This window comes from Mesoplodon mirus, assembly GCF_964341445.2.
Source record: "Mesoplodon mirus genome assembly, contig: HAP1_SCAFFOLD_29, whole genome shotgun sequence".
Classification (NCBI taxonomy): Eukaryota; Metazoa; Chordata; class Mammalia; order Artiodactyla; family Ziphiidae; genus Mesoplodon; species Mesoplodon mirus.
In genome coordinates, this window is record NW_028295817.1 from 7960818 (window position 1) to 8249175 (window position 288358).

Sequence of the window (288358 nt, forward strand, 5' to 3'; positions counted from 1 at the left end):
TCAACAAAAGTTGTAAGAATTTTTGTCTGTCTCACTGTTTTTATAAATATTTTTAAATTTACTTTTATATTGGTTACAGCTGATTTTCAAAGCTCTGTTTTTTGCTGCTGTACATCCACTTGATTCATGTACTGTGTGACAACAATAAATTCTTTCTCAGATGCTTACGAGTCATATGTATTATTTTCCAGTGACTTGAGTGGACTGAGTTCAGTTCTTTGAGGTACCGTGTAGGCCTTGCCAGTTATTCAATTCGGTACTTGGAATGGTATCTTTGCTAATTTCAACCTCCTGGATAATACCTCACCATTCCCCACCTTTCCCATTTAGCAGCCTTATGACTCTTTTCTACGTATTTGACTATGTTTCTGTTTTGTAGTTTATTTCATGTGTAGCCATTTTTGATTCCACCTTTAAGTGACATCTTATGATATGTGTCTTTTTCTTTCTGACATGTGTCACTTAGAATGATCGTATGTAACTCCTCCTGAGTTGTTACAACTGGCCTTATTTCATTGATTTCTGGATGAGTAATATTCCACTCTACATAAGTACCCCATCTCTTTTATCCATTTTATCCTTCCAGGGACATTTAGGTTATATCCAAGTGGAGGCCCTTTGTAACAGAGAGGTGGTAAACGTTGGGGTGCCTGTTTTCTGTCATTTTTTGTTTTTCCCAAGGCATACGCCCATGAGTGCAAGTGCCCTATGCTCTGTAGCTCAGTTTTCAGATGTTTTAGCAAACACAATACACTTCTCCAGAGTGGCCGTTGGCACATTGCATTTCCACTATCAGCCTCACAGGGCTCCCTTTTCTCCTCACCCGGTCCGGCATTTCTGGTGTTTACACGTTATGTGCATGGCCCTTCTGACTGATGTGAAGTGATATATTTTGTAGTATTGATTTCCAGTGCCCACCGGTTTGGTTGGATAAAAAGTGTGTATGGCCTTTACTTGAATATATTCAGAAAAAAATGCATACGCCCTTTTGGGCCAACTGCATCATTGGCGATGTTCAGCCCCTTTTCTTGTGCTTTAATGGGGAGTCCTTTCTACCTCTTCAAATCTGTTTCCTGCCACTCTCCCTTGCTTACAAGTCCTTTTCTGTTACTTACCTCAAGACTTTTTTTGACAATAGATATTTTCAACTCTGCAGTTTCATGAATTTTATTGCCCCCGAGTTCCATTTTTCAACTTGTGTTTTTGGAAACTGGACACAAAACAGCGGGATTTTCTCTAGCCCTATTCTGTTTCCATGGGCAATTCTAGCCTTTGATGAATTTGTCTTCCAGATAGGAAATTAGAGTGGCATTTGCCTGTCTGAACAACTATGACTTGTCTCTAAATTTTTCTCATCCTTCCGCTTCATCCTCTGGACAAATTCCAAACTGTGTGCAACAGGATGTTGACGGTGCTGATATCCCCAAGTAAGGAGATTGTCAGGAAAGATGCTGGAGGGTTGAACCCTTGCACCAGGCGATGAGGAGATGAGGTGCCTTTTCAAAATCTTTCCGATCAAACGGTGTACCATCGTCTTGGTGTGACAGGCATGTTTTAGCTGTAGGAAGGGTCCCATGCATGTAAGGAGAACACCAGGGATTTTTCCAAATCAGTGCCTCCCCGAACCCCAAACTGGGGAATTTTTAAGCTACGGCTACACGTATGTCCATTAAGGGCCTTGGGAAATAGGCAGAGCCCAAATTTTAGATGATTGAAATCTTCAGGTTCAGAAGCGCTCACCATCGGCCTTGCTTAGGTTACATTTTATCTGTCATTGACAGATGATGTCAATAAAAATATCAATTCGTTTTCAGATTATTTCCCCTTATAAGTTATTGCAAAATATTCAGTGTAGTTCCCTGTGCTATACAGTAGTTCTTTGTTGATGATCTATTTTATACATAGCAGTGTGTATGTGTTAATCCCAAACTGTTAATTTATCCCTTCTCCTACCTTTCCCCTTTGGTAATAATAAATTATAAGATTTTATACTTCTCAGGAATGGGGGAGCTGAAAGAGAGGTATCCTTTTCAATGGAAAAGCATTCTAAACAAGATTGAAGCTTCAGCCAAGAGTATTCGATGTACAACCATGGAAATAAATCACTTCATTTCTCTAATGTTGACCTGACAAATAAGACAGACATCTCCACTGAACTTGCTTATAGTAAAGTGATGGAATTATCAACTGTAAGTCTTAGAAAAATCTTATTTTACCCGAGCATTATACACTGCTCTATGTTAACTACAGTTTGGCTCACACATCTGTTCATTGAAGTTACAATGTTCTCAATTTCTGTTACTGATCCTCCAGAGTGTACCCCAACAGGAGTCCCCGAGCCCAGTGTCATTGGAGCCAACAGATCAAGACTGAGTTTGGTTCAGAAGCAAAGGAAACATTATTTTGACAACAGAATGGAGAGGTGAGAGCGTGCACTACCCCACAGGCTGTGGGCTGGGCTGCTGTGTAGGGATCCCGGCAGCGTCAGTGGGAGTTAGGGGATGGAGCTCTCGAGGGCTGGGTTGGCTGCAGCTCAGGCTCTATGCCGTGGAGTCTGCATGGGACTCCGCTAGCTGAGGTGTCGACCCAGCCATTCTGCACTAGGAAATCAGGTCTGAAGTGCCGGGTGTGGGACCTCTGCATGTGGAACCCTAGGAGCACGTGAAATTAGACAAAGCACAAAGGAAAAACAGCTTAGACTTTATTTTATTGCCCAGATTCTCTTTTTATCTCCCAGGAATTTTTAATGAACGTTGCCAGAGACGAACACCTCCCCTGCTTTTTGTTCCGTTCCTCATTCTTGGGGTGTTGAGGGTGCAGACCCCTCTTTTGTAACTGCTTCATGCTGTGGTGGCAGCCCTGATAACTGGGGGGAGGGGCAAAACGTCTCCCCACCAGCCTCCAGGTGAGGTTGATTGTTCCAAAGACTCCTGCCTCACTTCTCGTCCGCCTGAGCACAGGCATTGGAAGTGTTATAGATTCTAATGACCTTTAAGGGTCCAGGAAAGAGATGCACAAAGATGCTGTGGTGGCAGGTTTCACCCCACCCCACATTTGTTCGGTGACCTTAGGCTGACGGTTTTTGCCAGTCTAGATGCTCTGACCAGTAGTCTGTGCTTTCTTTAATTAGGTCCCTGAATTAATGTACAAACAGCACCATGTGTCAGAGCCCTGCCCACGCAACTCCCAGACAGTCCAGGGTCAGTGGTGATCCAGGACCATGACGTCCACTGAGTCAACGGCCTTTAGAAGTAGCCAGCAGTCCAGCTGGTCATATTGGCCACCATCACCATGGTGTCTGTAGGGTTTTCTATGGTGAAAGTGTGATATACGTTTCCCCCGCCAAGCTTATTAGCTCCCCTCTGGGTGCAGTAAGCCCTGCAAGCAGTAGTCTGCTATTTCGGGGCACAGTCTTCTTGTTTTCTGAGAGAAACTCCAGGTCAAGTGATGGTCACACAAGTCATCTTGGGGGCCTGATGCCCCCATTTGTCTCTCTGGAGGTTGGAGTTGGAAGGCCTCCTCACTCGAGGTCAGTGTGTCCACAGAGTGACCACTGCAACTTCAGGGCATGATGGGTGGTTAGCATCAACACGTGGGGTCCTTTTCCCTTAGGAGGGAGCTGGACTTGCGGGCTGCTGATTTCTAGCTTTTTAGATACCCCAGTATCCTGGCCTGATGAGTCGGTGGGCAAAGCCCATGGGGACCATAGTTTATCATACATGAAGGGCATTCTTGTGTTGCTCCATTTCAAGTGGTCCCAGTTTTGGCACTAAGTCTCCAAGGGCGATTAACCTTTGACCGGGTATGTAAAGGTCAAAGCCTTTAGCTAAATTAGTGAGTTCCTGGGCAAGGATCTGAATTGACTGCTCTTTCCATTCTTGAAAGGCTGCTTCTGGATTCTATACAAAAGGATCATCATCTTTTCATGTCAGTGTTTCATGTAGAGGCCCAGCTATTAGACTGTAGTTAGGGATCCAGATGCAGAAAACCTTGGCCTCCCCAGGAACCCCTAAGCTGTCTTCTAGTTTTAGAAGAGGTAAGGCTGCAAATGGCTTCTTCCCTATCCTGGGAGGCGTTTCTCCGAATATCTGTGAGAATGAAGCCCAGGCATGTCACCTGAGCCTGGGATATTTGAGCCTTTTCCTTGGACACCTTCTATCCTTTCTTGGCTAGGTAGTTCAGAGGCGTCTTTAGTAGGCCTGGCGATCAGAATGTCATCTGCATATTGAAGGAGGGTTCCCTTTTACAGAGGTAGAACTTTTAGGTCTTTAGAGGACGTTTCCCCAATGATGGTGTGGGGATTTTTGAACCATTGGTGCAGGACGGCCCAGCATTATTGCTTGTGTTGCATGTTGTGTCCTGCCACTCACAAGCCAAAAATTCTTGTGACTCTGAGATGAATGGAATACAGAAGAAGGCATCATTGAAGTGTAATACAGAATGCCATGGCCTGGTGGATGGTAGAATGAGCAGCAGGGTGTAGGAAATAGGAGCTACTGGATGTATATCCTCGGTGGCTTCACTGACTGTCCTGATATCCTTTACCAGGTCTCCAGCAGCCCATGGGGCTCTCGTGGTCAGGCCAATCCCAGGATATAGAGCTCACCTGGGCTGCATCCCGCACCCCACAGCCCACGGGGCTCTCGTGTTCAAGTCCCTCCCAGGGTACGGAGCTCCCCTGTGCAGCTACCCAGCAGCCCATGGGGCTCTCATAGTCAGGCCCTTCCCAGGATACGGAACTCCCCTGGGCAGGTACCCCAGCAGGGCTGGACACACAGGAACTGTGCACATAGCCCACCTTGCAGAGAACCCCCAGCTCACCTGTCGCTCACAGCTGACACAGAACACCTCCGAGCAGGACATGAACTAACAAACAGCAGCTCTGACAGGTCTGTGACCCTGGCTATCACTCTGTGCAGTCTCTCTCTGCCTGGTCTTCCAGACACTTCCACTGCAGCCAGGGCACCAGGCCTCTGTCTCCACCCACCATCACTCCTCTCCCTGACTCCTGGGTTCCTCTCATTAGGATAGGGTCTTCTTGAAGTTGTTTTCCACTCATGGACCAGATAAAATGATAAGAAAACAAGCCGCAGCTGCAGCCCCTTGTCTATCCTGACTCTCAAGAGCCCACACCTGTTCCTTGGGACTGACCCGTTTAGCAAGGTTCATTTTCTGCAACTGTGAGCCCCTGAGGGGTGAGGATTGGCTGATTTGGGCAGCCTGACACTGCCTGCCAGCCCCCCACCCACAGGTGTGCCTGGGTTGAGGTCAATATAAACACCTCTCCAGTCAGCAAGAGCCCCTGTAGCTCTGCCTGACGGCATATTCTCTGCCCCGTCAGCAGTTTCGGGGCTGGGGTGGAGGGAGGGAGTGAGAGGCCGTGTCTTTGTGGGTGGCCCAGTGTGATTTGGGCTCTGCTGGACTTTCTGCAGGAGTTGCCAGGCTGCCACCTGCTAAAGAAGAGGATATGTCACCCATACCTGCCACTGGAATTTCTCCCCAGTCATAGGTGAGAAAGTAAAAAAGTAGTGGGGGCCGTGGCAGGAGGGGTATCTCAGGCAGGGAAATGGAAAGCTTCCAGAAGAGCATCTGGGGCCAGGACCATCCTGGCTGGCCTGCAGGCACCAAGTCGGCCTGCGTGCTGTCACTGGTGTGGCTCCACAGCCCTTCCTCTAGGCTTGCAAGTGCTTGTACATATTCAGGTGTTTTACCTGGAAAGGGTGGGAAGAGTTCAGCTGCAGCAGGACTGGGGCTCAGCTCACATTTACTCACAGACGCCTCGACACATTCCCCCAGCCTCGCAATGAGGATGCTCCTTGTGGGGGGGAGCACTGCTGACTGCATGGGAGACGATTTCCCACCTCTGACCAACTTAAGAATTTTTTACCACTGGAGCAAGTGCCCTGATACGATTTTCCTCTATATAACTGGTGAGTTCTGTTTGTTTGTTTTTTTGTTTTTTTTCTTTTTTTCTTTTTGGTTCAAGTTAGATTTAATTTATTCCTCTTTTTTTTTAATTTGGAGATATATACATGGAAATAATGCATTAATATAAAGACGTCTATGTGAAGGGAAAAACTATTTTTCTGTTTTATTTTATTAAATGTTATTTATTTAGTTTTTTTTAAATTTATTTCTTTTATACAGCAAGTTCTTATTGGATATCTATTTCATACATATAAGTGTGCACATGTGAATCCCAGTCTCCCAGTTCATCCCACCACCACCCTCACATGGCGTTCCCTCCTTGGTATCCATATGTTTGTTCTTTACATCTGTGTCTCTATCTCTGCCCTGCACACCGGTTCATCTGTACCATTTTTCTAGGTTCCACATATGTGCATTAATATACAATATTTGTTTTTCTCTTTCTGACTTACTTCACTCTGTATGACAGTCTCTAGATCCATCAAGGTCTCTACAAATGACCCAATTTCATTCCTATGTATGGCTGAGTAATATTCCGTTGTATATATGTACCAGGTCTTTATCCATTCGTCTGTCTTGGGCACTTAGGTTGCTTTCATTACCTGTCTATTGTAAATAGTGCTGCAGTGAACATTGTGGTGAATGTGTCTTTTTGATTTATGGTTTTCTCTGGGTATATGCCCAGTAGTGGGATTGCTGGATTATATGGTAATTCTATTTTTAGTTTTTTAAGGAACCTCCATACTGTTCTCCATAGAGACTGTATCGATTTACATTCCCACCAATAGTGGAATAAGGTTCCTTTTCTCCACACCCTCTCCAGCATTTGTTGTTTGTAGATTTTCTGATGATGCCCATTCTAACAGGTGTGACGTGATACCTCATTGTAGTTTCGATTTCCATTTCTCTAATAATTAGTGATGTTCAGCAGATTTTCATGTGCGTACTGGCCATCTCTATGTCTTCTTGGAAGAAATGTCTATTTAGATCTTCCATTTTTGTATTGGGTTGTTTGTTTTATTAATATTGAGCTGCATGAGCTGTTTATATATATTGGAGATTAATCATTTGTCCATTGATTCGTTTGCAAATATTTTCTGCCATTCTGAGGGTTGTCTTTTCGTCTTGTTTGTAGTTTCCTTTGTTTTGCAAAAGCTTTTATGATTCATTAGGTCCGATCTGTTTAGTTTTCTTTTTTATTTCATTACTATAGGAGGTGGATCAAAAGACCTTGCTGTTATTTACGTCAGAGTATCCTTCGTAAGTTTTCTTCTCAGAGTTTTATACTGTCCGGGCTTACATTAAGGTCTTTAATCCATTTCGAATATATTTTTATGTATGGTGTTGGGGAGTGTTCTAATTTCATTCTTTTACATGTAGCTCTCCATATTTCCCAGCACCAATGATTGAAGAGACTGTCTTATCTACATTGTATAGTCTTGCCTCCTTTGTCATAGATTAGTTGACCATAGGTGTGTAGGTTTATCCTTGGGCTTTCTTTTTTTTTTTTTTTTCTTTTACACGTTTATTGGAGTATAATTGCTTTACAATGGAGTGTTCGTTTTTGCTGTATAACAAAGTGAATCAGCTATACATATACAAATATCACCAGATCCCCTCCCTCTTGCATCTCCCTCCCACACTCCATATCCCACCCCTTTATGTGGTCACAAAGCACCGAGCTGATCTCCCTGTTCTATGTGGCTGCTTCCCAGTAACTATCGGTGTTACATTTGGTAATGTATTTATGTCCATGCCACTCTCTCACTTCGTCCGAGCTTACCCATCCCCCTTCCTGTGTCCTCAAGTCCTTTCTCTATGTCTGTGTCCTTAATCCTGTCCTGCCACTAGGTTCTTCAAAATCTTTTTTTTTTCTTCATTAGATTCCATATATCTCTGTTAACATACAGTATTTGTTTTTCCCTTTCTGACTTACTTCACTGTGTAGGACAGATTCTAAGTCCATCCACCTCAGTACAAATAACTCAGTTTTGCTTCTTTTTATGGTTGAGTAATATTTGATTGTATATATGTGCCAGATCTTCTTTATCCATTCATCTGTCAATGGACACTTAGGTTGCTTCCATGTCCTGGCTAATGCAAATAGAGCTGCAATGAACATTTTTGTACATAACTCTTTTTGAATTATGGTTTTCGCAAGGCAAATGCCCAGTACTTGGATTGTTGTGTCATATGGTTCTTCTATTGTTAGTTATTTAAAGGAACCTCCGTACTGTTCTCCCTAGTGCCCATATCAATTTACATTCCCACCCACAGTGCAAGTGTGTTCCATTTTCTCCAATAAAGGCCTCTCCAGCATTTATTGTTTTGTAGATTTTTTTGATGATTGCCACTCTGACTGCTGTGAGGTGATACCTCAGGGTAGTTTTGATTTAGATTTCTCTAATGATTAGTAATGTTAAACATCCTTTCATGTGTTTCTTGGTAATCTGTATATCTTCTTTGGAGAAATGTCTATTTAGGTCTTCTGCCCGTTTTTGGATTGGGTTGTTTGTTTTTGTGATATTGAGCTACATGAGGTGCTTGTAAAGTTTGGAGATTAATCCTTTGTCAATTGCTTCATTTGAAAATATTTTCTCCCATTCTGAGGGTTGTTTTTGCATCTTGTTTATGTTTTCCTGTACTGTGTAAAAGCTTTTAAGTTTCATTAGGTCCCATTTGTTGATTTCTGTTTTTATTTCCATTTCTCTAGGAGGTGGGTCAAAAAGGATCTTGCTGTGATTTATGTCATAGAGTGTTCTGCCTATGGTTTCCTCTAAGTGTTTTATAGTGTCTGGTCTTATATTTAGATCTCTAATCAATTTAGAGTTTATTTTTGTGTATGGTGTTATGGAGTGTTCTAATTTCATTCTTTTATGTGTAGACGTCCAGTCTTCCCAGCACCAATTACTGAAGAGACTGTCTTTTCTCCATTGTATATCCTTAGCTCCTTTGTCATAGATGAGATAGCCATAGGTATGTAGGTTTATCTCTGGGCTTTCTGTCCTGTTCCATTGATCTGTGTTTATGCCAATCTACATACACTTGATTCCATTATGGAGACATATAAATACATAGGTTTCAAGGTTATTACCAGTCAGATATATTCCTCTTCAGTGAATAGGGTGTTTTGTGTCCAGTTCATTGAGAAAGGAGTAGGTCTTGTCTATTACATATTTGGTATATGGAATGGGATCTGTGCTAATTTCAAACTCTGCTTTTACACATCACCCCACGTCACCTTTCCCCTTAAGGAGGCGTAAGTGTGTTTTCTAAATGTGTAACTCTGTTCTCTTTTGAAATTCAGTTCATGTGTAGCCATGTTTACATTTCCTCTATAAGTGATATATTACAATAAGTTTCTTTTTCTTTGTGGCTCATTTCACTTAGCATCATCGTACCTAAAGCCACTCATTATGCTGCTATTGGCCTTATGACATTGATTTTATGTCTGAGTGACATTCCATTGTATATAAGTACCACAACATCTATATCCATTTTTTTTTCCTTTCCTGGGATATATAAAGTGTACCGAAGTCGAGGTTCTTGTAAACAGAGCAGCCCTAAAGTTTGGGCTGGCTGTGTGTTGTGGATTTTTATTTATCCCAAAATACACGCCCATGAGTGGAAGTGTGCTATACTCTGTAGCTCTGTTTTAGAAAACAACATACAGTTCTCCAGAGAGGCTGTTGGCAATTTACATCCTGTCCATCGGCGTAACCAGGCTCCCTTTTCTCCATGACCTGTCCTGCATTTGTGGCTTTTACACTATATGTTGATGGCCCTTTTGACTGGAGGTAAGGGGCACTTCTCTGTAGTGTGGATTTGCAATGCCTGATGGCTTGCTTAGCCAAAAAGGGCATATGCATTTTTTCCCGAATATATTCAAGAAAATACACATAATCCCTTTTCAGCCAAGGGCAACATTGTCGAAATTCTGTCGCTTTTCATGTGCTTTAAAGACGACTCCAATCTACCTCTTGAAATCTGTTTAATTCAATTCTGCCTTGCATTCAAATCCTCTTCACTGCCTTTCCTCAATATATTTCTGGATGATAGTTGTCCTTTATAACTCTGCAAGTTTGTGAATTGCTGTGCCCCTGATTTCCATTTTTCAACTCGCCTCTTTGTGAGCTGGCTGCAATACCGCAGGATGGCTTTAGGCCCTAGTCTGGTTCTGGGGCTTCAGGCTGAGCCTTTGGTTAATTCTTCTTCCTGATGGGAAACTAGAGTGACATGTGCCCATCCAAACACCTACAGCTAATCTCTCATTTATTTCCCCTCTTCCTGTTCATCCTCTGCACAATTTGCAAACTGTGCATAACGGGAGGGTAAAGGCACTGACACTCCAAGTGGGGAGATTTTTAATAATGCAGATGGAATGGTGAAGCCGAGCACGACAAAAGGAAAAATGAGGTACCTTTTAGAAAACTTTCCCAATTACACAGTGTACCATCCACTGGGTTTCCCATGCATGTTTTAACTGGAGGAAGATTCCCTTAAACCTGGAGAGTTGGGACCACTAGAATGGGTAGCACACAGTATTGCTCTAAGTGGTGTTCTTTTGTTCACACAAACTCAGCAATCTTGTCAGCCCCAAGTGTCCAGTCTTATGTCTCATCCAGCTGTGGGTGTAAAGGTGGTCAATCTAGCTTGCATCACAGGCCCTGAACGTAATTTTTAAGACTTTCTCTCTGTTTTTGCATTTTGCTTTTGAAATTTATTTTTATAAGTGGGTTTAACTGAATTTCAGTGCTGTGTTCATGCCGTTATACACACACATGATTCCTTTATGGAGACATGAGAATACATATGTTTTAAAATACTTAGAGTCAGACATATTCCTCTGCAATGAATAGGGGGTGTTGAGTCCAGTTCATTGTGCCGGGAGTAGGTGTTGTCTATTACATACATGGTTTATATAACGGTATCTGTGCTAATTTAAAACTGCGGTTTTATGCATCACCCCGCCTCGGCTTTCCTCTTAAGCAGGCAAAAGATGTTTCCTAAATGTGTGACTCTGTTGTGTTTGTCATTCAGTTCATGTGTAGTCATGTGTACATTCCCACTTTGAGTGATACCTTATGATAAGAATAGTTACTCTGTAATCTTTCCTTACTCCGTTCATGTGTAGCCATATTTACAGGAACTTCATAAGTCATATCTTATGATAAGCTTCTTTTTCTGTGTGACTTATTTCACTTAGAATCATCGTACCTGAATCCACTCATTTTGCTGCTACTGGTCTTATGACATTGATTTCATGGCTGAGGGATATTTCATCGGACGTAAGTACCACAATTTTTTGTACCATTTTTATCTTTCAGGGATATTTAAGGTGCACCCAAATGAGCTTCTTGTAAGCAGTGCAGCCCTAAATAGTGGGGTGGCACTGTCTTATTGATTTTCAGTTTTCCCAAGGTATATTCCCTAGACTTGAAGTGCCCTTGGCTCTGTACCTCTGTTGTTTACTTGTTTTAGGGAACTCAGTGCACTCCTCCAGAGAGGCAGTTGACAATTTACATCCCGCCCATCAGCATAACAAGGCTCCCTGTTCTCCAGGACCTGTCTTGCCTTTCTGGTAATTACCCATTTTGTGGATGTCCCTTTTGACCGGTGGGAAGTGATACTTCTTTGTAGTGCAGATTTGAATTGCCTGCTTGCTTGCCTGGCAAAAAAGCGTATATGTGTTTTCTCCTGAATATATTCAGGAGAAAACTCATACGCCCTTTTTGGCCTAGTGCATCATTGTCGAAGTTGTGCCCCTTTTCCTGTGCTTTAAAGGAGATTCCAACGTACCTCTTGAAATCTGTCTCCTGCTATTCTGCCTCGCTTTCAAGTCCGCCTCCTTGTCTACATTAAACAGATATTTGGACGATAGTTGTCCTGTATTTCTCTGCCAGTTTGTGAATTGCTGTGCCCCTGAGCTCCATTTTCCAACTCGTATTTTGTGAGCTGAATGCAAGTCCAAACTTTGGATCAGGAACTATACTGGTGTCCGTTGGGTGGCTGAGACTTTGGTTAATTCTTCTTCCTCCCGGGAAAGAAGAGTAACATGTGCCCGTCCAAATGCCTAACAGCTACTCTCTCATTGGTTCTCCCTCTTCCGTTTCATCCTCTGCCAAATTGGCAACCTGTGAGAACCACGAGGTTAAAGGGGCTATCTCTCCAAGTTGGGAGATTGATAGTAAAGCAGTTGGAAAGTCAAACAGGAGCACCAGGAAAGGGGCTATTCGTTGAGTTTTAGAGACCTTTCCTATTCACAGTGTGTCCATTCTCTAGGTTTCCCGTACATGTTATACCTATAGTAATATTCCCTTCAACCTGGAGAGTTGGGAAACATGGAATGGGTGCCACTCATTATTGCTTTAAAGGGTCTGCATTTGCTCACCCAATCTCACCAGTCCTCTCAGTCCCAAGTGTCCAGCCTTATGCCACATCCAGCTGTCATTGTAGATAGGGTCATTCCAGGTTTCGTCAGAGACCCTGAAGGAATTGTAAAGAATGTCCCTTTTTTTTGTTTTGTTTTTGAAATTCCTTTTTATAGTGGGTTTGAGCTGATTCTCGCTGCCATGTTTATGCCAGTCTAGACACACTTGATTCCCTTATGGAGACATATCAATACATAGGTTTTATGATTCATTCTAGTAAGATATATTACTCTGCGGTGAATATGGGGTGTTGAGTCCCTTTCACTGAGGAAGGTGTAGGTCTTGTCTCTTCCATATTTGGTTTTTGGAACGGTACCTGTACTAATACCAAACTCTGGTTTTATGCATCACCCCACCTCTCCTTCCCCCTTAAGCAGGCATAAGGGTGTTTTTTAAACGTGAGTCTCTCTTCTCTTTCCTAACTCAGTTCATGTGTAGCCATGTTTACAGGATCTTCATAAGTGATATATTATGATAAGTTTCTTTTTCTGTGTGACTTATTTCACTTAGAATTATCGTACATGAATCCACTCATTTTGCTGCTGCTGGCCTTATGACATTGATTTCATGGCTGAGGGATATTCCATCATATGTAAGTACAACAGTTTATTGAACCATTTATGTCTTTCCTGGGATATTTCCAGTGTACCCATGTTGAGGTTTTGGTAAGCAGTTCATCCCTGAATTTTGGTGTGGATCTGTCTTATTTATTTTCAGTTTTCCCAAGGTATATTCCCTAGACTGGAAGTGCCCTTGGCTCTGTAGCTCTGTTGTTTACTTGTTTTAGGGAACACAATGCACTCCTCCAGAGAGGCAGTTGGCAATTTACATCCCGCCCATCAGCATAACCAAGCTCCCTGTTCTCCAGGGCCTGTCTTGCCTTTCTGTTTTTTACAAATTTTGTGGATGTCCCTTTTGACCGGTAGGAAGTGATACTTCTTTGTAGTGCTGATTTGCATTGCCCACTTTCTTGGTTGTCCAAAAAGGGCATATGCGTTTTCTCCTGTATATATTCACGTGAAAACCCATATGCCCTTTATGGCCATTTCCATAATTTCCGAAGTTGTAATGCTTTTTCTGTGTTTAAAGACGATTCCAGTGTACCTCTTGAAATCTGTTTCATGCCTTTCTGCCTCATTTTCCCTTCCGCCTCGTGGCTTTCTCTCAACAGATTTTTGGAAGAGAGTAGTGCTTTATAACTCTGCATGTTAGTGAATTGCTGTGGCCCTGAGCTCCATTTTTCAACTCGCGTTTTTGTGAGCTGACCACAAATCAACAGTTTTGCTTCTGGACTTATAATGATTCTGGGGGGGCAGGCTGAGACGTTTGTAATTCCTCTTTGTGACGGGAAATTATAGTGACCTGTGGCTGTCCAAATGCCTAAAGCTACTCTCTCATTGGTTCTCTCTCTTCCCTTGTATCCTCTGCACAATTTGCCAACTGTGCGAACCAGGAGTTTATAGGGGCTGACTTTCAAAGTTGGGAGATTGATAGTAAAGCAGTTGGAATGTCAAACTGGAGCACAAGGAGAGTAAAAAAGTAGTAGAGTTTTAGAAACCTTTCACCATCAGATGGTTTCCATTCTCTAGGTTCCCATACACGTTATAAATGTAGTGATATTCCCTTCTACCTGGAGAGTTGGGAACCATGGAATGGGTGGCAGGCATTATTGCTTTAAAGGGTCTGCATTTTTTCACCCAATCTCACCAATGCTCTCAGTCCCAAGTGACCAGCCTTATGCCACATCCAGCTGTCATTGTAGATATAGTCATTCCAAGTTTCATCAGAACCCCTGAAGGTATTGTGTAAGAATTTTACTGTTTTTATGTTTTGTTTTGAAATTCAGTTTTATATTGGGTTTGAGCTGATTCTCACTGCCATGTTTATGTTGTTCTAGACACACTTGTTTCCCTTCCGGAGACATATCAATACATAGGTATTAAAATTCTTACTAGTCAGATATGTTTCTCGGCGGGGAATAGGGATGTTGAGTTCCATTCACTGAGGAAGGAGTAGGGCTTGTCTCTTCTGTTTTTGGACTATGGAACGGTACCTGTGCTAATATCAATCTTATGTTTTGTGCATCTCCCCACCTCTCTTTCCCCTTAAGCAAGCGTTAGAGTGTTTTCTAAATCTGAGTCTCTGTTCTCTTCCCTAATTCAGTTCATATGTAGCCATGTTTACATTCCCTTCATAAGTGATATTTTATGTCAGAATGCACCATGGCCGTTCTCATAATAATGCTCCATGACCCCTGTCATAACAATGCACAATGCCCTGGTTATCACAATGCTCCATGTCCCTTGTCATCACAATTCTCCACGTCCATGTCATCACAGTGCTACATGACACTTCTCGTCAATATGTTACATGCTCTTGTCATCACAATTATCCATCCACTTGACATTGCAATGCTCCATGCACTTGTCATCACAATGCTCCATGCACTTGTCATCACAATGCTCCATCCCCCTGTCATCACAATGCTCCATGACCCCTGTCATCACAATGCTCCCTGACACCTGTCATCACAATGCTTCATGCCCCTTGTCATTACAGTGCTCCATGATGCTCGACATCACAATTACCCAAGGTCTTCTCATCACAAAGCTCCATGGCCAATATCATCACAATGCTCCATGACCACTGTCAACACAACACTCCATGACACCTGACAACACAATGATACGGCACTCTTGTCATCACAGTGTTCCATTCCCTAGTCATCACAATGCTCCATAGCCCCTGTCTTCACAATACTCCATGAATATTTTCAGCCCAATGTTCCATGACACTTGTCATCACAATGATCTATGTCCTTGACATCCCTATGCTCCATGACCCCTGTATTCACAATGCTCCGTGACGCTTGTCATCACAGTGCTCCATGACACATGTCATCACAATGCTCCATGCCTTTGTCAGCAAAATGTTACATGACCTTGTCATTACAATGCTCTATGCGCTTGTCATCACAATACTCTATTTCCATTGTCATCACAATCCTCCATTAACCTTGGGATCACATTGCTTCATGCCCTTGTCATCACAATGCTCCATGCTCCTTGAAATCAAAATGATCCATGACCTCTGTCATCTCAATGCTCCAAACACTTGTGATCACAATGTTCCATAACACTTGTCATCACAACGCTCCATGATGCCTGTCATCACAATACTCCATGCCCTTTTCATCACAAAGCTCCATGACCTTTGTCATCACAATTCTCAATACACTCGTCATCACAATGCTCCATGACACTTGTCATCAGAATGCTCTTTGAATCCTGTCACGAAAAGGCTCCATGCCATTTTAATCACAATGCCCCATGCCGTTTTCATCACAATGCTCCATGCCATTGTCATCAAAATAATCCACAAGCTTCTCCTCAGAATTCTCCAAGACCCTTGTCATCACAATGCTCCATGCACTTGTCAGCACAATGCTCCCTGACCCTTGTCATCAAAATGCTCCAAGCCATTCACATCACAATACTCCATTACCTTTGTCATCAGAATCCTCCATGACACTTGGCATCACAGTGCTCCATGTCATTGTCATCACAATGGGCCATTACATATGTCATCACAATGTTCCCTGACACCTCTCTTCACAATACTGCATGACCTGGTCATCACAATGCTCCATGCCCTTGTCATCAAAATGCGCCATTCCAACTGTCATTGCAATAATCCATGAAACTTATGAGACCAATGTTCCATGCCCTTGTCATCACAATGCTACATGCCCTTGTTATCACAATGCTCCATGACCTCTGTCATCACAATGCTCCGTGAATCCAGTCATCACAATGCTTCATGACCTTTGTCATCACACTGGTCCATGCCCTCGTCATCAAGAGTCTCTGTGACCTTTTTAACCACAATGCTCCATGAAATTTTTATCACAATGCTCTTTGACCCTTGTCATCACTATGCTCCATGCGCTTGACAGCACAATGCTCCATGACACATGTCATCACAATGCAACATGCACATGTCATCACAGTGCTCCCCAATCTTGTCATCACAGTGCTCCTTAAAATTTTTCATCACTATGCTCCATGCACTTCTCATCAAAATGCTCTCTCACCACTGATATCACAATGCTACATCACTATTTGTCACAATACTCCATCACACCTGTCATCACAATGTTCCATGACTCCTGTCATCAGAAAGCTACATGCACTTATCATCACAATGTTCGATGACCCATGACATCACAGTGTTCCGTAACACCTGTCATCAAAATGTTCCATGAAACTTTTCATCACATTGCTCCATGACCCTGTCATCAGAATGCTCCCTGCCCTTCTCATCACAATGCACAACGCCCTTGCCATCAAAATGCTCCATGACCTTTGTCATCACAAAGATCCATGACCCTTGGCATCACAAAGCTCCATGTCATTGTCATCAGATTGCTCCATGACCTTGTCTTCACAAAGCTCCATGACACATGTCTTCAGAATGCTCCATGGCCTTCTCATCACAATGCTCCATGCCCTTGCCATAACAATGCTCCATTACCCCTGTCATAACAATGCTCCATGACCCCTGCCATCACGATGAACCATGGCCTTGTCATCACAAAGCGCCATGACACTTCTCATCACAATGCTCTAAGAACGCTGTCATCACAATGCACCATGCCCATCATCATAATGCTTCATGCTATTGTCATCATAATGAAGTCAAAATGCTCCATGACCTCTGTCATAACAATGCACCAAACCCTTTTGATCACAGTATTCCATAACACTTGTCATCACAATGCCCCATGACGCTCGTCATCACAATTATCAATGGCTTTCTCATCACAATGCTCCATGACCTTTGTCATCTCAATGCTCAATACACTTTTCATCAAAATGCTCCCTGACACTTGTTTTCTGTATGCTTCTTGAACCCTGTAATGACAAGGCTCCATGCATTTTTCATCACAATGATCCATGCTCTTTTAATCACAATGCTCCAAAACCCATGTAATCACAATGCTCCATGCCCTTGCCATCACAAAGTTCAATGACGCATGCCATCAGATTGTTCCTTGGTCTTCTCCTCACAATGCTCAATGCCCTTGTCATCACAATGTTCCAAGACTCCTGTAGTCACAATGCTCCATGCCCCTTTTCATCAGTATGCTCCATGATACTTGTCATCACAAGGCTCCATGGTTTTGCCATCACAATGCTCCAGGACCTTCTCATCACAATGCTTCTCGACCTTGTCATGAAAATTTTCAATGGCCCTTGTCATAATAATGCTCCAAGCCCTAGTCATCACAATGCTCCATTATATTTGTCATCACAATTCTCCATTACATTTGTCATCACAATGCTCCCTGCCACCTGTCTTCACAATACTCCATGAACTTCTCATCACAAAGCTCCATGCCCTTGTCATCACAATGCACCATGCCCACTGTCATCACAATAATCTATGAAACTTGTCAGACGAATGTTCCATGTCACAGTCATCACAATGCTCCATGCCCTTGTCATCACAATGCTCCATAACCTCTGTCATCACAATGCTCCGTGACTCCAGTTATCACAATGATTCATAACATTGGTCATCACAGTGGTCCATGCCCGCGTCATCACAAGGCTCTATGACATTTGTAACCGCAATGCTCCATGAACTTTTCATCAAAATTCTTTGTGACCCTTGTCATCACAATGCTCCATGTCTTTGTCAGAACAATGCTCCATGACCATTGTCATCACAAATTGCCACGCGCATTTCATCACAACGGTCCACAACCTTGTCATTGCAATGCTGCATAAACCTTGTAATCACAATGTTCCAAGCACTTCTCATCAAAATGCTCTCTCACCAGAGATATCAAAATGTTCCATCACTAGGCATCACAATACTCCCTCACCTCTGTAATCACAATGATCCATGACACCGTCATCACAATGCTACATCCCCTTATCATCACAATGTTCCGTGACCCCTGACATCTCAATGTTCTATAACCCCTCTCATCAAAATGCTCCATGACACTTTTCATCCCAAAGCTCCAAGACCCCTGTCATCACAATGTTCTCTAACCACTGCCATCAATGTGTTCCATTACACTTTTTATCAAATTGCTGCATGACCCGGTCATCAAAATGCTCCCTGCCCTTCTCATCACAATGCACCATGCCCTTGTCATCAAAATGCTCCATGACTTGTCATCACAAAGCTCCATGACACTTGGCATCACAATGCTCCATGTCATTGTCATCACAATGCTCCATGAACCCTCTCATCACATGGCTCCATGCCCTTGTCATCACAAAGCTCCATGACACTTGTCATCACAATGCTTGATGCCCTCCTCATCACAGAGCTCCATGCCCTTCTCATTACAATCCTGCATGACCCATGTATCACAGTGTTCCGTGCCCTTGTCATCACAATGATCCATGCCCTCTTCATCACAATGCTCCAAAATCCCTGTAATCACAATGCTCTATGTCCTTGTCATCACAAAACTCCATGACACATGTCATCAGAATGCTCCATGGCCTTCTCATCACAATGTTCCATGCCCTCTTCATCACAATGCACCAAGACCCCTGTAATCACGATGCTCCATGCCCCTTTTCATCAGAATGCTCCATGAGACTTGTCATCACAAGTCTCCATGGTCTTCTCATCACAGTGCTCCAGGACCTTGTCATCACCCTGCTCCATTCCCTTGTCATCACAATGCACCTTGACACCTGTCATCACAATAAACCATGAAAGTTTTCAGCCCAATGCTCCACGACCTACTCATCACAAAGCTCCATGGCCAATATCATCACAATGCTCCATGACCACTGTCATCACAACACTCCATGACACCTGACAACACAATGATCCGGGACACTTGTCATCACAATGCTCCATTCCCTAGTCATCACAATGCTCCATGACCCCTGTCATCACAACACTCCATGAACATTTTCAGCCCAGTGCTCCATGAACCTTGTCATCACAATGATCCATGACCTTGTCATCCCAATGATCCATGACCCCTGTATTCACAATGCTCCGTGACGCTTGTCATCACAGTGCTCCATGACACATGTCATCACAATGCTCCATGCCTTTGTCAGCAAAATGCTACATGACCTTGTCATTAAAATGCTCTATGCGCTTGTCATCACAATACTCCATTTCCATTGTCATCACAATCCTCCATGAACCTTGGGATCTCATTGCTTCATGCCCTTGTCATCACAATGCTCCATGCTCCTTGAAATCAAAATGATCCATGCCCTCTGTCATCACAATGCTCCAAACCCTTGTGATCACAATGTTCCATAACACTTGTCATCACAATAATCCATGATGCCTGTCATCACAATACTCCATGCCCTTTTCATCACAATGCTCCATGACCTTTGTCACCACAATTGTCAATACACTTGTGATCAGAATGCTCCCCAACACTTGTCATCAGAATGCTCCTTAAACCCTGTCACGAAAAGGCTACATGCATTTTTCATCACAATGCCCCATGCCGTTTTCATCACAATGCTCCGTGCCATTGTCATCAAAATACTCCACAAGCTTGTCATCAGAATGCTCCATGACACTTGTCATCAGAATTCTCCATGCACTTGTCAGCACAATGCTCCCTGACCCTAGTCATCACACTGCTCCAAGCCATTGTGATCACAATGCTCCATTACCTTTGTAATCAGAATCCTCCATGACACATGGCATCACAATGTTCCATGCCTTTGTCATCACAATGGGCCATTACATATGTCATCACAATGCTCCCTGACACCTGTCTTCACAATACAGCATGACCTGGTCATCACAATGCTCCATGCCCTTGTCATCACTATGGGCCATTACATATGTCATCACAATGCTCCCTGACACCTCTCTTCACAATACTGCATAACCTGGTCATCACAATGCTCCATGCACTTGTCATCACAATGCGCCATTCCAAGTGTCATCACAATAATCCATGAAACATATTAGACCAATGTTCCATGCCCTTGTCATCACTATGCTCCATGCCCTATTTATCACAATGCTCCATGACCCCTGTCATCACAGTTCTCCGTGATTCCAGTCATCACAATGCTTCATGACCTTTGTCATCACAATGGTCCATGCCCTCGTCATCAACAATCTCTGTGACCATTTTAACCACAATAATCCATGAAATTTTCATCCCAATTCTCTTTGACCCTTGTCATCACAATGCTCCATGCGCTTGTCAGCACAATGCTCCATGACAAATGTCATCACAATGTGCCATGCGCTTGTCATCACAGTTCTCCACAATATTGTCATCACAGTGCTCCTTAAAATTTTTCATCACGATGCTCCATACTCTTCTCATCAAAATGCTCTCTCACCACTGATATCACAATGCTACATCACTATTTGTCACAATACTCCCTCACCCCTGTCATCACAATGTTCCATGACTCCTGTCATCACAATGCTACATGCACTTATCATCAAAATGTTCGATGACCCCTGACATCACAATGTTCCAAAACACCTGTCATCAAAATATTCCATGACAGTTTTCATCAAATTGCTCCATGACCCTGTCATCAGAATGTTCCCTGCCCTTCTCATCACAATGCACAATGCGCTTTCCATCAAAATGCTCCATGACTTTGTCATCAAAAAGATCCATGACCCATGGCATCACAATGCTCCATGTCATTGTCATCACAATGCTAAATGAACGCTCTCATCACATTGCTCCATGCCCTTGTCTTCACAAAGCTCCATGACACATGTCATCAGTATGCTCCATGGCCTTCTCATCACAATGCTCCATGCCCTTGCCATCACAATGCTCCATTACCCCAGTCATAACAATGCTCCATGACCCCTGCCATCACGATGTTCCATGGCCTTGTCATCACAAAGCTCCATGACAATTCTCATCACAATGCTCCTAGAACCCTGTAATCACAATGCTCTATGCCACTATTCATTTCAATGCTCCATGAATCCTTTCATCCCAATGCACCATGCCCATCATCATAATGCTTCAGTCTATTGTCATCACAATGAAAACAATATTCTCCATGACCTCTGTCATCATAATTCTCCAAACCCTTGTGATCAAAATGTTCCATAACACTTATCATCACAACACCCCATGACGCTCATCATCACAATTATCCATGGAATTCTCATCACAGTGCTCCATGATCTTTGTCATCACAATGCTCAATACACTTGTCATCACAATGCTCCCTGACACTTGTCGTCAGTATGCTCCTTTAACCCTCTCATGACAAGGCTCCATGCCTTTTTCATCACAATGATCCATGCCGTCTTCATCACAATGCTCCAAGTTCCCTGTAATCACAATGCTCCATGCCCTTGTCATCACAAAACTCCATGACGCATGTCATCAGAATGCTCCATGGCTTTCTCATCACAATGCTCCATTCCCTCGTCATCACAATGCACCAAGACAGCTGTAATCACAATGCTCCTTGCCCCTTTTCATCAGAGTGCTCCATGAGACTTTTCATCACAAGTCTCCAAGGTCTTCTCATCACAGTGCTCAAGGACCTTGTCATCAACATGGTCCAATCCCTTGTCATCACAGTGCTCCATGACACCTGTCATCACAATGATCCATGAACATTTTCAGCCCAATGCTCCACGCCCTACTCATCACAATGCTCCATGGCCAATATCATCACAATGCTCCATGACCACTGTCATCACAACACTCCATGACACCTGACAACACAATGATCCGGGACACTTGTCATCACAATGCTCCATTCCCTAGTCATCACAATGCTCCATTAACCCTGCCATCACAACAATCCATGAACATTTTCAGCCCAGTGCTCCATGACCCTTGTCATCACAATGATCCATGCCCTTGTCATCCCAGTGCTCCATGACCCCTGTATTCACAATTATCCGTGACGCTTGTCATCACAGTGCTCCATGACACCTGTCATCACAATGCTCCATGCCTTTGTCAGCAAAATGCTACATGACCTTGTTATTACAATGCTCTATGCGCTTGTCATCACAATACTCCATTTCCATTGTCATCACAAACCTCCATGAAACTTGGGATCACATTGCTTCATGCCCTTGTCATCACAATGCTCCAAACCCTTGTGATCACAATGTACCATAACACTTGTCATCACAGTGCTCCATGATGCCTGTCATCACAATACTCCATGCCCTTTTCATCACAATGCTCCATGACCTTTGTCATCACAATTCTCACTACACTTGTCATCACAATGCTCCCTGACACTTGTCATCAGAATGCTCCTTAAACCCTGTCACGAAAAGGCTCCATGCCTTTTTCATCACAATGCCCCATGCCGTTGTCATCACAATGCTCCATGCAATTTTCATCAAAATACTCCACAAGCTTGTCCTCAGAAGGCCCCATGACCCTTGTCATCACAATTCTCCATGCACTTGTCAGCACAATGCTCCCTGACCCTTGTCATCACAATGTTCCAAGCCATTGTCATCACAACACTCCATTACCTTTGTCATCAGAATCCTCCATGACACTTGGCATCACAATGCTCCATGCCATTGTTATCCCAATGGGCCATTACATATGTCATCACAGTGCTCCCTGACACCTTTCTTCACAATATTGCAAGACCAAGTCATCACAATTCTCCATGCCCTTGTCATCACAATGCACCATTCCAACTCTCATTGCAATAATCCATGAAAATTATTAGACCAATGCTCCACGCCCTTGTCATCACAATGCTCCATGCCCTTGTTATCACAAAGGTCCATGACATCTGTCATCACAATGCTCCGTGACTCCAGTCATCACAATGCTTCATGACCTTTGTCATCACAGTTGTCCATGCCCTCGTCATCAACAGTCTCTGTAACCTTTTTAACCACAATGTTCCATGAACTTTTCATGACAATGCTCTTTGACCCTTGTCATCACAATGCTCTATACCTTTCTCAGCACAATGCTCCATGACCCTTGTCATCACAATGCTCCATTCGCTTGTCAGCACAATGCTCCATGACACATGTCATTACAATGCTCCATGACCCCTGTCATCACAATGCTCCGTGACTCCAGTCATCTCAATTCTTCATAACGTTTGTCATCACAATGGTCCATGCCCGCGTCATCACAAAGCTCTGTGACCTTTGTAACCGCAATGCTCCATGAACTTTTCCTCACAATTCTCTGTGACACTTGCCATCACAATCCTCCATGATTTTGTCAGAAAAATGCTCCATGACCATTGTCTTCACAATATGCCATGCGCATTTCATCACAGCGGTCCACAACCTTGTCATTGCAATGCTCCATAAATCTCGTAATCACAATGCTCCATGCCCTTCTCATAAAAATGCTCTCTCAGAAGTGATATCACAGTGTTCCATCACTAGTCATCACAATACTCACTCACCCCTGTAATCACAATGATCCATGACCCTGTCATCACACTGCTACCTCCCCTTATCATCACAATGTTCCATGACACCTACCATCAAAATCCTCCATGATCCGTTTCATCCCAAAGCTGCAAGACCCCTGATATCACAATGTTCTATAACCCCTGGCATCAAAATGTTCTATTACACTTTTCATCAAATTGCTGCATGACCCGGTCATCAAAATTCTCCCTGAACTTCTCATCACAATTCACCATGCCTTTGTCATCAAAATGCTCCATGACTTGTCATCACAATGCTCCATGAGCTTTGTCATCACAATTCTCAATACACTTGTCATCACAATGCTCCCTGACACTTTTCAGAAGAATGCTCCTTGAACCCTGTCACGAAAAGGCTCCATGCCTCTTTCAACACAAAGCCCCATGCCGTTTTCTTCACAATGCTCCATGCCATTGTCATCAAAATACTCCACAAGCTTGTCATCAGAATGCTCCATGACCCTTGTCATCACAATTCTCCATGCACTTGTCAGCACAATGCTCCCTGACCCTTGTCATCAGAATGCTCCATTACCTTTGTCAACAGAATCCTCCATGACACTTGGCATCACAATGCTCCATGCCATTGTCATCACAATGGGCCATTACATATGTCATCACAATGCTCCCTGATACCTGTCTTCACAACACTGCATGACCTGGTCATCACTATGCTCCATGCCCTTGTCATCACAATGTGCCATTACAAATGTCATCACAATAATCCATGAAACTTATTAGACCAATGTTCCATGCCCTTGTCATCACAGTGCTCCATGCCCTTGTTATCACAATCCTCCAAGACCCCTGTCATCACAATGCTCCGTGACTCCAGTTATCACAATACTTCATGACCTTTGTCATCACAATGGTCCATGCCCTCGTCATCAACAGTCTCTGTGACCATTTTAACCACAATGCTCCATGAACTTTTCATCTCAATGCTCCATGAACCCTGTCATCACAATGCACCATGCCCATCATCACAATGCTTCAGGCTATTGTCATCACAATGAAATCAATATTCTCCATGACCTCTGTCATCATAATGCTCCAAACCCTTGTGATCACAATGTTCTATAACAGTTATCATCACAACACCCCATGACGCTCATCATCACAATTATCCATGGTCTTCTCATCACAATGCTCCATGATCTTCGTCATCACAATGCTCAATACACTTGTCATCACAATGCTAACTGTCACTTGTCGTCAGTATGCTCCTTGAACCATGTCATGACAAGTCTCCATGCCTTTCTCATCACAATAATCCGTGCCCTTTTCATCACAATGCTCCAAGATCCCTGTAATCACAATGCTCCCTGCCCATCTCATCAAAAAGCTCCATGACGCATGTCATCAGAATGCTCCATGGCCTTCTCAAAACAATGCTCCAAGGCCCCTGTACTCACAATGCTCCATTCCCCTTTTCATCTCAATGCTCCATGAACCCTGTCATCACAATGCACCATGCCCATCATCACAATGCTTCAGGCTATTGTCATCACAATGAAATCAAAATTCTCCATGACCTCTGTCATCATAATGCTCCAAAACCTTGTGATCACAATGTTCCATAACACTTATCATCACAACACCTCATGACGATCATCATCACAATTATCCATTGTTTTCTCATCACAATGCTCCATGACCTTTGTCATCACAATGCTCAATACACTTGTCATCACAATGCTCCCTGACACTTGTCATCAGTATGCTCCATTGTCATCAGAATGCTCCATTAACCCTGTCATGACACGTCTCCATGCCATTTTCATCCCAATGATCCATGCCCTTTTCATCACAATGCTCCAAGACCCGTGTAATCACAATAATCCATGAAATATTTCAGACCAATGAACAAAGCCCTTCTCATCACAATGCTCCATTACTTCTGTCATAACAATGCTCCGTGACCCTTGTATTCACAATGCTCCGTGACACTTGTCATCACAGTGCTCCATGACACCTGTCATCACAATGCTCCATGCCTTTGTCAGCAAAATGCTACATGACCTTGTCATTACAATGCTCTATGCGCTTGTCATCACTATACTCCATTTCCATTGTCATCACAATACTCCATGAACCTTGGGATCACATTGCTTCATGCTCTTGTCATCAAAATGCTCCCTGCTCCTTGAAATCAAAATGATCCATGACATTTGTCATCAGAATTCTCCAAACACTTGTGATCACAATGTTTCATAACACTTGTCATCACAACGCTCCATGATGCCTGTCATCACAATACTCCATGCCCTTTTCATCAAAATGCTCCATGACCTTTGTCATCACAATTCTCAATACACTTGTCATCACAGTGATCCCTGACACTTGTCATCAGAATGCTCCTTGAACACTGTCACGAAAAGGCTCCATGCCTTTTACAACACAATGCCCCATGCTGTTTTCATCACAATGCTCCATGCCATTGTCATCAAAATACTCCACAATCTTGTCATCAGAATGCTTCATGACCCTTGTCATCACAATTTTCCATGCACTTTTCAGCACAATGCTCCCTGACCCTTGTCATCACAATGCTCCAAGCCATTGTCATCAGAATGCTCCATTACCTTTGTCATCAGAATCCTCCATGACACTTGGCATCACAATGCTCCATGCCATTGTCATCACAATGGGCCATTACATATGTCATCACAATGCTCCCTGACACCTGTCTTCACAATACGGCATGACCTGGTCTTCACAATGCTCCATGCCCTTGTCATCACAATGCGCCATTCCATCTGTCATCACAATAATCCATGAAACGTATTAGACCAATGCTCCATGCCCTTGTCATCACAATGCTCCATGCACTTGTTATCACAAAGTTGCAAGACCCCTGTAATCAGAATGTTCCATGCCCCTTTTCATCAGTATGCTCCATGAGACTTGTCTTCACAAGGCTCCATGGATTTCTAATCACAAATCTCCAGGACCTTGTCATCACAATGCTCCTCGATCTTGTCATGAAAATTCTCAATGGCCCTTGTCATCATAATGCTCCAAGCCCTAGTCATCACAATGCTCCATTATATTTGTCATCACAATCCTCCATTACATTTGGCATCTCAATGCTCCCTGACATTGTCATCACAATGTACCATGACATATGTCATCACAGTGCTCACTGACACCTGTCTTTACAATACTCCATGACTTTCTCATCACAATGATCCATGCCCTTGTCATCCCAATGCTCCATGACCCCTGTATTCACAATGCTCCGTGACCCTTGTCATCACAGTGCTCCATGACACCTGTCTTCACAATACTCCATGACCTTCTCATCACAATGCTCCATGCCCTTGTCATCACAATGCACCATGTCCACTGTCATCACAATAATCTGTGACACTTGTCAGACCAATGCTCCATGCCCCTGTCATCACACTGCTCCATTACACCTGTCATCACAATGCTCCCTTAATCCAGTCATCACAATTCTTCATAAAGTTTGTCAACACAACGGTCCATGTTCACGTCCTCAAAAGGCTCTGTGTCCTTTGTAACCTCAATGCTCCATGAAATATTCATCACAATGCTCCGTGACCCTTGTCATCACAATGCTCCATGCCTTTGTCAGAACAATACTCCATGACCCTTGTCATCACAATGTGCCACGCACTTTTCAACACAATGATCCACAACCTTGTCATCGCTATCCGCCATAAACCTTGTAATCACAATGCTCCATGCACTTCTCATCCAAATGCTCTCTCACCTGAGATATCACAATGTTCCGTCACTAGTTATCACAATCCTCCCTCACCCCGGTAATCACAATGTTCCATGACCCCATTCATCACAATGCTACATCCCCTTATCAGCACAATGTTCCATAACCCCTGACATCACAATCTTCCATAACCCCTGTCATCAAAATGCTCCATGACCCTTTTCATCCCAAAGCTCCATGACCCCTGGCATCAAAATGTTCTATAACCCCTGTCATCAATAAGTTCCATTACACTTTTCATCAAATTGCTGCATGACCCTGTCATCAAAATGCTCCCTGCCCTTCTCATCACAATGCACCACACACTTGTCATCAAAATGTTGTATGACCTTTGTCATCACAAAGCTCCATGACCCTTGGCATCACAGTGCTCCATGTCATTGTCATCACAGTGCTCCATAAAATCTCTCATAACATTGTTCCATGCCCTTGTCATTACAAAGCTCCATGACACTTGTCATCACAATGCTCGATGCCCTTCTCATCACAATGCCCCATGCCCTTGTCATTACAATCCTCCATGACTGATGTATCACAGTGTTCCGTGCCCTTGTCATCACAATGCTCCATGCCCACTCTCATCACAATAATCCTTGAAACATTTCAGACCAATGTTCAATGCCCTTCTCATCAAAATGCTCCATTACCTCTGTCATAACAATGCTCCATGACTACTGCCATCACAACGTTCCATTACAGTTTTCATCAAAATGCTGCATGACCAGGTCATCATAATGCTTCCTGCCCTTCTCATCACAATGCACCATGCCGTTGTCATCAAAATGCTCCATGACTTGTCATCACAATGCTCCATGCATTTGTCAGCAAAATTCTACATGACCTTGTCATTAGAAAGCTCTATGCGCTTGTCATTACAATGCTCCAAGAACTCTGTAATCACAGTGCTCCATGCCCTTTTTCATCTCAATGCTCCATGAACCGTGTCATCACAATGCACCATGCCCATCATCATAATGCTTCAGGCTATTGTCATCACAATGAAATCAAAATTCTCCATGAACTCTGTCATCATAATGCTCCAAACCCTTGTGATCACAATGTTTCATAACACTTATCATCACAACACCTCATGACGATCATCATCACAATTATCCATGGTCTTCTCATCACAATGCTCCATGATCTTTGTCATCACAATGCTCAATACACTTGTCATCACAATACTCCCTGACACTTGTCGTCAGGATGCTCCTTGAACCCTGTCATGACAAGGCTCCATGCCTTTTTCATCACAGTGATCCATTCCCTTTTCATCACAATGCTCCAAGACCCCTGTAATCACAAAGCTCTATGCCCTTGTCATCACAAAGCTCCATGACGCAAGACATCAGAATGCTCCATGGCCTTCTCCTCACAACGCTCGATGTCATTGTCATCACAGTGCTCCATGAACCCTCTCATCACATTGCTTCTTGCCCTTGACATTACAATCCTCCATGACCCATGTATCACAGTGTTCCGTGCCCTTTTCATCACAATGCTCCATGCCCAATCTCATCACAATAATCCATGAAATATTTCAGACCAATGCTCAATTCCCTTCTCATAACAGTGCTCCATTACCTCTGTCATAACAATGCTCCATGACCATTGCCATCACAATGATCCACGGCCTTGTCATCACAAGGCTCCATTACCCATGTCTTCACAATGCTCCAAGACACCTGTAATCAAAATGCTTCATGACCTTGTCATAACAAAGCTCCATGACGCATGTCATCAGTAGGTTCCATGGCCTTCTCTTCACAATGTTCCATGCCCTTGTCATCACAGTGTTCCAAGACCCCTGTAATCACAATGCTCCATGCCCCTTTTCATCTCAATGATCCATGAACCCTGTCATCACAATGCACCATGCCCATCATCATAATGCTTCATGCTATTGTCATCACAATGAAATCAAAATGCTCCATGACCTCTGTCATAACAATGCTCCAAACCCTTGTGATCACAATATTCCATAACACTTGTCATCACAGTGCCCCATGACACTCGTCATCACAATTATCCATGGTCTTCTCGTCACAATGCTCCATGACCTTTGTCATCACAATGCTCAATACACTTGTCATCAAAATGCTCCCTGACACTTGTTGTCTGTATGCTCCTTGAACCCTGTCATGACAAGGCTCCATGCCTTTATCATCACAATGATCCATGCCCTTTTCCTCACAATGCTCCAAGAACCCTTTACACACAATGCTCCATGCCCTTGTCATCACAAAGCTCAATGAAACATGTCTTCAGAATGCTCCTTGGCTTTCTCCACACAATGCTCCATGCCCATGTCATCACAATGTTCCTAGACCCCTGTAATCACAATGGTACACGCCCCTTTTCATCAGTATGCTCCATGAGATTTGTCATCACAAGTCTCTATGGATTTCTCATCACAATGCTCCAGGACGTTGTCATCACAAGGCTTCACGCCCTTGTTCTGAATATTCTCAATGGCACTTGTCATCATAATGCTCCAAGCCCTAGTCATCACAGTGCTCCATTATATTTGTCATCAAAATCCTCCATTACATTTGACATCACAATGCTCCCTGCCATTGTCATTGCAATGGACCATGACATATGTCATCACAATGTTCCCTGACACCTGTCTTCACAATACTCCATGATTCTCATCACAATGTTCCCCGACACCTGTCTTCACAATACTCCATGACTTCTCATCACAATGATCCATGCCCTTTTCATCACAATGCTCCAAGACCCATGTATTCACAATGCTCCATGCCGTTGTCATCACAAATCTCAATGACGCTTGCCATCAGGATTCTCCTTTGTCTTCTACTCACTATGCTCCATGCCCTTGTCATCACAATGTTCCAAGACCCCTGTAATCACAATGTTCCATGCCCCTTTTCTTCAGCATGCTCCATGAGACTTGTCATCACAAGGATCCATGGTTTTGTCATCACAATGCTCCAGGACATTGTCATCACAATGCTTCACGACCTTGTCATGAAAATTTCCATGGCCCTTGTCATCACAATGCACCATGTCCACTCTCATCACAATAATCTATGAAATTTCTCAGACCAATGCTCCATGCCCGTGTCATCACAATCGTCCATGACCCCTGTCATCACAATGCTCCGTGACTCCAGTCATCACAATGCTTCATAACGTTTGTCATCACAATGGTCTATGCCCGTGTCATCACAAGGCTCTGTGACCTTTGTAACCACAATGCTCCATGGAATTTTCATCACAATTCTCTGTGACACTTGTCATCACAGTGCTCCATGTCTTTGTCAGAACAATGCTCCATGACCATTTTCATCACAATGTGCCACGCACATTTCATCACAACGGTCCACAAACTTGTCATTGCAATGCTCCATAAACGTTGTAATCACAATGGTCCATGAACTTCTCATCAAAATGCTCTCTCACCATAGATATCACAATGTTCCATCACTAGTCATTACAATACTCCCTCACCCCTGTAATCACAAGGTTCCATGACACTGTCATCACCATGCTACATCCCCTTATCATCACAAAGTTCCATGACCCCTGCCATCACAATGTTCCATAACCCCTGTCATCAAAATGCTCCCTGACCCTTTCCATCCCAAAGCTCCAAGTCCCCTGACATCACAATGGTCTATAAACCCTGCCATCAAAATGTTCCATTACACTTTTTTATCAAATTGCTGCATGACCCGGTCATCAAAATGCTCCCTGCCCTTCTCATGCAATGCACCATGCCCTTGTCATCAAAATGTTCCATGACTTGTCATCACAAAGCTCCATGAACCTTGGCATCACAATGCTCCATGTCATTGTCATCACAATGCTCCATGAACACTCTCTTCACATTGCTCCATGCCCTTGTCATCACAAAGCTCCATGACACTTGTCATCACAATGCTCGATGCCATTCCCATCACAATGCTTCATGCCCTTGTCCTTACAATCCTGCATGACCCATGTATCACAGTGTTCCTTGCCCTTGTCATCACAATGCTCCATGCCCACTCTCATCACAATAATCCATGAAACATTTCAGACCAAAGTTCCATACCCTTCTCATCACAATGCTCCATTACTCCTGTCATAACAATGCACCATGACCCCTGCCATCACAATCTTCCATGGCCTAGTCATCACAAGGGTCCATGACACTTCTCATCACAATGCTCAAGACCCCTGAAATCACAATGCTCCATGCCCTTGTCATCACAAAGCTCCATGACGCATGTCATCAGAATGTTCCATGGCCTTCTCATCACAATGTTCCATGCCCTTGTCAGCACAATGTTCCAAGACCCTTGTAATCACAATGCTCCATGCCACTTTTCATCTGAATGCCCCATGAACCCTGTCATCACAATGCACAATGCCCATCATCATAATGCTTCAGGCTATTGTCATCACAATGAAATCAATATTCTGCATGTCCTCTGTCATCATAATGCTCCAAACCCTTCTGATCACAATTTTGCATAACACGAATCATCACAACACCCCATGATGCTCATCATCACAATTATCCATGGTCTTCTCATCACAATGCTCCATGATCTTTGTCATCACAATGCTCAATACACTTGTCATCAAAATTCTCCCTGACACTTGTCGTCAGTATGCTCCTTGAACCCTGTCATGACAAGGCTCCATGCCTTTTTCATCACAATGATCCATGCCCTTTTCATCACAATGCTCCAAGATCCCTCTAATCACAATGCTCCATGCCCTTGTCATCACAAAACTCCAGGACACATGCCATCAGAATGCTCCATGGCCTTCTCATCACAATGCTCCATGCCCTAGTCTTCACAATGCTCCAAGACCCCTGTAATCACAATGCTCCATGCCCCTTTTCATCAGAATGCTCCATGAGACTTGTCATCACAAGTCTCCATTGTCTTCTCATCGCAATGCTCCAGGACCTTGTCATCACCATGCTTCATTTACTTGTCATCACAATGCTCCAGGACCCCTATCATCAAAATACTCCATGCACATTTTCAGCCCAATGCTCCACGACCTACTCATCACAGTGCTCCATGGCCAATATCATCACAATGCTCCATGACCACTGTCATCACAACATTCCATGACACCTCACAACACAATGATCCGGGATACTTGTCATCACAATGATCCATGCCCTTATCATCCCAATGCTCCATGACCCCTGTATTCACAATGCTCCGTGACGCTTTTCATCACAGTGCTCCATGACACATGTCATCACAATGCTCCATGCCTTTGTCAGCAAAATGCTACATGACCTTGTCATTACAATGCTTTGTGCGCTTGTCATCACAATACTCCATTTCCATTGTCATCACAATCCTCCATGAACCTTGGGATCACATTGCTTCAATCCTTTGTCATCACAATGCTCCATGCTCCTTGAAATCAAAATGGTCCATGACCTCTGTCATCACAATGCTCCAAATCCTTGTGATCACAGTGTTCCATAACACTTGTCATCACAACGCTCCATGATGCCTATCATCACAATACTCCATGGACTTTACATCACAATGCTCCATGACCTTTGTCATCACATTTCTCAATATACATGTCATCACAATGCTCCCTGACACTTGTCATCAGAATGTTCCTTGAACCGTGTCACGAAAAGTCTCCATGCCTTTTTCATCAAAAAGCCCCATACCGTTTTCATCACAATGCTCCATGCCATTGTCATCAAAATACTCCACAAGCTTGTCATCAGAATGCTCCATGACACTTGTCATCACAATTCTCCATGCACTTGTCAGCTCAATGCTCCCTGACCCTTGTGTTCACAATGCTCCAAGCCATTGTCATCACAATGCTCCATTACCTTTGTCATCAGAATCCTCCATGACACTTGGCAGCACAATGCTCCATGTCATTGTCATCACAATGGGCCATTATATATGTCATCACAATGCTCCCTGACAACTGTCTTCACAATACTGCATGATCTGCTCAACACAATGCTCCATGCCCTTGTCATCACAATGCGCCATTCCAACTGTCATCACAATAATCCATGAAACTTATTAGACCAATGTTCCTTCCATGCCATCCATGCCCTTGTCATCACAATGCTCAATGCCCTTTTTATCACAATGCTCCATGACCCCTGTCATCACAATGCTCCGTGACTCCAGTCATCACAATGCTTCATGACCTTTGTCATCACAATTGTACATGCCTTCGTCATCAACAGTCTCTGTGACATTTTTATCCACAATGCTCCATGAACTTTTCATCACAATGCTCTTTGACACTTGTCATCACAATGCTCTATGCCTTTCTCATCACAGTGCCCCATGACCTTGTCATTACAATCCTCCATGACCCATGTATCACAGTGTTCCATGCCCTTATCATCACAATACTCTATGCCCACTCTCATCACAGTAATCCATGAAACATTTCAGACCAATGCTTCATGCCCTTCTCATCACAATGCTCCTTTACCTCTGTCATAACAATGCTCCATGACAACAGCCATCACAGTGTTCCCCGGCCTTGTCATCCCAAGGCTCCATGACACTTATCATCACAATGCTCCACGACCCCTCTAATCAAAATGCTCCATGTCCTTTTCATCAAAAAGCTACATAACACATGTCATCAGAATGTTCCATGGCCCTGTCACCACAATGCTCCATGCCCTTGTCATTATAATGCTCCAAGACCCTTGTAATCAAAATGCTCCATGAGAATTTTCATCTCAGTGCTCCATGAACCCTGTCATCACAATGGACCATGCCCATCATCATAATGCTTCAGGCTATTGTCATCACAATGAAATCAGTATGCTCCATGACCTCTGTCATCACAATGCTCCAATCCCTTGTGATCACAATGTTCCATAACACTTATCATCACAACACCCTATGACGCTCATCGTCACAATTATCCATTGTCTTCTCATCACAATGCTCCATGACTTTTGTCATCACAATGCTCAGTACACTTGTCATCACAATCCTCCCTTACACTTGTCTTCAGTGTGCTCCATTAACCCTGTCATGACACGTCTCCATGCCTTTTTCATCACAATGATCCATGCCCTTTTAATCAGAATGCTCCAAGACCCCTGTAATCACAATGTTCCACGCTCTTGTCGTCACAAAACTCCATGACGCATGTCATCAGAATGCTCCATGGCCTTCTCCTCACAATACTCCATGCCCTTGTCATCACAATGCTCCAAGACCCCTGTAATCACAATGCTCCATGTCCCTTTTCATCAGAATGCTCCATGAGACTTGTCATCACAAGTCTCCATTGTCTTCTCATCAAAGTGTTCCAGGAACTTGTCATCATAATGCTCCATGATCCCTCTCATCACGATTCTCCATGAATATTTTCAGTCCAATGCTCTATGACCTTCTCATCAAAATGCTCCATGACCCCTGTCATCACAATACTCCATGAACATATTCAGCCCAATGCTCCATGACCCTTGTCATCACAATGATCCATGCCCTTTTCATCCCAATGCTCCATGACCCCTGTATTCACAATGCTCCGTGATGCTTGTCATCACAGTTCTCCATGACACCTGTCATCACAATGCTCCATGCCCTTGTTATCACATTGTTCCATGACCCCTGTCATTACTATGCTCCGTGACTTCATTCATCACAATGCTTCATGATCTTTCTCATCTCTATGGTCCATGCCCTCGTCATCAACAGTCTCTGTGACCATTTTAACCACAATGCTCCATGAACTTTTCATCACAATTCTCTTTGACCCTTGTCATCACAATCCTCTCTGCCTTTCTCAGCACAATGCTCCATGACACTTGTCATCACAATGCTCCATGCGCTTGTCAGCACAATGTTCCATGACACATTTCATCAAAATTCACCATGCGCTTGTCATCACAGTGCTCCACAATCTTGTCATCACAATGCTCCATAAAACTTGTCATCACAGTGCTCCATGCACTTCTCATCAAAATGCTCTCTCACCACTGATATCACAACGTTACATCACTATTCGTCACAATACTCCCTCACGCCTGTCATCACAATGATCCATGATTCCTGTCATCACAATTGTACATGCACATATCATCACAATGTTCGATGACCCCTGACATCAAAATGTTCCATAACCCCTGTCATCAAAATGCTCCCAAATCCTTTTCATCAAAATGCTCCATGACCCCTGGCATCACAATGTTCAATAACCCCTGTCATCTAAATGTTCCATGACACATTTCATCCAATTGCTCCATGACACTGTCATCACAATGCTCCCTGCCCTTCTCATCACAATGCACAACGCCCTTGTCATCAGAATCCTCCATGACCTTTGTCATCACAAAGATCCATGACCCTTGGATTCACAATGCTCCATGTCAATTTCATCACAATGCTCCATGATCGCATTCATCACATTGCTCCATGCCGTTGTCATCACACAGCTCCATGACACATGTCATCAGAATGCTCCATGGCCTTATCATCACAATCCTCCATGCCATTGCCATCACAATGTTCCATTACCCCTGTCATAACAATGCTCCATGACCCCTACCATCACGATGTTCCATGGCCTTGTCATCACAAGGCTCCATGACCCTTCTCATCACAATGCTCCAAGACCCGGTAATCACAATGTTCCATGACCCCTGTCATCACAATGCTACATCCCCTTATCATCACAATGTTCCATGACACATGACATCACAATGTTCCACAACCCCTGTCATCAAAAAGCTCCATGACACTTTTCATCCCAAAGCTCCATGACCCCTGACATCACAATGTTCTATAACCCCTGTCATCAAAATATTCCATTACAATTTTCATCAAATTGCTGCAAGACACTGTCATCAAAATGCTCCCTGGCCTTCTCATCACAATGCACCACGCCCTTGTCATCAAAATGCTACGTGACTTTTGTCATCACAAATCTCCTTGACCCTTGACATCACAATGCTCCATGTCATTGTCATCACAATGCTCCATGAACCTTCTCATCACATTTCTCCATGCCCTTGTCATCACAAAGCTCCATGACACATGTCATCACAATGCTCGATGCCCTTCTCATTACTATGCTCCATGCCCTTGTCATTACAATCCTCTATGACCATTGTATCACAGTGTTCCGTGCTCTTGTCATCACAATGCTCCATGTCCACTCTCATCACAATAATCCATGAAACATTTCACACCAATGCTTCCTGTCCTTCTCATCACAATGCTCCATTACACCTGTCATAACAATGTTCCATGCCCCTGCCATCACAATGTTCCACGGCCTTGTCATTCACAAGGCTCCATGACACCTGTCATCACAATGTTCCAAGACCCCTGTAATCACAATGCTCCATGCCCTTGTCATCACAAAGCTCCATGACGCATGTCATTAGAATGTTCCATGGACTTCTCATCACAATGCTCCAATACACTTTTTATCACAATGCTCCATGCCCCTTTTCATCTCAAAGCTCCATGAATCCTATCATCACAATGCACCATGCCCATTATCATAATGCTTCAGGCTATTTTCCTCACAATGAAATCAAAATGCTCCATGACCTCTGTCATCACAATGCTCCAAACCGTTGGGATCACAATGTTCCATAAAACTTCTCATCACAACACCCCATGATGCTCATAATCACAATTATCCATGGTCTTCTCATCACTATGCTCCATAACCTTTGTCATCACAATGCTCCCTGACACTTGTCGTCAGTATGCTCCTTGAACACTGTCATGACAAGGCTCCATGCCTTTTTCATCACAATGATCCATGCCCTTTTCATCACAATGCTCCAAGACACCTGTATTCACAATGCTCCATGCAATTGTCATCACAGTGCTCCATGACGCATTCATCAGAATGCTTCATGGCCTTCTCTTCACAATGCTCCATGCCCTTGTCATCACAATGCTCCAAGACCCCTGTAAACACAGTGCTCCATGCCGCTTGTCATTATAGCGCTCCATGACGCTCATCATCACAATTATCCATGGCCTTCTCATCACAGTGCTCCACGGTCTTGCCATCACAGTTGTCCATGCCCTGGTCATCACAATGCTCTATGTTCCCTTTCATCACAATTCTCCACGTTCTTGGCATCACTATGTTCCATGACACTTCCCATCACAGTGTTAAATGCTTTGTCATCACAATACTGCACAAGCTTGTCATCAGAATACTCCATGACCCTTGTCATCACAATGATCCATGACCCCTGTCATCACAATGCTCCATGAGACCTATCATCACAATGCTCCATGCCCCTTGTCATTACAGTGCTCCATGATGCTCGTCACTATAATTATCCATGGTCTTCTCATCACAGTGCTCCACGGTCTTGCCATAACAATGCTCCATGCCCTGGTCATCACAATGTTCCATGTCCCTTGTCATCACAATTCTTCATGTCCTTGTCATCACAATGCTCCATGACAGTTCTCATCCCCATGTTACATGCTCTTGTCATCACAATTCTCCATGCACTTGTCATCGCAATGTCCCATGACCCCTGTCATAGCAAGCTCCATGCCTTTGTCATCACAATGCTTCACGACCATTTCATCAAAATTCTCAAAGGCCGTTGTCATCACAATGCTCCATGCCCTTGTCATCACAATGCTCCATGGCCCTTGTCATCACAATGCTCCAAGCCCTTGTCATCACAATGCTCCATTACCTTTGTCATCACAATCCTCCATAACACTTGGCATCACAATGCTCCATGCCATTGTCATCACAATGGAACATGAAATATGCCATCACGAGGCTCCCTGACACCTGTCTTCACAATAATCCATGACCTTGTCATCACAATGCTCCATGCCCTTGTCATCACAATGTGCCATGCCCACTGTCAACACAATTATCCATGAAACTTGTCAGACCAATGCTCCTTGCTCCTGTCATCACAATGCTACATGACCCCAGTCATCACAATGCTCCGTGTGTCCCATCATCAGAAGACTCCATGACCTGTGTCACCACAAAAGTCAATGCCCTCATCATCACAAGGCTCTGTGAAATTTGTCACCACAATGCTCCATGAACTTTTCATCAAAATGCTCAATGTCATTGTCATTACAATGCTCCATGAACGCTCTCATCACATTGCCCCATTAACTTGTCATCACAAAGCTCCATGACACATGTCATCAGAATGATCCATGGCCTTCTCATCACAATGTTCCATGCACTTGCCATCACAAATCTCCATTAACCCTGTCATAACAATGCTCCATGACCCCTGCCATCACGATGTTCCATGGCCTTCTCATCACAAGGCTCCATGACCCTTCTAATCACAATGCTCCATGCCCCTTTTCATCTCAATGATCCATGAACCCAGTCATCACAATGCACCATGCCCATCATCAAAATGCTTCATGCTATTGTCATCACAATGAAATCAAAATTCTCCATGATCTCTGTCATCACAATGCTCCAAATCCTTGTGATCAAAATGTTCCATAACACTTATCATCACAACGTCCCATGACGCTCGTCATCACAATTATACATGGTCTTCTCATCACAATGCTCCATGACCTTTTTCATCACAATGCTCAATACACTTGTCATCACAATGCTCCCTGACACTTGTCCTCAGTATGCTCCTTGAACCATGTCATGACAAGGCTCCATGCCTTTTTCATCACAATGCTCCATGCCCTTGTCATCACAAAGCTCCATGATGCATGCCATCAGAACGTTCCATGGCCATCTCATCCCGATGCTCCAAGCTCTTGTCATCACAATGCCCCAAGACCCCTGTAATCACAATGCTCCATGCCCCTTTTCATCAGAATATTCCATGAGACTTGTCATCACAAGTCTCTGTGGTCTTCTCATCACAGTGCTCCAGTACCTTGTCATCACAAGCCTCCATGGCCCCTGTCATCACAATACTCGATGAACGTTTTCAGCCCAATGCTCCTTGACCTTCTCATCACTATGATCCATGACCCCTGTCATCACAATGCTCCATGACTCCTGTCATCACAATGATCCATGAACCCTGACAACACAATGATCCGGGACTCTTGTCATGAAAATGCTCCATGCCCATGTCATCCCAATGCTTCATGACCCCTGTAATCACAATGCTCCGTGACGCTTGTCATCACAGTGCTCCATGAACCTTGTCCTCACAATGCTCCATGCCTTTGTCAGCAATATGCTACATAATCTTGTCATCACAATGCTCCATGCGCTTGTCATCACAATCCTTCATGACACTTTGGATCATATTGCTTCATGCCCTTGTCATCTCCCTCTTGCCTTTCTGGTTTTTACAGATTTTCGGATGTCCCTTTTGACCCGTGGGAATTGACAGTTCTTTGTAGTGTGGATTTGCATTGCATGCTTGCTTGATTGTCCAAAACGGTCGTATGCGTTTTCTCTTGAATATATTCAGGAGAAAACGCATACGCCCTTTTTGGCCAAGTGCATCATTGTCGAAGTTGTGATGCTTTTCCTGTGCTTTAAAGGCGATTCCAATTTACCTCTTGAAATATGTTTTGTGCAATTCTGCCTCATTTTCAAGTCAGCTTCGTTGCATTCCCTCAACAGATTTTTGGAAGACAGTAGACCTTTATAACTGTAGGTTTGTGAATTGCTGTGCCCGTGAGCTCCAATTTTCAAATCCCATTTTTGGGAGCTGACCGCAAATCCACAATTTTGCTTCAGGACCTATACTTGTTCCAGGGGTGGCTATACTCTTCTCTGCAGGTGGCTGAGGCTTTGGTTAATTCTTCTTCCTGACGGGAATTTACAGTGATATGTGCCCGTCCAAATGCCTACATCTACTCTCTGTTTGGTTCTCCCTCTTCCCTTTCATCCTCTGCACAATTAGCAAACTGTGCGAACCAGGAGGTTATAGGGGCTGGCTCTCCTAAGTTGGGAGATTGATAGTAAAGCAGTTGGAATGCCAAACTGGAGCACAAGGATAGGAAAAATTAGGAGACTTTTAGAAACCTTTCACCATCACAGGGTGTCCATTCTCTAGGTTTCCCATACATGTTATAACTGTAGTGATATTCCCTACTACCTGGAGATTTGGTATCCATGGAATCGTGGCATGCATTACTACTTTAAAGGGTCTGCATTTTCTCTCCCAATCTCACCAGTCCTCTCAGTCCCAAGTGTCCAGCCTTATGTCTCATCCAGCTGTCTTTGCAGATAGGGTCATTCCCGGTTTCATCAGAACCCCTGAAAGAATTGTGTAAGAATTTCGCTGTTTTTTTGTTTGTTTTTGAAATTCATTTTTATAATGGGGTTGAGCTGATTTTCACTGACGTGTTTATGCCTGTCTAGACACACTTGATTCCCTTATGGAGACAAATCAATACATAGGTTTTAAGATTCTCACTATTCAGATATATTCCTCTGTGGGGAATAGGGGGTTTGAGTTCCGTTCACTGAGGAAGGGTGAGGTCTCGTCTATTCTCTATTTGGTTTATGGAATGGTACCTGTGCTAATATCAAACTCTGGTTTTATGCATCACCCAACCTCTCCTTTCCCATTAAGCAGGCATAAGAGTGTTTTCTAAATGTGAGACTCTGTTCTCTTTCTTAATTCAGTACATGTGTTGTGATGTTGACATTCCCTCTGTAAGTGATATCTTAGGAATAGATTCTTTTTCTGTGTGACTAATTTCCCTTAGAATCATCACACCTAAATCCTCTCATTATGCTGCTACTGGCCTTATGACATTGATTTCACGTCTGAGTGATATTCCGTTGTACAAAATTACCACAAGTTATTTATGCATTTGTCTTTTTCCTGGGATATTTTAGGTGTACCGAAGTTGAGGTTCTTGTATGCAGAGCAGCCCTAAACTTTGGGGTGCCTGTGTGTTGTCGATATTTAGTCTTCCCAAGTTATATGTCTATGAGTTGAAGTCCCCTTTGCTCGGGGGCTTTAGTATTTTAGATGTTTTAGGAAACAGCATACACTTCTTCAGAGTGGCTCTTGGATATTTATACCCCACCCATCAGCGTGACTAGGCTCCCTGTTCTCCATGGCCTCTCCTGCATTTCTGGTTTGTACACATTTTTTGGATGGCCTTTCTGAGCAGTGGAAATTGAGACTTCTTTGTTGTGCGGATTTGCATTTCCCGCTTGCTTGGTTGGCCAAAAACCCTGTATGTGTTTTTTTTCCTGAAGATATTCACGAAAAAAAGGCATACACCCTTTTGCCCAACTGCATCATTTGAGAAATTCTGCTGCTTTTCATATGCTTTAAATGTGAGTACAATCTACCTTTTGAAAAATGTTTCCTGCAATTCTGCCTCTCATTCAGATCCCCTTCGTTGCCTTACCTGAATATATTTTTGGACGTTGGTTCTCATTTATATCTTTGCAGGTCTTTGAATTGTCTGCTCCTGAGCTCCATTTTGCAACTCGCTTTTATTGTGAGCTCGCCGCCAAACCATTGGATTGCTTCTGGCCCTATTCTGGTTCTGAGGAGGCAGGCTGAGCATTTGGTTAATTCTTGTTCCTAATGGGAAATTAGAGTGACATGTGCCTGTAAAAACTCCTACAGCTAATCTCTCATTGGTTCCCCCTCTTCTCATTTATCCTCTGCACAAATTGCAAACTGTGTGAAACAGGAGCTTAAAGGTGCTGATTCTCCAAGAGGGGAGATTGTTAATAATGTGGCTGGAATGGCGAACCCCAGCACCAGGAGATCAAAAATGAGGTGCATTTTAGACACCTTTCCTGAGCACATGGTGTACATTCATCTCGGTTTCGCAGGCATGTTTTCGCTGTCAGAAGATTCCCTTGAACCTGCCGATTTGGGACCCATGGAATGGGTACCAGGCAGTATTACTTTAAAAGGTCTGCATTTCCTCACCCAGCCTCTCAAACATCTCTTAGCGTGCATAGCTTCCAGCCTTATATATCATCCTACTGTGGGTCTACATGTGTGCAATCCATGTTACATCGTAGCCCTTCAACAAAAGTTGTAAGAATTTTTGTCTGTCTCACCGTTTTTATAAATATTTTTAAATTTATTTTTATATTTGTTACAGCTGATTTTCAAAGCTCTGATTTTTGCTGCTGTACATCCACTTGATTCATGTACTGTGAGACAACAAGAAATTATTTTTCAGATGCTTACGAGTCATATGTATTATTGTCCAGTGACTTGAGTGGGCTGAGTGCAGTTCTTTGAGGTACCGTGTAGGCCTTGTCAGTTATTCAATTTGGTACTTGGAATGGTATCTTTGCTAATTTCAACCTCCTGGATAATACCTCACCATTCCCCACCTTTCCCATTTAGCAGCCTTATGTCTATTTTCTACATATTTGACTATGTTTCTGTTTTGTAGTTTATTTCATGTGTAGCCATGTTTGATTCCACCTTTAACTGACATCTTATGATATGTGTCTTTTTCTTTCTGACATATGTCACTTAGAATGATCGTATGTAACTCCTCCAGAGTTGTTCCAACTGGCCTTATTTCATTGATATCGGGATGAGTAATATTCCACTCTACATAAGTACTCCATCTCTTTTATCCATTTTATCCTTCCAGGGACATTTAGGTTATATCCAAGTGGAGGCCCTTTTTAACAGAGAGGTGGTAAACGTTGGGGTGCGTGTTTTCTGTCCATTTTTGTTTTTCCCAAGGTATACGCCCATGAGTGCAAGTGCACTATGCTCTGTAGCTCATCTTTTAGATGTCTTAGCAAACACAATACACTTCTCCAGAGTGGCCATTGGCAAATTACATTTCCACTATCAGCCTCACAGGGCTCCCTTTTCTCCTCGCCCTGTCCTGCATTTCTGGTGTTTACACTTTATGTGGATGGCCCTTCTGACTGATGTGAAGTGATACATTTTGTAGTATTTATTTCCAGTGCACACCTGTTTGGTTGGATAAAAAGTGTGTATGGCCTTTACTTGAATATATTCAGAAAAAATGCATACGCCCTTTTGGGCCAACTGCATCATTGGCGATGTTCAGCCCCTTTTCTTGTGCTTTAATGCGGAGTCCTTTCTACCTCTTCAAATCTGTTTCCTGCCACTCTCCCTTGCTTAAAACTCCTTTTCTGTGACTTACCTCAAGACATTTTTCGATGATAGATATTTTCAACTCTGCAGTTTCATGAATTTTAGTGCCCCTGAGTTCCATTTTTCAACTTGTGTTTTTGGAAACTGGACAAAAAACAGCGGGATTTCCTCTAGCCCTATTCTGTTTCCGTGGGCAATTCTAGCCTTTGATGAATTTGTCTTCCAGATTGGAAATTAGAGTGGCATGTGCCTGTCCGAACACCTAAGACTTGTCTCTAAATTTTTCTCATCCTTCCGCTTCATCCTCTGGACAAATTCCAAACTGTGTGCAACAGGATGTTAACGGTGCTGATATCCCCAAGTGAGGAGATTGTTAGGAAAGATGCTGGAGGGGTGAACCCGAGCACCAGGCGATGAGGAGATGAGGTGCCTTTTCCAAACTCTTTCCGATCAAACGGTGTACCATCCTCTAGGTGTGACAGGCATGTTTTAGTTGTAGGAAGGGTCCCGTGCATGGAAGGAGAACACCAGGGATTTTTCCAAATTAGTGCCTCCCCGTACCCCAAACTGGGGAATTTTTAAGCTACAGCTACACGTATGTCCATTAAAGGCCTTGGGAAATAGGCAGAGCCCTAACTTTAGATGATTGAAATCTTCAGGTTCAGAAGCGTTCACCATCGGCCTTGCTTAGGTTACATTTTATCTGTCATTGATAGATGATGTCAATAAAAATATTGATTCTTTTTCAGATTATTTCCCCTTATAGGTTATTGCAAAATATTCAGTGTAGTTCCCTGTGCTATACAGTAGTTCCTTGTTGATGATCTATTTTATACATAGCAGTGTGTATGTGTTAATCCCAAACTGTTAATTTATCCCTTCTCCTACCTTTCCCCTTTGGTAATAATAAATTATAAGATTTTATACTTCTCAGAAATGGGGGAGCTGAAAGAGAGGTATCCTTTTCAATGGAAAAACATTCAAAACAAGATTGAAGCTTCAGCCAAGAGTATTCGATGTACATCCATGGAAATAAATCACTTCATTTCTCTAATGTTGACCTGACAAATAAGACAGACGTCTTCACTGAACTTGCTTATAGTAAAGTGATGGAAATATCAAATGTAAGTATTAGAAACATCTTATTTTACCCTAGCATTATACACTGCTCTATGTTAACTACAGTTTGGCTCACATATCTGTTCATTAAAGTTACAATGTTCTCAATTTCTGTTACTGATCCTCCAGAGTGGACCTCAACAGGAGTCCCCGTGCCCAGTGTCATTTGAGCCAAGAGATCAAGACTGAGTTTGCTTCAGAAGCAAAGGAAACATTATTTTGAAAACAGAATGGAGAGGTGAGAGCGTGCAGTCCCCCACGGGCTGTGGGCTAGCCTGCTGTGTAGGGTTCCCAGCAGTGTCAGTGGGAGGGAGGGGATGGAGCTCTCGAGGGCTGGGTTGGCTGCAGCTCAGGCTCTATGCCGTGGAGTCTGCATGTGACCCCGCTAGCTGAGGTGTCGACCCAGCCATTCTGCACTAGGAAATCGTGTCTGAAGTGCCGGGTGTGGGACCTCTGCATACAGAACACTAGGAGCACGTGAAATTAGACAAAGCACAAAGGAAAAGCAGGTTAAACTTTATTTTATTCCCCAGATTCTCTTTTTATCTCCCAGGAATTTTTACTGAACGTTGCCGGAGATGAACACCTCCTCTGCTTTTTGTTCCGTTCCTCATTCTTGGGGTGTTGAGGGTGCAGACCCCTCTTTTGTAACTGCTTCTTGCTGTGGTGGGAGCCCTGATACCTGAGGGGAGGTGCAAAACGTCTCCCCATCAGCCTCCAGGTGAGGTTGATTGTCCCAAGGCCTCCTGCCTCACTTCTCGTCTGCATGAGCACCAGCATTGGAAGTGTTATAGATTCTAATGACCTTTAAGGGTCCAGGAAAGAGATGCGCAGAGATGCTGAGGTGGCAGGTTTCACCCCACCCCACATTTGTTTGGCGACCTTAGGCTGACGGTTTTTGCCAGCCTAGATGCTCTGACCAGTAGTCTGTGCTTTCTTTAATTAGGTCCCTGAATTAATGTACAAACAGCACCATGTGTCAGAACCCTGCCCGCGCAACTCCCAGAGAGTCCAGGGTCAGTGGTGATCCAGGACCATGACGTCCACTGAGTCAACGGCATTTAGAAGTAGCCAGCAGTCCTGCCGGTCATATTGGCCACCATCACCGCGGTGTCTGTAGGGTTTTCTATGGTGAAAGCGTGATATACGTTTCCCCCGCCAAGCTTATTAGCTCCCCTCTGGGTGCAGTAAGTCCTGCAAGCAGTAGTCTGCTCTTTCGGGGCACAGTCTTGTTGTTTTCTGAGAGAAACTCCAGGTCAAGTGATGGTCACACGAGTCATCTTGGGGGCCCGTTGCCCCCATTTGTCTCTCTGGAGGTTGGAGTTGGAGGGCCTCCTCACTCGAGGTCAGTGTGTCTACAGAGCGACCCCTGCAACTTCAGGGCATGATGGGTGGTTAGGATCACCACGTGGGGTCCTTTTCCCTTAGGAGTGAGCTGGCCTTGTGGGCTGCTGATTTCTTGCTTTTTAGATACCCCAGTATCCTGGCCTGATGAGTCAGTGGGCAAAGCCCTTGGTGACCATAGTTTATCATACCTGAAGGGCATTCTTGTGTTGCTCCATTACAAGTGGTCCCAGTTTTTGCACTAAGGCTCCAAGGGCAATTAACCATTGACCGGGTATGTAAAGGTCAAAGGGTTTAGCTAAATTAGGGAGTTCCTGGGCAAGGGTCTGAATTGACTGCTCTTTCCATTCTTGAAAGGCTGCTTCTGGATTCTATACAAAAGGATCATCATCTTTTCGTGTCAGTGTTTCATGTAGAGGCCCAGCTATTAGACTGTAGTTAGGGATCCAGATGCAGAAAACCTTGGCCTCCCCAGGAACCCCTAAGCTGTCTTCTAGTTTTAGAAGAGGTAAGGCTGCAAATGGCTTCTTCCCTATCCTGGGATGCGTTTCTCTGAATATCTGTGAGAATGAAGCCCAGGCATGTCACCTGAGCCTGGTATATTTGAGCCTTTTTCTTGGACACCTTCTATCCTTTCTTGGCTAGGTAGTTCAGAGGCGTCTTTAGTAGGACTGGCGATCAGAATGTCACCTGCATATTGAAGGAGGGTTCCCTTTTACAGAGGTAGAACTTTTAGGTCTTTAGAGGTCATTTCCCCAAAGATGGTGTGGGGATTTTTGTACGGTTGGGGCAGGACGGCCCAGCATTATTGGTTTTGTTGCATGTTGTGTCCTGCCACTCAAAAGCCAAAAATTCTTGTGACTCTGAGATGAATGGAATACAGAAGAAGGCATCATTGAAGTCTAATACAGAATGTCATGGCCTGGTGGATGGTAGAATGAGCAGCAGGATGTAGGAAATAGGAGCTACTGGATGTATATCCTCGGTGGCTTCACTGACTGTCCTGATATCCTTTACCAGGTCTCCAGCAGCCCAAGGGGCTCTCGTGGTGAGGCCAATCCCAGTATATGGAACTCACCTTGGCTGCACCACACATCCACACAGCCCACGGGGCTCTCGTGTTCAAGTCCCTCCCTGGGTATGGAGCTCCCCTGTGCAGCTACCCAGCAGCCCATGGGGCTCTCATAGTCAGGCCCTTCCCAGGATACAGAGCTCCCCTGGGCAGGTACCCAAGCAAGGCTGGACACACAGGAACTGTGCACATAGCCCACCTTGCAGAGAACCCCCAGCTCACCTGTCGCTCACAGCTGACACAGAACACCTCAGAGCAGGACTTGAACTAACAAACAGCAGCTCTGACAGGTCTGTGACCCTGGCTATCACTCTGTGCAGTCTCTCTCTGCCTGGTCTTCCAGACACTTCCACTGCAGCCAGGGCACCAGGCCTCTGTCCCCACCCACCATCACTCCTATCCCTGACTCCTGGGTTCCTCTCATTAGGATAGGGTCTTCTTGAAGTTGTTTTCCACTCATGGACAAGATAAAATGATAAGAAAACAAGCCGCAGCTGCAGCCCCTTGTCTAGCGTGACTCTCAAGGGCCCACACCTGTTCCTTTGGCCTGGCCCGTTTAGCAAGGTTCATTTTCTGCTACTGTGAGCCCCTGAGGGGTGAGGATTGGCTGATTTGGGCAGCCTGACACTGCCTGCCTGCCCTCCCCAGGTGTGCCTGTGTTAAGGTCAATATAAACACCTCTCCAGTCAGCAAGAGCCCCTGTAGCTCTGCCTGACGGCATATTCTCTGCCCCGTCAGCAGTTTCGGGGCTGGGGTGGTGGTAGGGAGTGAGGGGCCGTGGCTTTGTGGGTGGCCCAGTGTGAGTGGGGCTCTGCTGGATTTTCCGCAGGAGTTGCTAGGCTGCCACCTGCTAAAGAAGAGGATGTGTCATCCATACCTGCCTCTTGAATTTCTCCCCAGGCAGAGGTGAGGAAGTAAAAAAGCAGTGGGGGCCATGGCAGGAGGGGTATCTCAGGCAGGGAAATGGAAAGCTTCCAGAAGAGCATCTGGGGCCAGGACCATCGTGACTGGCCTGCAGGCACCAAGTCGGCCTGTGTGCTGTCGCTGGTGTGGCTCCAAAGCCCTTCCTCTAGGCTTGCAAGTGCTTGTACATATTCAGGTGTTTTACCTGGAAAGGGTGGGAAGAGTTCAGCTGCAGCAGGACTGGGGCTCAGCTCACATTTACTCATAGATGCCTCGAGACAGTCCCCCAGCTTCGCAATGAGGATGCTCCTTGTCGGGGGGAGCACTGCTGACTGCATGGGAGACGATTTCCCACCTCTGACCAACTTAAGAATTTTTTACCACTGGAGCAAGTGCCCTGATATGATTTTCCTCTGTATAACTGGTGGGTTCCGTTTTTTTTTTTTTCTTTTTGGTTCAAGGTAGATTTTATTTATTCCTCTTTTTTTTTTAATTTGCAGATATAAACATGGAAATAATGCATTAATATAAAGACGTCTATGTGAAGGGAAATACTTTTTTTCTGTTTTCTTTTATTGAATGCTATTTATTTTTATTTTTTTAAATTTATTTCTTTTATACAGCAGGTTTTTAATGGATATCTATTTTATACATATAAGTGTGCACATGTGAATCCCAGTCTCCCAATTCATCCCACCACCACCATCACATGGTGTTTCCCCCTTGGTGTCCATATGTTTGTTCTCTACATCTGTGTCTCTATCTCTGCCCTGCAAAACGGTTCATCTGTACCATTTTTCTAGGTTCCACATATATGCATTAATATACAATATTTGTTTTTCTCTTTCTGACTTACTTCACTCCATATGACAGTCTCTAGATCCATTAAGGTCTCTACAAATGACCCAATTTCATTCCTATGTATGGCTGAGTAATATTCCATTGTATATATGTACCACATCTTTATCCATTCGTCTGTCTGTGGGCACTTAGGTTGCTTTCATTACCTGTCTATTGTAAATAGTGCTGCAGTGAACATTGTGGTGAATGTGTCTTTTTGATTTATGGTTTTCTCTGGGTATATGCCCAGTAGTGGGATTGCTGGATTATATGGTAATTCTATTTTTACGTTTTTAAGGAACCTCCATACTGTTCCCCATAGAGACTGTATCAATTTACATTCCCAACAATAGTGGAAGAAGTTTCCTTTCCTCCATACCCTCTCCAGCATTTGTTGTTTGTAGATTCTCTGTTGATGCCCATTCTAACAGGTGTGACATGACACCTCATTGTAGTTTCCATTTCCATTTCTCTAATAATTAGTGATATTGAGCAGATTTTCATGTGCGTACTGTCCACCTCTATGTCTTCTTGGAAGAAATGTCTATTTATATCTTCTTTCATTTTTGTATTGGGTTGTTTGTTTTATTAATATTGAGCTGCATGAGCTGTTTATATATATTGGAGATTAATCATTTGTCCATTGATTCGTCTGCAAATATTTTCTGCCATTCTGAGGGTTGTCTTTTCGTCTTGTTTGTAGTTTCCTTTGCTTTGCAAAAGCTTTTACGTTCCATTAGGCCCCATCTGTTTAGTTTTCTTTTTTATTTCATTACTATAGGAGGTGGATCAAAAAAGATCTTGCTGTGATTTACGTCAGAGTATCCTTCGTAAGTTTTCCTCTCAGAGTTTTATACTATCCGGTCTTACATTAAGGTCTCTAATCCATTTTGAATATATTTTTATGTATGGTGTTGGGGAGTGTTCTAATTTCATTCTTTTACATGTAGCTGTCCATATTTCCCAGCACCAATGATTGAAGAGACTGTCTTATCTCCATTGTATACTCTTGCCTCCTTTGTCATAGATTAGGTGACCATAGATGTGTAGGTTTATCCCTGTGCTTTCTTATTTTTTTCCTTTTACACGTTTATTGGAGTGTAATTGATTTACAATGGAGTGTTCGTTTCTGCTGTATAAAAAAATGAATGAGCTATACATATACAAATATCACCAGATACCCTCCCTCTTGCATCTCCCTCTTACACCCCATATCCCACCCCTTTATGTGGTCACAAAGCACCGATCTGATCTCCCTGTTCTATGTGGCTGCTTCCCAGTACATATCGGTGTTACATTTGGTAATGTATTTATGTCCATGCCACTCTCTCACTTCGTCCCAGCTTACCCATCCCCCTTCCGGTGTCCTCAAGTCCTTTCTCTATGTCTGTGTCCTTAATCCTGTCTTGCCACTAGGTTCTTCAAAATCTTTTTTTTTTCTTCACTAGATTCCATATATCTCTGTTAACATACAGTATTTGTTTTTCCCTTTCTGACTTACTTCACTGTGTAGGACAGATTATAAGTCCATCCACCTCAGAACAAATAACTCAGTTTTGCTTCCTTTTATGGCTGAGTAATACTCCATTGTATATATGTGCCAGATCTTCTTTAAACATTCATCTGTCGATGGACACTTAGGTTGCTTCCATGTCCTGACTATTGTAAATAGAGCTGCAATGAACATTTTTCTACATAACTCTTTTTGAATTATGGTTTTCACAAGGCAAATGCCCAGTAGTTGGATTGTTGTGTCATATGGTACTTCTATTGTTAGTTATATAAAGGAACCTCCGTACTGTTCTCCCTAGTGCCCATATCAATTTACATTCCCACCCACAGTGCAAGTGTGTTCCCTTTTCTCCAATAAAGACCTCTCCAGCATTTATTGTTTTGTAGATTTTTTTGATGATTGCCATTCTGACTGCTGTGTGGTGATACCTCAGGGTAGTTTTGATTTAGATTTCTCTAATGATTAGTAATGTTCAACATCCTTTCATGTGTTTCTTGGTAATCTGTATATCTTCTTTGGAGAAATGTCTATTTAGGTCTTCTGCCCGTTTGTGGATTGGGTTGTTTGTTTTTGTGATATTGAGCTACATGCGGTGCTTGTAAAGTTAGGAGATTAATCCTTTGTCAATTGCTTCATTTGAAAATATTTTCTCCCATTCTGAGGGTTGTTTTTGCATCTTGTTTATGTTTTCCTGTACTGTGTAAAAGCTTTTAAGTTTCATTAGGTCCCATTTGTTGATTTCTGTTTTTATTTCCATTTCTCTAGGAGGTGGGTCCAAAAGGATCTTGCTGTGATTTATGTCATAGAGTGTTCTGCCTATGGTTTCCTCTAAGTGTTTTATAGTGTCTGGTCTTATATTTAGATCTCTAATCTATTTAGAGTTTATTTTTGTGTATGGTGTTATGGAGTGTTCTAATTTCATTCTTTTATGTGTAGGGGTCCAGTTTTACCAGCACCAATTACTGAAGAGACTGTCTTTTCTCCATTGTGTATCCTTAGCTCGTTTGTCATAGATGAGATAGCCATAGGTATGTAGGTTTATCTCTGGGCTTTCTGTCCTGTTCCATTGATCTGTGTTTATGCCAATCTACATACATTTGATTCCATTATGGAGACATATAAATACATAGGTTTCAAGGTTATTACCAGTCAGATATATTCCTCTTCAGTGAATAGGGTGTTTTGTGTCCAGTTCATTGAGAAAGGAGTAGGTCTTGTCTATTACATATTTGGTATATGGAATGGGATCTGTGCTAATTTCAAACTATGCTTTTACACATCACCCCACGTCACCTTTCCCCTTAAGGAGGAATAAGTGTGTTTTCTAAATGTGTAACTCTGTTCACATTTGAAATTCAGTTCATGTGTAACCATGTTTACATTCCCTCTATAAGTGATATATTACAATATTTTTTTTTCTTTGTGGCTCATTTCACTTAGCATCATCATACCTAAAGCCACTCATTATGCTGCTATTGGCCTTATGACATTGATTTTATGTCTGAGTGACATTCCATTGTATATAAGTACCACAACATCTATATCCATTTTTTCCCTTTCCTGGGATATTTAAAGTGTACCGAAGTCGAGGTTCTTGTAAACAGAGCAGCCCTAAACTTTGGGCTGTCTGTGTGTTGTGGATTTTTAGTTTTCCCAAAATACACGCCCATGAGTGGAAGTGTGCTATGCTCTGTAGCTCTGTTTTAGAAAACAACATACAGTTCTCCAGAGAGGCTGTTGGCAATTTACATCCTGACCATCAGCGTAACCAGGCTCCCTTTTATCCATGGCCTGTCCTGCATTTCTGGTTTTTACACTATTTGTGGATGGCCCTTTTGACTGGAGGTAAGGGACACTTCTCTGTAGTGTGGATTTGCAATGCCTGATGGCTTGCTTGGCCAAAAAGGGCATATGCATTTTTTCCCGAATTTATTCAAGAAAATACACATACTCCCTTTTCGGCCAAGGGCAACATTGTCGAAGTTCTGTCACTTTTCATGTGCTTTAAAGACGACTCCAATCTACCTCTTGAAATCTGTTTCCTTCAATTCTGCCTTGCATTCAAATCCTCTTCACTGCCTTACCTCAATATATTTCTGGATTATAGTTGTCCTTTATAACTCAGCAAGTTTGTGAATTGCTGTGCCCCTGATTTCCATTTTTCAACTCGCCTCTTTGTGAGCTGGCTGCAATACCGCAGCATGGCTGTAGGCCCTAGTCTGGTTCCGGGGTGTCAGGCTGAGCCTTTGGTTAATTATTCTTCCTGATGGGAAACTAGAGTGACATGTGCCCATCCAAACACCTACAGCTAATCTCTCATTTGTTTCCCCTCTTCCTGTTCATCCTCTGCACAATTTGCAAACTGTGCATAACAGGAGGGTAAAGGCGCTGACACTCCAAGTGGGGAGATTTTTAGTAATGCAGATGGAATGGCGAAGCCGAGCACGACAAACGGAAAAATGAGGTACCTTTTAGAAAACTTTCCCAATTACACAGTGTAACATCCACTGGGTTTCCCATACATGCTTTAACTGTAGGAAGATTCCCTTAAACTTGGAGAGTTGGGACCACTAGAATGGGTAGTACACAGTATTGCTCAATGTGGTGTTCTTTTGCTCACAAAACCTCAACAATCTTGTCAGCCCCAAGTGTCCAGATTTATGTCTCATCCAGCTGTGAGTGTAAAGGTGGACAATCCATGTTGCATCACAGGCCCTGAACGTAATTCTTAAGGCTTTCCCTCTGTTTCGCTGTTTTTGCATTTTGCTTTTGAAATTTATTTTTATAAGGGTGTTTAGCTGAATTTCAGTGTTGTGTTCATGCCATTATACACACACATGACTCCTTTATGGAGACATGATAATACATAGGTTTTAAAATTATTGGAGTCAGATATATTACTCTGCAATGAATAGGGGGTGTTGAGTCGAGTTCATTATGCGGGGAGTAGGTGATGTCTATTACATACTTGGTTTATGTAACGGTATCTGTGCTAATTTAAAACTGTGGTTTTATGCATTAACCCACCTCACCTTTCCCCTTAAGCAGGGAGAATATTGTTTTCTAAGTGTGTGACTATGTTGTGTTTGTAATTCAGATCATTCCTAGCCAAGTGTACATTCCCACTATAAGTGATATCTTATGATAAGGTTCAGTACTCTGTTATCTTTCCTAACTCAGTTCATATGTAGCCATGTTTACAGGAACTTCATAAGTGATATCTTATGATAAGTTTCTTTTTCTGTGTGACTTATTTCACTTAGAATCATAGTACCTGAATCCACTCATTTTGCTGCTACTGGTCTTACGACATTGATTTCATGGCTGAGGGATATTCCATCGTATGTAAGTAACAAAATTTTTTGAACCATTTTAATCTTTCTTGGGATATTTAAGGTGTACCCAAGTTGATGTTCTTGTAAGCAGTGCAGCCCTAAATTTTGGGGTGGCTCTGTCTTATTGATTTTCAGTTTTCCCAAGGTATATTCCCTAGACTGGAAGTGCCCTTGGCACTGTAGCTCGGTTGTTTACTTGTTTATGGAACACAATGCACTCCTCCAGTGAGGCAGTTGGCAATTTACATGCTGCCCATCAGCATAACAAGGCTCCCTGTTCTCCAGGGCCTGTCTTGCCTTTCTGGTTTTTATCCATTTTGTGGATATGCCATTTGACTGGTGAGAAATGATACTTCTTTGGAGTGCAGATTTGCAATGCCCGCTTGCTTGCTTGGCCAAAAAGGGCGTATGCGTTTTCTCCTGGATATATCCAGGAGAAAACGCATACGCCCTTTTTGGCCAAGTGCATCATTGTCGAAGTAGTGCCCCTCTTCCTGTGCTTTAAAGCCGATTCCAAGGTACCTATTGAAATGTGTTTCCTGCTATTTTGCCTCGCTTTCAACTCCGCCTCGTTGCCTTCCCTCAACAGATTTTTGGAAGATAGTTGTCCTTTATTACTCTGCCAGTTTGTGAAATGCTGTGCCCCTGAGCTCCAATTTTTAACTCGTTTTGTGTTAGCTGAATGCAACTCCAAAATTTTGGTTCAGGAACTCTACTGGTTCCCGGTGGGTGGCGGAGACTTTGGTTAATTCTTCTTCTGCACGGGATATAAGAGTGACACGTGCCCGTCCAAATGCCTAACATCTACTCTCTCATTGGTTCTCCCTCTTCCCTTTCATCCTCTGCCAAATTGGCAACCTGTGAGAACCAGGAGGTAAAAGTTGCTGTCTCTTCAAGTTGGGAGATTGATAGTAAAGCAGTTGGAATGTCAAACCGGAGCACCAGGAGGGGGACTATTCATTGAGTTTTAGAGACCTTTCGTATTCACAGTGTGTCCATTTTCTAGGTATCACGTACATGTTATAGCTGTAGTAATATTCCCTTCAACCTGGAGACATGTGACCCATGGAATGGGTGCCATGCATTATTGCTTGAAAGGGTCTGCATTTGCTCACCCAATCTCACCAATCCTCTAAGTCCCATGTGTCCAGCCTTATGCCACATCCAGCTGTCATGTAAATAGGGTCATTCCAGGTTTCATCAGAGACCCTGAAGGATTTGTAAAGAATTTCCGTTTTTTTTTTTTGAAATTCCTTTTAATAGTGTGTTTTAGATTATTCTCACTGCCATGTTTATGCCAGTCTAGACACTCTTGATTCCCTTAAGGAGCCATACCAATACATAGGTTTTAAGATTCTTCGTAGTCAGATATATTCCTCTGCAGGAAGTATGGGTTGTTGAATCCCTTTCACTGAGGAAGGTGTAGATCTTGTCTATTCTGTATTTCGTTTATGGAACGGTGCCTGTTCTAATATTAAACTCTGATTTTATGCAAAACCCCACCTCTCCCACCCCCTTAAGGAGGCATAAGAGTGTTTTCTAAATGTGAGACTCTGTTCTCTTTCCTAACTCATTTCATGTGTAGCCATGTTTACAGGATCTTCATAAGTGATATCTTATCATACGTTTCTTTTTCTGTGTGACTTATTTCACTTAGAATCATCAAACCTGAATCCACTCATTTTGCTGCTACTGGTCTTATGACATTGATTTCATGGCTGAGGGATACTCCATCGTACCTAAGTACCACAATTTTTTGAACCATTTTTATCTTTCCTGGGATATTTAAGGTGTACCCAAGTTGAGGTTCTTGTAAGCAGTGCAGCCCTAAATTTTGGGGTGGCTCTGTCTTATTGATTTTCAGTTTCCCAAGGTATATTCCCCAGACTGGAAGTGCCCTTGGCTCTGTAGCTCTGTTGTTTACTTGTTTTAGGGAACACAATGCACTCCTCCAGAGACGCAGTTGGCAATTTACATCCCGCCCATCAGCATAACAAGGCTCCCTTTTCTCCAGGGCCTGTCTTGCCTTTCTGGTTTTTATCCATTTTGTGGATACACCTTTTGACTGGTGGGAAGTGATACTTCTTTCTAGTGCAGATTTGCATTGCCCGCTTGCTTGCTTGGCCAAAAAGCGTGTATGCCTTTCCTCCTGAATATATTCAGGAAAAAACGCATACGCCCATTTTGGGCAAGTTCATCATTGTCGAAGTTGTGCCCCTCTTCCTGTGCTTTAAAGGCGATTCCAACGTACCTATTGAAATCTGTTTCCTGCTATTCTGTCTCGCTTTCAAGTCTGCCTCGGTGCCTAACCCTCAACAGATTTTTGGACGATAGTTGTCCTTTATTACTCTGCCAGTTTGTGAAATGCTGTGCCCTTGAGCTCCATTTTTTAACTCTTTTTTTGTGAGCTGAACACAAGTCCAGAATTATGATTCAGGACCTATACTTGTTCCCAGTGGGTGGCTGAGACTTTGGTTAATTCTTCTTCCTCCCGGGAAATAAGAGTGACATGTACCCGTCCAAATGCCTAACAGCTACTCTCTCATTGGTTCTCCCTCTTCCGTTTCATCCTCTGCCAAATTGTCAACCTGTGCGAACCAGGAGGTTAAAGGTGCTGTCTCTCCAAGTTGGGAGATTGATAGTAAAGCAGTTGGAATATCAAACGGTAGCACCAGGAGAGGGACTATTTGTTGAGTTTGAGAGACCTTTCATGTTCACAGTGTGTGCATTCTGTAGGTTTCCCATACATGTTATAGCTGTAGTAATATTCCCTTCACCGTGGAGAGTTGGGACCCATGGAAGCGGGGCCATGCATTATTGCTTTAAAGGGTCTGCATTTGCTCACCTAATCTCACCAATCCTCTCAGTCCCAAGTGTCCAGCCTAATACCAAATCCAGCTGTCATTGAAGATGGGGTCATTCCAGGTTTCGTCAGAGAACCTGAAGAAATCTTAAAGAATTTCCTGGTTTTTTTTTTGTGTGTGAAATTCCTATTTATAGTGGATTTGAGCTGATTCTCACTGCCATGTTTAGGCCAGTCTAGACACAGTTGATTCCCTCATGGAGACATATCAATAAATAGGTTATAAGATTCTTACTAGTCAGATATATTCCTCTGAGGGAAATATGGGGTTTTGAGTCCCTTTCACTGAGGAAGGTGTAGGTCTTGAATATTCCGTATTTGATTTTTTGAACGGTACCTGTGCTTATATAAAACTCTGGGTATTATGCATCACCCCACCTCTCCTTCCCCCTTAAGCAGGCATAAGAGTGTTTTCTAAATGTGAGACTCTGTTTTCTTTCCTAACTCTGTTCATGTTTAGCCATGTTACAGGATCTCTATAAGTGATATCTTATGATAAGTTTCTTTTTCTGTGTGAGTTCTTTCACTTAGAATCATCGTACCTGAATCCACTCATTTTGCTGCTACTTGTCTTATGAGATTGATTTCATGGCTGAGGGATATTTCATCGGACGTAAGTACCACAAATTTTTGTACCATTTTTATCTTTCCTGGGATATATAAGGTGAATCCAAGATGAGGTTCTTGTAAGCAGTGCACTCCTAAATATTGGCGTGGCTGTGTCTTATTGATTTTCAGTTTTCCCAAGGTATATTCCGTAGACTGGAAGTGCCCTGGGCTCTGTAGCTCTGTTGTTTACTTGTTTTAGGGAACACAATGCACTGCTCCAGAGAGACAGTTGGCAATTTACATCCCACTCATCAGCATAACAAGGCTCCCAGTTCGCCAGGGCCTGTCTTGCCTTTCTGGTTTTTACATATTTTGTGGATATCCGTTTTGATTTGTGGGAAGTTATACTGCTTTGTAGTGCAGATTTGCATTGCCCGCTGGCTTGCTTTGCCAAAAAGGGAGTATCTGTTTTCTCCTGAATATATTCAGGAGAAAACTCATACACACTTTTCGGCCAAGTGCATCACTGTCGAAGTTGAGCCCCTCTACCTGTGCTTTCAAGGCGATTCCAGCATACCTCTTGAAATCTGTTTCCTAATATTCTGCCTCGCTTTCACGTCTGCCTCTTAACCTTCCCTCAACAGAGTTTTGGAGGAGAGTTGTCCTTTACTACTCTTCCATTTGGTGAATTGCTGTGCCACTGAGCTCCATTTTTCAACTCGTTTTTGTGAGCTGAATGCAAGTCCAAATTTTGGTTCAGGACTTATACTGGTGTCCGGTGGGTGGCTGACACTTTGTTTAATTATTCTTCCGGCCGAAAAATTAGAGTGACATTTGCCGGTTGAAATGCTTAACAGCTACTCTCTCATTGGTTCTCCCTCTTCCCTTTCATCCTCTGCCAAATTGGCAACCTGTGAGAACCAGCAGGTTAAAGGGGCTGTCTCTCTAAGTTGGGAGATTGATAGTAAAACAGTTGGAAAGTCAAACTGGAGCACAAGGAGAGGGACTATTAGTTGAGATTTAGAAACCTTTCGTATTCACAGTGTGTCCATTCTCTAGGTTTCCCGTACATGTTATAGCTGTTGTAATATTCCTTTCAACCTGGAGAGTTGGGACCCGTGGAATGGGTGCCACTCATTATTGCTTTAAAGGGTCTGCATTTGCTCAACCAATCTCAACAATCCTCTCAGTCCAAAGTGTCCAGCCTTATGCCACATCCAGCTGTCATTGTAGATAGGGTCATTCCAGGTTTCATCAGAGACCCTGAAGGAATTGTAAGGAATTTCCATGTTTTTTTTGTTTTGTTTTCGAAATTCCTTTTTATAGTGGGTTGAGCTGATTCTCACTGCCATGTTTATGCCAGTCTAGACACACTTGATTCCCTTACGGAGACATATCAATACATAGGTTTTAAGATTCTTACTAGTAAGATATATTACTCTGCGGTGAATATGGGGTGTTGAGTCCCTTTCACTGAGGAAGGTGTAGGTCTTGTCTATTCCGTATTTGGTTTTAGGAACTGTACATGTACTAATATCAAACTCTGGTTTTATGCATCACCCCACCTCTCCTTCCCCCTTAAGAATGCATAAGGGTGTTTTTTAAATGTTAGACTCCCTTCTCTTTCCTATCTCAGTTCATGTGTAGCCATGTTTACAGGATCTTCATAATTGATATCTTATGATAATTTTCTTTTTCTGTGTGACTTATTTCACTTAGAATTATCGTACCTGAATCCACTCATTTTGCTGCTACTAGCCTTATGACATTGATTTCATGGCTGAGGGGTATTCCGTCATACGTAAGTACCGCAATTTCTTGAACCATTTTTGTCTTTCCTGGGATATTTAAGGTGTACCCAAGTTGAGGTTTTTGTAAGCAGTGCAGCCATGAATTTTGGTGTGGATCTGTCTTATTAATTTTCAGTTTTCCCAAGGTATATTCCCTACACTGGAAGTGCCCTTGGCTCTGTAGCTCTGTTGTTTACTTGTTTTAGGGAACACAATGCACTCCTCCAGAGAGGCAGTTGGCAATTTACATCCCACCCATCAGCATAACAAAGCTCCCGGTTCCCCAGGGCCTGTCTTGCCTGTCTGGTTTTTACTCATTTTGTGGATGTCCCTTTTGGCTGGTGGGAAGTGATACTTCTTTGTAGTGCACATTTGCATTTCCCGCTTGCTTGCTTGGCTGAAAAGGGCATATGCGTTTTCTCCTGCATATATTCACGTGAAAACCCATATGCCCTTTATGGCCATTTCCATTATTTTCGAAGTTGTGATGCTTTTCCTGTGTTTAAAGGCGATTCCTATGTACCTCTTGAAATCTGTTTCATGCCACTCTACCTCATTTTCACTTCCACCTCGTGGCTTTCCCTCAACAGATTTTTGGAAGAGAGTAGTCCTTTATAACTCTGCAGGTTAGTGAATTGCTGTGGCCCTGAGTTCCATTTTTCAACTCGCGTTTTTGTGAGCTGACCGCAAATCCACAGTTTTGCTTCTGGAGCTATACTGGTTCTGGGGGGGGCAGGCTGAGTCTTTGGTTAATTCCTCTTCGTGACGGGAAATTAGAGTGAAATGTGGCCGTCCAAATGCCTACAGCTACTCTCTCATTGGTTCTGTATCTTCCCTTATATCCTCTGCACAATTTGCCAACTGTGCGAACCAGGAGGTTATAGGGGCTGACTCTCCAAGTTGGGAGATTGATAGTAAAGCAGTTGGAATGTCAAACTGGAGCTCAAGGAGAGAAAAGAAGTAGTAGAGTTTTAGAAACCTTTCACCATCAGATGGTTTCCATTCTCTAGGTTCCCATACATGTTATAACTGTAGTGATATTCCCTTCTACTTGGAGAGTTGGGAACCATGGAATGCGTGGCAGGCATAATTGCTTTAAAGGGTCTGCATTTTTTCACCCAATCTCACCAATCCTCTCAGTCCCAAGTGACCAGCGTTATGCCACATCCAGCTTTCATTGTAGATAGGGTCATTCCAGGTTTCATCAGAACCCCTGAAGGTATTGTGTAAGAATTTTACTATTTTTATGTTTTGTTTTGAAATTCATTTTTATATTGGGTTTGAGCTGATTCTCACTGCCATGTTTATGTCATTCTAGACACACTTAGTTCCCTTACGGAGACATATCAATATATAGGTTTTAAAATTCTTACTAGTCAGATATATTTCTCTGTGGGGAATACGGATGTTGAGTTCCGTTCACTGAGGAAGGAGTAGGGCTTGTCTCTAATGTTTTTGGATTAAGGAACGGTACCAGTGCTAATATCATACTTTTGTTTTGTGCATCTCCTCACCTGTCTTTCCCCTTAAGCAAGCGTTAGAGTGTTTTCTAAATCTGAGACTCTCTTCTCTTCCCTAATTCAGTTCATATGTAGCCATGTTTACATTCCCTTCATAAGTGATATCTTATGTCAGAATGCACCATGGCCTTGTCATAATAATGCTCCATGACCCCTGTCATCACAATGCTCCATGCCCTGGTTATGACAATGCTCCATGTCCCTTGTCATCACAATTCTCCACGTCCTTGTCATCACAATGCTACATGACATTTCTCATCAAAATATTACATGCTCTTGTCATCACAATTCTCCATGCACTTGAAATTGCAATGCTCCATGCACTTGTCATCACAATGCTCCATGCACTTGTCATCACAATGCTCCATGCCCTTGTCATCACATTGCTCCATGACACCTGTCATCACAATGCTCCCTGACACCTGTCATCACAATGCTTCATGGCCCTTGTCATTACAGTGCTCCATGATGCTCGACACCACAATTACTCAAGGTCTTCTCATCACAGTGCTCCACGGTTTTGCCATCACCATGCTCCATGCTTTGTCATCTCAAAGCTCAATGTCCCTTGTCCTCACAATTCTCCACGACCTTGTCATTCCAATGCTCCATGGCACTTCACATCAAAATGTTATATGCTCTTGTCATCACAATACTCCATGCACTTGTCATCGCAATGCTCCATGACCCCTGTCATAGGAAGCTCCATGCGCTGTTCATCACAATGTTTCACGACCTGGACATTAAAATTATCAGTGGCCCTTAATATCACAATGCTCCATGCCCTTGTCGTCAGAATGCTCCCTTACTTTGTCACAGCAATCCTCCATGACACTTGGCATCACAGTGCTCCATGATATTGTCATCAAAGTGGAACATGACATATTTCATCACAATGCTCCCTGACACCTTTCTTCACAATAATCCATGACCTTGTCATCACAGTGCTCCATGCCCTTGTCATCACTATGTGCCATGCCCAAACTTATCACAATAATCCATGAAAATTGTCAGACCAATGCTCCATGCCACTTTTCATCACAATGCTCCATGAACGCTGTCATCCAAATGCACCATGCCCATCATCATAATGCTTCATGCTATTGTCATCACAATGAAATCAAAATGCTCCATGACCTCTTTCCTCACAATGCTGCAAACCCTTGTGATCACAATGTTCCATAACACTTGTCATCAAAATTCCCCATGACGCTGGTCAGCACAATTATCCATGGTCTTCTCATCACAATGCACCATGACTATTGTCATCACAATGCTCCATGCACTTCTCATCAAAATGCTCTCTCACCAATGATATCACAATGCTACATCACTATTTGTCACAATACTCCCTCACCCCTGTCATCACAATGTTCCATGACTCCTGTCATCACAATGCTACATGCACTTATTATCACAATGTTCGATGACCCCTGACATCACAATGTTCCATAAACCCTGTCATCAAAAAGTTCAATGACCCTTTTCATCAAATTGCTCCATGATCCTGTCATCACAATGCTCCCTGCCCTTCTCATCACAATGCACAACACCCTTGTCATCAAAATGCTCCATGATCTTTGTCATCAAAAACATCCATGACTCTTGGCATCACTATGTTCCATATCTTTGTTATCACGATGCTCCATGAACACTCTCATCACATTGCTCCATGTCCTTGTCATCACAAAGCTCCATGACACATGTCATCAGAATTCTCCATGGCCTTCTGATCACAATGCTCCATACCCTTGCCATCACAATGCTCCATTACACCTGTCATAAAAATTCTCCATGTCCCCTGCCAACGGGATGTTCCATGGTCTTTTCATCACAAGGCTCCATGACCCTTCTCATCACAATGCTCCAAGAACACTGTAATCACAATGCTCTATGTCCCTTTTCATCTCAATGATCCATGAACCCTGTCATCACAATGCACCATGCCCATCATCACATTGCTTCATGCTATTGTCATCACAATGAAATCAAAATGCTCCATGACCTCTGTCATCACAATTCTTTAAACCCTTGTGATCACAATGTTCCATAACACTTGTCATCACAACGCTCCATGATGCCGGTCATCACAATATTCCATGCCCTTTTCATCACAATGCTCCATGAAATTTGTCATCACAGTTCTCAATACACTTGTCATCACAATGCTCCCTGACACTTGTCGTCAGAATGCTCCTTGAAACCTGTCACGAAAAGGCTCTATGAAGTTTTCATCACAATGCCCCATGCCGTTTTCATCACAATGCTCCATGCCATTGTCATCACAATGGGACATTACATATGTCATCACAATGCTCCCTGACCCCTATCTTCACAATACTGCATGACCTGTTCATCACAATGCTCCATGCCCTTGTCATCACCATGTGCCATTCCAACTGTCATCACAATAATACATGAAACTTATTAGATCAATGATCCATGCACTTTTCATCACAATGCTCCATGCCTTTGTTATCAAAATGCTCCATGACCCCTGGCATCACAATGCTCCGTGACTCCAGTCATCACAATGCTCCATGACCATTGTCATCACAATGGTACATGCCCTCATCATCAACAGTCTCTGTGACCTTTTTAACCACAATGCTCCATGAACGTTTTATCAAAATGCTCTTTGCCCCTTGTCATCACAATGCTCTATGCCTTTCTCAGCTCAATGATCCATGCCCTTCTCATCACAATGCTCCATGAACCCTGTCATCACAATGCACCATGACTCCATTCATCACAATTCTCGTTAACATTTGTCATCACAATGGTCGATGACCGCGTCATCACAAGGCTCTGTTACCTTTGTAACCACAATGCTCCATGAACTTTTCATCACAATGCTCCGTGACCCTTGTCATCACAATGCTCCATGCCTTTGTCAGAAACATGCTCCATGACCCTCGTCATCAAAATATGCCACGCACTTTTCATTCCAACGGTCCACAAATTTGTCATCACAATGTTCCATAAACCTTGTAATCACAATGCTCCTTGCCCTTTTCATCACAAAGCTCCATTACCCCTGTCATAAAAATGCTCCATGACCCCTGCCATCAAAATGTTCCATGGCCTTGTCATCACAAGGCTCCAGGACCCTTGTCATCACAATGCGCCAAGACCCCTGTAATCACAATGCTCCATGCCCTTGTCATCACAAAGCTCGATGACACATGTCATCAGCGTGTTCCAAGGCCTTCTCATCAAAATGCTCCATGCCCTTGTCATCACAATGCTCCCAGGACACTGTAATCACAATGCTCCATGCACTTGTCATCACAATGCTCCATGCCCTTGTCATCACATTGCTCCATGACACCAGTCATCACAATGCTCCCTGACACCTGTCATCACAATGCTCCATGACCCCTGTCATCAAAATACTCCATGAACATTTTCAGCCCAATGCTCCATGACACTTGTCATCACAATGATCCATGCCCTTGTCATCCCAATGCTCCATGACACCTGCATTCACAATGCTCCGTGACGCTTGTCATCACAGTGTTCCATGACACCTGTCATCACAATGCTCCATGCCTTTGTCAGCAAAATGCTACATCACCTTGTCATTACAATGCTCTATGCGCTTGTCATCACAATACTCCATTACCATTGTCATCACAATCCTATATGAACCTTGGGATCACATTGCTTTATTCCCTTGTCATCACAATGCTCCCTGCTCCTTGAAATCAAAATGATCCATGACCTCTGCCATCGCAATGCTCCAAAAACCTGTGATCACAATGTTCCATAACACTTGTCATCACAACGCTCCATGATGCCTGTCTTCACAATACTCCATGCCCTTTTCCTTACAATGCTCCATGACCTTTGTCATCACAATTCTCAATACACTTGTCATCACAATGCTCCCTGACACTTGTCTTCAGAATGCTCCTTGAAACCTGTCACGAAAAGGCTCCATGACGTTTTTATCACAATGCCCCATGCCATTTTCATCACAATGCTCCATGCCATTGTCATCACAATGGGCCATTACATATGTCATCACAATGTTCCCTGACACCTATCTTCACAATACTGCATGACCTGGTCATCACAATGTTCCATGGCCTTGTCATCACAATGCGACATTCCAACTCTCATCACAATACTCCATGAAACATATTAGACCAATGATCCATGCCCTTTTCATCACAATGCTCCATGCCCTTTTTATCACAATACTCCATAACCCCTGTCATCTCAATGCTCCGTGACTCCAGTCATCACAATGCTCCATGACCTTTGTCATCACAATTGTCCATGCCCTCATCATCAACAGTCTCTCTGACCTTTTTAACCACAATGCTCCATGAACATTTCATCCCAATGCTATTTGACCCATGTCATCACAATTCTCTATGCCTTTCTCAGCACAATTCTCCATGTCCTTCTCATCACAATGCTCCATGACCCCTGTCATCACAATGCTCCGTGACTCCAGTCATCACAATTCTTCATAACATTTGTCATCACAATGGTCGATGCCCGCTTCATCGCAAGGCTCTGTTACCTTTGTAACCACAATGCTCCATGAACTTTTCATCACAATGCTCCGTGACATTTGTCATCACAATGCTCCATGCCTTTGTCAGAAAAATGCTCCATGACCCTTGTCATCACAATGTGCCAAGCGCTTCTCATCCCAACGGTCCAAAAATTGGTCATGACAATGCTCCATAAATCTTGTAATCACAATGCTCGATGCCCTTCTCATCACAATGCTCCATTCCCTTGCCATCACAATGCACCATGTGAACTGTCATCACAATAGTCTATGAAACATGTCAGACAAATGCTCTATGCCCCTTTCATCACAATACTCCATGCCGTTGTCATCACAATGCTCCATGACCCATGTCATCACAATGTTCCGTGACTCCAGTCATCACAATGCTTCATAACGTTTGTCATCACAGTGGTCCATGCCCGCGTCATCACAAGGCTCTGTGACCTATGTAACCACTGTGCTCCTTGAACATTTCATCACAAAGTTCCGTGACTCTTGTCATCACAATGCTCCATGCCTTTGTCAGAACAATGCTCAATGACACTTGTCATCACACTGTGCCACGTGCTTTTCATTAAAAAGGTCCACAACCTTGTCATCGCTATGCTCCATAAATTTTGTAATCACAAGGCTCCATGCACTTTTCATACAAATGCTCTCTCACCAGATATATCACAATGTTCCATCCCTAGTCATCACAATACTCCCTCACCCCTTATCATCACAATGTTCCATGACACCTGATATCACAATATTCTATAACACCTGTCATCAAAATGCTCCATGAGGCTTTTCATCCCAAAGCTCCATGACTCCTGGCATCACAGTGTTCTATAACCCCTGTCATCAAAATGTTCCATGACACTTTTCATCAAATTACTGCATGACCCTGTCATCAAAATGCTCCCTGCCCTTCTCATCACAATGCACCACACCCTTTTCATCAAAATGCTACATGACTTGTCATCACAAAGCACCATGACCCTTGGCATCACAATGCTCCATGTCATTGTCATCACAATGCTCCATGAACCCTCTCATCACATTTTTCCATGCCCTTGTCATCACAAAGCACCATGACACTTGTCATCACAATGCTCGATGTCCTTCTCATCACAATGCTCCATGCCCTTGTCATTACAATCCTCCATGACCCATGTATCACAGTGTTCCGTGCCCTTGTCATCATAATGCTCCATGCCCACTCTCATTACAATAATTCATGAAACATTTCAGACCAGTGCTCAATGCCCTTCTCATCACAATGCTCCATTACCTCTGTCATAACAATGCTCCATGAACCCTGCCATCACAATGATCTACGGCCTTGTCATCACAAGGCTCCATGACCCTTGTCATCACAATGCTCCAAGACCCCTGTAATCACAATGCTCCATGCCCTTGTCATCACAGAGCTCCATGACTCATGTCATCAGAATGTTCGATGGCATTCTCATCACAATGCTCCATGCCCTTGTCATCACAATGCTCCAAGACCCCTGTAATCACAGTGATCCATGACCCTTTTCATCTCAATGCTCCATGAACCCTGTCATCACAATGCACCATGCCCATCATCATAATGCTTCAGGCTATTGTCATCACAATGAAATCAAAATTCTCCATGACCTCTGTCATCATAATGCTCCAAACCATTTTGATCACAATGTTCCATAACACTTAGCATCACAACACACCATGACGCTCATCATCACAATTATCCATGGTCTTCTCATCACAATGCTCCATGACCTTTGTCATCACAATGGTCAATACACTTGTCATCACAATGCTCCCTGACACTTGTCTTCAGTATGCTCCTTAAACCCTGTGATGACAAGGCTCCATGCCTTTTTCATCACAATGATCCATGCCCTTTTCATCACAGTGCTCCAAGACCCCTGTAATCACAATGCTCCATGCCCTTGTCATCACAAAGCTCCATGACGCATGTCATCAGAATGCTGCATGGCCGTCTCATGACAATGCTCCATGCCCTTGTCATCACAATGCTCCAAGACCACTGTAATCACAATGATCCATGCCCCTTTTCATCAGAATGCTCCATGAAACTTGTCATCACAAGCCTCCATGGTCTTCTCATCACAATGCTACATGACCTTGTCATCACCATGCTCCATGACACTTGTCATTACAATACTCCATGAATATTATCAGCACAATGCTCCATGACCTTCTCATCACAATGCTCCATGACCAATATCATCACAATGCACCATGACAACTGTCATCACACTACTCCATGAATATTATCAGCAAAATGCTCCATGACCTTCTCTTCACAATGCTCCATGACCAATATCATCACAATGCACCATGACAACTGTCATCACAACACTCCATGACACCTGACAACACAATGATCCGGGACTCTTGTCATCACTATGCTCCATTCCCTAGTCATCACAATGCTCCATGACCCCTGTCATCACAATGCTCCGTGACACTTATCATCACAATGCTTCATAACGTTTGTCATCACAATGGTCCATGCCCGCGTCATCACAAGTCTCTGTGACCTTTATAACCACAATTCTCAATGAACTTTTCATCACAATGCTCCGTGACCCTTGTCATCACAATGCTCCATGACACATGTCATCAGAAAGCTCCATGGCTTTCTCATCACAATGCTCCTTGCCCTTGCCATCACAATGCTGCATTACACCTGTCATAACAATGCTCCATGATCCCTGCCATCACGATGTTCCATGGCAATGTCATCACAAGGCTCCATGACCCTTCTCATCACAATGCTCCAAGACCCCTGTAATCACAATGCTCCATGCCCCTTTTCATCTCAATGATCCATGAACCCTGTCATCACAATGCACCATGTCCATCATCCTAATGCTTCATGCTATTGTCATCACAATGAAATCAAAATGCTCCATGACGTCTGTCATAACAATGCTCCAAACCCTTGTGATCACAATATTCCATAACACTTGTAATCACAATGCCCCATGACACTCGTCATCACAGTTATCTATGGTCTTCACATCACAATGCTCCATGACCTTTGTCATCACAATGCTCGATACTCTTGTCATCAAAATGCTCCCTGACACTTGTTGTCTCTACTCTCCTTGAACCCTGTCATAACAAGGTCCCATGCCCTTTTCATAACAATGTTCCAAGACCCCTGTAATCACAATGGTCCATGACCCTTTTCATCAGTATGCTCCATGAGATTTGTCATCACAAGGCTCCATGGTGTTCTCATCACAGTGCTCCAGGACCTTGTCATCACAATGCTTCACGACCTTGTCATGAAAATTCCTAATGGCCCTTATCATCATAATGATCCAAGCCCTAGTCATCACAATGATCCATTATATTTGTCATCAAAATCCTCTATTACAGAGGGAAACCTCTCCCAGCAGCCTCAGAAGCAGCGGATTAAAGCTCCACAATCAATGTGATGTACCCTGCATCTGTGGAATACATGAATAGACAACACATCATCCCAAATTGAGGAGCCCGGAGTCAGTGCTGTGCCTCTGAGGTGGGAGAGCCAACTTCAGGACACTGGTCCACAAGAGACCTCCCAACTCCACATAATATCAAACGGCAAAAATCTTCCAGAGATCTCCATCTCAACACCAGCACCCAGCTTCACTCAACGACCAGCAAGCTACAGTGCTGGACACCCTAAGCCAAACAACTAGCAAGACAGGAACACAACGCCATCCATTAGCAGAGAGGAGGCCTAAACTCATAAAAAGTCTGCAGACACCCCAAAACACACCACCAGACGTGGACCTGCCCACCAGAAAGACAAGATCCAGCCTCATCCACCAGAACACAGGCACTAGTCCCCTCCACCAGGAAGCCTACACAACACACTAAACCAACCTTAGCCACTGGGGACAGACACCAAAAACAACGGGAACTACAAACCTGCAGCCTGCAAAAAGGAGACCCCAAACACAGTAACATAAGCAAAATGAGAAGACAGAAAAACACACAGCAGGAGAAGGAGCAAGATAAAAACCCACCAGATCTAACAAATGAAGAGGTAATAGGCAGTCTACCTGAAAAAGAATTCAGAATAATGATGGTAAAGATGATCCAAGATTCTATTTCCCAGATCCAAAATCTTGGAAATAGAATAGACAAAATGCAAGAAACAGGTAACAAGGACCTAGAAGAACTAAAGATGAATCAAGCATCGATTAAAAACACAATACATGAAATAAAAAATACTCTAGATGGGATCAATAGCAGAATAACTGAGGCAGAAGAACGGATAAGTGAGGTGGAAGATAAAATAGTGGAAATAACTGCTGCACAGCAAAATAAAGAAAAAAGAATGAAAAGAACAGAGGACAGTCTCAGATACCTCTGGGACAACATTAAACACACCAACATTCGAATTATAGGGGTTCCAGAAGAAGAAGAGAAAAAGAAAGGGACTGAGAAAATATTTGAAGAGATTATAGTTGAAAACTTCCCTAATATGGGAAAGGAAATAGTTAATCAAGTCCAGGAGGCACAGAGAGTCCCATACAGAATAAATCCAAGGAGAAATACACCAAGACACATATTAATCAAACTGTCAAAAATTAAACACAAAGAAATCATATTAAAAGCAGCAAGGCAAAAACAACAAATAACACACAAGGGAATCCCCATCAGGATAACAGCTGATCTCTCAGCAGAAACTCTACAAGCCAGAAGGGAGTGGCAGGACATACTTAAAGTGATGAAGGAGAAAAACCTGCAACCAAGATTACTCTACCCAGCAAGGATCTCATTCAGATTTGATGGAGAAATTAAAACGTTTACAGACAAGCAAAAGCTGAGAGAGTTCAGCACCACCAAACCAGCTTTACAACAAATGCTAAAGGAGCTTCTCTAGGCAAGAAACACAACAGAAGGAAAAGACCTACAATAACAAACCCAAAAGAATTAAGAAAATGGGAACAGGAACATACATATCAATAATTACCTTAAATGTAAATGGACTAAATGCTCCCACCAAAAGACACAGATTGGCTGAATGGATACAAAAACAAGACCCATATATATGCTGTCTACAAGAGACCCACTTCAGACCGAGAGACACATACAGACTGAAAGTAAGGGGATGGAAAAAGATATTCCATGCAAATGGAAACCAAAAGAAAGCTGGAGTAGCAATTCTCATATCAGACAAAATAGACTTTAAAGTAAAGACTACTAGAAGAGACAAAGAAGGACACTACATAATGATCAAGGGATCAATCCAAGAAGAAGATATAACAATTGTAAATATTTATGCACCAAACTTAGGAGCACCTCAATACATAAGGCAAATACTAACAGCCATAAAAGGAGAAATCGACAGTAACACACTCATAGTAGGGGACTTTAACACCCCACTTCCACCAATGGACAGATCATCCAAAATGAAAATAAATAAGGAAACACAAGCTTTAAATGATACATTAAACAAGATGGACTTAATTGATATTTATAGGACATTCCATCCAAAAACAACAGAATACACATTTTTCTCAAGTGCTCATGGAACATTCTCCAGGATAGATCATATCTTGGGTCACAAATCAAGCCTTGGTAAATTTAAGAAAATTGAAATTGTATCAAGTATCTTTTCCGACCACAATGCTATGAGACTAGATATCAATTACAGGAAAAGATCTGTAAAAAATACAAACACATGGAGGCTAAACAATACACTACTTAATAACGAAGTGATCACTGAAGAAATCAAAGAGGAAAATAAAAAATACCTAGAAACAAATGACAATGGAGACACGACGACCCAAAACCTATGGGATGCAGCAAAAGCAGTTCTAAGAGGGAAGTTTATAGCAATACAATCCCACCTTAAGAAGCAGGAAACATCTCGAATAAACAACCTAACCATGCACCTAAAGCAATTAGAGAAAGAAGAACAAAAACATCCCAAAGTTAGCAGAAGGAAAGAAATCATAAAAATCAGATCAGAAATAAATAAAAAGAAATGAAGGAAACGATAGCAAAGATCAATAAAACTAAAAGTTGGTTCTTTGAGAAGATAAACAAAATTGATAAACCATTAGCCAGACTCATCAAGAAAAAAAGGGAGAAGACTCAACTCAATAGAATTAGAAATGAAAAAGGAGAAGTAACAACTGACACTGCAGAAATACAAAAGATCATGAGAGATTACTATAAGCAACTCTATGCCAATAAAATGGACAACCTGGAATAAATGGACAAATTCTTAGAGATGCACAACCTGCCAAGACTGAATCAGGAAGAAATATAAAATATGAACAGACCAATCACAAGCACTGAAATTGAGACTGTGATAAAAAATCTTCCAACAAACAAAAGCCCAGGACCAGATGGCTTCACAGGCGAATTCTATCAAGCATTTAGAGAAGAGCTAACACCTATCCTTCTGAAACTCTTCCAAAATATAGCAGAGGGAGGAACACTCCCAAACTCATTCTACGAGGCCACCATCACCTTGATACCAAAACCAGACAAGGATGTCACAAAGAAAGAAAACTACAGGCCAATATCACTGATGAACATAGATGCAAAATTCCTCAACAAAATACTAGCAAACAGAATCCAACAGCACATTAAAAGGATCATACACCATGATCAAGTGGGGTTTATTCCAGGAATGCAAGGATTCTTCAATATACGCAAATCAATCAACGTGATACACCATATTAACAAACTGAAGGAGAAAAACCATATGATCATCTCAATAGATGCAGAGAAAGCTTTCGACAAAATTCAACACCCATTTATGATAAAAACCCTGCAGAAAGTAGGCATAGAGGGAACTTTCCTCAACATAATAAAGGCCATATATGACAAACCCACAGCCAGCATCGTCCTCAATGGTGAAAAACTGAAACCATTTCCACTAAGATCAGGAAAAAGACAAGGCTGCCCACTCTCACCACTCTTATTCAACCTAGTTTTGGAAGTTTTAGCGACAGCAATCAGAGAAGAAAAGGAAATAAAAGGAATCCAAAATGGAAAAGAAGAAGTAAAGCTGTCACTGTTTGCAGATGACATGATACTATACATAGAGAATCCTAAAGATGCTACCAGAAAACTACTAGAGTTAATCAATGAATTTGGTAAAGTTGCAGGATACAAAATTAATGCACAGAAATCTCTGGCATTCCTATATACTAATGATGAAAAATCTGAAAGTGAAATCAAGGAAACACTCCCATTTACCATTGCAACAAAAAGAATAAAATATCTAGGAATAAACCTACCTAAGGAGACAAAAGACCTGTATGCAGAAAATTATAAGACACTGATGAAAGAAATTAAAGATGATACAAATAGATGGAGAGATGTACCATGTTCTTGGATTGGAAGAATCAACATTGTGAAAATGACTCTACTACCCAAAGCAATCTACAGATTCAATGCAATCCCTATCAAACTACCACTGGCATTTTTCACAGAACTAGAACAAAAAATTTCACAATTTGTATGGAAACACAAAAGACCCCGAATAGCCAAAGCAATCTTGAGAACGAAAAATGGAGCTGGAGGAATCAGGCTCCCTGACTTCAGACTATACTACAAAGCTACAGTAATCAAGACAGTATGGTACTGGCACAAAAACAGAAAGATAGATCAATGGAACAGGATAGAAAGCCCAGAGTTAAACCCACGGACATATGGTCACCTTATCTTTGATAAAGGAGGCAGGAATGTACAGTGGAGAAAGGACAGTCTCTTCAATAAGTGGTGCTGGGAAAACTGGATAGGGACATGTAAAAGTATGAGATTAGATCACTCCCTAACACCATACACAAAAATAAGCTCAAAATGGATTAAAGACCTAAATGTAAGGCCAGACACTCTCAAACTCTTAGAGGAAAACATAGGCAGAACACTCTATGACATAAATCACAGCAAGATCCTTTTTGACCCACCTCCTAGAGAAATGGAAATAAAGACAAAAATAAACACATGGGACCTAATGACACTTAAAAGCTTTTGCACAGCAAAGGAAACCATAAACAAGACCAAAAGACAAGCCTCAGAATGGGAGAAAATATTTGCAAATGAAGCAACTGACAAAGGATTAATCTCCAAAATTTATAAGCAGCTCATGCAGCTCAATAACAAAAAAAACAAACAACCCAATCCAAAAACGGGCAGAAGACCTAAATAGACATTTCTCCACAGAAGATATACAGACTGCCAACAAACACATGAAAGGATGCTCAACATCTTTACTCATTAGAGAAATGCAAATCAAAACTACAATGAGATATCATCTCACACCAGTCAGAATGGCCATCATCAAAAAATCTAGAAACAATAAATGCTGGAGAGGGTGTGGAAAAAAGGGAACACTCTTGCACTGCTGGTGGGAATGTGAATTGGTACAGCCACTATGGAGAACGGTATGGAGGTTCCTTAAAAAACTACAAATAGAACTACCATATGACCCAGCAATCCCACTACTGGGCATATACCCTGAGAAAACCATAATTCAAAAAGAGACATGTACCAAAATGTTCATAGCAGCCCTATTTACAATAGCCCGGAGATGGAAACAACCTAAGTGTCCATCATCGGATGAATGGATAAAGAAGATGTGGCACATATATACAATGGAATATTACTCAGCCATAAAAAGAAATGGAATTGAGCTATTTGTAATGAGGTGGATAGACCTAGAGTCTGTCATACAGAGTGAAGTAAGTCAGAAAGAGAAAGACAAATACTGTATGCTAACACATATATATGGAATTTAAGAAAAAAAAAGTCATGAAGAACATAGGGGTAAGACAGGAATAAAGACACAGACCTACTAGAGAATGGACTTGAGGATATGGGGAGGGGGAAGGGTAAGCTGTGACAAAGTGAAAGAGTGGCATGGACATATATACACTACCAAACGTAAGGTAGATAGCTAGTGGGAAGCAGCCGCATAGCACAGGGAGATCAGCTCGGTGCCTTGTGACCACCTGGAGGGGTGGGATAGGGAGGGTGGGAGGGAGACGCAAAAGGGAGGGGATATGGGAACATATGTATATGTATAACTGATTAAATTTGTTATAAAGCAAAAATTAAAAAAATAAAAAAAACTAATACACATATATATTTTTAAAACCCATAAGTTAGAAAGCATTAGAAAAAAAAAGAAAAAAAGAAAAAAAAAATCCTCTATTACATTTGGCATCACAATGCTCCATGCCATTGTCATCGCAATGGACCATGACATAGGTTATCACAATGCTCCCTGAAACCTGTCTTCACAATACTCCATGACCTTCTCATCACAATGCTACATGCCCTTGTCATCACAATGCTCCGTGACTCCAGTCATCACAATGCTTCATGACATTTGTCATCACAATGCTCCATGCCATTGTCATTACAGTCCTGCATGATTCATGCATCATAGTGTTCCGTACCCTTGTCATCACAATGTTCTATGCCCACTCACATCACAATAATCCATGAAACATTTTAGACCAAAGTTCCATGCCCTTCTCATCACAATGCTCCATTACCTATGTCATAACTATGCACCATGACCCCTGCCATCACAATGTTCCACGGCCTAGTCATCACAAGGTTCCATGACACTTCTTATCACAATGCTGAAGACCCTTGTAATCACAATGCTCCATGTCCTTGTCATCACAAAGCTCCATGACACATGTCATCAGAATGTTCCATGGCCTTCTCATCACAATGCTCCATGCCCTTGCCATCACAATGCTTCAAGAGCCCTGTAAACAAAATGCTCCATGCCAGTTTTCATCTCAATGCTCCATGAACCCTGTCATCACAATGCACCATGCCCATCATCATAATGCTTCAGGCTATTGTCATCACAATGAAATCAATAATCTCCATGACCTCTGTCATCATAATACTCCAAACCCTTTTGATCACAATGTTCCATAACACTTATCATCACAACACCCCATGACGCTCATCATAACAATTAACCATGGTATTCTTATCACAATGCTCCATGAGATTTGTCATCACAATGCTCAATACACTTGTCATCACAATGCTCCCTGACACTAGTCGTCAGTATGCTCCTTGAACCCTGTCATGACAAGGCTTCATACCATTTTCATAACAATGATCCATGCCATTTTCATCACAATGCTCCAAGATCCCTGTAATCACAATGCTCCATGCCCTTGTCATAACAAAACTCCATGACACATGTCATCAGAATGCTCCATGGCCTTCTCATCACAATGCTTCATGCCCTAGTCATCACAGTGCTCCAAGACCCCTGTAATCACAATGCCCCATGCCCCTTTGCATAAGAATGCTCCATGAGACTTGTCATCACAAGTCTACATGGTCTTCTCATCACAATGCTCCAGGACATTGTCATCACCATGCACCATTCCCTTGTCATCACAATGCTCCATGACCAGTATCATCACAATTATCCGTGAACATATTCAGCCCAATGCTCCAAGACCTACACATCACAGTGCTCCATGGCCAATATCATCACAATGCTCCATGACCACTGTCATCAAAACACTCCACAACTCCTGACAACACAATGATCCGGGACTCTTGTCATCACAATTCTCCATTCCCTAGTCATCACAATGCTCCATGACCCCTGTCATCACAACACTCCATGAACATTTCAGCCCAGTGCTACATGACCCTTGTCATCACAATGATCCATGCCCTTGTCATCCCAATGCTCCATGACCCCTGTATTCACAATGTTCCGTGACGCTTGTCATCACAGTGCTCCATGACACATGTCATCACAATGCTCCATGCCTTTGTCAGCAAAATGCTACATGACCTTGTCATTACAATGCTCTATGCACTGTCATCACAATACACATTTTCCATTGTCATCACCATCCTCCATGAAACTTGGGATCACATTGCCTCATGCCCTTGTCATCACAATGCTCCATGCTCCTTGAAATCAAAATGATCCATTACCTGTGTCATCACAATGCTCCAAACCCTTGTGATCACAATGTTCCATAACACTTGTCATCAAAACGCTCCATGATGCCTGTCATCACAATACTCCATGCCCTTTTCATCACAATGCTCCATGACCTTTGTCATCACAATGCTCAATACACTTGTCATCACAGTGCTCCCTGACATTTGTCATCAGAATGCTCCTTGAACCCTGTCACGAAAAGGCTCAATGCCTTTTTCATCACAATGCCCCATGCCGTTTTCATCACAATGCTCCATGCCCTAGTCATCACAGTGCTCCAAGACCCCTGTAATCACAATGCCCCATGCCCCTTTGCATAAGAATGCTCCATGAGATTTGTCATCACAAGTCTACATGGTCTTCTCCTCACAATGCTCCAGGACATTGTCATCACCATGCACCATTCCCTTGTCATCACAATGCTCCATGACCCGTATCATCACAATTATCCGTGAACATATTCAGCCCAATGCTCCACGACCTACACATCACAGTGCTCCATGGCCAATATCATCACAATGCTCCATGACCTCTGTCATCACAACACTCCATGACTCCTGACAACACAATGATCCGCGACTCTTGTCATCACAATTCTCCATTCCCTAGTCATCACAATGCTCCATGATCCCTGTCATCACAACACTCCATGAACATTTCAGCCCAGTGCTCCATGACCATTGTTATCACAATGATCCATGCCCTTGTCATCCCAATGCTCCATGACCCCTGTATTCACAATGCTCCGTGACGCTTGTCATCACAGTGCTCCATGACACATGTCATCACAATGCTCCATGCCTTTTTCAGCAAAATGCTACATGACCTTGTCATTACAATGCTCTATGCACTTGTCATCACAATACACCATTTCCATTGTCATCACCATCCTCCATGAACCTTGGGAGCACATTGCCTCATGCCCTTGTCATCACAATGCTCCATGCTCCTTGAAATCAAAATGATCCATGACCTGTGTCATCACAATGCTCCAAACCCTTTTGATCACAATGTTCCATAACACTTGTCATCACAACGCTCCATGATGCCTGTCATCACAATATTCCATGCCCTTTTCATCACAATGCTCCATGACCTTTGTCATCACAATGCTCAATACACTTGTCATCACAATGCTCCCTGACATTTGTCATCAGAATGCTCCTTGATCCCTGTCACGAAAAGCCTCAATGCCTTTTTCATCACAATGCCCCATGCCGTTTTCATCACAATGCTCCATGCCACTGTCATCAAAATACTCCACACACTTGTCATCAGAATGCTCCATGACCCTTGTCATCACAATTCTCCATGGACTTGTCAGCACAATGCTCCAAGCCATTGTCATCACAATGCTCCATTACCTTTGTCATCAGAATCATCCATGACACTAGGCTTCACAATGCTCCATGCCATTGTCATCACAATGGGCCATTGCATATGTCATCACAATGCTCCCTGACACCTGTCTTCACAATACTGCATGACCTGGTCATCACAATGCTCCATGTCCTTGTCATCACAATGCGCCATTCCAACTGTCATCGCAATAATCCATGAAACTTATTAGACCAATGTTCCATGCCCTTGTCATCACAATGCTCCATTCCCTTATTATCACAATGCTCCATGACCCCTGTCATCACAATGCTCCGAGACTCCAGTCATCACAATGCTTCATGACCTTTGTCATCACAATGGTCCATGCCTTCATCATTAACAGTCTCTGTGACCATTTTATCCACAATTCTCCATGAAATTTTCATCACAATGCTCTTTGACCCTTGTCATCACAATGCTCTATGCCTTTCTCACCACAATGCTCCATGACCCTTGTCATCACAATACTCCATGCGCATGTCAGCACAATGCTCCATGACACATGTCATCACAATGCTCCATGACCCCTGTCATCACAATGCTCCGTGACTCCAGTCATCAAAATGCTTCATAACCTTTGTCATCACAGTGGTCCATGCCCGCGTCATCACAAGGCTCTTAGACCTTTGTAACCACAATGTTCCATGAACTTTTCTTCACAATTCTCTGTGACCCTTGTCATCACAATGCTCCATGTCTTTGTCAGAACAATGCTTCATGACAATTATCATCACAATGTGCCACACGCATTTCATCACAACCGTCCACAACTTTGGCATTGCAATGGTCCATAAACCTTGTAATCACAATGCTCCATGCTCTTCTCATCAAAATACTCTCCCAACAGAGATATCACCGTGTTCCATCACTAGTCATCACAGTACTCCCTCACCCCTGTAATCACAATGTTCCATGACCCTGTCATCACACTGCTATATCCCCTTATCATCACAATGTTCTATAACCCCGTCATCAAAATGTTCCATTACACTTTTCATCAAATTGCTGCATGACCCGGTCATCAAAATGCTCCCTGAACTTCTCATCACAATGCACCATGCCCTTGTCTTCAAAATGCTCAATGACTTCTCATCACTGAACTCCATGTCCCTTGGCATCACAATGCTCCATGTCATTGTCATCACAATGCTCCATGAACGCTCTCATAACATTGCTCAATGTCCTTGTCATCAGAAAGCTCCATGACACTTTTTATCACAATGCTCGATGCCATTCTCATCATAATGCTCCATAGCATTGTCATTACAATCCTGCATGACCCATGTATCATAGTGTTCCGTACCCTCGTCATCACAATGCTCCATGTCCACTCTCATCACAATAATCCATGAAACATTACAGACCAAATTTCCATGCCCTTCTCATCACAATGCTTCATTACCTCTGTCATAACAATGCACCATGACCACTGCCATCACAATGTTCCACGGCCTAGTCATCACAAGGCTCCATGACACTTGTCATCACAATGCTGAAGACCCATGTAATCACAATGCTCCATGCCCTTGTCATCACAAAGCTCCATGATACATGTCATCAGAATGCGCCATGGTCTTCTCATCACAATGCTCCATGCCCTTGTCATCACAATGCTCCAAGACCCCTGTAAACACAATGCTCCATGCCACTTTTCATCTCAATGCTCCATGAAACCTGTCATCACAATGCACCATGCCCATCATCATAATGCTTCAGGCTATTGTCATCACAATGAAATCAATATTCTCCATGATCTCTGTCATCATAATGCTCCAAACCCATGTGATCACAATGTTCCATAACACTTATCATCACAACACTCCATGACGCTCATCATCACAATTATCCATGGCCTTCTCATCGCAATGCTCCATGATCTTTGTCATCACAATGCTCAATAAACTTGTCATCACAATGATCCCTGACACTTGTCATCAGTATGCTCCTTGAACCCTGTCATGACAAGTCTCCATGCCTTTTTCATCTCAATGATCAGTGCCCTTTTCATCACAAAGCTCCAAGATCCCTGTAATCACAATGCTCCATGTCCTTGTCATCAAAAAACTCCATGACACATATCATTAGAATGCGCCATGGCCTTCTCATCACAATGCTCCATGCTCTAGTCATCACAATGCTCCAAGGCCCCTGTAATTACAATGCTCCATGCCCCTTTTCATCAGAATGCTCCATTAGACTTGTCATCACAAGTCTCCATGATCTTCTCATCACAGTGCTCCATGACCCCTGTCATCACAACACTCCATGAACATTTTCCGCCCCATGCTCCATGACGCTTTTCATCACAATGATCCATGCGCTTGTCAGCTCAATGCTCAATGACACATGTCATCACAATGCACTATGCGCTTGTCATCACTGTGCTCCCCAATCTTGTCATTACAATGCTTCATAAAATTCGTCATCACAATGCTCCATGCACTTCTCATCAAAATGCTCTCTCACCACTGATATCACAATGCTACATCACTATTTGTCACAAACTCCCTCACCCCTGTCATCACAATGTTTCCTGACTCCTGTCATCACAATGCTACATGCACTTATCATCACAATGTTCGATGACCCCTGACATCACAATGTTCCATAACACCTGTCATCAAAATGTTCCATGACACTTTTCATCAAATTGCTCCATGACCCTGTCATCAGAATGCTCTCTACCCTTCTCATCACAATGCACAACGCCCTTGCCATAAAAATTCTCCATGACCTTTGTCATCACAATGATCCATGACCCTTGGCATCACAATGCTCCATGTCATTGTCATCACAGTGCTCCATGAACGCTCTCATCACATTGCTCCATGCCCTTGTCCTCACAAAGCTCCATGACACATGTCATCCGAATGCTCCATGGCCTTCTCATCGCAATGCTCCATGCCCTTGCCATCACAATGCTCCATTACCCCAGTCATAACAATGCTCCATGACCCTTGCCATCACGTTGTTCCATGCCCTTGTTATCACAAAGCTCCATGACCCTTCTCATCACAATGCTCCATGAACCCTGTAATCACAATGCTCTATGCCCTTTTTCATCTCAATGACACATGAACCCTCTCATCACAATGCACCATGCCAATCATCATAATGCTTCATGCTACTGTCATCACAATGAAATCAAAATGCTCCATGACCTCTGTCATAACAATGCTCCAAAGCCTTGTGATCACAATATTCCCTATCACTTGTCATCACAAAGCCCCATGACGCTCATCGTCACAATTATCAATTGTCTTCTCATCACAATGCTCCATGACCTTTGTCATCACAATGCTCAATAAACTTGTCATCAAAATGTTCCCTGACACTTTTGTCTGTATGCTCCTTGAACCCTGTCATGAAAAGGCTCAATGCTTTTTTCATCACACTGATCCATGCCATTTTCATCACAATGCTCCAAGACCCATGTAATCTCAATGCTCCATGCCCTTGTCATCACAATGTTCCAAGACCCCTGTAATCACAATGATCCATGCCCCTTTTCATCAGTATGCTCCATGAGACTTGTCATCACAAGGCTCCATGGTTTTGTCATCACAATGCTCCAGGACATTGTCATCACAGTGCTTCATGACCGTTGTCATCACAATGGTCCATGCCCTCGTAATCAAAAGTATCTTTGACCTTTTTAACCACAGTGCTCCATGAACTTTTCATCACAATGCTCTTTGACACTTGTCATCACAATGCTCTATGCATTTCTAAGCACAATGCTATATGTCCCTTGTCATCACAATGCTCCATGCACTTGTCAGCACAATGTTCCATGACACGTCATCACAATGCTCCATGACCCCTGTCATCACAATGCTCCGTGACTCCAGTCATCACTATGCTTCATAACGTTTGTCATCACAGTGGTCCATGCCCGCGTCATCACAAGGCTCTGTGACCTTTGTAACCACAATGCTCCATGAAATTTTCATCACAATTCTCTGTGACCCTTTTCATCACAATGCTCCATGTCTTTGTCAGAACAGTGCTCCATGACCATTGTCATCACAATGTGCCACGCGCATTTCATCACAACGGTCCACAACATTGTCATTGCAAAGCTCCATAAACATTGTAATCACAACGCTCCATGCACTTCTCATCAAAATGCTCTCTCACCAGAGATATCACAGTGTTCCATCATTAGTCATCACAATACTCCCTCACCCCTGTAATCACAATGTTCCATGATCCTGTCATCACACTGCTACATCCCCTTATCATCACAATGTTCCATGACCCCTGACATCACAATTTTCCATAAACCCTGTCATCAAAATGCTCCATGACCCTTTACATCCCAAAGCTCCAAGACCCCTGACATCACAATATTCTATAACCACTGCCATCAAAATATTCCATTACACTTTTCATCAAATTGCTGCATGACCGTGTCATCAAAATGCTCCCTGCCCTTCTCATCACAATGCACCATACCCTTGTCATCAAAATGCTCCATGACTTGTCATCACAAAGCTCCATGACACATGTCATCAGAATGTTCCATGGCCTTCTCATCACAATGCTCCATGCCCTAGTCATCACAATGCTCCAAGACCCCTGTAAGCACAATGATCCATGCCACTTTGCATCTCAATGCTCCATGAACCCTGTCATCACAATGCACCTTGCCCATCATCATAATGCTTCTGGCTATTGTCATCACAATGAAATCAATATTCCCCATGACCTCTGTCATCATAATGCTCCAAACCCTTGTGATCACAATGTTCCATAACACGTATCATCACAAAACCCCATGACGCTCCTCATCACAGTTATCCATGGTCTTCTCTTCACAATGCTCCATGATCTTTGTCATCACAATGCTCAATACACTTGTCCTCACAATGCTCCCTGACACTTGTCGTCAGTATGCTCCTTGAACCCTGTCATGACAACGCTCCATGCCTTTTTCATCACAATAATCCATGTCATTTTCATCACAATGCTCCAAGATCCCTTTAATCACAATGCTCCATGCCCTTGTCATCAAAAAGCTCCATGACACATGTCATCAGAGTTCTTCATGGCTTTCTCATCACAATGCACAACGCCCTTGCCATCAAAATGCTCCATGACTTTTGTCATCACAATGATCCATGACCCTTTGCATCACAATGCCCCATATCATTGTCATCACAGTGCTCCATGAACGCTCTCATAACATTGCTCCATGCCCTTGTCTTCACAAAGCTCCATGACACATGTCATCAGAATGCTCCATGTCCTTCTTATCACAATGCTCCATGCCCTTGCCATCACAATGCTCCATTACCACTGTCATAACAATGCTCAATGACCCCTGCCCTCACGATGTTCCATGGCCTTGTCATCACAAGGCTCCATGACTATGCTCATCACAACAATCCAAGAACTCTGTAATCACAATGTTCCATGCCCCTTTTCATCTCAATATTCCATGAACGCTGTCATCAAAATGCACCATGCCCATCATCAAAATGCTTCATGCTATTGTCATCACAATGAAATCAAAATGCTCCATGACCTCTGTCATCACAGTGCTCCATGACCCCTGTCATCACAATACTCCATGAACATTTTCAGCCCAATGTTCCATGACCCTTGTCATCACAATGATCCATGCCCTTGTCATCCCAATGCTCCATGACCCCTGTATTCACAATGCTCCGTGACTCCAGTCACCACAATGCTTCATAACATTTGTCATCACAATTGTCCATGCCCGTGTCATCACAAGGCTCTGTGACCTTTGTAACCACAATGTTTCATGAACTTTTCATCACAATGCTCCGTGATCCTTGTCATCACAATGTTCCATTCCTTTGTCAGAAAAATGCTCCATGGCCCTTGTCATCCCAAAGTGCCATGCGCTTTTCATCACAACGGTCCCCATATTTGTCATAGCAATGTTCCATAAACCTCGTAATCACAATGATCCATGCCCTTGTCATCGCAATGCTCAATGACACCTGTATTCACAATGCTCCTTGACGCTTGTCATCACAGTGCTCCATGACACCTGTCATCAAAATGCTCCATGCCCTTGTCATCCCAATGCTCCATGACCCCTGTATTCACAATGATCCTTGACGCTTGTCATCACAGTGCTCGATGACACCTGTCATCACAAGGTTCCATGCCTTTGTGCAAAATGCTACATGAACTTTTCATTACCATGATCTATGCGCATGTCATAACAATACTCCATTACCATTGTCATCACAATCCTCCATGAACCTTGGGATCACATCGCTTCATGCCCTTGTCTTCACAATGCTCCATGCTCCTTGAAATCAAAATAATCCATGACCTCTGTCATCACAATGCTCCAAACACTTGTGATCACAATGTTCCATAACACTTGTCATCACAACGCTCCATGATGCCTGTCATCACAATACTCCATGCACTTTTCATCACAATGCTCCATGACCTTTGTCATCACAATTCTCAATACACTTGTCATCACAATGCTCCCTGACACTTGTCGTCAGAATGCTCCTTGAACCCTGTCACGAAAAGGTTCCATGCCTTTTTCAACACAAGGCCCCATGCCGTTTTCATCACAATGCTCCACGCCACTGTCATCAAAATACTCCAGAAGCTTGTCATGAGAATGTTCCAAGACCCTTATCATCACAATTCTCCATGCACTTGTCAGCACAATGCTACCTGACCCTTGTCACCTCAATGCTCCAAGCCACTGTCATCACAATGCACAATTACCTTTGTAATCAGTATCTTCCATGACACCTGGCATCACAATGCTCCATGCCATTGTCATCACAATGGGCCATTATATATGTCATCACAATGCTCCCTGACACCTCTCTTCACAATACTGCATGACCTGGTCATCACAATGCTCCATGCCCTTGTCACCACAATGCACCATTCCAACAGTCATCGCAATAATCCATGAAAATTATTAGACCAATGCTCCATGCCCTTGTCATCACAATGCTCCATGACCCATGTCATCACAATGCTCCATGAACTTTTCATCACAAAGCTCTTTGATCCTTTTCAACACAATGCTCTATGCCTTTCTCAGCACAATGCTCCATGACCCTTGTCATCATAATGCCCCATGCGCTTGTCAGCATGATGCTCCATGACACATGTCCTCACAATGCACCATTTGCTTGTCATCACAGTGCTCCACAATCTTATCATCACAATGTTCCATAAACCTTGTCATCACAATGCTCCATGCGCTTCTCATCAAAATGCTCTCTCACCACAGATATACCAATGTTACATCACTATTCGTCTCAATAATCCCTCACCCTTGTTATCACAATGTTCCATGACTCCTGTCATCACAAAGCCACATGCATTTATCATCACAATGTTCGATGACCCCTGACATCACAATGCTCCATAACCCCTGTCATCAAAATGCTCCATGACCATTTTCATCATAATGCTCCATGACACCTGACATCACAATGTTCCATAACACCTGTCATCAAAATGTTCCATGAAACTTTTCATCAAATTGCTCCATGACCCTGTCATCACAATGCTCCCTGCCTTCTCATCACAATGCACAACGCCCTTGTCATCAAAATGCTCCATGGCCTTTGTCATCACAAAGATCCATTACCCTTGGCATCACAATGCTCCATGTCATTGCCATCACAATGCTCCATGAACACTCTCATCACATTGCTCAATGCCCTTGTCATCACAAAGCTCCATGACACATGTCATCAGAATGCTCCATGGCCTTCTCATCAAAATGCTCCATGCCCTTGCCGTCACATTGCTCCATTACCCCTGTGATAACAGTGCTCCATGACACCTGCCATCACGATGTTCCGTGGCCTTGTCATCACAAGGCTCCATGACCCTTCTCATCACAATGCTCCAAGACCCCTCTCAGCACAATGCACCATGCCCATCATCATAATGGTTCATGCTATTGTCATCACAATGAAATCAAAATGCTCCAAGACCTCAGTCATAACAATGCTCCAAACCCTTGTGATCACAATGTTCCATAACACTTCTCCTCACAGTTCCCCATGATACTCGTCATCACAATTATCCATGGTCTTCTCATAACAATGCTCCATGACCTTTTTCATCACAATGCTCAATACACTTGTCATCAAAATGCTCCCTGACACTTGTTGTCTGTATGCTCATTGAACTCTGTCATGACAAGGCTCCATGCCTTTTTCATCACAATGATCCATGCCCTTTTCATCACAATGCACCAAGACTCTTTAAACACAATGCTCCATACACTTGTCATCACAAAGCTCAATGAAACATGTCTGCAGAATGCTCCTTGGCCTTCTACTCACAATGCTCCATGCCCATGTCATCACAATGTTCCAAGACCCCTGTAATCACAATGGTCCATGCCCCTTTTCATCAGTATGCTCCATGAGATTTGTCATCACAAGTCTCTGTGGATTTCTCATCACAATGCTCCAGTACCTTGTCATCACAATGCTTCACGACCTTGTTTTGAAAATTCTCAATGGCCCTTGTCATCATAATGCTCCAAGCCCTAGTCATCACAATGCTCCATTATATTTGTCATCAAAATCCTCCATTACATTTGGCATCACAATGCTCCCTGCCATTGTCATTGCAATGGACCATGACATATGTCATCACAATGCTCCCTGACACCTGTCTTCACAATAATCCATGACCCTCTCATCACAATAATCCATGCCCTTGTCATTACAATGCACCATGTCCACTATCATCACAATAATCTATGAAACTTGTCAGACCAATGCTCCATGCCCCTGTCACCACAATGTCCATGCCCTTGTCATCACAATGCTCCATGACCCCTGTCATCACAATGCTCCGGGACTCCAATCATCACAATGCTTCATAACATTTTTCATCACAATGGTCCATGCCCGCGTCAGCAAAAGGCTCTGTGACTTTATAACCACAATGCTCCATGAACTTTTCATCACAATGTTCCGTGACCCTTGTCATCAAAATGCTCCATGCCTTTGTCAGAAAAATGCTCCATGAACCTTGTCATCACAATGTGCTACGCGCTTTTCATCACAACGGTCCACAAATTTGTCATGGTATTGCTCCATAAACCTTGTAATCACAATGCTCCATGCCCTTCTCATCACAATGCTCCATTACCCCTGTCATAAAAATGCTCCATGACACCTTCCATCACGATGTTCCATGGCTTTGTCATCACAAGCCTCCATGACACTTGTCATCACAATGCTCCAAGACCCCTGTAATCACAATGCTCTATTCCCTTGTCATCACAAAGCTCCATGACACATGTCATCAGAATGTTCCATGGCCTTCTCATAAAAATGCTCCATGCCCTTGTCATCACAGTGCTCCAAGACCCCTGTAATCACAATGCTCCATGCCCCTTTTCATCTCCATGCTCCATTAACCCTGTCATCACAATGCATCTTGCCCATCATCATAATGCTTCCGGATATTGTCAGTACAATGAAATCAAAATTTTCATGACCTCTGTCATCACAATGCTCCATGACGCCTGTCATCACAATACTCCATGAACATATTCAGGCCAATGCTCCATGACACTTGTAATCAAAATACTCCATGCCCTCCTCATCACAATGTTCCATTACACCTGTCATAACAATGCTCCATGACCCCTTCCATCACGATGTTCCATGGCCTTGTCATCACAAGCCTCTATGACACTTGTCATCACAATGCTCCAAGACCCCTGTAATCACAATGCTCTATTCCCTTGTCATCACAAAGCTCCATGACACATGTCATCAGAATGTTCCATCGCCTTCTCATCAAAATGCTCCATGCCGTTGTCATCACAGTGCTCCAAGACCCCTGTAATCACAATGCCCCATGCCCCTTTTCATCTCCATGCTCCATGAACCCTGTCATCACAATGCATCATGCTCATCATCATAATGCTTCCGGATATTGTCAGTACAATGAAATCAAAATTCTTCATGACCTCTGTCATCACAATGCTCCATGACGCCTGTCATCACAATACTCCATGAACATATTCAGCCCAATGCTCCATGACCCTTGTCATCACAATGATCCATGCCCTTGTCATCCCAATGCTCCATGACCCCTGTATTCACAATGCTCCAGGATGCTTGTCATCACAGTGCTCCATGACACCTGTCATCACAATGCTCCATGCCTTTGTCAGCAAAATGCTACATGACCTTGTCATTACAATGCTCTATGCGCTTGTCATCACAATACTCCATTTCCATTGTCATCACAATCCTCCATGAACCTTGGGATCACATTGCTTCATGCCCTTGTCATCACAATGCTCCATGCTCCTTGAAATCAAAATGATCCATGACCTCTGTCATCACAATGCTCCAAACCCTTGTGATCCCAATGTTCCATAACACTTATCATCACAACGCTCCATGATGCCTGTCATCACAAAATTCCATGCCCTTTTCATCACAATGCTCCATGAACTTTGTCATCACAATGCTCAGTACACATGTCATCACAATGCTCCCTGACACTTGTCATCAGAATGCTCCTTGATCCCTGTCACGAAAAGGCTCCATGCCTTTTTCATCACAATGCCCCATTCCATTTTCATCACAATGATCCGTGACAATTGTCATTACAATGCTCCATGCCTTTGTCTGAAAAATATTCCATGACCCTTGTCATCCAAATGTGCCATTCACTTTCCATCACATCGGTCCAGAAACTTGTCATTGCAATGCTCCATATACCTTGTAATCACAATGCTCCATACACTGCTCATCAAAATGCTCTCTCACCAGAGATATCACAGTGTTCCATCACTAGTCATCACAATACTCCCTTACCCCGGTAATCACAATGTCCCATGACCCCTGTCATCACAATGCTACATTCCTTTATCATCACAATATTCCATGACCCCTGACATTACAATATTCTATAACCCCTGTCATCAAAATGTTCCAATACACTTTTCATTATATTGCTGCCTGACCCTGTCATCAAAATACTCCCTGCCCTTCTCATCACAATGCACCATGCACTTATCATCAAAATGCTCCATGACATTTGTCATCACAAAGCGCCATGACCTTTGGCATCACAATGCTCCATGTCATTGTCATCACAATGCTCCGTGAACCCTCTCATCACATTGCTCCATGCCCTTGTCATCACAAAGCTCCATGACACTTGTCATCACAATGCTCGATGCCCTTCTCATCACAATGCCCCATGCCCTTCTCATTACAATTCTCCATGACCCATGTATCACAGTGTTCCATGCCCTTATCATCACAATGCCCTATGCCCACTCTCATCACAATAATCCATGAAATATTTCAGACCAATGCTCCATGCCCTTCTCATCACAATGCTCCTTTACCTCTGTCATAACTATGCTCCATGACACCTGCCATCACAATGTTCCACGGCCTTGTCATCACAAGGCTCCATGACACTTGTCATCACAATGCTCCACGACCCCTCTAATCAAAATGCTCCATGCCCTTTTCATCAAAAAGGTACATGACACATGTCATCAGAATGTTCCATGGCCCTGTCACCACAATGCTCCATGCCCTTGTCATCAGAATGCTCCAAGACCCTTGTAATCAAAATGCTCCATTCGTCTTTTCATCTCAATGATCCATGAACCCTATCATCACAATGGACCATGCCCATCATCAAAATGCTTCAGGCTATTGTCATCACAATGAAATCAATATGCTCTATGACCTCTGTCTTCACAATGCCCCAATCCCTTGTGATCACAATGTTCCATAACACTTATCATCACAACACCCTATGACGCTCATCATCACAATTATCCATAGTCTTCTCATCACAATGCTCCATGACCTTTGTCATCAGAATGCTCAATACACTTGTCATCACAATGCTCCCTGACACTTGTCATCAGTATGCTCCATTAACCCTGTCATGACACGTCTCCATGCCTTTTTCATCACAATGATCCATGCCTTTTTAATCACAATGCTCCAAGACCCATGTAATCACAATGCTCCATGACCTTGTCATCACAAAACTCAATGACGCATGTCATCAGAATGCTCCATGGCCTTCTCCTCACAATGCTCCATGCCCTTGTCATCACAATATTCCAAGACCCCTGTAATCAAAATGCTCCATGTCCCTTTTCATCAGAATGCTCCATGAGACTTGTCATCACAACTCTCCATTGTCTTCTCATAAAAGTGCTCCAGGAACTTGTCATCAAAATGCTCCATGATCCCTGTCATCACAATACTCCATGAACATTTTCAGCCCAATGCTCTATGACCTTCTCATCAAAATGCTCCATGACCCCTGTCATCACAATACTCCATGAACATTTTCAGCCCAATGCTCCATGACCATTGTCATCACAATGATCCATGCCCTTGTCCTCCCAATGCTCCATGACCCCTGTATTCACAATGCTCCGTGACGCTTGTCATCACAGTGCTCCATGACACCTGTCATCACAATGCTCCATTCCTGTGTCAGCAAAAGGCTACATGACCTTGTCATTGCAATGCTCTATTCGCTTGTCATCACAATACTCCATTACCATTGTCATCACAGTCCTCCATGAACCTTGGGATCACATTGCTTCATGCCCTTGTCCTCACAATGCTCCATGCTCCTTGAAATCAAAATGATCCTTGACCTCTGTCATCACAATGCTCCAAACCCTTGTGTTCACAATGTTCCATAACACTTGTCATCACAACGCTCCATGATGCCTGTCATCACAATACTCCATGCCCTTTTCATCACAATGCTCCATGACCTTTGTCATCACAGTTCACAATATACTTGTCATCACAATGCCCCATGCCTTTTTCATTACAATGCTCCATGCCATTTTCATCAAAATACTCCACAAGCTTGTCATCAGAATACTCCATGACCCTTTTCATCACAATTCTCCATGCACCTGTCAACATTATGCTCCCTGACACTTGTCATCAAAATGCTCCAAGTCATCACAATGCTCCATTACCTTTGTCATCAGAATCCTCCATGACACTAGGCATCAAAATGCTCCATGCCATTGTCATCACTATGGGCCATTACATATGTCATCACAATGTTCCCTGACACCTGTCTTCAAAATACTGCATGACCTGGTCATCACAATGTTCCATGCCCTTTTCATCACAATGCGCCATTCCAACAGTCATCACAATAATCCATGAAACTTATTAGACCAATGCTCCATTCCCTTGTCATCACAATGCTCCATGCCCTTGTTATCACAATGCTCCATGACCCCTGTCATCACAATGCTCCATGCCTCCATTCATCACAATGCTTCATGACCTTTGTCATCACAATGGTCCATGCCCTCGTCATCAACAGTCTCTGTGACATATTTAACCACAATGCTCCATGAACTTTTCATCACAATGCTCTTTGCCCCTTGTTATCACAATGCTCTATGCCTTTCTCAGCACAATGCTCCATGACCCTTGTCATCACAATGCTCCATGCGCTTGTCAGCACAATGCTCCATGACCCATGTCATCACAATGAACCCTGCACTTCTCATCACAGTGCTCCACAATCTTGTCTCCACAATGCTCCATAAAACATGTCATCACAATTCTCCATGCACTTCTCATCAAAATGCTCTCTCACCACTGATATCACAATGTTACATCACTATTCATCACAATACTCCCTCACCCCTGTCATCACAATGTTCCATGACTTCTGTCTTTGCAATGCTACATGCACATATCATCACAAAGTTTGATGACCCCTGACATCACAATGTTCCATAACCCCTGTCATCAAAATGCTCCATAACACTTTTCCTCAAAATGCTCAATGACCCCTGACATCACAATGTTCCATAACCCCTGTCATCATAATTCTCCATGATCCTTTTCATCAAAATGCTCCATGACCCCTGACATCACAATGTTCCATAACCCCTGTCATCAAAATATTCCGTGGCCCTTTTCATCAAATTGTTCTATGACCCTGTCATCACAATTCTCCCTGCCATTCTCATCACAATGTACCACGCCCTTGTCATCAAAATGCTCCATGACCTTTGTCATCACAAAGCTCCATGACCCTTTGCATCTCAATGCTCCATGAACCCTGTCAGCAAAATGCACCATGCCCATCATCATAATGCTTCAGGCTATTGTCATCACAGTGAAATCAAAATATTCGATGATCTATCTCATCACAATGCTCCAAATCCTTGTGATCACTATGTTTCATAACACTTATCATCAAAACGCCCCATGACGCTCATCATCACAATTATCCATGGTCTTCTCATCACAGTGCTCCATGACCTTTGTCATCACAATGCTCTATACACTTGTCATCACAATGCTCCCTGACACTTGTCATCAGTATGCTCCTGGAACCTTGTCATGACAAGGCTCCATACCATTTTCATAACAATGATCCATGCCAATTTCATCACAATGCTCCAAGACACCAGTAATCACAATGCTCCATGCCCTTGTCCTCACAATGCTCCAAGACCCCTGTAATCACAATACTCCATGTCCCTTTTCATCAGAATGCTCCATTAGACTTGTTATTACAAGGCTCCATGGTCTTCTCATCACAATGCTCCAGGAACTTTTCATCACAGTGCTCCATTCCCTTGTCATCACAATGCTCCATGACCCCTGTCCTCACAATACTTCCTGAACATTTTCAGTCCAATTCTCCAGGAACTTCTCATCACAATGCTTCATGATCCGTATCATCACAATGCTCCATGACCACTGATATCACAACGCTCCATGACCCCTGACAACACAGTGATCCGGGACTCTTGTCATCACAATGCTCCATTCCCTAGTCATCAAAATGTTCCATGAACATTTTCAGCCCAATGCTCCATGACACTTGTCATCACAATGATCCATGTCCTTGCCATCCCAATGCTCCATGACCCCTGTAATCACAATGATCCGTGATGCTTCTCATCACAGTGCTCCATGACAATTATCATCACAATGCTCCATGCCTGTGTCAGCAAAAGGCTACATGACCTTGTCATCAAAATGCTCCATTTGCTTGTCATCACAATACTCCCTTACCATTGTCATCACAATCCTCCATGAACCTTGGGTTCACATTGCTTCATGCCCTTGTCATCACAATGCTCCATGCTCCTTGACAAGAAAATGATCCATGACTTCTATCATCACAATGCTCCAAACACTTTTGATCACAATGTTCCATAACACTTGTCATCACAACGCTCCGTGATGCCTGTCATCACAATACTCTATGCCCTTTTCGTCAAAATGCTCCATGACCTTTTTCATCACAATTCTCAATACACTTGTCATCACAATGTTCCCTGACATTTGTCATCAGAATGCTCCTTGAAACCTATCATGAAATGGCTTCATGCCTTTTTCATCACAATGCTCCATGCCCTTTTCATCACAATGCTCCATGCCATTTTCGTCACAATACTCCACAAGCGTGTCATCAGAATGCTCCATGACACTTGTCATCACAATGCTCCATGGCCACTGTCATCACAATGCTCCATACCCCTTGTCATTACTGTGCTCCATGACGCTCGTCATCACAATTATCCATGGTCTTCTCATCACAATGCTCCACGCCCTTGTCATCAAAATGCTCCATGACCCTTATCATCACAATGCTCCATGGCCACTGTCATCAAAATGCTCCATTCCCGTTGTCATTACAGTGCTCCATGACGCTCATCATCACAATTATCCATGGTCTTCTCATCACAATGTTCCATGGTCTTGCCATCACAATGCTCCTTGCCCTGGTCATCACAATGCTCCATGTCCCCTGTCATCACAATTCTCCTCGTTCTTGGCATCACTATGCTCCATGACACTTCTCATCACCGTGTTAAATGATTTGTCTTCACATTTCTCTATGCACTTGTCATCGCAATGCTCCATGACCCCTGTCATAGAAAGCTCCATGTGCTTCTCATCACAATGCTTCATGAACTTGTCATCAACATTCTCAATGGCCCTTGTCATCACAATGCTCCATGCCCTTGTCATCACAATGCTCCATGTCCCTTGTCATCACAATGCTCCAAGTCCTTGTCATCAAAATGCTCCATTACATTTGTCATCACCATCCTCCATGACACTTGGCATCACAATGTTCCATTCCATTGTCATCGCAATGGACCATGACATATGTCATCACAATGCTCCCTGAGACCTGTCTTCAAAATACTCCATGACCTTCTCATCACAATGCTCCATGCCTTGGTCATCACATTGCACCATGCCCAATGTCATCACAATAATCCATGAAACATGTCAGGCCAATGCTCCATGCCCCTGTCATCACAATGCTCATTGCATTTTCATCACAATGCCCCATGTTCCCTGTCATCAGAATGCTCCGTGACTCCAGTCATCACAATGCTTCATGACCTTTGTCATCACAATGGTCCATGCCCTCGTCATCACAAGGCTCTGTGACCTTTGTCACTAAAATGCTCCATGACATTTTTATCACAATGCTCGTTGACCCTTGTCATCACAATGCTCCATGCCTTTCTCAGCACAGTGCTCCATGACAAATGCCATCACAATGCGCCATGTGCTTGTCATCACAATGCTCCACAATCTTGTCATCACAATGCTCCATAAAACTTGTCATCACAATGCTCCATGCACTTCTTATCAAAATGCTCTCTCACGAATGATATCAAAATGTTTCCTCACTAGTCATCACAATACACCCACTCCCCTGTCATCACAATGGTCCACAACACCGTCATGAAAATGTTCCATGACTCCTGACATCACAATGTTCCATAAACCCTGTCATCAAAATGTTCCATGACACTTTTCATCAAATTGCTCCATGACCCTGTCATCACAATGCTCCCTGCCCTTCACAAGATAATTCACCACACCCTTGTCATCAAAATGCTCCATGACCTTTGTCATCACAAAATTCCATGACACTTGGCATCACAATGCTCCAAAAACCTCTCATCACATTGTGCCAAACCCTTGTCATCACAGGATCCATGATGCTTTTCATCACAATGCTCGATGTCATTCTTCTCACAATGCTCCATGCGCTTGTCATTACAATCCTCCATGAACCATGTATCACAGTGTTCCGTGCCCTTGTTATCACAGTGCTCCTTGCCCACTCTCATCACAATAATCCATGAAATATTTCAGACCAATGTTCCATGCCCTTTTCATCACAATGATCCAAGACTCCTGTAATCATATTGCTCCATGCCCCTTTTCATCTCAATGCTCCATGAACGCTGTCATCACAATGCACCAATGCACATCATCATAATGCTTCATGCTATTGTCATCACAATGAAATCAAAATGCTCTATGACCTCTGTCATCACAATGCTCCAAATCCTTGTGATCACAATATTCCCTAACACTTATCATCACAGCTCCCCATAACGCTCGTCAGCACAATTATCCATGGTCTTCTAATCACAATGCTCCATGACATTTGTCATCACAATGCTCAATACACTTGTCATCACAATGGTCCCTGACACTTGTCATCAGTATGCTCCTTGAACCCTGTCATGACAAGGCTCCATGCCTTTTTCATCACAATGTTACATGCCCTTTTCCTCACAGTGCTCCAAGACCCCTGTAATAACAATGTTCCATGCCCTTGTCATCACAAAGCTCCATGATGCATGTCATCAGAACGCTCCATGACATTCTCATCCCAATGTTCAATGCCCTTGTCATCACAGTGCTCCAAGACCCCTGTAATCACAATGCTCCATGCTCTTGTCATCACAGAGCTCCATAATGCATGTCATCAGAACGCTCCATGACATTCTCATCCCAATGTTCAATGCCCTTGTCATACCAATGCTCCATGAACACTGTAATCACAATGCCCCATGACGCTTGTCATCACAGTGCTCCATGCCCTTGTTATCACAGTGCTCCATGACCCCTGTCATCACAACGCTCCGTGACTCCAGTCATCACAATGCTTCACGACCTTTGTCATCACAATGGTTTATGCCCTCACCATCAACAGTCTCTTTGACCTTTTTAACCACAATGATCCATGAACTTTTCATCACAATGCTCTTTGACCGTTGTCATCACAATGCTCTATGCCTTTCTCAGCACAATGCTCCATGACCCTTGTCATCACAATGCTCCATGCGCTTGTGAGCACAATGCTCCATGACACATGTCATCACAATGCTTCATGACCCTTGTCATCACAATGCTCCGTGACTCCAGTCATCTCAATGCTTCATAACGTTTGTCATCACAATGGTCCATGGCCGCATCATCACAAGGCTCTGTGACATTTGTAACCACAATGCTCCATGAACTTTTCATCACAATGTGCCGTGACCCTTGTCATCACAATGCTCCATGCCTTTGTCAGAACAATGCTCCATGACATTGTCATCACAATGTGCCATGCGCTTTTCAACACAATGATCCACAAACTTGTCATCGCTATGCTCCATAAAACTTGTAATCACAATGCTCCATGAACTTCTAATCCAAATGCTCTCTCAAATGAGATATCACAATGTTCCATCTCTAGTCATCACAATCCTCCCTCACCCCTGTTATCACAATGTTCCATGACCCCTGACATCACAATGTTCCATAACCCCTGTCATCAAAATGCTCCATGACCTTTTTCATCCCAAAGATCCATGACCCCTTTCATCACAATGTTCTATAACCCATGTCATCAAAATGTTCCATTACAATTTTCATCAAATTGCTGCATGACCCTGTCATCAAAATGCTCCCTGCCCTTCTCATCACAATGCACCACACACTTGTCATCAAAATGCTCCATGACCTTTGTCATCACAAAGCTCCATGACCCTTGGCATCACAATGCTCCATGTCATTGTCATCACAATGATCCATGAACCCTCTCATCACATGGCTCCATGCCCTTGTGATCACAAAGCACCATGACACTTGTCATCACAATGGTCGATGCCCTTCCCATCACAATGCTCCATGCCCTTGTCATTACAATCCTCCATGACCCGTGTATCACAGTGTTCCGTGCCCTTGTCATCACAATGCTCCATGCCCACTCTCATCACAATAAGCCATGAAACATTTCAGACCAATGCTCAATGCCCTTCTCATCACAATGCTCCATTACCTCTGTCATAACATTGCTCCATGACCCCTGCCATCACAATGTTCCACGGCCTTGTCATCACAAGGCTCCATGACCCTTGTCATCACAATGCTCCAAGACCCCAGTAATCACAATGCTCCATGCCCTTATCATCACAAAGCTCCATGACGCATGTCATCAGAATGTTCCATGGCCTTCTCCTCACAATGCTCCATGCCCTTGTCATCACAATGCTCCAAGACCCCTGTAATCACAATGCTCCATGACCCTTTTCATCAAAATCCTCCATGAGACTTGTCATCACAAGTCTCCATGTTCATCTCATCACAATGCTCCAGGACCTTGTCATCACCATGCTCCATTCTGTTGTCATCACAATGCTCCATGACCCCTGTCATCACAATACTCCATGAACATTTTCAGCCCACTGCTCCATGACCTTCTCATCACAATGCTCCATGAACAATATCATCATAATGCTCCATGACCACTGTCATCACAACACTCCATGACACCTGACAACCCAATGATCCGGGACTTTGTCATCATAATGCTCCAAGACTCCTGTAATCACAATGCCCCATGACACCTGTCATCACAATACTCCAGGAACATTTTCAGCCCAATTCGCCATGACCCTTGTCATCACAATTATCCATGCCCTTGTCATCCTAATGCTCCATGACCCCAGTATTCTCAATGGTCCTTGATGCTTGTCATTACAGTGCTCCATGACACATGTCAACAAAATGCTCTATGCTTTTCTCAGCACAGTGTTCCATTCCCTTTTCATCACAATGCTCCATGAACCCTGTCATCACAATGCTCTGTGACTCCAGTCATCACAATTCTTCATAACATTTGTCATCACAATGGTCAATACCCGCGTCATCACAAGGCTCTGTTACCTTTGTAACCACAATGCTCCATGAACTTTTCATCACAATGCTCCGTGACACTTGTCATCACAATGCTCCATGCCTTTGTCAGAAAAATGCTCCATGACCCTTGTCATCACAATGTGCCACGTGCTATTCATCCCAACGGTCCATAAAGTTGTCATCACAGTGCTCCATAAACCTTGTAATCACAATGCACCATGCCCTTCTCATCACAATGCTCCTTTACCCCTGTCATAACAATGCTCCATGACCCCTGCCATCACAATGTTCCATGGCCTTGTCATCACAAGGCGCCATGACACTTGTCATCACAATGCTCCAAGACCCCTTTAATTACAATGCTCCATGCCCTTGTCATCTCAAAGCTCAATAACACATGTCATCAGAAAGTTCCATGTAATTCTCATCAAAATGCTCCATGCCCTTGTCATCAAAATGCTCCAAGACCCCTGTAATCACAATGCTCCATGCCCCTTTTCATCTCAATGCTCCATGAACCCTGTCATCACAATGCATCATGCCAATCATCATAATGCTTCCAGCAAATGTCAGCACAATGAAAACCAAACTCTCCATGATCTCTGTCATAACAATGCTCCATGACCCCTGTCATCAAAATACTCCATGAACATTTTCAGCCCAATGCTCCATGACCATTGTCATCACAATGATCCATGCCCTTGTCATCCCAATGCTCTATGACCCCTGTATTCTCAATGCTCCGTGACGCTTGTCATCACAGTCCTCAATGACACCTGTCATAACAATGCTCCATGCTTTGTCAGCAAAATGCTACATGACCTTGTCATTACAATGCTCTATGTGCTTGTCATCACAATACTCCATTACCATTGTCATCACCATCCTCCATGAACCTTGGGATCACATTGCTTCATGCCCTTGTCATCACAATGTTCCATGTTCCTTGAAATCAAAATGATCCATGACCTCTGTCATCACAATGCTCCAAACCCTTGTGATCACAATGTTCCATAATACTTGTCATCACAACGCTCCATGTTGCCTGTCTCCAAATATTCCATGCCCTTTTCATCACAATGCTCCATGACCTTTGTCATCACAATTCTCAATACACTTGTCATCACAATGCTCCCTGACACTTGTCGTCAGAATGCTCTTTGAACCCTGTCACGAAAAGGCTCCATGCCATTTTCATCACAAAGCCCCATGCCATTTTCATCACAATGCTCCATGCCATTGTCATCAAAATACTCCACAAGCTTGTCATCAGAATGCTCCATGACCCTTGTCGTCAAAATGCTCCAAGCCATTGTCATCACAATGCTCCATTACCTTTGTCATCAGAATCCTCCATGACACTTGGCATCACAATGCTCCATGCCATTGTCATCACAATGGGCCAATACATATGTCATCACAATGCTCCGTGAAACCTCTTTTCACAATACTGCATGACCTGGTCATCACAATGCTCCATGCCCTTCTCATCACAGTTCTCCATTACCTCTGTCATAACAGTGCTCCATGACCACTGCCATCACAATGTTCCACGGCCTTGTCATCACAAGGCTCCATGACTCTTATCACCACAATGCTCCAAGACCCCTGTAATCACAAACTTTCATGCCCTTGTCATCACAAAGCTCCATGATGCATGTCATCAGAATGTTCCATGGCCTTCTCAACACAATGCTCTATGCCCTTGTCATCACAATGCTCCAAGACCCCTGTAATCACAATGCGTCATGCCCCTTTTCATCAGAATGCTCCATGAGACTTGTCATCACAAGTCTCCATGGTCATCTCATCACAATGCTCCAGGACCTTGTCATCACCATGCTCCATTCCCTTGACATCACAATGCACCATGACACTTGCCATCACAATACTCCATGATCATTTTTAGCCCAATGCTCCATGACCCTTGTCATCAAAATGCTCCATGCCCTTGTTATCACAATGCTCCATGACCCCTGTCATCACAATGCTCCGTGACTCCAGTCATCACAATGCTTCATGAACTTTGTTATCACAGTTTTCCATGTCCTCGTCATCAAGAGTCTCTGTGACCTTTTTAACCACAATGCTCCATGAAATTTACATCACAATGCTCTTAGACCCTTGTCATCAAAATGCTCTATGCCTTTCTCAGCACAATGCACCATGACACATGTCATCACAATGCACCTTGCGCTTGTCATCACAATGCTCCACCAACTTGTCATCACAATGCTCCATAAAACTTGTCATCACAATGCTCCAAGCACTTCTCATCAAAATGCTCTCTCACCACTGATATCACAATGCTACATCACTATTTGTCACAATACTCCCTCACATCTGTCATCACAGTGTTTCATGGCACCTGTCATCACAATGCTACATGCACTTATCCTCACAATGTTCGATGTCCCCTGACATCAAAATGTTCCATAACTCCTGTCATCAAACTGCTCCATGATCCTTTTCATCAAAATGCTCCGTGACCCATGACATCACAAGGTTTCATAACACCTGTCATCAAAATGTTCCATGACACTTTTCATCAAATTGTTCCATGACCCTGTCATCAAAATGCTCCCTGCCATTCTCATCAAAATGCACCTCACACTTGTCATCAAAATGCTCCATGACTTGTCATCACAATGTTCCGTGCCCTTGCCATCACAATGCTCCATTACCGCAGTCATAACAGTGCTCAATGACCACTGCTATCACGATGTTCCATGGTCTTGTCATCACAAAGCTCCATTTCCCTTCTCATCACAATGCTCCAAGAACCCTCTAATCACAATGTTTTATGCCCCTTTTCATCTCAATGATCCATGAACACTGTCATCACAATGCACCAGCCCATCATCATAAGGCTTCATGCTATTGTCATCACAATGAAATCAAAATGCTCCATGACCTCTGTCATAACAATGCTCCAGACCCTTGTGATCACAATATTCCATATCACTTGTCATCACAATGCCCCATGACGCTCGTCATCACAGTTATCCATGGTCTTCTCATCAAAATGCTCCATGACCTTTGTCATCACAATGCTCAGTATACTTGTCATCAAAATATTCCCTGACACTTGTTCTCTGCATGCTCCTTGAATCCTGTCATGACAAGGCTCCATGCATTTTTCATCACAATGATCCATGCCTTTTTCATCACAATGCTCCAAGAACCCTGTACTCACAGTGCTCCATGCCCTTATCATCACAAAGCTCAATGACCCATGTCATCAGAATGCTCCTTGGCCTTCTCCTCACAATGCTCCATGCCCTTGTCATCACAATGTGCCAATACCCCTCTAATCACAAAGCTCCATGTCCATTTTCATCAGTATGCTCCAGGAGACTTGTCATCACAAGGCTCCATGGTTTTCTCATCACAATGCTCCAGGACCTTGTCATCACAATGCTTCACGACCTTGTCATGAAAATTCTCAATGGCCATTGTCATCATAATGCTCCAAGCCCTAGTCATCACAATGCTCCATTATATTTGTCATCACAATCCTCTATTACATTTGGCATCACAATACTCCCAGCCATTGTCATCGCAATGGACCATGACATATGTCATCACAATGTTCCCTGACACCTGTCTTCACAATACTACATGACCTTCTCTTCACAGTGATCCATGCCCTTGTCATCACAATGCACCATGTCCACTGTCATCACAATAATCTATGAATCTTGTCAGACCAATGCTCCATGCCCCTGTCATCACAGTGCTCCATGCACTTGTCATCACAATGCTCCATGACTTGTCATCACAAAGCTCAATGACCCGTGAACCATGTATCACAGTGTTCCATGCCCTAGTCATCACAATGCTCCAAGAACCCTGGAATCACAATGATCCATGTCCCTTTTACTCAGAATGCTCCATGCGACTTGTCATCATAAGTATCCATTGCCTTCTCATCACAATGCTCCAGGAACTTGTCATCACCATGCTCCATTCCCTTGTCATCACAATGCTCCATGACCCCTGTCATAACAATAATCCATGTATATTTTCAGCCCAATGCTCCACGACTTATTCATCACAATGCTCCATGGCAAATATCATCTCAATGCTCCATGACCACTGTCATCACAACACTCCATGACACCTGACAACACAATGATCCGGGACTCTTGTCATCACAGTGCTCCATTCCCTAGTCATCACAATGCTCCATGACCCCTGTCATCACAACACTCCATGAAAATTTTAAGCCTAGTGCTCCATGACACTTGTCATCACAATTATCCATGCCCTTGTCATCCCAATGCTCCATGACCCCTGTATTCACAATGATCCTTGACGCTTGTCATCACAGTGCTCCATGAAACGTCATCACAATGCTCCATGCCTTTGTCAGCAAAATGCTACATGAACTTTTCATTACAATGCTCTATGCGCTTGTCATCACAATACTCCATTTCCATTGTCATCAGAATCCTCGATGAAACTTGGGATCACATTGCTTCATGCCCTTGTCATCACAATGCTCCATGCTCCTTGAAATCAAAATGATCCATGACCTCTGTCATCACAATGCTCCAAACTCGTGTGATCACAATAATCCATAACACTTGTCATCACAACGCTCCATGATGCCTGGCATCACATTACTCCTTGCCCTTTTCATCACAATGCTCCATGACCTTTCTCATCAGAATTCTCAATACACTTGTCATCACAATGCTCCCTGACACTTGTTATCAGTATGCTCCTTGAAACCTGTCACGAAAAGACTCCATGCCTTTTTCATCACAATGCCCCATGCTGTTTTCATCATAATGCTCCTTGCAACTGTCATCAAAATACTCCACAATCTTGCCATCAGAATGCTCCATGACCCTTGTCATCACAATTCTCCATGCACTTGTCAGCACAATGCTCCCTGACCCTTGTCATCACAATGCTCCAAGCCATTGTCATCACCGTGCTCCATTACTTTTGCCATCAGAATCATCCATGACACTTGGCATCCCAATGCTCCATGCCATTGTCATCACAATTGGCAATTACATATGTCATCACAATGCTCCCTGACACCTGTCTTCACAATACTGCATGAACAGGCCATCACAATTCTCCATGCCCTTGTCATCACAATGCGCCATTCCAACTGTCATCGCAATAATCCATGAAACTTATTAGACCAATGCTCCATGCCCTGGTCATCACAATGCTCCATGCCCTTGTTATCAGAATGCTCCATGACCCCTGCCATCACAATGCTCTGTGACTCCAGTCATCACAATGCTTCATGACCTTTGTCACCACAATGGTCCATGCCCTCGTCATCATCAGTCTCTGTGAGATTTTTAACCAAAATGCTCCATGAACTTTTCATCACAATGCACTTTGACCTTGGTCATCACAATGCTCTATGCATTTCTCAGCACAATGCTCCATGACCCTTGTCATCACAATGCTCCATGCGCTTGTCAGCACAATGCTCCATGACACATGTCATCACAATGCTCCATGACTCCTGTCATCACAATGCTCCGTGACTCCAGTCATCACAATGCTTCATAAAGTTTGTCATCACAATGGTCCATGCCCGTGTCATCACAAGGCTCTGTGACCTTTGTAACCACAATGTTCCATGTACTTTTCATCACAATCCTCTGTGACTCTGGTCATCACAATGCTCCATGTCTTTGTCAGAACAATGCTCCATGACCATTGTCATCACAATGTGCCATGCGATTTTCATCACAACGGTCCACAACCTTGTCATTGAAATGCTCTATAAACCTTGTAATCACAATGGTCCATGCACTTCTCATTAAGATGCTCACTCACCAGAGATATCACAATGTTCTATCGTTAGTCATCAAAATACTCCCTCACCCCTGTAATCACAATGTTCCATTACCCTGTCATCACAATGCTACATCCCCTTATCATCACAATGTTCCATAAACCCTGTCATCAAAATGCTCCATGACCCTTTTCATCCCAAAGCTCGAAGAACCCTGACATCACAATGTTCTATAACCACTGCCATCAAAATGTTCCATTACACTTTTTATCAAATTGCTGCATGACCCGGTCATCAAAATGCTCCCTGCCCTTCTCATCACAATGCACCATGCCCTTGTCATCAAAATGCTCCATGACTTGTCATCACAAAGCTCCATGAACCTTGGCATCACAATGCTCCATGTCATTGTCATCACCATGCTCCATGAACCCTCTCATCATATTGCTCCATTCCCGTGTCATGACAAAGCTCCATGACACTTGTCATCACAATGTTCGATGCCCTTCTCATCACAATGCTCCATGCCCTTGTCATTACAATCATGCATGACCCATGTATCACAGTGTTCCGTGCCCTTGTCATCACAATGCTCCATGCCCACTCTCATCACAATCATCCATGAAACATTTCAGACCAATGTTCCATGTCCTTCTCATCAAAATGCTCCATTACACCTGTCATAACAATGCACCATGACCATGGCCATTACAATGTTCCACGGCCAAGTCATCACATGGTTCCATGACACTGGTCATCACAATGCTCAAGACCCCTGAAATCACAATGCTCCATTCCCTTGTCATCACAAAGCTCCATGACGCATGTCATCAGAATGTTCCATGGACTTCTCATCACAATGCTTCATGCCCTTTTCATCACAATGCTCCAAGACCCCTGTAATCAAAATGCTCCATGCCCTTTTTCATCTCAATGCTCCATGAACCCTGTCATCACAATGCACCTTGCCCATCATCATAATGCTTCAGGCTCTTGTCATCACAATGAAATCAATATTCTCCATGACCTCTGTCATCATAATGCTCCAAACCCTTGTGATCACAATGTTCCATAACACTTATCATCACAACACCCCATGACGCTCATCATCACAATTATCCATGGTCTTCTCATCACAATGCTCCATGATCTTTGTCATCACAATGCTCAATACACTTGTCATCACAATGCTCCCTGACACTTGTCGTCAGTATGCTCCTTGAACCCTGTCATGACAACGCTCCATGCCATTTTCATAACAATGATCCATGCACTTTTCATCACAATGTTCCAAGATCCCTGTAATCACAAATGCTCCATGCCCTTGTCATCACAAAACTCCATGACGCATGTCATCAGAATGTTCCATGGACTTCTCATCACAATGTTCCATGTCCTAGTCATCACAATGCTCCAAGAACCCTGTAATCACAATGCTCCATGCCCCTTTTCATCACAATACTCCATGAGACTTGTCATCACAAGTCTCAATGGTCTTCTCATCACAATGCTCCTGGACCTTGTCATCACCATGCTCCATTCCCTTGTCATCACAATGCTCCATGACCCCTGTCATCACAATAATCCATGAACATTTTCAGCCCTATGCTCCACGACCTCCTCATCAGAATGTTCCATGGCCAATATCATCACAATGTTCCATGACCACTGTCATTACATCACTCCATGACACCCGACAACACAATAATCCGGGACTCTTGTCATCACAATGCTCCATTCCCTTGTCATCACAATGCTCCATGACCCCTGTCATCAAAACACTCCATGAACAATTTCAGCCCAGTGCTCCAGGACCCTTGTCATCACAATGATCCATGCCCTTGTCATCCCAATCCTCCATTACCACTATATTCACAATGCTCCATGACGCTTTTCATCACAGTGCTCCATGACACATGTCATCACAATGCTCCATGCCTTTGTCAGCAAAATGCTACATGAGTTTGTCATTACAATGCTCTATGCGCTTGTCATCACAATACTCCTTTTCCATTGTCATCACAATCCTCCATGAACCTTGGGATCACATTGTTTCATGCCCTTGTCATCACAATGCTCCATGCTCCTTGAAATCAAAATGATCCATGACCTCTGTCATCACAATGCTCCAAACCCTTGTGATCAGAGTGTTCCATAACACTTGTCATCACAACGCTCCATGATGCCTGTCATCACAACACTCCATGCCCTTTTAATCACAATGCTCCATGACATTTGTCATCACAATTCTCAATAAACTTGTCATCACAATGCTCCATGTGCTTGTCAGCACAATGCTCCATGACACGTCATCACAATGCACCATGTGCTTGTCATCACAATGCTCCTTAAAATATGTCATCACAATGCTCCATGCACTTCTCATCAAAATGCTCTCTCACCACTGATATCACAATGCTACATCACTATTTGTCACAATACTCCCTCACCCCTGTCATCACAATGTTCCATGACTCCTGTCAACACAATGCTACATGTACTTATCATCACAATGTTCGATGACTCCTGACATCACAATGTTCCATAACACCTGTCATCCAAATGTTCCATGACACTTTTAATCAAATTGCTCCATGACACTGTCATCAGAATGCTCCCTGCCTTTCTCATCACAATGCACAACACTCTTGCCATTCAAATGCTCCATGAACTTGTCATCACAAAGATCCATGACCCTTGGCATCACATTGCTCCATGCCCTTGTATTCACAATGCTCCATGACACATGTCATCAGATTGCTGCATGGCCTTCTCATCACAATGCTCCATGCCCTGGCAATCACAATGCTCCATTACCCCTGTCATAACAATTCTCCATGATCCCTGCCATCACAATGTTCCATGGCCTTGTCATCACAAAGCTCCATGACCCTTCTCATCACAGTGCTCCAAGAATCCTTTAATCAAAATGCTCTATGCCACTTTTCATCTCAATGATCCATGTACCCTGTCATAAAATGCACCATGCCCATCATCATAATGCTTCTTCCTATTGTCATCACAGTGAAATCAAAATGCTCCATGACCTCTGTCATAACAATGCTCCAAACCCTTGTAATCACAATATTCCAAAACACTTGTCATCACAATGCCCCATGACGCTCGTCATCACAATTATCAATGGCCTTCTCATCACAATGCTCCATGACCTTTGTCATCACAATGCTCAATACACTTGTCATCAAAATGCTCCATGACATTTGTTGTCTGTATGCTACTTGAACACTGTCATGACAAGGCTCCATGCTTTTTTCATCACAATGATCCATGCCCTTGTCATCACAATGCTCCAAGACCCATGTAATCACAATTCTCCATGCCCTTGTCATCACAAAGCTCAATGACGCATGCCATCAGAATGCTCCTTGGTTTCTCCTCACAATGCTCAATGCCTTGTCATCACAATGTTCCAAGACCCCTGTAATCACAGTGCTCCATGCCCCTTTTCATCAGTATGCTCCATGAGACTTGTCATCACAAGTCTCCAGGCTTTGTCATCACAGTGCTCCAGGACCTGGTCATCACAATGCTTCTCGACCTTGTCATGAAAATTTTCATTGGCCCTTGTCATCATAATGCTCAAAGCCCTAATCATCACAAAGCTCTATTATATTTGTCATCACAATTCTCCATTACATTTGGCATCATAATGCTCCATGCCATTGTCATCACAATGGACCATGACATATGTCATCACAATGCTCCCTGACACCTGTCTTCACAATACTCCATGACCTTCTCATCACAATGCTCCATGCCCTTGTAATCACAATGCACCATGCCCACTGTCATCACAATAATCTATGAAACTTGTCAGACCAATGCTGAATGCTCCTGTCATCACAATGCTACGTGCCCTTGTCATCACAATGCTCCATGACCCCTGTCATCACAATGCTCCGTGACTCCAGTCATCACAATGTTTCATAACGTTTGTCATCACAATTGTCCATGCCCGCGTCATCACAAGGCTCTGTGACTTTTGTAATCACAATGCTCCATGTACATTTCATCACAATTCTCTGTGACCCTTGTCATCACAGTGCTCCATGTCTTTGTCAGAACAATGCACAATGACAATTGTCATCACAGTGTGCCATGCACATTTCATTACAACGGTCCACAAGCTTCTCATTGGAATGCTCCATAAACCTTGTAATCACAATTCTCCATGAACTTCTCATCAAAATGCTCTCTCACCAGAGATGTCACAATGTTCCATCACTAGTCATCACAATACTCCCTCACCTCTGTAATCACAATGTTCCATGACACTGTCATCACAATGCTACATACCCTTATCATCACAATGTTCCATGACCGCTGACATCACAATGTTCCATAAAACCTGTCATCAAAATGCTCCATGACCCTTTTCAACCCAAAGCTCCAAGACCCCTGACATAACAATGTTCTTTAACCCCCGCCATCAAAATATCCCATTACAGTTTTCATCAAATTGCTGCCTGACCCGGTCATCAAAATGCTCCATGACTTGTCATCACAAAGTTCCATGAACCTTGGCATCACAATGCTCCATGTCATTGTCATCACAATGCTCCATGAACCCTCTCATCACATGGCTCCATGCCCTTATCATCACAAAGCTCCATGACACTTGTCATCACAATGCTCGATGCCCTTCTCATCACAATGCTCCATGCCCTTGTCATTACAATCCTGCATGACCCATGTATCAAAGTGTTCCATGCCCTTGTCATCACAGTGCTCCTTGCCCACTCTCATCACAATAATCCATGAAACATTTCAGACCAATGTTCCATGCCCTTCTCATCAAAATGCTCCATTACACCTGTCATAATAATGCACCATGACCACTGCCATCACAATGTTCCACGGCCTAGTGATCACAAGATTCCATGACACTTTTCATCACATTGCTGAAGACCCCTGAAATCGCAATGCTCCATGCCCTTGTCATCACAAAACTCCATGATGCATGTCATCAGAATGTTCCATGGGCTTCGCATCACAATGCTCCATGCCCTTGTCATCACAATGCACCAAGACCGTTGTAATCACAATGCTCCATGCCCATTTTCATCTCAATGCTCCATCAACACTGTCATCACAATGCACCATGCCCATCATCATAATGCTTCAGGCTCTTGTCATCACAATGAAATCAATATTCTCCATGACCTCTGTCATCATAATGCTCCAAACCCTTGTGATCACAATGTTCCATAACACTTATCATCACAACACCCCATGACACTCATCATCACAATTATCCATGGTTTTCTCATCACAATGCTCCATGATCTTTGTCATCACAATGCTCAATACACTTGTCATCACAATGCTCCCAGACACTTGTCGTCAGTATGCTCCTTGAACCCTATCATGACAAGGCTCCATGCCTTTTTCATCACAATGATCCATGCACTTTTCATCACAATGCTCCAAGAACCCTGTAATCACAAATGCTCCATGCCATTGTCATCACAAAACTCCATGACGAATGTCATCAGAATGCTCCATGGCTTTCTCATCACAATGCTCCATGCCCTAGTCATCACAATGCTCCAAGACCCCAGTAATCACAATGCTCCATGCCCCTTTGCATCAGAATGCTCCATGAGACTTGTCAGCACAAGTCTCCATGGTCTTCTCATCACAATGCTCCAGGACCTTGTCATCACCATGCTCCATTCCCTTGTCATCACAATGCTCTATGACCCCTGTCATCACAATAATCCATAAACATTTTCAGCCCAATGCTCCACGACCTGCTCATCACAATGCTCCATGGCCAATATCATCACAATGCTCCATGACCACTGTCATCACAACACTCCATGACACCTGACAACACAATGATCCGGGACTCTTGTCATCACAATGCTCAATTCCCTAGTCATCACAATGCTCCATGACCCCTGTCATCACAACACTCCATGAACATTTTCAGCCCAGTGCTCCATGACCCTTGTCATCACAATGATCCATGCCCTTGTCATCCCAATGCTCCATGACCCCTGTATTCACAATGCTCCGTGACGCTTGTCATCACAGTGCTCCATGACACATGTCATCACAATGCTCCATGCCTTTGTCAGCAAAATGCTACATGACCTTGTCATTACAATGATCTGTGCGCTTGTCATCACAATACTCCATTTCCATTGTCATCACAATCCTCCATGAACCATGGGGTCACATTGCTTCATGCCCTTGTCATCACAATGCTCCATGCTCCTTGAAATCAAAATGATCCATGACCTCGGTCATCACAGTGCTCCAAACCCTTGTGATCACAATGTTCCATAACACTTCTCATCACAACGCTCCATGGTGCCTGTCATCACAATATTTAATGCCCTTTTCATCACAATGCTCCATGAGCTTTGTCATCACAATTCTCAATATACATGTCATCACAATGCTCCCTGACACTTTTCATCAGAATGCTCCTTGAACCCTGTCAGGAAAAGGCTCCATGCCTTTTTCATCACAATGTCCCATGCCGTTTTCATCACAATGCTCCATGCCATTGTCATCACATTTCACCATGCCCACTGTCATCACAATAACCCATGAAACATGTCAGGCCAATGCTCCATGCCCCTGTCATCACAATGCTCATTGCCTTTTCATCAGAAAGCTCTATGACGCCTGACTTCACAATGCTCCGTGACTCCAGTCATCACATTGCTTCATGACCTTTGTCATCACAATGGTCCATGCCCTCGTCATCACAAGGCTCTGTGACATTTGTCACCAAAATGCTCCATGAAATTTTCATCTCAATGCTCGGTGACCCTTGTCATCACATTGCTCCATGCCTTTGTCAGCACAGTGCTCCATGACCCATGTCATCACAATGTGCCATGTGCTTGTCAACACAATGCTCCACAATCTTGTCATCACAATGCTCCATAAAACTTGTCATCACAATGCTCCATGCACTTCTTATCAAAATGCTCTTTCACGAATGATATCAAAATGTTCCCTCACTAGTCATCACAATACACCCACTCCCCTGTCATCACAATGATCCACAACAACGTCATGAAAATGTTCCTTGACTCCTGACATCACAATGTTCCATAACCCCTGTCATCAAAATGTTCCATGACACTTTTCATCAAATTGCTCCATGACCCTGTCTTCACAATGCTCCCTGCCCTTCACAAGAGAATACACCACAACCTTGTCATCAAAAGGCTCCATGACCTTTGTCATCAAAAAACTCCATGACCCTTGGCATCACAATGCTCCATGCCATTGTCATCGCAGTGCTCCAAAAACCTCTCATCACATTGTTCCAAGCCCTTGTCATCACAGGATCTATGATGCTTTTCATCACAATGCTCGATGCCATTCTTCTCACAATGCTCCATGCGCTTGTCATTACAATCCTCCATGAACCATGTATCACAGTGTTCCGTGCCCTTGTTATCACAATGCTCCTTGCCGCCTCTCATCACAATAATCCATGAAACATTTCAGACCAATGTTCCATGCCCTTTTCATCACAATGATCCAAGACTCCTGTAATCATAATGCTCCATGCCCCTTTTCATCTCAATGCTCCATGAACGCTGTCACCACAATGCACCAAATGCGCATCATCATAATGCTTCATGCTATTGTTATCACAATGAAATCAAAATGCTCTATGACCTCTGTCATCACAATGCTCCAAATCCTTGTGATCACAATATTCCATAACACTTATCATCACAATTCCCCATAACGCTCATCATCACAAGTATCCATGGTCTTCTAATCACAATGCTCCATGACATTTGTCATCACAATGCTCATTACCCTTGTCATCACAATGGTCCCTGACACTTGTCATCAGTATGCTCCTTGAACCCTGTCATGACAAGGCTCCATGCCTTTTTCATCACAATGTTACATGCCCTTTCCCTCACAGTGCTCCAAGACCCCTGTAATCACAATGCTCCATGACCTTGTTATCACAAAGCTCCATAATGCATGTCATCAGAACGCTCCATGACATTCTCATCCCAATGTTCCATGCCCTTGTCATCACAATGCTCCAAGACACCTGTAATCACAATGCTCCATGACCCTTTTCATCAGAATGCTCCATGAGACTTGTCTTCACATGGCTCCATGGTCTTCTCATAACAATGCTCCAGTACCTTGTCATCACAATGCTCCTTGACCGCTGTCATCACAATACTCCATGAACATTTTCAGCCCAATGCTCCATGACGTTCTCATCACAATGCTCCATGACCTCTGTCCTCACAATGCTCCATGACCACTGTCATCACAACGCTCCCTGAACCCTGACAACACAATGATCCGGGACTCTTGTCATCAAAATGTTCCATGCCCTTGTCATCCCAATGCTCCATGAACCCTGTAATCACAATGCTCCATGACGCTTGTCTTCACAGTGCTCCATGAACCTTGTCATCACAATGCCTTTGACAGCAAAATGATACATAATCTTGTCATCACAATGCTCCATGCGCTTGTCATCACAATCCTCCATGACCCTTGGGATCATATTGCTTTATGCCCTTGTCATCTCTATCTTGCCTTTCTGGTTTTTACAGATATTCGGATGTCCTTTTGGACCGGTGGGAAGTGAAAATTCTTTGTAGTGTGGATTTGCATTGCACGCTTGCTTGATTGGCCAAATAGGGCCTATGCCTTTTCTCTTGAATATATTCAGGAGAAAAGTCATACGCTGTTTTTGGCCATGTGCATCATTCTCGAAGTTGTGATGCCTTTCCTGTGCTTTAAAGGTGATTCCAATTTACCTCTTGAAATATGTTTTGTTCAATTCTGCCTCATTTTCAAGTCCGCTTTGTTGCCTTCCCTCAACAGATTTTTGGAAGAGAGTAGTCCTTTATAACTCTGCAGGGTTTTGATTTGCTTTGCCCCTGAGCTCCAATTTTCAAATCCCATTATTGGGAGCTGACCGCAAATCCACAATTTTGCTTCAGGACCTATACTGGTTCCAGGGGTGGCTATACTGGTTCCCTGTGGGTGGCTGAGGCTTTGGTTAATTCTTCTTCCTGTCAGGAATTTAGAATGACATTTGTCCTTCCAAATGCCTACATCTACTCTCTGATTGGTTCTCCCTCTTCCCTTTCATCCTCTGCACAATTAGCAAACTGTGCGAACCAGGAGGTTATAGGGGATGACTCTCCTAAGTTGGGAGATTGATAGTAAAGTTGTTGGAATGCCAAACTGTAGCACAAGGAGAGGAAAAAGTAGGAGACTTCAGAAACCTTTCGCCATCACAGGGTGTCCATTCTCTAGGTTTCCCATACATGTTATAACTGTAGTGATATTCCCTTCTACCTGGAAATTTGGGACCCATGGAATGGTGGCATGCATTACTACTTTAAAGGGTCTGCATTTTCTCTCCCAATCTCACCAGTCCTCTCAGTCCCAAGTGTCCAGCCTTATGTCTCATCCAGCTGTCTTTGCAGATAGGGTCATTCTAGGTTTCATCAGAACCCCTGAAGGAATTGTGTAAGAATTTGGCTGTTTTTTTGTTTTGTTTTTGAAATTCATTTTTATAATGGGGTTGAGCTGATTTTCCCTGACGTGTTTATGCTGGTCTAGACACACTTGATGCCCTTACAGAGGCATATCAATACATAGGTTTTAAGATTCTTACTAATCAGATATATTCCTCTGTGTGAATAGGGGTTTTGAGTCCCGTTCACTGAGGAAGGTGTAGGTCTTGTCTATTCTGTATTTGGTTTATGGAATCGTACCTGTGCTAATATCAAACTCTGGTTTTATGCATCACCCCACCTCTCCTTTCCCCTTAAGGAGGCATAAGAGTGTCTTCTAAATGTGAGACGCTGCTCTCTTTCCTAATTCAGTTCATGTGTTGTGATGTTGACATTCCCTCTCTAAGTGATATCTTATGATAAGATTCTTTTTCTGTGTGACTAATTTCCCTTAGAATCATCATACCTAAATCCTCTCATTAGGCTGCTACTGGCCTTATGACATTGATTTCACGTCTGAGTGATATTCCGTTGTACAAAATTACCACAATTTCTTTATGCTTTTCTCTTTTTCCTGGGATACTTTAGGTGTACCGAAGTTGAGGTTCTTGTATGCAGAGCAGCCCTAAACTTTGGGGTGCCTGTGTCTTGTTGATATTTAGTCTTCCCAAGTTATATGTCCATGAGTTGAAGTCCCCTTTGCTCGGGGGCTTTGTATTTTAGATGTTTTAGGAAACAGCATACACTTCTTCAGAGTAGCTCTTGGATATTTATACCCCACCCATCAGCGTGACTAGTCTCCCTGTTTTCCATGGCCTCTCCTGCATTTTTGATTTGTACACATTTTTTGGATGGCCTTTCTGAGCAGTGGAAATTGAGACTTCTTTATTGTGCGGATTTGCATTTCCCTCTTGCTTGGTTGGCCAAAAACTCTGTATGTGTTTTTTTCCTGAAGATATTCATGAAAAAAACGCATACACCCTTTTGCCCAACTGCATCATTTTAGAAATTCTGCTGCTTTTCATATGCTTTAAATGTGAGTACAATCTACCTTTTGAAAAATGTTTCCTGCAATTCTGCCTCTCATTCAGAACCTCTTCGTTGCCTTACCTGAATATATTTTTGGACGTTGGTTATCATTTATATCTTTGCAGGTCTTTGAATTGTCTGCTCCTGAGCTCCATTTTGCAACTCGCATTTTTTGTGAGCTGGCTGCCAAACCATTGTATTGCTTCCAGCCATATTCTGGTTCTGGGGAGGCAGGCTGAGCCTTTGGTTAATTCTTCTTCCTAATGGGAAATTAGAGTGACATGTGCCTGTCAAAACTCCTACAGCTAATCTCTAACTGGTTCCTCCTCTTCCCATTTATCCTCTGCAAAATTTGAAAACTGTGTGAAACAGGAGGTTAAAGGTGTTGATTCTCCAAGTGGGGAGACTGTTAGTAATGTGGCTGGAATGGCGAACCCCAGCACCAGGAGATCAAAAATGAGGTGCATTTTAGACACCTCTCCTGAGCACACAGTGTACATTCATCTCAGTTTCCCAGGCATGTTTTCACTGTCAGAAGATTCCCTTGAAACTGCAGATTTGGGACCCATGGAATGGGTATCAGACAGTATTACTTTAAAAGGTCTGCATTTCCTCACCCAGCCTCTCTAACATCTTTTAGCGTGCATAGCTTCCAGCCTTATATATCATCCTGCTGTGGGTCTACATGTGTTCAATCCATGTTACATCGTAGCCCTTCAACAAAAGTTGTAAGAATTTTTGTCTGTCTCACTGTTTTTATAAATATTTTTAAATTTATTTTTATATTGGTTACAGCTGATTTTCAAAGCTCTGTTTTTTGCTGCTGTACATCCACTTGATTTATGTATTGTGAGACAACAATAAATTCTTTCTCAGATGCTTACGAGTCATATGCATTATTTTCCATTGACTTGAGTGGACTGAGTGCAGTTCTTTGAGGTACCGTGTAGGCCTTGCCAGTTATTCAATTCGGTACTTGGAATGGTATCTTTGCTAATTTCAACCTCCTGGATAATACGTCACCATTCCCCACCTTTCCCATTTAGCAGCCTTATGTCTATTTTCTACATATTTGACTATGTTTCTGTTTTGTAATTTATTTCATGTGTAGCCATTTTTGATTCCACCTTTAAGTGGCATCTTATGATATGTGTCTTTTCCTTTCTGACATGTATCACTTAGAATGATCATATGTAACTCCTCCAGAGTTGTTCCAACTGGCCTTATTTCATTGATTTCTGGATGAGTAATATTCCACTCTACATAAGTACCCCATCTCTTTTATCCATTTTATCCTTCCAGGGACATTTAGGTTATATCCAAGTGGAGGCCCTTTTTAACAGAGAGGTGGTAAACGTTGGGTTGCCTGTTTTCTGTCATTTTTTGTTTTTCCCAAGGTATACACCCATGAGTGCAAGTGCCCTATGCTCTGTAGCTCAGTTTTCAGATGTTTCAGCAAACACAATACACTTCTCCAGAGTGGCCGTTGGCAAATTACATTTCCACTATCAGCCTCACAGGGCTCCCTTTTCTCCTCACCCTGTCCTGCATTTCTGGTGTTTACACTTTATGTGGATGGCCCTTCTGACTGATGTGAAGTGATACATTTTGTAGTATTGATTTCCAGTGCCCACCTGTTTGGTTGGATAAAAAGTGTGTATGGCCTTTACTTGAATATATTCAGAAAAAAATGCATACGCCCTTTTGGGCCAAGTGCATCATTGGCGAAGTTCAGCCCCTTTTCTTGTGCTTTAATGGGGAGAACTTTCTACATCTTCAAATCTGTTTCCTGCCACTCCCCCTTGCTTACAAGTCCTTTTCTGTGACTTAACTCAAGATATTTTTCAACAATAGATATTTTCAACTCTGCAGTTTCATGAATTTTAGTTCCCCTGAGTTCAATTTTTCAACTTGTGTTTTTGGAAACTGGACACAAAACAGCGGGATTTCCTCTAGCCCTATTCTCTTTCCGTGGGCAATTCTAGCCTTTGATGAATTTTTCTTCTGGATTGGAAATTAGAGTGGCATGTGCCTGTCTGAACACCTAAGACTTGTCTCTAAATTTTTCTCATTCTTCCGCTTCATCGTCTGGGCAAATTCCAAACTGTGTGCAACAGGATGTTGACGGTGCTGATATCCCCAAGTGAGGAGATTGTTAGGACAGATGCTGGAGGGGTGAACCCGGGCACCAGGGGATGAGGAGATGAGGTGCCTTTTCCAAACTCTTTCCGATCAAACGGTGTACCATCCTCTAGGTGTGACAGGCATGTTTTAGCTGTAGGAAGGGTCCCGTGCATGGAAGGAGAACACCAGGTATTTTTCCAAATCAGTGTCTCCCCGAACCCCAAACTGGGGAATTTTTAAGCTACGGCTACACGTATGTCCATTAAGGGCCTTGGGAAATAGGCAGAGCCCAAACTTTAGATGATTGAAATCTTCAGGTTCAGAAGCGCTCACCATCGGCCTTGCTTAGGTTATATTTTATCTGTCATTGATAGATGATGTCAATAAAAAATATCGATTCTTTTCCAGATTATTTCCCCTTATAGGTTATTGCAAAATATTCAGTGTAGTTCCCTGTGCTATACAGTAATTCCTTGTTGATGTTCTATTTTATACATAGCAGTGTGTATGTGTTAATCCCAAACTGTTAATTTATCCCTTTTCCTACCTTTCCCCTTTGGTAATAATAAATTATAAGATTTTATACTTCTCAGAAAAGGGGGAGCTGAAAGAGAGGTATCCTTTTCAATGGAAAAACATTCAAAACAAGATTGAAGCTTCAGCCAAGAGTTTCGATGTACAACCATGGAAATAAATAACTTCATTTCTCTAATGTTGACCTGACAAATAAGACAGACGTCTTCACTGAACTTGCTTATAGTAAAGTGATGGAAATATCAAATGTAAGTCTTAGAAAAATCTTATTTTACCCGAGCATTATACACTGCTCTATGTTAACTACAGTTTGGCTCACACATCTGTTCATTGAAGTTACAAGGTTCTCAATTTCTGTTACTGATCCAACAGAGTGGACCCCAAAAGGAGTCCCCATGCCCAGTGTCATTGGAGCCAACAGATCAAGACTGAGTTTGGTTCAGAATCAAAGGAAACATTATTTTGAAAACCGAATGGAGAGGTGAGAGCGTGCACTCCCCCACGGGCTGTGGGCTGGGCTGCTGTGTAGGGATCCTGGCGGCATCAGTGGGAGTTAGGGGATGGAGCTCTCGAGGGCTGTGTTGGCTGCAGCTCAGGCTCTATGCCGTGGAGTCTGCATGGGACTCCGCTAGCTGAGGTGTCGACCCAGGCATTCTGCACTAGGAAATCGGGTCTGAAGTGCCAGGTGTGGGACCTCTGCATGCGGAACCCTAGGAGCACGTGAAATTAGACAAAGCACAAAGGAAAAACAGCTTAGACTTTATTTTATTGCCCAGATTCTCTTTTTATCTCCCAGGAATTTTTAATGAATGTTGCCAGAGACGAACCCCTCCTCTGCTTTTTGTTCCGTTCCTCATTCTTGGGGTGTTGAGGGTGCAGACCCCTCTTTTGTAACTGCTTCATGCAGTGGTGGGAGCCCTGATACCTGGGGGGAGGGGCAAAACGTCTCCCCACCAGCCTCCAGGTGAGTTTTATTGTCCCAAGTCCTCCTGCCTCACTTCTTGTCCCCCTGAGCACCAGCATTGGAAGTGTTATTGATTCTAATGGCCTTTAAGGGTCCAGGAAATTGATGCGCAGAGATGCTGTGGTGGCAGGTTTCACCCCACCCCACATTTGTTCGTTGACCTTAGGCTGACGGTTTTTGCCAGCCTAGATGCTCTGACCAGTAGTCTGTGCTTTCTTTAATTAGGTCCCTGAATTAATGTACAAACAGCACCATGTGTCAGAGCCCTGCCCGTGCAACTCCCAGAGAGTCCAGGGTCAGTGGTGATCCAGGACCATGACGTCCACTGAGTCAACGGCCTTTAGAAGTAGCCAGCAGTCCAGCCGGTCATATTGGCCACCATCACCGTGGTATCTGTGGGGTTTTCTATGGTGAAAGCGTGATATACTTTTCCCCCGCCAAGCTTATTAGCTCCCCTCTGGGTGCAGTAAGTCCTGCAAGCAGTAGTCTGCTCTTTCGGGGCACAGTCTTGTTGTTTTCTGAGAGAAACTCCAGGTCAAGTGATGGTCACACGAGTCATCTTGGGGGCCCGTTGCCCCCGTTTGTCTCTCTGGAGGTTGGAGTTGGAGGGCCTCCTCTCTCGAGGTCAGTGTGTCCACAGAGCGAGCCCTGCAACTTAAGGGCATGATTGGTTGTTAGGATCACCACGTGGCGTCCTTTTCTCTTAGGAGGGAGCTGGCCATGTGGTCAGCTAATTTCTAGCTTTTTAGATACCCCAGTATCCTGGCCTGATGAGTCGGTGGGAAAAGCCCTTGGTGACCATAGTTTATCATACCTGAAGGGCATTCTTGTGTTGCTCCATTTCATGTGGTCCCAGTTTTTGCACTAAGGTTCCAAGGGCAATTAACCTTTGACCGTGTACGTAAAGGTCAAAGGGTTTAGCTAAATTAGCGAGTTCCTGGGCAAGGATCTGAATTGATTGCTCTTTCCATTCTTGAAAGGCTGCTTCTGGATTCTATTCAAAAGGATCATCATCTTTTCGTGTCAGTGTTTCATGTAGAGGCCCAGGTATTAGACTGTAGTTAGGGATCCAGATGCAGAAAACCTTGGCCTCCCCAGGAACCCCTAAGCTGTCTTCTAGTTTTAGAAGAGGTAAGGCTGCAAATGGCTTCTTCCCTATCCTGGGATGCGTTTCTCCGAATATCTGTGAGAATGAAGCCCAGGCATGTCACCTGAGCCTGGGATATTTGAGCCTTTTTCTTGGACACCTTCTATCCTTTCTTGGCTAGGTAGTTCAGAGGCGTCTTTAGTAGGCCTGGCGATCAGAAGGTCATCTGCATATTGAAGGAGGGTTCCCTTTTACACAGGTAGAACGTTTAGGTCTTTAGAGGACATTTCCCCAATGATGGTGTGGGGATTTTTGAACCATTGGGGCAGGACGGCCCAGCATTATTGCTTGTGTTGCATGTTGTGTCCTGCCACTCACAAGCCAACAATTCTTGTGACTCTGAGATGAATGGAATACAGAAGAATGCATCATTGAAGTGTAATACAGAATGCCATGGCCTGGTGGATGGTAGAATGAGCAGCAGGGTGTAGGAAATAGGATCTACTGGATGTAGATCCTCAGTGGCTTCAATGACTGTCCTGATATCCTTTCCCAGGTCTCCAGCAGCCCATGGGGCTCTCGTGGTCAGGCCAATCCCAGGATATGGAGCTCACCTGGGCTGCATCCCGCACCCCACAGCCCACGGGGCTCTCGTGTTCAAGTCCCTCCCAGGGTATGGAGCTCACCTGTGCAGCTACCCAGCAGCCCATGGGGCTCTCATAGTCAGGCCCTTCCCAGGATACGGAACTCCCCTGGGCAGGTACCCAAGCAGGGCTGGACACACAGGAACTGTGCACATAGCCCACCTTGCAGAGAACCCCCAGCTCACCTGTCGCTCACAGCTGACACAGAACACCTCAGAGCAGGACTTGAACTAACAAACAGCAGCTCTGACAGGTCTGTGACCCTGGCTATCACTCTGTGCAGCCTCTCTCTGCCTGGTCTTCCAGACACTTCCACTGCAGCCAGGGCACCAGGCCCCTGTCTCCACCCACCATCACTCCTCTCCCTGACTCCTGGGTTCCTCTCATTAGGATAGGGTCTTCTTGAATTTGTTTTCCACTCATGGACCAGATAAAATGATAAGAAAACAAGCCGCAGCTGCAGCCCCTTGTCTAGCCTGACTCTCAAGAGCCCACACCTGTTCCTTGGGACTGACCCGTTTAGCAAGGTTCATTTTCTGCAACTGTGAGCCCCTGAGGGGTGAGGATTGGCTGATTTGGGCAGCCTGACACTGCCTGCCAACCCCCCCCTCAGGTGTGCCTGGGTTGAGGTCAATATAAACACCTCTCCAGTCAGTAAGAGCCCCTGTAGCTGTGCCTGACGGCATATTCTCTGCCCCGTCAGCAGTGTCGGGGCTGGGGTGGTGGGAGGGAGTGACAGGCCGTGGCTTTGTGGGTGGCCCAGTGTGAGTGGGGCTCTGCTGGACTTTCTGCAGGAGTTGTCAGGCTGCCACCTGCTAAAGAAGAGGATGTGTCACCAATACCTGCCACTAGAATATCTCCCCAGGCAGAGGTGAGGAAGTAAAAAAGCAGTGGGGTCCATGGCAGGAAGGGTATCTCAGGCAGGGAAATGGAAAGATTCCAGAAGAGCATCTGGGGCCAGGACCATCCTGGCTGGCCTGCAGGTACCAAGTCGGCCTGCGTGCTCTCACTAGTGTGGCTCCACAGCCCTTCCTCTAGGCTTGCAAGTGCTTGTACATATTCAGGTGTTTTACCTGGAAAGGTTGGGAAGAGTTCAGCTGCAGCAGGACTGGGGCTCAGCTCACATTTACTCACAGACGCCTCGACACAGTCCCCCAGCTTTGCAATGAGGATGCTCCTTGTGGGGGGGAGCACTGCTGAGTGCATGGGAGACAATTTCCCACCTCTGACCAACTTAAGAATTTTTTACCACTGGAGCAAGTGCCCTGATACGATTTTCCTCTGTATAACTGGTGAGTTCTGTTTTTTTTTTTTTTCTTTTTTTCTTTTTGGTTCAAGTTAGATTTTATTTATTCCTCTTTTTTTTTAATTTGGAGATATAAACATGGAAATAATGCATTAATATAAAGACGTCTATGTGAAGGGAGAACGTTTTTTTCTGTTATATTTTATTAAATGTTATTTATTTATTTTTAATTTTTTTAAATTTATTTCTTTTATACAGCAGGTTCTTATTGGATATCTATTTTTTACATATAAGTGTGCACATGTGAATCCCAGTCTCCCAATTCATCCCACCACCACCCTCACATGGCGTTCCCTCCTTGGTGTCCATATGTTTTTTCTCTACATCTGTGTCTCTATCTCTGCCCTGCACACCGGTTCATCTGTACCATTTTTCTAGGTTCCACATATATGCATTAATATACAATATTTGTTTTTCTCTTTCTGACTTACTTCACTCTGTATGACAGTCTCTAGATCCATCAAGGTCTCTACAAATGACCCAATTTCATTCCTATATATGGCTGAGTAATATTCCGTTGTATATATGTACCACGTCTTTATCCATTCGTCTGTCTGTGGGCACTTAGGTTGCTTTCATTACCTGTCTATTGTAAATAGTGCTGCAGTGAACATTGTGGTGAATGTGTCTTTTTGATTTATGGTTTTCTCTGGGTATATGCCCAGTAGTGGGATTGCTGGATTATATGGTAATTCTATTTTAGGTTTTTAAGGAACCTCCATACTGTTCTCCATAGAGACTGTATCGATTTACATTCCCAACAATAGTGGAAGAAGGTTCCTTTTCTCCACACCCTCTCCAGAATTTGTTGTTTGTAGATTTTCTGATGATGCCCATTCTAACAGGTGTGACGTGATACCTCATTGTAGTTTCGATTTCAATTTCTCTAATAATTAGTGATGTTGAGCAGATTTTCATGCACGTACTGGCCATCTCTATGTCTTCTTGGAAGAAATGTCTATTTAGATCTTCCATTTTTGTATTGGGTTGTTTGTTTTATTAATATTGAGCTGCATGAGCTGTTTATATATATTGGAGATTAATCATTTGTCCATTGATTCGTTTGCAAATATTTTCTGCCATTCTGAGGATTGTCTTTTCGTCTTGTTTGTAGTTCCCTTTGCTTTGCAAAAGCTTTTACGTTTCATTAGGTCCCATCTGTTTAGTTTTCTTTTTTATTTCATTACTATAGGAGGTGGATCAAAAAAGATCTTGCTGTGATTTACGTCAGAGTATCCTTCGTAAGTTTTCCTCTCAGAGTTTTATACTGTCCGGCCTTACATTAAGGTCTCTAATCCATTTTGAATATACTTTTATGTATGGTGTTGGGGAGTGTTCTAATTTCATTCTTTTACATGTAGCTGTCCATATTTCCCAGCACCAATGGTTGAAGAGACTGTCTTATCTCCATTGTATAGTCTTGCCTCCTTTGCCATAAATTAGTTGACCATAGGTGTGTAGGTTTTTCCTTGGGCTTTCTTTTTTTTTTTTTTCCTTTTACACGTTTATTGGAGTATAATTGCTTTACAATGGAGTGTTCGTTTCTGCTGTATAACAAAGTGAATCAGCTATACATATACAAATATCACCAGATCCCCTCCCTCTTGCATCTCCCTCCCACACTCCATATCCCACGCCTTTATGTGGTCACAAAGCACGGAGCTGATCTCCCTGTTCTATGTGGCTGCTTCCCAGTAGCTATCGGTGTTACATTTGGTAATGGATTTATGTCCATGCCACTCTCTCACTTTGTCCCAGCTTACCCATCCCCCTTCCGGTGTCCTCAAGTCCTTTCTCTATGTCTGTGTCCTTAATCCTGTCCTACCACTAGGTTCTTCAAAATCTTTTTTTTTTCTTCATTAGATTCCATATATCTCTGTTAACATACAGTATTTGTTTTTCCCTTCCTGACTTACTTCACTGTGTAGGACAGATTCTAAGTCCATCCACCTCAGTACAAATAACTCAGTTTTGCTTCTTTTTATGGTTGAGTAATATTTGATTGTATATATGTGCCAGATCTTCTTTATTCATTCATCTGTCGATGGACACTTAGGTTGCTTCCATGTCCTGGCTAATGCAAATAGAGCTGCAGTGAACATTTTTGTACATAACTCTTTTTTAATTATGGTTTTTGCAAGGCAAATGCCCAGTAGTTGGATTGTTGTGTCATATGGTACTTCTATTGTTAGTTATTTAAAGGAACCTCCGTACTGTTCTCCCTAGTGCCCATATCAATTTACATTCCCACCCACAGTGCAAGTGTGTTCCCTTTTCTCCAATAAAGGCCTCTCCAGCATTTATTGTTTTGTAGAATTTTTTGATGATTGCCACTCTCATTGCTGTGAGGTGATACCTCAGGGTAGTTTTGATTTGCATTTCTCTAATGATTAGTGATGTTCAGCATCCTTTCATGTGTTTCTTGGTAATCTGTATATCTTCTTTGGGGAAATGTCTATTAGGTCTTCAGCCCGTTTTTGGATTGGGTTGTTTGTTTTTGTGATATTGAGCTACTTGCGGTGCTTGTAAAGTTTGGAGATTAATCCTTTGTCAATTGCTTCATTTGAAAATATTTTCTCCCATTCTGAGGGTTGTTTTTGCATCTTGTTTATGTTTTCCTGTACTGTGTAAAAGCTTTTAAGTTTCATTAGGTCCCATTTGTTGATTTCTGTTTTTATTTCCATTTCTCTAGGAGGTGGGTCCAAAAGGATCTTGCTGTGATTTATGTCATAGAGTGTTCTGCCTATGGTTTCCTCTAAGTGTTTTATAGTGTCTGGTCTTATATTTAGATCTCTAATCAATTTAGAGTTTATTTTTGTGTATGGTGTTATGGAGTGTTCTAATTTCATTCCTTTATGTGTAGGGTTCCAGTTTTCCCAGCACCAATTACTGAAGAGACTGTCTTTTCTCCATTGTATATCCTTAGCTCCTTTGTCATAGATGAGATAGCCATAGGTATGTAGGTTTATCTCTGGGCTTTCTGTCCTGTTCCATTGATCTGTGTTTATGCCTATCTACATACACTTGATTCCATTATGGAGACATATAAATACATAGGTTTCAAGGTTATTACCAGTCAGATATATTCCTCTTCTGTGAATAGGGTGTTTTGTGTCCAGTTCATTGAGAAAGGAGTAGGTCTTGTCTATTACATATTTGGTATATGGAATGGGATCTGTGCTAATTTCAAACTCTGCTTTTACACATCACTCCATGTCACCTTTCCCCTTAAGGAGGCATAAGTGTGTTTTCTAAATGTGTAACTCTGTTCTCTTTTGAAATTCAGTTCATGTGTAGACATGTTTACATTTCCTCTATAAGTGATATATTACAATAAGTTTCTTTTTCTTTGTGGCTCATTTCACTTAGCATCATCGTACCTAAAGCCACTCATTATGCTGCTATTGGCCTTATGACATTGGTTTTATGTCTGAGTGACATTCCATTGTATATAAGTACCACAATATCTATATCCATTTTTTTTTCCTTTCCTGGGATATATAAAGTGTACCAAAGTCGAGGTTCTTGTAAACAGAGCAGACCTAAACTTTGGGCTGGCTGTGTGTTGTGGATTTTTAGTTTTCCCAAAATATACGCCCATGAGTGGAAGTGTGCTATGCTCTGTAGCTCTGTTTCAGAAAACAATATACAGTTCTCCAGAGAGGCTGTTGGCAATTTACCTCCTGTCCATCGGCATAACCAGGCTCCCTTTTCTCCATGGCTTGTCCTGCATTTGTGGTTTTTACACTATTTGTGGATGGTCCTTTTGACTGGAGGTAAGGGACACTTCTATGAAGTGTGGATTTGCAATGCCTGATGGCTTGCTTGGCCAAAAAGTGTATATGCATTTTTTCCCGAAGATATTCAAGAAAATACACATAATCCCTTTTCAGCCAAGGGCAACATTGTCGAAATTCTGTCGCTTTTCATGTGCTTTAAAGACGACTCCAATCTACCTCTTGAAATCTGTTTCCTTCAATTCTGCCTTGCATTCAAATCCTCTTCACTGCCTTTCCTCAATATATTTCTGGATGATAGTTGTCCTTTATAACACTGCAAGTTTGTGAATTGCTGTGCCCCTGATTTCCATTTTTCAACTCGCCTCTTTGTGAGCTGGCTGCAATACCGCAGGATGGCTTTAGGCCCTAGTCTGGTTCCGGGGCTTCAGGCTGAGCTTTTGGTTAATTCTTCCTCCTGATGGGAAACTAGAGTGACATGTGCCCATCAAAACACCTACAGCTAATCTCTCATTTATTTCCCCTCTTCCTGTTCATCCTCTGCACAATTTGCAAACTGTGCATAACGGGATGGTAAAGGCGCTGACACTCCAAGTGGGGAGATTTTGAGTAATGCAGATGGAATGGCGAAGCCGAGCATGACAAAAGGAAAAATGAGGTACCTTTTAGAAAACTTTCCCAATTACACAGTGTTCCATCCACTGGGTTTCCCATGCATGTTTTAACTGGAGGAAGATTCCCTTAAACCTGGAGAGTTGGGACCACTAGAATGGGTAGCACACAGTATTGCTCTAAGTGGTGTTCTTTTGTTCACACAACCTCAGCAATCTTGTCAGCCCCAAGAGTCCAGTCTTATGTCTCATCCAGCTGTGGGTGTAAAGGTGGTCAATCTAGCTTGCATCACAGGCACAGAACGTAGTTTTTAAGACTTTCTATCTGTTTTTGCATTTTGCTTTTGAAATTTATTTTTATAAGTGGGTTTAACTGAATTTCAGTGCTGTGTACATGCCGTTATACACACACATGTTTCCTTTAGGGAGACATGAGAATACATATGTTTTAAAATACTTAGAGTCAGGCATATTCCTCTGCAATGAATAGGGGGTGTTGAGTCCAGTTCATTGTGCCGGGAGTAGGTGTTGTCTATTACATACATGGTTTATATAACGGTATATGTGCTAATTTAAAACTGTGGTTTTATGCATAGCCCCAACTCGGCTTTCCCATTAAGCAGGCAGAAGATGTTTTCTAAATGTGTGAATCTGTTGTGTTTGTCATTCAGTTCATGTGTAGTCATGTGTATATTCCCACTATGAGTGATATCTTATGATAAGGTTAGTTACTCTGTAATCTTTCCTAACTCAGTTCATGTGTAGCCAAGTTTACAGGACCTTCATAAGTGATATCTTATGATAAGTTTCTTTTTCTGTGTGACTTATTTCACTTAGAATCATCGTACCTGAATCCCCTCTATTTGCTGCTACTGGCCTTATGACATTGATTTCATGGCTGAGCGATATTCCATCATACGTAAGTACCACAATATCTTGAACCATTTTTGTCTTTCCTGGGATACTTAAGGTGTACCCAAGTTGAGGTTCTTGTAAGCAGTGCAGCGCTAAATTTTAGGGTGGCTCAGTCTTATTGATTTTCAGTTTTCCCAAGGTATATTCCCTAGACTGGAATGGCCTTGGCTGTGTAGCTCTGTTGTTTACTTGTTTTAGGGAACACAATGCGTTCCTCCAGAGAGGCAGTTGTCAACTTACATCGCGCCCATCAGCATTACAAGGCTGCCTGATCTCCAGGGCCTGTCTTGCCTTTCTGATTTTTACACATTTTGCGGATATCCCTTTTGACCGATGGGAAGGGATACTTCTTTGTAGTGCAGATTTGCATTGCTGCTTGCTTGCTTGGCCAAAAAGGGCGTATGAGTTTTCTTCTGAATATATTCAGGAGAAAACACATACGCCCTTTTTGGCCAAGTGCATCATTGTCGAAGTTGTGCCCCTCTTCCTGTGCTTTACAGGTGATTCCAACGTACCTCTTGAAATCTGTTTCCTGCTATTCTGCCTCGCTTTGAAGGACGCCTTGTTGCCTTCCCTTAACAGATTTTTTGGACGATAATTGTCCTTTATTTCTCTGCCAGTTTTTTGAATTGTTGTGCCCCTGAGCTCCATTTTTCAACTCGTTTTTGTGAGCTGACCACAAATCCAAAATTATGGTTCAAAATCTATACTGGTTCCCGGTGGGTGGCTGAGACATTGGTTAATTCTGTTTCCTGCCGGCCAATTAAAATGACATGTACCCGTCCAAATGCCTAACAGCTACTCTCTCATTGGTTCTCCCTCTTCCCTTTCATCCTCTGCCAAATTGGCAACCTGTGCGAACCAGGAGGTTTTACGGGCTATCACTCCAAGTTGGGAGATTGATAGTAAAGCAGTTGAAAGGTCAAAATGGAGCACAAGGAGAGGGACTATAAGTGGAGATTTAGAAACCTTTCGTATTCACAGTGTGTCCATTCTCTAGGTTTCCCGTAAATGTTATGTCTGTAGTAATATTCCCTTAACCATGGAGAGTTGGGACCCATGGAATGGGTGCCACACATTATTGCTTTAAAGGGTCTGCATTGCTCACCCAGTCTCACCAAAACTGTCAGTCTCATGTGTCCAGCTTTATGCCACATCCAGCTCTCGTTGTAGGTAGGGACATTCCACGTTTCATCAGAGCCACTGAAGGAATTGTAACGAATTTCCCTGTTTTTTTGTTTTGTATTTGAAATTCCTTTTTATACTGGGTTTGAGCTGATTCTCACTGCCATGTTTATGCCAGTCTAGAAACACTTGATTCCCTTACGGTGACATATCAATACATAGGTTTTAAGATTCTTACTAGTCAGATATATTCCTCTGCGCAGAATATTGGGTTTTGAGTCCCTTTCACTGATCAAGGTGTAGGTCTTGTCTATACCGTATTTCGATTTTGGAATGGTACTTGTACTAATATCAAACTCTGGTTTTATGCATCTCCCCACCTCTCCTTCCTCCTTAAGCAGGCATAAGTGTGTTTTCTAAATGTGCGACCCTGTTCCCTTTCCTAACTCAGTTCATGTGTAGCCATGTTACAGAAAATTCATAAGTACTATCTTATGATAAGTTTGTTTTTCTGTGTGACTTATTTCACTTAGAATCATCGTACCTGAATCCACTCATTTTCCTGTTAGTGGCATTATGACATTGATTTCATGGCTGAGAGATAATCCATCGTACATAAGTAGCACAATTTTTGAACCATTTTTATCTATCCTGGGATATTTATAGAGTACCCAATTTGAGATTCTTGTAAGCAGTGCAGCCCTAAATTTTGGGGTGGCTCTATCTTATTGATTTTCAATTTTCCCAAGGTATATTCCCTAGACTGGAAGTGCCCTTTGCTCTGTAGCTCTGTTGTTTAATTGTGTTAGGGAACACAATGCACTCCTCCAGAGAGGCAGTTGGCAATTTACATCCTGCCCATCAGCATAACAAGGTTCCATGTTCTCCAGGGCCTCTCTAGGGTTTCTGGTTTTTACACATTTTGTGGATGTCCCTTTTGACCGGTGGGAAGTGATAAAACTTTGCTGTGCAGATTTGCGTTGCCCACTTGCTTGCTTGGCCAAAAAGGGCGTATGCGTTTTCTCCTGAATATATTCAGGAGAAAACGCATACGCCCTTTTTGACCAAGTGCATCATTTTCGAAGTTGTGCCCCTCTTCCTGTGCTTTACAGGTGATTCCAACGAACCACTTGAAATCTGTTTCTTGCTCTTCTCCCTCACTTTAAAGGCCGCCTCGTTGCCTTCCCTTAACAGATTTTTTGGACGAGAGTTGTCCTTTATTACTCTGCCAGTTTTTTGAATTTTTGTGCCCCTGAGCTCCATTTTTCAACTCGTTTTTTGTGAGCTGAACGCATGTCCAAAATTTTGGTTCAGGAACTATACCGGTTCCCGGTGGGTGGTTGCAACTTTGGTTAATTCTTCTTCATGCCGGGAAATTAGAGTGACATATGCCCGTCCAAATGCCTAACAGCTACTCTCTCATTGGTCCTCCCTCTTCCCTTTCATCCTCTTCCAAATTGGCAACCTGTGCGAACCAGGAGGTTAAAGGTGCTGTCTCTCCAAGTTCGGAGATTGATAGTAAAGCAGTTGGAAAGTCAAACCGGAGCACCAGGAGAGGGACAATTAGTTGGGTTTTAGAAACCTTTCGTATTCACTGTGTGTCCATTCTCTTGGTTTCCTGTACATGTTAGAGCTGTAGTAATATTCCCTTCATCATGGAGAGTTGGGAACCATGGAATGGGTGCCACATATTATTGCTATAATGTGTCTGCATTTGCTAACTCAAATTCACCAATCCTCTCAGTCCCAAGTGTCCAGCCTTATGCCACATCCAGCTATCATTGTACACATGGTCATTCCAGGTTTCATCAGAGACCATGAAGGAATTGTAAAGAATTTCCCTGTTTAGTTGTTTTGTTTTTGAAATTCCTTTTTATAGTGAGTTTGAGCTGATTCTCACCGCCGTGTTTATGCCAGTCTAGACACACTTGTTTCCCTTATGGAGACATATCAATACATAGGTTTTAAGATTCTTATTAGTCAGATATATTCCTCTGAGGGGAGTATGGGGTCTTGATTCACTTTCAAGGAGGAAGATGTAGATCTTGTCTATTCTGTGTTTGGTTTCTGGAATGGTGCCTGTACTTATATCAAACTCTGGTTTTATGCAACACCCCACCTCTCCTTCCCCCTTAAGCAGGCATAAGAGTGTTTTCTAAATGTGAGACTCTGTTCTCTTTCCTAACTCAGTTCATGTGTAGCCATGTTTACAGGATTTTCATAAGTGATATCTTATGATAAGTTTCTTTTTCTGTGTGACTTATATCACTTAGAATCATTGGACCTGAATCCATTCATTTTGCTGCTAATGGTCTTATGACATTGATTTCATGGCTGAGGGATATTCCATCGTACGTGAGCACCACAATTTTTTGAACCAATTTTATCTTTCCTGGAATATTTAAGGTGTACCCAAGTTGAGGTTGTTGTAAGCAGTGCAGCCCTAAATTTGGGGTGTCTCTGTCTCATTGATTTTAAGTTTTCCCAAGGTATATTCCCTAGACGGAAAGTGCCTTTGGCTCTGTAGCTCTGTTGTTTACTTGTTTTAGGGAACACAATTCACTCCTACAGAGAGGCAGTTGGCAATTTACATGCCTTCCTTCAGCATAACAAGGCTCCCTTTTCTCCAGGGCCTGTCTTGCCTTTCTGGTTTTTACACATTTTGCTGATGTCCCTTTTGACCGGTGGGAAGGGATACTTCTTTGTAGTGCAGATTTGCATTGCCCGCTTGCTTGCTTGACCAAAAAGGGCATATGCGTTTTCTCCTGAATATATTCAGGAGAAATTGCATACGCCCTTTTTGGCCAAGTGCATCATTGTCGAAGTTGTGCCCCTCTTCCTGTGCTTTAAAGGCAATTCCAACGTACCTCTTGAAATCTGTTTCCTGCTATTCTGCCTCACTTTCAAGTCCGCCTCGTTGCCTTCCCTCAACAGATTTTTGGACGATAGTTGCCCTTTATTACTGTGCCAGTTTGTGAATTGCTGTTCCCCTGAGCTCCATTTTTTAACTCTTTTTTTGTGAGCTGAATGCAAGTCCAATATTTTGGTTCAGAAACGATACTGGTTTTCGGTGGGTGGCTGAGTCTATGGTTAATTCTTCTTCCTCCCGGGAAACAAGAGTGACATGTGCCCGTCCAAATGCCTAACAGCTACTCTCTCATTTGTTCTCCCTCTTTCCTTTCATCCTTTGCCAAAATGGCAACCTGTGCGAACCAGGAGGTTAAAGGTGCTGTCTCTCCAAGTTGGAAAATTGATAGTAAAGCAGTTGGAAAGTAAAACTGGTGCACAAGGAGAGGGACTATTCGTTGAGTTTTAGAATCCTTTCATATTCACAGTGTGTCCATTCTCTAGGTTTCCCGTACATGTTATAGCTGTAGTAATATTCCCTAAAACCTGGAGAGTTGGGACTCATGGAATGGGTGCCATGCATTATTGCTTTAAAGGGTCTGCATTTGCTCACCCAATCTCACCAATCCTCTCAGTCCCATGTGTCCAGCCTTATGCCACATGCAGCTGTCGTTTTAGATAGGGTCATTCCAAGTTTCATCAGAGACCCTGAAGGAATTGTAAAGAATTTTGCTGTTTTTTTGTTTTGTTTTTGAAATTTATTTTTATAGTGGGTTTCAGCTGATTCTCACTGCCATGTTTTTGCCTATCTAGACACAGTTGATTCCCTTATGGAGACATATCAATACATATGTTAATGATTCTTACTAGTCAGATATATTCCTCTGCGGGAAATATGGTGTTTTGAGTCCCTTTCACTGAGGAAGGTGTAGGTCTTGTCTATTCCATAGTTGGTTTTTGGAAAGGTACCTGTGCTTATATCAAACTCTGGTTTTATGCATCACCCCACCTCTCCTTCCCCCTTAAGCAGGCATAAGAATGTTTTCTAAATGTCAAACTCTCTTCTCTTTCCTAACTCAGTTCATTTGTAGCCATGTTTACAGGACCTTCATAAGTGATATCTTATGATAAGTTTCTTTTTCTCTGTGACTTATTTCACTTAGAATCATCGTACCTGAATCCACTCATTTTGCTGCTACTGGTCTTATGACATTGATTTCATGGCTGAGGGATATTCCATCGTACGTAAGTACCACAATTTTTTGAATCATTTTTATATTTCCTGGGATATTTAAGGTGTACCCAAGTTGAGGTTCTTGTAAGCAGTGCAGCCCTAAATTTTCGGGTGGCTCTGTCTTATTGATTTTCAGTTTTCCCAAGGTATATTCCCTAGACTGGAAGTGCTCTTGGCTCTGTAGCTCTGTTGTTTACTTGTTTTAGGGAACACAATGCACTCCTCCAGAGAGGCATTTGGCAATTTACATGCCGCCCATCAGCATAACAAGGCTCCCTGTTCTCCAGGGCCTGTGTTGCCGTTCTGGTTTTTACCCATTTTGTGGATGTCCCTTTTGACCGGTGGGAAGTGATATTTTTTGATCTGCAGATTTACATTGCCCGCTTGCTTGCTTGGCCAAAACAGGCGTATGCGTTTTCTCCTGAATATATTCAGGTGAAAACGCCTACGCACTTTTTGGCCAAGTGCATCATTGTCGAATTTCTGCCCCTCTTCCTGTGCTTTAAAGGCGAATCCAAAGCACCTCTTGTAATCGGTTTCCTGCTATTCTGCCTCGCTTTCAAGTCCGCCACGTTGCATTCCCTCAACAGATTTTTGAACGATAGTTGCCCTTTATTACTCTGCCAGTTCGTGAATTGCTGTGCCCCTGAGCTCCATTTTTTAACTCGTTTATTGTGATCTGTACGCAAGTCTAATATATTGGTTCAGAACCTATCCTGGTTTTCGGTGGGTGGCTGAGACTTTGGTTAATTCTCCTTCCTCCCAGGAAATAAGAGTGACACATGCCCGTGCAAATGCCTAAAAGCTACTCTCTCATTGGTTCTCCCACTTCCCTTTCATCCTCTGCCAAAGTGGCAACCTGTGCGAACCAGGAGGTTAAAGGAGCTGTCTCTCCAAGTTGGGAGATTGATAGTAAAGCAGTTGGAATGTCAAACCAGAGCACCAGGATTGGGACTATTCGTTGAGTTTTAGAAACTTTTCATATTCACAATTTGTCCATTCTCTATGTTTCCCATACATGTTATAGCTATAGTAATATTCCCTTCAACCGGGAGAGTTGGGACCCATGGAATGGGTGCCATGCATTATTGCTTTAAAGGGTCTGCATTTGCTCACCCAATCTCACCAATCCGCTCAGTCCCATGTGTCCAGCCTTATGCCACATCCAGCTGTCATTGTAGATAGGGTCATTCCTGGTTTCATCAGGGACCCTGAAGGAATTGTAAAGATTTTCGCTATTTTTTTGTTTTGTTTTTGAAATTCCTTTTTATAGTGGGTTTGAGCTGATTCTCGCTGCCATGTTTATGCCAGTCTAGAAACACTTGATTCCCTTAAGAATACATATCAATACATAGATTTTAAGATTCTTACTAGTCAGATATATTCCTCTACGGGAAATATGGGATTTTGAGTCCCTTTCACTGAGGAAGGTGTAGATCTTGTCTATTCCATAGTTGGTTTTTGGAACGGTACCTGTGCTTATATCAAACTCTGGTTTTATGCATCACCCCACCTCTCCTTCCCCCTTAAGCAGGCATAAGAGTGTTTTCTAAATGTGAGACTCTGTTCTCTTTCCTAACTCAGTTCATGTGTAGCCATGTTTACAGGATCTTCATAAGTGATAGCTTATGATAAGTTTCTTTTTCTGTGTGACTTATTTCACTTAGAATCATCGTACCTGAATCCACTCATTTTGCTGCTACTGGTCTTATGACATTGATTTCATGGCTGAGGGTTATTCCATCGTACGTAAGTACCACAATTTTTTGAACCATTTTTATCTTTCCTGGGATATTTAAGGTGTACCCAAGTTGAGGTTCTTGTAAGCAGTGCAGCCCTAAATTTTGGGGTGGCTCTGTCTTATTGATTTTCAGTTTTCCCAAGGTATATTCCGTAGACTGGAAGTGCCCTTGGCTCTGTAGCTCTGTTGTTTACTTGTTTTAGGGAACACAATCCACACCTCCAGAGAGGCAGTTGGCAATTTTCATCCCGCCCATCAGCATAACAAGGCTCCCTGTTCTCCAGGCCCTGTCTTGCCTTTCTGGTATTTACCCATTTTGTGGATGTCCCTTTTGACCAGTCGGAATTGATACTACTTTGTAGTGCAGATTTGCATTGCCCGCTTGCTTGCTTGGCCAAAAAGGGCGTATACGTTTTCTCCTGAATATATTCAGGAGAAAACGCATACGCCCTTTTTGGCCAAGTGTATCTTTGTCGAATTTGTGCCCCTTTTCCTGTGCTTTAAAGGTGATTCAAACGTATCTGTTGAAATCTGTTTCCTTCTATTCTGCCTCGCTTTCAATTCTGCCTCGTTGCCTTCCCTTAACAGATTGTTGGACGATAGTTGTCCTTTATTACTCTGCCAGTTTGTGAATTCCTGTGCCCTTGAGCTCCATTTATCAAATCGTTTTTTGTGAGCTGACCGCAAGTCCAAAATTTCGGTTCAGGACCCATACTGTTTTCCGGCAGGGGGATGAGTCTTTGGTTAATTCTTCTTCCTGCCGGGCAATTAGAGTGACATGTGCCCGTCCAAATGCCTAACAGCTACTCTCTCATTGGTTCTCACTGTTCCCTTTCATCCTCTGCCAAATTGGCAACTGTGTTATCCAGGAGGTTAAAGGGGCTGTCTCTCTAAGTTGGGAGACTGATAGTAAAGCAGCTGGAATGTCAAATTGGAGCACCAGGAGAGGGACTATTCGTTGAGTTTTAGAAACTTTTCGTATTCACAGTGTCTCCATTCTCTAGGTTTCCCGTACATGTTATAGCTGTAGTAATATTCCCTTCAACCTGGAGAGTTTGGAACCATTTAATGGAGGACACACATTATTGCTTTAAACGGTCTGTGTTTGCTCACCCAGTCTCACCAATCCTCTCAGCTACAAGTGTCCAGCCTTATGCCACATCCAGCTGTAGTTGTAGATATGTTCATTCCAAGTTTCATCAGAGACCCTGAAAGATTTGTAAAGAATTTACCTGTTTTTTTGTTTTGTTTTTGAAATTCCTTTTTATAGTGAGTTTGAGCTCATTCTCACTGCCATGTTTATGCCAGTCTAGACACATTTGATTCCCTTATGGAGACATATCAATACATAGGTTTTACGATTCTTACTAGTCAGATATATTCCTCTGAGGGACGTAAGGGGTGTTGATTCCCTTTCAGTGAGGAAGGTGTAGATCTTTTCTATTCTGTATTTGGTTTCTGGAGTGGTGCCTGTACTAATATCAAACTCTGGTTTTATGCAACACCCCAAATCTCCTTCCCCCTTAAGCAGGCGTAAGCGTGTTTTCTAAATGTGAGACTCTCTTCTCTTTCCTAACTCAGTTCATGTGTAGCCATGTTTACAGGACCTTCATAAGTGATATCTTATGATAAGTTTCTTTTGCTCTGTGACTAATTTCACTTAGAATCATTGTAACTGAATCCACTAATTTTGCTGCTACTGGCCTGATGACATTGATTTCATGGCAGAGGGATATTCCATCGTATGTAATTACTACAATTTGTTGAACAATTTTTGTCTTTCCTGGGATATTTAAGGTGTAGCCTAGCTGAGGTTCTTGTAAGCAGTGAAGCCCTATATTTTGCAGTTTCTCTGTCTTATTGATTTTCAGTTTTCCCAATGTATATTCCCTAGAGTGGATGTGCCCTTCGCTCTGTAGCTCTGTTGTTTACATGCTTTAGGGAACAAAATGCACTCCTCCAGAGAGGCAGTGGGCAATTTATATCCTGCCCATCAGCATAACAGTGCTCCCTGTTCTCCAGGGACTCTCTAGCCTTTCTGGTTTTTACCCATTTTGTGGATGTCCCTTTTGACCGGTGGGAAGTGATACTTCTTTGTAGTGCAGATTTGCATTCCCCGCTTGCTTGCTTGGCCAGAAAGGGCGTATGCTTTTTATCCTGAATATATTAAGGAGAAATCGCATATGCCCTTTTTGGCCAAGTGCATCATTGTCGAAGTTGTGCCCCTCTTTCTGTGCTTTAAAGGCGATTCCAACGTAACTCTTGAAATCTGTTTCCTGCTCCTCTGCCTCACTTTCAAGTTCGCCTCGTTGCCTTCCCTCAACAGATTTTTGGACGATAGTTGCCCTTTATTACTCTGCCAGTTTTTGAATTGCTGTGCCCCTGAGCACCATTTTTTAACTCGTTTTTTGTGAGCTGAATGCACGTCCAATATTTTTGTTCAGAAACGATACTGGTTTTGGTGGGTGGCTGAGACTTTGGTTAATTCTTCTTCCTCCCGGGAAATAAGAGTGACATGTGCCCGTCCAAATGCCTAACAGCTACTCTCTCATTGGTTCTCCCTCTTCCCTTTCATCCTTTGCCAATTTGGCAACCTGTGCGAACCAGGAGGTTAAAGGTGCTGTCTCGCCAAGTTGGGAGATTGATAGTAAAGGTCTTGGAAAGTCAAACTGGCGCACAAGGAGAGTGACTATTCGTTGAGTTTTAGAAACCTTTCGTATTCACAGTGTGTCCATTCTCTATGTTTCCCGTACATTTTATAGCTCTAGAAATATTCCCTTCACCGTGGAGAGTTGGGACCCATGGAATGGGTGCCATGTATTATTGCTTTAAAGGGTCTGCATTTGCTCACCCAATCTCACCATTCCTATCAGTCCCAAGTGTCCAGCCTTATGCCACATCCAGCTGTCATTGTAGATAGTGTCATTCCAGGTTTCATCAGAGACCCTGAAGGAATTGTAAAGAATTTCCCTGTTTTTTTGTTTTGTTTTTGAAATTCCTTTTTATAGTGGGTTTGAGCTGATTCTCACTGTCATGTTTATGCCAGTCTAGACACACTTGATTCCCTTATAGAGACATATCAATACATAGGTTTTAAGATTCATACTAGTAAGATATATTACTCTGCGGTGAATATGGGGTGTTGAGTCCCTTTCACTGAGGAATGTGTAGGTCTTGTCTCTTCCGTATTTGGTTTTTGGAACGGTACCTGTACTAATATCAAACTCTGGCTTTATGCATCACCCCACCTCTCCTTCCCCCTTAAGCAGGCATAAGTGTGTTTTTTAAATGTGAGTCTCTCTTCTCTTTCCTAACTCAGTCCATGAGAGGCCATGTTTACAGGATCTTCATAAGTGATATCTTATGATAAGTTTCTTTTTCTGTGTGACTTATTTCACTTAGAATTATCGTACCTGAATCCACTCATTTTGCTGCTACTGGCCTTATGATGTTGATTTCATGGCTGAGGGATATTCCATCATACGTAAGTACCACAATTTCTTGAACCATTTTTGTCTTTCCTGGGATATTTAAGGTGTACCCAAGTTGAGGTTTTTGTAAGCAGTGCAGCCTTGGATTTTGGTGTCGAACTGTCTTATTTATTTTCAGTTTTCCCAAGGTATATTCCATAGACTGGAAGTGCCCTTGGCTCTGTAGCTCTGTTGTTTACTTGTTTTAGGAAACACTATGCACTCCTCCAGAGAGGCAGTTGGCAGTTTACATGCCGCCCATCAGCATAACAACGATCCCTGTTCTCCAGGGCCTGTCTTGCCTTTCTGTTTTTTACACATTTTGCGGATGTCCCTTTTGACCGGAGGGAATTGATACTTCTTTGTAGTGCAGATTTGCATTGCCCACTTGCTTGCTTGTCCAAAAAGGGCATATGCGTTTTCTCCTGTATATATTCACGTGAAAACCCATATGCCCTTTATGGCCATTTTGATAATTTTCGAAGTTGTAATGGTTTTCTTTTGTTTAAAGGCAATTCCAGTGTACCTCTTGAAATCTGTTTCATGCCATTCTGCCTCATTTTCCCTTCCGCCTCATGGTTTTCCCTCAACAGATTTTTGGAAGGGCATAGTCCTTTATAACTCTGCAGGTTAGTGAATTGCTGTGGCCTTGAGCTCCATTTTTCAACTCGCGTTTTTGTGAGCTGACCACAAATCAACAATTTTGCTTCTGGACTTATATTGGTTCTGGGGGGGCAGGCTGAGGCTTTTGTTAATTCCTCTTTGTGATGGGAAATTAGAGTGTCATGTGGCCGTCCAAATGCCTACAGCTACTCTCTCATTGGTTCTCTCTCTTCCCTTATATCCTATGCACAATTTGCCAACTGTGCGAACCAGGAGGATATAGGGGATGAATTTCCAAGTTGGGAGATTGATATTAAATCAGTTGGAATGTCAAACTGGAGCACAAGGAGAGAAAAATGTAGTAGAGTTTTAGAAACCTTTCATCATCAGATGGTTTCCATTCTCTAGGTTCCCATACACGTTATAACTGTAGTGATATTCCCTTCTACCTGGAGAGTTGGGAACCATGGAATGGGTGGCAGGCATTATTGCTTTAAAGGGTCTGCATTTTTTCACCCAATCTCACCAATGCTCTCAGTCCCAAGTGACCAGCCTTATGCCACATCCAGCTGTCATTGTAGATAGGGTCATTCCAAGTTTCATCAGAACCCCTGAAGGTATTGTGTAAGAAATTTACTGTTTTTATGTTTTGTTTTGAAATTCAGTTTTATATTGGGTTTGAGCTGATTCTCACTGCCATGTTTATGTCGTTCTAGACACACTTGTTTCCCTTCCGGAGACATATCAATACATAGGTTTTAAAATTCTTACTAGTCAGATATATTTCTCTGCGGGGAATAGGGATGTTGAGTTCCATTCACTGAGGAAGGAGTAGTGCTTGTCTCTTCTGTTTTTGGACTATGGAACGGTACCTGTGCTAATATCAATCTTATGTTTTGTGCATCTCCCCACCCCTCTTTCCCCTTATGCAAGCGTTAGAGTGTTTTCTAAATCTGAGACTCTGTTCTCTTCCCTAATTCAGTTCATATGTAGCCATGTTTACATTCCCTTCATAAGTGATATCTTATGTCAGAATGCACCATGGCCGTTCTTATAATAATGCTCCATGACCCCTGTCATCAAAATGCACCATGCCCTGGTTATCACAATGCTCCATGTCCCTTGTCATCACAATTCTCCATGTCCATGTCATCACAGTGCTACATGACATTTCTCGTCAATATGTTACATGCTCTTGTCATCACAATTCTCCATCCACTTGACATTGCAATGCTCCATGGACTTGTCATCACAATGCTCCATGCACTTGTCCTCACAATGCTCCATGCCCTTGTCATCACAATGCTCCATGACCACTGTCATCACAATGCTCCCTGACACCTGTCATCACAATGCTTCCTGCCCCTTATCATTACAGTGCTCCATGATGCTCGACATCACAATTACCCAAGGTCTTCTCATTACAAAGCTCCATGGCCAATATCATCACAATACTCCATGACCACTGTCATCACAACAGTCCTTGACACCTGACAACACAATGATTCGACACTCTTGTCATCACAATGTTCCATTCCCTCGTCATCACAATGCTCCATAGCCCCTGTCTTCACAATTCTCCATTAACATTTTCACCCCAATGTTCCAGGACCCTTGTCATCACAATGATCTATGTCCTTGTCATCCCTATGCTCCATGACCCCTGTTTTCACAATGCTCCGTGACGCTTGTCATCACAGTGCTCCATGACACATGTCATCACAATGCTCCATGCCTTTTTCAGCAAAATGATACATGAGCTTGTCATTACAATGCTCTATGCGCTTGTCATCACAATACTCCATTTCCATTGTCATCACAATCTTCCATGAACATTGGGATCACATTGCTTCATGCCCTTGTCATCACAATGCTCCATGTTCCTTGAAATCAAAATGATCCATGACCTCTGTCATCACAATGCTCCAAACACTTGTGATCACTGTGTTCCAAAACACTTGTCATCACAACACTCCATGATGCCTGTCATCACAATACTCCATGCACTTTTCATCACAATGCTCCATGACCTTTATCATCACAATTCTCAATACACTTGTCATCACAATGTTCCCTGACACTTGTCAGAAGTATGCTCCTTGAAACCTGTCACGAAAAGGCTCCATGCCTTTTTCATCACAATGCTCCATGTCGTTCTCATCACAATGCTCCATGCCATTGTCATCAAAATACTCCACAAGGTTGTCCTCAGAATGCTCCATGACCCTTGTAATCACAATGCTCCATGCACTTATCAGCACAATGCTCCCTGACCCTTGTCATCACAATGCTCTAAGCCATTGTCATCACAATGCTCCATTACCTTTGTCATCAGAATCCTCCATGACACTTGGCATCCCAATGCTCCATGCCATTGTCATCACAATGGGCCATTACATATGTCATCACAATGCTCCCTGACACCTGTCTTCACAATACTGCATGACCTGCTCATCACAATGCTCCATGCCCTTGTCATCACAATGCGCCATTCCAACTGTCATTGCAATAATCCATGAAACTTATTAGACCTATGTTCCTTGCCCTTGTCATCACAATGCTCCATGCCCTTGTTATCACAATGCTCCATGACCCTTGTCATCACAATGCTCTGTGACTCTAGTCATGACAATGCTTTATGACCTTTGTCATCACAATGGTCCATGCCCTCGTCATCAACAGTCTCTGTGACTTTTTTAACCACAATGCTCCATGAATTTTTCATCACAATGCTCTTTGTCCCTTTTCATCACAATGCTCTATGCCTTTCTCAGCACAATGCTCCATGACCCTTGTCATCACAATGCTCCATGCACTTGTCAGCACAATGCTCCATGACACATGTCATCACAATGCTCCATGACCCCTGTCATCACAATGCTCCGTGCCTCCAGTCATCTCAATGCTTCATAACGTTTGTCATCACAATGGACCATGCCCGCGTCATCACAAAGCTCTGTGACCTTTGTAACCACAATGTTCCATGAACTTTACATCACAATTCTCTGTGACCCTTACCATCACCCTACTCCATGTGTTTGTCAGAACAATGTTCGATGACCATTGTCTTCACAATATGCCACGCGCATTTCATCACAAGAGTCCACAACCTTGTCTTTGCAATGCTCCATAAACATTGTTATCACAATGCTCCATGCACTTCTCATGAAAATGCTCTCTCAAAAGAGATATCACAGTGTTTCATCACTAGTCATCACAATACTCCCTCACCCCTGTAATCACAGTGTTCCATGAACCTGTCATCACACTGCTACATCCCCTTATCATCACAAAATTCCATGACATCTGTCATCAAAGTCCTCCATGATCCTTTTCATCCCAAAACTCCAAGACCCCTGACATCACAGTGTTCTATAACCCCTGCCATCAAAATGTTCCATTACACTTTTCATCAAATTGCTGCATGCCCCGGTCATCAAAATTCTCCTTGCCCTTCTCATCACAATGCACCATGCCCTTGTCATGAAAATGCTCCATGACTTGTCATCACAATGCTCCATGACCCTTGGCATCACAGTGTTCCATATCATTGTCATCACAATGCTCCATGAACACTCTCATAACATTGCTCAATGCCCTTGTCATAACAAAGCTCCATGACATCTGTCATCACAATGCTCGATGCCCTTGTCATCACAATACTCCATGCCCTTTTTATTACAATCCTGCATGACCCATGTATCATAGTGTTCCGTACCCTTGTCATCACAATGTTCCATGCCCTTGTCATCACAATGCTCCAAGACCCCTGTAAGCACAATGCTCCATGCCCCTTATCATCTCAATGCTCCATGAACCCTGTCATCACAATGCACCTTGCCCATCATCATAATGCTTCAGGCTATTGTCATCACAATGAAATCAATATTCTCCATGACCTCTGTCATCATAATTCTCCAAATCCTTGTAATCACAATGTTCCATAACACTTATCATCACAACACCCCATGACGCTTTTCATCAAAAATATCCATGGTCTTCTCATCACAATGCTGCATGATCTTTGTCATCACAATGCTCAATACACTTGTCATCACAATGCTCCCTGACACTTGTTGTCAGTATGCACCTTGAACCCTGTCATGACAAGTCTCCATGCCATTTTCATCACAATGATCCATGCCCTTTTCATCACAATGCACCAAGAACCCTGTAATCTCCATACTCCCTGCCCTTGTCATCACAAAGCTCCGTGACGCATGTCATCAGAATGTTCCATGGCCTTCTCATCACCATGATCCATGCCCTTGTCATCACAATGCTCCAAGACCCCTGTAAGCACAATGCTCCATGCCCCTTATCATCTCAATGCTCCATGAACCCTGTCATCACAATGCACCTTGCCCATCATCATAATGCTTCAGGCTATTGTCATCACAATGAAATCAATATTCTCCATGACCTCTGTCATCATAATTCTCCAAATCCTTGTAATCACAATGTTCCATAACACTTATCATCACAACACCCCATGACGCTTTTCATCAAAAATATCCATGGTCTTCTCATCACAATGCTGCATGATCTTTGTCATCACAATGCTCAATACACTTGTCATCACAATGCTCCCTGACACTTGTTGTCAGTATGCACCTTGAACCCTGTCATGACAAGTCTCCATGCCATTTTCATCACAATGATCCATGCCCTTTTCATCACAATGCACCAAGAACCCTGTAATCTCCATACTCCCTGCCCTTGTCATCACAAAGCTCCGTGACGCATGTCATCAGAATGTTCCATGGCCTTCTCATCACCATGATCCATGCCCTTGTCATCACAATGCTCCAAGACCCCTGTAATCACAATGCTCCATGCCACTTTTCAACAGAAAGCTCCATGAGACTTATCATCAAAAGTCTCCATGGTCTTCTCATCACAATGCTCCAGGACGTTGTCATCAGCAAGCTACATTCCCCTGTCATAAATATACTCCATGAATATTTTTAGCCAAATGCTCCATGACCTTATAATCACAATGCTCAATGTCCAATATCATCACAATTCTCCATGACCACTGTCATCACAATACTCTATGACACCTGACAATACAATGATCCAGGACTCTTGTCATCACAATGCTCCATTCCCTAGACATCACAATGCTCGATGACCCCTGTCATCACAATACTTCATGCACATTTTCAGCCCAATGCTCCATGAAACTTGCCATCACAATGATCCATGCCCTTGTCATCCCAATGCTCCATGACCCCTGTATTCACAATGCTCCGTGACGCTTGTCATCACAGTGCTCCATGACCCCTCTCATCACAATGCTCCATGTCTTTGTCAGCAAAATGCTACATGACCTTGTCATTACAATGCTCTATGTGCTTGTCATCACAATACTAAATTACAATTGTCATCACAATCCTCCATGAACCTTGGGATCACATTGCTTCATGCCCTTGTCCTCACAATGCTCCATGCTCCTTGAAATCAAAATGATCCATGACCTCTGTCATCAAAATGCTCAAATCCCTTGTCCTCACAATGTTCCAGAACACTTGTCATCACAGCGCTCCATGATGCCTGTCATCACAATACTCCATGCCCTTTTCATCACAATATTCCATGACATTTGTCATCACAATTCTCAATATACTTGTCATCACAATGCTCCCTGACACTTGTCGTCAGAATGCTCCTTGAACCCTGTCACGAAAAGGTTCCATGCATTTGTCATCACAAAGCCCCATGCCGTTTTCATCACAATGCTCCATGCCATTGTTATCAAAATACTCCACAAGCTTGTCATCAGAATTCTCCATGACCCTTGTCATCACAATTCTCCATGCACTTGTCAGCACAATGCTCCCTGAAACTTGTCATCACTATGCTCCAAGCTGTTGTCATCACAATGCTCCATTACCTTTGTCAGCAGAATCCTACATGACACTTGGCATCACAATGCTCCATGCCATTGTGATCACAATGCCCCATTCCAACTGTCATCACAATAATCCATGAAACTAAATAGACAACTGTTCCATCCCCTTGTCATCACAATGCTCCATGCCCTTGTTATCATAATGCTCCATGACCCCTGTCATCACAATACTCCGTGACTCCAGTCATCACAATGTTTCATGAACTTTGTCATCACAATGGTCCATGCCCTCGTCATCAACAGTCTCTGTGACCTTTTTAACCACAATGCTCCATGAAATTTTCATTACAATGCTCTTTGAACCTTGTCATCAAAATGCTGTATGCCTCTCTCAGCACAATGCTCCATGACACATGTCATCACAATACACCATGCACTTGTCATCACAATGCTCCACAAACTTGTCATCACAGTGCTCCATAAAATTGTCATCACAATGCTCCATGAACATCTCATCAAAATGGTCTCTGACCACTGATATCACAATGCTACAACACTATTTGTCAGAATACTCACTCACCCCTGTCATCACAATGTTTCATGACACCTGTCATCACAATGATACATGCACTTATCATCACAAGGTTCGATGACCCCTGACATCAAAATGTTCCATAACACCTGTCATCAAACTGCTCCATGATCCTTTTCATCAAAATGCTCCATGACCCCTGACATCACAATGTTCCATAAATCCTGTCATCAAAATGTTCCATGACACATTTCATCAAATTTTTCCATGACCCTGTCATCAAAATGCTCCCTGCACTTCTGATCATAATGCACAATGCCCTTGCCATCAAAATGCTCCATGACATTTTTCATCACACAGATCCATGACTCTTGGCATCACAATGCTCCATGTCATTGTCATCACAATGCTCCATGAACGCTCTCATCACATTGCTCCATGCCCTTGTCATCACAAAGCACGGTGACACATGGCATCACAATGCTCCACGGCCTTGTCATCACAAGGCTCCATGTCCCTTCTCATCACAATGCTCCAAGAACCCTGTAATCACTATGCTCTATGCCCCTTTTCATTTCAATGATCCATGAACCCTGTCATCACAATGAACCATGCCCATCATCATAATGCTTCATGCTATTGTCAGCACATTGAAATCAAAAGGATCCATGACCTCTGTCATAACAATGCTCCAAACCATTGTGATCACAATATTCCAAAACACTTTTCGTCACAATGCCCCATGATGCTCGTCATTACAATTATCCATGATCTTCTCATCACAATGCTCCATGACCTTTGTCATCACAATGCTCATTACACTTGTCATCAAAATTCTCCCTGACACTTGTTGTCTGTATGCTCCTTGAACACTGTCATGACAAGGCTCCTTGCATTTTTCATAAAAATGATCCATGCCCTTTTCATCACAATGCTCCAAGACCCATGTAATCACAATGCTCCATGCCCTTGTCATCACAAATCTCAATGACGCATGCCATCAGAATGCTCCTTGGTCTTCTCCTCACAATGCTCCATGCCCTTGTCATCACAAGGTACCCAGACCCCTGTAATCACAATGCTCCATGCCCCTTTTCATCAGTATGCTCCATGAGACTTGTCATCACAAGGCTCTATGGTATTGTCATAACAATGCTCCAGGACCTTGTCATCACATTGCTTCACGACCTTGTCATGAAATTTTTCAATGGCCCTTGTCATCATAATGCTCCAAGCCCAAGTCATCACAATGCTTCATTATATTTGTCATCAGAATCCTCCATTACTTTTGGCATCACAATTCTCCATGCCATTGTCATCACAATGGACCATGACTTAAGTCATCACAATGCTCCCTGACACCTGTCTTCACAATACTCCATGCCGTTGTCATCACAATGCTCCATGCCCTTGTCATCACAATGCAACATGTCCACTGTCATCACAATAATCTATGAAACTTGTCAGACCAATTCTCCATGCCCCTGTCAACACAATGCTCCATGCCCTTGTCCTCACAATGCTCCATGACCCCTGTCATCACAATGCACCTTGACTCCATTCATCACAATGCTTCATAACGTTTGGCATCACAATGGTCCATGCCCACGTCATCACAAGGTTCTGTGAATTTTGTAACCACAATGCTCCATGAACATTTCATCACAATTCTCTCTGACCATTGTCATCACAATGCTCCATGTCTTTGTCAGAACAATGCTCCATGACCATTGCCATCACAATGTGCCACGCGCATTTCATCACAATGGTCCACAAATTTGTCATTGTAATGCTCCATAAACCTTATAATCACAATGGTCCATGCACTTCTCATCAAAATGCTCTCTCACCACAGATATCACAGTGTTCAATCACTAGTAAGCACAATACTCCCTCACCCCTGTAATCACAATGTTCCATGACCCTGTCATCACACTGCTACATCCCCTTATCATCACAATGTTCCATGACCCCTGACATCTCAATGTTCCCTAACCCATGTCATCAAAATCCTCCATGACCCTTTTCATCCCAAAGCTCCAAGACCCTTGACATCACAATGTTCTATAACCCGTGCCATCAAAATATTCCATTACACTTTTCATCAAATTGCTGCATGACCCTTTCATCAAAATGCTCCCTGCCCTTTTCATCACAATGCACCATTAACTTGTCATCAAAATGCTCCATGACTTGTCATCACAAAGCTCCATGACCCTTGGCATCACAATGCTCCATTCCCTTGTCATCAAAGTGCTCCATGACCCCTCTCATCAAAATAATCCATGAATATTTTCAGCCCAATGCTCCACGGCCTATTCATCACAATGCTCCATGGCCAATATCATCTCAATTCTCCATGACCACTGTCATCACTACACTCCATGACACCTGTCAACACAATGATCCGGGACACTTGTCATCACAATGCTCCATTCCCTAGTCATCACTATGCTCCATGAGCCTGTCATCACAACACTCCATGAATATTTTTAACCCAGTGCTCCATGAACATTGTCATCAAAATGATCCATGCCCTTGTCATCCCAATGCTCCATGACCCCTGTATTCACAATGCTCCGTGACGCTACTCCACACAGTGCTCCATGACACATGTCATCACAATGCTCCATGCATTTGTCAGCAAAATGCTACATGAACTTGTCATTACAATGCTCTATGTGCTTGTCATCACAATACTCCATTTCCATTGTCATCACAATCCTCCATGAAACTTGGGATCACATTGCTTCATGCCCTTGTCATCACAATGCTCCCTGCTCCTTGAAATCACAATGATCCATGATCTCTGTCATCACAATGCTCCAAACCCTTGTGATCACAATGTTCCATAACACTTGTCATCACAACGCTCCATGATGCCTGTCATCACAATACTCCATGCCCTTTTCCTCACAATGCTCCATGAACTTTGTCATCACAATTCTCAGTACACTTGTCATCACAATGCTCCCTGACACTTGTCGTCAGAATGCTCCTTGAACCCTGTCAGGAAAAGGCTCCATGCCTTTTTCATCACAATGCCCCATGCCGTTTTCATCACAATGCTACATGCCATTGTCATCAAAATACTCCACAAGCTTTTCATCAGAATGCTCCATGACCCTTGTCATCACAATTCTCCATGCACTTGTCAGCACAATGCTCCCTGACCCTTGTCATCACAATGCTCCAAGCCATTGTCATCACAATGCTCCATTACCTTTGTCATCAGAATCCTCCATGTCACTTGGCATCACAATGCTCCATGCCATTGTCATCCCAATGGGCCATTACATATGTCAGCACAATGCTCCCTGACACCTGTCTTCACAATACTGCTCGACCAGGTCATCACAATGCTCCATGCCATTGTCATCACAATGCACCATTCCAACTGTCATAGCGATAATACATGAAACTTATTAGACCAATGTTCCATGCCGTTGACATCACAATGCTCCATTACCTTTGTCATCAGAATCCTCCATGACACTTGGCATCACAATGTTCCATGCCATTGTCATCCCAATGGGCCATTACATATGTCAGCACAATGCTCCCTGACACCTGTCTTCACAATACTGCACGACCAGGTCATCACAATGCTCCATGGCATTGTCATCACAATGCACCATTCCAACTGTCATAGCGATAATCCATGAAACTTATTAGACCAATGCTCCATGCCGTTGACATCACAATGCTCCATACCCTTGTTATCACAATGCTGCATAACCCCTGTCATCACAATGCTCCGTGACACCAGTCATCACAATGCTTCATGACCTTTGTCACAACCATGGTTCATGCCCTCGTCATCAAGAGTCTCTGTGACCTTTTTAACCACAATGCTCCTTGAACTGTTCATCACAATGATCTTTGACCCTTGTCATCACAATGCTCTATGCCTTTCTCATCACAATGCTCCATGACCCTTGTCATCACAAAGCTCCATGCACTTGTCAGCACAATGCTCCATGTCACTTGTCATTACAATGCTCGATGCCCTTCTCATCACAATGCTCCATGCCCTTGTCATTAGAATCCTGCCTGACCCATGTATCATAGAGTTCCGTACCCTTGTCATCTCAATGCTCCATGACCACTCTCATCAGAATAATCCCTGAAACATTTCAGACCAATGTTCCATGCCCTTTTTGTCACAATGCTCCATTACCTCTGTCATAACAATGCACCATGACCCCTGCCATCACAATTTTCCACGGCCAAGTCATCACAAGTTTCCATGACACTTGTCATCACAATGCTGAAGGCCCCTGAAATCGCAAAGCTCCATGCCCTTGTCATCACAAACCTCCATGACACATGTCATCAGAATGTTCCATGGCCTTCACATCACAATGCTCCATGCCCTTGTCATCACAATGCTCCAAGACCCCTGTAAACACAATGCTCCGTGCCCCTTTTCATCTCAATTCTCCATGAACTCTGTCATCACAATGCACCATGCCCATCACCTTAATGCTTCAGGCTATTGTCATCACAATAAAATCAATATTCTCCATGATCTCTGTCATCATAATGCTCCAAACCCTTGTGATCACAATGATCCATAACACTTATCATCACAACACCACATGACGCTCAAAATCACAATTATCCATGGTCTTCTCATCGCAATGCTCCATGATCTTTGTCATCACAATTCTCAATACACTTGTCATCACAATTCTCCCTGACACTTGTCATCAGTATGCTCTTGAACCCTGTCATGACAAGGCTCCATGCCTTTGTCATAACAATAATCCATGCCCTTGTCATCACAATGCTCCAAGAGCCCTGTAATCACAAGGCTCCATGACCCTTTTCATCAGAATGCTCCATGAGACTTGTCATCACAAGTCTCCATGGTCTTCTCATCACAATTCTCCAGGACCTTGTCATTACCATGCTCCATTCCCTTGTCATCAAAATGCTCCATGACACCTGTCATCACAATAGTCCATGAATATTTTCAGCCCAATGCTCCACGACCTCCTGATCACAATGCTCCATGGCCAATATCATCACAATGCTCCATGACCACTGTCATCACAACACTCCATGACACCGGACAACACAATGATCCGGGACTCTTGTCATCACAATGCTCCATTCCCTAGTCATCACAATGCTCCATGACCCTTGTCATCACAATGATCCATGCCCTTCTCATCCCAATGCTCCATGACCCCTGTATTCACAATGCTCCGTGACACTTTTCATCACAGTGCTCCATGACACATGTCATCACAATGCTCCATGCCTTTGTCAGCAAAATGCTACATGACATTTCCATTACAATGCTCTATGCGCTTGTAATCATAATACTCCATTTCCATTGTCATCACAATCCTCCATGAAACGTGGGATCACATTGCTTCATGCCCTTGTCATCACAATGCTCCTTGCTCCTTGAAATCAAAATGATCCATGATCTCTGTCATCACAATGCTCCAAACCCTTGTGATCACAATGTTCCATAACACTTGTCATCACAAAGCTCCATGATGCGTGACATCACAATACTCCATGCCCTTGTTATCACAATGCTCCATGACCCCTGCCATTACAATGCTCTGTGACTCCGGTCATCACAATGCTTCATGACCTTTGTCACCACAATGGTCCATGCCCTCGTCATCATCACTATCTGTGAGCATTTTAACCAAAATTATCCATGAACTTTTCATCACAATGCTCTTTGACCCTTGTCATCACAATGCTCTATGCCTTTCTCAGCCCAATGCTCCATGACCCTTCTCATCACAATGCTCCATGCGCTTGTCAGCACAATGCTCCATGACACATGGCATCACAATGCTCCATGACCCCTGTCATCTCAATTATCCGGGACTCCAGTCATCACAATGCTTCATAATGTTTGTCATCACAATGTTCCATGCCCGTGTCATCACAAGGTTCTGTGACCTTTTAACGACAATGCTCCATGAACTTTTCATCACAATTCACAGTGACACTTGTCATCACAAAGCTCCATGTCTTTGTCATAACAATGCTCCATGACCATTGTCTTCACAATGTGCCACGTGCATTTCATGACAACGGTCCACAACCTTGTCATTGCAATGCTTCATAAACCTTGTAATCACAATGGTCCATGCACTTCTCATCAAAATGCTCTCTCATCAGAGATATCACAGTGTTCCATCACTAGTCATCACAATACTCCCTCACGCCTGTAATCACAGTGTTCCATGATCCTGTCATCACACTGCTACATCCCCTTATCAACACAATGTTCCATGACCCCTGACATCACAATGTTCCATAACCCCTGTCATCAAAATGCTCCATGATCCTTTTCATCCCAAAGCTCCAAGACCCCTGACATCACAATGTTCTATAACACCTGCCATCAAAATATTCCATTACACTTTTCATCAAATTGCTGCATGGCCCGGTCATCAAAATGCTCCCTGCACTTCTCATCACAATGCAGCATGCCCTTGTCATCAAAATGATCCATGACTTGTCATCTCAAAGCTCCATGACCCTTGGCATCACAATGCTCCATGTCATTGTCATCACAATGCTCCATGAACCCTCTCATAACATTGCTCAATGCCCTTGTCATCACAAAGCTCCATGACACTTGTCATCACAATGCTCGATGCCCTTCTCATCGCAATGCTCCATGCCCTTGTCATTACAATCCTGCATGACCCATGTATCATAGTGTTCCGTACCCTTGTCTTCACAATGCTCCATGCCCACTCTCATCACAATAATCCATGAAACATTTCAGACCAATGTTCCATACCCTTCTCATCACATTGCTCCATTACCTCTGTCATAACAATGCACCATGACCCCTGCCATCACAATGTTCCACAGCCTAGTCATCACAAGGTTCCATGACACTTTTCATCACAATGCTGAAGGCCCCTGTAATCACAATGCTCCTTGCCCTTGTCATCACAAAGATCCATGACGCATGTCATCAGAAAGTTCCATGGCCTTCTCATCACAATGCTCCATGCCCTTGTCATCACAATGCTCCAAGACCATTGTAAACACAATGCTCCATGCCAATTTTCATCTCAATGCTCCATGAACCCTGCCATCACAATGCACCATGCCCATCATCATAATGCTTCAGGCTATTGTCATCACAATGAAATCAATATTCTCCATGACCTCTGTCATCATAATGCTCCAAACTCTTGTGATCACAATGTTCCATAACACTTATCATCACAACACCCCATGACGCTCATCATCACAATTATCCATGGTCTTCTCTTCACAATGCTCCATGATCTTTGTCATCATAATGCTCAATACACTTGTCATCACAATGCTCGCTGACACGTGTCGTCAGTATGCTCCTTGAACCCTGTCATGACAAGGCTCCATGCCTTTGTCATCACAATAATCCATGCCCTTTTCATCACAATGCTCCAAGATCCCTGTAATCACAATGATCCATGACCTTGTCATCAAAAAGCTCCATGACGCATGTCATCAGAATGCTTCATGGCCTTCTCATCATTATGCTCCATGCACTTGTCATCACAAAGCTCCAAGACCCCTGTAATCACAATGCTCCATGCCCCTTTTCATCAGAATGCTCCATGAGACATGTCATCACAAGTCTCCATGGTCTTCTCCTCACAATGCTCCATGACCTTTTCATCACCATGCTCCATTCCCTTGTCATCACAATGCTCCATGACACCTGTCATCACAATAGTCCATGAACTTCAGCCCAATGCTCCACGACCTACTCATCACAATGCTCCATGGCCAAAATCTTCACAATGCTCCATGACAACTGTTATCACAACACTCCATGACAACTGACAACAAAATGATCTGGGACTCTTGTCATCACAATGCTCCATTCCCTAGTCATCACAATGCTCCATGACCCCTGTCATCACAACACTCCATGAACATTTTCAGCCCAGTGCTCCATGACCCTTGTCATCACAATGATCCATGTCCTTGTCATCCCAATGCTCCATGACCCCTCTATTCAAAATGATCCGTGACGCTTGTCATCACAGTGCTCCATGACACATGTCATCACAATGCTCCATGCCTTTGTCAGCAAAATGCTACGTGACCTTTCCATTACAATGCTCTATGCGCTTCTCATCAAAATACTCCATTTCCATTGTCATCACAATCCTCCATGAACCTTGGGATCACATTGCTTCATGCCCTTGTCATCACAATGCTCCCTGCTCCTTGAAATCAAAATGATCCATGACCTCTGTCATCACAATACTCCAAACCCTTGTGATCACAATGTTCCATAACACTTGTCATCACAACGCTCCATGATGCCTGTCATCACAATACTCCATGCCCTTTTCATCACAATGCTCCATGACCTTTGTCATCACAATTTTCAATACACTTGTCAGCACAATGCTCCCTGACACTTGTCATCAGAATGCTCCTTGAACACTGTCACGAAAAGGCTCCATGAATTTTTCATCACAATGCCCCATGCCGTTTTCATCAAAATGATCCATGCCATTGTCATCAAAATACCCCACAAGCTTGTCATCAGAATGCTCCATGACACTTGTCATTACAATTCTCCACGCACTTGTGAGCACAATGCTCCCTGACCCTTGTCATCACAATGGTCTAGGCCATTGTCATCACAATGCTCCATTACTTTTGTCATGAGAATCCTCCATGAAACTTGTCATCACAATGCTCCATGCCATTGTCATCACAATGGGCCATTACATATGTCATCACAATGCTCCCTGACACCTGTCTTCAAAATACTGCATGGCCTGGTCATCACAATGCTCCATGCCGTTGTCATCACAATGCGCCATTTTAACTGTCATCACAATAATCCATGAAACTTATTAGACCAATGTTCCATGCCCTTGTCATCACAATGCTCCATGCCCTTTTTATCACAATGCTCCATGACCCCCGTCATCACAATGCTCCGTGACTCCAATCATCACAATGCTTCATGACCTTTGTCATCACAATGGTCCATGCCCTGGTCATCAACAGTCTCTGTGACCTTTTTAACCACAATGCTCCATGAACTTTTCATCACAATGCTCTTTGACCCTTTTCATCACAATGTTCCATGCGCTTGGTAGCACAATGCTCCATGACACATGTCATCACAATGCACCATGTGCTTGTCATCACAGTGCTCCACAATCTTGTCATCACAATGCTCCATAAAATTTGTCATCACAATGCTCCATGCACTTCTCATCAAAATGCTCTCTCACCACTGATATCACAGTGCTACATCACTATTTGTCAAAATACTCCGTCATTCCTGTCATCACAATGCTACATGCACTTATCATCACTATGTTCGATTACCCCTGACATCACAATGTTCCATAACACCTGTCATCAAAATGTTCCATGACACTTTTCATCAAATTGCTCCATAACCCTTTCATCACAATGCTCCCTGCCCTTCCAATCACAATGCCCAACGCACTTGCCATCAAAATGCTCCATGACTTTTGACATCACAAAGATCCATGACCCTTGGCATCACAATGCTCCATGTCATTGTCATCACAATGCTCCATGAACGCTCTCATCACATTGCTCCATGCCCCTGTCTTCACAAAGCTCCATGACATATATCATCAGAATGCTCCATGGCCTTCTCATCACAATGCTCCATACCCTTGCCATCACACAGTTCCATTACAGCTCTCATAAATATGCTCCATGACCCCTGCCATCACGATGTTCCTTGGCCTCGTCATCACAAAGCTCCATGACCCTTCTCATCACAATGCTCCCAGACCCTGTATTCACAATGCTGTATGCCACTTTTCATCTCAATGATCCATGAACCCTGTCATCACAATGTACCATGCCTATCATCATAATGCTTCATGCTATTGTCATCAAAATGAAATCAAAATGCTCCATGACTTCTGTCATAACAATGCTCCAAACCCTTGTGATCACAATATTCCATAACAGTTGTCATCACAATGCCTCATGACGCTCGACATCACAATTATCAATGGTCTTCTCATCACAATGCTTCATGACCTTTGTCATCACAATGCTCTATACACTTGTCATCAAAATGCTCCGTGACACTTGTGGTCTGTATGCTCCTTGAGCCCTGTCATGACAAGGCTCCATGCCATTTTCATCACAATGATCCATGCTCTTTTCATTACAATGCTCCAAGACCCATGTAATCACAATGCTCCATGCCCTTGTCATCAAAAAGCTCGATGACGCATGCCATCAGAATGCTCCTTGGTCTTCTCCTCACAATGCTCCATGCCCTTGTCATCACAATGTTCCAAGTCCCTTTTCATCAGTATGCTCCATGAGACTTGTCATCACAAGGCTCCATGGTTTTGTTATCACAATGCTCAAGGAACTTGTCATCACAATGCTTCAGGACCTTGTCATGAAAATTCTCAATGGCCATTGTCATCATAATGCTCCAAGCCATAGTCATCACAATGCTCCATTATATTTGTCATCACAATTCTCCATTTCATTTTGCATCACAATACTCCCTGCCATTGTCATCGCAATGGATCATGACATATGTCATCACAATGCTCCCTGACACGTCTTCACAATACACCATGACCTTCTCTACACACTGATCCATGCCATTGTCATCACAATGCACCATGTCCACTGTCATCACAATAATCTATGAATCTTGTCAGACAAATGTTCCATGCTCCTGTCATCACAATGCTCCATGCCCTTGTCATCACAATGCTCCATGACTTGTCATCACAATCCTCCATGACCCATGACACATGTATCACAGTGTTCCATGCCCTAGTCATCACAATGCCCCAAGACCCCGGTAATCACAATGTTCCATGCCCCATTTCATCAGAATTCTCCAAGAGACTTGTCATCACAAGTCTCCATGGTCTTCTCATCACAATGCTCCTGGACCTTGTCATCACCATGCTCCATTCCCTTCTCTTCACAATGCTCCATGACCCCTGTCATCACAATAATCCATGAATATTTTCAGCCCAATGCTCCAAGACCTACTCATCACAATGCTCCATGGCCAATATCATCACAATGCTCCATGACCTCTGTCATCACAACACTCCATGACACCCGACAACAGAATGATCTGCGACTCTTGTCATCACAATGCTCCATTCCATAGTCATCACAATGCTCCATGACACCTGTCATCACAACAATCCATGAACATTTTCAGCCCAGTGCTCCATGAAACTTGTCATCAAAATGATCCATGCCCTTGTCATCCCAATGCTCAATGACCCCTGTATTCACAATGATCCGTGACGCTTGTCATCACAGTGCTCCATGACACAGGTCATCACAATGCTCCATGCCTTTGTCGGCAAAATGCTACATGAACTTGTCATTACAATGCTCTATGCGCTTGTCATCACAATACTCCATTTCCATTGTCATCACAATCCTCCATGAAACTTGGGATCACATTGCTTCATGCCCTTGTCATCACAATGCTCCATGCTACTTGAAATCAAAATGATCCATGACCTCTGTCATCACAATGCTCCAAACCCTTGTGATCACAATGTTCCATAACCCTTGTCATCACAACGCTCCATGTTGCCTGTCATCACAATACTCCATGCTCTTTTCATCACAATGCTCCATGACCTTTGTCATCACAATACTCAATACACTTGTCATCACAAGTCTCCCTGACACTTGTCATCAGTATGCACCTTGAACCCTGTCACAAAAAGGCTCCATGCCTTTTTCATCACAATGCCCCATGCCGTTTTCATCACAATGCTCCATGCCATTGTCATCAAAATACTCCACAAGCTTGTCATCAGAATGCTCCATGACCCTTGTCATCACATTTCTCCATGCACTTGTCAGCACAATGCTCCAAGCCATTGTCATCACAATGCTCCATTACCTTTGCCATCAGAATCCTCCATGACACATGGCATCCCAATGCTCCATGCCATTGTCATCACAATGGGCCATTACATATGTCATCACAATGCTCCCTGACACCTGTCTTCACAATACTGCATGACCTGGCCATCACAATGCTCCATTCCCTTGTCATCACAATGCTCCATTCCAACTGTCATCGCAATAATCCATGAAAATTATTAGACAAATGCTCCTTGCCCTCGTCATCACAATGTTCCATGCCCTTGTTATCACAATGCTCCATGACCCCTGCCATCACAATGCTCTGTGACTCCAGTCATCACAATGCTTCATGACCTTTGTCACCACAATGGGCCATGCCCTCGTCATCATCACTCTCTGTGAGCTTTTTAACCAAAATGATCAGTGAACATTTCATCACAATGCTCTTTGACCCTTGTCATCACAATGCTCAATGCCTTTCTCAGCACAATGCTCCATGACCCTTGTCATCACAATGCTCCATGCGCTTGTCAGCACAATGCTCCATGACACATGTCATCACAATGCTCCATGACCCCTGTCATCACAATCTTCCGTGACTCCAGTCATCACAATGCTTCATAACGTTTGTCATCACAATGATCCATGCCCGTGTCATCACAAGGTTCTGTGACCTTTGTAACCACAATGCTCCATGAACTGTTAATCACATTCACAGTGACCCTTGTCATCACAATGCTCCATGTCTTTGTCAGAAGAATGCTCCATGATCATTGTCTTCACAGTGTGCCACGCACATTTCATCACAACGGTCCACAACCTTGTCATTGCAATGCTCCATAAACCTTGTAATCACAATGGTCCATGCACTTCTCATCAAAATGCTCTCTCACCAGAGATATCACAGTGTTCCATGACTAGTCATCACAATACACCCTCACCCCTGTAATCACAATGTTCCATGACCCTGTCATCACACTGCTACATCCCCTTATCATCACAATGTTCCATGACCCCTGACATCACAATGTTCCATAACCCCTGTCATCAAAATGCTCCATGATCCTTTTCATCCCAAAGCTCCAAGACCACTGACATCACAATGTTCTATAACACCTGCCATCAAAATATTCCATTACACTTTTCATCAAATTGCTGCATGGCCCGGTCATCAAAATGCTCCCTGCTATTCTCATCACAATGCACCATGCCCTTGTCATCAAAATGATCCATGACTTGTCATCTCAAAGCTCCATGACCCTTGGCATCACAATGCTCCATGTCATTGTCATCACAATGCTCCATGAACCCTCTCATAACATTCCTCAATGCCCTTGTCATCACAAAGCGCCATGACACTTGTCATCACAATGCTCCCTGACACTTGTCGTCATTATGCTCCTTGAACCCTGGCATGACAAGGCTCCATGCCTTTGTCATCACAATAATCCATGCCCTTTTCATCACAATGCTCCAAGATCCCTGTAATCACAATGATCCATGCCCATGTCATCAAAAAGCTCCATGACGCATGTCATCAGAATGCTTCATGGCCTTCTCATCATAATGCTCCATGCCCTTGTCATCACAATGCTCCAAGACCCCTGTAATCACCATGCTCCGTGACTCCAATCATCACAATGCTTCATGACCTTTGTCATCACAATGGTCCATGGCCTGGTCATCAACAGTCTCTGTGACCTTTTTAACCACAGTGCTCCATGAACTTTTCATCACAATGCTCTTTGACCCTTGTCATCACAATGTTCCATGCGCTTGGCAGCACAATGCTCCATGACACATGTCATCACAATGCACCATGTCCTTGTCATCACAGTGCTCCACAATCTTGTCATCACAATGCTCCATAAAATTTGTCATCATAATGCTCCATGCATTTCTCATCAAAATGCTCTCTCACCACTGATATCACAGTGCTACATCACTATTTGTCACAATACTCCGTCATTCCTGTCATCACAATGCGACATGCACTTATCATCACAATGTTCGATGACCCCTGACATCACCATGTTCCATAACACCTGTCATCCAAATGTTCCATGACACTTTTCATCAAATTGCTCAAAGACCCTGTTATCAGAATGTTCCCTGCCTTTCTCCTCACAATGCACAACGCCCTTGCCATCAAAATGCTCCATGACCTTTGTCATCACAAAGATCCATGACCCTTGGCATCACAATGCTCCATGTCATTGTCATCACAATGCTCCATGCACGCTCTTATCACATTGCTCCATGCCCTTGTCTTCACAAAGCTCCATGACACATGTCATCAGAATGCTCCATGGCCTTCTCATCACAATGATCCATGCCCTTGCCATCACAATGCTCCTTTACCACTGTCATAACAATGCTCCATGACCCCTGCCATCACGATGTTCCATGGCCTTGTCATCACAAAGCTCCATGACCCTTCTCATCACAATGCTCCAAGAACCCTGTAATCACAATGCTCTATGCCCCTTTTCATCTCAATGATCAATGAACCCTGTCATCACAATGCACCATGCCCATCATCATAATGCTTCATGCTATTGTCATCACAATGAAATCAAATTGCTCCATGACCTCTGTCATAACAATGCTCCAAACCCTTGTGATCACAATATTCCATAACACTAGTCATCACAATGCCCCATGAGGCTCGTCATCACGATTATCAATGGTCTTCTCATCACAATGCTCCATGACCATTGTCATCACAATGCTCAATACACTTGTCATCAAAATGCCCCCTGACACTTGTTGTCTGTATGCTCCTTGAACCCTGTCATGACAAGGCTCCATGGTATTTCATCACAATGATCCATGCCATTTTCATCACAATGCTCCAAGACCCATGTAATCACAATGCTCCATGCCCTTGTCATCACAAAGCTCGATGACGCATGCCATCAGAATGCTCCTTGGTCTTCTCCTCACAATGCTCCATGCCCTTGTCATCACAATGTTCCAAGTCCCTTTTCATCAGTATGCTCCATGAGACTTGTCATCACAAGGCTCCATGGTTTTGTTATCACAATGCTCAAGGAACTTGTCATCACAATGTTTCAGGACCTTGTCATGAAAATTCTCAATGGCCATTGTCATCATAATGCTCCAAGCCATAGTCATCACAATGCTCCATTATATTTGTCATCACAATTCTCCATTTCATTTTGCATCACAATACTCCCTGCCATTGTCATCGCAATGGATCATGACATATGTCATCACAATGCTCCCTGACACGTCTTCACAATACACCATGACCTTCTCTACACACTGATCCATGCCATTGTCATCACAATGCACCATGTCCACTGTCATCACAATAATCTATGAATCTTGTCAGACAAATGTTCCATGCTCCTGTCATCACAATGCTCCATGCCCTTGTCATCACAATGCTCCATGACTTGTCATCACAATCCTCCATGACCCATGACACATGTATCACAGTGTTCCATGCCCTAGTCATCACAATGCCCCAAGACCCCGGTAATCACAATGTTCCATGCCCCATTTCATCAGAATGCTCCAAGAGACTTGTCATCACAAGTCTCCATGGTCTTCTCATCACAATGCTCCTGGACCTTGTCATCACCATGCTCCATTCCCTTCTCTTCACAATGCTCCATGACCCCTGTCATCACAATAATCCATGAATATTTTCAGCCCAATGCTCCAAGACCTCCTGATCACAATGCTCCATGGCCAATATCATCAAAATGCTCCAAGACCCCTGCCATCACAATGCTCTGTGACTCCAGTCATCACAATGCTTCATGACCTTTGTCACCACAATGGGCCATGCCCTCGTCATCATCACTCTCTGTGAGCTTTTTAACCAAAATGATCCATGAAATTTTCATCACAATGCTCTTTGACCCTTGTCATCACAATGCTCTATGCCTTTCTCAGCACAATGCTCCATGACCCTTGTCATCACAATGCTCCATGCGCTTGTCAGCACAATGCTCCATGGCCAATATCATCACAATGCTCCATGACCTCTGTCATCACAACACTCCATGACACCCGAAAACAGAATGATCTGCGACTCTTGTCATCACAATGCTCCATTCCATAGTCATCACAATGCTCCATGACACCTGTCATCACAACACTCCATGAACATTTTCAGCCCAGTGCTCCATGAAACTTGTCATCAAAGTGTTCCGAGCCCTTGTCATCCCAATGCTCCATGACCCCTGTATTCACAATGATCCGTGACGCTTGTCATCACAGTGCTCCATGACACAGGTCATCACAATGCTCCATGCCTTTGTCAGCAAAATGCTACATGAACTTGTCATTACAATGCTCTATGCGCTTGTCATCACAATACTCCATTTCCATTGTCATCACAATCCTCCATGAAACTTGGGATCAAATTGCTTCATGCACTTGTCATCACAATGCTCCATGCTCCTTGAAATCAAAATGATCCATGACCTCTGTCATCACAATGCTCCAAACCCTTGTGATCACAATGTTCCATAACACTTGTCATCACAACGATCCATGTTGCCTGTCATCACAATACTCCATGCTCTTTTCATCACAATGCTCCATGACCTTTGTCATCACAATACTCAATACACTTGTCATCACAAGTCTCCCTGACACTTGTCATCAGTATGCTCCTTGAACCCTGTCACGAAATGGCTCCATGCCTTTTTCATCACAATGCCCCATGCCGTTTTCATCACAATGATCCATGCCATTGTCATCAAAATACTCCACAAGCTTGTCATCAGAATGCTCCATGACCCTTGTCATCACATTTCTCCATGCAATTGTCAGCACAGTGCTCCAAGCCATTGTCATCACAATGCTCTATTACCTTTGCCATCAGAATCCTCCATGACACTTGGCATCCCAATGCTCCATGCCATTGTCATCACAATGGGCCATTACATATTTCATCACAATGCTCCCTGACACCTGTCTTCACAATACTGCATGACCTGGCCATCACAATGCTCCATGCCCTTGTCATCACAATGCGCCATTACAACTGTCATCGCAATAATCCATGAAAATTATTAGACAAATGCTCCTTGCCCTCGTCATCACAATTTTCCATGCCCTTGTTATCACAATGCTCCATGACCCCTGCCATCACAATGCTCTGTGACTCCAGTCATCACAATGCTTCATGACCTTTGTCACCACAATGGGCCATGCCCTCGTCATCATCACTCTCTGTGAGCTTTTTAACCAAAATGATCCATGAAATTTTCATCACAATGCTCTTTGACCCTTGTCATCACAATGCTCTATGCCTTTCTCAGCACAATGCTCCATGACCCTTGTCATCACAATGCTCCATGCGCTTGTCAGCACAATGCTCCATGACACATGTCATCACAATGCTCCATGACCCCTGTCATCACAATCTTCCGTGACTCCAGTCATCACAATGCTTCATAACGTTTGTCATCACAATGATCCATGCCCGTGTCATCACAAGGTTCTGTGACATTTGTAACCACAATGCTCCATGAACTGTTCATCACAATTCACAGTGACCCTTGTCATCACAATGCTCCATGTCTTTGTCAGAAGAATGCTCCATGACCATTGTCTTCACAGTGTGCCACGCGCATTTCATCACAACGGTCCACAACCTTGTCATTGCAATGCTCCATAAACCTTGTAATCACAATGGTCCATGCACTTCTCATCAAAATGCTCTCTCACGAGAGATATCACAGTGTTCCATGACTAGTCATCACAATACACCCTCACCCCTGTAATCACAATGTTCCATGACCCTGTCATCACACTGCTACATCCCCTTATCATCACAATGTTCCATGACCCCTGACAACACAATGTTCCATAACCCCTGTCATCAAAATGCTCCATGATCCTTTTCATCCCAAAGCTCCAAGACCCCTGACATCACAATGTTCTATAACACCTGCCATCAAAATATTCCATTACACTTTTCATCAACTTGCTGCATGGTCCGGTCATCAAAATGCTCCCTGCTATTCTCATCACAATGCACCATGCCCTTGTCATCAAAATGATCCATGACTTGTCATCTCAAAGCTCCATGACCATTGGCATCACAATGCTCCATGTCATTGTCATCACAATGCTCCATGAACCCTCTCATAACATTCCTCAATGCCCTTGTCATCACAAAGCGCCATGACACTTGTCATCACAATGCTCCCTGACACTTGTCGTCATTATGCTCCTTGAACCCTGGCATGACAAGGCTCCATGCCTTTGTCATCACAATAATCCATGCCCTTTTCATCACAATGCTCCAAGATCCCTGTAATCACAATGATCCATGCCCATGTCATCAAAAAGCTCCATGACGCATGTCATCAGAATGCTTCATGGCCTTCTCATCATAATGCTCCATGCCCTTGTCATCACAATGCTCCAAGACCCCTGTAATCACCATGCTCCGTGACTCCAATCATCACAATGCTTCATGACCTTTGTCATCACAATGGTCCATGGCCTGGTCATCAGCAGTCTCTGTGACCTTTTTAACCACAGTGCTCCATGAACTTTTCATCACAATGCTCTTTGACCCTTGTCATCACAATGTTCCATGCGCTTGGCAGCACAATGCTCCATGACACATGTCATCACAATGCACCATGTGCTTGTCATCACAGTGCTCCACAATCTTGTCATCACAATGCTCCATAAAATTTGTCATCACAATGCTCCATGCATTTCTCATCAAAATGATCTCTCACCACTGATATCACAGTGCTACATCACTATTTGTCACAATACTCCGTCATTCCTGTCATCACAATGCGACATGCACTTATCATCACAATGTTCGATGACCCCTGACATCACCATGTTCCATAACACCTGTCATCCAAATGTTCCATGACACTTTTCATCAAATTGCTCAAAGACCCTGTCATCAGAATGTTCCCTGCCTTTCTCCTCACAATGCACAACACCCTTGCCATCAAAATGCTCCATGACCTTTGTCATCACAAAGATCCATGACCCTTGGCATCACAATGCTCCATGTCATTGTCATCACAATGCTCCATGCACGCTCTTATCACATTGCTCCATGCCCTTGTCTTCACAAAGCTCCATGACACATGTCATCAGAATGCTCCATGGCCTTCTCATCAAAATGATCCATGCCCTTGCCATCACAATGCTCCTTTACCACTGTCATAACAATGCTCCATGACCCCTGCCATCACGATGTTCCATGGCCTTGTCATCACAAAGCTCCATGACCCTTCTCATCACAATGCTCCAAGAACCCTGTAATCACAATGCTCTATGCCCCTTTTCATCTCAATGATCAATGAACCCTGTCATCACAATGCACCATGCCCATCATCATAATGCTTCATGCTATTGTCATCACAATGAAATCAAATTGCTCCATGACCTCTGTCATAACAATGCTCCAAACCCTTGTGATCACAATATTCCATAACACTAGTCATCACAATGCCCCATGAGGCACGTCATCACGATTATCAATGGTCTTCTCATCACAATGCTCCATGACCATTGTCATCACAATGCTCAATACACTTGTCATCAAAATGCCCCCTGACACTTGTTGTCTGTATGCTCCTTGAACCCTGTCATGACAAGGCTCCATGCCTATTTCATCACAATGATCCATGCCATTTTCATCACAATGCTCCAAGACCCATGTAATCACAATGCTCCATGCCCTTGTCATCACAATGCTCGATGACGCATGCCATCAGAATGCTCCTTGGTCTTCTCCTCACAATGCTCCATGCCCTTGTCATCACAATGTTCCAAGTCCCTTTTCATCAGTATGCACCATGAGACTTGTCATCACAAGGCTCCATGGTTTTGTTATCACAATGCTCAAGGAACTTGTCATCACAATGCTTCAGGACCTTGTCATGAAAATTCTCAATGGCCATTGTCATCATAATGCTCCAAGCCATAGTCATCACAATGCTCCATTATATTTGTCATCACAATTCTCCATTTCATTTTGCATCACAATACTCCCTGCCATTGTCATCGCAATGGATCATGACATATGTCATCACAATGCTCCCTGACACGTCTTCACCATACACCATGACCTTCTCTACACAATGATCCATGCCATTGTCATCACAATGCTCCATGCATTTCTCATCAAAATGCTCTCTCACCACTGATATCACAATGCTACATCACTATTTGTCACAATACTCCGCCATTCCTGTCATCACAATGCGACATGCACTTATCATCACAATGTTCGATGACCCCTGACATCACCATGTTCCATAACACCTGTCATCCAAATGTTCCATGACACTTTTCATCAAATTGCTCAAAGACCCTGTCATCAGAATGTTCCCTGCCTTTCTCCTCACAATGCACAACGCCCTTGCCATCAAAATGCTCCATGACCTTTGTCATCACAAAGATCCATGACCCTTGGCATCACAATGCTCCATGTCATTGTCATCACAATGCTCCATGCACGCTCTTATCACATTGCTCCATGCCCTTGTCTTCACAAAGCTCCATGACACATGTCATCAGAATGCTCCATGGCCTTCTCATCACAATGATCCATGCCCTTGCCATCACAATGCTCCTTTACCACTGTCATAACAATGCTCCATGACCCCTGCCATCACGATGTTCCATGGCCTTGTCATCACAAAGCTCCATGACCCTTCTCATCTCAATGCTCCAAGAACCCTGTAATCACAATGCTCTATGCCCCTTTTCATCTCAATGATCAATGAACCCTGTCATCACAATGCACCATGCCCATCATCATAATGCTTCATGCTATTGTCATCACAATGAAATCAAATTGCTCCATGACCTCTGTCATAACAATGCTCCAAACCCTTGTGATCACAATATTCCATAACACTAGTCATCACAATGCCCCATGAGGCTCGTCATCACGATTATCAATGGTCTTCTCATCACAATGCTCCATGACCATTGTCATCACAATGCTCAATACACTTGTCATCAAAATGCCCCCTGACACTTGTTGTCTGTATGCTCCTTGAACCCTGTCATGACAAGGCTCCATGCCTATTTCATCACAATGATCCATGGCATTTTCATCACAATGCTCCAAGACCCATGTAATCACAATGTTCCATGCCCTTGTCATCACAATGCTCGATGACGCATGCCATCAGAATGCTCCTTGGTCTTCTCCTCACAATGCTCCATGCCCTTGTCATCACAATGTTCCAAGTCCCTTTTCATCAGGAAGCACCATGAGACTAATCATCACAAGGCTCCATGGTTTTGTTATCACAATGCTCAAGGAACTTGTCATCACAATGCTTCAGGACATTGTCATGAAAATTCTCAATGGCCATTGTCATCATAATGCTCCAAGCCATAGTCATCACAATGCTCCATTATATTTGTCATCACAATTCTCCATTTCATTTTGCATCACAATACTCCCTGCCATTGTCATCGCAATGGATCATGACATATGTCATCACAATGCTCCCTGACACGTCTTCACCATACACCATGACCTTCTCTACACAATGATCCATGCCATTGTCATCACAATGCACCATGTCCACTGTCATCACAATAATCTATGAATCTTGTCAGACAAATGTTCCATGCTCCTGTCATCACAATGCTCCATGCCCTTGTCATCACAATGCTCCATGACTTGTCATCACAATCCTCCATGACCCATGACACATGTATCACAGTGTTCCATGCCCTAGTCATCACAATGCCCCAAGACCCCGGTAATCACAAAGTTCCATGCCCCATTTCATCAGAATGCTCCAAGAGACTTGTCATCACAAGTCTCCATGGTCTTCTCATCACAATGCTCCTGGACCTTGTCATCACCATGCTCCATTCCCTTCTCTTCACAATGCTCCATGAACCCTGTCATCACAATAATCCATGAATATTTTCAGCCCAATGCTCCAAGACCTCCTGATCACAATGCTCCATGGCCAATATCATCAAAATGCTCCATGACCTCTGTCATCAAAACACTCCATGACACCCGACAACAGAATGATCTGCGACTCTTGTCATCACAATGCTCCATTCCATAGTCATCACAATGCTCCATGACACCTGTCATCACAACAATCCATGAACATTTTCAGCCCAGTGCTCCATGAAACTTGTCATCAAAGTGATCCATGCCCTTGTCATCCCAATGCTCCATGACCCCTGTATTCACAATGATCCGTGACGCTTGTCATCACAATGCTCCATGACACAGGTCATCACAATGCTCCATGCCTTTGTCAGCAAAATGCTACATGAACTTGTCATTACAATGCTCTATGCGCTTGTCATCACAATACTCCATTTCCATTGTCATCACAATCCTCCATGAAACTTGGGATCACATTGCTTCATGCACTTGTCATCACAATGCTCCATGCTCCTTGAAATCAAAATGATCCATGACCTCTGTCATCACAATGCTCCAAACCCTTGTGATCACAATGTTCCATAACACTTGTCATCACAACGCTCCATGTTGCCTGTCATCACAATACTCCATGCTCTTTTCATCACAATGCTCCATGACATTTGTCATCACAATACTCAATACACTTGTCATCACAAGTCTCCCTGACACTTGTCATCAGTATGCTCCTTGAACCCTGTCACGAAAAGGCTCCATGCCTTTTTCATCACAATACCCCATGCCGTTGTCATCACAATGCTCCATGCCATTGTCATCAAAATACTCCACAAGCTTGTCATCAGAATGCTCCATGACCCTTGTCATCACATTTCTCCATGCACTTGTCAGCACAATGCTCCAAGCCATTGTCATCACAATGCTCCATTACCTTTGCAATCAGAATCCTCCATGACACTTGGCATCCCAATGCTCCATGCCATTGTCATCACAATGGGCCATTACATATTTCATCACAATGCTCCCTGACACCTGTCTTCACAATACTGCATGACCTGGCCATCACAATGCTCCATGCCCTTGTCATCACAATGCGCCATTACAACTGTCATCGCAATAATCCATGAAAATTATTAGACAAATGCTCCTTGCCCTCGTCATCACAATGTTCCATGCCCTTGTTATCACAATGCTCCATGACCCCTGCCATCACAATGCTCTGTGACTCCAGTCATCACAATGCTTCATGACCTTTGTCACCACAATGGGCCATGCCCTCGTCATCATCACTCTCTGTGAGCTTTTTAACCAAAATGATCCATGAAATTTTCATCACAATGCTCTTTGACCCTTGTCATCACAATGCTCTATGCCTTTCTCAGCACAATGCTCCATGACCCTTGTCATCACAATGCTCCATGCGCTTGTCAGCACAATGCTCCATGACCCCTGTCATCACAATCTTCCGTGACTCCAGTCATCACAATGCTTCATAACGTTTGTCATCACAATGATCCATGCCCGTGTCATCACAAGGTTCTGTGACCTTTGTAACCACAATGCTCCATGAACTTTTCATCACAATTCACAGTGACCCTTGTCATCACAATGCTCCATGTCTTTGTCAGAAGAATGCTCCATGACCATTGTCTTCACAGTGTGCCACGCACATTTCATCACAACGGTCCACAACCTTGTCATTGCAATGCTCAATAAACCTTGTAATCACAATGGTCCATGCGCTTCTCATCAAAATGCTCTCTCACCAGATATATCACAGTGTTCCATGACTAGTCATCACAATACACCCTCACCCCTGTAATCACAATGTTCCATGAACCTGTCATCACACTGCTACATCCCCTTATCATCACAATGTTCCATGACCCCTGACATCACAATGTTCCATAACCCCTGTCATCAAAATGCTCCATGATCCTTTTCATCCCAAAGCTCCAAGACCCCTGACATCACAATGTTCTATAACACCTGCCATCAAAATATTCCATTACACTTTTCATCAAATTGCTGCATGGTCCGGTCATCAAAATGCTCCCTGCACTTCTCATCACAATGCACCATGCCCTTGTCATCAAAATGCTCCATGACATGTCATCACAAAGCTCCATGACCCTTGGCATCACAATGCTCCATGTCATTGTCATCACAATGCTCCATGAACCCTCTCATAACATTGCTCAATGCCCTTGTCATCACAAAGCTCCATGACACTTGTCATCACAATGCTCGATGCCCTTCTCATCGCAATGCTCCATGCCCTTGTCATTACAATCCTGCATGACCCATGTATCATAGTGTTCCGTACCCTTGTCATCACAATGCTCCATGCCCACTCTCATCACAATAATCCATGAAACATTTCAGACCAATGTTCCATGCCCTTCTCATCACAATGCTCCATTACCTCTGTCATAACAATGCACCATGACCACTGCCATCACAATGTTCCACGGCCTAGTCATCACAAGGTTCCATGACACTTGTCATCACAATGCTGAAGGCCCCTGTAATCACAATGCTCCTTGCCCTTGTCATCACAAAGCTCCATGATGCATGTCATCAGAAAGTTCCATGGCCTTCTCATCACAATGCTCCATGCCCTTGTCATCACAATGCTCCAAGACCTTTGTAAACACAATGCTCCATGCCCCTTTTCATCTCAATGCTCCATGAACCCTGCCATCACAATGCACCATGCCCATCATCATAATGCTTCAGGCTATTGTCATCACAATGAAATCAATATTCTCCATGACCTCTGTCATCATAATGCTCCAAACTCTTGTGATCACAATGTTCCATAACACTTATCATCACAACACCCCATGACGCTCATCATCACAATTATCCATGGTCTTCTCTTCACAATGCTCCATGATCTTTGTCATCACAATGCTCAATACACTTGTCATCACAATGCTCCCTGACACTTGTCGTCAGTATGCTCCTTGAACCCTGTCATGACAAGGCTCCATGCCTTTGTCATCACAATAATCCATGCCCTTTTCATCACAATGCTCCAAGATCCCTGTAATCACAATGATCCATGCCCTTGTCATCAAAAAGCTCCATGACGCATGTCATCAGAATGCTTCATGGCCTTCTCATCATAATGCTCCATGCCCTTGTCATCACAATGCTCCAAGACCCCTGTAATCACAATGCTCCATGCCCCTTTTCATCAGAATGCTCCATGAAAATTGTCATCACAAGTCTCCATGGTCTTCTCCTCACAATGCTCCAGGACCTTGTCATCACCATGCTCCTTTCCCTTGTCATCACAATGCTCCATGACCACTGTCATCACAATAGTCCATGAACATTTTCAGCCCAATTCTCCACGACCTACACATCACAATGCTCCATGGCCAATATCTTCACAATGCTCCATGACCACGGTTATCACAACAATCCATGACAACTGACAACATAATGATCTGGGACTCTTGTCATCACAATGCACCATTCCCTAGTCATCACAATGCTCCATGACCCCTGTCATCACAACACTCCATGAACATTTTCAGCCCAGTGCTCCATGACCCTTGTCATCACAATGATCCATGCCCTTGTCATCCCAATGCTCCATGACCCGTGTATTCACAATGCTCCGTGACGCTTGTCATCACAGTGCTCCATGACACATGTCATCACAATGCTCCATGCCTTTGTCAGCAAAATGCTACATGACCTTTCCATTACAATGCTCTATGCGCTTCTCATCAAAATACTCCATTTCAATTGTCATCACAATCCTCCATGAACCTTGGGATCAAATTGCTTCAAGCCCTTGTCATCACAATGCTCCCTGCTCCTTGAAATCAAAATGATCCATGACCTCTGTCACCACAATACTACAAACCCTTGTGATCACAATGTTCCATAACACTTGTCATCACAACGCTCCATGATGCCTGTCATCACAATACTCCATGCCATTTTCATCACAATGCTCCAAGACCTTTGTCATCACAATTTTCAATACACTTGTCATCACAATGCTCCCTGACACTTGTCATCAGAATGCTCCTTGAACCCTGTCACAAAAAGGCTCCATGCTTTTTTCATCACAATGCCCCATGCGGTTTTCATCAAAATGATCCATGCCATTGTCATCAAAATACTCCACAAGCTTGTCATCAGAATGCTCCATGACACTTGTCATTACAATTCTCCACGCACTTGTCAGCACAATGCTCCCTGACCCTTGTCATCACAATGCTCCAAGCCATTGTCATCACAATGCTCCATTACTTTTGTCATCAGAATCCTCCATGACACTTGGCATCACAATGCTCCATGCCATTGTCATCACAATGGGCCATTACATATGTCATCACAGTGCTCCCTGACACCTGTCTTCACAATACTGCATGGCCTGGTCATCACAATGCTCCATGCCGCTGTCATCACAATGCGCCATTCTAACTGTCATCACAATAATCCATGAAACTTATGAGACCAATGTTCCATGCCCTTGTCATCACAATGCTCCATGCCCTTTTTATCACAATGCTCCATCACCCCTGTCATCACAATGCTCCGTGACTCCAATCATCACAATGCTTCATGACCTTTGTCATCACAATGGTCCATGCCCTGGTCATCAACAGTCTCTGTGACATTTTTAACCACAATGCTCCATGAACTTTTCATCACAATGCTCTTTGACCCTTGTCATCACAATGCTCCATGCGCTTGGCAGCACAGTGCTCCATGACACATGTCATCACAATGCACCATGTGCTTGTCATCACAGTGCTCCACAATCTTGTCATCACAATGCTCCATAAAATTTGTCATCACAATGCTCCATGCACTTCTCATCAAAATGCTCTCTCACCACTGATATCACAATGCTACATCACTATTTGTCACAATACTCCATCACTCCTGTCATCAGAATGCTACATGCACTTATCATCACAATGTTCGATGACCCCTGACAACACAATGTTCCATAACACCTGTCATCCAAATGTTCCATGACACTTTTCATCAAATTGCTCAAAGACCCTGTCATCAGAATGTTCCCTGCCTTTCTCCTCACAATGCACAACGCCCTTGCCATCAAAATGCTCCATGACCTTTGTCATCACAAAGATCCATGACCCTTGGCATCACAATGCTCCATGTCATTGTCATCACAATGCTCCATGCATGCTCTCATCACATTGTTCCATGCCCTTGTCTTCACAAAGCTCCATGACGCATGTCATCAGAAAGTTCCATGGCCTTCTCATCACAATGATCCATGTCCTTGCCATCACAATGCTCCATTACCACTGTCATAACAATGCTCCATGACCCCTGCCATCACGATGTTCCATGGCCTTGTCTTCACAAAGCTCCAAGACCCTTCTCATCACAATGCTCCAAGAACCCTGTAATCACAATGCTCTATGCCCCTTTTCATCTCAATGATCAATGAACCCTGTCATCACAATGCACCATGCCCATCATCATAATGCTTCATGCTATTGTCATCACAATGAAATCAAATTGCTCCATGACCTCTGTCATAAAAATGCTCCAAACCCTTGTGATCACAATATTCCATAACACTTGTCATCACAATGCCCCATGACGCTCGTCATCACAATTATCAATGGTCTTCTCATCACAGTGCTCCATGACCATTGTCATCACAATGCTCAATACACTTGTCATCAAAATGCTCCCTGACACTTGTCTGTATGCTCCTTGAACCCTGTCATGACAAGGCTCCTTGCCTATTTCATCACAATGATCCATGCCATTTTCATCACAATGCTCCAAGACCCATGTAATCACAATGCTCCATGCCCTTGTCATCACAATGCTCGATGACGCTTGCCATCAGAATGCTCCTTGGTCTTCTCCTCACAATGCTCCATGCCCTTGTCATCACAATGTTCCAAGACCCTTTTCATCAGTATGCTCCATGAGACTTGTCATCACAAGGCTCCATGGTTTTGTCATCACAATGCTCAAGGAACTTGTCATCACAATGCTTCACGACATTGTCATGAAAATTCTCAATGGCCATTGTCATCATAATGCTCCAAGCCATAGTCATCACGATGCTCCATTATATTTGTCATCACAATTCTCCATTTCATTTGGCATCACAATACTCCCTGCCATTGTCATCGCAATGGACCATGACATATGTCATCACAATGCTCCCTGACACCTGTCTTCACAATACACCATGACCTTCTCTACACAATGATCCATGCCCTTGTCATCACAATGCACCATGTCCACTGTCATCACAATAATCTATGAATCTTGTCAGAAAAATGCTCCATGCTCCTGTCATCACAATGTTCCATGCCCTTGTCATCACAATGCTCCATGACTTGTCATCACAATCCTCCATGACCCATGACACATGTATCACAGTGTTCCATGCCCTAGTCATCACAATGCTCCAAGACCCCTGTAATCACAATGCTCCATGCCCCTTTTCATCAGAATGCTCCATGAGACTTGTCATGACAAGTCTCCATGGTCTTCTCATCACAATGCTCCTGGACCTTGTCATCACCATGCTCCATTCCCTTCTCATCACAATGCTCCATGACCCCTGTCATCACAATAATCCATGAATATTTTCAGCCCAATGCTCCAAGACCTATTCATCGCAATGCTCCAAGGCCAATAACATCACAATGCTCCTTGACCTCTGTCATCAGAACACTCCATGACACCAGACAACACAATGATCCGCGACTCTTGTCATCACAATGCTCCATTCCATAGTCATAACAATGCTCCATGACACCTGTCATCACAACACTCCATGAGCATTTTCAGCTCAGTGCTCCATGACCCTTGTCATCACAATGAACCATGCCCTTTTCATCCCAATGCTCCATGACCCCTGTATTCACAATGCTCCATGACACATGTCATCACAATGCTCCATGCCTTTGTCAGCAAAATGCTACTTGACCTTGTCATTACAATGCTCTATGCGCTTGTCATCACAATACTCCATTTCCGTTGTCATCACAATCCTCCATGAACCCTGGGATCACATTGCTTCATTCCCTTGTCCTCACAATGCTCCATGCTCCTTGAAATCAAAATGATCCATGACCTCTGTCATCACAATGCTCCATACCCTTGTGATCACAATGTTCCATAAATCATTATCATCACAACGCACCTTGATGCCTGTCATCACAATACTCCATGCTCTTTTCATCATAATGCTCCATGACCTTTGTCATCACAATTCTCAATACACTTGTCATCACAAGGCTCCCTGACACTTGCCATCAGTATGCTCCTTGAACCCTGTCAGGAAAAGGCTCCATGCCATTTTCATCACAATGCCCCATGCCGTTTTCATCACAATGATCCATGCCATTGTCATCAAAATACTCCACAAGTTTGTCATCAGAATGCTCCATGACAGTTGTCATTACATTTCTCCATGCACTTGTCAGCACAATGCTCCCTGACCCTTGTCATCACAATGCTCCAAGCCATTGTCATCACAATGCTCCATTACCTTTGCCATCAGAATGCTCCATGACACTTGGCATCCCAATGCTCCATGCCATTGTCATCACAATGGGCCATTATATATGTCATCACAATGCTCCCTGACACCTGTCTTCACAATACTGCATGACCTGGCCATCACAATGCTCCATGCCCTTGTCATCACAATGCGCCATTCCAACTGTCATCACAATAATCCATGAAACTTTTTAGACCAATGCTCCTTGCCCTGGTCATCACAGTGCTCCATGCCCTTGTTATCACAATGCTCCATGACCCCTGCCATCACAATGCTCTGTGACTCCAGTCATCACAATGCTTCATGACCTTTGTCACAACAATGGTCCATGCCCTCGTCATCATCACTCTCTGTGAGCTTTTTAACCAAAACGATCCATGAACTTTTCATCACAATGCTCTTTGACCCTTGTCATCACAATGCTCAATGCCTTTCTCAGCACAATGCTCCATGACCCTTGTCATCACAATGCTCCATGCGCTGGTCAGCACAATGCTCCATAACACTGTCATCACAATGCTCCATGACCCTTGTCATCACAACGCTCCGTGACTCCAGTCATCACAATGCTTCATAACGTTTGTCATCACAATGATCCATGCACGTGTCATCACAAGGTTCTGTGACTTTTGTAACCACAATGCTCCATGAACTTTTCATCACAATTCACAGTGAACCTTGTCATCACAATGTTCCATGTCTTTGTCAGAACAATGCTCCATGACCATTGTCTTCACAATGTGCCACGCACATTTCATCACAACGGTCCACAACCTTGTCATTGCAATGCTCCATAAACCTTGTAATCACAATGGTCCATGCACTTCTCATCAAAATGCTCTCTCACCAGAGATATCACAGTGTTCCATGACTAGTCATCACAATACACCCTCACCCCTGTAATCACAATGTTCCATGACCCTGTCATCACACTGCTACGTCCCCTTATCATCACAATGTTCCATGACCCCTGACATCACAATGTTCCATAACCCCTGTCATCAAAATTCTCCATGATCCTTTTCATCCCAAAGCTCCAAGACCCCTGACATCACAATGTTCTATAACACCTGCCATCAAAATATTCCATTACACTTTTCATCAAATTGCTGCATGGTCCGGTCATCAAAATGCTCCCTGCACTTCTCATCACAATGCACCATGCCCTTGTCATCAAAATGCTCCATGACATGTCATCACAAAGCTCCATGACCCTTGGCATCACAATGCTCCATGTCATTGTCATCACAATGCTCCATGAACCCTCTCATAACATTGCTCAATGCCCTTGTCATCACAAAGCTCCATGACACTTGTCATCACAATGCTCGATGCCCTTCTCATCGCAATGCTCCATGCCCTTGTCATTACAATCCTGCATGACCCATGTATCATAGTGTTCCGTACCCTTGTCATCACAATTCTCCATGCCCACTCTCATCACAATAATCCATGAAACATTTCAGACCAATGTTCCATACCCTTCTCATCACAATGCTCCATTACCTCTGTCATAACAATGCACCATGACCCCTGCCATCACAATGTTCCACGGCCTAGTCATCACAAGGTTCCATGACACTTTTCATCACAATGCTGAAGGCCCCTGTAATCACAATGCTCCTAGCCCTTGTCATCACAAAGCTCCATGACGCATGTCATCAGAAAGTTCCATGGCCTTCTCATCACAATGCTCCATGCCCTTGTCATCACAATGCTCCAAGACCTTTGTAAACACAATGCTCCATGCCCCTTTTCATCTCAATGCTCCATGAACACTGCCATCACAATGCACCATGCCCATCATCATAATGCTTCAGGCTATTGTCATCACAATGAAATCAATATTCTCCATGACCTCTGTCATCATAATGCTCCAAACTCTTGTGATCACAATGTTCCATAACACTTATCATCACAACACCCCATGACGCTCATCATCACAATTATCCATGGTCTTCTCTTCACAATGCTCCATGATCTTTGTCATCACAATGCTCAATACACTTGTCATCACAATGCTCCCTGACACTTGTCGTCAGTATTCTCCTTGAACCCTGTCATGACAAGGCTCCATGCCTTTGTCATCACAATAATCCATGCCCTTTTCATCACAATGCTCCAAGATCCCTGTAATCACAATGATCCCTGCCCTTGTCATCAAAATCTCCATGATGCATGTCATCAGAATGCTTCATGGCCTTCTCATCTTAATGCTCCATGCCCTTGTCATCACAATGCTCTAAGACCCCTGTAAACACAATGATCCATGCCCCTATTCATCAGAATGCTCCATGAGACTTGTCATCACAAGTCTCCATGGTCTTCTCCTCACAATGCTCCAGGACCTTGTCATCACCATGCTCCATTCCCTTGTCATCACAATGCTCCATGACCCCTGTCATCACAATAGTCCATGAACATTTTCAGCCCAATGCTCCACGACCTACTCATCACAATGCTCCATGGCCAATATCTTCACAATGCTCCATGACCACTGTTTTCACAACACTCCATGACAACTGACAACATAATGATCTGGGACTCTTGTCATCACAATGCTCCATTCCCTAGTCATCACAATGCTCCATGACCCCTGTCATCACAACACTCCATGAACATTTTCAGCCCAGTGCTCCGTTACCCTTGTCATCACAATGATCCATGCCCTTGTCATCCCAATGCTCCATGACCCGTGTATTCACAATGCTCCGTGATGCTTGTCATCACAGTGCTCCATGACACATGTCATCACAATGCTCCATGCCTTTGTCAGCAAAATGCTACATGACCTTTCCATTACAATGCTCTATGCGCTTCTCATCAAAATACTCCATTTCCATTGTCATCACAATCCTCCATGAACCTTGGGATCACATTGCTTCATGCCCTTGTCATCACAATGCTCCCTGCTCCTTGAAATCAAAATGATCCATGACCTCTGTCATCACAATACTCCAAACCCTTGTGATCACAATGTTCCATAACACTTGTCATCACAACGCTCCATGATGCCTGTCATCACAATACCCCATGCCCTTTTCATCACAATGCTCCATGACCTTTGTCATCACAATTTTCAATACACTTGTCATCACAATGCTCCCTGACAATTGTCATTAGAATGCTCCTTGAACCCTGTCACGAAAAGGCTCCATGCCTTTTTCATCACAATGCGCCATGCCGTTTTCATCAAAATGATCCATGCCATTGTCATCAAAATACTCCACAAGCTTGTCATCAGAATGCTCCATGACACTTGTCATTACAATTCTCCACGCACTTGTCAGCACAATGCTCCCTGACCCTTGTCATCACAATGCTCCAAGCCATTGTCATCACAATGCTCCATTACCTTTGCCATCAGAATCCTCCATGACACTTGGCATCACAATGCTCCATGCCATTGTCATCACAATGGGCCATTACATATGTCATCACAGTGCTCCCTGACACCTGTCTTCACAATACTGCCTGGCCTGGTCATCACAATGCTCCATGCCGTTGTCATCACAATGAGCCATTCTAACTGTCATCACAGTAATCCATGAAACTTATTAGACCAATGTTCCATGCCCTTGTCATCACAATGCTCCATGCCCTTTTTATCACAATGCTCCATCACCCCTGTCATCACAATGCTCCGTGACTCCAATCATCACAGTGCTTCATGACCTTTGTCATCACAATGGTCCATGCCCTGGTCATCAACAGTCTCTGTGACATTTTTAACCACAATGCTCCATGAACTTTTCATCACAATGCTCTTTCACCCATGTCATCACAGTGCTCCACAATCTTGTCATCACAATGCTCCATAAAATTTGTCATCACAATGCTCCATGCACTTCTCATCAAAATGCTCTCTCACCACTGATATCACAATGCTATATCACTATTTGTCACAATACTCCGTCACTCCTGTCATCACAATGCTACATGCACTTATCATCACAATGTTCGATGACCCCTGACATCACAATGTTCCATAACACCTGTCATCAAAATGTTCCATGACACTTTTCATCAAATTGCTCAAAGACCCTGTCATCAGAATGTTCCCTGCCTTTCTCATCACAATGCACAACGCCCTTGCCATCAAAATGCTCCATGACCTTTGTCATCACAAAGATCCATGACCCTTGGCATCACTATGCTCCATGTCATTGTCATCACAATGCTCCATGCACGCTCTCATCACATTGCTCCATGCCCTGGTCTTCACAAAGCTCCATGACACATGTCATCAGAATGCTCCATGGCCTTCTCATCACAATGATCCATGCCCTTGCCATCACAATGCTCCTTTACCACTGTCATAACAATGCTCCATGACCCCTGCCATCACGATGTTCCATGGCCTTGTCATCACAAAGCTCCATGACCCTTCTCATCACAATGCTCCAAGAACCCTGTAATCACAATGCTCTATGCCCCTTTTCATCTCAATGATCAATGAACCCTGTCATCACAATGCACCATGCCCATCATCACAATGCTCCATTCCATAGTCATCACAATGCTCCTTGACACCTGTCATCACAACAATCCATGAACATTTTCAGCCCAGTGCTCCATGACACTTGTCATCACAATGATCCATGCCCTTGTCATCGCAATGCTCCATGACCCCTGTATTCACAATGCTCCATGACACATGTCATCACAGTGCTCCATGCCTTTGTCAGCAAAATGCTACATGACCTTGTCATTACAATGCTCTATGCGCTTGTCATCACAATACTCCATTTCCATTGTCATCACAATCCTCCATGAAACTTGGGATCACATTGCTTCATGCCCTTGTGCTCACAATGCTCCATGCTCCTTGAAATCAAAATGATCCATGACCTCTGTCCTCACAATGCTCCAAACCCTTGTGATCACAATGTTCCATAACACTTGTCATCACAACGCTCCATGATGCCTGTCATCACAATACTCCATGCTCTTTTCATCACAATGCTCCTTGACCTTTGTCATCACAATTCTCAATACACTTGTCATCACAAGGCTCCCTGACACTTACCATCAGTATGCTCCTTGAACCCTGTCAGGAAAAGGCTCCATGCCTTTTTAATCACAATGCCCCATGCCGTTTTCATCACAATGATCCATGCCATTGTCATCAAAATACTCCACAAGCTTGTCATCAGACTGCTCCATGACCCTTGTCATCACATTTCTCCATGCACTTGTCAGCACAATGCTCCCTGACCCTTGTCATCACAATGCTCCAAGCCATTGTCATCACAATGCTCCATTACCTTTGCCATCAGAATGCTCCATGACACTTGGCATCCCAATGCTCCATGCCATTGTCATCACAATGGGCCATTATATATGTCATCACAATGCTCCCTGACACCTGTCTTCACAATACTGCATGACCTGGCCATCACAATGCTCCATGCCCTTGTCATCACAATGCGCCATTCCAACTGTCATCACAATAATCCATGAAACGTTTTAGACCAATGCTTCTTGCACTGGTCATCACAGTGCTCCATGCCCTTGTTATCACAATGCTCCAAGACCCCTGCCATCACAATGCTGTGTGACTCAAGTCATCACAATGCTTCATGACCTTTGTCACCACAATGGTCCATGCCCTCGTCATCATCACTCTCTGTGAGCTTTTTAACCAAAACGATCCATGAACTTTTCATCACAATGCTCTTTGACCCTTGTCATCACAATGCTCCATGCCTTTCTCAGCACAATGCTCCATGACCCTTGTCATAACAATGCTCCATGCTTTTGTCAGCACAATGCTCCATGACACATGTCTTCACAATACTCCATGACCCCTGTCATCACAATGCTCCGTGACTCCAGTCATCAAAATGCTTCATAACGTTTGTCATCACAATGATCCATGCCCGTGTCATCACAAGGTTCTGTGACCTTTGTAACCACAATGCTCCATGAACTTTTCATCACAATTCACAGTGAACCTTGTCATCACAATGCTCCATGTCTTTGTCAGAACAATGCTCCATGACCATTGTCTTCACAATGTGCCACGCGCATTTCCTCACAACGGTCCACAACCTTGTCATTGCAATGCTCCATAAACCTTGTAATCACAATGGTCCATGCACTTCTCATCAAAATGCTCTCTCACCAGAGATATCACAGTGTTCCATGACTAGTCATCACAATACACCCTCACCCCCGTAATCACAATGTTCCATGACCCTGTCATCACACTGCTACATCCCCTTATCATCACAATGTTCCATGACCCCTGACATCACAATATTCCATAACCCCTGTCATCAAAATGCTCCATGATCCTTTTCATCCCAAAGCTCCAAGACCCCTGACATCACAGTGTTCTATAACACCTGCCATCAAAATATTCCATTACACTTTTCATCAAATTGCTGCATGGTCCGGTCATCAAAATGCTCCCTGCCCTTCTCATCACAATGCACCATGCCCTTGTCATCAAAATGCTCCATGACATGTCATCACAAAGCTCCATGACCCTTGGCATCACAATGCTCCATGTCATTGTCATCACAGTGCTCCATGAACCCTCTCATAACATTGCTCAATGCCCTTGTCATCACAAAGCTCCATGACACTTGTCATCACAATGCTCGATGCCCTTCTCATCGCAATGCTCCATGCCCTTGTTATTACAATCCTGCATGACCCATGTATCATAGTGTTCCGTACCCTTGTCATCACAATGCTCCATGCCCACTCTCATCACAATAATCCATGAAACATTTCAGACCAATGTTCCATGCCCTTCTCATCACAATGCTCCATTACCTCTGTCATAACAATGCACCATGACCCCTGCCATCACAATGTTCCACGGCCTAGTCATCACCAGGTTCCATGACACTTGTCATCACAATGCTGAAGGCCCCTGTAATCACAATGCTCCTTGCCCTTGTCATCACAAAGCTCCATGACGCATGTCATCAGAAAGTTCCATGGCCTTCTCATCACAATGCTCCATGCCCTTGTCATCACAATGCTCCAAGACATTTGTAAACACAATGCTCCATGCCCCTTTTCATCTCAATGCTCCATGAACCCTGCCATCACAATGCACCATGCCCATCATCATAATGCTTCAGGCTTTTGTCATCACAATGAAATCAATATTCTCCATGACCTCTGTCATCATAATGCTCCAAACTCTTGTGATCACAATGTTCCATAACACTTATCATCACAACACCGATGACGCTCATCATCACAATTATCCATGGTCTTCTATTCACAATGCTCCATGATCTTTCTCATCACAATGCTCAATACACTTGTCATCACAGTGCTCCCTGACACTTGTCGTCAGTATGCTCCTTGAACCCTGTCATGACAAGGCTCCATGCCTTTGTCATCACAATAATCCATGCCCTTTTCATCACAATGCTCCAAGATCCCTGTAATCACAATGATCCATGCCCTTGTCATCAAAAAGCTCCATGACGCATGTCATCAGAATGCTTCATGGCCTTCTCATCATAATGCTCCATGCCCTTGTCATCACAATGTTCCAAGACCCCTGTAATCACAATGTTCCATGCCCCTTTTCATCAGAATGCTCCATGAGACTTGTCATCACAAGTCTCCATGGTCTTCTGCTCACAATGCTCCAGGACCTTGTCATCACCATGCTCCATTCCCGTGTCATCACAATGCTCCATGACCCCTGTCATCAAAATAGTCCATGAACATTTTCAGCCCAATGCTCCACGACCTACTCATCACAATGCTCCATGGCCAGTATCTTCACAATGCTCCATGACCACTGTTATCACAACACTCCATGACAACTGACAACATAATGATCTGGGACTCTTGTCATCACAATGCTCCATTCCCTAGTCATCACAATGCTCCATGACCCCTGTCATCACAACACTCCATGAACATTTTCAGCCCAGTGCTCCATGACCCTTTTCATCACAATGATCCATGCCCTTGTCATCCCAATGCTCCATGACCCGTGTATTCACAATGCTCCGTGACGCTTGGCATCACAGTGCTCCATGATACATGTCATCACAATGCTCCATGCCTTTGTCAGCAAAATGCTACATGACCTTTCCATTACAATGCTCTATGCGCTTGTCATCAAAATACTCCATTTCCATTGTCATCACAATCCTCCATGAACCTTGGGATCACATTGCTTCATGCCCTTGTAATCACAATGCTCCCTGCTCCTTGAAATCAAAATGATCCATGACTGCTGTCATCACAATACTCCAAACCCTTGTGATCACAATGTTCCATAACTCTTGTCATCACAACGCTCCATGATGCCTGTCATCACAATATTCCATGCCCTTTTCATCACAAAGCTCCATGACCTTTGTCATCACAATTTTCAATACACTTGTCATCACAAAGCTCCATGACACTTGTCATCAGAATGCTCCTTGAACCGTGTCACGAAAAGGCTCCATGCCTTTTTCATCACAATGCCCCATGCCGTTTTCATCACAATGATCCATGCCATTGTCATCAAAATACTCCACAAGCTTGTCATCAGAATGCTCCATGACACTTGTCATCACATTTCTCCATGCACTTGTCAGCACAATGCTCCCTGACCCTTGGCATCACAATGCTCCATGTCATTGTCATCACAATGCTCCATGAACTCTCTCATCAAATTGCTCAATGCCCTTGTCATCACAAAGCTCCATGACACTTGTCATCACAATGCTCGATGCCCTTCTCATCACAATGCTCCATGCCCTTGTCATTAAAATCCTGCATGACCCATGTATCATAGTGTTCCGTACACTAGTCATCACAAAGCTCCATGCCCACTCTCATCACAATACTCCATGAAACATTTCAGACCAATATTCCATGCCCTTCTCATCACAATGCTCCATTACCACTGTCATAACAATGCATCATGACCCCTGCCATCACAATGTTCCACGGCCTAGTCATCACAAGGTTCCATAACACTTGTCATCACAATGCTGAAGACCCCTGTAATCACAATGCTCCATTCCCATGTCATCAAAATGTTCCATAACGCATGTCATCAGAATGTTCCATGGCTTTCTCATGACAATGCTCCATGCCCTTGTCATCACAATGCCACAAGACCCCTGTAAACACAATGCTCCATGTCCATTTTCATGTCAACCCTCCATGAACCCGGTCATCACAATGCACCCTGCCCATCATCATAATGCTTCAGGCTATTGTCATCAAAATGAAATGAATATTCTCCATGACCTTTGTCATCATAATGCTCCAAATCCTTGTGATCACCATGTTCCAAAACCCTTATCATCAAAACACCCAACGACGCTCATCATCACAATTATCCATGGTCTTCTCATCACAATCCTCCATGATCTTTCTCATTACAATGCTCAATACACTTGTCATCACAATGCTCCCTGACACTTGTCGTCAGTATGCTCCTTGAACCCTGTCATGACAAGGCTCCATGTCTTTTTCATCACAATAATACATGCCCTTTTCATCACAATGCTCCAAGATCACTGTAATCACAATGCTCCATGCCCTTGTCATCAAAAAGCTCCTTGACGCATGTTATCAGAATGCTTCATGGCCTTCTCATCACAATGCTCCATGCCCTTGTCATCACAATGCTCCAAGACCCCTGTAATCACAATGTTCCATGCCCCTTTTTATCAGAATGCTCCATGAAACTTGTCATCACAAGTCTCCATGGTCTTCTCATCACAATGCTCCAGGAACTTTTCATCACCATGCTCCATTCCCTTGTCATCACAGTTCTCCATGACCCCTGTCATCACAATAATCCATGAGCATTTTCAGCCCAATGCTCCACGACCTACTCATCACAATGCTCCATGGCCAATATCAACACAATGCTCCATGACCCCTGTCATCACAACACTCCATGAACATTTTCAGCCAAGTGCTCCATGACCCTTGTCATCACAATGATCCATGCCCTTGTCATCTGAATGCTCCATGACCCGTGTATTCACAATGCTCCGTGACGCTTGTCATCATAGTGCTCCATGACACATGTCATCACAATGCTCCATGCCTTTGTCAGCAAAATGCTACATGACCTTGTCATTACAAAGCTCTATGCACTTGTCATCACAATACTCTATTTCCATTGTCATCACAATCCTCCATGAACCTTGGGATCACATTGCTTCATGCCCTTGTCATCACAATGCTCCATGCTCCTTGAAATCAAAATGATCCATGACCTCTGTCATCACAATGCTCCAAACCCTTGTGATCTCAGTGTCCCATAAATCTTGTCATCACAACGCTCCATGATGCCTGTCATCACAATATTTCATGCCCTTTTCATCACAATGCTCCATGATCTTTGTCATCACAATTCTCAATACACTTGTCATCACAATGCTTCCTGACACTTGTCATCAGAATGCTCCTTGATCCATGTCACGAAAAGGCTCCATGCCTTTTTCATCACAATCCCCCATGCCGTTTTCATCACAATGCTCCATGCCATTGTCATCAAAATACTCCAAAATCTTGTCTTCAGTATGCTCCATGACACTTGTCATCACAATTCTCCATGCACTTTTCAGCACAATGCTCCCTGACCCTTGTCATCACAATGCTCCAAGCCATTGTCATCACAATGCTCCATTACCTTTCTCATCAGAATCCTCCATGACACTTGGCATCACAGTGCTGCATGCCATTGTCATCACAATGGGCCATTACATATGTCATCACAATGCTCCCTGACACCTCTCTTCACAATACTGCATGACCTGGTCATCACAATGCTCCATGTCCTTGTCATCACAATGCACCATTCCAACTGTCATCACAATAATCCATGAAACATATTAGACCAATGTTCCATGCCCTTGTCATCACAATGCTCCATGATCTTGTTATCACAATTCTCCATGAACCGTCATCACAATGCTCTGTGACTCCAATCATCACAATGCTTCATGACGTTTGTCATCACAATGGTCCCTGCCCTCGTCATCAACAGTCTCTGTGACCTTTTTAACCACAATGCTCCATGAACTTTTCATCACAATGCTCTTTGACCCTTGTCGTCACAATGCTCCATGCGCTTGGCAGCACAATGCTCCATGACACAGGTCATCATAATGCACCATGTGCTTGTCATCACAGTGCTCCACAATCTTGTCATCACAATGCTCCATAAAATTTGTCATCACAATGCTCCATGCACTTCTCATCAAAATGCTCTCTCACCACTGATATCACAATGCTACATCACTATTTGTCACAATACTCCGTCACTCCTGTCATCACAATGCTACATGCACTTATCATCACAATGTTCGATGACCCCTGACATCACAATGCTACATGCAATTATCATCACAGTGTTCGATGACCCCTGACATCACAATGTTCCATAACACCTGTCATCCAAATGTTCCATGACACTTTTCATCAAATTGCTCCATGACCCTGTCAGCAGAATGCTCCCTGCCCTTCTCGTCACAAAGCACAACGTCCTTGCCATCAAAATGCTCCATGACCTTTGTCATCACAAAGATCCATGAAACTTGGCATCACAATGCTCCATGTCATTGTCATCACAATGCTCCATGAACGCTCTCATCATATTGCTCCATGCCCTTTTCTTCACAAAGCTGTATGATACAGGTCATCAGAATGCTCCATGGCCTTCTCATCACAATGCTCGATGCCGTTGCCACCACAATGCTCCACTAACCCTCTCATAACAATGCTCCATGACCCCTGCCATCACGATGTTCCATGGCCTTGTCATCACAAAGCTCCATGACCCTTCTCATCACAATGCTCTAAGAACCCTGTAATCACAATGCTCTATGTCCCTTTTTATTACAATGATCCATGAACCCTGTCATCACAATGCACCGTGCCCATCATCATAATGCTTCATGCTATTGTCATCACAATGAAATCAAATTGCTCCATGACCTCTGTCATAACAATGCTCCAAACCCTTGTGATCACAATATTCCATAACACTTGTCATCACAATGCCCCATGACGCTCGTCATCACAATTATCAATGGTCTTCTCATCACAATGCTCCATGACCTTTGTCATCACAATGCTCAATACACTTGTCATCAAAATGCTCCCTGACACTTGTTGTCTGTATGCTCCTTGAACCCTGTCATGACAAGGCTCCATGCCTTTTTCATCACAATGATCCATGTTTTTTTCATTATTATGGTCCAAGACCCATGTAATCACAATGCTCCATGCCCTTGTCATCAAAAAACTCAACGACGCATGCCATCAGAATGCTCCTTGGAATTCTCCTCACAATGCTCCATGCCCTTGTCATCAAAATGTTCCAAGACCACTGTAATCACAATGCACCATACCCCTTTTCATCAGTATGCTCCATGAGACTTGTCATCACAAGGCTCCATGGATTTGTCATAACAGTGCTGCAGGACCTTGTCAACACAATGCTTCTCGACCTTGTCATGAAAATTTTCAATGGCCCTTGTCATCATAATGCTCCAAGCCCTAATCATCACAAAGCTTCTTTATATTTGTCATCACAATTCTCCATTACATTTGGCATCACAATGCTGCATGCCATTGTCATCGCAATGGACCATGACATATGTCATCACAGTGCTCCCTGACACATGTCTTCACAATAATCCATGACTTCCTCATCACAATGCTCCATGCCCTTTTCATCACAATTCACCATGCCCACTGTCATCAAAATAATCCATAAAAATTGTCAGACCAATGCTCCATGCCCCTATCATCACAATGCTCCATGTCCTTGTCATCAAAATGCTCCATGAACCCTGTCATCACAATGCTCCGTGACTCCAGTTATCACAATGTTTCATAAAGTCTGTCATCACAACGTTCCATGCCCGCGTCATCTCAAGGCTTTGTGACCTTTGTAACCACAATGCTCCATGAACTTTTCATCACAATTCTCTGTGATTTTTGTCATCACAATGCTCCATGTCTTTGTCAGAACAATGCTCAATGACCATTGTCATCACAATGCTCCATGAACCCTCTCATAACATTGCTCAATGCCCTTGTCATCACAAAGCTCCATGACACTTGTCATCACAATGCTCGATGCCCTTCTCATCGCAATGCTCCATGCCCTTGTCATTACAATCCTGCATGACCCATGTATCATTGTGTTCCGTACCCTTGTCATCACAATGCTCCATGCCCACTCTCATCACAATAATCCATGAAACATTTCAGACCAATGTTCCATGCCCTTCTCATCACATTGCTCCATTACCTCTGTCATAACAATGCACCATGACCCCTGCCATCACAATGTTCCACGGCCTAGTCATCACAAGGTTCCATGACACTGGTCATCACAATGCTGAAGGCCCCTGTAATCACAATGCTCCTTGCCCTTGTCATCACAAAGCTCCATGACGCATGTCATCAGAAAGTTAAATGGCCTTCACATCACAATGCTCCATGCCCCTTTTCATCTCAATGCTCCATGAACCCTGCCATCACAATGCACCATGCCCATCATCATAATGCTTCAGGCTATTGTCATCACAATGAAATCAATATTCTCCATGACCTCTGTCATCATAATGCTCCAAACTCTTGTGATCACAATGTTCCATAACACTTATCATCACAACACCCCATGACGCTCATCATCACAATTATCCATGGTCTTCTCTTCACAATGCTCCATGATCTTTCTCATCACAATGCTCAATACACTTGTCATCACAATGCTCCCTGACACTTGTCGTCAGTATGCTCCTTGAACCCTGTCATGACAAGGCTCCATGCCTTTGTCATCACAATAATCCATGCCCTTTTCATCACAATGCTCCAAGATCCCTGTAATCACAATGATCCATGACCGTGTCATCAAAAAGCTCCATGACGCATGTCATCAGAATGCTTCATGGCCTTCTCATCATAATGCTCCATGCCCTTGTCATCACAAGGCTCCAAGACCCATGTAATCACAATGCTCTATGTCCCTTTTCATGAGAATGCTCCATGAGACTTGTCATCACAAGTCTCCATGGTCTTCTCCTCACAATGCTCCAGGACCTTGTCATCACCATGCTCCATTCACTTGTCATCACAATGCTCCATGACCCCTGTCATCACAATAGTCCATGAACTTCAGCCCAATACTCCACGACCTACTCATCACAATGCTCCATGACCAAAATCTTCACAATGCTCCATGACCACTGTTATCACAACACTCCATGACAACTGACAACAAAATGATCTGGGACTCTTGTCATCACAATGCTCCATTCCCTAGTCATCACAATGCTCCATGACACCTGTCATCACAACACTCCATGAACATTTTCAGCCCAGTGCTCCATGACCCTTGTCATCACAATGATCCATGCCCTTGTCATCCCAATGCTCCATGACCCATGTATTCACAATGATCCTTAACGCTTGTCATCACAGTGCTCCATGACACATGTCATCACAATGCTCAATGCCTTTGTCAGCAAAATGCTACATGACCTTTCCATTACAATGCTCTATGCGCTTGTCATCAAAATACTCCATTTCCATTGTCATCACAATCCTCCATGAACCTTGGGATGACATTGCTTCATGCCCTTGTCATCACAATGCTCCCTGCTCCTTGAAATCAAAATGATCCATGACCTCTGTCATCACAATACTCCAAACACTTGTGATCACAAAGTTCCATAACACTTTTCATCACAACGCTCCATGATGCCTGTCATCACATTACTCCATGCCCTTTTCATCACAATGCTCCATGACCTTTGTCATCACAATTTTCAATACACTTGTCATCACAATGCTCCCTGACACTTGTCATCAGAATGCTCCTTGAACCCTGTCACGAAAAGTCTCCATGAATTTTTCATCACAATGCCCAAAGCCGTTTTCATCAAAATGGTCCATGCCATTGTCATCAAAATACCCCACAAGCTTGTCATCAGAATGCTCCATGACACTTGTCATTAAAATTCTCCACGCACTTGTCAGCACAATGCTCCCTGACCCTTGTCATCACAATGGTACAGGCCATTGTCATTACAATGCTCCATTACTTTTGTCATCAGAATCCTCCATGAAACTTGTCATCACAATGCTCCATGCCATTGTCATCACAATGGGCCATTACATATGTCATCACAATGCTCCCTGACACCTGTCTTCACAATACTGCATGGCCTGGTCATCACAATGCTCCATGCCGTTGTCATCACAATGCGCCATTTTAACTGTCATCACAATAATCCATGAAACTTATTAGACCAATGTTCCATGCCCTTGTCATCACAATGCTCCATGCCCTTGTTATCACAATGCTCCATCACACCCGTCATCACAATGCTCCGTGACTCCAATCATCACAATGCTTCATGACCTTTGTCATCACAATGGTCCATGCCCTGGTCATCAACAGTCTCTGTGACCTTTTAAACCACAGTGCTCCATGAACTTTTCATCACAATGCTCTTTGACCCTTGTCGTCACAATGCTCCATGCGCTTGGCAACACAATTCTCCATGACACAGGTCATCACAATGCACCATGTGCTTGTCATCACAGTGCTCCACAATCTTGTCATCACAATGCTCCATAAAATTTGTCATCACAATGCTCGATGCACTTCTCATCAAAATGCTCTCTCACCACTGATATCACAGTGCTACATCACTATTTGTCACAATACTCCGTCATTCCTGTCATCACAATGCTAAATGCACTTATCATCACAATGTTCGATGACCCCTGACATCACAATGTTCCATAACACCTGTCATCCAAATATTCCATGACACTTTTCATCAAATTGCTCAAAGACCCTGTCATCAGAATGTTCCCTGCCTTTCTCATCACAATGCACAATGCCTTTGCCATCAAAATGCTCCATGACCTTTGTCATCACAAAGATCCATGAACCTTGGCATCACAATGCTCCATGTCATTGTCATCACAATGCTCCATGCACGCTCTTATCACATTGCTCCATGCCTTTGTCTTCACAAAGCTCCATGACACATGTCATCAGAATGCTCCATGGCCTTCTCATCACAATGACCCATGCCCTTGCCATCACAATGCTCCATTACCACTCTCATAACAATGCTCCATGATCCCTGCCATCACGATGTTCCATTGCCTTGTCATCACAAAGCTCCATGACCCTTCTCATCACAATGCTCCAAGAACCCTGTAATCACAATGCTCTATGCCCCTTTTCATCTCAATGATCCATGAACCCTGTCATCACAATTCACCATGCCCATCATCATAATGTTTCATGCTATTGTCATCACAGTGAAATCAAATTGCTCCATGACCTCTGTCATAACAATGCTCCAAACCCTTGTGATCACAATATTCCATAACACTTGTCATCACAATGCCCCATGATGCTCGTCATCACAATTATCAATGGTCTTCTAATCACAATGCTCCATGACAATTTTCATCACAATGCTCAATACACTTGTCATCAAAATGACCCCTGACATTTGTTGTCTGTATGCTCCTTGAACCCTGTCATGACAAGGCTCCATGCCTATTTCATCACAATGATCCATGCCATTTTCATCACAATGCTCCAAGACCCATGTAATCACAATGCTCCATGCCCTTGTCATCACAATGCTCGATGACGCTTGCCATCAGAATGCTCCTTGGTCTTCTCCTCACAATGCTCCATGCCCTTGTCATCACAATGTTCCAAGACCCTTTTCATCAGTATGCTCCATGAGACTTGTCATCACAAGGCTCCATGGATTTGTCATCACAATGCTCAAGGAACTTGTCATCACAATGCTTCACGACATTGTCATGAAAATTCTCAATGGCCATTGTCATCTTAATGCTCCAAGCCATAGTCATCACAATGCTCCATTATATTTGTCATCACAATTCTCCATTTCATTTGGCATCACAATACTCCCTGCCATTGTCATCGCAATGGACCATGACATATGTCATCACAATGCTCCCTGACACATGTCTTCACAATACACCATGACCTTCTCTACACAATGATCCATGCCCTTGTCATCACAATGCACCATGTCCACTGTCATCACAATAATCTATGAATCTAGTCAGACAAATGTTCCATGCTCCTGTCATCACAATGCTCCATGCCCTTGGCATCACAATGCTCCATGACTTGTCATCACAATCCTCCATGACCCATGACACATGTATCACAGTGTTCCATGCCCTAGTCATCACAATGCCCCAAGACCCCGGTAATCACAATGTTCCATGCCCCATTTCATCAGAATGCTCCAAGAGACTTGTCATCACAAGTCTCCATGGTCTTCTCATCACAATGCTCCTGGACCTTGTCATCACCATGCTCCATTCCCTTCTCTTCACAATGCTCCATGACCCCTGTCATCACAATAATCCATGTATATTTTCAGCCCAATGCTCCAAGACCTACTCATCACAATGCTCCATGGCCAATATCATCACAATGCTCCATGACCTCTGCAATCACAACACTCCATGACACCCGACAACAGAATGATCCGTGACTCTTGTCATCACAATGCTCCATTCCATAGTCATCACAATGCTCCATGACACCTGTCATCACAACACTCCATGAACATTTTCAGCCCAGTGCTCCATGAACCTTGTCATCAATATGATCCATGCCCTTGTCATCCCAATGCTCCATGACCCTGTATTCACAATGCTCCGTGACTCTTGTCATCACAGTGCTCCATGACACATGTCATCACAATGCTCCATGCCTTTGTCAGCAAAATGCTACATGACCTTGTCATTACAATGCTCTATGCGCTTGTCATCACATTACTCCATTTCCATTGTCATCACAATCCTCCAGGAAACATGGGATCACATTGTTTCATGCTCTTGTCATCACAATGCTCCATGCTCCTTGAAATCAAAATGATCCATGACCTCTGTCATCACAATGCTCCAAACCCTTATGATCACAATGTTCCATAACACTTGTCATCACAACGCTCCATGTTGCCTGTCATCACAATACTCCATGCTCTTTTCATCACAATGCTCCATGACCATTGTCATCACAATACTCAATACACTTGTCATCACAATGCTTCCTGACACTTGTCATCAGTATGCTCCTTGAACCCTGTCACGAAAAGGCTCCATGCTTTTTTCATCACAATGCCCCATGACGTTTTCATCACAATGATCCATGCCATTGTCATCAAAATACTCCACAAGCTTGTCATCAGAATGCTCCATGACCTTTGTCATCACATTTCTCCATGCACTTGTCAGCACAATGCTCCCTGAACCTTGTCATCACAATGCTCCAAGCCGTTGTCATCACAATGCTCCATTACCTTTGCCATCAGAATCCTCCATGACACTTGGCATCCCAATGCTCCATGCCATTGTCATCACAATGGGCCATTACATATTTCATCACAATGCTCCCTGACACCTGTCTTCACAATACTGCATGACCTGGCCATCACATTGCTCCATGCCCTTGTCATCACAATGCGCCATTCCAACTGTCATCGCAATAATCCATGAAACTTTTTAGACCAATGCTCCTTGCCCTCATCATCACAATATTCCATGCCCTTGTTATCAAAATGCTCCATAACCCCTGCCATCACAATGCTCTGTGACTCCAGTCATCACAATGCTTCATGACCTTTGTCACCACAATGGGCCATGCTCTCGTCATCATCACTCTCTGTGAGCATTTTAACCAAAATGATCCATGAAATTTTCATCACAATGCTCTTTGACACTTGTCATCACAATGCTCTATGACTTTCTCAGCACAATGCTCCATGACCCTTGTCATCACAATGCTCCATGCGCTTGTCAGCACAATGCTCCATGACACATGTCATCACAATGCTTCATGACCCCTGTCATCACAATCCTCCGTGACTCCAATCATCACAATGCTTCATAACGTTTGTCATCACAATGATCCATGCCCGTGTCATCACAAGGTCTTGTGACCTTTGTAACCACAATGCTCCATGAACTGTTCATCACAATTCACAGTGACCCTTTTCATCACAATGCTCCATGTCTTTGTCAGAACAATGATCCATGACCATTGTCTTCACAATGTGACACGCGCATTTCATCACAACGGTCCACAAACTTGTCATTGCAATGCTCCATAAACCTTGTAATCACAATGGTCCTTGCACTTCTCATAAAAATGCTCTCTCACCAGAGATATCACAGTGTTCCATGACTAGTCATCACAATACACCCTCAGCCCTGTAATCACAAAGTTCCATGACCCTGTCATCACACTGCTACATCCCCTTATCATCACAATGTTCCATGACCACTGACATCACAATGTTCCATAACCCCGTCATCAAAATGCTCCATGATCCTTTTCATCCCAAAGCTCCAAGACCCCTGACATCACAATGTTCTATAACACCTACCATCAAAATATTCCATTACACTTTTCATCAAATTGCTGCATGGCCCGGTCATCAAAATGCTCCCTGCTCTTCTCATCACAATGCACCATGCCCTTGTCATCAAAATGCTCCATGACTTGTCATCACAAAGCTCCACGACCCTTGGCATCACAATGCTCCATGTCATTGGCATCACAATGCTCCATGAACACTCTCATAACATTGCTCAATGCCCTTGTCATCACACAGCTCCATGACACTTGTCATCACAATGCTCCCTGACCCTTGTCGTCAGTATGCTCCTTGAACCCTGTCATGACAAGGCTCCATGCCTTTTTCATCACAATAATCCATACGCTTTTCATCACAATGCCCCAAGATCCCTGTAATCAAAATGATCCATGCCCATGTCATCAAAAAGCTCCATGACGCATGTCATCAGAATGCTTCATGGCCGTCTCATCATAATGCTCCATGCCCTTGTCATCACAATGCTCCAAGACCCCTGTAATCACAATACTCCATGCCCCTTTTCATCAGAATGCTCCATGAGACTTGTCATCACAAGTCTCCATGGTCTTCTCCTCACAATGCTCCAGGACCTTGTCATCACCATGCTCCATTCCCTTGTCATCACAATGCTCCATGACACCTGTCATCACAATAGTCCATGAATTTCAGCCCAATGCTCCACGACCTACTCATCACAGTGCTCCATGGCCAGTATCTTCACAATGCTCCATGACCACTGTTATCACAACACTCCATGACAACTGACAACAAAATGATCTGGGACCCTTGTCATCACCATGCTCCATTCCCTTGTCATCACAATGCTCCATGACACCTGTCATCACAATAGTCCATGAACTTCAGCCCAATGCTCCACGACCTACTCATCACAATGCTCCATGGCCAAAATCTTCACAATGCTCCATGACCACTGTTATCACAACACTCCACGACAACTGACAACAAAATGATCTTGGACTCTTGTCATCACAATGCTCCATTCCCTAGTCATCACAATGCGCCATGACCCCTGTCATCACAACACTCCATGAACATTTTCAGCCCAGTGTTCCATGACCCTTGTCATCACAATGATCCATGTCCTTGTCATCCCAATGCTCCATGACCCCTGTATTCACAATGCTCTGTGACGCTTGTCATCACAGTGCTCCATGACACATGTCATCACAATGCTCCATGCCTTTGTCAGCAAAATGCTACATAACCTTTCCATTACAATGCTCTATGCGCTTGTCATCAAAATACTCCATTTCCATTGTCATCACAATCCTCCATGAAACTTGGGTTCACATTGCTTCATGTCCTTGTCATCACAATGCTCCCTGCTCCTTGAAATCAAAATGATCCATGACCTCTGTCATCACAACACTCCAAACACTTGTGATCACAATGTTCCATAACACTTGTCATCACAACGCTCCATGATGCCTGTCATCACAATACTCCATGCCCTTTTCATCACAATGCTCCATGACCTTTGTCATCACAATTTTCAATACACTTGTCATCACAATGCTCCCTGACACTTGTCATCAGAATGCTCCTTGAACCGTGTCACGAAAAGGCTCCATGCCTTTTTCATCACAATGCCCCATGCCGTTTTCATCAAAATGAGCCATGCCATTGTCATCAAAATACTCCACAAGATTGTCATCAGAATGCTCCATGACACTTGTCATTACAATTCTCCACGCACTTGTCAGCACAATGCTCCCTGACCCTTGTCATCACAGTGGTCCAGGCCATTGTCATCACAATGCTCCATTACCTTTGTCATCAGTATCCTCCATCACACTTGTCATCACAATGCTCCATGCCATTGTCATCACAATGGGCCATTATATATGTCATCACAATGCTCCCTGACACCTGTCTTCACAATATTGCATGGCCTGGTCATCACCATGCTCCATGCCGTTGTCATCACAATGCACCATTTAAACTGTCATCACAATAATCCATGAAACTTATTAGACCAATGTTCCATGCCCTTGTCATCACAATGCTCCATGCCCTTGTTATCACAATGCTCCATGACCCCTGTCATCACAATGCTGCGTGACTCCACTCATCACAATGCTTCATGACCTTTGTCATCACAATGGTCCATGGCCTGGTCATCAAGAGTCTCTGTGACCTTTTTAACCACAGTGCTCCATGAACTTTTCATCACAATGCTCTTTGACCCTTGTCATCACAATTCTCCATGCGCTTGGCAACACAATTCTCCATGACACAGGTCATCACAATGCACCATGTGCTTGTCATCACAGTGCTCCACAATCTTGTCATCACAATGCTCCATAAAATTTGTCATCACAATGCTCGATGCACTTCTCATCAAAATGCTCTCTCACCACTGATATCACAGTGCTACATCACTATTTGTCACAATACTCCGTCATTCCTGTCATCACAATGCTACATGCACTTATCATCACAATGTTCGATGACCCCTGACATCACAATGTTCCATAACACCTGTCATCCATATATTCCATGACACTTTTCATCAAATTGCTCAAAGACCCTGTCATCAGAATGTTCCCTGCCTTTCTCCTCACAATGCACAACGCCCTTGCCATCAAAATGCTCCATGACCTTTGTCATCACAAAGATCCATGACCCTTGGCATCACAATGCTCCATGTCATTGTCATCACAATGCTCCATGCACGCCCTTATCACATTGCTCCATGCCCTTGTCTTCACACAGCTCCGTGACACATGTCATCAGAATGCTCCATGGCCTTCTCATCACAATGATCCATGCCCTTGCCATCACAATGCTCCATTACCACTCTCATAACAATGCTGCATGACCCCTGCCATCATGATGTTCCATGGCCTTTTCATCACAAAGCTCCATGACCCTTCTCATCACAATGCTCCAAGAACCCTGTAATCACAATGCTCTATGCCCCTTTTCATCTCAATGATCCATGAACCCTGTCATCACAATGCACCATGCCCATCATCATAATGCTTCATGCTATTGTCATCACAATGAAATCAAATTGCTCCATGACCTCTGTCATAACAATGCTCCAAACCCTTGTGATCACAATATTCCATAACACTTTTCATCACAATGCCCCATGACGCTCGTCATCACAATTATCAATGGTCTTCTAATCACAATGCTCCATGACCATTGTCATCACAATGGTCAATACACTTGTCATCAAAATGCTCCCTGACACTTGTTGTCTGTATGCTCCTTGAACCCTGTCATGACAAGGCTCCTTGCCTATTTCATCACAATGATCCATGCCATTTTCATCACAAAGCTCCAAGACCCATGTAATCACAATGCTCCATGCCGTTGTCATCACAAAGCTCGATGACGCATGCCATCAGAATGCTCCTTGGTCTTCTCCTCACAATGCTCAATGCCCTTGTCATCACAATGTTCCAAGACCCTTTTCATCAGTATGCTCCATGAGACTTGTCATCACAAGGCTCCATGGTTTTTTCATCACAATGCTCAAGGAACTTGTCATCACAGTGCTTCACGACCTTGTCATGAAAATTCTCAATGGCCATTGTCATCATAACGCTCCAAGCCATAGTCATCACAATGCTCCATTATATTTGTCATCACAATTCTCCATTTAATTTGGCATCACAATACTCCCTGCCATTGTCATCGCAATGGACCATGACATATGTCATCACAATGCTCCCTGACACATGTCTTCACAATACACCATGACCTTCTCTACACAATGATCCATGCCCTTGTCATCACAATGCACCATGTCCACTGTCATCACAATAATCTATGAATCTTGTCAGACAAATGCTCCATGCTCCTGTGATCACAATGCTCCATGCCCTTGTCATCACAATGCTCCATGACTTGTCATCACAATCCTAAATGACCCATGACACATGTATCACAGTGTTCCATGCCCTAGTCATCACAATGCTCCAAGACCCCTGTAGTCATAGTGCTCCATGCCCCATTTCATCAGAATGCTCCATGAGATTTGTCATCACAAGTCTCCATGGTCTTCTCATCACAATGCTCCTGGACCTTGTCATCACCATGCTCCCTTCCTTTTCTTCACAATGCTCCATGACCCCTGTCATCACAATAATCCATGAATAATTTCAGCCCAATGCTCCACGACCTACTTATCACAATGCTCCATGGCCAATATCATCACAATGCTCCATGATCTCAGTCATCACAACACTCCATGACACCCGACAACACAATGATCCGCGACTCTTGTCATCACAATGCCCCATTCCATAGTCATCACAATGCTCCATGACACCTGTCATCACAACACTCCATGAACATTTTCAGCCCAGTGCTCCTTGACCCTTGTCATCAAAATGATCCATGCCCTTGTCATCCCAATGCTCCATGACCCCTGTATTCACAATGCTCCATGACGCTTGTCATCACAGTGCTCTATGACACATGTCATCACAATGCTGCATGCCTTTGTCAGCAAAATGCTACATGACCTTTCCATTACAATTCTCTATGCGCTTGTCATCACAATACTCCATTTCCATTGTCATCACAATCCTCCATGAACCTTGGGATCACATTGCTTCATGCCCTTGTCCTCACAATGCTCCATGCTCCTTGAAATCAAAATGATCCATGACCTCTGTCATCACAATGCTCCAAACCCTTGTGATCACAATGTTCCATAACACTTGTCATCACAACACTCCATGATGCCTGTCATCACAATACTCCATGCTCTTTTCATCACAATGCTCCATGAACTTTGTCATCACAATTCTCAATACACTTGTCATCAGAAGGCTCCCTGACACTTGTCATCAGTATGCTCCTTGAACCCTGTCAGGAAAAGGCCCCATGCCTTTTTCATCACAATGCCCCGTGCCGTTTTCATCACAATGCTCCATGCCATTGTCATCAAAATACTCCACAAGCTTGTCATCAGAATGCTCCATGACTCTTGTCATCACATTTCTCCATGCACTTGTCAGCACAATGATCTCTGACCCTTGTCATCACAATGCTCCAAGCCATTGTCATCACAATGCTCCATTACCTTTGCCATCAGAATGCTCCATGACACTTGGCATCCCAATGCTCCATGCCATTGTCATCACAATGGGCCATTACATATGTCATCACAATGCTCCCTGACACCTGTCTTCACAATACTGCATGACCTGGCCATCACAATGCTCCATGCCCTTGTCATCACAATGCGCCATTCCAACTGTCATCACAATAATCCATGAAACTTATTAGACCAATGTTCCTTGCCCTGGTCATCACAATGCTCCATGCCCTAGTTATCACAATGCTCCATGAACCCTGCCATCACAATGCTCTGTGACTCCAGTCATCACAATGCTTCATGACCTTTGTCACCACAATGGGCCATGCCCTCGTCATCATCACTCACTGTGAGCTTTTTAACCAAAATGATCCATGAACTTTTCATCAAAATGCTCTTTGACCCTTGTCATCACAATGCTCTATGCCTTTCTCAGCACAATGCTCCATGACCCTTGTCAATACAATGCTCCATGCGCTTGTCAGCACAATGCTCCATGACACATGTCATCACAATGCTCATGACCCCTGTCATCACAATGCTCAGTGACTCCAGTCATCACAATTCTTCATAACGATTGTCATCTCAATGATCCATGCCGGTGTCATCACAAGGTTCTGTGACCTTTGTAACCACAATGCTCCATGAACTTTTCATCACAATTCACAGTGACGCTTGTCATAACAATGCTCCATGTCTTTGTCAGAACAATGCTCCATGACCATTGTCTTCACAATGTGCCACGCGCATTTCATCACAACGGTCCACAACCTTGTCATTGCAATGCTCCATAAATCTTGTAATCACAATGGTCCATGCACTTCTCATCAAAAGCCTCTCTCACCAGAGATATCACAGTGTTCCATCACTAGTCATCACAATACACCCTCACCCCTGTAATCACAATGTTCCATGACCCTGTCTTCACACTGCTACATCCCCTTATCATCACAATGTTCCAAGACCCCTGACATCACAGTGTTCCATAACCCCTGTCATCAAAATGCTCCATGATCCTTTTCATCCCAAAGCTCCAAGACCCCTGACATCACAATGTTCTATAACACCTGCCATCAAAATATTCCATTACACTTTTCATCAAATTGCTACATGGCCCGGTCATCAAAATGCTCCCTGCTCTTCTCATCACAATGCACCATGCCCTTGTCATCAAAATGCTCCATGACTTGTCATCACAAAGCTCCATGACGCTTGGCATCACAATGCTCCATGTCATTGTCATCACAATGCTCCATGAACCCTCTCATAACATTGCTCAATGCCCTTGTCATCACAAAGCTCCATGACACTTGTCATCACAATGCTCGATGCCCTTCTCATCGCAATGCTCCATGCCCTTTTCATTAGAATCCTGCATGACCCATGTATCATAGTGTTCCGTACCCTTGTCATCACAATGCTCCATGCCCACTCTCATCACAATAATCCATGAAACATTTCAGACCAATGTTCCATGCCCTTCTCATCACAATGCTCCATTACCTCTGTCATAACAATGCACCATGACCACTGCCATCACAATGTTCCACGGCCTAGTCATCACAAGGTTCCATGACACTTGTCATCACAATGCTGAAGGCCCCTGTAATCACAATGCTCCTTGCCCTTGTCATCACAAAGCTCCATGACGCATGTCATCAGAAAGTTCCGTGGACTTCTCATCACAATGCTCCATGCCCTTGTCATCACAATGCTCCAAGACCTTTGTAAACACAATGCTCCATGCCCCTTTTCATCTCAATGCTCCATGAACCCTGCCATCACAATGCACCATGCCCATTATCATAATGCTTCAGGCTATTGTCATCACAATGAAATCAATATTCTCCATGACCTCTGTCATCATAATGCTCCAAACTCTTGTGATCACAATGTTCCATAACACTTATCATCACAACACCCCATGACGCTCATCATCACAATTATCCATGGTCTTCTCTTCACAATGCTCCATGATCTTTCTCATCACAATGCTCAATACACTTGTCATCACAATGCTCCCTGACACTTGTCGTCAGTATGCTCCTTGAACCCTGTCATGAAAATGCTCCATGCCTTTGTCATCACAATAATCCATGCCCTTTTCATCACAATGCTCGAAGATCCCTGTAATCACAATGATCCATGCCCTTGTCATCAAATAGCTCCATGACGCATGTCATCAGAATGCTTCATGGCCTTCTCATCATAATGCTCCATGCCCTTGTCATCACAATGCTCCAAGACCCCTGTAATCACAATGCTACATGCCCCTTTTCATCAGAATGCTCCATGAGACTTGTCATAACAAGTCTCCATGGTCTTCTCCTCACAATGCTCCAGGACCTTGTCATCACCATGCTCCATTCCCTTGTCATTAAAATGCTCCATGACCCCTGTCATCACAATAGTCCATGAACATTTTCAGCCCAATGCTCCACGACCTACTCATCACAATGCTCCATGGCTAGTATCTTCACAATGCTCCATGACCACTGTTATCACAACACTCCATGACAACTGACAACAAAATGATCTGGGACTTTTGTCATCACAATGCTCCATTCCCTAGTCATCACAATGCTCCATGACCCCTGTCATCACAACACTCCATGAACATTTTCAGCCCAGTGCTCCATGACCCTTGTCATCACAATGAGCCATGCCCTTGTCATCCCAAAGCTCCATGACCCGTGTATTCACAATGCTCCCTGACGCTTGTCATCACAGTGCTCCATGACACATGTCATCACAATGCTCCATGCCTTTGTCAGGAAAATGCTACATGACCTTTCCATTACAATGCTCTATGCGCTTCTCATCAAAATACTCCATTTCCATTGTCATCACAATCCTCCATGAACCTTGGGATCACATCGCTTCATGCCCTTGTCATCACAATGCTCCCTGCTCCTTGAAATCAAAATGATCCATGACCTCTGTCATCACAATACTCCAAACCCTTGTGATCACAATGTTCCATAACACTTGTCATCTCAACGCTCCATGATGCCTGTCATCACAATACTCCATGCCCTTTTCATCACAATGCTCCATGACCTTTGTCATCACAATTTTCAATACACTTGTCATCACAATGCTCCCTGACCCTTGTCATCAGAATGCTCCTTGAACCCTGTCACGAAAAGGCTCCATGCATTTTTCATCACAATGCCCCATGCCGTTTTCATCAAAATGATCCATGCCATTGTCATCAAAATACTCCACAAGCTTGTCATCAGAATGCACCATGACACTTGTCATTACAATTTTCCACGCACTTGTCAGCACAATGCTCCCTGACCTTTGTCATCACAATGCTCCAAGCCATTGTCATCACAATGCTCCATTACTTTTGTCATCAGAATCCTCCATGACACTTGGCATCACAATGCTCCAAGCCATTGTCATCACAATGCTCCATTACTTTTGTCATCAGAATCCTCCATGACACTTAGCATCACAATGCTCCATGCCATTGTCATCATAATGGGCCATTACATATGTCATCACAATGCTCCCTGACACCTGTCTTCACAATACTGCATGGCCTGGTCATCACAATGCTCCATGCCGTTGTCATCACAATGCGCCATTCTAACTGTCATCACAATAATCCATGAAACTTATTAGACCAATGTTCCATGCCCTTGTCATCACAATGCTCCAAGCCCTTTTTATCACAATGCTCCATCACCCCTGTCATCACAATGCTCCGTGACTCCAATCATCACAATGCTTCATGACCTTTGTCATCACAATGGTCCATGCCCTGGTCATCAACAGTCTCTGTGACTTTTTAACCACAATGATCCATGAAGTTTTCATCACAATGCTCTTTGACCCTTGTCATCACAATGCTCCATGCGCTTGGCAGCACAGTGCTCCATGACACATGTCATCACAATGCACCATGTGCTTGTCATCACAATGCTCCACAATCTTGTCATCACAATGCTCCATAAAATTTGGCATCACAATGCTCCCTGCACTTCTCATCAAAATGCTCTCTCACCACTGATATCACAATGCTACATCACTATTTGTCGCAATACTCCCTCACCCCTGTCATCACAATGTTCCATGACTCCTGTCATCACAATGCTACATGCACTTATCATCACAATGTTCGATGACCCCTGACATCACAATGTTCCATAACACCTGTCATCAAAATGTTCCATGACACTTTTCATCAAATTGCTCAAAGACCCTGTCATCAGAATGTTCCCTGCCTTTCTCATCACAATGCACAACGCCCTTGCCATCAAAATGCTCCATGACAATTGTCATCACAAAGATCCATGACCCTTGGCATCACAATGCTCCATGTCATTGTCATCACAATGCTCCATGCACGCTCTCATCACATTGCTCCATGCCCTTGTCTTCACAAAGCTCCATGACACATGTCATCAGAATGCTCCATGGCCTTCTCATCACAATGATCCATGCCCTTGCCATCACTATGCTCCATTACCAATCTCATAACAATGCTCCATGACCCCTGCCATCACGATGTTCCATGGCCTTGTCATCACAAAGCTCCATGACCCTTCTCATCACAATGCTCCAAGAACCCTGTAATCACAATGCTCTATGCCCCTTTTCATCTCAATGATCCATGAACCCTGTCATCACAATGCACCATGCCCATCATCATAATGCTTCATGCTATTTTCATCACAATGAAATCAAAATGCTCCATGACCTCTGTCATAACAATGCTCCAAACCCTTTTGATCACAATATTCCATAACACTTGTCGTCACAATGCCCCATGAAGCTCGTCATCACAATTATCCATGGTCTTCTCATCACAATGCTCCATGACGTTTGTCATCACAATGCTCAATACACTTGTCATCAAAATGCTCCCTGACACTTGTTGCCTGTATGCTCCTTGAACCCTGTCATGACAAGGTTTCATGCATTTTTCATCACAATAATCCATGCACTTTTCATCACAGTGCTCCAAGACCTATGTCATCACAATGCTCCATGCCCTTGTCATCACAAAGCTCAATGACGCATGCCATCAGAATGCTCCTTGGACTTCTCCTCACAATGTTCCATGCCCTTGTCATCACAATGTTCCATGCCCTTGTCATCACAATGATCCAAGACCCCTGTAATCACAATGCTCCATGCCCTTTTTCATCTGTATTCTCCATGTGACTTGTAATCACAAGGCTCCATTGTTTTGTCATCACAATGCTCCAGGACCTTGTAATCACAATGCTTCTCGACCTTGTCATGAAAATTTTCAATGGCCTTTGTTATCATAAGGCTCCAAGCCCTTGGCATCACAATGCTCCATTTTATTTGTCATCACAATCCTCCATTATATTTGGAATCACAATGCTCCATGCCATTGTCATCGCAATGGACCATGACATATGTCATCACAATGCTCCCTGACAACTCTCTTCACAATACTCCATGACCTACTCATAACAATGCTCCATGCCCTTGTCATCACAATGCACCATGCCCACTGCCATCACAATAATCTATGAAACTTGTCAGACCAATGCTCCCTGGCCCTGTCATCACAATGCCCCATGCCCTTGTCCTCACAATGCTCCATGACCCATATCATCAAAATGCTCCATGACTCCATTCATCACAATGCTGCATAACGTTTGTCATCACAATGGTCCATGCCCGAGTAATCACCAGGCTCTGTGTCCTTTGTAACCACAATGCTCCATGAACTTTTCATCACAATTCTCTGTGACCCTTGTCATCACAATTCTCCATGTCTTTGTCAGAACAATGCTCCATGACCATTGTCATCACAATGTGCCATGCACATTTCATCACAACGGTCCACAACATTTTCATTGCAATGCTCCGTAAACATTGTAATCACAATGCTACATGCACTTCTCATCAAAATTCTCTCTCACAAGAGATATCACAGTGTTACATCACTAGTCATCACAATACTCCCTCACCCCTGTAATAACAATGTTCCATGACCCTGACATCACAATGCTACATCCACTTATCATCACAATGTTCCAAGACCCCTGACATCACAGTGTTCCATAACCACTGTCATCAAAATATTCCATAACCCTTTTCATTCCAAAGCTCCAAGACCCCTGACATCACAATGTTCTATAACCCCTATCATCAAAATATTCCATTACACTTTTCATCAAATTGCTGCATGAGCCGGTCATCAAAATGCTCCCTGCCCTTCTCATCAGAATGCACCATGCTCTTGTCATCAAAATGCTCCATGACTTGTCATCACAAAGCTCCATGACCCTTGGCATCACAATGCTCCATGTCATCGTCATCACAATGCTCCATGAACCCTCTCATAATATTGCTCAATGCCCTTGTCATCACAAAGCTACATGATACTTGTCATCACAATGCTCGATGCCCTTCTCATCACAATGCTCCATGCCCTTTTCATTACAATCCTGCATGACCCATGTATCACAGTGTTCCGTACCCTGGTCATCACAATGCTCCATGCACCCTCACATAACAATAATCCATGAAACATTTCAGACCTATATTCCATGCCCTTCTCATCACAATGCTCCATTAACCCTTTCATAACAATGCACCATGACCCACGCCATCACAATATTCCACGGCCTATTCATCACATGGTTCCATGACAATTGTCATCACAATGCTCAACACCCCTGAAATCACAATGCTCCATGCCCTTGTCATCACAAAGCTCCATGACGCATGTCACCAGAAGGTTCCATGGCCTTCTCATCTCAATGCTCCATGCCCATGTCATCACAATGCTCCAAGACACTTGTAATCACAATGATCCATGCCAATTTTCATCTCAATGCTCCATGAACCCTGTCAACACAATGCACCATGCCCATCATCATAAGGCTTCCGGCTATTGTCATCACAATGAAATCAAAATGCTCCATGACCACTTTCATCATAATACTCCGAACCCTTGTGATCACAATGTTCCATAACACTTATCATCACAACACCCCATGACGCTCATCATCACAATTATCTATGGCCTTCTCATCACAATGCTCTATGACATTTGTCATCACAATGCTCAATACACTTGTCATCACAATGCTCCCTGACACTTGTCTTCAGTATGCTCCTTGAAACCTGTCATGACAAGGCTCCATGCTTTTCCATCACAATGATCCATGCCCTTTTCATCACAATGCTCCAAGACCCCTTTAATCACAATGCTCCATGCCCTTGTCATCACAAAGCTCCTGGACGCATGTCATCAGAATGCTCCATGGCCTTCTCATCACCATGATCCATGCCCTTGTCATCACAATGCTCCAAGACCCCTGTAATCACAATGCTCCATGCCCCTTTTCAACAGAATGCTCCATGAGACTTCTCATCAAAAGTCTCCATGGTCTTCGCATCAAAATGTTCCAGGACTTTGTCATCACCATGCTCCATTCGCTTGTCATCGCAATGCTCCATGACCAATATCATCACAATTCTCCATGACCACTGTCATCACAACACTCCATGACACCTGACAGCACAATGATCCGGGACTCTTTTCATCACAATGTTCCATTCCCTAGTCATCACAATGCTCCAGGACACTTGTCATCACAATGATCCATGCCCTTGTCATCCCAATGCTCCATAACCCCTGTATTCACAATGCTCCATGACGCTTGTCATCACAGTGCTCCATGACACCTGTCATCACAATGCTCCATGCCTTTGTAGGCAAATTGCTTCATGACCTTGTCATTATAATGCTCTATGTGCTTGTCATCCCAATACTCCATTGCCATTGCCATCACAACCCTCCATGAACCTTGGGATCACACTGCTTCATGCCCTTGTCATCACAATGCCCCATGCTCCTTGAAATCAAAATGATCCATGACCTCTGTCATCACAATGCTCCAAGCCCTTGTGATCACAATGTTCCATAACACTTGTCATCACAACGCTCCATGATGCCTGTCATCACAATACTCCATGCCCTTTTCATCAAAATGCTCCATGACCTTTGTCATCACAATTCTCAATACACTTGTCATCACAGTGCTCCCTGACACTTGTCATCAGAATGCTCCTTGAACCCTGTCACGAAAAGGCTCCATGCCTTTTTCATCACAATGCCTCATGCCATTTACATCACAATGCTCCATGTCATTGTCATCAAAATACTCCACAAGCTTGTCATCAGAATGTTCCATGACCCGTGTCATCACAAATCACCATGCACTTGTCAGCACAATGCTCCCTGACCATTGTCATCACAATGCTCCAAGCCATTGTCATCACAAAGCTCCATTACCTTTGTCATCTGAATCCTCCATGACCCTTGTCATCACAATGCTCCATGCCATTGTCATCACAATGGGCCATGACATATGTCATCACAATGCTCCCTGACACCTGTCTTCACAATAATGCATGACCTGGTCATCACAATGATCCATGCCCTTGTCGTCACAATGCGCTATTCCAACTCTCATCACAATAATTCATGAAACTTATTAGACCAATGTTCCATGCCCTTGTCATCACCATGCTCCATGCCCTTGTTATCACAATGCTCCATGACCCCTGTCATCACAATGCTCCATGACCCCTGTCATCACAATGCTCCGTGACTCCAGTCATCACAATGCTTCATGAACTTTCTCATCACAATGGTCCATGTCCTCGTCATCAACTGTCTCTGTGACCTTTTTAACAACAATGCTCCATGAATTTTCATCACAATGCTCTTTGACCCTTGTCATCAAAATGCTCTATGCCTTTCTCAGCACAATGCTCCATGACCCTTGTCATCACAATGCTCCATGCGCTTTTCAGCACAATGCTCCATGACACATGTCATCACAATGAACCATGCGCTTGTCATCACAGTGCTCCACAATCTTGTCATCACAATGCTCCATGCACATCTCATCAAAATGCTCTCTCACCACTGATATCACAATGCTACATCACTATTTGTCACAGTACTCCCTCATCCCTCTCATCACAATTTTCCATGACTCCTGTCATCACAATGCTACATGCACTTATCATCACAATGTTCGATGACCCCTGACATCACAATGTTCCATAACATCTGTCATCAAAATGCTCCATGACCATTTTCATCAAAATGCTCCATGACCTCTGACATCACAATGTTCCATAACACCTGTCATCAAAATGTTCCATGACACATTTCATCAAATTGCTCCATGACCCTGTCATCACAATGCTCCCTGCCCTTCTCATCACAATGCACAACGCACTTGCCATCAAAATGCTCCATGACCTTTGTCATCACAATGATCCATGACCCTTGGCATCACAATGCTCCATGTCATTGTCATCACAATGCTCCATGAACACACTCATCACATTTCTCCATGTCCTTGTCATCACAAAGCTCCATGACACATCATCAGAATGCTCCATGGCCTTCTCATCACAATGTTCCATGCTCTTGCCATCACAATGCTCCTTTACCCCTGTCATAACAATACTCCATGACCCCTGCCCTCACGATGTTCCATGGCCTTGTCATCACAAGGCTCCATGACCCTTCTCATCACAGTGCTCCAAGAACCCTGTAATCACAATGCTCTATGCCCCTTTTCATCTCAATGATCCATGAACCCTGTCATCACAATGCACCATGCCCATCATCATAATGCTTCATGCTATTGTCATCACAATGAAATCAAAATGCTCCATGACCTCTGTCATAACAATGCTCCAAACCCTTGTGATCACAATATTCCATAACACTTGTCATCACAATGCCCCATGACGTTCGTCATCACAATTATCCATGGTCTTCTCATCACAATGCTCCATGACCTTTGTCATCACTATGCTCAATACACATGTCATCAAAATGCTCCCTGACACTTGTTGTCTGTATGCTCCTTGAACCCTGTCATGACAATGTCCCATGCCATTTTCATCACAATGATCCATGCCTTTTTCATCACAATGCTCCAAGACCCATGTAATCACAATGCTCCATGCCCTTGTCATCACAAAGCTCAATGACGCATGCCATCAGAATGCTCCTTGGACTTCTCCTCACAATGTTCCATGCTCTTTTCATCACAATGTTCCAAGACTCCTGTAATCACAATGCTCTATGCCCCTTTTCATCAGTATGCTCCATGAGAATTCTCATCACAAGGCTCCATGGTTTTGTCATCACAGTGCTCCAGGACCTTGTCATCACAATGCTTCACGACTTTGTCATGAAAATTTTCAATGGCCCTTTTCATCATAATGCTCCAAGCCCTAGTCATCACAATGCTCCATTATATTTGTCATCACAATCCTCCATTACATTTGGCATCACAATGCTCCATGGCATTGTCATCGCAATGGACCATGACATATGTCATCACAATGCTCCCTGACACCTGTCTTCACAATAATCCATGACCTTCTCATCACAATGCTCCATGCCCTTGTCATCAAAATGCACCGTGCCCAATGTCATCACAATAATCTATGAAACTTGTCAGACCAATGCTCCATGCCCCTGTCATCACAATGCTCCATGCCCTTGTCCTCACAATGCTCCATGACCCCTGTCATCACAGCGTTCCGTGACTCCAGTCATCACAATGCTTCATAACGTTTGTCATCACAATGTTCTATGCCCGACTCATCACAATGTTCCATGCCCGACCCATCACAAGGCTCTGTGACCTTTGTAACCACAATGCTCCATGAACTTTTCATCACAATTCTCTGTGACAATTGTCAACACAATGCTGCATGTCTTTGTCAGAACAATGCTCCATGACACATGTCATCACAATGCACCATGCACTTGTCATCACAGTGCTCCACAATCTTTTTATCACAATGCTCCATAAACCTTGTCATCACAATGCTCCATGCACTTCTCATCAAAATGCTCTCTCACCACAGGTATCACAATGTTACATCACTATTCGTCACAATAATCCCTCAACCCTGTTATCACAATGTTCCATGACTCCTGTCCTCATAATGCTACATGAACTTATCATCACATTGTTCGATGACCCCTGACATCACAATGTTCCATAACCGCTGTCATCAAAATGCTCCATGATCCTTTTCATTCCAAAGCTCCAAGACCACTGACATCACATTGTTCTATAACCCCTGCCATCAAAATGTTCCATTACACATTTCATCAAATTGCTGCATGACCCGGTCATCAAAATGCTCCCTGCCCTTCTCATCACAACGCACCGTGCCCTTGTCATCAAATTGCTCCAAGACTTGTCATCACAAATCTCCATGACCCTTGGCATCACAATGCTCCATGTCATCGTCATCACAGTGCTCCATGAACCTTCTCATATTATTGCTCAATGCCCTTGTCATCACAAAGCTCTATGATACTTGTCATCACAATGCTCGATGCCCTTCTCATCACAATGCTCCATGTCCTTGTCATTACAATCCTGCATGACCCATGTATCATAGTGTTCCGTACCCTTGTCATCACAGTGCTCCATGACCACTCACATCAAATTAATCCATGAAATATTTCAAACCAATATTCCATGCCCTTCTCATCACAATGCTCCATTACCCCTTTCATAACAATGCACCATGACCCCCGCCATCACAGTGTTCCACGGACTAGTCATCACATGGTTCCATGACAATTGTCATCACAATTCTCAAGACCCCTGAAATCACAATGCTCCATACCCTTGTCATCACAAAGCTCCATGAGGCATGTCATCAGAATGTTCCATGGCCTTCTCATCTCAATGCTCCATGCCCTTGTCATCACAATGTTCCAAGAACATTGTACTCACAATGCTCCATGCCACTTTTCATATCAATGCTCCATGAACCCTGTCATCACAATGCACCATGCCCATCATCATAATGCTTCAAACTATTGTCATCACAATGAAATCAAAATGCTCCATGACCTCTGTCATCATAATACACCGAACCCTTGTGATCACAATGTTCCATAACACTTATCATCACAACACCCCATGACGCTCATCATCACAATTATCTATGGCCTTCTCATCACAATGCTCTATGACATTTGTCATCACAATGCTCAATACACTTGTCATCACAATGCTCCCTGACACTTGTCTTCAGTATGCTCCTTGAAACCTGTCATGACAAGGCTCCATGCTTTTCCATCACAATGATCCATGCCCTTTTCATCACAATGCTCCAAGACCCCTTTAATCACAATGCTCCATGCCCTTGTCATCACAAAGCTCCTGGACGCATGTCATCAGAATGCTCCATGGCCTTCTCATCACCATGATCCATGCCCTTGTCATCACAATGCTCCAAGACCCCTGTAATCACAATGCTCCATGTCCCTTTTCAACAGAATGCTCCATGAGACTTCTCATCAAAAGTCTCCATGGTCTTCGCATCAAAATGTTCCAGGACTTTGTCATCACCATGCTCCATTCGCTTGTCATCGCAATGCTCCATGACCAATATCATCACAATTCTCCATGACCACTGTCATCACAACACTCCATGACACCTGACAGCACAATGATCCGGGACTCTTTTCATCACAATGTTCCATTCCCTAGTCATCACAATGCTCCAGGACACTTGTCATCACAATGATCCATGCCCTTGTCATCCCAATGCTCCATGACCCCTGTATTCACAATGCTCCGTGACGCTTGTCATCACAGTGCTCCATGACACCTGTCATCACAATGCTCCATGCCTTTGTCAGCAAAATGCTTCATGACCTTGTCATTACAATGCTCTATGTGCTTGTCATCCCAATACTCCATTGCCATTGCCATCACAACCCTCCATGAACCTTGGGATCACACTGCTTCATGCCCTTGTCATCACAATGCCCCATGCTCCTTGAAATCAAAATGATCCATGACCTCTGTCATCACAATGCTCCAAGCCCTTGTGATCACAATGTTCCATAACACTTGTCATCACAACGCTCCATGATGCCTGTCATCACAATACTCCATGCCCTTTTCATCAAAATGCTCCATGACCTTTGTCATCACAATTCTCAATACACTTGTCATCACAGTGCTCCCTGACACTTGTCATCAGAATGCTCCTTGAACCCTGTCACGAAAAGGCTCCATGCCTTTTTCATCACAATGCCTCATGCCATTTACATCACAATGCTCCATGTCATTGTCATCAAAATACTCCACAAGCTTGTCATCAGAATGTTCCATGACCCGTGTCATCACAAATCACCATGCACTTGTCAGCACAATGCTCCCTGACCATTGTCATCACAATGCTCCAAGCCATTGTCATCACAAAGCTCCATTACCTTTGTCATCAGAATCCTCCATGACCCTTGTCATCACAATGCTCCATGCCATTGTCATCACAATGGGCCATGACATATGTCATCACAATGCTCCCTGACACCTGTCTTCACAATACTGCATGACCTGGTCATCACAATGATCCATGCCCTTGTCGTCACAATGCGCTATTCCAACTCTCATCGCAATAATTCATGAAACTTATTAGACCAATGTTCCATGCCCTTGTCATCACCATGCTCCATGCCCTTGTTATCACAATGCTCCATGACCCCTGTCATCACAATGCTCCATGACCCCTGTCATCACAATGCTCCGTGACTCCAGTCATCACAGTGCTTCATGAACTTTCTCATCACAATGGTCCATGTCCTCGTCATCAACTGTCTCTGTGACCTTTTTAACAACAATGCTCCATGAATTTTCATCACAATGCTCTTTGACCCTTGTCATCAAAATGCTCTATGCCTTTCTCAGCACAATGCTCCATGACCCTTGTCATCACAATGCTCCATGCGCTTGTCAGCACAATGCTCCATGACACATGTCATCACAATGAACCATGCGCTTGTCATCACAGTGCTCCACAAACTTGTCATCACAATGCTCCATGCACATCTCATCAAAATGCTCTCTCACCACTGATATCACAATGTTACATCACTATTTGTCACAGTACTCCCTCATCCCTCTCATCACAATTTTCCATGACTCCTGTCATCACAATGCTACATGCACTTATCATCACAATGTTCGATGACCCCTGACATCACAATGTTCCATAACATCTGTCATCAAAATGCTCCATGACCATTTTCATCAAAATGCTCCATGACCTCTGACATCACAATGTTCCATAACACCTGTCATCAAAATGTTCCATGACACATTTCATCAAATTGCTCCATGACCCTGTCATCACAATGCTCCCTGCCCTTCTCATCACAATGCACAACGCACTTGCCATCAAAATGCTCCATGACCTTTGTCATCACAATGATCCATGACCCTTGGCATCACAATGCTCCATGTCATTGTCATCCCAATGCTCCATGAACACACTCATCACATTTCTCCATGTCCTTGTCATCACAAAGCTCCATGACACGTCATCAGAATGCTCCATGGCCTTCTCATCACAATGTTCCATGCTCTTGCCATCACAATGCTCCTTTACCCCTGTCATAACAATACTCCATGACCCCTGCCCTCACGATGTTCCATGGCCTTGTCATCACAAGGCTCCATGACCCTTCTCATCACAGTGCTCCAAGAACCCTGTAATCACAATGCTCTATGCCCCTTTTCATCTCAATGATCCATGAACCCTGTCATCACAATGCACCATGCCCATCATCATAATGCTTCATGCGATTGTCATCACAATGAAATCAAAATGCTCCATGACCTCTGTCATAACAATGCTCCAAACCCTTGTTATCACAATATTCCATAACACTTGTCATCACAATGCCCCATGACGTTCGTCATCACAATTATCCATGGTCTTCTCATCACAATGCTCCATGACCTTTGTCATCACTATGCTCAATACACATGTCATCAAAATGCTCCCTGACACTTGTTGTCTGTATGCTCCTTGAACCCTGTCATGACAATGTCCCATGCCATTTTCATCACAATGATCCATGCCTTTTTCATCACAATGCTCCAAGACCCATGTAATCACAATGCTCCATGCCCTTGTCATCACAAAGCTCAATGACGCATGCCATCAGAATGCTCCTTGGACTTCTCCTCACAATGTTCCATGCTCTTTTCATCACAATGTTCCAAGACTCCTGTAATCACAATGCTCTATGCCCCTTTTCATCAGTATGCTCCATGAGAATTCTCATCACAAGGCTCCATGGTTTTGTCATCACAGTGCTCCAGGACCTTGTCATCACAATGATTCACGACTTTGTCATGAAAATTTTCAATGGCCCTTTTCATCATAATGCTCCAAGCCCTAGTCATCACAATGCTCCATTATATTTGTCATCACAATCCTCCATTACATTTGGCATCACAATGCTCCATGGCATTGTCATCGCAATGGACCATGACATATGTCATCACAATGCTCCCTGACACCTGTCTTCACAATAATCCATGACCTTCTCATCACAATGCTCCATGCCCTTGTCATCAAAATGCACCGTGCCCACTGTCATCACAATAATCTATGAAACTTGTCAGACCAATGCTCCATGCCCCTGTCATCACAATGCTCCATGCCCTTGTCCTCACAATGCTCCATGACCCCTGTCATCACAGCATTCCGTGACTCCAGTCATCACAATGCTTCATAACGTTTGTCATCACAATGTTCTATGCCCGACTCATCACAATGTTCCATGCCCGACCCATCACAAGGCTCAGTGACCTTTGTAACCACAATGCTCCATGAACTTTTCATCACAATTCTCTGTGACAATTGTCAACACAATGCTGCATGTTTTTGTCAGAACAATGCTCCATGACACATGTCATCACAATGCACCATGCACTTGTCATCACAGTGCTCCACAATCTTTTTATCACAATGCTCCATAAACCTTGTCATCACAATGCTCCATGCACTTCTCATCAAAATGCTCTCTCACCACAGGTATCACAATGTTACATCACTATTCGTCACAATAATCCCTCAACCCTGTTATCACAATGTTCCATGACTCCTGTCCTCATAATGCTACATGAACTTATCATCACATTGTTCGATGACCCCTGACATCACAATGTTCCATAACCGCTGTCATCAAAATGCTCCATGACCCTTTTCATTCCAAAGCTCCAAGACCACTGACATCACATTGTTCTATAACCCCTGCCATCAAAATGTTCCATTACACATTTCATCAAATTGCTGCATGACCCGGTCATCAAAATGCTCCCTGCCCTTCTCATCACAACGCACCGTGCCCTTGTCATCAAATTGCTCCAAGACTTGTCATCACAAATCTCCATGACCCTTGGCATCACAATGCTCCATGTCATCGTCATCACAGTGCTCCATGAACCTTCTCATATTATTGCTCAATGCCCTTGTCATCACAAAGCTCTATGATACTTGTCATCACAATGCTCGATGCCCTTCTCATCACAATGCTCCATGTCCTTGTCATTACAATCCTGCATGACCCATGTATCATAGTGTTCCGTACCCTTGTCATCACAGTGCTCCATGACCACTCACATCAAATTAATCCATGAAATATTTCAGACCAATATTCCATGCCCTTCTCATCACAATGCTCCATTACCCCTTTCATAACAATGCACCATGACCCCCGCCATCACAGTGTTCCACGGACTAGTCATCACATGGTTCCATGAAAATTGTCATCACAATTCTCAAGACCCCTGAAATCACAATGCTCCATGCCCTTGTCATCACAAAGCTCCATGAGGCATGTCATCAGAATGTTCCATGGCCTTCTCATCTCAATGCTCCATGCCCTTGTCATCACAATGTTTCAAGAACATTGTAATCACAATGCTCCATGCCACTTTTCATATCAATGCTCCATGAACCCTGTCATCACAATGCACCATGCCCATCATCATAATGCTTCAAACTATTGTCATCACAATGAAATCAAAATGCTCCATGATCTCTGTCATCATAATAAACCGAACCCTTGTGATCACAATGTTCCATAACACTTATCATCACAACACCCCATGACGCTCATCATCACAATTATCTATGGCCTTCTCATCACAATGCTCTATGACATTTGTCATCACAATGCTCAATACACTTGTCATCACAATGCTCCCTGACACTTGTCTTCAGTATGCTCCTTGAAACCTGTCATGACAAGGCTCCATGCTTTTCCATCACAATGATCCATGCCCTTTTCATCACAATGCTTCAAGACCCCTTTTATCACAATGCTCCATGCCCTTGTCATCACAAAGCTCCTGGACGCATGTCATCAGAATGCTCCATGGCCTTCTCATCACCATGATCCATGCCCTTGTCATCACAATGCTCCAAGACCCCTGTAATCACAATGCTCCATGCCCCTTTTCAACAGAATGCTCCATGAGACTTCTCATCAAAAGTCTCCATGGTCTTCTCATCAAAATGTTCCAGGACTTTGTCATCACCATGCTCCATTCACTTGTCATCGCAATGCTCCATGACCAATATCATCACAATTCTCCATGACCACTGTCATCACAACACACCATGACACCTGACAGCACAATGATCCGGGACTCTTTTCATCACAATGTTCCATTCCCTAGTCATCACAATGCTACAGGACACTTGTCATCAAAATGATCCATGCCCTTGTCATCCCAATGCTCCATGACCCCTGTATTCACAATGCTCCGTGACGCTTGTCATCACAGTGCTCCATGACACATGTCATCACAATGCTCCATGCCTTTGTCAGCAAAATGCTACATGACCTTGTCATTACAATGCTCTGTGCGCTTGTCATCACAATACTCCATTTCCATTGTCATCACAATCCTCCATGAACCTTGGGATCACATTGCTTCATTCGTTTGTCCTCACAATGCTCCATGCTCCTTGAAATCAAAATGATCCATGACCTCTGTCATCACAATGTTCGAAAACCTTGTGATCACAGTGTTCCATTATAGTTGTCATCACAACGCTCCATGATGCCTGTCATCACAATACTCCATGCCCTTCACATCACAATGCTCCATGACAATTGTCATCACAATTCTCAATATACATGTCATGACAATGCTCCCTGACACTTGTCATCAGAATGCTCCTTGAAACCTGCCACGAAAAGGCTCCATGCCTTTTTCCTCACAAATCCCCATGCTGTTTTCATCACAATGCTCCATGCCATTGTCATCAAAATACTCCACAAGCTTGTCATCAGAATGCTCCATGACCATTGTCATCACAATTCTCCATGCACTTTTCACCACAATGCTCCCTGACCCTTGTCATCACAATGCTCCAAGCCATTGTCATCACAATGCTCCATTACATTTGTCATCAGAATCCTCCATGACTCTTGGCATCACAATGCTCCTTGCCATTGTCATCACAATGGGCCATTACATATGTCATCACAATGCTCCCTTACACCTGTCTTCACAATACTGCATGATCTGGTCATCACAATGCTCCATGCCCTTTTCATCAGAATGCGCCATTCCAACTGTCATCGCAATAATCCATGAAACTTAGACCAAAGTTCAATGCCGTTGTCATAACAATGCTCCATGCCCTTGTTATCACAATACTCCATGAACCCTGTCTTTGCAATGCTCCGTGTCTCCAGTCATCACAATACTTCATGACCTTTGTCATCACAATGGTCCATGCCCTCGTCATCAACAGTCTCTGTGACATTTTTATCCAAAATGCTCCATGAACTTTTCATCACAATGCTCTTTGACCCTTGTCATCACAATGCTCTATGCCTTTCTCATCACAATGCTCCATGACCCTTTTCATCACAATGCTCCAAGCCTTTGTCTTCACAATGCTCCATTACCTTTGTCATCAGAATCCTCCATGACACTTGTCATCATAATGCTCCTTGACACTTGTCATCAGACTCCTCCATGACACCTGGCATCACAATGTGCCATGCCATTGTCATCACAATGGGCCATTACATATGTCATCACAATGCACCCTGACACCTGTCTTCACAATACTGCGTGACCTGGTCATCACAATGCTTCATGCCCTTGTCATCACAATGTGCCATTCCATCTGCCATCACAATAATCCATGAAACTTATTAGACCAATGCTCCATCGCTTTTTAATCACAATGCACCATGCCCTTGTTATCACAATGTTCCAAGACCCCTGTAATCAGAATGCTCCATGCTCATTTCCATCAGTATGCTCCCTGAGAGTTGTCTTCACAAGGCTCCATGTTTTTCTATTCACAAAGCTCCAGGACCTTGTCATCACAATGCTTCACGACCTTGTCATGAAAATTCTTAATGGCCCTTGTCATCATAATGCTCCAAGCCCTAGTCATCACAATGCCTCATTATATTTGTCATCACAATCCTCCATTACATATGGCATCTAAATGTTCCCTGCCATTGTCAGCGCAATGGACCATGACATATGTCATCTGAATGCTCCCTGACACCTGTCTTCACAATACTCTATGACCTTCTCCTCACAATGCTCCATGCCCTTGTCATCACAATGCACCATGTCCACTATCATCACAATAATCTATGAAACGCGTAAGACCAATGCTCCATGCCCCTGTCATCACAATGCTCCGTGACTCCAGTCATCACAATGCTTCATAACGTTTGTCAACACAACGGTCCATGCTCGCGTCATCAAAAGGCTCTGTGTCCATTGTAACCACAATACACCATGAACTATTTATCACAATGCTCCGTGACCCTTGTCATCACAATGCTCCATGTCTTTGTCAGAACAATGCTCCATGACCCTTGTCATCACAATGTGCCACACACTTTTCATCACATTGATCAACAACCTTGTCATCGCTATGCTCCATAAACCTTGTAATCACAATGCTCCATGCACTTCTCATCCAAATGCTCTGTCACCTGAGATATCACAATATTCCATCACTAGTTATCACCGTCCTCCCTCACCCCTGTAAGCACAATGTTCCATGACCCCTGTCATCACAATGCTACATCCCCTTATCAGCACAATGTTCCATGTCCCCTGACATCACAATGTTCCATAACCACTGTCATCAAAATGCTCCATGACCCTTTTCATCCCAAAGTTCCATGACCCCTGGCATCACAATGTTCTATAACCCCTGTCATCAAAATGTTCCATTACACTTTTCATCAAATTGCTGCATGAACGTGTCATCAAAATGCTCTCTGCCCTTCTCATCACAATGCACCACACCCTTGTCATCAAAATGCTCTATGACCTTTGTCATCACAAACTCCATGACCCTTGGCATCACAATGCTCCATGTGATTGTCATCACAATGCTCCATAAACACTCTCATCACATTGCTCCATGCAGTTGTCATTACAAAGCTCCATGACACTTTTCATCACAATGCTCGATGCCCGTCTCATCACAATGCTCCATGCCCTTGTCATTACAATCCTCCATGAACCATGTATCACAGTGTTCCGTGCCCTTGTCATCACAATGCTCCATGCCCACTCTCATCACAATAATCTTTGAAACATTTCAGACCAATGCTCAATGCCCTTCTCATCAAAATGCTCCATTACCTCTGTCATAACAATGCTCCATGACCACTGCCATCACAATGTTCCACGGCCTTTTCATCACAAGGCTCCATGACCCTTGTCATCACAATGCTCCATGCCCTTGTCATCACAAACTCCATGACGCATGCCATCAGAATGTTAGATGGCCTTCTCATCACAATGCTCAATGCCCTTGTCATCACAATGCTCCAAGACCCCTGTAATCACAATGCTCCATGCCCCTTTTCATCTCAATGATCCATGAACCCTGTCATCACAATGCACCATGCCCATCATCATAATGCTTCAGGCTATTGTCATCACAATGAAATCAAAATTCTGCATGACCTCTGTCATCATAATGCTCCAAACCCTTGTGATCACAATGTTCCATAACACTTATCATCACAACACCCCATGACGATCATCATCACAATTATCCATGGCCTTCTCATCACAATGCTCCATGACATTCGTCATCACAATTCTCAATACACTTGTCATCACAATGCTCCCTGACACTTGTCGTCAGAATGCTCCTTGAACCCTGTCACGAAAAGGCTCCAGGCCTTTTTCATCACAATGTCCCATGCCGTTTTCATCACAAATCTCCGTGCCATTGTCATCAAAATACTCCACAAATTTGTCATCAGAATGCTCCATGACCCTTGTCATCACAATTCTCCATGCACTTGTCAGCACAATGCTCCCTGACACATGTCATCACAATGCTCCAAGCCATTGTCATCACAATGCTCCATTACCTTTGTCATCAGAATTCTCCATGACATTTGGCATCACAATGCTCCATGCCATTGTTATCACAATGGGCCATACATATGTCATCACAATGCTCCCTGACACCTCTCTTCACAATACTGCATAACCTGGTCATCACAATGCTCCATGCCCTTGTCATCAGAATGCGCCATTCCAAATGTCATCGCAATAATCCATGAAACTTGTCAGACCGATACTCCATGCCCCTGCCATCACAATGCTCTTTGACTCCAGTCATCACAATGCTTCATGACCTTTGTCACCACAATGGTCCATGCCCTCGTCATCATCACTCTCTGTGAGCTTTTTAAACAAAATGATCCATGAAATTTTCATCACAATGCTCTTTGACCCTTGTCATCACAATGCTCCATGCCATTGTCATCGCAATGGACCATGACATATGTCATCACAAGGCTCCCTGACACCAGTCTTCACAGTACTCCATGACCTTCTCATCACAATGCCCCATGCCCTTGTCATCACAATGCACCATGTCCACTGTCATCACAATAATCTATGAAACTTGTCTGACCAATGCTCCATTCCCCTGTCATCACAATGCTCCATGCCCTTGTTATCACAATGCTCCATGACCCCTATCATCACAATGCTCCGTGACTCCAGTCATCACCATGCTTCATAACGTTTCTCATCACAACGGTCCATGGCCGCGTCATCACAAGGCTCTGTGACCTTTGTAACCTCAACACTCAATGAAATTTTCATCACAATGCTCCGTGACCCTTGTCATCACAGTGCTCCATGCCTTTGTCAGAGCAATGCTCCATGACGCTTGCCATCACAATGATCCATGCCCTTGTCATCCCAATGCTCCATGACCCCTCTATTCACAATGCTCCTAGACACTTGTCATCACAGTGCTCCATGACACCTGTCATCACAATGCTCCATGCCTTTCTCAGCAAAATGCTACATGACCTTGTCATTACAATGCTCTATGCTCTTGTCATCACAATACTCCATTTCCATTGACATCAAAATCCTCCATGAACCTTGGGATCACTTTGCTTCATGCCCTTGTCATCACAATGCTCCATGTTCCTTGAAATCAAAATGATCCATGACCTCTCTCATCACAATGGTCCAAACACTTGTGATCACAATGTTCCATAACACTTGTCATCACAATGCTCCATGATGCCTGTCATCACAATACTCCATGCCCTTTTCATGACATTGCTCCATGACCTTTGTCATCACAATTCTCAATACACTTGTCATCACAATGCTCCCTGACACTTGTCATCAGAATTCTCCTTGAACCCTGTAACAAAGAGGCTCCCTGCCATTTTCATCACAATGCCCCATGCCGTTTTCATCACAATGCTCCATGCCAGTGTCATCAAAGTACTCCACAAGCTTGTCATTAGAATGCTCCATGACCCTTGCCATCACAATTATCCATGCACTTGTCAGCACAATGCTCCCTGACTCTTGTCATCACAATGCTCCAAGCCATTGTCATCACAATGCTCCATTACCTTTGTCATCAGAATCCTCCATGACACTTGGCATCACAATGCTCCATGCCATTGTCATCACAATGGGCCATTACATATGTCATCACAATGCACCATGACACCTGTCTTCACAATACTGCATGACCTGGTCATCACAATGCTCCATGCCATTGTCATCACAATGCTCCATGTCCTTGTTATCACAATGTTCCAAGACCCCTGTAATCAGAATGATCCATGCCCCTTTCATCAGTATGCTCCATGAGACTTGTCTTCACAAGGCTCCATGGTTTTCTCATTACAAAGCTCCAGGGCCTTGTCATCACAATTCTTCACGACCTTGTCATGAAAAGCCTCAATGGCGCTTGTCATCATAATGCTGCAAGCCCTAGTCATCACAATGCTCCATTATATTTGCCATCACAATCCTCCATTACATTTGGCATCACAGTGCTCCCTGCCATTGTCATCGCAGTGGACCATGACATATGTCATCACAATGCTCCCTGACACCTGTCTTCACAATACTCCATGACCTTCTCATCACCATGATCCATAACCTTGTCATCACAATGCACCATATTGACTGTCATCACAATAATCTATGAAACTTGTCAGACCAATGCTCCATGCCCCTGTCATCACAATGCTCCATGCCCATGTCATCACAATGCTCCATGACCCCTATTATCACAGTGCTCCGTGACTCCAGTCATCACAATGCTTCATAATGTTTGTCATCAAAACGGTCCTTGCCCGTGTCATCACAAGGCTCTGAGACATTTGTAACCAAAATGCTCCATGAACTTTTCATCACAATGCTCCGTGACCCTTGTCATCACAATGCTCCATGCCTTTGTCAGAACAATGCTCCATGACCCTTGTCATCACAATGTGCCACGTGCTTTTCATCACATCGGTCCACAACCTTGTCATCGCTATGCTTTATAAACCTTGTAATCCCAATGCTCCATGCACTTCTCATCCAAATGCTCTCTCACCAGAGATATCACAATGTTGCATCACTAGTCATCACAATACTCCCTCAACCCTGTAATCATAATGTTCCATAACCCCTGTCATCACAATGTTCCATAACCCCTGTAATCAAAATGCTCCATGACCCTTTTCATCCCAAAGCTCCATGACCCCTGACATCACAATGTTCTATAACCCCTTCCCTCAAAATATTCCATTATATTTTAATCAAATTGCTGCATGAACCTGTAATCAAAATGCTCCCTGCCCTTCTCATAACAATGCACCACACCATTGTCATCGAAATGCTCCCTGTTATTTGTCCTCACAAATCTCCATGACCCTTGGCATCACAATGCTCCATGTCATTGTCATCACAATGCTCCATGAACTCTCTCATCACATTGCTCCATGCCCTTGTCATCACAAAGCTCCATTACACTTGTCATCACAATGCTCGATGCCCTTCTCATCGCAATGCTCCATGTCCTGGACATTACAATCATCCATGAACCATGTAACACAGTGTTCCGTGCCCTTGTCATCCCAATGCTCCATGCCCACTCTCATTACAATAATCCATGAAATATTTTAGACCAAAGCTCAATGCCCTTCTCATCACAATGCTCCATTACCTCTGTCATAACAATGCTCCATGAAACCTGCCATCACATTGTTCAACGGCATGTCATCACAAGGCTCCATGACCCTTGTCATCACAATTCCCCAAGACCCCTGTAATCACAATGCTCCATGCCCTGGTCATCACAATGCTCCAAGACCCCGGTAATCACAATGCTCCATTCCCCTTTTCATCTCAATGCTCCATGAACCCACTCATCACAATGCACCATGCCCATCATCATAATGTTTCATGCTATTGTCATCACAATGAAATCTAAATTGTCCATGACATCTGTCATCATAATGCTCCGAACCCTTGTGATCACATTGTTCCATAACACTTATCATCACAACACCCCATGACGCTCATCATCACAATTATCCATGGTCTTCTCATCACAATGCTCTATGACCTTTGTCATCAAATGCTCAATACAATTGTCATCACAATGCTACCTGACACTTGTCGTAAGTATGCTTCTTGAACACTGTCATGACAAGGCTCAATGCCTTTTTCTTCACAATGATACATGCCCTTTTCATCACAATGCATCAAGACACCTGTAATCACAATGCTCCACGACCTACTCATCACAATTCTCCATGGCCAATATCATCACAATGCACCATGACCACTGTCATCTCAACACTCCATGACACCTGAGAACACAATAATCCGGAATTCTTGTCACCAAAATGCTCCATTCCCAAGTCATCACAATGCTCCATGACCCCTGTCATCACAATACTCCATGAACATTTTCAGCCCAATGTTCCATGACCCTTGTCATCATATTGAACCATGCCCTTGTCATCCCAATGTTCCATGACCACTGTATTCACAATGCTCCGTGACGCTTGTCATCACAGTGCTCCATGACACCTGTCATCACAGTGCTCCATGCCTTTGTCAGCAAATGCTACATGACCTTGTCATTACAATGCTCTATGCGCATGTCATCACAATACTCCTTTACCATTGTCATCACAATCCTCCATGAACCTTGGGATCACATTGCTTCATGCCCTTGTCATCACAATGCTCCATGCTCCTTGAAATAAAAATGATACATGACCTCTGTCATCACAATGCTCCAAACCCTTGTCATCACAATGTTCCATAACACTTGTCACCACAACGCTCCATGATGCCTGTCATCACAATACTCCACGGCCTTTTCATCACAATGCTTCATAACCTTTGTCATCACAATTCTAATACACTTGTCATTACAATGCTTCCTGAAACTTGCCGTCAGAATGCTCCTTGAAACCTGTCACGAAAAGGCTCCATGCTTTTCTCATCACAATGCCCCATGCCATTTTCATCACAATGTTCCATGCCATTGTCATCAAAATACTCCACAAGATTGTCATCAGAAGGTTCCATGACATTTTTCATCACAATTATCCATGCACTTGTCAGCACAATGCTCCCTGAACCTTGTCATCACAATGCTAAATTACTTTTGACATCACAATGCTCCGTGACTCCAGTCATCACAATGTTTCATAACGTTTGTCATCACAACGGTCCATGCCCGCATCATCACAAGGCTCTGTGACTTTTGTAACCACAATGCTCCATGAACTTTTCATCACAATGCTCCGTGACACTTGTCATCACAATGCTCCATGCCTTTGTCAGAACAATGTTCCATGACCCTTGTCATCACAATGTGCCATGCGCTTTTCATCACAATGATCCACAACCTTGTCATCGATATGCTCCATAAACCTTGTAATCACAATGGTCCATGCAATTCTCATCCAAATGCTCTCTCACCTGAGATATCACAATGTTCCATCACTAGTCATCACAATCCTCCCTCAACCCTGAAATCAAAATGTTCCATGACCCGTGACATCACAATATTCCATAACCACTGTCCTCACAATGCTCCATGACACATTTCATCCCAAAGCTCCATGACCCATGGCATCACAATGTTCTGTAACCCCTGTCTTCAAAATGTTACATGACACTTTTCATCAAATTGCAGCATGAACCTGTCATCAAAAGGCTCCCTTTCCATCTCATCACAATGCACCACACGCTTGTCATCAAAATGCTCCATGACCGTTGCCATCACAAAGCTCCATGACCTTTGGAATCACAATGCTCCATGTCATTGTCATCACAATGCTCCCTGAACGCTCTCATCCCATTGCTCCATGCCCTTGTCATCACAATGCTCCATGCCCTTGTCATCACAAAGCTCCATGCCCTTCTTATCACAATGTTCCAACACCCCTATAATCAGAATGCTCCAAGCCCCTTTACATCATTATGCTCCATGAGACTTGTCATCACAAGGTTCCATGGTTTTGTCATCACAATGCTCCATGCACTTCTCATCAAAATGCTCTCTCACCACTGATATCACAATGCTACATCACTATTTGTCACAATACTCCCTCACCCCTGTCATCCCAATGTTCCATGACTCCTGTCATCACAATGCTACATGCACCTATCATCACAATGTTCGATGACCCCTGACATCACAATGTTCCATAACACCTGTCATCAAAATGTTCCATGACACTTTTCATCTAATTGCTCCATGACCCTGTCATCAGAATGCTCCCTGCCCTTCTCAACACAATGCACAACGCCCTTGCCTTCAAAATGATCCATGACCATTGTCATCACAAAGATTCATGACCCTTGGCATCAAAAAGCTCCATGTCATTGTCATCACAATGCTCCATGAACGCTCTCATCACATTGCTCCATGCCCTTGTCTTCACAAAGCTTCATGACACATGTCATCAGAATGCTCCATGGCCTTCTTATCACAATGCTCCACGCCCTTGCCATCACAATGCTCCATTACAAAAGACATAACAATGCTCCATGACTCCTGCCATCACGATGTTCCATGGCCTTGTCATCACAAAGCTCCATGACCCTTCTCATCACAATGCTCCAAGAACCCTGTAATCACAATGTTCTATGACCTTTTTCATCTCAATGATCCATGAACCCTGTCATCACAATGCACCGTGCCCATCATCATAATGCTTCATGCTATTGTCATCACAATGAAATCAAAATGCTCCATGACCTCTGTCATAACAATGCTCCAAAACCTTGTGATCACAATATTCCATAACACTTGTCATCACAATGCCCCATGACGCTCGTCATCACAATTATCCATGGTCTTCTCATCACAATGCGCCATGACCATTGTCATCACAATGCTCAATACACTTCTCATCAAAATGCTCCCTGACACTTGTTGTCTGTATGCTCCTTGAATCCTGTCATGACAAGGCTCCATGCCTTTTTCATCACAGTGATCCATGTCCTTTTCATCACAATGCTCCAAGAAACATGTAATCTCAATGCTCCATGCCCTTGTCATCAGAAAGCTCAATGACTCATGCCATCAGAATGCTCCTTGTTCTTCTCCTCACAATGCTCCTTGCCCTTGTCATCACAATGTTCCAAGACCCCTGTAATCACAATGCTCCATGCCCTTGTCATCAAAAAACTCCATGACGCATGTCATCAAAATGCTCCATCGCCTTCTCATCACAATGCTCCATGCACTAGTCATCACAATACTCCAAGACCCCTGTAATCACAATGTTCCATGTCACTTTTCATCAGAATGCTCCATGAGAGTTGTCGTCACAAGTCTCTATGGACTTCTCATCACAATGCTCCAGGACCTTGTCATCACCATGCTCCATTCCCTTGTCATCACAATTCTCCATGAACCCTGTCATCACAATAATCCATGAACATTTTCAGAACAATGCTCCACGACCTACTCATCACAATGCTCCATGGCCAATATCATCACAATGCTCCATGACCACTGTCATCACAACACTCCATGACACCTGACAACACAATGATCCGGGACTCTTGTCATCACAATGTTCCATTCCCTAGTCATCACAATGCTCCATGACCACTGTCATCACAACACTCCATGAACATTTTCAGCCCAGGGCTCCATGACCCTTGTCATCAAAATGATCCATGCCCTTGACATCCCAATGCTCCATGACCCCTGTATTCACAATGCTCCGTGACGCTTATCATCACAGTGCTCCATGACACATGTCATCACAATGCTCCATGCCTTTGTCAGCAAAATGCTACATGACCTTGTCATTACAATGCTCTATGCGCTTGTCATCTCAATACTCCATTTCCATTGTCATCACAATCCTCCATGAACCTTGGGATCACATTGCTTCATGCCATTGTCATCACAATGCTCCATGCTCCTTGAAATCAAAATGATCCATGACCTCTGTCATCACAATGCTCCAAACCCTTGTGATCACATTGTTCCATAACACTTGTCATCACAACGCTCCATGATGCCAGTCATCACAATACTCCATGCTCTTTTCATCACAATGCTCCATGACCTTTGTCATCACAATGCTCCCTGACACTTGTCATCAGAATGCTCCTTGAACCCTGTCAGGAAATGGCTCCATGCCTTTTCATCACAATGCCCCATGCCATTTTCATCACAATGCTCCATGCCATTGTCATCAAAATACTCCACAAGCTTGTCATCAGAATGCTCCATGACCCTTGTCATCACAATTCTCCATGCACTTGTCAGCACAATGCTCCCTGACCCTTGTCATCACAATGCTCCAAGCCATTGTCATCACAATGCTCCATTACCTTTGTCATCAGAATCTTCCATGACACTTGGCATCACAATGCTCCATGCCATTGTCATCGCAATGGGCCATTACATATGTCATCACAATGCTCCCTGACACCTGTCTTCACAATACTGCATGATCTGGTCATCACTATGCTCCATGCCCTTGTCATCACAATGTGCCATTCCAACTGTCATCACAATAATCCATGAAACTTATTAGACCAAGGTTCCATGCCCTTATCATCACAATGTTCCATGCCCTTGTTATCACAATGCTCCATGACCCCTGTCATCACAGTGCTCCGTGACTCCAGTCATCACAATGATTCATGACCTTTGTCATCACAATGGTCCATGCCCTCATCATCAACAGTCTCTGTGACCTTTTTAACCATAATGCTCCATGAACTTTTCATCACAATGCTCTTTGACCCTTGTCATCACAGTGCTCCATGTGCTTGTCAGCACAGTGCTCCATGACACATGTCATCACAATGCACCATACGCTTGTCATCACAGTGCTCCACAATCTTGTCATCACAATGCTCCATAAAATTTGTCATCACAATGCTCCATGCACTTCTCATCAAAATGCTCTCTCACCACTGATATCACAATGCTACATCACTATTTGTCACAATACTCCCTCACCCCTGTCATCACAATGTTCCATGACTCCTGTCATCACAATGCTACATGCACCTATCATCACAATGTTCGATGACCCCTGACATCACAATGTTCCATAACACCTGTCATCAAAATGTTCCATGACACTTTTCATCAAATTGCTCCATGACCCTGTCATCAGAATGCTCCCTGCCCTTCTCAACACAATGCACAACGCCCTTGCCTTCAAAATGATCCATGACCATTGTCATCACAAAGATTCATGACCCTTGGCATCAAAAAGCTCCATGTCATTGTCATCACAATGCTCCATGAACGCTCTCATCACATTGCTCCATGCCCTTGTCTTCACAAAGCTTCATGACACATGTCATCAGAATGCTCCATGGCCTTCTTATCACAATGCTCCACGCCCTTGCCATCACAATGCTCCATTACAAAAGACATAACAATGCTCCATGACCCCTGCCATCACGATGTTCCATGGCCTTGTCATCACAAAGCTCCATGACCCTTCTCATCACAATGCTCCAAGAACCCTGTAATCACAATGTTCCATGTCACATTTCATCAGAATGCTCCATGAGAGTTGTCGTCACAAGTCTCTATGGTCTTCTCATCACAATGCTCCAGGACCTTGTCATCACCATGCTCCATTCCCTTGTCATCACAATTCTCCTTGAACCCTGTCATCACAATAATCCATGAACATTTTCAGAACAATGCTCCACGACCTACTCACAACAATGCTCCATGGCCAATATCATCACAATGCTCCATGACCACTGTCATCACAACACTCCATGACACCTGACAACACAATGATCCGGGACTCTTGTCATCACAATGTTCCATTCCCTAGTCATCACAATGCTCCATGACCACTGTCATCACAACACTCCATGAACATTTTCAGCCCAGGGCTCCATGACCCTTGTCATCAAAATGATCCATGCCCTTGACATCCCAATGCTCCATGACCCCTGTATTCACAATGCTCCGTGACGCTTATCATCACAGTGCTCCATGACACATGTCATCACAATGCTCCATGCCTTTGTCAGCAAAATGCTACATGACCTTGTCATTACAATGCTCTATGCGCTTGTCATCACAATACTCCATTTCCATTGTCATCACAATCTTCCATGAACCTTGGGATCACATTGCTTCATGCCCTTGTCATCACAGTGCTCCATGCTCCTTGAAATCAAAATGATCCATGACCTCTGTCATCACAATGCTCCAAACCCTTGTGATCACATTGTTCCATAACACTTGTCATCACAACGCTCCATGATGCCAGTCATCACAATACTCCATGCTCTTTTCATCACAATGCTCCATGACCTTTGTCATCACAATGCTCCCTGACTCCAGTCATCTCAGTGCTTCATAACGTTTGTCATCACAATGGTCCATGCCCGCATCATCACAAGGCTCTGTTACCTTTGTAACCACAATCCTCCATAAACTTTTCATCACAATTCTCTGTGACCCTTGTCATTACAATGCTCCATATCTTTGTCAGAACAATGCTCCATGACCATTGTCTTCACAATGTGCCAGGCGCATTTCATCACAACGGTCCACAACCTTGTCATTGCAATGCTCCATAAACCTTGTAATCACAATGGTCCGTGCACTTCTCATCAAAATTCTCTCTCAACAGGGATATCACAGTGTTCCATCACTTGTCATCACAATACTCCCTCACCCCTGTAATCACAATGATCCATGACCCTGTCATCACAGTGCTACATCCCCTTACCATCACAATGTTCCATGACACCTGTCATCAAAATTCTCCATGACCCTTTTCATCCCAAAGCTCCAAGACCCCTGACATCACAATGTTCTATAACCCCTGCCATCAAAATGTTCCATTACACTTTTCATCAAATTGCTGCATGACCCGGTCATCAAAATGCTCCCTGCTTTTCTCATCACAATGCACCATGCCCTTGTCATCAAAATGCTCCATGACTTGTCATCACAAAGCTCCATGACCCTTGGCATCACAATGCTCCATGTCATTTTCATCACAATGCTCCATGAACCCTCTCATCACATTGCTCAATGCCCTTTTCATCACAAAGCTCCATGACACTTGTCATCACAATGCTCGATGCCCTTCTCATCACAATTCTCCTTGCCCTTTTCATTAGAATCCTGCATGACCCATGTATCATAGTGTTCCGTACCCTTGTCATCACAATGCTCCATGCCCACACTCATCACAATAATCCATGAAACATTTAAGACCAATGTTCCATGCCCTTCCCATCACAGTTCTCCATTACCTCTGTCATAACAATGCACCATGACCCCTGCCATCACAATGTTCCACGGCCTAGTCATCACAAGGTTCCATGACACTTGTCATCACAAAGCTGAAGACCCCTCTAATCACAATGCTCCATGCCCTTGTCATCACAAAGCTCCATGATGCATGTCATCAGAAAGTTCCATGGCCTTCTCATCACAATGCTCCATGCCCTTTTCATCACAATGCTCCAAGACCCATGTAAACACAATGCCCCATGCCCCTTTTCATCTCAATGCTCCATGAACCTTGTCATCACAATGCACCATGCCCATCATCATAATGCTTCAGTCTATTGTCATGACAATGAAATCAATATTCTCCATTACCTCTGTCATCATAATGCTCCAAACCCTTGTGATCCCAATGTTCCATAACACTTATCATCACAAAACCCAATGACGCTCATCATCATTATTATCCCTGGTCTTCTCATCACAATGCTCCATGATCTTTGTCATCACAATGCTCAATTCATTGTCATCACAATGCTCCCTGACACTTGTCGTCAGTAAGCTCCTTGAACACTGACATGACAAGGCTCCATGCCTTTTTCATCACAATGATCCATGCCATTTTCATCACAATGTTCCAAGACCCCTGTATCACAATGCTCCATGACCCTTTTCATCAGAATGCTCCAAGAGACTTGTCATCACAAGTCTCCATGGTCTTCTCATCACAATGCTCCAGGACCTTATCATCACCATGCTCCATTCCCTTGTCATCACAGTTCTCCATGCACTTGTCAGCACAATGCTCCCTGACCCTTGTCATCTCAGTGCTCCAAGCCATTGTCATCAAAATGCTCCATTACCTTTGTCATCAGAATCCTCCATGACACTTCGCATCACAATGCTCCCTGACACCTCTCTTCACAATACTGCATGACCTTCTCATCACAATGCTACATGGCCTTGTCATCACAATGTGCCATTACAACTGTCATCACAATAATCCATGAAACATATTAGACCAATATTCCATGCCCTTGTCATCACAATGCTCCATGCCCTTGTTATCACATTGCTCCATGACCCCTGTCATCACAATGCTCCGTGACTCCAGTCATCACAATGATTCATGACCTTTGTCATCACAATGGTCCATGGCCTTGTCATCAACAGTCTCTGTGACCTTTTTAACCACAATGCTCCATGAACTTTTCATCACAATGCTCTTTGACCCCTGTCATCACAATGCTCCATGTTCTTGTCATCACAGTGCTCTATGACACATGTCATCACAATGCACCAAGCGCTTGTCATCACAGTGCTCCACAATCTTGTCATCACAATGCTCCTTAAAATTTGTCATCACAATGCTCCATGTACTTCTCATCAAAATGCTCTCTCACCACTGATATCACAATGCTACATCACTATTTTTCACAATACTCCCTCTCCCCTGTCATCACAATTTTCCATGACTCCTTTCATCACAATGCTACATGCACTTATCATCACAATGTTCGATTACCCCTGACATCATAATGTACCATAACAACTGTTATCAAAATGTTCCATGACACTTTTCATCAAATTGCTCCATGACCCTGTCATCAGAATGCTCCCTGCCCTTCTCATCACCATGCACAACGCACTTGCCATCAAAATGCTCCATGACCTTTATCATCACAAAGATCCATGACCCTTGGCATCACAATGCTCCATGTCATTGTCATCACATTGCTCTATGCCCATGTTTTCACAAAGCTCCATGACACATGTCATCAGAATGCTCCATGGCCTTCTCATCACAATGCTCCATGCCCTTGCCATCACAATGCTCCATTACCCCAGTAATAACAATGCTTCCTGACCACTGACATGACGATGTTCCATGCCTTGTCATCACAAAGCTGATTGACCCTTCTCATCACAAGGCTCCAAGAACCCTGTAATCACAATGCTCTATGCCCCTTTTCATCTCAATGATCCATGAACCCTGTCATCACAATGCACCATGCCCATCATCATAATGCTTCATGCTATTGTCATCACAATGAAATCAAAATGCTCCATGACCTCTGTCATAACAATGCTCCAAACCCTTGTGATCACAATATTCCATAATACTTTTCATCACAATGCCCCATGACTCGTGTCATCACAATTATCAATGGTCTTCTCATCACAATGCTCCATGACCATTGTCATCACAATGCTCAATACACTTGTCATCAAAATGCTCCCTGACACTTGTTGTCTGTATGCTCCTTGAACCCTGTCATGACAAGGCCTCATGCATTTTTCAGCACAATGATCCATGCCCTTTTCATCACAATGCTCCAAGACCCATGTAATCACAATGCTCGATGCCCTTGTCATCACAAAGCTCAATGATGCATGCCATCAGAATGCTCCTTGGTTTTCGCCTCACAATGTTCCATGCCCTTGTCATCACCATGTTCCAAGACCCCTTTAATAACAATGTTCCATGCCCGTTTTCATCAGTATGCTCCATGAGACTTGTCATCACAAGGCTCCATGGTTTTGTCATCACAATGCTCAAGGACCTTGTCATCAGAATGCTTCTCGACCTTGTCAAGAAAATTTTCAATGGCCCTTGTCATCATAATGATCCATGCCCTAATCATCACAATGCTCCATTATATTTGTCAAAACAATTCTCCATTACATTTGGCATCACAATGCTCCATGCCATTGTCATCGCAATGGACCATGACATATGTCATCACAATGCTCCCTGACACCTGTCTTCACAATACTCCATGACCTTCTCATCACAGTGCTCCATGCCCTTGTCGTCACAATGCACCATGCCCACTGTCATCACAATAATCTATAAAACTTGTCAGAGCAATGATCCATGCCCTTGTCATCACAATGCTCCATGACCCATGTCATCATAATGCTCCTTGACTCCAGTCATCACAATGTTTCATAACGTTTGTCATCACAATGGTCCATGCCCGCGTCATCACATGTCTCTGTTACCTTTGTAACCACAATGCTCCATAAATTTTCATCACAATTCTCTGTGACCCTTGTCATCACAATGCTCCATGTCTTTGTCAGAACAATGCTCCATGACCATTGTCATCACAATGTGCCACACGCATTTCATCACAGCGGTTCACAACTTTGTCATCGCAATGCTCCATTAACCTTGTAATCACAATGGTCCATGCACTTCTCATCAAAATGCTCTCTCACCAGAGATATCACAATGTATCATCACTAGTCATCACAATACTCCCTCAACCCTGTAATCACAATGTTCCATGACCCTGTCATCCCAATGCTACATCCCCTTATCATCACAATGTACCATGACCCCTGCCATTACTATGTTCCATAACACCTGTCATCAAAATTCTCCATGAACATTTCATCCCAAAGCTCCAAGACCCCTGATATCACAATGTTCCTTTACACTTTTCATCAAATTGCTCCATGACCAGGTCCTTAAAATGCTCCCTGCCCTTCTCATCATAATGCACCATGCCCTTGTCATCAAAATGCTCCATGACATGTCAACACAAAGCTCCATGAACCTTGGCATCACAATGCTCCATGTTATTGTCATCACAATGCTCCATGAATCTCCTCATCACATTGTTCCATGTCCTTGTCATCACAAAGCTCCATGACACTTGTCATCACAATGCTCGATGCCCTTCTCATCACAATTCTCCATGCCCTTCTCATTACAATCCTGAATGACCCATGTATCACAGTGTTCTGTGCCCTTGTCATCACAATGCTCCATGCCAACTCTCATGACAATAATCCATGAAACATTTCAGACCAATGTTCCATGCCTTTCTCATCAAAATTCTCCATTACCCCTGTCATAACAATGCACCATGGCCTTTGCCATCACAATATTCCACGGCATAGTCATCAAAAGTTTCCATGACACTTGTCATCACAATGCTCAAGACCCCTGAAATCACAATGCTCCATGACCTTGTCATCACAAAGCTCCATGATGCATGTCATCAGAATGTTCCAGGGCCTTCTCATCACAATGCTCCATGCCCTTGTCATAACAATGCTCCAAGACCCTTGTAATCACAATGCTCCATGCCACTTTTCATCTCAAAGTTCCATGAACCCTGTCATCACAATGCACCATGCCCATCATCATAATGCTTCAGGCTATTATCATCACAATGAAATCAATATTCTCCATGACCTCTGTCATCATAATGCTCCAAACCCTTGTGATCACAATGTTCCATAACACTTATCATCACAACACCCCATGACGCTCATCATCACAATTATCCATGATCTTCTCATCACAGTGCTCGATGATCTTTGTCATCACAATGCTCAATACACTTGTCATCACAATGCTGCCTGACACTTGTCGTCGTATGCTCCTTGATCCCTGTCATGACAAGGCTCCATGCCTTTTTCATAACAATGATCCATGCCATTTTCATCACAATGCTCCAAGATCCCTGTAATCACAATGCTCCATGCACTTGTCATCACAAAACTCCATGACGCATGTCATCAGAATGCTCCATGGCCTTCTCTTCACAATGCTCCATGCCCTAGTCATCACAATGCTCCAAGACCCCTGTAATCACAATGCTCCATTCCCCTTTTCATCAGAATGCTCCATGAGACTTCTCTTCACAAGTCGCCATGGACTTCTCTTCACAATGCTCCAGGACATTGTCATCAGCATGCTCCATTCTCTTTTCATCACAATGCTCCATGACCCCTGTCATCACAATAATCCATGAATATTTTCAGCCTAGTGCTCCACGACCTACTTATCACAATGCTCCATGGCCAATATCATCACAATGCTCCATGACCACTCTTAACACAACACTTCATGACACCTGACAACACAATGATCCGGGACTCTTGTCATCACAATGCTCTATTCCCCAGTCCTCACAAAGCTCCATGACCCCAGTCATCACCACACTCCTTGAACATTTTCAGCCCAGTGCTCCATGACCCTTGTCATCACAATGATCCATGCCCATGTAATCCCAATGCTCCATGACACCGGTATTCACAATGCTCCGTGACGCTTGTCATCACAGTGCTCCATGACAACTGTCATCACAATGCTCCATGCCGTTTTCAGCAAAATGCTACATGACCTTGTCATTACAATGCTGTATGCGCTTGTCATCACAATACTCCATGAAACTTGGGATCACATTGCTTCATGCCCTTGTCATCACAAGGCTCCATGCTCCTTGAAATCAAAATGATCCATGACATCTGTTATCACAATGCTCCAAAACCTTGTGATAACAATGTTCCATAACACTTGTCATCACAACGCTCCATGATGCCTGTCATCACAATACTCCATGCCCTTTTCATCACAATGCTCCATGACCTTTGTCATCACAATTCTCAATACACTTGTCTTCACAATGCTCCCTGACACTTGTCATCACAATGCTCCTTGAACCCTGTCACTAAAAGGCTCCATGTGATTTTCATCACAATACCCTAAGCAGTTTTCATCAAAATGCTCCATGCCATTGTCATCAAAACACTCCACAAGCTCGTCATCATAATGCTCCATGACCATTGTCATCACAGATCTCCATGCACTTGTCAGCACAATGCTCCCTGACCGTTTTCATCACAATGCACCAAGCCCTTGTCATCACAATGCTCCATTACCTTTGTCATCAGAATCCTCCATGACATTTGTCATCACAATGCTCCATGCCATTGTCATCACACTGGGCTATTACATATATCATCACAATGCTCCCTGACACCAGTCTTCACAATACTGCATGACCTGGTCATCACAATGCTCCATGACATTTCATCACAATGTGCCATTCCCACTGTCATCGCAATAATCAATGAAACTTATTAGACCAATGATCCATGCCCTTGTCATCACAATGCTCCATGCCCTTGTTATCACAATGCTCCATGACCCCTGTCATCACAATGCTACATGCACTTATCTTCACAATGTTCAATGACCCCTGACATCACAATGTTCCATAACACCTGTCATCAAAATGTTCCATGACACTTTTCATCAAATTGCTCCATGACCCTGTCATCACAATGCTCCCTGCCCTTCTCATCACAATGCACTACGCCCTTGCTATCAAAATTCTCCATGAGTTTTTTCATCACAAAGATCCATGACCTTTGGCCTCACAATGCTCCATGTCATTGTCATCACAATGCTCCCTGAACGCTCTCATCACATTGTTCCATGCCCTTGTCTTCACAAAGCTCCATGACACATGTCATCAGAATGCTCCATGGCCTTCTCATCACAATGCTCCACGCCCTTGCCATCAGAATGCTCCATTACACCTGACATAACAATGCTCCATGACACCTGCCATCACGATGTTCCATATCCTTGTCATCACAAAGCTCCATGACCCTTCTCATCACACTGCTCCAAGAACCTTGTAATCACAATGCTCTATGCCGCTTTTCATCTCAATGATCCATGAACCCTGTCATCACAATGCACCATGCCCATCATCATAATGCTTCATGCTATTGTCATCACAATGAAATCAAAATGCTCCATGACCTCTGTCATAACAATGCTCCAAACCCTTGTGATCACAATATTCCATATCACTTGTCATCATAATGCCCCATGATGCTCGTCATCATATTTATCAATGGTCTTCTCATCTCAATGCTCCACGACCTTTGTCCTCACAGTGCTCAATACACTTCTCATCAAAATGCTCCCTGACACTTGTTGGCTGTATGCTGCTTGAATCCTGTCATGAGAAGGCTCCATGCCTTTTTCATCACAATGATCCATGTCCTTTTCATCACAATGCTCCAAGACACATATAATCTCAATGATCCATGCTCTTGTCATCACAAAGCTCAATTACGCAGGCCATCAGAATGCTCCTTGGTCTTTTCCTCACAATGCTCCATGCCCTTGTCATCACAATGTCCCAAAACCCCTGTAATCACAAGGCTCCATGCCCTTGTCATCAAAAAACTCCATGACACATGTCATCAGAATGCTTCATGGCCTTCTCATCACAATGCTCCACGCCCTAGTCATCACAATGCTCCAAGACCCCTGTAATCACAATGCTCCATGCCCCTTTTCATCACAATTCTCCATGCCCTAGTCATCACAATGCTCCAAGACCCCTGTAATCACAATGCTCCATGCCCCTTTTCATCAGAATGCTCCATGAGAATTGTCATCACAAGTCTCCATGGCCTTCTCATCACAATGCTCCAGGAACTTGTCATCACGATGCTCCATTCTTTTGTCATCACAATGCTCCAGGACCCCTGTCATCACAATAATCCATGAACATTTTCAGCCCAGTGCTCCACGACATACTCATCACAATGCTCCATGGCCAATATCATCACAATGCTCCATGACCACTGTCATCACAACACTCCATGACACCTGACAACACAATGATCCGGGACTCTTGTCATCACAATGCTCCATTCCCTAGTCATCACAATGCTCCATGACCCCTGTCATCACAACACTCCATGAACATTTTCAGCCCAGTGCTCCATGAAACTTGTCATCACAGTGATCCATGCCCTTGTCATCCCAATGCTCCATGACCTATGTATTCACAAAGCTCCGTGATGCTTGTCATCACAGTGCTCCATGACACCTGTCATCACAATGCTCCATGCCTTTGTCAGCAAAATGCTACATGACCTTGTCATTACAATGCTCTATGCGCTTGTCATCACAATACTCCATTTCGATTGTCATCACAATCCTCCATGAACTTTGGGATAACATTGCTTCATGCCCTTGTCATCACAGTGCTCCATGCTCCTTGAAATCAAAATGATCCATGACCTCTTTCATCACAATGCTCCAAACCCTCGTGATCACAGTGTTCCATAACACTTGTCATCACAACGCTCCATGATGCCTGTCATCACAATACTGCATGTCCTTTTCATCACAATGGTCCATGACATTTGTCATCACAATTTTCAATACACTTGTCATCACAATGCTCCTTGACACTTGTTGTCAGAATGCTCCTTGAACCCTGTCACGAAAAGGCTCCATGCCCTTTTCATCACAATGCCCCATGGCGTTTTCATCACAATGCTCCATGCTATTGTCATCAAAGTACAACATAACCTTGTCATAAGAGTGCTCCATGACCCTTGTCATCACAATTCTCCATGCAATTGTTATCACAATGCTCCATGACCCCTGTCATCACAATGCACCTTGCGCTTGTCATCACAGTGCTCCACAATCTTGTCATCACAATGCTCAATAGTATTTGTCATCAAAATGATCCATGCACTTCTCATCCAAATGCTCTCTCAGCACTGATATCACAATGCTACATCATTATTTGTCACAATACACCCTCACCCCTGTCATCACATTGTTCCATGACTCCTGTCATCACAATGCTACATGCACTTATCATCACAATGTTCGATGACCCATGACGTCACAATGTTCCATAACACCTGTCATCAAAATGTTCCATGACACTTTTCATCAAATTGCTCCATGACCCTGACATCAGAATACTCCCTGCCCTTCTCATCACAGTGCACAACACCTTTGCCATCAAAATGCTCCATGACCTTTGTCATCACAAAGATCCATGACACTTGGCATCACAATGCTCCATGTCATTGTCATCACAATGCTCCATGAACGCTCTCATCACATTGCTCCATGCCCTTGTCTTCACAAAGCTCCATGACACATGTCCTCAGAATGCTCCATGGCCTTCTCATCACAATGCTCCATGCCCTTGCCATCACAATTCTCCATTACCCCTGTCATAACAATGCTCCATGACCCCTGCCATCACGATGTTCCATGGCCTTGTCATCACAAGGCTCCATGACCCTTCTCATCACATTGCTCCAAGAACACTGTAATCACAATGCTCTATGCCACTTTTCATCTCAATGATCCATGAACCCTGTCATCACAGTGCACCATGCCAATCATCATAATGCTTCATGCGATTGTCATAACAAAGAAATCAATATGTTGCATCACCTCTGTCATAACAATGCTCCAAACCCTTGTGATCACAATATTCCATAACACTTGTCATCACAATGCCCCATGACGCTCGTCATCAAAATTATCCATGGTCTTCTCATCACAATGCTCCATGACCTTCGTCATCACAATGCTCAATACACTTTTCATCAAAATGCTCCCTGACTCTTGTTGTCTGTATGCTCCTTGAACCCTGTCATGACAAGTCTCCATGCTTTTTTCATCACAATGATCCATTCTCTTTTCAGCACAATGCTCCAAGACCCATGTAGTCACAATGCTCCATGCCCTTGTCATCACAAAGCTCAATGACGCATGCCATCAGAATGCTCCTTGGTCTTCTCCTCACAATGCTCCATGCCCTTGTCATCACAATGTTCCAAGACCATGTAATCACAATGCTCCATGCCCGTTTTCATCAGTATGCTCCATGAGATTGGTCATCACAAGGCTCCATGGTTTTGTCATCACAATGCTCTAGGGCATTGTCATCAAAATGCTTCACAACCTTGTGATGAAAATTTTCAGTGGCCCTTGTCATCATAATGCTCCAAGCCCTAATCATCACAATGTTCCATTTTATTTGTCATCAAAATCCTCCATTCCATTTGGCATCACAATGCTCTATGCCATTGTCATCGCAATGGACCATGACATATGTCATCACAATGTTCCCTGACACCTGTCTTCACAGTGCTCCATGACGCTTGTCATCACAGAGCTCCATGACACATGTCATCACAATGCTCCATTACCTTTGTCATCAGAATCCTCCATGACAATTGGCATCACAATGCTCCATGCCATTGTCATCGCAATGGGCCATGACATATGTCATCACAATGCTCCCTGACACCTCTCTTCACAATACTGCATGACCTGGTCATCACAATGTTCCATGCCCTTGTCATCACAATGCTCCATGACCCCTGTCATCACAATAATCCCTGAAACTTATTAGAGCAATGCTCCATGCGCTTGTCATCACAATGCTCCATGACTCCTGTCCTCACAATGCTCCGTGAGTCCAGTCATCACAATGCTTCATAACGTTTGTCATCAGAACGGTCCATGCCCGCCTCAACACAAGGCTCTGTGACATTTGTAACCACAATGCTCCATGAACATTTCATCACAATGCTCCGTGAACCTTGTCATCACAATGCTCCATGTCTTTTCAGAACAATGCTCCATGACCCTTGTCATCACAATGCTCCATGTCTTTGTCATCACAATTCTCCATGACCCTTTTCATCACAATGTGCCATGCCCTTTTCATCACAATGATCCACAACCTTGTCATCGCTATGCTCCATAAAACTTGTAATCACAATGCTCCATGCACTTCTCATCCAAATGCTCTCTCATATGAGATATCACAATGTTCCATCAGTAGTCATCACAATCCTCCCTCACCCCTGTTATCACAATGTTCCATGACTCCTGTCATTCACAATGCTACATCCCCTTATCAGCACAATGTTCCATGACCCCTGACATCACATTGTTCCATAACCCCTGTCATCAAAATGCTCCATGACCCTTTTCATCCTAAAGCTCCATGACCACTGGCATCACAATGTTCTATAACCCCTGTCATCAAAATATTCCATTACAATTTTCATCAAATTACTGCATGAACTGGTCATCCAAATGCTCCCTGCCTTTCTCATTACAATGCACCACACCCTTGTCATCAAAATGCTCCATGACATTTGTCATCACAAAGCTCCATAACCCTTGTCATCACAATGCTCGATGCCCTTCTCATCACAATGCTCCATGCCCTTGTCATTACAATCCCCCATGACCCATGTATCACTGTGTACGGTGCCTTTCTCATCACAATTCTCCATGCCCACTCTCATCACAGTAATCCATGAAACATTTCAGACCAATGCTCAATGCCCTCCTCATCACAATGCTCCATTACCTCTGTCATAACATTGCTCCATGATCTCTGCCATCACAATGTTCCACGGCCTTGCCATCACAAGGCTCCATGACCCTTGTCATCACAATGCTCCAAGATCCCTCTAATCACAATGCTCCATGCCCTTGTCAACACAAAGCTCCATGACGCATGTCTTCAGAATGTTTCATGGCCTTCTCCTCACAGTGCTCCATGCCGTTTTCATCACAATGCTCCAAGACCCCTGTAATCACAATGCTCCATGCCCATTTTCATCAGAATGCTCCATGAGACTTGTCATCACAAGTCTCCATGGCCTTCTCATCACAATGCTCCCGGACCTTGTCATCACCACGCTACATTCCCTTGTCTTCACAATCCTCCATGAACCCTGTCATCACAATACTCCATGAATATTTTCAACCCAATGCTCCATGAACTTCTCATCACAATGATCCATGACCAATATCATCACAATGCTCCAAGACCCCTGTAATCACAATGCTCCATGAATATTTTCAGCCCAATTCTCCATTACCATTGTCATCACAATGCCATGCCCTTGTCATCCCAATGCTCCATGACCCCAGTATTCACAATGATCCGTGACGCTTGTCATCACAGTGCTCCATGACACCTGTCATCACAATGCTCCATGCCTTTGTCAGCAAAATGCTACATTACCTTATCATTGCAATGCTCTATGCGCTTGTCATCACAATACTCCATTACCATTGTCATCACAATCCTCCATGAAATTTGGGATCACTTTTCTTCATGCCCTTGTCATCACAATGCTCCATGCTCCTTGAAATCAAAATGATCCATGACCTCTGTCATCACAATGCTTCAAACCCTTGTGATCACAATGTTCCATAACACTTGTCATCACAACGCTCCATGATGCCTGTCATCACAATACTCCATGCCCTTGTCATCACAATGCTCCATGACCTTTGTCATCACAATTCTCAATACACTTGTCATCACAATGCTCCTTGAAGCCTGTCACGAAAAGGCTCCATGCCTTTTTCATCACAATGACCCATGAAATTTTCATCACCATGCTCCATGCCATTGTCATCAAAATACTCCACAAGCTTGTCATCAGAATGCTCCATGACCCTTGTCATCACAATTCTCCATGCACTTGTCAGCACAATGCTCCCTGACACTTTTCATCGCAATGTTCCAAGCCATTGTCATCACAATGCTCCATTACCATTGTCATCAGATTCCTCCATGACACTTGGCATCACAAAGCTCCATGTCATTGTCATCACAATGGACCATGACATATGTCATCACAATGCTCCCTGAAACCTCTCTTCACAGTACTGCCTGAGCTGGTCATCACAATGCTCCATGCCCTTGTCATCACAATGCGCCATTCCCACTGTCATCACAATAATCCCTGAAACTTATTAAAGCAATGCTCCATGCGCTTGTCATCACAATGCTCCATGATCCCTGTCATCACAATGCTCCGTGACTCCAGTCATCACAATGCTTCATAACGTTTGTCATCAGAACGGTCCATGTCCGCGTCAACACAAGGCTCTGTGACTTTTGTAACCACAATGCTCCATGAACTTTTCATCACAATGCTCCGGACACTTGTCATCACAATGCTCCATGCCTTTGTCAGAACAATGCTCCATGACCCTTGTCATCACAATGCACCATGTGCTTTTCATCACAAAGATCCACAACCTGGTCATCGCTATCCTCCATAAACCTTGTATTCACAATGCTCCATGCTCTTCTCATCCAAATGCTCTCTCACCTGAGATACCACAATGTTCCATCACTAGTCATCACAATCCTACCGCAACCCTTTAATCAAAATGTTCCATGACCACTGACATCACAATATACCATAATCACTGTCATCAAAATGCTCCATGACACTTTTCATCCCAAAGCTCCATGACCCTTGGCATCACAATGTTGTGTAACCCCTGTCATCAAAATGTTACATTAAACTTTTCATCAAATTGCTGCATGACCGTGTCATCAAAATGCTCCCTCTCCTTCTCATGACAATGCACCACACGCTTGTCATCAAAATGCTCCATGACCGTTCTCATCACAAAGCTCCATGACCCTTGGCATCACAATGCTCCATGTCCTTGTCATCACAATGCTCCATGAACCCTCTCATTCCATTACTCCATGACCTTGTCATGACAAAGCTCCATGACACTTGTCATCACAATTCTCGATGCCCTTCTCATCAAAATGCTCCATGCAATTTTCATCACAATCCTCCATGACCCAAGTATCACAGTGTCCCGTGCCCTTGTCATCACAATGCTCCATGCCCACTCTCATCAAAATAATCCATGAAGCCTTTCAGGCCAATGCTCAATGCCCTTCTCATCACAGTGCTCCATTACCTCTGTCATAACAATGCTCCATGACCCCTGCCATCACAATGATCCATGGCCTTGTCATCACAAGGCTCCATGACCCTTGTCATCACAATGCTCCAAGACCCATGTAAGTACCATGCTCCATGCCCTTTTCATCACAAAGCTCCATGACACATGACATCAGAATGTTCCATGGACTTCTCATCACAATGCTCCATGCCCTTGTCATCACAATGCTCCAAGACCCCTGTAATCACAATGCTCCATGCCCATTAGCATCTCAATGCTCCATGAACCCTGTCATCACAATGCACCATGCCCATCATCATAATGCTTCAGGCTATTGTCATCACAATGAAATCAAAATTATCCTTGACCTCTGTCATCATAAGGCTCCAAACCCTTGTGATCACAATGTTCCATAACAGTTATCATCACAAATCCCCATGACGCTCATCATCACAATTATCCATGGTATTCTCATCACAATGCTCCATGACCTTTGTCATCACAATGCTCAATACACTTGTCATCAAAATGCTCCCTGACACTTGTCGTCAGTATGCTCCTTGAACCCTGTCATGACAAGGCTCCATGCCATTTTCATCACAATGATCCATGCCCTTTTCATCACAATGCTCCAAGATCACTGTAATCACAATGCTCCATGTCCTTGTCATCATAAAACTCCATGAAGCATGTCATCAGAATGCTCCATGGCCTTCTCATCAAAATGCTCCAAGCCCTTGTCATCACAATGATCCAAGACCCCTGTAATCACAATGCTCCATGCCCCTTTTCATCAGAATGCTCCGTGAGATTTGTCATCACAGGTCTCCATGGTCATCTCATCACAATCCTCCAGGACCTTGTCATCACCATTCTCCATTCCCTTGTCATCACAATGCTCCATGACCCCTGTCATCACAATAATCCATTAACATATTCAGCCCAATGCTCCACGACCTACACATCACAATGCTCCATGGCCAATATCATCACAATGCTCCATGACCACTGTCATCACAACACTCCATGACTCCTGACAACACAATGATACGGGATCTTGTCATCACAATGCTCCATTCCCTACACATCACTATGCTCCATGATCCCTGTCATCACAACACTCCATGAATATTTTCAGACCACTGCTCCATGACCATTGTCATCACAATGATCCATGCCCTTGTCATCCCAATGCTCCATGACCCCTGTATTCACAGTGCTCCATGACGCTTGTCATCACAGAGCTCCATGACACATGTCATCACAATGCTCCATGCCTTTTTCAGCAAAATGCTACATGACCTTGTCATTACAATGCTCTATGCTCTTGTCATCACAATACTCCATTTCCATTGTCATCACAATCCTCCATGAACCATGGGATAACATTGCTTCATGCCCTTGTCATCACAATGCTCCATGCTCCTTGAAATAAAAATGATCCATGACCTCTGTCATCACAATGCTCCAAACCCTTGTGATCACAATGTTCCATAACACTTGTCATCACAACACTCCATGATGCCTGTCATCACAATGCTCCATGCCATTTTCATCAAAATACTCCACAAGCTTATCATCAGAATGCTCCATGACACTTGTCATCACAATTCTCCATGCACTTGTCAACACAATGCTCCCTGACCCTTGTCATCACAATGCTCCAAGCCATTGTCATCACAATGCTCCATTAACTTTGTCATCAGAATCCTCCATGACACTTGGCATCACAATGCTCCATGCCATTGTCATTACAATGGGCCTTTACATATGTCATCACAATGCTCCTGACACCTCTCTTCACACTACTGCATGACCTGGTCATTACAATGCTCCATGTCCTTGTCATCACAATGCACCATTCCAACTGTCATCGCAATAAACCATGAAACTTATTAGACCAATGTTCCATGACCTTGTCATCACAATGCTCGATGCCCTTGTTATTACAATGTTCCAAGAACCCTGTAATCAGAATTCTCCTTGCCCCTTTTCATCAGTATGCTCCATGAGACTTGTCATCACAAGGCTCCATGGATTTCTCATCACAGTGCTCCAGGACCTTCTCATGACAATGCTTCACGAACTTTTCATGAAAATTCTCCATGACCTCTGTCATCATAATGCTCCAAACCCTTGTGAGCAAAATGTTCCATAACACTTATCATCACAAATCCCCATGACGCTCTACATCACAGTTATCCATGGTATTCTCATCACAATGCTCCATGACATTTGTCATCCCAATGCTCAATACACTTCTCATCACAATGCTCCCTGACACTTGTCGTCTGTATGCTCCTTGAACCCTGGCATGACAAGGCTCCATGCCTTTTTCATCACAATCATCCATGCTCTTTTCATCACAATGCTCCAAATCACTGTAATCACAATGCTCCATGCACTTGTCATCACAAAGCTCCATGACTCATGTCATTAGAATGTTCCATGGACTTCTCATCACAATGCTCCAAGACACATTTTATCACAATGCTCCATGCCCCTTTTCATCTCAAAGCTCCATGAATCCGATCATCACAATGCACCATGTCCATTATCATAATGCTTCAGGCTATTTTCCTCACAATGAAATCAAAATGCTCCATGACCTCTGTCATCACAATGCTCCAAACCGTTTGGATCACAATGTTCCATAACACTTCTCATCAAAACACCCCATGATGCTCATAATCACAATTATCCATGGTCTTCTCATCACTATGCTCCATAACCTTTGTCATCACAATGCTCAATACACTTGTTATCACAATGCTCCCTGACACTTGTCATCAGTATGCTCCTTGAACACTGTCATGACAAGGCTCCATGCCTTTTTCATCACAATGATCCATGCCCTTTTCATCACAATGCTCCAAGACACCTGTAATCACAATGCTCCATGCACTTGTCATCACAGTACTCCATGACACATTCATAAGAATGCTCCATGGCCTTCTCTTCACAATGCTCCATGCCCTTGTCATCACAATGCTCCAAGACCCCTGTAATCACAATGTTCCATGCCGCTTGCCATTATAGTGCTCCATGATGCTCGTCATCACAATTATCCTTGGTCTTCTCATCAAAGTGCTCCACGTTCTTGCCATCACAATGCCCCATGCCCTGGTCATCACAATGCTCTATGTCCCCTTTCATCACAATTCTCCACGTTCTTGGCATCACTATGTTCCATGACACTTCCCATCACAGTGTTAAATGCTTTGTCATCACAATACTGCACAAGCTTTTCATCAGAATACTCCATGACCCTTGTCATCACAATGATCCATGACCCCTGTCATCACAATGCTCCATGAGACGTATCATCACAATGCTCCATGCCCCTTGTCATTACAGTGCTCCATGATGCTCGTCACCAGAATTATCCATGGTCTTCTCATCACAGTGCTGCACGGTCTTGCCATAACAATGCTCCATGCCCTGGTCATCACAATGCTCCATGTCCCTTGTCATCACAATTCTCCACGTCCTTGTCATCACAATGCTCCATGACAGTTCTCATCCCCATGTTACATGCTCTTGTCATCACAATTCTCCATGCACTTGTCATCACAATGTCCCATGACCCCTGTCATAGGAAGCTCCATGCCTTTGTCATCACAATGCTTCACGACATTTTCATCAAAATTCTGAAAGGCCGTTGTCATCACAATGCTCCATGCCCTTGTCATCGCAATGCTCCATGGCCCTTGTCATCACTATGCTCCAAGCACTTGTCATCACAATGCTCCATTACCTTTGTCATCACAATTCTCCATAACACTCGACATCACAATGCTCCATGCCATTGTCATCACAATGGAACATGAAATATGCCATCACAATGCTCCTTGACACCTGTCTTCACAATACTCCATGACCTTGTCATCACAATGCTCCATGCCCTTTTCATCACAATGTGCCATGCCCACTGTCAACGCAATTATCCATGAAACTTGTCAGACCAATGCTCCATGCTCCTGTCATCACAATGCTAAATGACTCCAGTCATCACAATGCTCCGTGTGTCCCGTCATCACAAGACTCCATGATGTGTGTCACCACAAAAGTCAATGCCCTCATCATCACAAGGCTCTGTGAAATTTGTCACCACAATGCTCCATGAACTTTTCATCAAAATGCTCAATGTTATTGTCATCACAGTGCTCCATGAACGCTCTCATCACATTGCTCCATGACCTTGTCATCACAAAGCTCCATGACGCATGTCATCAGAAGGCTCCATGGCCTTCTCATCACAATGTTCCATGCCCTTGCCATCACAATTCTCCATTAACCCTGTCAAAACAGTGCTCCATGACCCCTGCCATCACGATGTTCCATGGCCTTGTCATCAAAAGGCTCCATGACCCTTCTAATCACAATGCTCCAAGACCTCTGTAATCACAATGCTCCATGCCCCTTTTCATCACAATGATCCATGAACCCGGTTATCACAATGCACCATGCCCATCATCAAAATGCTTCATGCTATTGTCATCACAATGAAATCAAAATGCTCCATGATCTCTGTCATCACAATGCTCCAAATCCTTGTGATCAAAATGTTCCATAACACTTATCATCACAACGCCCCATGACGCTCGTCATCACAATTATCCATGATCTTCTCATCACAATGCTCCATGAACTTTATCATCACAATGCTCAATACACTTGTCATCACAATGCTCCGTGACTCTTGTCCTCAGTATGCTCCTTGAACCCTGTCATGACAAGGCTCCATGCATTTTTCATCACAATGTTCCATGCCCTTGTCATCACAAAGCTCCATGATGCATGTCATCAGAACGTTCCATAGCCATCTCATCACAATGCCCCAAGACCCCTGTAATCACAATGCTCCATGCCCCTTTTCATCAGAATATTCCATGAGACTTGTCATCACAAGTCTCCATGGTCTTCTCATCACAATGCTCCAGTACCTTGTCATCACAAGCCTCCATGGCCCCTGTCATCACAATACTCCATGAACGTTTTCAGCCCCATGCTCTTTGACCTTCTCATCACAATGCTCCATCACCCCTGTCTCACAATGCTCCATGACTCCTGTCATCACAACGATCCATGAACACTGACAACACAATGATCCGGGACTCTTGTCATCAAAATGCTCCATGCCCTTGTCATCCCAATGCTCCATGACCCCTGTAATCACAATGCTCCGTGACGATTGTCATCACAGTTCTCCATGAACCTTGTCATCACAATGCTCCATGCCTTTGTCAGCAATATGCTACATAATCTTGTCATCACAATGCTCCATGCGCTTGTCATCACAATCCTTCATGACACTTTGGATCATATTGCTTCATGCCCTTGGCATCTCCCTCTTGCCTTTCTGGTTTTTACAGATTTTCGGATGTCCCTTTTGACCCGTGGGAAGTGACAATACTTTGTAGTGTGGATTTGCATTGCGCGCTTGCTTGATTGTCCAAAAAGGTCGTATGCGTTTTCTCCTGAATATATTCAGGAGAAAACGCATACGCCCTTTTTAGCCAAGTGCATCATTGTCGAAGTTGTGATGCTTTTCCTGTGCTTTAAAGTGATTCCAATTTACCTCTTGAAATATGTTTTGTGTAATTCTGCCTCATTTTCAAATCAGCTTCGTTGCCTTCCCTCAATAGATTTTTGGAAGACAGTAGTCCTTTATAACTGTAGGTTTGTGAATTGCTGTGCCCGTGAGCTCCAATTTTCAAATCCCATTTTTGGGAGCTGACCGCAAATCCACAATTTTGCTTCAGGACCTATACTTGTTCCAGGGGTGGCTATACTGTTCCCTGCAGGTGGCTAAGGCTTTGGTTAATTCTTCTTCCTGACGGGAATTTAGAGTGACATGTGCCCGTCCAAATGCCTACATCTACTCTCTGATTGGTTCTCCCTCTTCCCTTTCATCCTCTGCACAATTAGCAAACTGTGCGAACCAGGAGGTTATAGGGGCTGGCTCTCCTAAGTTGGGAGATTGATAGTAAAGCAGATGGAATGCCAAACTGGAGCACAAGGATAGGAAAAATTAGGAGATTTTTAGAAACCTTTCACCATCACAGGGTGTCCATTCTCTAGGTTTCCCTTACATGTTATAACTGTAGTGATATTCCCTACTACCTGGAGATTTGGGATCCATGGAATTGTGGCATGCATTACTACTTTAAAGGGTCTGCATTTTCTCTCCCAATCTCGCCAGTCCTCTCAGTCCCAAGTGTCCAGCCTTATGTCTCATCCAGCTGTCTTTGCAGATAGGGTCATTCTAGGTTTCATCAGAACCCCTGAAGGAATTGTGTAAGAATTTCGCTGTTTTTTTTTGTTTTTGAAATTCATTTTTATAATGGGGTTGACCTGATTTTCACTGACGTGTTTATGCCAGTCTAGACACACTTGATTCCCTTATGAAGACAAATCAATACATAGGTTTTAAGATTCTCACTAGTCAGATATATTCTCTGCGGGGAATAGGGGGTTTGAGTCCCGTTCACTGAGGGAGGGGTAGGTCTCGTCTATTCTCTATTTGCTTTATGGAATGGTACCTGTGCTAATATCAAACTCTGGTTTTATGCATCACCCCACCTCTGCTTTCCCATTAAACAGGCATAAGAGTGGTTTCTAAATGTGAGACTCTGTTCTCTTTCTTAATTCAGTTCATGTGTTTTGATGTTGACATTCCCTCTGTAAGTGATATCTTATGAATAGATTCTTTTTCTGTGTGACTAATTTCACTTAGAATCATCATACCTAAATCCACTCTTTATGCTGCTACTGGCCTTATGACATTGATTTCACGTCTGAGTGATATTCCGTTGTACAAATTTACCACAAGTAATTTATGCATTTGTCTTTTTCCTGGGATATTTTAGGTGTACCGAAGTTGAGGTTCTTGTATGCAGAGCAGACCTAAACTTTGGGGTGCCTGTGTCTCGTCGATATTTAGTCTTCCCAAGTTATATGTCCATGAGTTGAAGTCCCCTTTGCTCGGGGGTTTTGTATTTAAATGTTTTAGGAAACAGCATACACTTCTTCAGAGTGGCTCTTGGATATTTATACACCACCCATCAGCGTGACTAGGCTCCCTGTTCTCCATGGCCTCTCCAGCATTTCTGGTTTGTACACATTTTTTGGATGGCCTTTCTGAGCAGTGGAAATTGAGACTACTTTGTTGTGCGGATTTGCTTTTCCCGCTTGCTTGGTTGGCCAAAAACTTTGTATGTGTTTTTATCCTGAAGATATTCACGAAAAAAAGGCATACACACTTTTGCCCAATTGCATCATTTTAGAAATTCTGCTGCTTTTCATATGCTTTAAATGTGAGTACAATCTACCTTTTGAAATCTGTTTCCTGTAATTCTGCCTCTCATTCAGATCCTCTTCGTTGCCTTACCTGAATATATTTTTGGACGTTGGTTATCATTTATATCTTTGCAGGTCTTTGAATTGTCTGCTCCTGAGCTCCATTTTACAACTCGCTTTTATTGTGAGCTCGCCGCCAAACCATTGGATTGCTTCTGGCCCTATTCTGGTTCTGAGGAGGCAGGCTGAGCCTTTGGTTAATTCTTGTTCCTAATGGGAAATTAGAGTGACACGTGCCTGTCAAAACTCCTGCAGCTTATCTCTCATTGGATCCCCCCTTACCATTTATCCTCTGCACAAATTGCAAACTGTGTGAAACAGGAGGTTAAAGGTGCTGATTCTCCAAGAGGGGATATTGTTAATAATGTGGCTGGAATGGCGAACCCCAGCACCAGGAGATCAAAAATGAGGTGCATTTTAGATACCTTTCCTGAGCACATGTTGTACATTCATCTCGGTTTCGCAGGCATGTTTTTGCTGTCAGAAGATTCCCTTGAACCTGCTGATTTGGGACCCATGGAATGGGTACCAGGCAGTATTACTTTAAAAGGTCTGCATTTCCTCACCCAGCCTCTCTAACATCTCTTAGCATGCATAGCTTCCAGCCTTATATATCATCCTGCTGTGGGTCTACATGTGTTCAATCCATGTTACATCGTAGCCCTTCAACAAAAGTTGTAAGAATTTTTGTCTGTCTCACCGTTTTTATAAATATTTTAAAATTTATTTTTATATTGGTTACAGCTGATTTTCAAAGCTCTGTTTTTTGCTGCTGTACATCCACTTGATTCATGTACTGTGAGACAACAATAAATTATTTTTCAGATGCTTACGAGTCATATGTATTATTGTCCAGTGACTTGAGTGGGCTGAGTGCAGTTCTTTGAGGTACCGTGTAGGCCTTGTCAGTTATTCAATTTGGTACTTGGAATGGTATATTTGCTAATTTCAACCTCGTGGATAATACCTCACCATTCCCCACCTTTCCCATTTAGCAGCCTTATGTCTATTTTCTACATATTTGACTATGTTTCTGTTTTGTAGTTTATTTCATGTGTAGCCATGTTTGATTCCACCTTTAAGTGACATCTTATGATATGTGTCTTTTTCTTTCTGACATATGTCACTTAGAATGATCGTATGTAACTCCTCCAGAGTTGTTCCAACTGGCCTTATTTCATTGATTTCGGGATGAGTAATATTCCACTCTACATAAGTACCCCATCTCTTTTATCCATTTTATCCTTCCAGGGACATGTAGGTTATATCCAAGTGGAGGCCCTTTTTATCAGAGAGGTGATAAACGTTGGGGTGCCTGTTTTCTGTCCATTTTTGTTTTTCCCAAGGTATACACCCATGAGTGCAAGTGCACTATGCTCTGTAGCTCATCTTTTAGATGTTTTAGCAAACACAATACACTTCTCCAGAGTGGCCGTTGGCAAATTACATTTCCACTATCAGCCTCACAGGGCTCCCTTTTCTCCTCGCCCTGTCCTGCATTTCTGGTGTTACACTTTATGTGGATGGCCCTTCTGACTGATGTGAAGTGATACATTTTGTAGTATTGATTTCCAGTGCCCACCTGTTTGGTTGGATAAAAAGTGTGTATGGCCTTTACTTGAATATATTCAGAAAAAAATGCATACGCCCTTTTGGGCCAAGTGCATCATTGGCGATGTTCAGCCCCTTTTCTTGTGCTTTAATGGGGAGTCCTTTCTACCTCTTCAAATCTGTTTCCTGCCACACCCCCTTGCTTACAACTCCTTTTCTGTGACTTACCTCAAGACATTTTTCAACAATAGATATTTTCAACTCTGCAGTTTCATGAATTTTAGTGCCCCTGAGTTCCATTTTTCAACCTGTGTTTTTGGAAACTGGACACAAAACAGCGGGATTTCCTCTAGACCTATTCTGTTTCCGTGGGCAATTCTAGCCTTTGATGAATTTGTCTTCCAGATTGGAAATTAGAGTGGCATGTGCCTGTCCAAACAACTAAGACTTGTCTCTAAATATTTCTCATCCTTCCGCTTCATCCTCTGGACACATTCCAAACTGTGTGCAACAGGATGTTGACGGTGCTGATATCCCCAAGTGAGGAGATTGTTAGGAAATATGCTGGAGGGGTGAACCCGAGCACCAGGCGATGAGGAGATGAGGTGCCTTTTCCAAACTCTTTCCGATCAAACGGTGTACCATCCTCTAGGTGTGACAGGCATGTTTTAGCTGTAGGAAGGGTCCCGTGCATGGAAGGAGAACACCAGGGATTTTTCCAAATCAGTGCCTCCCCGTACCCCAAACTGGGGAATTTTTAAGCTACAGCTACACGTATGTCCATTAAAGGCCTTGGGAAATAGGCAGAGCCCAAACTTTAGATGATTGAAATCTTCAGGGTCAGAAGCGTTCACCATGGGCCTTGCTTAGGTTACATTTTATCTGTCATTGATAGATGATGTCAATAAAAATATCTATTCTTTTTCAGATTATTTCCCCTTATAGGTTATTGCAAAATATTCAGTGTTGTTCCCTGTGCTATACAGTAGTTCCTTGTTGATCATCTATTTTATACATAGCAGTGTGTATGTGTTAATCCCAAACTGTTAATTTATCCCTTCTCCTACCTATCCCCTTTGGTAATAATAAATTATAAGATTTTATACTTCTCAGAAATGGGGGAGCTGAAAGAGAGGTATCCTTTTCAATGGAAAAGCATTCAAAACAAGATTGAAGTTTCAGCCAAGGGTATTCGATGTACATCCATGGAAATAAATCACTTCATTTCTCTAATGTTGACCTGACAAATAAGACAGACGTCTTCACTGAACTTGCTTATAGTAAAGTGATGGAAATATCAAATGTAAGTCTTAGAAAAATCTTATTTTACCCGAGCATTATACACTGCTCTATGTTAACTACAGTTTGGCTCACACATCTGTTCATTGAAGTTACAATGTTCTCAATTTCTGTTACTGATCCTCCAGAGTGGACTCCAACAGGATTCCCCGTGCCCAGTGTCATTGGAGCCAAGAGATCAAGACTGAGTTTGCTTCAGAAGCAAAGGAAAAATTATTTTGAAAACAGAATGGCGAGGTGAGAGCGTGCAGTCCCCCACGGGCTGTGGGCTGGGCTGCTGTGTAGGGATCCCGGCAGAGTCAGTGGGAGGGAGGGGATGGAGCTCTCGAGGGCTGGGTTGGCTGCAGCTCAGGCTCTATGCCGTGGAGTCTGCATGGGACCCTCCTAGCTGAGGTGTCGACCCAGCCATTCTGCACTAGGAAATCGGGTCTGAAGTGCCGGGTGTGGGACCTATGCATGCGGAACCTTAGGAGCACGTGAAATTAGACAAAGCACATAGGAAAAACAGGTTAGACTTTATTTTATTGCCCAGATTTTCTTTTTATCTCCCAGGAATTTTTAATGAACGTTGCCAGAGACGAACCCCTCCTCTGCTTTTGGTTCCTTCCTCATTCCTGGGGTGTTGAGGGTGCAGACCCCTCTTTTGTAACTGCTTCATGCTGTGGTGGGAGCCCTGATACCTGGGGGGAAGGGCAAAACGTTTCCCCACCAGCCTCCAGGTGAGGTTGATTGTCCCAAGGCCTCCTGCCTCACTTCTCGTCCGCCTGAGCACCAGCATTGGAAGTGTTATAGATTCTAATGACCTTTAAGGGTCCAGGAAAGAGATGCGCAGTGATGCTGAGGTGGCAGGTTTCACCCCACCCCACATTTGTTCGGCGACCTTAGGCTGACGGTTTTTGCCAGCCTAGATGCTCTGACCAGTAGTCTGTGCTTTCTTTAATTAGGTCCCTGAATAAATGTACAAACAGCACCATGTGTCAGAACCCTGCCCGCGCAACACCCAGACAGTCCAGGGTCAGTGGTGATCCAGGACCATGACGTCCACTGAGTCAACGGCCTTTAGAAGTAGCCAGCAGTCCAGCCGGTCATATTGGCCACCATCACCGCGGTGTCTGTAGGGTTTTCTATGGTGAAAGTGTGATATACTTTTCCCCCGCCAAGCTTATTAGCTCCCCTCTGGGTGCAGTAAGTCCTGCAAGCAGTAGTCTGCTCTTTCGGGGCACAGTCTTCTTGTTTTCGGAGAGAAACTCCAGGTCAAGTGATGATCACACGAGTCAACTTGGGGGCCCGTTGCCCCCGTTTGTCTCTCCTGAGGTTGGAATTGGAGGACCTCCTCACTCGAGGTCAGTGTGTCCACAGAGCGAACCCTGCAACTTCAGGGCATGATGGGTGGTTAGGATCACGACGTGGGGTCCTTTTCCTTAGGAGGGAGCTGGCCTTGTGGGCTGCTGATTTCTAGCTTTTTAGATACCCCAGTATCCTGACCTGATGAGTCGGTGGGCAAAGCCCTTGGTGACCATAGTTTATCATACCTGAAGGGCATTCTTGTGTTGCTCCATTTCAAGTGGTCCCAGGTTTTGCAATAAGGCTCCAAGGGCAATTAACCTTTGACCGGGTATGTAAAGGTCAAACAGTTTAGCTAAATTAAGGAGTTCCTGGGCAAGGGTCTGAATTGACTGCTCTTTCCATTCTTGAAAGGCTGCTTCTGGATTCTATACAAAAGGATCATCATCTTTTCGTGTCAGTGTTTCATGTAGAGGCCCAGCTATTACACTGTAGTTAGGGATCCAGATGCAGAAAACCTTGGCCTCCCCAGGAACCCCTAAGCTGTCTTCTAGTTTTAGAAGAGGTGAGGCTGCAAATGGCTTCTTCCCTATCCTGGGATGTGTTTCTCCGAATATCTGTGAGAATGAAGCCCAGGCATGTCACCTGAGCCTGGGGTATCTGAGCCTATTTCTTGGACACCTTTTATCCTTTCTTGGCTAGGTAGTTCAGAGGCGTCTTTAGTAGGCCTGGCGATCAGAATGTCATCTGCATATTGAAGGAGGGTTCCCTTTTACAGAGGTAGAACTTTTAGGTCTTTAGAGGACATTTCCCCAATGATGATGTGGGGATTTTTGAACCATTGGGACAGGACGGTCCAGCATTATTGCTTGTGTTGCATGTTGTGTCCTGCCACACACAAGCCAAAAATTCTTGTGACTCTGAGATGAATGGAATACAGAAGAAGGCATCATTGAAGTGTAATACAGAATGCCATGGCCTGGTGGATGGTAGAATGAGCAGCAGGGTGTAGGAAATAGGAGCTACTTGATGTATATCCTCGGTGGCTTCACTGACTGTCCTGATATCATTTACCAGGTCTCCAGCAGCCCATAGGGCTCTCGTGGTCAGGCCAATCCCAGGATATGGAGCTCACCTGGGCTGCAACCTGCACCCCTCAGCCCACGGGGCTCTCGTGTTCAAGTCCCTCCCAGGGTATGGAGCTCACCTGTGCAACTACCCAGCAGCCCATGGGGCTCTCATAGTCAGGCCCTTCCCAGGATACGGAACTCCCCAGGGCAGGTACCCCAGCAGGGCTGGACACACAGGATCTGTGCACATAGTCCACCTTGCAGAGAATCCCCAGCTCACCTGTCGCTCACAGCTGACACAGAACACCTCAGAGCAGGACTTGAACTAACAAACAGCAGCTCTGACAAGTCTGTGACCCTGGCTATCACTCCGTGCAGCCTCTCTCTGCCTGGTCTTCCAGACACTTCCACTGCAGCCAGGGCACCAGGCCTCTGTCTCCAACCACCATCACTCCTCTCCCTGACTCCTGGGTTCCTCTCATTAGGATAGGGTCTTCTTGAAGTTGTTTTCCACTCATGGACCAGATAAAATGATAAGAAAACAAGCCGCAGCTGCAGCCCCTTGTCTATCCTGACTCTCAAGAGCCCACACCTGTTCCTTGGGACTTACCCGTTTAGCAAGGTTCATTTTCTGCAACTGTGAGCCCCTGAGGGGTGAGGATTGGCTGACTTGGGCAGCCTGACACTGCCTGCCAGCCCCCCACCCACAGGTGTGCCTGGGTTGAGGTCAATATAAACACCTCTCCAGTCAGCAAGAGCCCCTGTAGCTGTGCCTGACGCCATATTCTCTGCCCCGTCAGCAGTTTCGGGGCTGGGGTGGTGGGAGGGAGTGAGGGGCCGTGGCTTTGTGGGTGGCCCAGTGTGAGTGGGGCTCTGATGGACTTTCTGCAGGAGTTGCCAGGCTGCCACCTGCTAAAGAAGAGGATGTGTCACCCATACCTGCCACTGGAATTTCTCCCCAGGCAGAAGTGAGGAATTAAAAAACAGTGGGGGCCGTGGCAGGAGGGGTATCTCAGGCAGGGAAATGGAAAGATTCCAGAAGAGCATCTGGGGCCAGGACCATCCTGGCTGGCCTGCAGGCACCAAGTCGGCCTGTGTGCTCTCGCTAGTGTGGCTCCACAGCCCTTCCTCTAGGCTTGCAAGTGCTTGTACATATTCAGGTGTTTTACCTGGAAAGGGTGGGAAGAGTTCAGCTGCAGCAGGACTGGGGCTCAGCTCACATTTACTCACAAACGCCTCGACACAGTCCCCCAGCTTTGCAATGAGGATGCTCCTTTTGGGGGGGGGAGCTCTGCTGAGTGCATGGGAGACGATTTCCCACCTCTGACCAACTTAAGAATTTTTTACCACTGGAGCAAGTGTCCTGATACGATTTTCCTCTCTATAACTGGTGAGTTCTGTTTTTTTTTCTTTTTTTCTTTTTGCTTCAAGTTAGATTTTATTTATTCCTCTTTTTTTTTAATTTGGAGATATAAACATGGAAATAATGCATCAATATAAAGACGTCTATGTGAAGGGAAAAAGTTGTTTTTCTGTTTTATTTATTAAATGTTATTTATTTATTTTTAATTTTTTTAAATTTATTTCTTTTATACAGCAGGTTCTTATTGGATATCTATTTTATACATATAAGTGTGCACATGTGAATCCCAGGCTCCCAATTCATCCCACCACCACCCTCACATGGCGTTAACTCCTTGGTGTCCATATGTTTGTTCTCTACATCTTTGTCTCTATCTCTGCCATGCACACCAGTTCATCTGTACCATTTTTCTAGGTTCCACATATATGTATTAATATACAATATTTGTTTTTCTCTTTCTGACTTACTTCACTCTGTATGACAGTCTCTAGATCCATCAAGGTCTCTACAAATGACCCAATTTCATTCCTATGTATGGCTGAGTAATAATCCGTTGTATATATGTACCAGGTCTTTATCCATTCATCTGTCTGTGGGCACTTAGGTTGCTTTCATTACCTGGCTATTGTAAATAGTGCTGCAGTGAACATTGTGGTGAATGTGTCTTTTTGATTTATGGTTTTCTCTGGGTATATGCCCAGTAGTGGGATTGCTGGATTATATGGTAATTCTATTTTTAGTTTTTTAAGGAACCTCCATACTGTTCTCCATAGAGACTGTATTGATTTACATTCCCAACAATAGTGGAATAAGGTTCCTTTTCTCCACACCCTCTCCAGCATTTGTTGTTTGTAGATTTTCTGATGATGCCCATTCTAACAGGTGTGACGTGATACCTCATTGTAGTTTCGATTTCCATTTCTCTAATAATTAGTGATGTTGAGCAGATTTTCATGTGCGTACTGGCCATTTCTATGTCTTCTTGGAAGAAATGTCTATTTAGATCTTTCATTTTTGTATTGGGTTGTTTGTTTTATTAATATTGACCTGCATGAGCTGTTTATATATATTGGAGATTAATCATTTGTCCATTGATTCGTTTGCAAATATTTTCTGCCATTCTGAGGGTTGTCTTTTCGTCTTGTTTGTAGTTTCCTTTGCTTTGCAAAAGCTTTTACGTTTCATTAGGTCCCATCTGTTTACTTTTCTTTTTTATTTCATTACTATAGGAGGTGGATCAAAAAAGATCTTGCTGTGATTTACGTCAGAGTATCCTTCGTAAGTTTTCCTCTCAGAGTTTTATACTGTCCGGTCTTACATTAAGGTCTCTAATCCATTTTGAATATATTTTTAGGTATGGTGTTGGGGAGTGTTCTAATTTCATTCTTTTACATGTAGCTGTCCATATTTCCCAGCACCAATGATTGAAGAGACTGTCTTATCTCCATTGTACAGTCTTGCCTCCTTTGTCATACATTAGTTGAACATAGGTGTGTAGGTTTATCCTTGGGCTTTCTTTTTTTTTCCTTTTACACGTTTATTGGAGTATAATTGCTTTACAATGGAGTGTTCGTTTCTGCTGTATAACAAAGTGAATCAGCTATACATATACAAATATCACCAGATCCCCTCCCTCTTGCATCTCCCTCCCACACTCCATATCCCACCCATTTATGTGGTCACAAAGCACCGAGCTGATCTCCCTGTTCTATGTGGCTGCTTCCCAGTAGCTATCGGTGTTACATTTGGTCATATATTTATGTCCATGCCACTCTCTCACTTCGTCCCAGCTTACCCATCCCCCTTCCGGTGTCCTCAAGTCCTTTCTCTATGTCTGTGTCCTTAATCCTCTCCTACCACTAGGTTCTTCAAAATGTTTTTTTTTTCTTCATTAGATTCCATATATCTCTGTTAACATACAGTATTTGTTTTTCCCTTTCTGACTTACTTCACTGTGTAGGACAGATTCTAAGTCCATCCACCACAGTACAAATAACTCAGTTTTGCTTCTTTTTATGGTTGAGTAATATTTGATTGTATATATGTGCCAGATCTTCTTTATCCATTCATCTGTCGATGGACACTTAGGTTGCTTCCATGTCCTGGCTAATGCAAATAGAGCTGCAATGAACATTTTTGTACATAACTCTTTTTGAATTATGGTTTTTGCAAGGCAAATGCCCAGTACTTGGATTGTTGTGTCGTATGGTACTTCTATTGTTAGTTATTTAAAGGAACCTCCGTACTGTTCTCCCTAGTGCCCATATCAATTTACATTCCCACCCACAGTGCAAGTGTGTTCCCTTTTCTCCAATAAAGGCCTCTCCAGCATTTATTGTTTTGTAGATTTTTTTTGATGATTGCCACTCTGATTGCTGTGAGGTGATACCTCACAGTAGTTTTGATTTGCATTTCTCTAATGATTAGTGATATCCAGCATCCTTTCATGTGTTTCTTGGTAATCTGTATATCTTCTTTGGAGAAATGTCTATTAGGTCTTCTGCCCGTTTTTGGATTGGGTTGTTTGTTTTTGTGATATTGAGCTACATGAGGTGATTGTAAAGTTTGGAGATTAATCCTTTGTCAATTGCTTCATTTGAAAATATTTTCTCCCATTCTGAGGGTTGTTTTTGCATCTTGTTTATGTTTTCCTGTACTGTGTAAAAGCTTTTAAGTTTCATTAGGTCCCATTTGTTGATTTCTGTTTTTATTTCCATTTCTCTAGGAGTTGGTTCAAAAAGGATCTTGCTGTGATTTATGTCATAGAGTGTTCTGCCTATGGTTTCCTCTAAGTGTTTTATAGTGTCTGGTCTTATATTTAGATCTCTAATCAATTTAGAGTTTATTTTTGTGTATGGTGTTATGGAGTGTTCTAATTTCATTCTTTTATGTGTAGGGGTCCAGTTTTTCCACCACCAATTACTGAAGAGACTGTCTTTTCTCCATTGTATATCCTTAGCTCCTTTGTCATAGATGAGATAGCCATAGGTATGTAGGTTTATCTCTGGGCTTTCTGTCATGTTCCATTGATCTGTGTTTATGCCAATCTACATACACTTGATTCCATTATGGAGACATATAAATACATAGGTTTCAAGGTTATTACCAGTCAGATATATTCCTCTTCAGTGAATAGGGTGTTTTGTGTCCAGTTCACTGAGAAAGGAGTAGGTCTTGTCTATTACCTATTTGGTATATGGAATGGGATCTGTGCTAATTTGAAACTCTGCTTTTACACATCACCCCACGTCACCTTTCCCCTTAAGGAGGCATAAGTGTGTTTTCTAAATGTGTAACTCTGTTCTCTTTTGAAATTCAGTTCATGTGTAGCCATGTTTACATTTCCTCTATAAGTGATATATTACAATAAGTTTCTTTTTCTTTGTGGCTCATTTCACTTAGCATCATCGTACCTAAAGCCACTCATTATGCTGCTATTGGCCTTATGACATTGATTTTATGTCTGAGTGACATTCCTTTGTATATAAGTACCACAACATCTATATCCATTTTTTTTTCCTTTCCTTGGATATATAAAGTGTACCGAAGTCGAGGTTCTTGTAAACAGAGCAGCCCTAAAGTTTGGGCTGGCTGTGTGTTGTGGATTTTTAGTTTTCCCAAAATACACGCCCATGAGTGGAAGTGTGCTATGCTCTGTAGCTCTGTTTTAGAAAACAACATACAGTTCTCCAGAGAGGCTGTTGGCATTTTGCATCCTGACCATCAGCGTAACCAGGCTCCCTTTTCTCCATGGCCTGTCCTGCATTTGTGGTTTTTACACTATTTGTGGATGGCCCTTTTGACTGGAGGTAAGGGACACTTCAATGTAGTGTGGATTTGCAATGCCTGATGGCTTGCTTGGCCAAAAAGGGCGTATACATTTTTTCCCGAATATATTCAAGAAAATACACATACTCCCTTTTCAGCCAAGGGCAACATTGTCGAAATTCTGTCGCTTTTCATGTGCTTTAAAGACGACTCCAATCTACCTCTTGAAATCTGTTTCCTTCAATTCTGCCTTGCATTCAAATCCTCTTCACTGCCTTTCCTCAATATATTTCTGGATGATAGTTGTCCTTTATAACTCTGCAAGTTTGACAATTGCTGTGCCCCTGATTTCCATTTTTCAACTCGCCTATTTGAGAGCTGGCTGCAATACCGCAGGATGGCTTTAGGCACTAGTCTGGTTCCGGGGCTTCAGGCTGAGCCTTTGGTTAATTCTTCTTCCTGATGGGAAACTAGAGTGACATGTGCCCATCCAAACACCTACAGCTAATCTCTCATTTATTTCCCCTCTTCCTGTTCATCCTCTGCACAATTTGCAAACTGTGCATAACGGGAGGGTAAAGGCGTTGACACTCCAAGTGGGGAGATTTTGAGTAATGCAGATGGAATGGCGAAGCAGAGCACGACAAAAGGAAAAATGAGGTACCTTTTAGAATACTTTCCCAATTACACAGTGTACCATCCACTGGGTTTCCCATGCATGTTTTAACTGGAGGAAGATTCCCTTAAACCTGGAGAGTTGGGACCACTAGAATGGGTAGCACACAGTATTGCTCTAAGTGGTGTTCTTTTGTTCACACAACCTCAGCAATCTTGTCAGCCCCAAGTGTCCAGTCTTATGTCTCATCCAGCTGTGGGTGTAAAGGTGGTCAATCTAGCTTGCATCACAGGCCCTGAACGTAGTTTTTAAGACTTTCTATCTGTTTTTGCATTTTGCTTTTGAAATTTATTTTTATAAGAGGGTTTAAATGAATTTCAGTGCTATGTTCATGCCGTTATACACACACATTATTCCTTTATGGAGACATGAGAATACATATGTTTTAAATTACATAGAGTCAGACATATTCCTCTGCAATGAATAGGGGGTGTTGAGTCCAGTTCATTGTGCCGGGAGTAGGTGGTGTCTATTACATACATGGTTTATATAATAGTATCTGTTCTAATATAAAACTGTTGTTTTATGAATCACCCCACCACGGCTTTCCCATTAAGCAGGCAGAAGATGTTTTCTAAATGTATGAATCTGTTGTGTTTGTCATTCAGTTCATGTGTAGTCATGTGTACATTCCCACTATGAGTGATATCTTATGATAAGATTAGTTACTCTTTATTCTTTCATAACTCAGTTCATGTGTAGCCATGTTTACAGGACCTTCATAAGTGATATCTTATGATAAGTTTCTTTCTCTGTGTGACTTATTTCACTTAGAATCATTGTACCTGAATCCACTCATTTTGCTGCTACTGGCCTTATGACATTGATTTCATGGCTGAGCGATATTCCATCGTACGTAAGTACCACAATATCTTGAACCATTTTTGTCTTTCCTGGGACACTTAAGGTGTACCCAAGTTGATGTTCTTGTAAGCAGTGCAGCGCTAAATTTTAGGGTGGCTCTGTCTTATTGATTTTCAGTTTTCCCAAGGTATATTCCCTAGACTGGCAGTGCCCTTGGCTCTGTAGCTCTGTTGTTTACTTGTTTTAGGGAACACAATGCACTCCTCCAGAGAGGCAGTTGGCAACTTACATCTCGCCCATCAGCATAACTAGGCTCCCTGACCTCCAGGGCCTGTCTTCCCTTTCTGGTTTTTACACATTTTGTGGATGTCCCTTTTGACCCGGTGGAAGGGATACTTCTTTGTAGTGCAGATTTTCATTGCAGCTTGCTTGCTTGGCCAAAAAGGGCGTATGCATTTTCTCCTGAATATATTCAGGAGAAAACGCATACGCCATTTTTGGACAAGTGCATCATTGTCGAAGTTGTGCCCCTCTTCCTGTGCTTTACAGGTGATTGCAACGAACCACTTGAAATCTGTTTCCTGCTATTCTGCCTCGCTTTGAAGGCCGCCTCGTTGCCTTCCCTTAAAAGATTTTTTGGACGAAAGTTGTCCTTTATTACTCTGCCAGTTTTTTGAATTGCTGTGCCCCTGAGCTCCATTTTTCAACTCGTTTTTTGTGAGCTGACCGCAAGTCCAAAATTTTTGTTCAGGACCTATACTTGTTCATGGCGGGTGGCTGAGAATTTGGTTAATTCTTCTTCCTACCGGGCAATTAGAGTGAAATGTGCCCGTCCAAATGCCTAAGAGCTACTCTTTCATTGGTTCCCCCTTTTCCCTTTCATCCTCTTCCAAATTGGCAACGTGTGCGAACCAGGAGGTTAAATGGGCTGTCTCTCCAAGGTGGGAGATTGATATTAAAGCAGTTGGAAAGTCAAACCGGAGTACCAGGAGAGGGACCATTAGTTGGGTTTTAGTAACCTTAGTAAACACTGTGTGTCCATTATCTTGGTTTCCTGAATATGTTATAGCTGTAGTAATATTCCCTTCAACATGGAGAGTTGGGAACCATGGAATGGGTGCCTCACATTATTGCTTTAAAGGGTCTGTATTTGCTAACCCAAATATACCAGTCCTCTCAGTCCCAACTGTCCAGCCTTATGCCACATGCAGCTATCGTTGTACACAGGGTCATTCCAGGTTTCAGCAGGGACCATGAAGGAATTGTAAAGAATTTCCCTGTTTTGTTGTTTTGTTTTTGAAATTGTTTTTATAGTGGGTTTGAGCTGATTCTCACTGCCGTGTTTATGCCAGTCTAGACACACTTGTGTTCTTACGGAGACATATCAATACATAGGTTTTAAGATTCTTACTATTCAGATATATTCCTCTGAGGGAAGTATACGGTCTTGATTCCCTTTCATGGAGGAAGGTGTAGATCTTGTCTATTCTGTATTTGGTTTCTGGAATGGTGCCTGTACATATATCAAACTCTGGTTTTATGCAACACCCCAACTCTCCTTCCCCTTTAAGCAGGCATAAGAGTGTTTCCTAAATATGAGACTCTGTTCTCTTTCCTAACTCAGTTCATGTGTAGCCATGTTTACAGGATTTTCATAAGTGATATCTTATGATAAATTTCTTTTTCTGTGTGACTTATTTCACTTAGAATCATCGTACCTGAATCCATTCATTTTGCTGCTACTGGTCTTATGACATTGATTTCATGGCTGCGGGATATTCCATCGTACGTAAATACCACAATTTTTTGAACCATTTTTATCTCTCCTGGAATATTTAAGGTGTACCCAATTTGAGGTTCTTGTAAGCAGTGCAGCCCTAAATTTTGTGGTGTCTCTGTCTTATTGATTTTAAGTTTTCCCAAGGTATATTCCCTAGCCTGGAAGTGCCTTTGGCTCTGTAGCTCTGTTGTTTACTTGTTTTAGGGAACACAATGCACTCCTCCAGAGAGGCAGTTGGCAATTTACATGCCTTCCTTCAGCATAACAAGGCTCCCTGTACTCCAGGGCCTGTCTTGCCTTTCTGGTTTTTACACATTTTGCCGATGTCCCTTTTGACCAGTGGGAAGGGATACTTCTTTGTAGTGCAGATTTGCATTGCCCGCTTTCTTGCTTGGCCAAAATGGGCGTATGCAATTTCTCCTGAATATATTCAGGAGAAATCGCATACACCCTTTTTGACCAAGTGCATCACTGTCGATGTTGTGCCCCTCTTCCTGTGCTTTAAAGGCGATTCCAACGCACCTCCTGAAATCTGTTTCCTGCTATTCTGCCTCGCTTTCTAGTCCACAACGTTGCCTTCCCTCAACAGATTTTTGAATGATATTTGTCCTTTATTACTCTGCCAGTTTGTGAATTGCTCTGCCCTTGAGCTCCATTTTTCAACTCTTTTTTTGTGAGCTGAACGCATGTCCAAAATTTTGGTTCAGGACCTATATTGGTTCCCGGTAAGTGGCTGAGACTTTGGTTAATTCTTCTTCCTGCCGGGAATTTAGAGTGATATATGCCTATCCAAATGCCTAACAGCTACTCTCTCATTGGTTCTCCCTATTCCCTTTCATCCCCTGCCAAATTGGCAACCTGTGAGAACCAGGAGGTTAAAGGGGCTGTCTCTCCAAGTTGGGAGATTGATAGTAAAGCAGTTGGAAAGTCAAACTGGAGCACCAGGAGAGGGACTATTCGTTGAGTTTTAGAAACCTTTCGTATTCACAGTGTGTCCATTCTCTAGCTTTCCCATACATGTTATATCTGTAGTAATATTCCCTTCAACCTGGAGAGTTGGGACCCATGGAATGCGTGCCATGCATTATTGCTTTAAAGGGTCTGCATTTGCTCACCCAATCTCACCAAGCCTCTCAGTCCCAAGTGTCCAGCCTTATGCCACATCCAGCTGTCATTGTAGACAGGGTCATTCCACGTTTCATCAGAGACCCTGAAGGAATTGTAAAGAATTTCCCTGTTTTTTTGTTTTGTTTTTGAAATTCTTTTTATAGTGGGTTTGAGCTGATTCTCGCTGCCATGTTTATGCCAGTCTAGACACACTTGATTCCCTTACGGAGACATATCAATACATAGGTTTTAAGATTCTTACTAGTCAGATATATTCCTCTGCGGGAAATATGGGGTTTTGAATCTCTTTCACTGAGTAAGGTATAGGTAGGTCTTGTCTATTCCATATTTGGTTTTTGGAACAGTACCTGTGCTTATATCAAACTCTGGTTTTATGTATCACCCCACCTCTCCTTCCCGCTTAAACAGGCATAAGAGTGTTTTCTAAATGTGAGACTCTGTACTCTTTCCTAACTCAGTTCATGTGTAGCCATGTTTACAGGATCTTCATAAGTGATATCTTATGATAAGCTTCTTTTTCTGTGTGACTTATTTCACTTAGAATCATCGTACCTGAATCCACTCATTTTGCTGCTACTGGTCTTATGACATTGATTTAATGGCTGAGGGATATTCCATCGTACGTTAGTACCACAATTTTTTGAACCATTTTTATCTTTCCTGGGATATTTCAGGTGTACCCAAGTTGAGGTTCTTTTAAGCAGTGCAGCCCTAAATTTGGGGGTGGCACTATCTTACTGATTTTCAGTTTTCACAAGGTATATTCCCTAGACTGGAAGTGCCCTTGGCTCTGTAGCTCTGTTGTTTACTTGTTTTAGGGAACACAATACACTCCTCCAGTGAGGCAGTTGGCAATTTACATCCCACTCATCAGCATAACAAGGCTACATGTTCGCCAGTGCCTGTCTTGCCTTTCTGGTTTTTACACATTTTGTGGATGTCCCTTTTGACCGGTGGGTAGTGATACTTCTTTTTAGTGCAGATTTGCATTTCCCAATTGCTTGCTAGCCTAAAAAGTGCGTATGTGTTTCCTCCTGCATATATTCAGGAGAAAATGCATACGCCCTTTTTGGCCAAGTGCATCATTGTCGAAGTTGTGCCCCTCTTCCTGTGCTTTACAGGTGATTCCAACGTACCTCTTGAAATCTGTTTCCTACTATTCTGCCTCTATTTCAAGTCCGCCTGTTGCCTTCCCTCAACAAATTTTTGGATGATAGTAGTCCTTTATTACTCTTCCAGTTTGTGAGTTACTGTGCCCTTGAGCTCCATTTTTCAACTCGTTTTTTGTGAGCTGAAAGCATGTCCAAAATTTTGGTTCAGGACCTATACTGGTTCCCGGTGGGTGGCTGCAACTTTGGTTAATACTTCTTCCTGCCAGGAAATTAGAATTGCATATGCCCGTCCAAATGCCTAACAGCTACAATCTCATTGGTTCTCCCTCTTCCCTTTCATCCTCTGCCAAATTGGCAACCTGTGAGAACCAGGAGGTTAAAGGTGCAGTCTCTGCAACCTGGGAGATTGATAGTAAAGCAGTTGGAAAGTCAAACCAGAGCACCAGCAGAGGGACTATTTGTTGAGTTTTAGAGACCATTCATGTTCACAGTGTGTCCATTCTCTAGGTTTCCCATACATGTTGTAGCTGTAGTAATATTCCCTTCACCCTGGAGAGTTGGGACCCATGGAAGGGGGGCCATGCATTATTGCTTTAAAGGGTCTGCATTTGCTCACCCAATCTCACCAATACTCTCAGTCCCAAGTGTCCAGCCTTATGCCAAATCCAGCTGTCGTTGTAGATAGGGTCATTCCAGGTTTCGTCAGAGACCATGACGAAATTGTAAAGAATTTCCTGTTTTTTGTGTGTGTCTGAAATTCCTTTTTATAATGGATTTGAGCTGATTCTCACTGCCATCTTTATGCCAGTCTAGACACAGTTGATTCCCTCATGGAGACATATCAATAAATAGGTTATAAAATTCTTACTAGTCAAATATATTCCTCTGAGGGAAATATGTGGTTTTGAGTCCCTTTCACTGAGGAAGGTGTAGGTCTTGTCTATTCCGTATTTGATTTTTTGAACGGTACCTGTGCTTATATAAAACTCTGGGTTTTATGCATCACCGCACCTCTCCTTCCCCCTTAAGCAGGCATAAGAGTTTTTTCTAAATGTGAGACTCTGTTCTCTTTCCTAACTCAGTTCATGTGTAGCCATGTTTACAGGATCTGTATAAGTGATATCTTATGATAACTTTCTTTTTCTGTGTTACTTATTTCACTTAGAATCATCGTACCTGAATCCACTCATTTTGCTGCTACATGTCTTATGGCATTGATTTCATGGCTGAGGGATATTTCATCGGACGTAAGTACCAAAAATTTTTGTACCATTTTTATCTTTCCTGGGAAATTTAAGGTGGATCCAAGATGAGGGTCTTGTAAGCAGTGCACCCCTAAATATTGGGGTGGCTGTGTCTTATTGATTTTCAGTTTTCCCAAGGTATATTATGTAGACTGGAAGTGCCCTGGGCTCTGTAGCTCTGTTGTTTACTTCTTTTAGGGAACACAATGCACTGCTCCAGAGAGGCCGTTGGCAATTTGCCTCCCACCCATCAGCATAACAAGGCTCCCAGTTCGCCAGGGCCTGTCTTGCTTTTCTGGTTTTTACCCATTTTGTGGATATCCCTTTTGACATGTGGGAAGTTATACTTCTTTGTAGTGCAGATTTGCATTGCCCGCTTGCTTGCTTGGCCAAAAAGCGTGCATGTGTTTTCTCCTGAATATATTCAGGAGAAAACTCATACACCCTTTTTGGCCAAGTGCATCATTGTCGAAGTTGAGCCCCTCTTCCTGTACTTCAAAGGCGATTCCAGCATACCTCTTGAAATCTGTTTCCGGCTATTCTGCCCCGCTTTCACCTCTGCCTCTTAAACTTCCCTCACCAGAGTTTTGGACGAGAGGTGTCCTTTACTACTCTGCCATTTGGTGAATTGCTGTGCCACTGAGCTCCATTATTCACCTCGTTTTTTGTGAGCTGAATGCAAGTCCAAATTTTGGTTCAGGACTTATACTGGTGTCCGGTGGGTGGCTTAGACTTTGGTTAATTCTTCTTTCGGCCGGAAAATTAGAGTGACATTTGCCGGTCCAAATGCCTAACAGCTACTCTCTCATGGGTTCTCCCTCTTCCCTTTCATCCTCTGCCAAATTGGCAACCTGTGAGAAACATGAGGTTAAAGGGGCTGTCTCTCTAAGTTGGGAGATTGATAGTAAAGCAGTTGGAAAGTCAAACCGGAGCACCAGGAGAGGGACTATTAGTTGAGTTTTAGAAACCTTTCGTATTCACAGTGTGTCCATTCTCTAGGTTTCCATACATGTTATAGCTGTTGTAATATTCCCTTCCACCTGGAGAGTTGGGACCCATGGAATGGGTACCACTCATTATTGCTTTAAAGGGTCTGCATTTGCTCACCCAATCTCAACAATCCTCTCAGTCCAAAGTGTCCAGCCTTATGCCACATCCAGCTGTCATGGTAGATAGGGTCATTCCAGGTTTCATCAGAGACCCTGAAGGAATTTTAAGGAATTTCCCTGTTTTTTTTGTTTTGTTTTTGAAATTCCTTTTTATAGTGGGATGAGCTGATTCTCACTGCCATTTTTATGCCAGTCTAGACACACTTGATTCCCTTACGGAGACATATCAATACATAGTATTTAAGATTCTTACTAGTAAGATATATTACTCTGTGGTGAATATGGGGTGTTGATTCCCTTTCACTGAGGAAGGTGTAGGTCTTGTCTATTCCGTATTTGGTTTTTGGAACTGTACCTGTACTAATATCAAACTCTGGTTTTATGCATCACCCCACCCCTCCTTCCCCCTTAAGAAGGCATAAGGGTGTTTTCTAAATGTGAGACTCCCTTCTCTTTCCTATCTCAGTTCATTTGTAGCCATGTTTACAGGATCTTCATCATTGATATCTTATGATAATTTTATTTTTCTGTGTGACTTATTTCACTTAGAATTATCGTACCTGAATCCACTCATTTTGCTGCTACTGGCCTTATGACATTGATTTCATGGCTGAGGGATATTCCGTCATACGTAAGTACCACAATTTCTTGAATCATTTTTTTCTTTCCTGGGATATTTAAGGTGTACCCAAGTTGAGGTTTTTGTAATCATTGCAGCCCTGAATTTTGGTGTGGATCTGTCTTATTAATTTTCAGTTTTCCAAAGCTATATTCCCTAGACTGGAAGTGCCCTTGGCTCTGTAGCTCTGTTGTTTACTTGTTTTAGGGAACACAATGGACTCCTCCAGAGAGGCAGTTGGCAATTTACATCCCGCCCATCAGCATAACAAGGCTCCCTGTTCTCCAGTGCCTGTCTTGCCTCTCTGGTTTTTAAACATTTTGCGGATATCCCTTTTGGCTGGTGGAAAGTGATAGTTCTTTGTAATGCAGATTTGCATTGCCTGCTTGCTTGCTTGGCCGAAAAGGGCATATGCGTTTTCTCCTGAATATATTCACATGAATACCCACATGCCCTTTATGACCATTTCCATTATTTTCGAAGTTGTGATGCTTTTCCTGTGTTTAAAGGCGATTCCAATGTACCTCTTGAAATCTGTTTCATGCCACTCTGCCTCATTTTCACTTCCGCCTCGTGGCTTTCCCTCAACAGATTTTTGGAAGAGAGTAGTCCTTTATAACTCTGCAGGTTAGTGAATTGCTGTGGCCCTGAGTTCCATTTTTCAACTCGCGTTTTTGTGAGCTGACCGCAAATCCACAATTTTGCTTCTGTACCTATACTGGTTCTGGGGGGGGCAGGCTGAGTCTTTGGTTAATTCCTCTTCATGACGGGAAATTAGAGTGAAATGTGGCCGTCCAAATGCCTACAGCTACTCTCTCATTGGTTCTCTCTGTTCCCTTATATCCTCTGCACAATTTGCCAGCTGTTCGAACCAGGAGGTTATAGGGCCTGACTCTCCAAGTTTGGAGATTGATAGTAAAGCAGTTGGAATGTCAAACTGGAGCACAAGGAGAGAAAAAAGTAGTAGAGTTTTAGAAACCTTTCACCATCAGATGGTTTCCATTCTCTAGGTTCCCATACATGTTATAACGGTAGTGATATTCCCTTCTACTTGGAGAGTTGGGAACCATGGAATGCGTGGCAGGCATTATTGCTTTAAAGGGTCTGCATTTTTTCACCCAATCTCACCAATCCTCTCAGTCCCAAGTGACCAGCGTTATGCCACATCCAGCTGTCATTGTAGATACGATCATTCCAGGTTTCATCAGAAACCCTGAAAGTATTGTGTAAGAATTTTACTGTTTTTATGTTTTGTTTTGAAATTCATTTTTATAGTGGGTTTGAGCTGATTCTCACTGCCATGTTTATGTCATTCTAGACACACTTAGTTCCCTTACGGAGACATATCAATACATAGGTTTTAAAATTCTTACTAGTCAGATATATTTCTCTGCGGGGAATAAGGATGTTGAGTTCCGTTCACTGAGGAAGGAGTAGGGCTTGTCTCTTCTGTTTTTGGATTATGGAACGTTACCTGTGCTAATATCAAACTTTTGTTTTGTGCATCTCCCCACCTGTCTTTCCCCTTAAGCAAGCGTTAGAGTGTTTTCTATATCTGAGACTCTCTTCTCTTCCCTAATTCAGTTCATATGTAGCCATGTTTACATTCCCTTCATAAGTGATATCTTATGTCAGAATGCACCATGGCCTTGTCATAATAATGCTCCATGGCCACTGTCATCACAATGCTCCATGCCCTTGTTATCACAATGCTCCATGTCCCTTGTCATCACAATCCTCCACGTCCTTGTCATCACAATGCTACATGACACTTCTCATCAAAATATTACATGCTCTTGTCATCACAATTCTCCCTGCACTTGAAATTGCAATGCTCCATGCACTTGTCATCACAATGCTCCATGCACTTGTCATCACAATGTTCCATGCCCTTGTCATCAGATTGCTCCTTGACAACTGTCATCACAATGCTCCCTGACACCTGTCATCACAATGCTTCATGCCCCTTGTCATTACAGTGCTCCATGACACATATCATCACAATGCTCCATGCCCTTGTCATCACAAAGCTCCATGACGCATGTCATCAGAATGTTCCATGGCCTTCTCCTCACAATGCTCCATGCCCTTGTCATCACAATGCTCCAAGAACCCTGTAATCATAATGCTCCATGCCCCTATTCATCTGAATGCTCCATGAGACATGTCATCACCAGTCTCCATGGTCATCTCATCACAATGCTCCAGGACCTTGTCATCACCATGCTCCATGCCCTTGTCATCACAATGCTCCATGACCCCTGTCATCACAATGATCCATGAATATTTTCAGAACAATGCACCATGACCTTCTCATCACAATGCTCCATGACCAATATCATCACAATGCTGAATGACCGCTGTCATCACAACACTCCAAGACACCTGACAACACAATGATCCGGGACTCTTGTCATCACAGGGCTCCAAGACACCTGTCATCACAATGCTCTGTGACTCCAGTCATCACAGTGCTTTATAATATTTGTGATCACAATGGTCCATGCCCGCATCATCACAAGGCTCTGTTACCTTTGTATCCACAATCCTTCATGAACATTTCATCACAATGCTCCGTGACCCTTGTCATCACAATGCTCCCTGACACCTCTCTACAAAATACTTAATGACCTGGTCATCACAATGCTCCATGTCCTTGTCATCACAAGGCGCCATTCCAAATGTCATCACAATAATCCATGAAAATTATTAGACCAATGCTCCATGCCATTGTCATCGCAATGGACCATGACATATGTCATCACAATGCTCAAAGACACCTGTAATCACAATGCTCCATGCCCTTGTCGTTACAATCCTGCATGACCCATGTATCATAGTGTTCCGTACCCTTGTCATCACAATGCTCCATGCCCACTCTCATCACAATAATCCATGAAATATTTCAGACCAATGTTCCATGCCCTTCTCATCACAATGCTCCATTACCTCTGTCATAACAATGCACCATGACCCCTGCCATCACAATGTACCACGGCCTAGTCATCACAAGGTTCCATGACACTTGTCATCACAATGCTGAAGGCCCCTGTAATCAGAATGCTCCTTGCCCTTGTCATCACAAAGCTCCATGACGCATGTCATCAGAAAGTTCCATGGCCTTCTCATCACAATGCTCCATGCCCTTGTCATCACAATGCTCCAAGACCCTTGTAATCACAATGCTCCATGCACCTTTTCAACTCAATGCTTCATGAACCCTGACATCACAGTGCACCATGCCCATCATCATAATGCTTCAGGCTATTTTCATCACAATGAAATCAATATTCTCCATGACCTCTGTCATCATAATGCTCCAAACACTTGTGATCACAATGTTCCATAACACTTATCATCACAACACCCCATGACCCTCATCATCACAATTATCCATGGTCTTCTCTTCACAATGCTCCATGACCTTTGTCATCACAATGCTCAATACACTTGTCATCACAATGCTCCCTGACACTTGTCGTCAGCATGCTCCTTGAACCCTGTCATGACAAGGCTCCATGCCTTTGTCATCACAATAATCCATGCCCTTTTCATCACAATGCTCAAAGATCCCTGTAATCACAATGATCCATGCCCTTGTCATCAAAAAGCTCCATGACGCATGTCATCAGAATGCTTCATGGACTTTTCATCATAATGCTCCATGCCCTTGTCATCACAATGCTCCAAGACCCCTTAAATCACCATGCTCCATGCCCCTTTTCATCAGAAAGCTCCATGAGACTTGTCATCACAAGTCTCCATGGTCTTCTCACAATGCTCCAGGACCTTTTCATCACCATGCTCCATTCCCTTCTCATCACATTTCTCCATGAACCCTGTCATCACAATAGTCCATGAACATTTTCAGCCCAATGCTCCACGACCTACTCATCACAATGCTCCATGGCCAATATCTTCACAATGCTCCATGACCACTGTTATCACAATACTCCATGATAACTGACAACAAAATGATCTGGGATTCTTGTCATCACAATGCTCCATTCCCTAGTCATCACAATGCTCCATGACCCCTGTCATCACAACACTCCATGAATATTTTCAGCCCAGTGCTCCATGACCCTTGTCATCACAATGATCCATGCCCTTGTCATCCCAATGCTCCATGACCCCTGTATTCACAATGCTCCGTGACACTTGTCATCACAGTGCTCCATGACACATGTCATCACAATGCTCCATGCCTTTGTCAGCCAAATGCTACATGACCTTGTCATTACAATGCTCTATGCGCTTGTCATCAAAATACTCCATTTCCATTGTCATCACAATCCTCCATGAACTTTGGGATCACATTGCTTCATGCCCTTGTCATCACAATGCTCCCTGCTCCTTGAAATCAAAATGATCCATGACCTCTGTCATCACAATGCTCCAAACACTTGTGATCACAGTGTTCCATAACACTTGTCAACACAACGCTCCATGATGCCTGTCATCACAATACTCCATGCCCTTTTCATCACAATGCTCCATGACCTTTGTCATCACAATTTTCAATACACTTGTCATCACAATGCTCCCTGACAATTGTCATCAGAATGCTCCTTGAACCCTGTCACGAAAAGGCTCCATGCCTTTTTCATCACAATGCCCCATGCCGTTTTCATCAAAATGATCCATGCCATTGTCATCAAAATACTCCACAAGCTTGTCATCAGAATGCTCCATGACACTTGTCATTACAATTATCCACGCACTTGTCAGCACAATGCTCCCTGACCCTTGTCATCGCAATGCTACAAGCCATTGTCATCACAATGCTCCATTACTTTTGTCATCTGAATCCTCCAGGACACTTAGCATCACAATGCTTCACGACCTTGTCATGAAAATTTTCATTGGCCATTGTCATCATAATGCTCCAAGCCATAGTCATCACAATGCTCCATTATATTTGTTATCAGAATTCTCCATTTCATTTGGCATCACAATACTCCCTGCCATTGTCATCGCAATGGACCATGACATGTGTCATCACAATGCTCCCTGACACCAGTCTTCACAATACAACATGACCTTCTCTTCACAATGATCCATGCCCTTGTCATCACAATGAACCATGTCCACTGTCATCACAATAATCTATGAATCTTGTCAGACAAATTCTCCATGCTCCTGTCATCACATTGCTCCATGCCCTTGTCATCACAATCCTCCATGACCCATGACACATGTATCACAGTGTTCCATGCCCTAGGCATCACAATGCTCCAAGACCCCTGTAATCACAATGCTCCATGCCCCTTTTCATCAGAATGCTCCATGAGAATTGTCATGACAAGTCTTCATGGTCTTCTCATCACAATGCTCCAGGAACTTGTCATCACCATGCTCCATTCCCTTCTCATCACAATGCTCCATGACCTCTGTCATCACAATAATGAATGAATATTTTCAGACCAATGCTCCAAGACCTAATCATCACAAAGCTCCATGGCCAATATCATCACAATGCTCCATGACCACTGTGATCACAACACTCCATGACACCCGAAACAAAATGATCTGCGACTCTTGTCATCACAATGCTCCATTCCATAGTCATCACAATGCTCCATGACACCTGTCATCACAACACTCCATGAACATTTTCAGCCCAGTGCTCCATGACACTTGTCATCACAATGATCCATGACCTTGTCATCCCAATGCTCCATGACCCATGTATTCACAATGCTCCATGACGCTTGTCATCACAGTGCTCCATGACACATGTCATCACAATGCTCCATGCCTGTGTCAGCAAAAGGCTACATGACCTTGTCATTACAATGCTCTATGCGCTTGTCATCACAATACTCCATTTCCATTGTCATCACAATCCTCCATGACACTTGGGATCACATTGCTTCATGCCCTTGTCCTCACAATGCTCCATGCTCCTTGAAATCAAAATGGTCCATGACCTCTGTCATCACAATGCTCCAAATCCTTGTGATCACAATGTTCCATAACACTTGTCATCACAACGCTCCTTGATGCCTGTAATCACAATACTCCATCCCCTTTTCATCACAATGCTCCATGACCTTTCACATCACAATTCTCAATACACTTCTCATCACAAGGCTCCCTGACACTTTTCATCAGTATGCTCCTTGAACCCTGTGAGGAAAAGGCTCCATGCATTTTTCATCACAATGTCCCATGCCGTTTTCATCACAATGCTCCATGCCATTGTCATCAAAATACTCCACAAGCTTGTCATCAGAATGCTCCATGACCCTTGTCATCACAATGCTCCAAGCCATTGTCATCACAATGCTCCATTACCTTTGCCATCAGAATCCTCCATGACACTTGGCATCCCAATGCTCCATGCCAATGTCATCACAATGGGCCATTACATATGTCATCACAATGCTCCCTAACACCTGTCTTCACAATACTGCATGACTTGTCCATCACAATGCTCCATGCCCTTGTCATCACAATGCGCCATTCCAACTGTCATCGCAATAATCCATGAAACTTATTAGAACAATGCTCCTTGCCCTGGTCATCACAATGCTTCATGCCCTTGTTATCACAATGCTCCATGACCCCTGCCATCACAATGCTCTGTGACTCCAGTCATCACAATGCTTCATGACCTTTGTCACTACAATGGGCCATGCCCTCGTCATCATCACTCTCTGTGAGCTTTTTAACCAAAATGATCCATGAACTTTTCATCACAATGCTCTTTGAACCTTGTCATCACAATGCTGTATGCCTTTCTCAGCACAATGCTCCATGACCCTTGTCATCACAATGCTCCATGCGCTTGTCAGCACAATGCTCCATGACACATGTCATCACAATGCTCCATGACCCCTGTCACCACAATGCTCCGTGACTCCAGTCATCGCAGTGCTTCATAACGTTTGTCATCACAATGATCCATGCCCGTGTCATCACAAGGTTCTCTGACCTTTGTAACCACAATGCTCCATGAACTTTTCATCACAATTCACATTGACCCTTGTCATCACAATGCTCCAGGTTTTTGTCAGAACAATGCTCCATGACCATTGTCTTCACAATGTGCCAGGCACATTTTATCACAACGGTCCACAACCTTGTCATTGCAATGCTCCATAAAACTTGTAATCACAATGCTCCATGCACTTCTCATCAAAATGCTCTCTCACCAGAGATATCAAAGTGTTCCATGACTACTCATCACAATACACCCTCACCCCTGTAATCACCATGTTCCATGAACCTGTCATCACACTGCTACATCCCCTTATCATCACAATGTTCCATGACCCCTGACATCACAATGTTCCATAACCCCGTCATCATAATGCTCCATGATCGTTTTCATCCCAAAGCTCCAAGACCCTTGACATCACAATGTTCTATAACACCTGCCATCAAAATATTCCATTACACTTTTCATCAAATTGCTGCATGGCCCGGTCATCAAAATGCTCCCTGCACTTCTCATCACAATGCACCATGCCCTTGTCATCAAAATGCTCCATGACTTGTCATCACAAAGCTCCATGACCTTTGGCATCACTATGCCCCATGTCATTGTCATCACAATGCTCCATGAACCCTCTCATAACCATGCTCAATGCCCTTGTCATCACAAAGCTCCATGACACTTGTCATCACAATGCTCGATGCAATTCTCATCACAATGCTCCATGCAGTTGTCATTACAATCCTGCATGACCCATGTATCATAGTGTTCCGTACCCTTGTCATCACAATGCTCCATGCCCACTCTCATCACAATAATCCATGAAACATTTCAGACTAATGTTCCATGCCCTTCTCATCACAATGCTCCATTACCTTTGTCATACCAATGCACCATGACCCCTGCCATCACAATGTACCACGGCCTAGTCATCACAAGGTTCCATGACACTTGTCATCACAATGCTGACAGCCCCTGTAATCACAATGCTCCTTGCCTTTCTCATCACAAAGCTCCATGACGCATGTCATCAGAAAGTTCCATGGCCTTCTCATCACAATGCTCCATGCCTTTGTCATCACAATGCTCCAAGACCTTTGTAAACACAATGCTCCATGCCCCTTTTCATCTCAATGATCCATGAACCCTGCCATCACAATGCACCATGCCCATCATCATAATGCTTCAGGCTATTGTCATCACAATGATATCAATATTCTCCATGAACTCTGTCATCATAATGCTCCAAACACTTGTGATCACAATGTTCCATAACACTTATCATCACAACACCCCATGACGCTCATCATCACAATTATCCATGGTCTTCTCTTCACAATGCTCCATGATCTTTGTCATCACAATGCTAAATACACTTGTCATCACAATGCTCCCTGACACTTGTCGTCAGTATGCTCCTTGAACTCTATCATGACAAGGCTCCATGCCTTTGTCATCAAAATAATCCATGCACTTTTCATCACAATGCTCCAAGATCCCTGTAATCACAATGATCCATGCCCTTGTCATCAAAAAGCTCCATGACGCATGTCATCAGAATGCTTCATGGCCTTCTCATCATAATGCTCCATGCCCTTGTCATCACAATGCTCCAAGACCCCTGTAATCACAATGCTCCATGGCCCTTTTCATCAGAATGCTCCATGAGACTTGTCATCACAAGTCTCCATGGTCTACTCCTCACAATGCTCCAGGACCTTGTCATCACCGTGCTCCATTCCCTTGTCATCACAATGCTCCATGACCACTGTCATCACAATAGTCCATGAACATTTTCAGCCCAGTGCTCCATGACTTACTCATCACAATGCTCCATGGCCACTATCTTCACAATGCTCCATGACCACTGTTAACACAACACTCCATGACAACTGACAACAAAATGATCTGGGACTCTTGTCATCACAATGCTCCATTCAATAGTCATCACAATGCTCCATGACCACTGTCATCACAACACTCCATGAACATTTTCAGCCCAGTGCTCCATGACCCTTGTCATCACAATGATCCATGCCATTGTCATCCCAATGCTCCATGACCCCTGTATTCACAATGCTCCATGACGCTTGTCATCACAGTGCTCCAAGACACATGTCATCACAATGCTCCATGCCTTTGTCAGCAAAATGCTACATGTCCTTTCCATTACATTGCTCTATGCGCTTCTCATGAAAATACTCCATTTCCATTGTCATCACAATCCTCCATGAACCTTGGGATCACATTGCTTCATGCCCTTGTCATCACAGTGCTCCCTGCTCCTTAAAATCAAAATGATCCATGACCCCTGTCATCACAATGCTCCAAACACTTGTGATCACTATGTTCCATATCACTTGTCATCACAACGCTCCATGATGCCTGTCATCACAATACTCCATGCCCTTTTCATCACAATGCTCCATGACCTTTGTCATCACAATTCTCAATACACTTGTAATCACAATGCTCCCTGACACTTGTCATCAGAATGCTCCTTGAACCCTGTTACGAAAAGGCTCCATGCCTCTTTCAACACAAGGCCCCATGCCGTTTTCATCACAATGCTCCATGTCTTTGTCATCAAAATACTCAACAAGCTTGTCATCAGAATGCTCCATGACCCTTGTCATCACAATTCTCCAAGCAATTGTCAGCACAATGCTCCCTGACCCTTGTCATCACAATGCTCCAAGCCATTGTCATCACAATGCTCCATTACCTTTGTCATCAGAATCCTTCATGACACTTGGCATCACAATGCTCCATGCCATTGTCATCACAATGGGCCATTACATATGTCATCACAATGCTCCCTAACACCTGTCTTCACAATACTGAATGGCCTGGTCATCACAATGCGCCATTCTAACTGTCATCACAATAATCCATGAAACGTATTAGACAAATGTTCCATGCCCTTGTCATCACAATGCTCCATGCCCTTGTTATCACAATGCTCTTGACCCCTGTCATCACAATGCTCCGTGACCCCAATCATCACAATGTTTCTTTCCCTTTGTCATCACAATGGTCCATGCCCTCGTCATCAACAGTCTCTGTGACCTTTTTAACCACAGTGCTCCATGAACTTTTCATCACAATGCTCTTTGACCCTTGTCATCACAATGCTTCTTGCGCTTGTCAGCACAATGCTCCATGACACATGTCATCACAATGCACCATGTGCTTGTCATCACAGTGCTCCACAATCTTGTCACCACAATGCTCCTTAAAATTTGTTATCACAATGCTCCATGCACTTCTCATCAAAATGCTCTCCCACCACTGATATCACAATGCTACATCACTATTTGTCACAATACTCCCTCACCCCTGTCATCACAATGTTCCATGACTCCTTTCATCACAATGCTACATGCACTTATCATCACAATGTTCGATGACCCCTGACATCACAATGTTCCATAACACTTGTCATCAAAATGTTCCATGACACTTTTCATCAAATTGCTCCATGACCCTGTAATCAGAATGCTCCCTGCCCTTCTCTTCACAATGCACAATGCACTTGCCTTCAAAATGCTCCATGATCTTTGTCATCACAAAGATCCATGACATTTGGCATCACAATGCTCCATGTCATTGTCATCACAATGCTCCATGAACGCTCTCATCACATTGCTCCATGCCCTTGTCTTCACAAAGCTTCATGACACATGTCTTCAGAATGCTCCATGGCCTTCTCATCACTATGCTCCATGCCGTTGCCATCACAATGCTCCATTTCCCCTGTGAGAACAATGCTCCATGACCCCTGCCATCACGATGTTACATGGCCTTGTCATCACAAGGCTCCATGACCTTTCTCATCACAATGCTCAATACCCCTGTAATCACAATGCTCCATGCCGTTGTCATCACAAAGCTCCCTGACGCATGTCATCAGAATGTTCCATGGCCTTCACATCACAATGCTCCATGCCCTTGTCATCACAGTGTTCCAAGACCACTGTAATCACAATTCTCCATGCCCCTTTTCATCTCAGTGCTCCATGAAAACTGTCATCACAATGCACCATGCCCATCATCATAATGCTTCAGGCTAATGACATCACAGTGAAATCAAAATGCTCCATGACCTCTGTCATCATAATACTCCGAAACCTTGTGATCACAATGGTCCATAACACTTATCATCACAACACCCCAAGACGCTCATCATCACAATTATCCATGGTCTTCTCATCACAATGCTCCATGACCTTTGTCATCACAATGCTCAATACACTTGTCATCACAATGCTCCCTGACACTTGTCGTCAGTATGCTCCTTGAACACTGTCATGACAAGGCTCCATGCCTTTTTCATCCCAATGATCCATGCCCTTTTCATCACAGTGCTCCAACATCCGTGTAATCACAATGCTCCATGCCCTTGTCATCACAAAGCTCCATGACACATATCATCAGAATGCTCCATGGCCTTCTCATCACCATGATCTATGCCCTTGTCATTACAGTGCTCCAAGACCCCTGTAATCACAATGCTCCATGCCCCTTTTCAACAGAATGCTCCATGAGATTTCTCATCAAAAGTCTCCATGGTCTTCTCATCACAATGCTCCAGAACTTAGTCATCACCATGCTACATTCCCTTGTCATAAAAATACTCCATGAATATTTTCAGCCAAATGCTCCATGACCTTATAATCACAATGCTCCATGGCCAATATCATCACAGTTATCCATGACCACTGTCAACACTACACTCCATGACACCTGACAGTACAATGATCCAGGACTCTTGTCATCACAATTCTCCATTCCCTAGCCATCACAATGCTCCATGACCGCTGTCATCAGAATACTCCATGAACATTTGCAGCCCAATGCTCCATGGACCTTGCCATCACAATGATCCATGCCCTTGTCATCGCAATTCTCCATGACACCTGTATTCACAAAGATCCGTGACGCTTCTCATCACAGTGCTCCATGACACATGTCATCACAATGCTCCATGCCTTTGTCAGCAAAATGCTACATGGCCTTGTCATTACAATGCTCTATGCGCTTGTCATCAAAATACTCCATTACCATTGTCATCACAATCCTCCATGAATATTGGGATCACATTGCTTCATGCACTTTTCATCACAATGCTCCAAGCTCCTTGAAATCAAAATGATCCATGACCTCTGTCATCAAAATGCTCAAATCCCTTGCGATCACAATGTTCCATAACACTTGTCATCACAATGCTCCATGATGCCTGTCATCACAATACTCCATGCCCTTTTCATCACAATGTTCCATGACCTTTGTCATCACAATTCTCAATACACTTGTAATCACAATGCTCCCTGACACTTGTCATCAGAATGCTCCTTGAACCCTGTCACGAAAAGGCTCCATGCCTGTTTCAACACAAGGCCCCATGCCATTTTCATCACAATGTTCCATGCCATTGTCATCAAAATACTCCATAAGCTTGTCATCAGAATGTTCTGTGACCCTAGTCATCACAATTTTCCATGCACTTGTCAGCACAATGCTCCCTGACACTTGTCATCACAATGCTCCAAGCCATTGTCATCACAATGCTCCATTGCCTTTGTCATCAGAATCCTACCTGACATTTGACATCATAATGCTCCATGCCATTGTCATCACAATGCCCTATTCCAACTGTCATCACAATAATCCATGAAACTAAATAGACCACTGTTCCATCCACTTGTCATCACAATGCTCCATGCCCTTGTTATCACAATGCTCCATGACCCCTGTCATCACAATGCTCCGTTACTCCAGTCATCAAAATGCTTCATAAAATTTGTCATCACAATTGTCCATGTCCTCGTCATCAACAGTCTCTGTGACCTTTTTAACCACAATGCTCCATGAAATTTTCATCACAATGCTCTTTGACCCTTGTCATCAAAATGCTCTATGCCTTTCTCAGCACAATGCTCCATGACACATGTCATCACAATGCACCATGCGCTTGTCATCAAAATGCTCCACCAAATTGTCTTCACAATGCTCCATAAAACTTGTCATCACAATGCTCCATGCACTTCTCATCAAAATGCTCTCTCACCACTGATATCACAATGCTACATCACTATTTGTCACAATACTCCGTCACCTCTGTCATCACAATGTTTCATGGCACCTGTCATCACAATGCTACATGCACTAATCATCACAATGTTCGATGACCCCTGACATCAAAATGTTCCATAACATCTGTCATCAAACTGCTCCATGATCCTTTTCATCAAAATGCTCCATGACCCCTGACATCACAATGTTTCATAACACCTGTCATCAAAATGTTCCATGACACTTTTCATCAAATTGTTCCATGACCCTGTCATCAAAATTCTCCCTTCCCTTCTCATCAAAATGCACCTCACCCTTGTCATCAAAATGCTCCATGACTTGTCATCACAATGCTCCATGCCCTTGCCATCACAATGCTCCATTATTCCAGTCATAACAATGCTCCATGACCCCGGTTATCACGATGTTCCATGGCCTTGTCATCACAAAGCTCCTTGACCCTTCTCATCACAATGCTACAAGAACCCTCTAATCACAATGCTCTATGCCCCTTTTCATGTCAATGATCCACGAAACCTCTCATCTCAATGCACCATGCCCATCATCATAATGCTTCATGCTATTGTAATCACAATGAAATCAAAATGCTCCATGACATCTGTCATAACAATGCTCCAAACCCTTGTGATCACAATATTCCATATCACTTGTCATCACAATGCCCCATGACGCTCGTCATCACAGTTATCCATGGACTTCTCAGCAAAATGCTCCATGACCTTTGTCATCACAATGCTCAGTACACTTGTCATCAAAATATTCCCTGACACTTGTTGTCTGTATGCTCCTTGAATCCTGTCATGACAAGGCTCCATGCATTTTTCATCACAATGATCCATGTCATTTTCATCACAATGCTCCAAGACCCCTGTAATCACAGTGCTCCATGCCCTTGTCATCACAAAGCTCAATGACCCATATCATCAGAATGCTCCTTGGACTTCTCCTCACAATGCTCCATGCCCTTCTCATCACAATGTGCCAAGACCCGTCTAATCACAATGCTCCATGCCCATTTTCATCAGTATGCTCCAGGAGACTTGTCATCACAATGCTTCACGACCTTGTCATGAAAATTCTCAATGGCCATTGTCATCATAATGCTCCAAGCCCTAGTCATCACAATGCTCCATTATATTTGTCATCACAATCCTGCATTACATTTGGCATCACAATACTCCCAGCCATTGTCATCGCAATGGACCATGACAGATGTCATCAGAATGCTCCCTGATACCTTTCTTCAAAATACTCCATGACCTTCTCTTCACAATGATCCATGCCCTTGTCATCACAATGCACCATGTCCACTGTTATCACAATAATCTGTGAATCTTGTCAGACCAGTGCTCCATGCCCCTGTCATCACAATGCTCCATGCCCTTTTCATCACAATGCTCCATGACTTGTCATCACAAAGCACCATGAACCATGACCCATATATCACAGTGTTCCATGCCCTAGTCATCACAATGCTCCAAGACCCCTGTAGTCACAATGCTCCATGTCCCTTTTCCTCAGAATCCTCCATGCAAATTGTCTTCATAAGTAGCCATGGTCTTCTTATCACAATGCTTCAGGACCTTGTCATCACCATGCTCCATTCCCTTGTCATCACAATGCTCCATGACCCCTGTCATCACAATAATCCATGAATATTTTCAGCCCAGTGCTCCACGACCTATTCATCACAATGCTCCATGGCCAATATCATCTCAAAGCTCCATGACCACTGTCATCACAACACTCCATGACACCTGACAAGACAATGATCCGGGACTCTTGTCATCACAATGCTCCATACCCTAGTCATCACAATGCTCCATGACCCCTGTCATCACAACACTCCAAGAAAATTTTCAGTCAAGTGCTCCATCACACTTGTCATCACAATTATCCATGCCCTTGTCATACCAATGCTCCATGACCCCTGTATTCACAATGATCCGTGACGCTTGTAATCACAGTGCTCCATGACACGTCATCACAATGCTCCATGCCTTTGTCAGCAAAATGCTACATGACCTTGTCATTACAATGCTCTATGTGCTTGTCATCACAATACTCCAATTTCATTGTCATCACAATCCTCAATGAACCTTGGGATCACATGGTTTCATGCCCTTTTCATCACAATGCTCCATGCTCCTTGAAATCAAAATGATCCATGACCTCTCTCATCACAATGCTCCAAACACTTGTGATCACAGTGTTCCATAACACTTGTCAACACAACGCTCCATGATGCCTGTCATCACAATACTCCATGCCCTTTTCATCACAATGCTCCATGACCTTTGTCATCACAATTCTCAATACACTTGTCATCACAATGCTCCCTGATACTTGTCATCAGAATGCTCCTTGAACCTTGTCATGAAAAGGCTCCATGATATTTTCATCACAATGACCCATGCCGTTTTCATTACAATGCTCCATGCCATTGTCATCAAAATACTCCACAAGCTTGTCATCAGAATGCTCCATGACCCTTGTCATCACAATTATCCATGCACTTGTCAGCACAATGCTCGCTGACCCTTTTCATCACAATGCTCCAAGCCATTGTCATCACAATGCTCCATTACCTTTGTCATCAGAATCCTTCATGACATTTGGCATCCCAATGCTCCATACCATTGTCATCACAATGGGCCATTACATATGTCATCACAATTATCCCTGACACATGTCTTCACAATACTGCATGACCTGGTCATCACAATGCTCCATTCCATTGTCATCACAATGCACCATTCCAACTGTCATCGCAATAATCCATGAAACTTATTAGACCAATGATCCATGCCCTTGTCATTACAATGCTCCATGCCCTTGTTGTCACAATACTCCATTACCACTGCCATCACAATGCTCCGTGACTCCTGTCATCACAATGCTTCATGACCTTTGTCATCACAATGGTCCATGCCCTCGTCATCAACAGTCTCTGTGACCTTTTTAACCACAATGCTCCATGAACTTTTCATCACAATGCTCTTTGACCCTTGTCATCACAATGCTCCATGCCCTTGTTATCACAATTCTCCATGACCCCATTCATCACAATGCTCCGTGACTCCAGTCATCACAATGCTTCATGAACTTTGTCATCACAGTTGTCCATGTCCTCGTCATCAACAGTCTCTGTGACCTTTTTAATCACAATGCTCCATGAAATTTTCATCACAATGCTCTTTGACCCTTGTCATCAAAATGCTCTATGCCTTTCTCAGCACAATGCTCCATGACACATGTCATCACAATGCACCATGCACTTGTCATCACAATGCTCCACAAATTTGTCATCACAATGCTCCTTAAAACCTGTCACCACAATGCTCCATGCACTTCTCATCAAAATGCTCTCTCACCACTGATATCACAATGCTACATCACTATTTGTCACAATACTCGCTCACCACTGTCATCACAATGTTTCATGGCATCTGTCATCACAATGCTACATGCACTTATCATCACAATGTTCGATGACCCTTGACATCAAAATGTTCCATAACACCTGTCATCAAACTGCTCCATGATCCTTTTCATCAAAATGCTCCATGACCACTGACATCACAATGTTCCATAACACCTGTCATCAAATTGTTCCATGACCCTGTCATCAAAATGCTCCCTGCCCTTCTCATCAAAATGCACCACACCCTTGTCATCAAAATGCTCCATGACTTGGCATCACAATGCTCCATGCCCTTGCCATCACAGTGCTCCATTACACCTGTCATAATAATGCTCCATGACCACTGCTATCACGATGTTGCATGGCCTTGTCATCACAAAGCTCCATGACCCTTCTCATCACAATGCTCCAAGAACCCTCTAATCACAATGCTCCATGCCCTTTTTCATCTCAATGATCCATGAACCCTGTCATCACAATGCACCATGCCCATCATCATAATGCTTCATGTTATTGTCATCACAAAGAAATCAAAATGCTCCATGACCACTGTCATAACAATGCTCCATGACCTTTGCCATCACAATATTCCACGGCCTAGTCATCACAAGGTTCCATAACACTTGTCATCACAATGCTCCAGACCCTGAAATCACAATGCCCCATGCACTTGTCATCACAAAGCCCCATGACGCATGTCATCAGAATGTTCCATGCCCTTTTCATCTCAATGTTCCATGAACCCTGTCATCACAATGCACCATGCCCATCATCATAATGCTTCAGGCTATTGTCATCACAATGAAATCAATATTCTCCATGACCTCTGTCATCATAATGCTCCAAACCCTTGTGATCACAATGTTCCATAACACTTATCATCACGTCACCCCATGACGCTCATCATCACAATTATCCATGGTCTTCGCATCACAATGCTCCAGGAACTTGTCATCACCATGCTCCATTCCCTTGTCATCACAATGCTCCATGACCCCTGTCATCACAATACTCCATGAACATATTCAGCCAAATGCTCCATGAACCTTGCCATCACAGTGATGCATGCACTTGTCATCCCAATGCTCCATGACCCCTGTATTCACAATGCTACGTGACACTTTTCATCTCAGTGCTCCATGATCCCTGTCATCACAATGCTCCATGCCTTTGTCAGCAAAATGCTACATAGCCTTGTCATTTCAATGCTCTATTCACTTGTCATCACAATACTCCATTACCATTGTCATCACAATCCTCCATGAACCTTGGGATCACATTGCTTCATGCCCTTGTCATCACAATGCTCCATGCTCCTTGAAATCAAAATGATCCATGACCACTGTCATCAAAATGCTCAAATCCCTTGTGATCACAGTGTTCCATAACACTTGTCATCACAACGCTCCATGATGCCTGTCATCAGAAAAATCCATGCCCTTTTCATCACAATGCTCCATGACCTTTGTCATCACAATTCTCAATACACTTGTCATCACAATGCTCCCTGACACTTGTCATCATAATGCTCCTTGAACCCTGTCACGAAAAGGCTCCATGCCTTTTTCATCACAATGCCCCATGCCGTTTTCATCACAATGCTCCATGCCATTGTCATCAAAATACTCCACAAGCTTGTCATCAGAATGTTCCATGACCCTTCTCATCACAAATCTCCATGCACTTGTCAGCACAATGCTCCCTGATCCTTGTCATCACAATACTCCAAGCCATTGTCATCACAATGCTCAATTATCTTTGACAGCAGAATCCTACATGACAAATGGCATCACAATTCTCAATGCCCTTGTCATCACAATGCCCCATTCCAAATGTCATCACAATAATCCATGAAACTCAATAGACCTCTATTCCATCCACTTGTCATCACAATGCTCCTTGCCCTTGTTATCACAATTCTCCATGACCCCATTCATCACAATGCTCCGTGACTCCAGTCATCACAATGCTTCATGAACTTTGTCATCACAATTGTCCATGTCCTCGTCATCAACAGTCTCTTTGACCATTTTAACCACAGTGCTCCATGAACTTTTCATCACAATGCTCTTTGACCCTTGTCATCACAATGCTCCATGCGCTTGGCAGCACAATGCTCCATGACACGTCATCACAATGCACCATGCACTTGTCATCACAATGCTCCACAAATTTGTCATCACAATACTCCATAAAACTTGTCACCACATGGCTCCATGCACTTCTCATCAAAATGCTCTCTCACCACTGATATCACAATGCTACATCACTATTTGTCACAATACTCGCTCACCACTGTCATCACAATGTTTCATGGCATCTGTCATCACAATGCTACATGCACTTATCATCACAATGTTCGATGACCCCTGACATCAAAATGTTCCATAACACCTGTCATCAAACTGCTCCATGATCCTTTTCATCAAAATGCTCTATGACCCCTGACATCACAATGTTCCATAACACCTGTCATCAAATTGTTCCATCACCCTGTCATCAAAATGCTCCCTGCCCTTCTCATCAAAATGCACCACACCCTTTTCATCAAAATGCACCATGACTTGGCATCACAATGCTCCATGCCCTTGCCATCACAGTGCTCCATTACACCTGTCATAATAATGCTCCATGACCCCTGCTATCACAATGTTGCATGGCCTTGTCATCACAAAGCTCCATGAATCTTCTCTTCACAATGCTCCAAGAACCCTCTAATCACAATGCTCTATGCCCTTTTTCATCTCAATGATCCATGAACCCTGTCATCACAATCCACCATGCCCATCATCATAATGCTTCATGCTATTGTCATCACAATGAAATCAAAATGCTCCCTGAGCACTGTCATAACAATGCTCCATGAACCTTGCCGTCACAATGTTCCACGGCCTAGTCATCACAAGGTTCCATAACACTTGTCATCACAATGCTCCAGACCCCTGAAATCACAATGCCCCATGCACTTGTCATCACAAAGCCCCATGACGCATGTCATCAGAATGTTCCATGCCCTTTTCATCTCAATGCTCCATGAACCCTGTCATCACAATGCACCATGCCCATCATCATAATGCTTCAGGCTATTGTCATCACAATGAAATCAGTATTCTCCATGACCTCTGTCATCATAATGCTCCAAACAATTGTGATCACAATGTTCCATAACACTTATCATCACAACACCCCATGACGCTCATCATCACAATTATCCATGGTCTTCTCATCACAAAGCTCCATGATCTTGTCATCACAATGCTTAATACACTTGTCATCACAATGCTCCCTGACACTTGTCATCAGTATGCTCCTTGAACCCTGTCATGACAAGGCTCCATGCCTTTTTCATAACAATGATCCATGCACTTTTCATCACAATGTTCCAAAATCCCTGTAATCACAAATGCTCCATGCCCTTGTCATGACAAAATTCCATGACGCATATCATCAGAATGCTCCATGGCCTTCTCATCACAATGCTCCATGCACTAGTCATCACAATGCTCCAAGACCAATGTAATCACAATGTTCCATGCCCCTTTTCATCAGAATGCTCCATGAGACTTGTCATCACAAGTCTGCATGGTCTTCCCTTCACAATGCTCCAGGACCTTTTCATCACCATGCTCCACTCCGTTGTCATCACAATGCTCCATGACACATGTCATCACAATGCTCCATGCCTTTGTCAGCAAAATGCTACATGACCTTGTCATTACAATGCTCTATGCGCCTG